Below are 216,600 nucleotides of genomic sequence, written 5' to 3'. Positions count from 1 at the left end.
TTTTGAAAACTTTATATTGTGCCCCTTGGTATAAGACACAACTGGTGAAATATGAACTTACATATTAATATATTTTTGGAGCAACCACCCGCCTTATGCACCTAAACCAAGTTAACACTTAGGGTCATTCAAAATCCATCCACTTAAATAGAATTGAAATTGGGCCCTGATTAAGAGGTTACATCGTTTTGCTATATAGCATACTTTTCATTATAGTCACATACTAATGACAACATAATGAAATAGTAAGAGTGAGGTGAATTGCAAACCTGATTTGTGCAAACGGTGCAACCTTTTTCGTAAATCAGCAGCATAACAATTTTAATTTTAGTGCCAGTTATTCTCCATAGCAATAGCCAATAGGGAGAATAAGCACTCAACATTTTGCTATACAACCCTAAATTGCTAATTGGTGTTTTATAGGGAAGTCGTTCTTATTGGGCAATCATAGTACAGCTCTTACCTCATCAACTTAGAATCGGTTTTGCATTCTATATGTGGGAGCCAACAGATCTATTTCAAAGTGGTAGCTTCACTCAGTCGGTCGTCATTTAGCCTTAAGTAACGTTGTAAAGGAAGTGACCCATTTAATGATGAAATTAAGGTGTTAGTTAAATTAATGAAGACTGAGAAAATAAAATACAAGATGCAGCATTTGAAGTAGTGCCAAGAAGCTAGTGAAAAACACTACACAGAATGCAGGGATTCGTAAGAAACTGAATGCCTTACTATTGGAAAACAGCCAAACACCTGTGACAGATACTAGATGGTGAAAACAAAATGACCCTCAAAGATTCACATAAAGACAGCCAAAAAAATTGATGGAGAAGACTTATTTAAAAAATTGTTTTTGTGGTATACAATGGACAATGCCAGCCTGTTTCAATGAGCCACAGAGACAAAGTCCAGGTCTTAAAAAAGCCAACACACAGGCACACAAAAACAGAGACATAGGTCAGCCATCTTTAGGACACGAAGGGTTGAGTTTACCATCAACGCCCCTTAACAGTTGAGACAAAAGACACCCTAAAAAAATTATTTTCGGTTGTGAATATAATCTCCAAATCTATATTTATTTGAATGTCCAATTATTAATTAAAATGGATTTAGACTGCATGTAAATTTAAAGTATAATAGTCATGTTATAATCATCTATGATTGACTGTAGCTAACACATTAAGGGAATACAGTATTGAATATTTACTTCTCTTAGAATAGTCACTTTGTATAAGTGAAGTGATTGTCTTTAAGTACCACATATTCTATGATATAGTATTCGTTACTATAACGTAATCTATAATTGGTCCTTATAATAGAGTTATAGTTTCATATACTTACAAGCCCACATATAGATAACAAAATCCTAGAATTCTTAAGTTAGGATTCTAAGTGCTGATATTGGTAAACTTAAAAAGAGTTGTTTCTGCTATAATATACCTGCAAATGTATTCTACCCTGAGGTAATTTTGCTAGTTTGGAAACTCTTAGGAGGGAGGACTTTTCATTGCAGGACCCAGGCTATAGCTGCTAAAGCTGACCAAGTATCTTTAAGATCTGAAATTTCTGTTAGTTGAGATTTTAAGCTAACAATAAGTGTGACAGGGTAGACTTATCTTGCTGGGAGCAGGGGGTGGGGATGGTAACGATAGTAGAACCATTAACAATTTGAAGTATGACATGTGGCAAGTGTAGCATGTTTCCCAAAACTCTTCCACATGGGACCCTTCCTTGTCTGTCTGGATCTGCTTTAGATTATGCGACAGAGATCGATTGACATTTCATGGTAAAAAGCAAATTTGCTCCAGTGTGGTCTTTATGGCCCAGCAATTCCTATATTACTTTGTCAGAATGTTGTGTGTTCAGGCACCATTTTAGAGATGAACACATAATTCAAGATCCAATACTTCTGTGCGCTAGTGACTGAGCACCTAGTATAGGCCTATGAAAAGAAACAGACCCACCGTTTGCCCCTAAAGACCTTTACGGAGGAGCACAATTTCAATTTAATTTCAAATCCCTTTTACAACCTTTGTGCCAAGGTCTGATCTTGTCCTACATGTATCCAGGAATCCGAGGGTTAAATCCCGAGGAAAGGTGTCATAAACCAAGCTTGTATTCCCTAGAATGAAGAATGTTAAAGGGTGATTTTTTTGTGGAGGTTTTTTTTAGGATTGTGAAAGGAGTTGTTGGTGACGATTTTCCCTTCTGGTGGGGGAGTCCAGGGCATGTGAACGTAACTTTAAAATCAGAGCCAGGCCAGTCAAAGAGAAGAAAGGAAATGTTTCTTCAGACAAAGGGTGATAGGAGTGTGGAACTCTCTCCCGCAAAAAGCAGTAGATGCTAATTCAATAAATAATTTTAAATCTAAGGTGGGTAAGAGTTTTCCTCGCAAAGGGAATGAGGGGATTATGGAGCCAAAACTGGTAAGTGGCGTTAGGATAAAGGCTATCCTGATCACATTGAATGTTGTATACAGTCAAAAGATTGAATGGCCTCCTCCTGTTCTTATATTCTGAAACTTTCTTCTTATAAGCCCTCAACTTCAAAACTTTTCTTTGAACTTTAATCCTGCCTTTGGTCAGCTCTCCCTCATTCATTCCTCCTCATGGTGAACTTGCAATTATTTGCTTTGCTAAGGTACTATATTAATAAAAGTTACAATCTAAGAAGATAGCAGAAAAAGCTAGCAGAAAAAGCAAGTGTTGTGGAGGGAAAATAGTCACAAGTATTGGTAATATTAATAATTTGCAGGATTTCAATTTAAAAAATCTATGACTTATAGGAATAAACACAAGTTTAGATCATGAGCACAATAAAACTTCAAAATCTCAAATGTGTTAGGCACAAGGATTTAAAATGCAGTCTAATCTTGTGTTTATAGTGCCACCTGCTGCCCTTTCACTATTACTGCAGTGATGTTTATTCTGTGAAAATGCTAATATTATCGTTGATGAAGTGAAAAGAAAATGGATATCCAAGGACAACAGGGGCTTACTGTACTATTTTTGTACTGACTAGTGGTGGAGAGGGAGGGGGCAGGAGAACAAAGGTGATACTGTAGAAAATGTGCTTTAGTACGCTTGGGTTTAAATATGATATTGGGCATGTTATCACAGAACTATGGAATGATACTGTACAGGAGACCATTTGATCCATTGTGCCTCTGGTAGAGCTACCTTGTTAGTCCCACTCCACTGCTCATTCCCCTTAACCTTGAAAAGTTTCAATTCTCCTTTGAATGTAACTATTGAATCTGCTTCAACCACTCTTTCAGGCAATGCATTCCAGATACCAACAACTTGGGTGTAAAAAATAAAATGTTTCCTCATGTTACCCGTGCATCCTTTGGTTACTGACCCTTCTCCCACTAGAAATAGTTTATTTACTCTTATCAAATCTGTTCATGATTTTTGAACATTGTTATCAAATTACTCGCTCTGAAGAAATCATATGGACTCGAAACATTAACACTGTTTCGCTCTCCGCAGATAATGTCAGACTTGCTGACTTCTTACAGCATTTTCAGCTGTTATCAAATCACTACTTTAAGCACTGCTCCAAGGAAAACAACACCAGCTTTTCCAATCCTTCCACATAACTGAAGCCCCTCGTCTTCGGTAAAATTCTAATAAATTTCTTCTGTACCCTCTCCAAGGATTTAACGTTCTTCCTGAAGTAATTGACCGGAATTGACCACTATACTCCAACTAAGACCTAACTGGTTTCATAGTGGTTTAGCATAACTTGTCTGTTTTGCATTGTAGTCATAAAGCCAATGATCCCATATGCTTTTTTAAAAGCAGCCTTCTCGAATAGTCCTGTCACCTTTAATTTTTTATGCGCACACATCCCCAATCTCTACTTCTCCTTTAAAATTCTACAATTTAGTTTGTCATGTCTACCTGCATTTTCCCTGTTAAAGTGAATCACTTTACACTGCTCTACATTAAATTGCATGTGCCATGTTGACTACCCATTTCACCAGTCTACGTCCTCCTGAAGTCCATTGCTATCCTTCCCATTGTTTACACGTTTCTGAGATTTATGACATCCGCAAACCTTGAAGTTATGCTTTGTATACCCAAGTCCAGGTCTTTTACATCAAAAATTGTAGTAGCCCTAACACTATCCCCAAGGGAACATCACTGTGTGCCTCATTCAAGTTTGAAACACAATCATTAATCAATAACCCCGACTTTTTATCCCTTATCGATTTTGCATTCATGCTGTCATTCTCCCTTTATTCCCAAGGTCTTCAATTTTGGTAACAATTCCACTTTTTGGTACTTTATCAAACACGTTTATTACTCATCTGCCAATTAATTTTGTCCCAGATTATTCTCTCAAAGTTGCTTGACATTAGGCAGACCAGCCTCATTTGTCAGTTTATTCCTCTTCCTGTTTTTAAACAAAGACTGGCTGTAACATTTGCAATCCTCCAGTGCTCTCCAAGGATTAAAAGATCATGATTCCCGCTCAAGCTGAGGTAGACTTAGGACCTTCCCCCTCGCCCTGCTCCTGAGTGTAGAAGGCATGGCAAACTGCTCCTGACAAAAACTGTTAAGAAAAACAGCTCAGCATAAAGCATCAACAGACAATCAGCTGGGGAACCCCCCCCCCCTCTGGGAAGTGCACACATGAATAGAAAAAGGAATCTGTCCTAAAAACCTTGTAATGAAGAAGAGTAAGTTCTCAATCCTTCCCCTTCTTTCAACCTGGTCTGTTATTGCCACTGCATCAAGGCCTCATGTAGTGACTTATGCATGCAGCTCACCACTCTATGTGCATTTTACACACATGTGCTCCAAATCAATCTTAGACTGCCTCACATGTGCCCATCTGATCCCTCTTATTTCTGAACTATTCTTTACTCTACGGCTATTTGTCTCTCCCAGTCATCTGCATTCTTCATTTCTCCTCTCTTAGGTGTTTCATCCGGTCACCCAACCCAATGCCAAATTAGCTTAAGCCCTCCATCACATATGGCTAATTTATGGTCATTTAGGGTTGAAGTTAACCACAGTAATATATAACACCTACGCCATTTAAGTTGCCATCAAACCTTGTGTCTTTTCTCAGCAACATTGCTTTAAGTTAGAGGGCGAAAATAGACGGAACAATTTTTGTCCTGGTGTCACATACGGATCATGTTAACATGTTTCCAACATGATTTGCTGTTGCATTGTTTTTAAATAATAAAGGTTTGCAGCTTTGTTGAAAATAATGGTTTTTTTTTAATTAACACGCTTTATTTAATTTTAGTAAAAACTTACAGCAAGACCTAAAATTAAAAGCAAACATTATGTTTTCAAAATTTACTGAACAGCTTTTAAAAAAACTTGTAAATCTTTATTCAAATATGGCTTCATTACAGAAACCCAACATTCACATTTTTAAGCAGCTTTTTAGCATAAAGGCACCTCAATGAATAGAGAAGGTTGGGTACATTTTTTGTTATAGCAGACAGAATATATTCTAACACCCGTACTTGGATAAATGTATATGCAGAGGAAAACTGTAATTTCATGATGCGTTACAATGCTTAATTGACCTTAGACTAAGACACCAAGATAAGCAATGACTGACTGAAGTTTTAATAATGTAATCTGTATTTTGTAAACTTCAAACATCTCTTCAAAGTAAGTTCAGGTGCTAAACAAAGGCAGTTATATCTGACAGTCTTTCATAAATCATTGCTTCAGTGATAAGTAGAAACATAGTTTCTAATTTCTTTTTTAAAAAAATCCCTAATTTTTATACAATCTCTATTTTGTGATCCACGGCGCAAGGGTATCGTTACTTTTAGGCGGGACTCTGACTTGGAGGCGTTCAGTCATAATCCCACGGATGGTAGCTTCGCACCATTGGCTCCTCAGCCAAGCACATACACCAAATATTATATATTTATCGCTGTGAAACAAAGATTTTGTCTAAATGGCTCTTCAAAATTATCTTGAAACTTGTAATCGTTCCCGTTTGAAAGTCACAGCTGCTTTCCAGGTTGCCACACTCTTTGACAATAAAATTTCGGCTGGGAAAAGATCATCAAGTTCTGGCAAAATATCCACCTCCTTCATATCCATAATAATTCTCAGTGAATCTTTCAAACTGAAAAACAAACAAAAATGAGCTTTAGATATTGGAAAACAAATGAGGTTTTTCAACTTTTTAAAAAAAGAGTTCAAGTTGCTTTGAATTAAGAAATATGAAGAGAACCTCTTCTCTCTCCCTTCCTCACCAATCTGACTTCAAAGCCTTCACTATCCCACTCATTCACTACCAGTCCATCCTTTTAATATCTGAATGGTGTAGATCATGACTTTTCTATGCCCATATTGACTGACACTATTGACAGACTACTTATAAAAGAGAGCAACTTGACTTGCTCTAATACCCTTGTCTGCAGAACAATACTTATGTAAACATTACACAATAAACAACATAAATTGACGCTAGAAGTTCTATAGCTGCTGTTTCGAAAATTTGATTTAAGAGACATTGGTTTTGCTGGTAAAGTAGTTCCTAGGTGTCATGGTCAGAAGGTAGATTTTGGTAAACCCTGACACATGACCAAATTACCACCACCTTGTCAAAATGTGATTAACAGAATTTTGCATCATCAAGATTAGGCAAATCCAGAATTTGCTTCATGAGACATCCTGTGTACATGAATAAATGACAAACTGCATGGCTTGTAGCTATCAATATTATATTCTACTACTTTAGACTGTATTTTACTACAGTTCAATGGTCCACTGAAAAACTGACAAAGAAGTTTTGGCATGATGAGGCGATTTATAGGTACAATACCTCCACAATGAGTTTAAAGATTCCGATGGTTGAACAATTTTGCATTTCAGTGTCAACATTTCATGCAGTTCCAGTATAAATGCATCTACACTTGCTTGTATGAAGAAGGTACGCAACTGTTTCTTTTCCTCCGTACTGAGGTCCTTTTTATATTCATCTCGAATTCCTGAGAAAGGATCCTGAAAATACACACAGAAATAATGAAGAATTGGCCCTTTGGTACATTTCTGTCCCTCTGATCTTATGAAAGGTTTCCCCATTGGGAATTAATCAAGTTAAACAGCTGTAACTGTGCGGTATGAGTAAGTATGGACTTTACAGAGCTATCATTCATTTTTTAATCTGTACTGCAGCATTATCTAATTACTCAACATTTTATGGTGCACACTGGCCCTTGATGTTTCTAATACTTAAATGCCAAATAATTTCTTGATAAATTTACAGTAACTTATCTTGACTGTAACCCTGTAGTATCTACTTTATTTAAATAATATTCCTCTTCATCCCATTGTTCTTCACAACATATGGTGCTTAGAGGTTAGTTGGCTCACCCTACTCCCAGATGTCAGTCAATGCCAATCGAATAATACTGCTAGAAGACATGTAACAATGGCCTGGGGTTAAACACTCCCTTTGCAGGGAAATACCTTGCATCTACCCAGTTCCTCCCCACAGAGGTACAGATCAGCAACTCTACAGTGTGAAGACTGAACCCAAACTCAGTACTGTTGTGGCAAAGTATATTGGGATTTTAATGTATGCCCTGAGCATTGGCCATCATAAGCAAGTGATGTGCGGTACACAAAGCTCCCATTAGAACTGAAAAATCTCAACTAAAAGAACTATTATATAAAACACTTCTCAAAATTTCCTCTTGTAGTTTGGGATGTCTCCTGAACCTTAAAATCTTCTAATCACACCCAAGTCCCTTTGTATAAAATCATGTAAAAATCCTCTGAATATTAACATTTCTCTGTAAACTATCATGCCTTTGGTTGTTTAACAATTTAGCCATTATTTTTTTCTGGAGGACAAGCACCTCAAATATTGCTTATCATTAGATTTCCTGGTGCTGTGCACACTTAGTTTTCCAAGAAGATACCAGGAAGTCCATCTCCAGGCACTACCAAATACTGCTCTGAACCTAACCATGCAGTAGCAAGCGGGACAGAAGAGTGACTACTCCCAAGATTATGCTGGTCTTCTTGTGGGGAGGTTTATAGCCTTAACCCTACCCCTCCACAATGCGGCCTGGCTGAATCCATGAGTCAAGCAGATGAGGGGAAATCACCAAAGTTAACCAGCTGCTGTGTAGCTATTATAGTCAATCGTTCATTAACCCACATTTAATTTCAATGCTTTCTTTTTGATAACACAGTTGAATATTATATTTTAACTGAAAACAGACCATAAAACACATACAATGTTATTACAGAATAATAAAATATCCACAGTCATACACAATTATGTACATTTATTAGTGCATGTAATGGTGCGTGCAGGTGTAAAAATACTCAAGAAGGCCAGCAATGTCCAGCATCAACAGTTCTCAAATCAGTATCACTGAACTCAATATTGATTTCTTCCATCACACACTCACTATGACTGCTATATGTACTATCTACTTGAGTGCACAGCAGGAACTCATCAAGGTTACTTCTGCAGCCAGCACTTCTCAATGCCCACCATCTCTACCAATAAGAACAGAGGAACACCATCATCTTCAAAATGCCCTTCAAGTCACACATCATCCTACTTGGACATACACCACCATTCTTTTGTTGTCACTGGGTCAAAATGTTGGAACACCCTACCAAAAACCTTGATAGGAACTCCAGAACAAGAAATGCAGTATTTCAAGAAGGCTAGTCACCACCTTTTCTGGGGAACTAGGGATTGGACAATAAATATAACCTGGTCTGCAGCACCCACACCCCGAGAAAAATAAAAAGATTCTTGTTGGTAACATTTCTAATTCATACCCTCTTCAGACGTAGGGAGAATTCTGATTTTCTTGCAGAAAGGAGTTGCCAAAGTGCTTGGATGTGTTTTAAGCTGCACCTCTTTAATACCTAGAGTAAAAAAAAAGTAGTTAACATGTATTAACAACACTTGTACTTACTGTTCTCATAGAACCAAACACTTCATGTGAACAGCTTTAAACAACAAATATAAAAGTTGAACAAGCCTGCTAACAATACATTTCTATAGTAGTACAATGCATGATGTTCCAATGATGATGTGTGAGCATACTGTGTCCCAATGATAGAAGATGGATTCTCCCCTGGATTTCCTACATTGTGAGGTATCATTCTCAATTCAGTTATTAAAAAGAGGGTACAAAAGAGGGGCATTTTGTTGCATGAAGGGCAAAATTGATAGCAGAATCTATCCTGTTGCTCTTGTTGATCTATTTGTGTCCAAATACAAGGTACCATTAGGAAGGAGTCAGCTGATGATCTTTAGTGTGAATGGGAAGACAAAGCAAATACTGGAAAAGTTTTTTTCAAAAAATAAAATCATCCCTTGTTACTGAAATCTTACATAATCAAAATAGCTCCCTTAGCACAGACACCATCATTCAAAATCTGATTTTCAATAGCAAATCTGGATAAAATTTACAGTGGACACTATCACTGTTAACTCTAAATAAAGATAGGTTTTAACAACTTGAATTTAGATAGTACCTTCGCACTTATCTCAAAGATGGTTAACCACTTAACACACAATGAATGAATTTGAAGTGGAGCCACCATTGTTATATAGGTAATGGCAGTAGGCAATTTCTTTGCAGCCAGGTCACATGATAGAAATTTGATGAATGACCAGTTAATTTGTTTTTTGTGGTGCTGACTGAGCGGTATGAATCTTAACCAGGATACCTGGCAAATTCTCTGCTTTCTTCAATTAATGCCATGGGATCTTGATATTCATTCAAATCATCTGAACAGGCAGGAGATGTCTTGTTTCCAACATCTGCAGTACTTTATCTTTGTAAGGTGGTGTCTGGCTTAGTATGGAACAAACTACTTTTGTCCCGAGTACCACAATTCTCCCTCAAAGTTGTGTTGAATTATTTGCCTAAATGACAAAGTGGGTCTTGAACCCACTACCTCTGACTCAAAAGATGAAAGTGCTATCAACTGAGTCAAGCTGACACCTCACCCAAGAAATGCTGATCATCAGCAAGAATGGGCTTGAATATTACTGACGTGCATTATACACATCATTGCCAATTACGGATAAGAAGAAAGTGGAAACCAATTTATGGTGTAGATTTAGTAGTAATAGGGATAATTCTTAAAGGGATCAAGGGGAGAAAAAACACAGTCTGTGTTAAATTAACAGAAGAAATCCAGAGCAACCTATTGATTAACATGAGATCCAGAGCAACCTATTATGCAGTCAGGATAAACATGTACTTACTTCCATTACATGAGGTGCCATTTGATCTTCCATTTGCAAAACCTCCTTCAAGTAGACCACCAGCTGTAGATTAGGGTCCCCGCCTGACATGGCTAAAAATCCTAAAGTAATTTCCACAGCAGTGAACGCTTCACATATGTCACTGTACGACTGCAGTTCACCACTTATGGCATTAATAATTGAGTTTGGCAGTAATTCCTAAAAGGGAAAACATTGGGTGATATGAAGATGGGCTGACAGGAAACTGGATGAAGGATATACTATAAATTGGACAACATTAGAGCACCTTTTATTTGGGAGGGAAAGAATGGGATTGAAGTCTATTGGTATTCCATTTTCCTCATTCTCACCAATATACTATTTTGTTACATCAGTGAAGCCTCTTAAGCAGGAAATAGAATTTTGAAAACGTCATATCCAACTGCTGTGATTGTAGAATTTGTTCAGGTAAACTATTTTCAACATAATTCTAAATTGAGAGCATTTCATTGCCTTTCCTCATCTTCTGTGCCTTACTAAATAATGTCTTTTGGCATAGTCTTCCATAGTCTACTCAATAAATGGTGCTTGAGTGCAAAATAAGAAAAAAATTTAAAAAATCACACCTAGAGCACTGACACAATATGAACGCATAGCAATTAAAAACAATACTTGAAAACCATTCCTAAATGGTTCAGAGACTTATTTTAGGTAGCTATTCTATTCAGGGTTAGATTCAAACTTTGGTACAAAGAGAAAGACAACAATGTGCAAGGCTTACGCCTCCCATGGAACCATCTTTTGTTTCTTTATCTGTTCCATTACCACCCACTTTTACAATGCACCATCATCCCCTTTGTCATTTAATCCCTTCTGCCTTCCACTGTACCTTCCCTTTTATGCCTTCTTCCTTCCCAGCTCCTTTCTTGCTCAGAAAGTGTTAAATCCCTAACTAATTTGAGTTCGAATGCAAGGTCGTTGGCTTAACATATCAACTCTGCTTCTCGCTCTACAGATGCTGCCTCACCTGAGTATTTCCAGCATTTTCTGTGCAAGACTATCCTTCTAGCCCACCTGAAACATAAAAGTAATGAGTACCTGAGGGAGCTTGTTCTTCACATCTTTGAATATGTTTTCATAATTTCTGTCTTGTCTGTAAATCAGAGTTGGTATTCCCTGAAAAATTGAAGAAAAAGGGTTTCTATGTAGAACATCATACTAATATAATTCACAAGGTCTATTACCATGAGTATGGTCCTCACAGTTGATGAGTGACTTAGTCTATGTAGATATATTTACAAAACTGTAGTTTTAAGAACCAGTCTCATTTATAGTCCCTATTTTGACTTACTGTTAAGCTTATAAGTGGCTTTCCTTTCAAGAATCTGTTGGTAAGTTGCTGTTCAATTCTCCTCAAGTCATACTCAAACACTGTTTCCCCTCCTTTTTCCATAGTGTATTGGCAGTTAGATGAAATGAGGGGAATCAGGTCTCTCCCGACCTCGTACTTGATTACGTGCAAGTCAGCTACATCCGGTGGACTGATTGAGTATCTATAAAGTTCAAGAATTATGTAGTTTGTAAGATGTACACAAGACTGAAAACGTTAATTTATATGTTTGAATGATTGATGGGGACACAGTGATGGAAGGAAACCCTTATGGCTAAGAGTTTTTAATTGTGCTACATATTCGCGTACACAAAGGGTACAACTGACTTTTGATACGCAGATTTGAGTTTTTAATCTTTACTCCATGAAACACAGACATTGACATTCTGGGCACCTTTTTCACTGTGACCTCCCAATGCTATTATCAAATTTTCACAAATTAGTTCCAAATTGGAGGGTCCTTTTTCTTTTCTATATTTCTGAGATCATACTGATTGGGAAATGGCCAGACTTATGCTAAATGTTCATGATTTGCAAATTTTAGGCACAGGAAGGCCCTTGTGTTTTACACTACAGTTCCTATACAAGCATAAATTGCCCCCAGTAATTCACTCCAACTCGCAAATCCATATAAATTTAAAAAAAAATTCTTCCTGGGGCTTGGGGTTTCTGATATTCAGTTTCTATTTTCAAGCAAGGAAAATGAAAATTTGAAACACAAGGTAAGAAAAAGCTGGAAGGAAACACAACCATTTACTTTAGTAGGCAGCTCCTGTTATTAGATCATTAATATAAATACCATGAGAATTAGGAAGCACCAAGAAATAAACTCACGGTGTAGATTTGCTGGTGTACTTCTCCACTGTATAAACAGAGTCATTCTGAAGAGCGATAAGGTAGCTAACTAATGCGGTCGAGCATAAGCCAAGATTCTGTCGACGGGGAAGCAGAACTTCAAGCCTGCAGTTCTGCATGTCCAAATCCAAAGCACAGTATTCCTCAGGAATCTTAATTGCACCTGTAAAATAGTGACTGGTCAAACAAATTCTTCAGAATTAAAAATGTTGAAATAATAATGATACTTTATTCAAGAAGCACGTATGCAGCCTGAAGACTGAAATCCTGGTACATGGCTTTTTAGCATCTTTTGAATGCCTTCAGTATTTTCATTGAGGTCATTCACCTCAGGAATACCCAAACTGTTGTGTTCCTGCAGGCCACTTAGACATATGCTATGGTGTCTTAGAAGCCATATAAAGAATAAATCAATGCTCCCATTGGTTTGCATCGATTACAAGTCATGGATAAAACATATAAAATTGTAACAGATTAGTGTCAGCTGTGGCTCAGTTTGATAGCACTCCCACCTCCTAGTCAGAAGGTTACAAACTCAAATCCAGCCTGACCCTCCAGTGTCATTGAAGGAGTACTGCACAATCAGAGGTGTCATCTTTCACCCCTCTCAAGTGGATGTAAAAGATCCCATGGCACTATTCCGAAAAAGAGCAGGTCACCAAGGTGACTGGGTATTCTGGCCAATATTCTTCCCTCAACCAGCATCACCAAAAAAAGTTATCTGGTCATTATCACATTGGTGCTGATGGGACCTTGCTGTGCTCAAATAGGTAACAATGCTTTTTGCTTCAGCCACTGACCACACAAGTGAATTCTACAATTTCAAATCGACTACATTACAGCAATGACTACACAAAAATATTGCACTGGCTGTAAAGCACTTTGTGATGCTCTGGTCATGATAGGACTTGCATTTATTTATAAAGTGTCTTAAATTCTGATTTAGGCATTTTGCACCACACCTGTAGTATCTGAAACTTCAAAGAGAACAAACCAACAAGAAAGAAATGCAAACAGGACCGAATGGACTAGGTGGGCCAGATGGCAGGGGCTCAGGGGCAAGAAATGGTCCATGAGCCATTGTTTGGGTGCCCTGCTCTACCTGGAATATTTAATTGACTGATATCCTAAACTTTGATCAGAAATGTATCCTGCCCATATTATTACAATACAAAAGTGATAAAAGTACAATATTCTGTTTTTTATACTTACCTTGTATCAAAAAACTTTTTGGATTAATTTTATTTATTTTGAGGAGGCAATTAGCTAAAAATTCATTTTGTAGTTAATGTAGATGTTATAAATACAGGTAACACTCACCATTAGTTAGAAGGAATGTTCGAAGTTGATTCCACACATATAGGAAACATGATATTCGGGATGCAAATGTACGCTTTACAGGCTCTGGAAAAAAACCAAACCATGTGTTGGAATAAGGACGGATACTTTATTCAGGAAGGACTTAAGTCTGAGCTGCTTTGTAAAAGATAATTCATTACCTGGGCTAAAGTTCTGAAGAAACTCATGAACAGATTGCGCAGGTACGTCAGTTGCATTCTGAAATCGTTTCACCAAGTCATACTGGAGTGCCAATATTTCTGGCAGGAACTTCACCAACCTTAACTGAGCTTCCTGCATATTATGAGATTGTTAACAGGTTACAGAAATGCTATGGATTTTACCTACAATACAACTTGCATTTGCAAATTACAGTTCACTACTTCACACTTGAGGAAGATTTGTGCTGTTAATACCAACATGAACAGAGAAAACATCATGAAATTTGATCTTGGAATATCCCAATTAATATGTACTATACTATAATGTTACAAATAATTAAACATTTGTACTCAAATCCTTGCTTTGTTACTTTCAGGTGATTATTCCAACGTTCTCCTTCTCAGCATCTCTAACTCATCCCTCCATAAACTCTAACACATCTAAAACACTGTCACTTGTACCCAGCTAAACACCAACTCCCATTCATACATTCCTTCAGTCTTCACTTCACTGGTTTAAATCAGTATGGCCATTTATAAATCCCTCCACACCTTACTCCAATCCTCTAATCCCTCCTTTCTGCTTTTCTCACTTCAATCTTAGCCATGTCATCGCTACCTCATCACTGATAATACAGCTTTTAGCAGCCTCAGTCCTGTTCTCTCTCCACATCTTTCTCAATCCACAAAAACCTTCTCAAAATGCATCCTAACAACAAATATTTCCATTTTCTCAATAACACTATTCAGGTTTGGTATCCATTTCCATTTGTGAAGCAGCCTGGGACTTGGCTAAAAGTTCTATGGTCTCCTCCTCAATTTTTTGGGCAAAGCAAATGTTGAAAATACTTGCCACACTTTTTATTCATTCATGAGGCTCAAGCATCGCTGGCTAGGCCAGCATTTATTGCCCATCCTTAATTGCCCTTGAGAAGGTACACCCACAGGTGTTAGGGAGGGATTTTGGCCCAGGACTTTGATAATTAAATGCACAATTTTACAAAAAAAAAGAGGAAAGTATTAGTCTCCAAGAAGTCACAGATTTTTAGAATTATCCTTGAAAGGAGTAAGGGAATTTCATGCTAGTTAGCATTCATCTTTTGTTCTATGCAAACAGTTTTATAAATGAAGTGAAAGTCACCGTAGTCCCAGAGGATCATGGGCTGCTCTCTCATTAGAGAGACACGACCGGCGGTGAGTTTAACCTGAGGGTCACCACATCTCAGGTGAGGGGCCTTCATGGATGACCTCAGCCGGTATGGGAATTGAATCCACGCTGTTGGCGTCGCTCTGCATCACAAACCAGCCATCCAGCCAACTGAGCTAACCTATTTACTGAAGAAGTGTGTTCACTTAGCAATTAGATTCTTTCAGCTTACACCAAGCTTTTCTCTCATCCTTGTAAGATTTTTATGTTCTTGATGGTGGGGGACGTCATTACTGTGGAACTAGTCCATCTTTCAATTGATAAAAGAAACAAAACTTTACCAGAATATATATACAGGACCATTAAACAAGCTGCACCAAATACCTTTTGTAGAAACTGCCACAGGATGGGGACAGCATCTTTTCCATCCTTATGTTCCACTATGTGTCGCAAATGTTCAATGGAAATTCTTTTCCGGCAGCTCCATATGGTAGAACAGTACAGCGCATTTGCTTGGGGTAGTTTAAGGAATGTTTGGGGGTCTCCATACACAATTTTGACAATAGGATTTGAACATATTCTCTGATCCTGACTTATTTGGCTGTTAATATCCACAAGCTTTCTATCCATGTTCTGTTAAAATAAAGTTGCAGAAGTGAAATGATGACAAGTTTCAATTGGCTTCCCACATATCTACATGCAAATTTCTTGGTGAAACTTTTAGTAATTTTAATTTTTTTTAAAAAGAAAAGCATGCAGAAAAGTCAAAACAGAACAATGTACATTTACAAAGTGTCTTTTTCTCCTCAGGGCTTTTCAGTCAATGAATTACTTCAGAATAGTGGCAGCCTTCCATCTCATAAAATGATAGCTTGTACAATGGTTGTCCACTCTGTGTTAAGTATCACTTGGTGTGGCTCAGGAGCCCCATTCTGAGATGGCAGTCTCTGCTGCATTTGCTGCAGAGGAAGACAGTGGGCAGAGAAGGTGCGTGGTTTGCTCATCTGTTTTCTCTGGGCCCTCTTCTCAGCCAGCTGAACTTTTCATTTCTGCTCACCTCTTCCAACGCCCTTCCAAACAATCAGCTCCCAGAGGTCACAGCCATCAGTGACTGTCTCCGAGTTGCCACTGTCAATATCTGCCATCTTCATATCTTGCCTGTAGGTGTCCTTGTGGCGGAGGTATGGACGCCCAGGCAATCATGACCCAGTGGCGAATTCACCGTATAGATGGACTTTGGGTATACAGCTGTCACCTGTCTGGTGAACATGGTCAAGCCAGAGCAGACGTTGTTGGCTTGGGTTGATGGAATTGGGATGTTCTGGGACCTTTGAATTACTGACCTTGTCCTGTTAAGAGATGCTGAGGATATGTCTGAGACAGCAAAGATGGAAACTATGCAGCCTTTTCCCTTGCTTAGCATATGTTGTACAGGTCTCACCCATGTACAGGAGTGCACGGAGGACAGAGTTTTGATAGACTAACAGTTTGGTGTTCTCAGTCAGGTTGCTGTTGTTCCACACTCTCTTACTCAGCTTGAACATAACAGCTGCAGCTTCTGTGATGTGTGCGTGGATTTTAGCACCAAATGACAAATTGCTCTGATTGTGGAGCCTGGATATATGAAGCTATCAACAACCTCCAGTGTCACATTGTCAATGCTGATAGATGGCAGTATGGCAATATCCTAAACCATGATGTTTGTCTTTCTAATACTGATGGTCAAACCAAGCTCTTTACAAGCATGATATGTCCATTTGCCACTGAGGGTTTTCTTCAGTATGGAAAGTTAGTGCAGCATCATCAACTTGGAATAAATCACTGATGAGGACATGGTGCACCTTTGTTTTAGATCTCAGGTGAGCAAGGCTGAACAGCTTTCCATCAGTTCTGGTGTGTAAGTAGACATTGTTGGTAGATGACCTGAAGGTATATGACAGCAGCTAAGAGTTATGCCAAAGAGTGTCAGTGCCAGAACACAACCCCGTTTGACCACACTGCGGATCTCAAATGGTTCCCATATCGCCTTGTCATAGCTGACCTTGCCCATCATGTTGTCATGGAAAGAGGAGATCACGCCATGGTGGGTAGCCAATTTTCTCCGGCAGCTTAAATAGATATCTTCTCACATAGTTGAATGTCTTCGTAAGATTGGTGAAGGCAATATACATAGGGGTCTTCTTTGTTCATGGCATTTATCTTGCAGCTGCCAGACTGAGAAGATTATGTCAATTGTAGATCTTCTAGTTTTGAAGCCACACTGGGACTTGGGATAGATGCATTCAGCCAAGATCTGTAGTCTGACAAGGGCAACATGGGCAAATGCTTCTCTCAAAATGCTCAGCAGGGAGATGCCTCAATAGCTGTTGCAATCGCTGCAGTTGCTCCTCTTCTTGTACAGATGCCGCAGGAGTGCCGGTTTCTGGAGTAGTTTCCCGTGAATAGTAGTAAATTTATACACAAGCAAACATTTTCATCATTCCTTAATGTAAATTCTTCTCCTGACAGAATTCTCATTGACCCAAACTACAAGGTGTAGAAAATCTACCAATGTCAAAGCAGAAACTTAACCTATTAAATCACTTACAACCATGTGTCGTGTTTCTTCTCTTTGAATGCAAATATTCATGGCTTAAACAATGTTCCAAATTTAATAGAAACAAACATAAAAAGAATGCATATTTCATAAAATGATTAAACCATCTACAAAAGTCCCTTTTCTGTCTTTGTTCCACTTAATTAACATTTGAACTCAAAGGTTTCGACCTCTCCCAAAAGTTTGTGCTTTGGGTTCATATTCTTCCCAAACTATTAATTTGTCAACCAGACTGCCACCAACAATACTTATACCTTTATTTCCAAGGAAGCCACAATCTAATCATATCTTGTGAGCAGGATTGACCTGCATTGCAGCATTCTCAGTGCAAACAGAGGCACATCTTTTCTCAGTCTACAGTACTATCATGTTACAAATGCGAGGTTTTATAAGATTGTTATGTCTTAGTACTGTCTGTTTAATTTAGGGAAAGATGCTGACAACTCTGCTGACAAGAAGCCTGGGTCATTTGGTTGTCAAAGGGATGCCCAGGTAAATGAGCTCAGGGAATGCCTATTCACAGATATTAAGACTTTCTGGGTTTAAGTAGATGCACCTTATGAACACAGCTACATAATAGCTGTAGAATACAACATTTGTCATACATGGTATACAACTTCTGAAGCTAGAGAAAAAAAAAACATCCATATCCAATAGACTGCTGCCAAATCTGCCCCTGTTCCTAATCGTTTGCGATTTCAAAGGGTGTATTGGATCAGTCATATTAAGGTGTACCACCCTAAAAACAGTTTTGCATCTGACACATGTCCACTACATTCCTGATGACACTTTAAGGTAACAGCTTGTAATATTGTGTTAAATCTTTAGAGGAAAAAAGGTGATTATATGCTGTGGTCTTCTCAATTGAAACCCACAAGTTTAAAAGATGCAGGAGTCTACACAAAGGAACAATTACTTGGATTTGCCTTTTTAGATCTAGCACGAATACTTGAACGTTGGCTTTAAATGGCCAGTTAAACATAGATTTTTAATATATTTGTGATACTATGTTTAAAAAAATATATCATCAATTCCTCCAAAGCGGCATATCCACCTTTTAAGTTATTTAAATGTTACTTTAATACACAGAAGCACAAAGATAAATACCTCACCTCCATTGTAGGAGTTATCACATTTTGCAAAATCATTTTCTCCCAAACATTTCTTTGCTGTTTACTGGAGAGTCTTTCACTTCCTGACTGAGGCACTAGAACATGGATATTTAAGAAAAAGATATAGTATTTCAGTGACATGCACAAAAATGGTTGAGTCACGAAACTAATTTTGCTACTATTTAAAAAAAAGTTAGTACTTACACTGCTTTTGCCAAATGAGATGGCTGAGAGCGAGATGGATAACTATGGCGGTTTCATCAGCACTCTTTCCCAGTGACCCCATGAGTTGTTCCATGTCTTTTTCAATATGGCACAAGAGAAAAGCCGTTGGATTTGAAACTTGTGGTTTTATAATTTGTGCTACTGACTACGGAGAAGGAAGTAACACGTAAAAAATTATCCATACTCTTAAATTTATTAAACATTAATTTTCTTTTAGCAGCTAATCTTTTAATTGAATTCATTTGACGGATGTGCATGCTTCTCTAACATTGTAACTAGCAGGTTCATCTGTGCATGAGTTGATAATATGCCAGATTGCAGAGAAATCACAGAAAAACTGTACAACATGATTGCGCTTTCAGAGATGTCAAAAGAGGACTTTCACCTCAAAACCAATCCTGAACACTATGCTCAGAGAGGAACTGCCCACTGAGTTACCAGGCACAGGCTCCAGAATCAGTCGTGAATTCAGGGACATTAAACTCGCTCTATCTAGTCTTTTACTTGTTTATTTACTTTCTATTTTCCTCTATTTCCAGATTTGCCTCTACTTAATTTTTGAGCCTATGTTCATTTTTTTTTGAAGTATGGCTCCGCTGCCTGTTCTCACTGCATCACTGCCAGTTTTCACAGCTTAAGCATTTTATATAATTACATATAAACTGGCATGCCCCGTTACATTGCTTTTATTTGTAAAGCTGAAACACTCAAGTTCCATTTTATCTTGTGGCAGCCTTGTTTTGGATCTAAGCAGGAATTTGAAGGGACTACAAATACAATTCAATTTCTCTACTGGTCACCACCGATGTATTTAGGCCTAGAAGAAGGATCTGTAGAATGCATATTCTGATGCCAAATATGGAGCTCTTGCAACTATTGAATACATATGAAACTTTGGCTCTGTGTAAAATCTGAGTAAGGCCATAAGAAAAGGCTCAAGATCCCCAAATAGAAGACAAATGTGCAAATATTTGAATAACAAGTAGAAAAAAAACATGAATCATGTCTTTTTCTTAGTTCATCCATTCCCAGGATTGAAAACCACAGACCTCCTTAGTTGCCTCAGATTTTCCTTCCTAATGGAAGATTCTGGGAAGAAACTTGTTGGCAGTGTTGATATAACTGATCAGCATAATTATATTAGACACTACTAAACTAAAACAAAAATACTATTAAACGAATACCTGCAGATCTTGCATTGTTCCTAGAAACATAGCTGTGTGCGTCATTAGACGAATAAGTAGAAAGGAAACCGAGGACATTTGTCTATCAGGAGCAACAACTGTTTCTCTTTTGCTTGCATCTCCGAGAACATGTCCCGTTTGTGTTCTGTCTGTCCTATAAACCAAACAAATTGACTAGAATACATTCCTCATAAAGAGAGGCACAGTTTAGGTCTAAGGAAAAGTTCCTTCAGGTGGGATAAGCTGTAGTCATCTTTTTTAACAAAGTTAACAAATCTCATAGTTGACAGAACAAATGGAATTTAAATACAAGACGCAATTAAATAACACAATGGGTGGTGTTATTTTACAAACCCTATGGTCATCCCTTCAAACTATGAGACTGTCTAATTCAAATCTGACAGCTATACTTAAGATGATTGCTTCAATGATCATCAAGGCAGCTGAGTGGACTGTCTTGCAGGAGCAGAATACCTAATGTCCAGCGACACCCATATCCCATGAATGAAAATAAATGCATGAGCCAGTCTTTGTTGCACACTTACCACAGGAATACACTTTCTACAACTGAAAAAAAATTGAAGACACCAAACGAATATTACTGATGTCAAAAAATCTCAATGTTCAGAAGACTAAAGCGTTGCTTATCTGTCATGGCTTTCTTAGTTTTAGACAAGGCTATTCTTTATTTGACTTGCATGGAAATGTTCTTACCTAATAGCATTGCTGAATCCATGAACTGCCATGTGGCCATGTCCTCCAATTTCAACATTACATTCAATACAGCGAGATGTTTCCATCGGCAGTCCACACTACAATTAGAAAACAGTATTGCATGTAGTTCAAACTCATGTTTCCTATATATGGCAATTAAAATATGTGAATTTAAAAGAAAATTAAAATATCACTTCTAACCTCTCCTACAACACATGGATGTCCATTGGGGCACTCTGAAAAGTAAAGGGATTTGTCAATGATTATTTAATAGTTAAACATTTTTCAAACTAGTGAATAAGTTCAAAAAGAGATTTTGTCACTTACGATACCACTTTAGATTCTCAAAATCAGTCCAGCCCATAGCTTCTATAGTCATATCCTCAGGCATGGTGGGCAAGAACGCATTCTAAAATGTACAAAAAAGTGATAAAAAAAACCCCCCAGCAAACTTTATATTCAATACGGTTAAACACCTAATTTTTACCTCTCTAGGTTGTGAATTCTTATATTCATCACTAACAATCTGTCCTTTGTGCCTGCAAACCTGATCAAAATTAACACGACCTGCACATGCTGATTCTAATATTACTTGCAGAAATAGGGAAAACTATTGAACAGATGCCAGGTACTTTCCAACAGGGCTGGAAATGAGTTAAAGTCAAATTGGACTCCTCTCGTGAGCGTACAACTCAAGAGTGCTGGCCAAAGCGGAAAGTCAGTCCCATGCCCAGCTGCTCGATGGGGGAAATAATATAAAGAATGGGAGACTTAAATATTAGAAGTTGCAAGAAGGAAGGGAAGGAGAATCAAAGCAATACTCAAACTTGATTGCAAAACAAAAGCATAGGTTGAAATACATTGAAATTGAGAGTCAGTAAAAAATGCTAATAATTGCACTTGCTTTTGAACTCTTGGCTACAGGCTGCCAACAGATGTTTTGTACAGTTCCTAGTTCAACAAAATCCAGCTGAGAATGAGTATTCATGCCTGGATCCATTTTCCACATGACTGCAGCAGTGGGTGCTCTACAGAATATGTTGTCATTGGCTTTCCCCTGGCAGCAGTCCTACAGTCCCAGTAAGTTTACAGATAAAATTCATTCTTCAATTTGTAGAGGCTTTTTTTATTTTTTCACTTTCACTCAGTTTTACAAAACTTGGTTATACGAGTTGGGAAAAAATCAAAATCTGATCTAAGCGAAGAATGATTGTCAACATTTATACCAATAATCAGGATCATATCACAGTCCTTCCAGAATTTTTTCTAATAATTCACAGAGAATACCAACTGCTACCTAGCGCAGATTTGATTGGAAGACTGCTAATCACCATATGATTCAAGACCACTTTTTGGCTTTCAAAAAGTGAACAGGTTTTTTAGACAATGGAGTAGAAGATATAAGCATAAAAATTACTGTTGGAAAAGTTGGCAGAGAATTTGTAGGCTTTTGATGGCAAACAATCAGCATTCTCCACCATTAACACTGAATTTGATTGCAACTTCAGGATTTTGCACTAATGAACGCAGTAATCCTGAAGTTGCAGTCTATCATTCACTGCTCCACCACAAGCTGCACTGTGGACCAACCCAGCCCAAAAGGTGAATATCAATTAAAATTCTGGCGAGAACTTCCCCTTTTCCACTCTCATATCACTGTTCAAATTACTACAAAAAGTTAAGCTTTGTTTAATGAGGTCTAACTAGGTTTTTAAACAGCAATGAGTAATAGCTACTGTTAAATAACTGATTTGCCCTGAAAATATAATTCTATATTAGTGAAATGTCTCCTTTATGATTAATTATTACATTCCTTGAATTATATTTTAATTATTTTTTTTTTAAATTAAGCCTTTTCATGGTATTTTCGCTTCTACCTTCACCCCAAGTCTCAAATGTCCCAACATTTTTTTGCACTGTAAAATTCACCAGAACTGAAGAGTCATATGGACTCGAAACATTAACTGTGTTCCTTTCCACAGATGCTGTCAGACCTGCTGAGTTTTTCCAGCAATTTTTGTTTTTGTTCCTTTACACAGCTTATCTGCTGAAGAAGAAAACTTGGAGTAAGAGGAAATTGGACAAAAACAAATATTAATGAAGTGAAGAACATGAAAAGATGAAGGATGAGGAAATATAGACTGGGTTAAGCTCAATTTGCTGCATGGTGCTTCTGATTATAGCTAACTGTTTCTAGTTACATACTTGATATTCAGAGTTCTCAGCTTCAAAAATATGAGCTGCAACATCCACAGCTGAGAAAGCAATTTGCTTTCTTCTTCTTTTGAAGAACATAAACGTCAAAAGTCCAGAAAGAGAAAACCTACAATTATTCTCACTTTTAACCTGCTAAGTGGGTGATTTACATAGTTAAGCAACACAAAAATGCATTAACGATTAAGTTTCGTCTGGACAGACTTATGACAACATTTACTTCTGGAAACATTAAAACAAATGTAAAGAGAAACCATACCACCATATCAGCAGGTTGGAGTGCAAGGTTTTTCAGTGGTGTCAGGATGCTATTGTCCCCACAGAATAAGACAGCTGCAGCATGAATGATTATTTCGATGATTGTCCGCTGCAGGCTACTTTGCTTAGGATTAATCTGAAGTCCAGGAATGCCATTGTTGACTAACGTAATGGCAAATTTCTTAAATCTGCCAGAATCAAATAGCGTTTCGCTCTGTATGTACTTTTCAATCGTATCACATTGCTGAAAAATATAAACAATGAAATTCACTCAGGAAACTGGAAAATGGAATGTGATAAAATGTTAGTGAAAAAAACAAAGTCTAAAGTCCTAAAGAATAAGGACTACAGTGACATTTCTCCATTTCAAGGAAACATGAATTGGTTATCAAAAAACAAAAGTACGCTAGCATATTCCACTTCTGGAGCTTTGTTAAATTCAATGTTAATAAACTTAAAATCACTTAGTTAAGCAGCTGAAGTCCGTCCTTCCACTCCAAAAGTGGGTGTTGTATCACTGAATGTGACAGGATAGAATGTTTAAAGAAGTGTTTAAACTTCCATCTTTATTATTGTCCATTATTATTATTGTAGGTATAATACTTGTCTGGTGGATGCTTCTGTGCGAAATGATTTCAACTCCTACCTCAGGAAGAATTTCTCCTTTATCCCGAATGAGGTCAAGGACATTGAATCCGAATGGGCCATGTTCACGACTGCAATCGTTGAGGCAGCCACCAAAAGCTGTGGCTTGAAGGTGGTCGGTGCCTGTCATGGAGGCAACCCCAGGACCCGTTGGTGGACACCAGTGTTGAGGGAGGCTGTCAAATCGAAGGAGGCATCCTTCCAGGCAATGCTCGCAGATAGGTCTCCTGATTCTGTTGAGAGGTAGTGGCTGACCAGGAGGGCTACAGCAGCAGCAGTCACTGAAGCGAAAGCTGGGGCTTGGGAGGAGTTTGGAGAGGTCATGGAGACCTATTATTGGACAACATTAAAGTTGTTCTGGAAAGCCATTTGGCGCCTTAGGAGGGGTCGGCAGGATGTCGTCCAAGCTGTTCTCAGAAAGGGTGGGAAAACGCTGACCACAGCTGGGGAGATCACCAAGAGGCGGAAGAAGCACTTTGAGGAACTCTTCAACCTGATGCACACACCCTCCTTACAGGAGGCAGCACCAGAACCCTCTGGTAAGATGGGATCTTATCGCTGTTGCTGATGTTGCTGTGGTGGTCAAGGGCCTCCGTAGTGGTAAGACAGCAGACGTAGATGAGATTTGTCTGCAGATGCTAAAGATGCTGGACGATGTTGGGATGCCTTGGTTAACGTGCCTCTTCAATGTTGCGTGGAAGGCAGGGACAATACCATTATATTGGCAAACTGGGGTGGTGGTCCCCATTTTTAAGAAAGGGGACCAGAGGGTGTATTCCAATTATTGAGGGATCACATTCCTCAGCCTCCCCAGGAAAGCCTATGCCAGAATGCTGGAGATGAGACTTCATCCTTTAGCCAAGCCTCAGAATCAGGAGGAACAATGCGGGTTCCGCCCTGGCCATGGAACAGTGGACTAGCTCTGTGTCCTCTCACGGATATTTGAGGGATCGTGGGAGTTTGCTAATCCGGTCTACCTCTGGTTTTTACACCTGGAGAAGGCATGTGACTGCATTCTTCAGCATATTTTTGTGGGAGGTTCTGTGGGAATATGAGGTGCCGGAGCCGCTTCTGCATGCTGTCAGGTCCCTCTACTCGCAGAGTGAGAGTTGTGTCTGCATTCTCCGCATTAAGCTGAATTCATTCAAGGTGGGCATTGGACTCTGCCAAGAGTGGATCTTGTTGCCACTCCTGTTTGTGATCTTCATGGACAGGATATCAAGGCGCAGCCGAGGAATGGAGGGTATCCAGTTTGGGGCTTGAGGGTGGCATCTCTGCTGTTTGCAGATGATGTTGTGCTTCTTGCCTCATCTGACTGTGATCTCCAGCGCGCACTCAAACGTTTCGCCACTGAGTGTGACACGGCTGGGATGTGGATCAGCACCTCCAAATCTGAGGTCATGGTTTTCTCCTGGAAAAGAGTGGGTTGCTCTCTCCAGGTGAGGGGGTAAAAGCTTCCCTTAGTGGAGGAATTCACGTATCTCGGGATCTTGTTCACGAGTGATGACAGGGAGGAGCATGAGATTGACCAGTGGATCTGCTGCAGTTCTGCAGGCACTTTACCGTTCCGTGGTGGTGAAATGGGAGCTGAGTTTTAGGCTAAAGCTCTTGATTTACCAGTCAATCTATGTCCCCAACCTCACCTATGGTCATGAACTCTGGGTAATGACTGAGAGGATAAGGTTGTGGGTACAAGCGGTGGAAATGAGGTTTCTCCGCAGGGTTGCTGGGCGTACTCTCTGGGATAGGGTGAGGAGTTTGACAATTCAGTAGAGCCTCGGAGTGGAGTCGCTGCTCCTTCAGATCAAGTGGGGCCAGTTGAGGTGTTTCTGGCATCTGATAAGGAAGCCCCCTGGTAGGCTCCCATTGGAGCTGTACCGGGCATGGCCCACCGGGTGGAGACCTCAAGGCTGACCCAGGACATGCTGGAGGGATTACATCTCTCGAACTGGCCTCGGAATGCCTGAGAATCCCCCAGGAGGAGCTGGAATCTGTGGCTGATGAAAGGGGAGTCCGGTTGTTGTTGCTCAGCTTACTGCCACCATGACCTTCACCATGAGAAGCGGTGTGAAAATGGACAGATGGGTAGATATAATACCTATCCCTAAATCTATATTTTTTCTCCTTTGTTATTGTTGGTGGTAGATGTCAGTGGTAGCGTCCGTGGTGGATGTTAGGCGCACTTGAACACTATAGGAACGCCATTCCCTCACACATAAAAGATTGTGCCAAGAAATGGCAAATTTATTGCATAGGTGGAAGCGAAGTACAAAGGTCGGTCAGCATTAGAATTTGAAGTTAGCTTATCTAGATAAAGAATGTATCACTCTAGAATCAGAGCTACCATTTTAATAATGGATTGTGATTGATTTTAAAAAATGTTAACATTCCTTCTGTTCTCTCCACATAATTTCAAATAAATGAAATATTGCAATTTAAAAAATAACATAGCATGCACTATGTTATGTATTAGAAATCTTGTCCTTCCATCACAGGACTGGAGATTAAATCTTTCCCAATTTTCTTCTGCTTCAGTTAGCATCACAAACCAACATCTGTACACCATCAACAATGTGAATGTGGTCAACAATGTGATAACGAGCAGGTAATCCACTTTTTGTGACACTGATTGAGGGATAGATATTTGCCAGGAGGGTTTCTGAGGGTTGCAAGACTGAAATAAACTTGGACCAGGTTTTCAATCAGATTTCCATCAGGAGAAATTCTGCAGCGCCAAACAACAGATAATTCATCAGTAGTCTCAGAGAGTATAGCTGGTATGGGAAAAGTTTAGATTCATACAACAGCATGCATTAAGGTTGCTCTTTTTAGGATTAAGAGTTACTGCATATCTAGTCATACTTTACTTAACCTGGGACTGTTCGATACTGACAGAGTACAAAACATTGAGGTGCACCTTCCCTACAATTAACAGACTTTAAGCACAAATACTCACCAGAAAAATAGAAAGCAACCCATCCCAGGTGCTTTACCAGACACTAAATCATTTTAAAGAATATAATACCTTGTACTTATTACTCAGACTTACAGACTGGTTTGGTCGGTCATGTGGGTTGCTTGATGCATTCAGACTAGTGATCTCCCGGAATATTGCAAGGGTCATGAGAACATTTTGTTTATTGGAAGAGCATTTGCAATCCTAAAGAAAAATAACTCTCGTCAAGATTACCTTAAAGTAGAACTATACACAACAGCTAATAAATGTTATAGCTGGGCTGAGCCTAGCAAAAAAGATCTTTGTTCATAAATATGAAGGCTAATATTAGCAGCAGATGACAAAGTCATGGGATTTCCTGCAGTTTACTGGTGTTACTATGGGGCAAGAGCATGTTGCACCAATTCTTTTAAGGAAATCTGCAAGTAATTGATTTAAATTGTTTTTATGCTGAAAGATAAGAGGAGCAGCAGTGGCAGGAGGCTGCATGTGAATTGTCATGACAAAAGACAGCAGCCCACCTACAATTACCTGTATTTGATGGTGCTGCATTTGCATTTATTTTATGCCAGATTTTACATTCAAGTGTAGACAAATAAGCTCTGCAGAAAACTTTGGTGTAAATTTATCAGCAAGATTGGTACAGAAATTGGCATAAATTTCAGTGTCGTTTCTGCGTACGGATAATCCAGGAAATTCTGTGACAAGTCTTCAACTTCCTCCAGACAAAATTTAAAACATGTAGAACAGAGTGCATTTAATATAATCAATAATGAGATAAGTCAGCAAGTACAGCAGCAGTTTACCTTCTGCCTCTCCAAAGGATCTTCTGGAGCCTGATTTATAAACTCAATCCCTTCTTTCTCTGGGTGGGCAGAACCAAACCCAATCCCAGGGAGAGACAGGGAGTTTCAACAAACTGTAGTATGCAATGGGTTTTTGGCTAAAAGTTTCAAGGTACCTTTGCATTAACCAGCAAATTGCAGGCCAATCTTGTAAAAGCTGTCATGCATCAGTGATTCTATGCCTGTCAGATGGTTAGTTTCAGGGATTAGCAATTCCTTCATGTAAACTAACAAATAATTACAAAAGACAGCTTACCAGAGTGCTTCAATTGTTTTATAAATTGTTCTGCGATCTACATTCAGTTATTTATGTTTAAAGAAAGTGGCTTTCAAATTACATCGGGAGATGATGGACTGCATCTGAGGTGTATATCATTTTGGGATTGGACATTTTCTGTTGTGGCTATAGAGGTCAATTCGCGAATGATTTGCACAGCTGAGTGGCATTGGCCTGAGGCTGACTGATTTTTTTTTCTCCCAGCAGGCTCTCCTTTCTTCTATCTGGTCACTTTTGATCCTTTGCTTCTCCATACTGTTCCTGACTGCTCGTCTCCAGTCACTCTAGTCAGCAGCAAGGACTTTCCATGCATCAACTTTGATGCTGGGCAACTTGAGGTCTTGATTACAGATGTCCTTGTGATGCTCTTGCAGACATGGGTGACCTGTAGGTCCCATGCCGCTAGCAAGCTTGCCATAGAGCATTTCTTTGGCGATGTGGCCATTATCCATTCAGTGTGCATGATCCAGCTTTCAGAGTCTCCACTGACTCAAAGGAGCAAACACGCTAGGAATCCCTGTACACTGGTTGTAATAAACTTGGAATGCAGGGCAGGTTTCTTGTAAGAAACAGTAAACTTTATTTACAGAGCTCCTGATGAAGCTACATGCTTTTTCCAAGACCAAGGCTAGAAAACTCCGCCCCCAAAATTACCCACGCTTAGGGCTGATTCGTTTATACAGTCACATGATTCCCACAGCAGTATGAATGATCACCATAACAGTATGAAATGTTTACCTGACAATTACTACATTCCTCCTCCTTTAACTTTGTTTTACCACTCTTATTTACAAAAATATCTTATAACCTAAATCATATACAAATATATACAGTTCATGCAATTATAGATTTAGTCTTTGAGGTGGTTTTCTGATTCGGGTAGAGCAGTGCAACTCTAGGACTTGAGATGCTTCCATGGGATCGACTTGGCCAGGAACTGCAGCATCTGGGACATCTTTCGACAATGACAGTTCAGAATTATTTACTTCAATGGAGACATCAGGTATGCCTATTCTTTGTCGACGTGGCACAAAGGTTCAATTTCAATTTCAGGTGGAGTAAATGGTTGGAATGTGTCTCGACTTCTGAGGTGATCCACCTTTCTTAACAATCCTGCTTTCCACTTCCACTTGATATGATAATGGTCTTATTTCAGAGGCAATTGTACCAAGAGCTCATCTCAGTCCAGTTGCAAAATTTCGTACAAAAACTGGTTCTCCCACAGTAAATTCTCGACCTTTACTGTGAACATCATGATTTACTTTGACAATTCTGGTTTTTCTCCACCTTCCCCTCTGAATTAGGGAATACTAGACTCAATCTTATATGAAGTCAGCACTTCATCAGCAATTCAGAAGGCATCAAGCCTGTGGTTGCATGAGGGGTTGTGTGATAATTGAACAGAAATCTTGAAATTCGTGCCTCTAACATTCCCTTTCCATTCGGATAATTTCTTCATGCCTGTGTTAAAGGTTTGTACTGGTCTTTCTGCTAATCCATTGGATGAGGGATGACATGTTTAAACTCATTTAGGTTCACGAATCTTTGGAATTCATTACTAGCGAAAGCAGTACCATTACCTGATAACTTCTGTAAATCATGTAAGTAAAACATTGGCGCAGCTTTTCAATAGTTGCACACATCCATCCACTTTGAATGTGCAATGAGCACAAGAAACATGATACCTAAAAATGGACCTACATAGTCTATTTGCGTGCGAGCATCTTCATTTTTGAAATACCAGGGCATGCACTATGAAGCTCTGTCAATAGTGGTTCTCTTCCTTGCATGGTGATGATGACTCTTGCTCCCCATAACAAGATATCATCTTGACAACTCAATTCAGATCTATGAGCATAGAATGGTTTTAATTCTTCAGAGACTTGTGCATTTGACCATCCTTGCAATTCTTGTTCACGGACTGTTGATAAAATTGGGTCCCGGTTTGTCCAATTCTATACCTGTCTCGCACAGACTGGTGAGGAATCTAGGAAATTTAACACATGTACTACCTTTTGAGGTACTGGAGCATGTGTAATGCTATCTGGCAAAGGAAGACGACTGAGGGCATCTGCATTTGCTATGTGCACATCCAGACGATTCATAAAAGTGTATTCATATGCCGACAAAATTAAAGTCCATCTTTGAATTCCAGCAGAGGCTATCAGTGTGATTGCCTTATTCTCACTAAACAAACCTAACAGTGGTTTGTGATCTGACACTATGGTGAAGTGTCGACCATGCAAATATTGATGGAACTTCTTTACTCCAAATACGATTGCTAAGCCTTCTTTTTCAATTTGAGAGTAACCTTTCATGGCTGCAGAAAGGGTTCTGGATACATATCTTATTGGTCTTTCAGATCCATCCTCCATCTTATGTGACAACACTGCTCCCATTCTGTAGGGAGATGCATCGCAAGTGAGTATTAATTCCTTAGGTGGGTCATAGTGCACTAGCAGACTCGACGAGTGTAAAAGACTCTTGACTTATATGAAGGCTTCCTCTTACTGTGCCTTCTGGGGCCATCTGAGGTGCTTCTTAAATAATAAGTGTGAAAGAGCTAACACTGTAGATGGATTAGGCAAAAAGTGACTGTAATAATTTATCATGCCCAAAAAGGACTTGAGCTCCATGACTTTAGTGGGAGAGGGCACTTCCTTGATTACCCTGACCTTCTCCTCTAATGGATGCAACCCTTGGACATCCACTCAATTACCCAAATATGTGACTTCAGTTGCTTGGAGGTGCACTTCTCTTTTTTCAAACGAACGCCAGCTTCCAAAAGTCTCTTCAGAACATCTTCTAGGTTGGCCAAAAGTTCTGCTTCCGTGGATCCTGTGATCAGGCTGTCATCCAGGTACACTATAACTTGGGGAAGTCCTTGTATTAGGCTTTCTATGGTTCTTTGGAAAATCGCACAGGCAGATGATGCAAAGCGTAGGCATGTATATTGATACAGGCCCTTGTGCATGTTTATGGTGACGTAACCTCTTGATGTTCTGTTGAAGAGTCATACGGAGTTGAAACGTTAACTGTGTTCCTCTCCGCAGATGCTGTCAGACCTGCTGAGATTTTCCAGGTATTTTTGTTTTTGTTTTGGATTTCCAGCATCCACAGTTTTTTTGCTTTTAACCTCTTGATGTGTTGTCCAGCTCTAGCTGCTGGTATGCATGGCTCAAATCTAGTTTAATATAGAATCTTCCTCCTGCAAGATTAGCACACAGATCTTCAATCCTTGGGTTTGGGTATTTGTCTAATTTCGCAGCTTTGTACACAGTTAATTTATAATCTCTGCAATGCAGATGATTTGATCAGGTTTCATCACGGGGACTATGGGTGCTGCCCATTCTGAAAATTGGACTGGCTGGATTATTCCTAGCTTCTCCAAACACCACAATTCCACATCTACCTTTTCCTTTAGGGCGTAAGGCACAGGTCTTGCCTTAAAAAAACTGGGGTGTTGCTTCAGAATCCACGTATACTTTAGCTTGTCGACTTTTTATTTTCCCCAACTCATCTCTTTCCACGCCCCGTCAGTCTACTCTCAATCATCAGTAAAGTAATGGAAGGAGTCATCAACAGTGCTATCAATCTGTGCTTGCTTAACAATAACCTGCTCACGGACACCCAGTTTGGGTTTTGTCAGGGCCACTCGGCTCCTAATCTCATTGCAGCCTTGGTTCAAACGTGGACAAAAGCGCTGAACTCCTGGTGAGGCGAGTGACTGCCCTTGACATCAAGGCCGCGTTTGACTGAGTGTGGAATCAAAGAGCCCTAGCAAAGCTGGAGTCAATGGGAATCGGGGGAAAACTCTCCACTGGTTAGAGTCATACCAAGGGTTGTGGTTGTTGGAGGTCAGTCATCTCAGTTCCAGGACATCACTGCAGGACTTCCTCAGGGTGGTGTCCTGGGCCCAACCATCTTCAGCTGCTTCAACAATGACCTTCCTGCCCTCATACGGTCAGAAGTGGGGATGTTTGTTGATGATTACACAATGTTCAGCACCATTCGCGACTCATCAGACACTGAAGCAGTCCATGTCCAAATGCAGCAAGACCTGGACAATATCCAGGCTTGGGCTGACAAGTGGCAAGTAACATTCACGACACACAAGTGCCAGGCAATGACCATCTCCAAAAGACAGAGTCTAACAATTGCCTCTTGACATTCAATGGCATTATCATCAGTGAATCCCCCACTATCAACATCCTGGGGGTTATCACTGACCAGAAATTGAGCTGGACTAGTCATATAAATACTGTGGCTGCAAGAGCAGATCAAAGGCGAGGAATCTTGCGACGAGTTACTCACCCCCCCCGACTCCCCAAAACCTGTTCACCATCTATAAGGCACAAGTCAGGAGTGTGATGGAATACTCCCCACTTGCCTGGATGAGTGCAACTCCAACAACACTCAAGAAGCTTAACACCATCCAGGAAAAAGTAGCTTGCTTCATTGGCACCACATCCACATTCACTCCCTCCACACAGTAGCAGCAGTGTGTACCATCTACAAGATGCAGTGCAGGAATTCACCAAGGCTTCTTAGACAGCATCCACACTCGACCTCTCAATTTTGACATGACAGCTGTGGCTTCAGCAATCCTGGTGCTGACTGCATCATCAAGGAATAGATTACTGGTAATTGTTGATCCAAGGTTTGTGAAGCTGTCAATGATCTCTAGAGTGAGGTTGGCAGTGTTCAATCAAGGTGGAGTCTTTACGTTCTGGTCCAAAACTTTGGGTCTTCCTGACACTGATTGTCAGTCCAAATCGATCGACAAGTTGCTGTAAATGAGTTTCAGTATGGGATGTCAGCCCAGCTTCATCAGCAAACAGCAACTCATGGAGTGGGACATTATGCACTTTGTGCGCCAATATCAGTCTTGCCAATTTGAACAACTTGCTGAAAGCTCTGACATACAGGTAGACATCCTCATTTGAGTCGTCAAAAGAGGCTGATTGATGCATTTTTCTCCATTCTGCTAAGAGCTGGTGCCAGGACATTGCCCTGCTTTACCCCACTGTTGATCTTGAAAACACCTGCTTTTGCTCCATTGTAACTGATGGAACTGTTCATTGAAGGAAGAAATGATGCCCAGGAATTCAGGGGTCAACCTATTTTCCATAGCAGTTTAGAACCTGTCTCTACTGAGGAGGTCAGAGGTGTTGATGAGGTCTATAAAGGCAATGTAGAGCGGTAGGATTTGCTCGCAGCACTTCTCCTATAACTTCCGAAGTGAAAATCATGACAACTGCCGAACTGCCATCTATGAAGCTGCACTGAGACTCAGGATAGATGCGTGATGCAAGGGTCTGCAATCTGGTCAAAGCAACGCAAGGGAAGACCTTCACCATGATACTTAGCAAGGAGATGCCTCAAAATTGTTGCAGTCACTGTAATCCCCTTTGTTTTTATACAAGGTTTTCGCATCACACGTCTTTAGGCACAAATCTTTCCTTTCAGCAGAGACGCAAAAGTTCATGGAGGTGCAGTAGCAGCGCCAGTTTTCCACATGTGATGATTTTAGGTGAAATGCCATCGTTTCCCAGGCTTTACCATTGGCAAGAGGGTCAATGACCTTGTTAAGCTCTACCATCGTGGGCTTGCTGCCCAACTCCTCCATGGCAGGAGAGTCCAGAATGGCGCTGCCAGCCTCTTCAGTACACAACAGAGTTGTGTAGAGTTTGAGGAAGTGCTCCACCCACCTTTCCATCTGCGTACTAGATTCATTGATGATTATTGTCTTTTGTCTTCAGGCCGCTGATTTGGTTGCTGCTTGGCCTGTTGCTTTCTTGATCCCTTCATACATCCCTCTAGCATCCCCAGATTCAGCAACAGACTGTATACTGTTCCAGAGTTTCAAGAAGAATTGATTGGCACAGTGCCAAGTGGTCTGTTGCGATTTGATTCTGGCAGCTTAGAGCATCTAGATTTTGTTTGCTGGGAACTTGCATGTAGTTCATGAGTGTTCTCCACTTGTTGACTTGCGCTTGTTGACATGCTAAGAGTAAGAAGACTCCCACAGCCATCTGTGGGGAGGCAGGTAGGAGGAGTTCAACTACTGCAAGTAAAGTGTTTTTTTTACTGTGAAACCTACCTCATGCTTACACGTTGCCTCTTGGGTTTTCCCCTGTCAGAAGAAAGTGTTGCATTTCTCTTTAAGGGATCCACTATGAGCAAGCCTAATTTCTCGCAGCGTGACAACATCCACATTGAGTCATTGTAAGTTGTCTATCCATCACAGCTGTCTTGTGTGCACCATCAACCTGCAGGTCATCAGTAAGGCCAGTACGCATGGTCTTCACATTCCGTTGCGATGTGAAAGACTGGTGTCTTCTTTATTAGTTAGTCTTGTCTGGTGCATAGATTAGCAACCTGCCTTTCAAGAGATGGCTCTCTAAGCTCCATGTACCAATTGAAACAAGCAAGCCATGGCAGGGCAGCACCTAACTGATTGGGGCTGCCCAGCTTGAGAAGGAGGTAGCTAGCCAATGAGACGCTATGATTATTTCCCACCGTCAGAAGTGACCCCTGGCACTTGTGCTCTACTCCAATCGAGCAAGAGCTTATAACCAAAAACTTGCCTCCTTTGTTATGCCAACATAAACCACAAAGCTGGAGCATCCTCTCCAGGATGCAGGCCTAGGCAAATAGTATGGTGACCCAGAGTTGCCCAAGCATTAGGACCCCCTTTCAGTATTGTTTGGTATCAGCTCTGTTGCAGGAGTTGCTGGAAAGCTGCCCGATAGATGACAGATTACCACCTGCAGACTCCAGCCCAGATTTTCTATCAGGGTTTACTGCCCAGACAGCAACATGCAGTGCAGCTATTTACCAAAAGCTGGGGTTCTGGTGTTTTGGTTTCCTGGTGTCCACAAAATTACATTGTGGGACCAGTCTTCTCATTATTTTAGTAGAGCCAGTAACCCATTTAGTTTTTAATTGGTTAATGCTTTCACTAATATATTGGACACAGAAACTTCAGCATCCATAAATTATTAACCCACAGTATAGGTTGAACTGAATGAATAAGAAGTTAAAAACAACCAATTAAATTCCCACATTTATTAAATAACTTACTGATCAGTAGTTTTCTGTAATGTTAAACTGCTAGTGTGCTATTAGTTTGTAAGTTCAATCAAAGACAATAATTGTCCCTGGTTTCAGTATGTTATCTTGATTTCAGATGTTCCAACTCATACCTTGAGAGCTTCAGCAATACTCTTAGTCTTGCATTTAAGAATAGCCCTGCCTACTGCATCGCGAATAAGTTTATAATTTTCACCATACACAAGGTAACGATCAATTTGTCCAGGATGATCTCTCTGAAAACAAGAAAGGAGCAAGGTCATTTTTTGCCAATAATACAATATTTTTCCACATTACAATTATTACATCTAATGTTTTTGTCCAAATTAATCCCTTTCTCGCATAGGCACCGAAACTTGCTGGATATGTTTCAATGGAAATTTATAATCTTTTAGAACCTCATCCACGTGGCCATTTGCTATGTGCGAAAATTGCTGCTGGCAGCCTATTTGATTGTGAGCAACACAATAGGCAAGCCTAATTCTGTCCTTGCCTTGACAGGCACTTTCCAGTAGGAGATTTATTTCCTGGCTCTAAGTCAGCAGTGCCCATCATTTCAAATATTCCATTGTAATTTTACACTATAGAAAGGACAAATTTACGTCTGTATTGAATCTTCATACCCTCAGGGTGTCCTAAGAGTTTTGCAGCCAAAGAATGATTTTTGAAATACAGTTGTTCGGAATATGAGCAGGAAAGGTTTCGTTGAGATAGTTCAGGCCTGCATTTTATAGTTAAGAGACTTCCTTTCAGAATTTGTATAAACAGACAATATCTGGAGATTGTCCCAAGGCAGGTCAAACTACCAAGGCTAAGTCTGAAAGGATGTAACTGTTCTAATATAAAATAGCCCTGTGCAGTCCTAATGCTCTAACAGATATATTTATCCATATGTTTACTGTGTCTGTACAAGAATGAACAAGTTTTCTTATGGGACCCATCCTCTGGAACATTAAGCGGAACTGGGTTGGTTAAACCAAGAGTGAAGTTATAGAATAGATATAACTTTTCAACGGAGGTGGTCATGAGTGAGATCATTACCCAGATAGCTAACTGCACTCTGGTCAAACTCAACAACAATAACACGAGGTCTCCAGCAGCCTTTGCATCGCTGTGTGTTACCCAAGAGGATGAGCTGAATTGTCCTGGTCCATTCATGATGAGCTGGGAGGCAGGAAGGCTGGCAAAAAGGCAGGGGGGAAAACGGCAGGAAGGGTGCCCCAGGTCTTCCCATCGCCATGCCATAATGCCAGCAGTGAAAAGGTGACACCTGCCCAGTGGCTAATTGAACCACTTGAAAGTCAATTAAGGGCCACTTCCTGCCTCTGCAAGCACTTTGCCAACATCGTGAGGGCGCTCCGCTTTATGGAGAGACCACTGGGTGAAATGTTCTTGTGTTGATGGGTTTGGAGAAGAGGCAGACAGAGCACACTGTGAAATTCCTCAGCCAGGAGACTATGGGCCACTCAAATACTTGTTTTCAAACATTTGCCAGAGTGTGTGAATTTATTCAACATAATATTTTCTATGGTCTTACACTGAAAACAATTTATAATTTTGGTATTTCCTTTGGGTGTTGATGGAATATAAATCAGTGATATCTACATTTATAGTTTCAATATACAGTTTCATGGCAATATTTTGACAGATTAAGTGTTATTATTATTTGTCACTAATCTTTAAGGGCATGTACATAACTGTAGAAAAGTGTTTTTAGTTCATCATTCATAGGGAAACAAGATGAAATTTATAATTGATCTTGACAAATCCAAAAGTGACCTGAGAAATAAACAGATTACTGGTTTTGTACCTGTTGAATAATTTCCTCTGGAAACAGCCAACCAAACTGATCATCCATCAAAAGTTGCTGAACAAACTCCATTCCACCTAAACTGCATAATTTACGCACAAGGTAAACACGGAACCAATCCTTTCTGCAAGTTTGAAGAATCTGCTTTATCCACTGCAGAAAAGCTTCTTTTGCACGAACATATTCTAAACTCGTGGCTGGAATTATGAAGAAACAAACATTAATTTTCAACATGGGCCAACATAAAAAAGTATTTACGCTTGTCAATCACTTTCATTCTTATGTCAGACACTGAATAAGAAGAAACAATACAATACTCAACCAAGTCATTCTTTACTCAAGTCTAGACAGGGAGTATCAGGTTATTCACCACATAGGCAATGAGGAGTAACTATCATGACTGATATATCACTTTTCTAGCCAATGCACACTACAATCAACTATAATAAAAGTAAAACACTGTGGATGGAAATTTGAAATAAAAACAAAATGCTGGAAAAGCTCAGCAGGTCTGGCCGCATCCATGGAGAGAGAAACAGAGTTAACTTCTTTAGTCCAATGTGACATTTCTTTGGTTCCGAAGAGTCATATTAGACCTGAAACGTTAACTTTGTTTCTCTCTCCACAGGTGTTGCCAGACCTGCTGAGTTTTTCCAGCACTTTGATTTTAAAGTCAACTATAACATCTGTTTTGTCATTGTTTAGTCGGCTGATGATAGATAACCTTGCAAGAGGTGAAAACATTCCTGGTCTGTACATCACATTACCACAACGCACAGGTCTTTACTGGCTGACCGATTTGGCAAGCACAAATTAGACTCATTAGATTAATTTGCTGACTAGTCCAGTTGGATGGAGGTGGAAGGATAACAGGTAGAATACAATACAAATATTAAATCAAAAACCAGCATTACCAAATGTGTCAGGTGATTCACAGAGAAGTTGAGAAGCCATGTCAAAACAAAGTCGGATTCTAGCAATTATCTGTAAGGTTTCTATTGTAGTCTGATGACCCTTATGTTTAATAAACTTCTGAAGAAAATCTTTCTCTTGGGCCAGATAAGCAATTTTTTCCTGCACCATGCAAAACTGGGATTTTTCGTATATAGAATCCTGAAGAGGGAGGGGGAAAAAATAATTAATACTAATGTTTCGATATGCAGATTTTTTTGACTCATAATATTAGTCATGAGGGTGTAAATTGTTTTCCCTTCAAGCGAACTTATGCTGTAATTATTTTATTTTTCTGAATAAGAACTGAGGAAAGAATTAAAGAAAAGCTTATATTTATATAGCATCTTTCATGATCTCAAAACACTCCAAACTCCTTGACAGGCAAGACAGTGTAGTCACTGTTGTAATGCAGGAAACATGGCAGACAATTTGCATACAGCAAGATCCCACAAATAGCAATGTAATGACAATCAAATACTTTGCTCTATTGACATTGATCGAGAGATAAATATTGGCTGGGAACCTTCTGACTGTTCACCCAAGGGGAAAACCTGGGCCTTAGGCTCAACCGATAGATGGCACCTCCAATAGCGCAGCACCACCTCAGTACTGTACAGAAGTGTCACCCTAGATTATGAACTTAGTTGAATTATGGTTTGCACTCAGAACTTTCTGGCTCAAGGGCAATAGTTACTTCTGAGCTAATTTAACAACAAATAATCTATGCATTCCACAGAGCAACCTTAGATCACAGCAATATTGTACCAATTAAAGAACTAAGAACTCATTTTGGAAGGTGTACAGAATACTTAGACAATGAATGATCTGACTTGTGATATAAACTGCTCACAGCTTTAACTTAATACCAATAAGTTTAAACAAACATACCTCCAAACAACTCAAAAACAGTGCATAGAGTTCAGTCTGATCTTCCTGATCAAGAATGTTTGATTTCTGAACTGCAGAAAGATACTGTTGCAAATGATCCTTAACGTCATCAAAACTGGAAGGGAATCATTTATTGCTGTTAATTTAACACTAAGATAATAAAATAGAAAGCTAAAATCAGAGAAAATTTAAATCATTACCCTAGTGGCTGGAGTTGAAAATTTTAATGAAATTTGAAAATAAGATCATAAGAAACAGGAGCAGGTGTAGGTCATTGTGCTTGCTCCATCACAGAATAATATCATGGCTGATCCAATTGTGGCCCTAACTCCATTTCCCCTTAACCCTCAACTTCCCCATAGATCATGAATCTGTCTAATTCCTTGAATATCTTCAAAGACCCAGCCTCTACTGCTCTCTCTGGAAGAGAATTCTGAAGGCTAATGACCCTCCAAGAGAAGAAATTCTTCCTCATCTCAGTCTCAAATGGGAGATCCCTTATTTTTAAACTGTGCCTCCTATTTCTAGATTATTTCACGAAGGGAAACATCCTCTCAGCATCTACAATGCCAAGCTCCCTCAAAATCTTATAAGCTCACTTCTCATCTTTCTAAACTCCAAAGCATATAGGCCAAATTTGCTCAATCTTTCCTTAAGGCATCCCAGGGATCAGTCTAGTGAACCTTCTTTGAACTGCTTCCAATGCAAATAAGGAGACCAAAACTATATACAGTACTCTGGGCATAGTCTCACCAAGCCTTGTATAGTTGTAACAAGGCTTCCAACTTTTATACTCCACCCCTCTTGAAAAAAGGCCAATATTCCACTTGCCTTCCTAATTACTTATTGCACCTGCATGCTAAACTTTTTGTGATTCATTTACAAGGGCACCCAGATCCCTCTGTATCACAGCATTCTGCAGTTTTTCTCCATTTAAATATTCTGCTTTTCTATTCTTCCTGCCAAAGTGGACAACCTCACAATATACTCCATCTGCTATTTTTTTTGCCCTCGCACTTAACCAAGCTATACCCCTTTGTAGACTCTTTGTATCCTCTTCACAGCTTGTTTTCCTAGCTATCTTTGTATGGTTAGCAAATTTAGCTAGAATTAATTTGGTCCCTTCAACTAAGTCAATGATATAGACCATATAGTGGCACTCCACTGGTTATGGTTTGCCTACCTCAAAATGATCCATTTATCCCGGCTTAGTTTCCTGTTAGGTAACAAATTCTCTATTCACGTTAATATATATAACCCCAACATCATGAGGTTTTATTTTGTGTAGTAACCTTTTATGTAGCACCTCATCAAATGCCTTTTGGAAATTCAAATACATTACATCTACTGGTTCCCCTTCACCACCCTGCTTGTTACATCCTCAAAGAACTCTGATAAATTTGTTAAACATGATTTCCTTTTCTCAAAACCATTTTGACTCTGACTGATTGTATTATGATTTCCTAAATGTCCTGCTACTACCTCCTTAATAATTTTCCCAATGACAAACGTTGTGCTAACTGGCCTATAGTTTCCTGACTGCTGTCTCCCTTTTTGAACAGATGTGTTACTTATGCAGTTTTCCAAACAACTGGGATGCTTCCAGAGTCTTGGGAATTTGTAAAACTACAACTATCTCTGCAGTTACCTCTTTTAGGACTCTAGGACACAGGCCATCAGGCCCAGGGGACTTGCCAGTTTTTATGTCCATTAGTTTTCCCAATACTTTTTCTTAGTGATCGTGATTGTGATTATTTTAAGTTCCTCTCTCCCTTTTGCTTCTTGATTTTCTACTATACTGGGAATGCTTTTTGTATTGTCTACTGTGAAGACAGATACAAAATACTTGTTCAAAGTCTCTGCCGTTTCCTTGTTTATCATTATTAATTCCTCAGTCTTACCCTCCAAGGGATCAATGCTTACTTTAGCCACTTACACAGAAGTGATCACATCTTGGCAAGAAAACCAAACAATGACAAACCTACACATTAGGTCTGATGCTGCTCACATGAAAAATTCACAAAAATTGACAAAATATAAATGGCAATCAGCCATCTAGGATGCAGTGAGTGAAATAAATAAATACATTCAAGTTAAGCTGAAGATTTTACAAACAAAAAAGCAACAATCACATGAAAGTCATCTTACATATTCCCTGGATTGACAAGCTTTTAGGAAATTTGAAATCTGTTTGAAGGAGTAAGCAAACCACATGCCCATGAAACCATGACAGAAATGAAACTGCTAAAAGATAATTGGGAGATGGACAAAAACTGAAAAAACTCTCTGACCCTTCCACTCTTCTTTGATAAAGAATTAAAAGTCACGTGTAACTGTTTTCAGTGTTAAGAGGGAGATTTTACTTAAAGGAAAATACTTACCAGCTCTGCCGAAGCACTCATAGCTGAACCTCTATATTCATTAAACAGATGCTAACTACTAACAGGATTATAAGTTTGGAATTGTAGCAATCAAATCATGACATTAGAATTGTATTTTGAGATACTTAATCCATCCACTAATAAATACCATTCTCATTTAAAACTGTTCATGAAAGCATGTAGTTGCAACTAATTTCCGAAAGCTCTTATTCACTGCCCACAGTTTTCATACAAACTCCATTTGGGGTCAGGGTCTTTAGTGAGAGTAATGGCAGAGCGCTGAATTAATGTACAACGCTTCTCTTCATCCATAATTGTTTCCGGTTTTATAGCAAAGAAAACTAATGAGCAAAATGCTACAAGCTCTTTAACCTATCAATAGTTTGTACCTGTACTTTAGCAGCAGCTTGAGTACAATAGAACGGACAACAGGATTTCGATCAACAGAGTCATCAAATGGTGAAAGGGTTCTGGTATGATACTGACGGCCTAAAGAAAAACAAAAATAAATATCTGATGCAAAAAGAAAAGGAAGTTACCAGGGGAATGTTTGCGACAGATACAAAACTTACAAGCTTTACAATGCTGGTGGTAAAATGATACAAGTTGGGCTAAATGCTCTAATAGAGCATTTACTTCCCAGCAAGCTGACCTCTGGTTGGAGTTCAACATCACAGCCAATTTTATTCACTCCACTCGATATCAAGAAACGGCTAAAGGCACTGGATACTGCAAAGGCTATGGGCCCTGACAATATTCCAGCAATAACACTGCAGACTTGCGGCTCTAGAAATTGCCATGCTCCAGCCGAGCTGTTCCACTACCAGCTGCAACATTGCCATCTACCTTGCAATGTGGAAAATTGCCCAGCAATGTCCTGTATACAAAACGCAGGGCAAATTCAACTCGGCCATTTACCGCCCCATCAGTCTGCTCTCATTCATCAGTAAAGTGATGAAGAGGTCATCAACAATGCTATCAAGCGGCACTTGCTTAGCAATAACCTGTTCACTGATGCTCATTTTGAGTTCTGCCAGGGCCACTCAGCTCTAGACCTCATTACAGCCTTGATTCAAACATGGACAAAAGAGCTGAATTCCTGAGGTGAGGTGAGAGTGACTGCCCTTGACATCAAGGTAGCATTTGACCGAATGTGGCCATCAAGGAGCCCTAGCAAAACTGGAGTAAATGGGAATCAGGGGAATAACTCTCCGCTGGTTGGCGTCATTCCTAGTGCAAAGGAAGATAGTTGTATTTGTTGGAGGTCAACCATCTCACAGTATTTTTACAGTGCAGAAGGAGGCCATTCAGCCCATCGAGTCAGCACTGGCTCTCTGAAAGACCATTCCACCTAGTCCCACTCCCCTGCCTTGCACATTGGTAGCAATCCAATTCCCTTTTCAATACCTTGATCGAACCTGCCTCCACCACCCCTCACATTTACTCTTTTTGCCAATTATTTTGAATCTGTGCCCTCTAGTTCCTGATGTTCTCTTGAGTGGGAACAGTTTCTCACTGTTCATCTTGAATACCTCCATCAAGTCTCCTCTCAGCCTTCTTTTCTCCAAGGAAAAAAGACCCAACCTCTCCAATCTATTTTCATAGCTACAGTTCTTCATCCCAGGAATCATTCTTGTGAACCTCCTCTGTGCTCTCTCCAATGCCCTCACATCCTTCCTCACGTATGGCATCCAGAACTGGACGCAGTACTCCAGAGGCCTAACTAGTGTCTTATACAAGATCAACATGACCTCCTTACTCTTGTACTCAATGCCCCTGTTAATAAATCCTAAGAAACTATATGCTTTATTAACTGCTCTCTCAACATGCCCTGCCACCTTCATTGACCTATGTACTTTTACACCCTCTGCTTCTGCACCTCCTTTAGAGGCTCTACTTTTACTTCATACTGTCTCACCATATCTTTCCTGCCAAAATGATTCACCTCACACTTCTCTGTACTGAACTTCATCTGCCACTTGTCTGCACAATCCACCAACATGTCTATGTTCTTTTGAAGTTCAAGACTGTCCCATCACAGTTGACAACATTTCCAAACTTCGTATCATCTGAAAATTTTGAAATCATGCCCTGCACATCACAGTCTAAATCACTGACATATATCAGAAAGGGCAAAGGTCCCAACACTGACCCCCTGAGGAACTCCTCTACAAACCTTCCTCCAATATGAAAAACAACCATTTATTACTACTGTTTCCTGTCACTCAGCCAATTTCTTATCCAAGTGCCTACTTTCTCTTTTATTCCATAACCTAGAATTTTTCTCACAAGTTTGTTGCGTGGCACTGTATCAAATGCCTTTTGAAAATTCATATACTGCACATCAACAGCGTTTCCTTCACCAACCTTCTCTGTTACCTTCTCAAAAACTGCAGCAAGTTAGGTAAACATGATTTTCCCTTCTTGAATTAATGCTGGCTTTCCTTAATTATTCTGCACTTGTCTAAGTGATTATTGATTTTATCCCGTACTATAATTTCCAGAAATTTCCCTACCACTGAGGTCAAATTGACTGGCCTGTAGTTGCCAGCTTTATCCTTGCACCCCTTTTTGAACAAGGGTGTGACATTCACAGTTCTCCAGTCCTCTGGCATCTCCCCTGTATATAAGGAAGACAGGAAGGCTATCAATAGTGCCTCTGCAATTTCTATTCTCACTTCCCTCAGTACACTAGATGGATCTACGATCCTGGTGCCTTATCTATTTAAGTAAAGATAGCCTTCCCAACACCTCCTTCCTCTCAACTATCATCTCAGTTCCAGGACATCACTGCAGGATTTCCTCAGGGTAGTGACCTAGACCCAACCATCTTCAGCGGCTTCAATGACCTTCCTTCCATCACAAGGTCAGAAGTGGTGGATGTTCGCTGATGATTGCACAATGTTAGCACCATTCGTGATTTCTCAGATACTGCAGCAGTCCATGTCCAAATGCAGCAAAACCTGGACAATATCCAGGCTTGGACTGACAAGTGGCAAGTGTCATTCGCGCCACAGAAGTGCGAGGCAATGACCATCTCCAACAAGTGTGAGGCAATGACCATCTCCAACAAGTGTGAATCTAACCTTTGCCCTTTGATGTTCAATGGCATTACTATCACTGAATCCCATACTATCAACATCCTGGGGGTTACCATTAACCAGAAACTGTACTGGACTAGCCACATAAATACTGTGACTACAACAGCAGGTCAGAGGCTAGGAATCCTGTGGCAAGTAATTCACCTCCTGACTTCCCAAAGTCTGTCCACTATCTACAAGGCACAAGTCAGGAGCATGATGGAAAACTCTCCACTTGCCTGGATGAGTGCACTCCAACAACACTCAAGAAGCTCGACACTAACCAGGACAAAGCAGCCCATTCAATTGTCACCCCATCCACAAACATTCACTCCCTCTGCCACTGATGCACAGTAGTAGCAGTGTGTACCTTCTACAAGATGCACTGCAGGAATTCACCAAGGCTCCTTTCATAGCACCTTCCAAACCCACGACCACTACCATCTAGAAGGACAGGGGCAGTAGACACATGGGAGCACCATCATCTCCAAGCTCCCCTCCAAGCCACTCACCATCCTAATGTGGAAATATATTGCAGTTCCTTCACTGTCACTGGGTCAAAATCTCCATCCCTAACAACACTGTGGGTGTACCTAGATCACATGGACTGCAGCGGTTCAAGAACGCAGCTCAACACCATCTTCTCAAGGGCAATTAGGAATGGGCAGTAAATGCTGGCCTAGACAGAGACACGAATGAATAATAAAAAAAGTTGAAAGTTGCAGGACAGAGAAGTTTTAGTAGCTTCCACCAGACCAGGTGAAACACTTAGCCAAACTGACTGCTTTGTTGCAGCAAGAAGGAACTAAGCTACAACGAAAATAATTCTACAGCCACTATGATAGCACCTCTTAAATGTTCGACTCCAAACAGCAAGATCCCCAGACAGCACTGCCAGACTTTGACCAGCTCCATGAAAACAAGTACCCACAATATCAAATATATTACAAAATACTCATTACAAAGGAAGTAGCATTTGGAAAAAAAATTGTTTGCATTTCTCAATGCTCATTTTGTAGATATAGCACAATCATTCTTGCAACTATTTTGAAATACACCACACTTATCTATTTTTATCCAGTTGTTGCCAAGGGATTTTCCCAACTCATAACCAACTCACTCACTTTTGCCAGTTTATCCATCAGCCAACCACCTCATATTGTGAATTTTATGCTATTCAAGTTGAAGGATGCCACTGCTGGTTTACAGAATACTTTCCATTTCAGACACATGCTGTTAGTTTTGGGCATTATCAATTCAGGTAAATCGCAGATAGCAATCTTTTGGATTCTCTGACTGAGTACATATTTACTACCAAATTAAGGAAGTTTTGTACGATGTTTCCATTGAAATTCTAGACCACTAGAAATTCTACTCAAACAATGGTTATGAAACGAAAGGGATAGGACCTGACCTGATGTCTCAATAAGTATGAACCTACACAGATCCGAAAGATTTGAAATCTGGTTCAAAGTCTCAGCCAGGGTAACATTAAGGGATGGGATACAAGTGATTTCAGACTCCTTGTGCTAGAGACAAGGGCAAGAAAACTGACTTGGGCTCACATCCTGAGCACAATTCAGTGACCACTTCTGCAAGTTGTTGTGTGAATGCACAGCATGGCCAGGACCAAATCTGTCTGTGATATACTCGAGAATGAACAGTCTGCTAATACTCCTTGTTGAGATTCAGTTAGCAGTAAAACTAATAGAATCATAGAAATGTACAACATAGAAGTCCATTCAGACAATCACACCTATGCTGGTTGAAAAACAGCTATATGGCCCAAGCACACTTTCCAGCTCTTGATCGGTGGATTTGTAGGTTAAGGCACTTCAAGTGTGCAAGCTAGTACTCTTTAAATGTGTTGAGGGTTTCTGCCTCTACCATCCTTCCAGACCCCTACCCTTGCTCCAGATGAAAACATTTTGCTTCAGCTCCCTTCTAATCCTTCCAGAATTACTTTATATCTATGCCCCTGGTTATTATTCTAAGGGAACTAGGTCCTCCTTATCCATGCTGTCTAGTCCTTCATAATTTTATACATCTCAATTAAATCTCCCCTCAGGCTTCTTGGTTCTAAAGAAAACAGCACAAGCCTATCAAATTTTTCTTCATAGCTGAAATTCTCCAGCTCTTGCAACATCCTCATCAATCTCCTCTGTACCTTCTCTAGTACAGTCACATTTTTTCTCTTAAGTCTCTGGATCATTAGTCCAGGCCTCTGGATTACTAGTCAGTAACATACCATTAATGCTACCAAACAAAGAAACCAATTAGCAATAGTGGGGTTATGGGATGAGGTTAAAAAGAAAGACTTGCATTTACAAAGTGCTTCTCACGACCATCGGACATCTCAAAGCAATTTACAGCCAATGAAATATTTTTGAAGTGTAGTTGCTGTTGTAATGTAGGAAACACAGCAGCCAATTTGCACAAAAATTCCAACAGCAAAATGATAATCTGTTTTCGTGATGTTGATTGAAGAATAAATATTAGCAAGGGCAACATGAATAACTCCCCAGATTACTGTGAAATGGTGCCATGGATCTTTCAAGTCCACCTCAGAGGGCAGACAATTTAATGTTTTATCTGAAAGACAGCTCCTCCAATTGTGCAGTAATCTCTCAGTTCTGCATGAAAGTGTCAGCCTTTGTGCTTAAGTCCTGGATTGGATCTTGAATCCAGAACCTTATGACTTAGGGCAAAAGTGCTACCAACTGAACCACGGCTGAGCTGCTGAAAAGAACTTGTAGAACCCAACTCCAGAAATAAAGCAATTTCATCAGGAGAGGAGAGTGGAATGAGAGAAGGCAGTGTGGACACCAGAAACACTGTACCCCCTGCCTCATCAAAAAAAAAGTTTGGAAAATACGACTTTTCCTAAAACGTATTCTTACTTATGCCCGAGACGTTGTGACACAGGTGCTTTTCAATAACCAGTTGTGACAGAAGGTCATCAACCACTTCTTTTGTTGGTGGCGAATTATCTTTGAAGCAGACCATGGAAACCAGAGCAATGAAAAATGCGTCACACCTCTTACGAAAGATGGCATTTTTCCTAACAGCTTCTCTGTAATAGAAAGGAGCATACATTAATGAAAAGTGATGGGAACATAAACACACAGTAGAAAATGTAAGCAGCCATACTGAACGGTCTCCATTTGATCATCACCCCTGCAACCAATGCCTATTACAAGGAGCCCAAAAAATGTTTTTTTTTTCATATTGCATGAAAATATTAATATGACTTGCGAAAGTGAAAGTGCAATTGGTATATTAAGAGGGTTCTGCTTCGATATGTCTCTTATCTCAGCAATACTCAAATAAAAGAAAATGCAAGGATCTTGATGGCTGCTCTCTAATTTTTAATTGTCCCAAACAACAAAAATAATGCAATCACACTTTTGTTTCCAACCTCTTAAGCGTACCTTATTTCTTCAGATACCTTCATTGTATAATCATCATTTAGTGCAACTAAGCAGATTGGGCAATGCATCTGCCCTGGAACAAGCCACTGCTTTAAACAGTTTTGACAGTAAATGTGATCGCATGGAAGTAAAACAGGACTGTTGAGTTCTCCTAAGCAAATTGGGCACGGCCTCAGACCATATCTGTAATAAAACAAAGATATTAAAATAAAATTAACACTGCAGGTCTGCATTTAAGAGAATAACGGAGGAAAGTCCACATTAACACCTGGGTTGGTTACTATTTTAAGATAAATGCAGACATTTTGGCTTCTGACATTACTTCAGGCAGCTTCCAGACCAAAGAAGCTAGTAAAAGGTTAGCAGAAGCACAACTCAGGTCAGATTGGGAATGCTGCACTAGTAAGGAAAGCTCAAAAGAATGTTTTAAAATGGATGCACAAATGTCATATTTCTATCTAATTTTGGTTTAATCAGTTCTAGATCAAATAAAACTAATTTGCTAACCAAACCGCCTGAGATTACTGCTAGGAGACCACTTGGAATTTTTCTTTCTTCATTTATTTGTTTTATGCCATATTTATTTATCTAATTTGTTGGATAATAAATATATTGACTCAAAAGCTCCAAGATAATTTCTTGTTTGAAAGGGGAAATCTAGTGTCATAAACAATTAATAAGTTTTCTACTTGATTTAATGTGGGAAATATCTGACTGAAATCAACTTGTATAGACTTGGGAATCTACCCAATTTAAAGTGAGAAATACTTGACTATACAATGGAAGGAATCTTCTAAATTTGTAAGAAAACTTTAAGATGGAAATATGGATCACCTCACTGATTCACGACCAAGAGCAGATGCAGAAAAGATACCAATCTATAGCCACTTGCAGCTCTGAGGTACATGCCTCATTATTATGGTACAAAATCTCTTACCTAGAGAACACCTGTCCTGCATTCTCTTTACAATCTCTTAGAACCTTAATCACAGCCTGAAAGGCACCTCGAGTTCTGACATCTGAGTTGCTGTGCAGACACTGTAAAAGAGAAAAAGAGGTTTCAAGTACAGGTTATATATAAAAGGTGAGCTATTTCTACTGACTTAAGTAAATGGGATTTTTTAATTAACCAATCAACCGGTGTGTACTTCACTATCAACAGACAAACTATTTATTGTAAAATCTTACCCAAAGATTTGACATTCACACATTTAATGCAAGAACAGCTTCAGGTTAACATTCAGACTGCATGAAGATTGTGCTCATCAATGGGCTTATCCTTTACTGTGATGAATTAATGTAATAAACATTTCTTTTAGGTCACTAGCTTCTCAATATAAAGGATGCTGTATAGCTTTAAATTAACCGTGCGAGAAAGTATAGATGCATAAACTTCCATGAACACAAGAAATTATTCCTGTGATCATAGGTACATTAAACACAATGGGATACCTTGCCAAGGAAACCAGCATATGTTATAACCAAGTCCTGCAGCCTCTTGTCAATTTCTTCAACTCCCAGCATCACATGCTCTACAAAAAGTGACAATGAGAATATTCGACTCCAGCCCGCTCTGAAATACAAGTGCAAGCGCTTGAATAGGTAAAGGCAAAAGATCTTCCTTCTAAATGCAGTCAATACCTATTAAGTTTACAGTGAAGAGATTAATAGCTTGATTTGTTTGAGGGAATGCTAATCATATGAAAGTATTATCTTCCCTTCCCTAAATCAATGAACCTCAAAATGGCTTTTTACAGGAATTTTGTACTTTGCAGATACCTCAAACCAAAAGAATAGTTCTTCAACAGTTAGAGAACATAATCAAATACCTTGATGGCAGATTGGATAAAGAACTTTTAATAAAATACTAGCATTGATAGTCAGTATTCTCATTCAACAGACAAAAAAACAATTTGCTACTGAAATGATCGATTTCGCAGGGCTGTCCTACATTTAACTTACAGATGGTATGAGGCAATTGAAAGTGCCTGTTGAATATAAAACTGTTTAAACAGGCATTGTTTGCTGCTAGTACTACAAAGCTCTTTGGAATTTCAATTTGCAAATTTACCCTTTTGAGAATGTAATGCAGATTTGTTATATTTAGGGATAATTATAATTCATTGCTCTGGGTGACTACGTCTTGCCATGGAACTGAAATAGGAATTTGTCTTACGAAAGGTGAAAGCAAAATGATCTTGTTACACTATTGAAATTATTCGGTGCACTCTCTTATAAAGCTTTGCCATTTAACTGAATTTACTCTCATTCAAGGAGTCTCATGTCTTGGCAGCTTCATAATGGAGCTCTGTTCTTCTGCAACTATTCTTGACCATCATTTACTTCTTTGTCCCCAAGTTCCTCCGTTTCACTGCTTGAGATCCTTAGGCACTAATAGTGGCTACAACTTAACCAAAACAACAAGTTCAAGTTAAAAACTTAAAGCCACCTCTATACAGTCCTTTGTTCATCTCCTGGCCTTGTTTGTTTTTGTTTTCACTGTGCTCTCGTCAACAGCTAGAACTTTGCTCAAATTTAATTTTAAAATTCCTCCACCATCAGAATAGGCTGCTCTAATAGATTGTACTGTAAGACAAGCTGCTATGACTATGCACTGGTATGCAATTGTTTCAACAATTTAGTCATTAACACCAGAGGAGGCCATTCGACCCATCAAGTCTATGCCAGCCCTCTGTGGAGCAATCCAGTCAGTCTCATTCCCTCGTTCCATCCCCGATATAGATTTATATTTGTATATTTCAAGTTTTAAGTTAACTTCTTCCATTTGACAGTCCATCCTCCACTTGCTACAATTCCTGCTGTACAACTGACATTTGCTGTTTTTTCAGTTTTATTCCGTTTATTTACTGTGATTGTATTCTCTGATGGGCCATCCAAATCCTAGTATGTGGCCTGCAGCTGTCTCCTCAATTCTCTGCTCCTCTTTTGAGAAATTTCTACTTTATGCTGACCTAGGTCTGATTTTTTTCTGTTGGTTCCAGCTCTGCATTCTGCTAAAGTGCTGCCAAATGACTTTTGCTGTCACGTACTGCCTGATTACCACTGTGGCTAATATACCACTGCCACTACACTAAACAGCACCAAAGCCACTCTTGCCTTTGCTGGATCAGCTTATGTTGGTTCATTGTCGATTTTCAACACCTCCTTGATTCTCCATTTTCCATGGGAAAACATTTAGCATTGCATCCACTGATATTCCGTAGTGCGAGCAGTTGCTGGACTTGCTTGCACACCATATCCATCTCTAAATTCCATAACATCCAAAACTCTGCTGCTCATATTCTAACCCCTACACCCAATTTCCCTCATCCATTATTTGTGTTCGCTGACCTGCATTGGCTCCTGCACTCTGAACGCCTCAAATTAAAAATTCTCATCCCCATGTTCAAAATCTCTTCATGGCTTCACAGCTCTAAACTCCTGGCTTACAACTCTTCAAGAACTCTGTTTCCCAAACTTTGACTCCTAATGCAGTCCTTATCCTCTTCCACCCCACTGTCAGTGGTTGTGCTTTCAGGAACTTTGGTGCTAAGCTCAGAAATTCTCAGCCTAAATCACTCTGTCTCTTGCCTTCCTTAAAACGCATCTTTTTGATCAAGCTTTTAGTCACCCTTACAAATATCCCCTCCTTTGACTCAACCTCAATATTTGTTCTATTATGTTTCTGTGAAGTGCCTTGAGATGTTTATCTACATTAAAAGCGCTATACAAATGTTGTGGTAATTGTTGTAACCATTCAGCGAGCAGTATCACTAAACTGAGATGTTTCATTTATCGATGCAGGTGGTTGCTTTAGGTACACTAATATGGGATAAAGCTGGCAACAGTTTTAGTATTGAAAGATTGGAAAAGCACAAGCCAAATAGTCTCAGTTTCATTCATTTAGAAGAAACTGAACAAGATGGTTCTATAAAAATATCCTTCTGTGCTTCGCACTATTTTGGGGACTGTCACAAGAGTCAATTCATTTAATAACAGTTTCTAAATTAACATTAAATTTAGCATCACCATAAACACAATTGTGGGAGAATGCCTCTTTAAATACAGCGCTGTAAACCCAATTTATTGGGTCACTGATTTAAAATACAATGTTTGCATATATTTCTTTGTGAAGTGATACAACCAAGTGTGTTTCAGGGAAAATGTTTCATAGCGCTTTACGAGAGATCGCTGAGCAGGGAACGGGAAAGATTAAGGAGAGAAGAGATGAACGCACAGTTGGGGATATGAACTTTTAAAGAGGCATGCTAAGAAAGTGAGAGTGGTGAAGTAGAGTAGTTCTGAAAGAGAATTCTTAAAAAAAGGTGCAGTGATTTAAGGATCAGCTACCTAGTGAAATGAAAGAGCAACAATCTGGTGTCATAGGATTATAGGATGTGAGTTGCTATACACAGCTGGTGGAAAATGCTCAGCATTACATGAGAATAAATTTCACTGCTGATAGATACAATAGCCATTTTATAATGCCTTATCACATCAAAGCATAACCTTGTTTTGTGGCAATCACAAATCTTAAAATTACTGTGCAATATTTCCTACTTGTGCTTAATATCTATGCCTCTTTCCCTAAAAGTCTTCAAGTAGTATTTTAATAAAAAATTCTTACTGGACAAAATGTACAATAGGCGATTTGATTCCTTGGCATTGCAGGAATTCTTCGGTGCAGATTAAATCAATGGGCATTTGCAGACTGTTCACTTTCTGCAGCCAGATCTCGCATGATGTTTCAGTGCGTTCAGATTCCAGCATTTCAACACAGGCAGCCGCTGCATAAACATCTACGACCTACATTACAATAACAAAAATTAATTGACTGCAACTTTGTAAATGGGTGGAAAAGTTCCATGGGAGCAGTTCTGCCCAAATGTAGGGGAACCTATTAAGCATAACACTCAAAAGGTTGAGAGAGGCAGGAGATTACATAAGAATTCTCATCAGAAAAACATGCTTAGGGTAGATAAATCACTGGACCTGGATGGTTTGCATCCCAGGTTGTTAAAGGAAGTGGGGGTGGAGATAGTGGAAGGGCTTGCCTTAATTTTTCCAACTTCCCTAGATTTAAGGGAGGTGCCAGAGGATTGGAGAGTGGCAAATATGACAACCTTATTCAAGAAAGGGTGCAAAGACAGTCCTAGCAACTACAGGTCAGTTAGTCTAATGTCCTTAATCGGGGGAAAAAAAACAAAAGGCACTTGGAGAGGTTTGAGTTAATTAAGGAGAGCCAGCATGGATTTGTAAAAGGCAGATCGTGCTTGACTAATTTAATCAAATTTTTCTTGAAGCAGCAGCAAAGAAGGTGAATGATGGGAATATGGTGGATGTTGTCTATATGGATTTAAGAAAATGTTTGACAAAGTATCAAATAAAATTGAGGCTTACAGAATAGGATGGACAATGTCCAATTGGATAAAATATTGGCTTAAGGACAGAAAGCAGTGAGTTGTAGTAGATGGTTGTTTTAGGGACCGGAGGGTGGTAGACACTGGTGCTCACCAAGGGTAAGTGCTAGGAGCACTGTTTTTTTTTGCAATATATCAAATCAATGATTTGGATCTTTGAAAATTTTCAAGTTTGTTGATGGTATCAAACTTGGGGAAGTGGCAAATAGTGAGGATGATACATTTTGCCTGCACCAGAAAATAAATAGGCAGCAGAATGGGCAGACAGGTAACAGCTGGGATTTAATACAGGGAAGTTTGAGGTGATGCATTTTGGCTGAAGGGATGAGGATCAGCAATACAGATTTAATGGCACAATTCGAAAGGGTGTGCAGAAACAGAGAGACGTGGGGGTGCATGTGCATTGACCTTTGCAGGAGCAGGCCATATTGAGAGAGTGGTTAGCAAAGCATATGGGATCTTGGGCTTCATAAATAGAGGCATTGAGTACAAAAGCAGAGAAGTTATGGTGAACCTATATAAAGCTCTGATTAGGCCCTAAATGGAGTATTGTGTCCAATTCCAGTCATCACAATTTAGGAAAGATTTGAAGGTCCTTGACAGGGTGTAGAGGAGATTTTGCAGAATGGTTCCAGGGATGGGGGAGGTTAGTTACAAGTTGAGATTGGAAAGGTTGGGGTCATTGTCCTTGAAGCAAACGCAACTGAGGGGAAATTTGATAGAAGTGTACAAGATTATGACAGACATTGTTGAGGTGGGCAAGGAAAAGCTCTTCCCATTAGCTGATGGCACAAAGACAGGGGGACACATTAAAAATTTTGGACAAGAGATGCAGGGGGAATGACAGGAGAAGCTTTTTTATGCAGCGAATGGTAATGTCCTGAAACTTGCTGCCCAAGGTGGTGGTGAAAACGGAAACAATAATTTCAAAAATAACTGCAATGGGCACTTGAAGGAAATAAACTTGAAGGGCTACGGGCACTGAGCAGGGAAATGGGACCGACTGGACTGGTCTGCAGGGAGCCGGCATGGGCTTGATGGACCGAATAGCATCCTTCGGTGCCATAAATGATTCCATAACATCAGATAAAAAACATTTTTTTTTACATTCTGATGTCCTTAACGTTACTAATTACACTACAGATACTACACGAGAAACCAATTGTTTTTACACTGAAATTGCTGAAATACATTTAGTTAACATGGAAATTTTTTAAAACGAACTCATACACCCCTTGAAGTGTGGATGTAACATTTGGGAGGATTGCAACTTATGTTGTTTCAGATTTGGTATCTAATAGATGATCCAAAGTATTTGTGGCATTTACATGGGGCAGAATCTTCTGGCTGGCATGCGGGTGATGGAGCCCACACGCCGGCGCTTAAAATGTCGCGTCCTGATGTCGTGGGAGATTCCCGACATCAGCGCGCGGCATCGCGACATTTCGGTCGGTGAGCGCGCTGGGCAGCGGGACGCGCGCCCGCCATTAATTAAAGGCCTTGTTAAGGCCATTAACTCTTCAACGGACCAGGATTTTGAGGGGGCCCCGTGCGAACTTCAGCTCAGCGCACGGGCCCAACGGGCAGGCGGGTAGGTGATTTTTGTTTTACAAACTTGATCCAGTGGCGGGATGAGGTTTGATAGTGGTTATAAAAACGTTTAATAAAGTTTTTGTTTATCTCATTGACATGTTCCATCTCGTGTGATATTGAGGGGGACATGTTAATGAATTTTTTATTGTTCTATTTTTTATATTTGCCAGCCTTTCAGCGATCTCCCTGAGGCAGCACTTTGCCTCAAGGAGATGTGTGCTGTTTCACACGCATGCGCGCACCCTGACAGTTGGGGAATCCCCCACCCGCACAGGAAGCACATAGCACTTCCTGCCGGGCAGGTCTTAATTGGCCTGCCCACTTAAAACGGTAGTGGGGCCTGTTTCGGCGACGGCAATCGGCTGCTCGCCCGCCCATCAAGGGCAAAATTCTGCCCATGGTCCATGGCAATAGCACTCACTAGAATGGTATTCAATAAAGAATGCTATTTCTTCAGGCTATGATAAAATTAATGGTTAGTGACTATTGGACTTTGGCAGTAATCTGGGTTGGGATGTATCAAATAAACGTAATTTTTTTCTTCCCTCTAGTTATCAAAAATCAAATTATGCAGTAACATTGATAAGCGCACTCACCATCTCTCTGTTTTCTGCTTTCAGAATTTCATCTTTCACCCTCTGTAGAAGTTGCAGGACCAAAGGATGCATGGCAACAATTCGTGAAAAATTTTGCAGACGATGTTTGAAGTGTTGAAATGCAAAGTGCACCCAAAGCAAAGAGACATCGTCTCCAATGCTATATTTTATTTTCAGCTCATTTACACAGGACATCAGTGCTCCTCGAAGGAACTAAATTAAACATGTAAGACAAAGTTCAACAAGTTGACAACGTATTTAATAAAGGTTTCTTCAAAAATCTCTCTGGCTGAACTGTACAGTATTTTATACAACATGAATTACCATATATACTTGTGTAAAAGTTGAATTTTTCTGAGACTTTTTATGGCATACAAGTTAGGGGGTTGACTTTTACATGGGTAATGTTTTACTTTCAGCTAAAAGTTAATGGGGGAAGCCATTGCTGAGATGTACAGAAACACTTGACCAGCACTCTCATCATTTGCGTAAAGTGTCTTCGAACAGTTCTAAAACATGGAACTTATCTTTGCTTCCAAACATGGTGCCAGGGTTTAATCAATGCGTGAAAAATCATTTTTCTAGTCCCATGAATTTTGAGCTGGACATGGAACTCCCAGACTTTCAGGTAGCATGGCGCTCTCTTCCAGATTGAACCACTTTAACTGCGCTCATCAGGTGTTAGGTGATCATAATGATCAGTCAACATGATGCTGCCACCAAAATTCATTGAACTCAAGCTGTGGTTTCATCAGACTGTGCTTCCACTTCAGGAAGCTTCCCCAACCCCCCACAGCCTGGGAGAGGGAGCCACGTCATCGGTTAGGCCTGCAGTTTTAGTGCTGCTCAAGGTTGGTCAGGGGAAAGAGGGCAAAGGGAAGGGCCACACCATTGGAAAATGTAACACAAGTATTATTTTAATGAATAATTCGCAAGTAATGTCTTAATGAATAATTCGCAAGTAATGTTTTAATGAATTGAGGTTTATGAAAAATTAAGGACTTCTTGGCCAAAAGTCGGGGGTCAACTCGAATATATATGGTAGTTCACTGCCAAACCGGTGGCCTCTCTCAGCTAGAAGGACAAGGGCAGCAGGCACAAAGGAACCTCACTACCATGTTACACACCATCCTGGCTTGGAAATATATCACCGTTCCCTCATTGTCAATGGGTCAAAAATCTTGGAACTTCCTACCTAACAGCGTTGTGGGTGCACTTTCACCACAGGCTGCAGGGGTTCAAGAAGACAACTCACCACCATCTTCTCAAGTGCAATTAGGGATGGGCAGTAAGTACTGAACTTGTCAGCAACATGCATGTCTTGCAAATGAATTTTACAAAATATATACTGGAATGAAATTAAACCTTGTTGCCCAAGTTTTATGAGGGCCAATTTTGGACATCAAGTTCATGACCAAATTGCACCTTTAAGATGTTTGGCTTGATATTGGAATCTGGCTATTTTTCAGACATCATGATGGTCACCTGAAAACAGGAGTTTTAATTCTTGTGTAAAGAGGGCCCCAAACACTAGTTTTAAGGGCCACACTGAAATTAAATAATGATGACCATAACAAGAGTGAGGGCTCTTCATGAGCCACTGTGGCCCAAGTAGCAAACACCAATAAAAGGTGAGGCAAGCAGCCAGATGTTTGTTGACATAAACTGAACACGATGCCTGTGGAGCTGAAATAAATACCCAGAACTTGTTTGAATAATATTAATGAGGCCCAAGACCCAGTTTTGGGTTGACTATGGACCTCCTGGTTGGTTTTGGGAGGGGGAGGGGGGTCTGCTCTGTGCACGGTGCCCATTTCAGGATGAAAATCAACGTAAAGATATTGTACTCAGTGTTCTAATTTTAATTATGAAGTCCTGCATTTTACTACTAAATATACTATTTAAATAATGGGGGTATATTTTTAGTTTATTGCCTCTGCAGAGTACACAAAATAAATACGGTTGACCTCCTGCTTGATTTTCTTCTCTGGTCTGTCCAAATGGTAAAGATCTACCTCATTATGAATGGATTTGTGAAAGCATTTGAGGTAATCACCTGGACTAGAATACTTTACCTGAAATTCAGCTTCGCATGAAATGCTCATGGTCATCAGTAGGAAATCATCCAAATACCTCAAGAAAAAATCCTGTCTCCCTTCTTCACTCACATTTGAAAGGTACTTTGCAAATCCAGTTTTATTAAATATTTCATTCACCTTTTGCTCAGTTTGTCCTGTTTATGAGTTTGGGAAATAGAACAAATAACAATTAATACCGTGGGATAATCTCAAGGTTCCCAGCTATTTAGTTTTGCTGTCTGATAAAATTTATTTCACAGAAACTGCACTGTATTGGGGCCAGAAATTATAGTAACAAACAGAAAGAACAGGTGACTGACGTGTAGTATCATGGTATCCATAGGCCTACTCCATTAGTTCAATCCAGGTATTTTCATTCGAGTTGAAATGGAGAATTGATGTTCATGTGGTACCTTAGCTATCTGCAATGCAACACAGTACCACTGCATAATACAAGTATTCATGAACAGTGCAATACCACGAGTACAAAGTAGAATGTTAGAGGATTGCAAACTTCTGCTTTTTGGATGCATTTCTGTCAATGGCCACCAGGCTGAGCAGCAGTTTGCTCGAGTGCCATTCCCACAAACCTACTGTAAAGTATTAGCAGCAGCTTTTTAAAAACAAGCATTTTTATGGGCTCTTGCAATGGCTCAAAGAATTTAATTCAGCAAGTAGTTGTGTGTTAGAACATGTGAGATGAACAAGTTAGGCTTCTGAGGTAATTATGTAGTTTTAGATATTTAGGCTAGTAAAGGGTTAATAGAATTCTGAAAGCAAGCTGAAGATTAATACCAGACACAGACGGGAAGAGCAGAGATGTACTAGCTGTACTGGGTACTAAGGTTGGGCCTACTTGACTGGACTGCAGTAAACAGTACTGGGAGGCAGGATAGTGGACATCTCTCAGGGGTTAAAAATGCAATGTCTCCTTGGTATGGAAATATATTTCCTGGTGTAGGAACAAAATAAACTGACAAGGGGCCATCGGTTAAAATAATAAATGATCTAAGGGTCATGGGACTGGAACCCAAGCAAGCAAACATTATGTGCATGGCACTTTTATAATTGGATAATGGGGTTTTGGTTGCAAGCCAGTGATTGGTTTAAAGGGTTTGATCGCTTTCGATTCACAACAAGTGTTTCCAAAGAGGATGCCTGAGTGAATGTGTTATGTGATTCTGCAGTCATTCAGCCTATGCCAAGGCTTGATTCAAGATATAAACAGGGCTAAAGATCGATGTTGTTTGGTTGCTATTTACCACCACAGTTCCAAAGCAAGGCTCACTGAAGTAGTAGGAGGATGTGTTTCAATACCTGGCTTCTATGCTGCCTGTTCGATTCTCAATGGTGTTACTTTGGGGAAAATGGAACAGGGCACAGAGGGCAGATGTAAAAATCAGTGTCAATAAACACAGGCTAACTTCTTGCTCTGCCTGCACCTTGATTATACAGTGCCATACTGCATGACTGGGTTTGAGTCTGCTCTTTTCTGACAGCTGAAGGAAGAGGTATATAGCAAGGGTAGATTTAAATAATAATGGTTTCACATAAAACTTATAGATCCTCTCACTATCGTATGATACTTAATTTCTATTTCCAATCACAAGATCTGCAGTACTTTGTTGGAGTCCCCCTGCCAATTGTCTTTATTCAATCATATCACAGCAATGGCATTAATATTTAACTTCAGTTAGTTCTCCATGTGAACAGAGTTATCAAATACCTTCCATGTACTGGGTTTGAATCCACAATTCATCCAGAAAGTCTTTTATTCTCCAACTGAAAGGCAGCATATTGCTAATTTCCAGTATGTCCATCTTCATGTAGTTGTGGACAACAATTTCAGATTGTAAACTGTCAAAGCAAAGATAAACATTTTCCGCAAAGATTATACAGAAAGTGCAGACAATTTTAATGCACGATTTAACTTTTCCCCTGGCAGGTACAAGGTAAATCAGAGAAGTGTGGGGATGGGGGAAAAACAAAACTGCTACTCGCAAGCCTGTGGTGATGGTGTGAACAACAGAACTGAACCCTACTTCATATTAAGTCTTATACCTGCACATGTATAGTAGATACAGTCCTCATTAGGTAAGCCAAAAAATGCAGTTTTCTTCAAAACATACTAAGGGGTAAAATCCTATCTGTTTATCATTCACCATCTCTGGCACAGGCTCAGGAACAGGTCAACACCTGCGGCCAATAAGGAAGAAGCTTACAACTTGTTTCCGAGTCTCTGCCAAATCCAATGTGTGCTGGGCACCAGACGGCATGCAAGGTGCTAGCATTAACTCCACAGCTTTCTCTCTCAACAGCAGGTGCCTGATTTTTGCCCAGTGTCTTCCACAGCAATATAGATCAGTAAAGGAATTGAGCCTACATCTCACTACTCCAAAGAACCAGAAACTAATGCTCCAGAATGCAATGCATTTGCCCATTTTTGGAACTGAGCCACGAAATGCAATTCACAAGCTGGAGACACAAATTCCCCAGAGTAATACACAACGTCATTTTTGTAACAGTTTTTTATTTGCAAGTTTTCTCTTGGGCCTCCACCAGTGCAGCTTTGTAACTTTTTGGTAGAAGATGCTGTAACATTGCTAGACTCCTCCTTCCCATATAAAGAACCTAGGCTCTGCTCAGCATTCATTGTGTGAAGAAGTGCAGTGGCAAACGCATGCCATCCAGCTGTTCTGATAGTCAACACCAGCAATTAAACACTGGGAACCATTCTGGTATTATTCAGCAGTGGGAAATCCAGTACCCTGTGTGATACATGAATGCATTATAGATAAAAGATTCTGTACTTACGCAATATGAAGGAGGGAGGCATCTATAATTAGTAAGCATAGACAATGGTCAATGAGGAGCCTTTATTAAAGAAGACCACTGTACTTCATAAAAATACCTACCTGAAGGTACTTCTGTCGTAAGGAAATTCCAGCAGATTTGGGTCACTAAAAATGTCCATCCAAAGTTGTCGTACGAATATAGGAGAATCACCAATTAATAAGTTTAGGTTACAGTCCCGGTCTATAATAGAGATAATCTGTGCTAGGAAAGGCGTCACTACTTTTTGAACTCGTTTCCAAAGCGTGTGTCTGTAAAACAAAGTTTTTTTTAAACTTGAGATGAAAAACCAAGGCCCATAGTGCAAGGCAGCACAAAGATTGTGAAGCATAGAAAAGACAAGTCAAGAAGCAGTTGATAAGTGAAGCCAATGTTGTGTTTTAAAAGTCTATAGATTATTGGGTGGAGGGAAGGTGGACATCACATAAGTCAATGCCAATGTAAAGTGGCACACTGACTCAAAAACATTTGTGCAATGGGGCAGTTAAAGTCTTATTAAACTCCCAAGCCAGAAAGCAAGAGGCTGCTCGTCATGGATTGTTTCACATTGTTTGGACTTTGCAGCAGTTGTAGTATAAATCCCCCCAAGTATAAGGCCATGTTGAACCTCCTGGTACCTTTCTTATCAGAGTATTTTAATCTTAGGAATGTTCTGAGAGAAACATAGCTTCTACCCATTCTCCCAACATTGAAAATTAGCAACCTATCACATGTTCTCAGAGCTCTTTCTTGTTAATCTGAAGGTGAAGCCCAGCGAGGTGGATGCTGTTAAGGAAAAGTGAAGAGGAATGAAACTGATGGAAAATGGGCAAAAATGAGAGACAGTCTGATGCAAGAAAGACCAAGTGGAATTACAAAAAGTTAAAAAATAGCAAAGCTTCTGAAAATTACATGTGATGCAAAACTAAATTCACTCATCCTATGCTCTGAGGAAAGTCATCCTCGAAGGGAGATGCAACAATGCTTGTTAAAGAATTGGCATTAACAATACAGTGGCGTTGTTTTACTAACCTATGTCCTCTCAGTGCAGTCCGACACTGGGAGAACAGGATTGATGAATTTATTTTGTATAACAGATTAATTTATTAATACGGACCTCCATTCCATAGTGTCCTCTAGTATGAACTCAGCTAGGTGTCCTGTAATTAAGGTTAACACCTGTGTACTTTACGTTTATACGTGAAATAAACAAAATTTTGTTTCAATCAAGTATTTTTTGTAGGCAAACCACAGTGCATCATTTAGTTATTCTGGTATGTGCCTGCTGAGACCACAAATATAAATTGTTCATAATTTATTAAAATGCAATACCTGACCACCTCTAAATTTTCAATTTCTTTGATAAAATATTTTACGAAGTGAATCTCGACTATTTATTTATTTTGTATTAAAAAATGATTTTTTTTAAAGACCTTCTTAGAAGGAGGAATAGATTTGGATGTACCTGAAGGTACCACCTTCCTGAAGTGCTTCAAGGTTTGAGGCTTCCCGGACCATCCACTCAGTTGCACTGAGAGACTCCTCATCTCGTTTCAGCAGAAGAGAATGTAGTTTTTGTTTCATCATTGCCAGAAATGGAGCTAAATGAGGAAACCATATGAAAATGGATAGTTTGGTAAATCCACTGAGAAGTAATTCTCCTGTACAGCCCAAATGTCTTCCAATCATTAACATGTTCATATTGTCTATTAATGCAATAAAGGCACAGTAAATAATGTGTATGAGATAATTATTTTAGAATCAGTTTGAGGGGTTATTAAAAACCATCCAAAATATTGAAATGAGGACGTGTATGACCAGTTAACTGAAATGCTTTAAGCTGTGTGTTCTATATTTAAACAGGTTAAGCAATGCTAGTTATTGAAAAAGTCTAAAACCCAATTGCTGTTGAGCTTACCACTTTGCGTGATATTTCATGATCAACATCGATCTGTGCATGACAATCTCAGTCAATGGGTGGACAGAAACCTGACATGACGGTGGTAATTTGTAAATTGCTACTTTTAAACATAATACCTTGATCGACGTAAAGTAGTTCACAAACCTTTGAACTCAATATCTTCGGTTAACAGTGAAAGCAGGATCTCTACTCGTGTGGTGCTGCGACTAGAACTTTGGTGCAGGTCCCTCAACATGCCAACAGCAGACTGCACACAGCTCCTTATGAGGGAGGTTGTATCCAGCACCTTTCCATTTTCCTTTTAAAGAAACAAGTTATATTTGTAACCAGAGTGTAAATGATCAAGTTATATATCTAGCTATAAAATACATGCAGTGTCGCAACAATGAAGCATAATTATAAACTGTTAATCACCATCAATATTAATGTAGGACAACTACACTTCCATTCACTAGCACAACAAAAGTACAATTATCCCAAGATAGTTAAGCTAATTTTACTGCTTTCTTTATTTTTCTTTGGCATTTTGAAATGTCAACTCAAATCTACCAAAACTTGTTTTTAAAAGGGAAAAATGCTTAATTTCAACATTTTTAGACACTGCACACATATGGTACTGCAGGTACTGTCAGTAGCAGATTCAGTGAGGCAAAGGATTTGAATTGAATTAGAAACACTTACAAAAGGTGATTCAGCTATAGGCTCTTCAATCATTTCCTCCTGGTCTACAATCATGGCTAGGATACAAACAGATAGCTGTTAAGTGCATTAATTTTATTTCCAAAAAGCCATTATTAGTGAACGATTACCAATTCATCAATCAATTGAACTCTAAGTAAGTAATTTATTTGGCTTTATTGTACTAGTTCAGGACTAATAATATTATTTTAAAAATTCTAATTATTGAACCAGACACATAGCACACATACCAAACAAACCCTTTTATTCAGAGTATTGGAAACAGGAAATCTAATTCATTAATTCAATTAAGATTTGACCATCAAAATCACCAAACATTGCATAAGTACTTTGAGATCAATTTTTTTGAAAATTTTAACTTTTATATTCGGTCACAATGTTGATGCAATTATTTCAGGTTACTGATTGATACATCATTGAAACCATCAGCACAACTGTGCATAAGCAGTAAAGTTCACAAATACGATCTTGGATGATATAGCCAGGTAGAAGAGCACAAATCACAGGGAAGCGATCGAGTTTGTAGATGGCACTGGTCCAGCCTCAACTGTAGCACAATGTACAATTCCGGTCAGCTATTACAATAAAGATGTATTTATGTTGGAGGGTATGCTGCAAAGGGTGACTATATCCACAGCTGGGAGTAGGCATTTGAGTTATGAAAAAAACACTGCAGAAACTGGGAATGATTATACTGGATAAGCACAGTCTCAGACAATGTTATAGGGTATAGACATCATTAACAGACCAGGATTTGTAGCACTTAGACAGACCAGATGGATGCCAGTTTGTTTATTTTCTGTTTCTCTATATTCCTGTGTTCTTTTGTGAGACAATGGGGCAGAAGCCATCGCTCACATCTGTGATCCCCTTTAAAATAAGATGGAATGAAGACCAGAAAAGGTAGAAAAGAGAGATTAGGAGGTAGGAACATCACAGGTAGGGGTGCAGGTCGCCTGCTCACCCTTATTGTCTAGAGACAGAACATCACACAAGTCCTAAAAGTGGAAAAAATGCACATGATCAAGAAGCAACAATATATTACTAAATGATTTCCACTTTTAGGATGCTTTTAATTTATCTGGTTACCGCTTAAGTTATTGACTGAACACTCAATTACTCAATAGTCAATTGTTTCTGAATATAATAGATGTCATTTTTATGGTATTTGCCCCAAAGATGCTCATGTCCTGAAATAAGAGTATCTTGCCTACATCCAGGATTTTTAATTTGTAAAAGTCTAATCCCTACCCTAGTAAACATTTACCACATCATGTTAAACTATTTTGCATCAGGAGGTAGGAATAGCACAAAGACATTTATAAAAAAATTGTGCCAGGTTTCTATAAAATAAAAAACCACCTGAAAGCAAATCAAACACATGGGACAGTTTTCAAACTTTTCTGCAATTGCTCAATTTCTTTTAAATTAAATATCGATTAATTGCTCATTAAGGTCAGGTTGCAGGTATCTAAAGAGAATCCAGAAAAATATAAAATACATACCTTCAGGTTCCCCTGGCTCTTTGCCAAACAGCTGGCTAATTGTAACACCTTTGAAAGCAGTCACATTTGCAACCATGTCTTTCGACTTCCTGAGGTCATCAATATGAGCTGACTGCCATGGGTCTAACGAGAGGAATTTTAAAGACATGATTCACTGCAACTTACTTTTATACCAAATGTACTGATACATAAATTGGGTTATGTTTTGATTAAATGTTACATATGTGTAATATAGAGCACACACAAACCCTGAATAACAGATTTCATAATTTATAATTTTACCATAACCCTCTTGGATCTTGCAATACCTTACTTGGACATTAAGGTTAACTAAACCTTTTACCTTTTAAACAAACTTAAAACAACTACATAAATTTGAACGCTGCTTGTTCCAATATCAGCCCTATCTGTGTTTGTTCAACAAATCTCCTTTGCTTATACATGGGTCTATCCAGTTAATATACGCAGCAACCATTGCAACATATTTTTTTTTAAAAATGGGTTCTATAAAAAGATGGGAAGCTCTTCCTCCGCCTCCCACCTCCTGCCAAATGTCTCCTTTTTGGAAAAGCATAACAGCAGGTTTTGGTGCGGGAATAGTGGGCTCAAGGATCCATGAACATGACATTAGGTGTTGGTTGAGTGGAACAATTTTCCACTGAATACTTGAAGATCATGTCATTGTAGAGACACATCGGGAAGTTTCTTTTGAAGAAGCCAGTAAGAAACGTCCATTGGTATTTTACAGGGTGATTCACGGTAATTCAATTAAACAACCTGCTGGATTTAACAATCCAGCCAAGTCCCTATTTCAAGACTTGTTAAAATAATGTCCCAAATAAAACAAGTTCAACTGTTGGTATTAGCATAAAATATTGTAAAGAATTGGATGGCGCACCCACCAGTACACAAACTAAATACACGCTCAATCAGTAAGGATACTTTGACTGGGATTTATAAGCATCTGAAGAAAAAAAATCAAACCGTGGGAAGAGAATCCAATTTCTTTACCTCCATGAAATCCTACATATGTTGATCCACCTTCCATTCTTGGTAATTTAATGATGAAATACACATAGACCGTCCAATCATCACTTTTGCTTTTGTTGATTTCATTTATAGTCGAATACCTACCCAAAGAGCAGGGTATTGTATTATAACAGGTACAAACTTAGCTCAGTGAATAATCTTCCATTCATTAAAATTTCATGTGTGCACGCATGCAATGATTTTTACATCCTTGTGCCAACTTTCTCCTCTTCATTGGTTAAGTGATTGTTCTCACTCATCAGGTAGAGGTTTGTTCCTATCCTTTCTAATCAGCACTTTTAGTTATTTTCTATTTCCATTATTCATCTGGGCATTTGCAGGAAATCAACTTTACAAATGTTGAAGATAAAAAGCATTTATTGTGGAAGAAGCAAATAAAAATAACATGATTAGCAAAGTTTTTTTTTAATCAAACACATGGATGCAGAAAAATAATGACAGAGATAATTCCTTTTTAAGGTTTGGGATTGAAAATCTAGCTCAGCTGATTTAAATCTATTTTTTGTTAAAGAATAGCAGCATAAATGCAAGTATTGCTGGTGGAAATATTCATTACAAGTAGGAATAGCAGTAAGTTAATGAGATTGCATCTGCCCAGATATGCAGTGCGTGTATTCGCAAAATATTAACTCAATTCCCAGCAATATGTAATTCCACTATTCAGTGTCAGGACAGCACATGATTGTATTACATGATATATACTTAGGAAGAATATCCTAGTTCCCATTGCTAAATTCATTTTTATAAAGAAGATTTCTATGAATGTACCATTTTAACCAAATTTTGATGTGACTTGGACACAGAATTAAACTGTGGGCTGCATCGTGAATTGGAAGACCCAGGTTAGTACTGCTGACATCTTGGTTACTCCTCAGCAAATAAGTGGCTTGCCTTGGCCAAACTTGTACTAATGTCTCTCCAGACAAAACCAAGCAAGTTAGTACATGCTCCATCTTTTAGTCACTTGAGTCCTTTTTCTTTCTCACCACAATGATACTCATCCACAGTTGCCTCCAATTTCTCTTCTATTTTACAATGTCCGAGGAGATCTTGTCCACGAGATCCACCTCTCTGCTCCCTTCACTCCATTTCCTACTAACATGCTAACTATCAATTTCCTTTTGTGGTTCTTGTGCTAGCTGACATTGTGGTTGATTCTCTGCTCTCCCTTTCCGAACCAGCATCATCAAAATCCTATCTTCAACTATTCTGTTCTTGCAAACTACAGCTAATCTCTAAACTCACTTTTCTCTCCAAAGTTTTGAACATATTGCTGCATTCTAAACAAGTATCCATCTTTCCAAACAAACTCTATGCTTAAGTCTCTCCAGTTGTGTTTCTGTCCCCACAAATAACAACTTCAATGATTAAGCTGCACTAGCCTTTTTCACTCTCCTTGACCTCTTGACATGCTCCACTATACCAGCCTCCTCCAATGCCTTCCATTGTCTAGATCAGCAGCACTGCCTTCATTTGGATCCATTTGATCATAGTCAGAGCATCTCCATCAGTGGCATTGCTTCCTGCCCCGTTACCCACAAGAACTGTAGCCCCCTTCGCTTCCTCAATTACTAAAGGCAACATTGTCTGCAGTCATGGCTTCAGCTTTCACATATGTGCTACGAATGCCTCTCCATGCTTCAGTTTTGACCAGGGCTTCCCAAACTGTGGTTCATGACTCCCAGTGGAGTCACGAGCTCCAAGGCAGCAGTGGGTGCCATGGAACTATGACAGAGTGTTAACGGCTACGAAGCCCCTTTAAATCCTCATGTTTCTTTAATGGTGGGAATGGCCTACCTGACCGATTTTTGAGGGTTCAGCCCTGCTCCAAAAAAGCCAATGAAAACGTAGGTGCTTATTATTTTAAAAGCCCTGCACTTTAAACAGCCCCCCACTCTCACGGCTGTTCACCACACACTCCCCTCCTCGCACTCTCAGATCTCCACCTCCAGCTATGGCTTTAGCAGCTCTCAGTACCACCACCCACCTTCCGACCCCACCACCAACTTTCACAGCTCTTCAATACCCCCAGCTCTCTAGATCACCCTCACCCCCTGCCCCATCTCCGCCACCCACATCAATCTGGCTTACATTCAGGGGTCACGACAATTTTCAAGCCTCAAAATAGGGACATATTTGGGAAAGGTTTGGGAAGGATCATCAACCTAAAACATTAACTCTGTTTCTCTCTCCACAGATGCTGCCAGGCGTGCTGAGATTTTCAGCATTTTGTGTTTCTACCTCGCCACTGCCTTTACGTTGTCAGACTGCTTGTTCAACATCCAGTCTTGGATGAACCACAGTTTTCTCCATAGAGGAACAGTGAAAAGACTGAAATCATTGCCTTTGTCCTCCACTACAAATTGCGCCTTCAGTATTGTTTCCATTGTCCTCCAAAGCCAACACCTCAGACTGATTCAGAGGTTTTCAAACTCAATGTCCTATTTGAACCTGGCTTAGCTTCCAATCTCACATCCTCTCAATCAAAAAAGACTACTCTATTACCATTTCATAGCATCATCTGCCTCCATCCTCATCACAGCCCATCTACCTGCTGAAACCCTCGTTCGTGTCGAGAGAGACTACAGAATGCTCTATTACATGAATCACACAATGTTAGCATGCAGGTACAGCAAATAATTAGGAAGGCAAATGGAATGTTGGCCTTTATAGCAAGGGGAATGGAGTATAAAAATAGGAAAATAAAAGCAAAATACTACAGATGCTGGAAATCTGAAATAAAAACAGCAAGTGCTAGAAATACTTTGCAGGGCTGGCAGCATCTGTGGAGAGGGAAACAGAGCTAACAAGAGTTGAATAGGACTCTTCAGTGTTGAAGAAATATGATGGGTTTTATGCCATTAAAAAGGGGGAGGGGAGATAGAAAAAAAGGGAGGGTCCGGGATAGGGTAGAGGGTGGGAGAGAGTAATGACAAAGATGTCATGGAGCAAAAGACAAAGGGAGTGGTAACAGTTGTAGGAAAGAAACAAAGCATTTGTCCACAGTGAGCGTGAATATAAAAAATAGGAAAGTCTTGCTACAGCTATGAAGGGCATTGGTAAGACCACAACTTGAGTACAGCATGTAGTTTTGGTGTCCTTACTTAAGGAGGGATACACTTGCCTTGGAAACAGTTCAAAGAAGGTTCACTAGGTTGATTTCTGGGATGAAGTGGTTGCCTTATGAGGAAAGGTTGGACATATACTCATTGCAGTTTAGAAGAATGAAACCTACAAGATTCTGAGGAAGCCTGACACTGTACATGTTGAGAGGATGTTTTCCCTCCTCGGGAACATAGAACTTGGGGGGGTACTGTTTCAGAATAAGGGGTTTCCCTTTTAAGACAGAGCTCAGGATGACTCTCTTCTCTCAGAGTTGTTAATCTTTGGAACGCTCTTCCCAGAGAGCAGTGAAGGCTAAGTTATTGAATATATTCAAGATTTTTGATCTACAAAGGTTTTAGGGGAAGGTAGGAAAGTAAAGTTGAAGTTGATCTTATTGAATGGCAGAGCAGGCTCGAGGTGCCAAATGGTCCACATCCTGCTCCCTATTGCTTATGTTCTTATTTGGGTATTTTCACTTGACTAGTTGATTGCTCTCCTGGCTGGCCTTCCTTACTCAGCCCTCCATAAACTTCAGCTCATCCAAAACTTTGCTACCTGTATCTTATGTAGCAAAAGTTTTTCATCTATCACTCATGTCCTCCTTGACCTATATTGGTTCTTGGTCCCTCCATGCCTCCAATTTAAATTTATTATTCTTGTGTTTAATTCTCGCCACGGTCTCACCCCCCTCCCCATCTCCGTAAATTCCCCCAGCCTTAAACAGGGCCTGATTTCAACTCCTCCAACTCTCTTGTGCATTTTTTCCTCTTTATTGTACCACACTGCGTAGGCCAATGTTCTGGTCTTTAAGCCCATCTTATGCCCCGCCTTCTTCATTTAAGACACTCCTTAAAAATCCATGCAATTATCTGTCATCACTGAATGATGATTTTGGCAAATTTAAACTTAGGGACTTTTCACTTAGTGCCATTCATTCTTTAAAATATGAAAGGTATATTGTGTCTTCAAGAAAGGAAGTTGTGTTGCTTTGTAACTGTAGTAACAATGCTAAAGGACACAAGACATCATGACCAGGTTTCCTCTACACTGGAGAGACCAAACGCAGGCTGGGTGACCGCTTTGCGGAACACCTTCGGTCTATCCGCAAGTATGACCCAGACCTCCCTGTCGCTTGCCATTTTAATACTCCACCCTGTTCTCATGCCCACATGTCCATCCTTGGCCTGCTGCAATGTTCCAGTGAAGCTCAATGCAAACTGGAGGAACAGCACCTCATCTTCCGACTAGGTACTTTATAGCCTTCCGGACTGAATATTGAGTTCAACAACTTTAGATCATGAACTCACTCCTACTTCCCCACCCCCTTTCTCCAATAATTTATATATATTTTTCTTTTCCCACCTATTTCCATTATTTTTAAATGTATTTCCATCCATTGTTTTATCTCTACCTTTTAGATTCCCCCCCACTTTGCTCGTCCTGCTTTCCACCCTTAATGTCCCCATTAGCACATTTCTTAGCTAATATCACCACCGTCAACACCTCTTTGTCCTTTTGTCTATGACATCTTTTGGCTATCTCCACTAGCCCTCTATTCAGCTCTACCTGTCCCACACCCCCTTAAACCAGCTTATATTTCATCTCTTTTCTATTTTTCCTTAGTTCTGATGAAGTGTCATTCGGACTCGAAATGTTAACTGCATTCCTCTCTGCAGATGCTGTCAGACCTGCTGAGTTTTTCCATGTATTTTTGTTTTTGTTTTATGACTAGGTCTATGTTCTTTTAATTTTTACCGAAGGAAAAAAAATAAAGAAAATAACAGTGAGGGCAGAGCACAGGCATGCTACTCACTTTGCAGAAGCAATCAAATTTGCACTTTGTGAATTGTTTTCAAAGTCTGTTTGTACGAGCAAGATTTTGTTTCCTTGGCTGGAATCAACACAGTGCCTGGAGGTAAAGGAAATAATGAAGAGCATTTAACTAGGTCAACATTTTGTTTACATTTGATCAATGAGGAAGCAAAAATTAAGGAGAAAATACTAACTCATATTATTTGTGTTGTAGGATCTTTATTACCTACCAGAGAAATAAGGCAGGGAAACTTTGATCACAACTCATCCAAGTAAGAGTCCCCATAGCATGTAGTCATTATGAAGTACATTTATTTATGACCAACTGTTTTTAGGACACATTTTTATTAATTATATTGCTTGCTTATTCATTGGAAATATGAAATCTCAAGGAAACATGCTTTGCATTTTATTCTGTTCATTACACTAATTCCTCAAACATCAACATAGTTACCATTTCTTTTTTAAAAAGGGATCAATTATAGTTTTCAGACAAGTTTTGACTGTAGTAGAGGGATATAGGTGTGAATTATTGACCTGAAGGGGCATAGGTAGATGTTCCAATAACAGTGAAAGGCAATTTATTGTCATGTCTTGATCAAAAGACAGAAAACCATAACATGCATCTTAAAAATTAAACCAACCCAGTTAAAAGCAACTTCTGAAAGTATACAGTTATGAGAATGTGGAATTTATTCCATATTAAGGTATAAATACAGTACCAACTGAGGTGCTTAACATGGAAATAATTACTTAAGGGTATTAAAGGGCTTGGGGAAAAGAGGAAGGAGTTTTGATTAAAAATTAGATTTGCTATGACTAAATAATACAAGAAGTCTGATTGGACAAATGGTCTATTCCTATTTGTCTGCGGGCCATTTTTACACTCTCAAGATCATATCATAACAAGAGGGGAGCAATTTAAATTAAGCTAATTTCTAAAAAAAAATCAATACCTGAACTAAATTTAAAAACTCAAAATGCCTTCATCCACTCTGTGCAGAATACAACTTGTGCTTTATGACACCGGCAAAAAATGACCCTTTGCTGTTGTCACTCACTGAAGGTAATTGTTAATTAGCAGGTAACAGTTAAACAATTTAATGTATACCGGTTGAACAAACCTTATTTTCTTCAGAAACGAATGCTCTGTGTCAAACTGCTGCAGTGAAAAACAGAAGACAGTCTGAACACTCTCACTTACTTCCCTTTGCAAAAAATCAATGTCAGAAGCCGTTAGAAGCCGTGAATAAGTTGTAACCTGAAATAAAGAACAGCCAGTTCTTTAATTACGGATAAGAATAGAGTGAACATCACAATCCTCCTGTTGTGTTCAATAAAATCCACAATTAGGTAGAAGATTTTTCTACTTTTTACACCAACCGTGATCTTAACAAGCAAGACCAAAACTGCCATTTTGGTACCAAATTGCAAACAGGACTATGGTTAAGGATAGATAAAAGATAAAAATCTGCATGAAAACATTATATAATGAAATGCAATTAAAAGATCACGTATAGACAAGGGTCAAATTCCAATGCATTAAAAAGGTTCCAACTTTTAAACCTGCCTTACGAAGCAACCTACAGTCAATCTCAAGTGAATATAAGGGAAATTCTCTATTGAATCTGTATCATAGCTAAACTAGGAAACTGTAATCCAACATCTCACATACTTCTACCTACCGTCATTATATCAAAAACTATGTTTATCATTACAAGTCGCTTACCTCAGTGAAAATGGCCCAATGTTGAACTTTGGATTTGGTGTGAGAATGGATGAAATCTGCAAGGGAATCGTGATGCTGGTCTGCAAAGTACTTCTGCATCACCGTGTCAGCTTGATATGCAGCAAACTCAGAACTGGTTAAACGAATCACAGAATCTGGGGTGGCACAATTCAATAACACCCATTGTGCTTCTTTAAGAATTTCCTCCCAAGAACCTTCAGTGTGCTTCAACCTTTGTGTTATTTGTGAAACAACTGATGCACAGGTGTCAGAGTGATAACCAACAAACACATCAGATGGACTGTATTCCTGCTGCCTTCCATGGATTGAAGCATTTCTGGGTCTGACTGCTGTGAAAGTCTGCACCCACTGCTTCAGTGTTTTTACAATATCCCTTTGATTTCTATCAAGAACTGTGTTAATATCAAGATAATGTTTCTCAAGCCTATTGATAAGTGGAATTGGAAACTCTTTGTAGACCACCTCCTTCTCTTCTATAACTATCAGTCTAAATTCTGGATGGACTCTGCATTTGACTCTATGGGTCCCCAAACCCAAATCCACATACTTCTGTCCTCCAAGGTACACATAGTATTGATTCAAAGCATCATAAAGACTTTCGTAAAGATTCTGCAGATTTAACAGAACCACTGTTTGTCCAGTTTCCATGCAAATCTTTACACGGTTGATGTTTCTGCAAATCTGAGTATATTCTTGATCTTTGGGGAAACTGGATCCAAAGATTATCTCAGGCTGCTGTTTTCTGGAGAAAAACATCTGCTGAAGTATTTGAAGGGCTGCATAGTTTTTGGTTAGAATGAGCAAGTACCGACATTCGCTGTCATGAGAATCAGCATATATGTTGTGATTGATCAGTTCCAATGTGTCAATGCTATCATGGGAGGCATTCTTGAGCACAGACTTGAAAACGTCCATAACATTAACATCATCGCTTCCACTAAAATTACGCAGCACAACTTGCACTAACTGCTCTGGGGTTGGTTCCGATTTGGTTGTTTTTGAAAGTGAAAAGACCATTTTTATTAAACTATAATAGTCACGTAGCCCAAAAAACTCTTTATTTTGCTTTTTGCAAATAGTTAGATAAGCATCTGCAAGGCTCCCAAACAAACTAAGCACTTTTTTCTGTATCACAGGATCAGAAGAACAGATCCCTTTGGCACTTTCAAACAGTTCTTTTTTGTCTGGATCTCCTCTTGACACAAAAATTCCTCTATTCATTTTAGCAGGATCTAGAGCCCAGTTGGATATTCCAATAAAACCAACTTTCTTGTGTTTAAGGGGGTCATCATCAATGCACCCATCTTCCAGAAGTGGGTGAAGAGTTTTGAGTGGCATTTTTGGAGAATCTTCAGCGAGGCCAATTTCATCCAAGACAACGACTGAAACATACTCATCAAGGTTCTTTCCTTCTTGGAAGCGTGCACACTGCTTAAATGTATTAATGATCCCCTCAGCGGTGGAATGAGGACTGCACTGAAATGATACTAGATGGATCTGTTTTAGTTCTTTATACAGGTCAGTATGAGCTGCTTGTCCCTGCATGGCATCAGCGACAATCGTTTTTGCAAGGGACTTTGAACTGCCAGGCTTTCCAACCAAGAACAGTGGGATTTTAAGTTCAATGCAAATGACCATCATGAAAACATTTTCCTTCAATGCTGAATTTCTTGCAATCGTTTCTCGCAGTGGTACACCACTTAACAAAAAATCTTGCAGAAGCACGAGTTGCTCCAAAAATTCGGCAGGTTTGCTGTATGGTGCGGGGAGATGACGGCAGATGACTTTCCGATAAACATTCTTCTTTTCCAAACATGCATGATAACAAACTCCGAGTGCCAACACTAAGCACCAGATGACATCATTGCTCGATGCAAGGGACGCATGCCTATTGGCTTGATCTTGTACGAATTGTTTCAATTTATTCAACAGCATCTGCTGATGGTTGTAAAACCAAACAAACACTTTCATGCACCGCTCCACATCTCGAAGGCTGACAAAACTGCACTCATCTTGCTGGTGTCTCATGAAAAGTTGTGAAGCTGACAAAACATCCACTATGCATTTAATGTTAGTAGAGGGAATGGAAATGGACTGAGCCAGTCTTTGAACAATTTGCTGGATGTACATCTTCTCAGTAACATCATTAAGTTGCCCAAAATCCCACACTAATGGTATCATGCTTGGTGGCAAAGCTTGTACACGATAAACGAGCTGCCTCAAAGGAATAGATCCCAGTTTATCCTCCGTTTCATCTGCTCGAACACGGTAGCCTAGCCCAGCTGACTCTAAACGCTTTATCATTCCATCTGAATGTTTTCTGTAGGGATTGCAGGCTGCTATTATTTGCAAACCTGTACTGGGAGTTAAAGGTTCCCCTTCAATCATCTGATCACAAAGAACTTCTTTAATGCAGCTAACTGCTTCAGTTGTATTGGCTTCATCAAAAAAGAGAATAGTGTCAAAATCAAAATTTGCCTTGTTACACATAGCAAGAGCTTCTGCATCTTTAATTTTTGAATAGATCATGTCTGCAGTTGTACCACCGTGAACTTTCACTAGTTTCATGTTCTCAGTGTTAGCACCAGCTTTTCGCAACTCACTCAAAAACTTGATCAGCCTGGTCTTGCCACAACCAGTCTCCCCCATGATAATCACAGGAATGCCACATCTAAAACGCATGTGAATCGCAAGAATTTTTAAAATGTTATCCGTGGTGAGCTCATAGGTTTCATCAGGATCCATTGGCCACTGAATGCCCAATACTGTACAAAGACGCTCAATCTTGTCACTACGTGGAAGCTGGTCAAAATCTGTGTTGAATGGGACTCTTTGTAGGAGTAAACCTTGGTACAGCTCACGAGTCATTATATTTGGTTTAATAATTTTGCCATTTGATGGGTTTATAGCATCAATCCCACCATGGCCATTTTCTTGGAGGTGGAAACCAATGAAAGTCATCGATGTATGGTCATCATTAAAAAAAATGTATGGATGCGGTTCCGATTCCCACTTTTTTCTTACAAGAAATGGTGCAAGATCTTCTTCTTTAATACCTTCTAAGTTTATGGCTTCCCTTCCTGGGCTCTGGTCTGAGATACTTAGAGAAGGTGTTGCAAAATCTTTTGCCATCAAAATCATGAAATTAACAACAAAACTTTTGAATCCTTGCAGAGTATCTTTGATGAAATCAAAGTCACAAAACACAGACGTTTCACAGTCCTTCAACTGCAGATTAAGAAAACAGGCAAAATTCCGCAACTCAGACCAAGAAGGATCCATCACCCCACAATAGATCAGAAACAGCTGCAGGCACTCTACATGGCTGCCTTCAACAGATCCCTCCAGGTAACTAAAGGTATCCAGGTTTTCTTGGTTTTTGAATCTTCTGAGATACTGATATGGCCTTTGAAATGCCTCACTCTGAAATTCTTCATCATCCATAAGAGGATCAATGTCATTCCATGACAGGTTTTCAGATTTCCTTACTTCCTGTTCAAGTACTTCTTTTGGTGGTCTACAATATATGTTGGGGAAAACATCCAGAAAGCTGTGCTTTGGCACTTGGGCCCCCTGAAATTTAAAAACAGAAAGCTGAATCAGAAAGTTATTCTGAATTGTTGAGTGTAAATAGACTGTTCTTTCCGTCAGCTTCTTTAAAAAAAAAATTAACACAGATTCCCAATTTTTACACAAACACACCAAGAATTAACATATTATTATATTTACTCACTTAGTAGTACAGAACTTGAGTATTGCTGAAATATGACACATGCTATTGAAGCTTTTTATCTTGCACTCATCAGAGCAGATACAAAATTTCAAAGGGAGCAACAATTTATACTGCATGAAAAAAAGGGTGCTCATTGTTTGGCAGGTTGGCTCAGATTGGATGAGGTGCTGCCACGGAGAATGCAAGGAACTATTGTCCCTCATGTTTAATTCGAAAAAGGTGCAATGCATGGACATGTTCCTTTTGCCTGCGGAGGACAGGCCCTTGCATATGAATGTATATAGCTTTTGGCAAGGGTAAGTGAGCCACATTGCACACCCGGCAATCTTAAATAGATTGCCAGGATCATTCTTAGCACACTCAGGATTATTCAGCAAGTGCCGTCCAATCGCAGAATCACATGTAATGTTAGATATTATGTTCTGAGTTTTGGGTTGGTTGATTGTCTCAGTCTTGTGCCTATTGCAAGCAGCTGAAGGGACGTGCTGTTTGATCTGACCCGCCAGCTGTTGGGCCATATGGCATCACCCCTGCACTGAAATTCATATACAACATGACTTCTTCTGCTTTAGCTGTGTCGGCATCACAGACTAATATCCATATCATACCAAAATTTATATGGGTAGTGCTGGCTAAGCCAAGCATGACCAGCTGAAATATTAGCTCTGATAATGAAAACTTATAAATGGAAATAACCTAAGTATGAGTCTTGAAAATTTCAAGTGATGGGGTTGTGACTATTTCCTTTGGCAGCTTGTTCCATTGTGGGATTGTCCTTGGGAATAAAGTTGCTGGTACACTGTCTTGGAAACAAATAGCCTTTGTATTTTGTGTGGATGTGTACCTTGTGTTTTGCCATTGCTAGAGGGCACCCGGTACTTGCTTCTGTCGAGTCCCTCTATTCCATTCCATACTTTATAGAACATGATCACTCTAATTTTCTCCCTCCTTTGTTATAGTGATTCCCATTCCAAATCTTTGATTCAAGAATGTGATACCGGTGTATTTCCCATACTGATTCATGCAGAATTGTGCAGCATGTCTTTGGATCACTTCAATCTTACTTATATCTCTCGCCATATAAGGGATTCCACACACAACTTGCATTCTTCAGGATTGGATGAATAAATGTTTGGTAAACTATAACTCTGTTATTTTGTTGCAATACCAAAGATTCACTCATTACTTAATTGTGTGTTAGGCAGAATGTCTTCTTAGCTTCACAGCAGTATCCTATTAGTGGAAAATACCACTTATGCAGCAGCATCAAGTGGCTAGCTTCACCTGTTGCTCAAATTTTTGAGATATCCTTCCAGGATAATATGTGGCAGACTGGGCACTTCCAGGTCCAAAAATGGTGGCTTAACCCCGCACAATGCACAGCGAGCATGGTCTGATCCAGATAGCCATTATCCCACAGGATAGCTCGGATGCGTTTTACTTTGGCATCAAGTTTCCACGGTGAACAAATGACTTGGGTCCTATTTATGAGATTGCTGATAAGACCAATCTTATAGCGTGTGAAGCTGTAGGAATCCCAAAAGCGAGTGAAGGTAAGCTTGCACTGGCAGAATTAGAGAGCCCAATGATAGTATTTTCCACTAACAGGATGCTGTTGTTAAGCCAAAAAGATGTTCTGCCTAACACACAAATGAGTAGTGTGGTATATGAATTTCAATGCCGTACTTATACTGTACGTTCCAATGACTGGCAGTTCGCAAACAGCACAGCCCTTCAGCTGTTCGCAACAGGCACAGTACTGACCGTACTCAACCAGCCCATGCTTGCAAAACTCAGTACATGATGTCTAATGTGGAGGTGAAGTTGTCCAACACTACTGAGCTGGAAGTAGACAATTTTGTTGGTGGACCGGATGCGTGGTCAAAACCTCATCTTGGAGTCGAGAGCGAGACCAAAAATCCAAATTGTTTGGTTCAGCCATGGACCTTGGCCTGAGTGATGGATAAAGTCAGTGGCTAGGAACAGAGTTTGTAGCAGAGTGGCTAGGAACGGAGTTTGTAGCAAGGACCACCCAACCGGGACTCCCTAATATGTCTCCGAAGCTTACTTGTCTTGCATGTTTCCTAGAAAGGAATCCCGATCCCTCCAACATTTCTACAATGTACATATGACATGGCTTGCACTTCCACATTTTTCCATCGGTGCCCATCAAGTACCGCAAGATGAGTAGTTTGAAAAGAAACTCGCATAATCCTTTCTGTACCTGTAAGTGAAATACTTTGGTTACAAACTAAGCGTTTAGTGCAAAGCAAAGCACTAATATTTAGGATATACAAAGTGTTTTTAATGTAAAACAAGGATATTTACATAACTTTTAACTTATTAATACATTATTTACAACAAATTCAAAAACGTGGTTGACTGTGGAACAAGGATCAGCTACAAAAAACAATTAGCTCTTCAGTATTCTTAACTGATCTAACTTAATAATGTGGAATGCTAAAACTGGTAAAGCAAATTTAATATGTCCCCTATAAACAAAAAAGATTAAAAGCATACCATAAAAGCATACTATAAAACCTGTAAAGGCACCATTGAAGCTTTTCTGCAATAATTAACTTGTACAGTGGTTAATTAACAGGATATTGAACTGAGAAAATATTACATTTTTTCAATACAATAGCCCTAGTCCTGCAGCATTCATTTTCAGCTAATGGAAGTGGTCAACATAAATTATTTAAAGCAGTATGTACAGAATAATAGCGGGGACGTTACTTGAAAAAATAATTGAGGACAGCATGACACCATGAGAAATTTGGACTGATTAGAGAGCCAACACAGATTGGGAAAGGGTAGGTCATATTTAACAAACCTAACTTTAAGAAAGTGACTAAAGGAATATATTTGTGAATATTTATGGATGTAGTTTATATGGACTTCCAGAAGTCTAGAATATAGAGCAAAAGAAGTATTGCTAACTGCTGTACAGAGCCCTGGTTAGATCACATCTGGAGTACTGTGTACAATTCTGGGCACCACACCTTAGAAAGCATATATCCGCCTTGGAAGGAGTGCAGCACACATTCACCAGAAATTATGCAATCCAGGCTTGTAGTTTCTGGAATAGAGAAGGCTTTGGGATGAGTTGATTCAGGTTTTAGGATTCTGAACAGAATTGATAAAGTAGACAGAAACTATTTCTACAGGAGGGGTAGTCTAGGCCAGGGGACAAAACATTTAAATCAGATCCGGACCATTCAGGTGAGAAATTAGGAAACATTTCTTCACTAAAAGGGTGGTAGAAGTGTGGAACACTCTCCCACAAAAAGATGTAATAATTTTAATCAGACTGATATTTTTTGCTAGAAAAGATTATTAAGGGAAATGGAACTTAAGGTGAGTGGATAGAGTTAGGGTACAAATCAGTCACGATCTCCACTGAATAGTGGAACAGATTTAAGGTTCTGAATGGCCCACTCCTGTCCTAAAGTAATGAAATGGAATTGCAACATTTCCATTTATGACTGAAACATGCATCAAGTTTGTCAATTTACAGTTTATGCACTGAATGAACCTGCAACAATTGCATGATGTACATGAGATTTATGAGTATTGGTTTCAGTAAGACATGTTCTTCCAGACTCATTAATTTTAAAAAAATGCTGAGAAAATAATGCACAAGGACAGCCAGTCATCCAAGTTCATGACCTTTTGATTTATGCCAACTATTTCCCTGATCTGAAATATGACTATTGCAAGATTGCAGAAATAGTGCAATGTTCAGACAGCTTTAAGCAATGGACTGAATTTAATGCTCCCCCCAGAAGTAGGCTGGGAGGTGGGGGGTGCCTTATAATGGGGCAGGGTGGAAATCCTGTCACTTCCTGACTGGCATTGATTAAGTCCAGGATGGTTTTCCTGCCTGAAATCCAACTGAGGCCCTCAAGCAGCCACTGAATGCTAGAGAAGAAGGGACTTCTCCCACCATCTCCCCCTCCCAGAACCCAAAGGAGGCACCAGCAGGAATCCATTCCCCTGCCCTTGACAATGATCGCCCCCTGCAACATACTTGCTGGGCCACCACTCCTGGTACTGGAGAGCTGCCAGTCTTTAAATGGTCAGAAGCTTTCAGGAATGGATATTCACCCCACATCAGCAAGTCCAGCAGGAAATTGCCCTTGTTAGAGCCAGGAACCCTCAATGGCAGCCAGCAGGCTGCCTGAGTGGAACTTAATTCTCAATGGGGTTCCCAAAAATGACCATGACAGGGCTGCCATGGCTCTCAAGAGGGTGGGCAGGCTCACTGCGACCATTAAATTCCGCCCTATGGATTTATGTCTACTACCTATCCGAATTACAAAACTCAATTTACATGGGACAAGTCAAAGCTTTTTGTCAACTAAATTCAAGATCAAGAAAGAAAAATAATTCTACCTTTTTCTTAAAATGAGCACATTCACAAACCATTCAGGTATTACCAATTTTTAAAAAAGCCTTAAAAGGGAAAAAAATCTACTGTTGTAAATCTGAATTTTCCAATTAGGCGTACATCATAGGTAGAAACAAAAAGCCACACCAGGTGTGGATTGTGATCAGTTCATTCTTTGAAACCAAACTTACAGAAGAAGTAATGTCAAAGTGAAATATCATGGGCTCCTTCTCATTTGATGATTTCATAAATGACAAAACGGTTTTGAGAACTTTATTTTCATCTACCCGTGGCTCTATTAGGCGGATGGTTTTCAATACGTTAACATTCCTGGTTTGCTTCTTCAATGTTTCATGTAGTCTCTTCACGTAAAGTGATTTCCCTTTTGAAACAAAGTGTTTTTTAATAAGCCTCTATTTAAATAAACATTTATCTTTTCTTACAATCTAATCTAGAAACTATTCAGGGACAGTTCAAAATCAGGTCTTTCAGAATAGCATACCCATCTCAGTTTAGGAGTAGAGACTGCTATTTTTTTATGACTAATCCTGTGTATAAATCAATTATCCAAAAGTATTAAAACTTACATTAAAAAGTAGGCAACATACCAACTCATCTTTACTTCATATGAATTCTGCATAACTTCAAAAGAATTGTTCCTTTTATCAATTGAAAACATTCTGAGATTTGGCTCTTAATAAATCTTACTTCAGGTACTCTTGTCAGTAGTCCAAACATCACTTCCAAAATAAATCTGATTCAATGATAAGCAGGTTATAACTATAAATGCAGCAATTTAATTTATGTTTCACACATTTACGAGTTAGTGTTTGTACACACCTATACTCAAACCAATAAGCATCTCCATAAAAAATCGTTCCTTCCTTGCTCATTATTTTGCATATTTGCACAGAATTCCTTGTTTTTGTTTTTTAACGTGTGGCAGGTTATGTAACTTTAAAATGGGGTCTAAATTTCACAATCTTGCCCTGACCCAACTAGCTGCTGCCTCTAATCCCATTTCACTTCAAGACTATTTGTGCACCACATTATTTTTGGTTAATCAGCTAGACATACTTTTGTTACATACTTCAAATTGAATGAATATCGATATACAGCGACTAGGGAATGCATGAAAATAAAAGTTCGTACAGTATATAACTCCTCATATGCAAAATGAAGTATTGTAGTCTTCCAATTGAATATTTGTAATTATTTGAGGTGAGGGATATCAGTGCTCAGATCAAATATTTTTTTACATAGTATCACAGTAAAAATCCTCCCACTCTACCTTCATAACAGCCTCAGAAAGAGACCTATTCAGTTAGTATGAATTTGTCCCTTTCTCACCATTACTGCCTCTCAGTGAGAGGATCAACACAGACCTTATGGTTAAATTACAAATATTGGTGTGCAATAGACAGACACAAACCAGCAATTTATTTCATACTTCACTTAACACTTTATAGCCAGCAAAAAAAGGAAAACTTCAGCATTTTTAATCATAAATCTATGACATAGGAACTTACCAACTCCAGCTCTCTCTGAAGATATGATCCTTACAAACATCCTGTCTTCAAACACAGAAGCTGCCGATGAAATGGCTGGTGCAATTCTGTAGTGCTCCTTCAGATAACTCTGGATTTTCTCTAAAGGTTCTTGTGGAATTACATGCACCTTATATCGACTAAATGCTGATGGAATGTAGCAGTGCTCCCTCTCGCAATTGCATAATATGACCATTTTATAATCCGGTGAACTCTCCAACTCCAGACTTTTGAACAGTTCTTCGCACTTCACACTGACATCATAAGTCAGTTCATCTGCATATAGTAGCGCATATATCTTGGAACCTTCGTATCCATTCAGGCACCGGCGCAAGAACAGCTCCACCTGCTCGCATGTTGTTTCAGTTGTGCAAAGCAGTACTTCGTCATAAGCAGGCAGCGGCTGATCACTGGAGTACATATAAATGCACAAAGCAGATGTGAGCAGATCAGAGCATGGGCAAACAACAAGGTTAGGATGACCTTTCTGAAAGCCAGGTGGAAGAGCTCTTGCAACAGTTTGCTTTGCGCCAGCAACAATATCAAGAAGTTCACCAAGGGTGCTGACATCAAGACAGTTGGACAGAAAATAACTCATATTCTTCATATAGTGCTCCCACAGCAAGTCCATCTTTTTCTCTATGTCTCCTTCCTTGGCTATGTCTTGGATACCTGCTTTTGTCTTCACTGAAGTTTCACTATCATTCCTGTCACCAGCTAACGGCTGGATTCTTGTGCTTTTACTTCCTCCTAAAAGTTTCTCCAGAGCTATTCTTACATCTTTAGCAGTACAGTCAGGTTTAATGAAGGACATCATCATCAGGACATGTAGACTAGTGCAATTCTGGGCAAATATCTCGGTGCAGAGGTAAACAATCTGCTCAGCTGTGTAGAAGTTTAAATAATAATACTGAGACCTTTGTTGATCCATATATTTTTTCCACTTTTCAAGATAGATTTCCATCTTTTTACAGAGAATCGGAAGCTGTTCAGTGACATTTCCAATAGCCTTAATCTCACTGACTTCATATAAATTAAAATCAATTATCATGCAAGCCTCATTCTTAATCGAACAATATACTTCTGCCTTCCAATTTCTGAATAACATGTTGCCAGCCGAAGACAGACTGATGAAAGATGTTGCAAGCCTTTGGACATTGGCAAACACCTGCATACAAAAGAGTGTATTTATGGCCTGCAACTGAAGCAATGGTGAGAAAGATTACAGTGTATATGCAAATTAAAATAACTAATTGTATCTTTTTCTTTGTATATAATTGACAAGTTGGTGTAAATAATGCCACACATCAGCAATGATTCTCAGCTAAGACAAAAGTAACTGCATAACTTTAATAAAAACAAAAAAACTGCGGATGCTGGAAATCCAAAACAAAAACAGAATTACCTGGAAAAACTCAGCAGGTCTGGCAGCATCGGCGGAGAAGAAAAGAGTTGACGTTTCGAGTCCGCATGACCCTTCGACAGAACTTGAGTTCGAGTCCAGAACTCAAGTTCTGTCGAAGGGTCATGAGGACTCGAAACGTCAACTCTTTTCTTCTCCGCCGATGCTGCCAGACCTGCTGAGTTTTTCCAGGTAATTCTGTTTTTGTTTTGCATAACTTTAATGTTTGCTTCCACTAGCCATTGGGATATTAGTCTTATCACTCTTGGTACTTTAAATCTTATGATTTCTCTCTATCTAGTAATTGTTTAGAAAGTTATCACAATATATTTTTAAAAATTCACTAATAGAAAAAGAGGCATCGTTTATCATGAACTTCCATGATTGTCTTAAGGATAGACAAATAGCTTTATATAAATCAATATATCAATGTACTGGATGCATTGTTATAATCACCGCAGTTCCAATGAAATTAAGCTTTCCATCATAATTTAAGATGGAACCAAACCCTTGTTCAATATTTCTTACCTCTTTATATTTTTGTAGGAAATGGTACTGAAGTGTTTCCACCACTAAGATAGCAAGAATGTAGAAAGCCAACAAGGATTGGTGGATTTGACGTGGAGGTAGCTTTCTGATTAAAACGACAACCTGGCTAACACTGGCTGCTTACAAATACACTTAAGCATTCAAAAACCACTGTTTCAATCTCAAGTTTCTTATGCTTCATCAAATTAAAAGATAAATCACTGAATCACACAGACATAACAAATGGTTTGAGAGAGCTGCTTACCTCTACAAATCTTTCCACTTCTTCTCGTCCATGGTCTCCCTTGCCTGACATTAGCATGAGTTTATTCTGCAATTCTTTCAATTCCTCGAAAGTGTAACTTCGCATCTCCTCACTGTCATCGTGCACTTCTGACAGATTTAATGTGATAGCTGATCCTAATGAAAGCTGTGAAATAAAGGATTACCAACTCAAAACAGTTTTTACCTATTGCTTTAAAAATTAAAAGCAAGTTTTAATGGGTACTTTTGATTCTCCAGAATTTATGATTGCATATTGCCAGAAAGTTGAATTTAGCAGGCTCAAGATTACACGCATGTTAAAAATTTGACAGAATTTAAACGGTTGGCTACTTATCTTGCTTTTCTGATGCGTGGTACACTCCAATCTTGCGAACATAAAAAATTTGGGCGTTGGGAAGATTTAGATGCAGAAATCTCAAACATCATTAAAATCCAATTAACAAATAAGTTTTATTGTTGGTTCTAACAGCCTTCGATAGGAGATGGGATGAGCTTAAGGAAGCAAATAGTTTGAGAAACAAAAGTAACCTGGAAAAGTAAAAGCCCTGAGAGTAGTATATAGGATAGGATCAGTTGTAAACTAATGACCTAAAATTTACTACTGTTCAGTTCAATGCAAACCAGACATTTATTCGTCTCATTTTCTGTATTATACAGACTCTCTCAAGTCTATGTAGAGACAGGCATTAAAGGGATTTGTTTCCTAACTTAAGGAAATTATTATCCAAATGCTTTGGAAGAGTACTTGAGTCGACACAAGTGCCAGAGTCAACAAAATGCCTATGTATTAGCTTACTTATATGCTCCAATATCTTATGAAAGGTAACCGTTACACTGGCACGTTCTAATAGTATATGGAAATGTGGCTTACGTACTTAAGACAACAGCTCCTAAAAACAGTTTTCATGATTGTTATTATAATGTAGGTTAACATTCTGAAACAAAAACAAAATACTAGGGATTCTAGAAATCTGAAATAAAAACTAAAAATGCTGGAAATACTCAGCAGGTTAGGCAACATCTGTGCAGTGAATCAATCAATGTTTCAGGACAAGATGACCTTTAATCAGAATAGATAGAAATGTAAGAGTTCTCAAGTCAGTGAAAGTAAGGAAGGGGCAGGGAGAACAAAAGAGAAGGGCTGAGATAGGGTGGATGGTCCTAGTGGGAGTGGGATGGGGGGGAAGTGATCGAAATGGGCTAAAAGGTAGAGATTAAACAATAGATTGAAATAAATTTAAAAATAGGAGGGAAAAGAAAAAAATATAGTTGTAAAAAAATTATAAGTTATTGGAAAAAGGGGGATCAGAAAGGTGGTGGGGATGGAGGAGAGAGTTCATGATCTGAAATTGTTGAACTCAATATTAAGTCCAGAAGGCTGTAAAGTGCCTAGTTGGAAGATGAGATGCTGTTCCTCCACCTTACATTGAGCTTCACTGGAGAGAATATATAATTTGCCAGTCTCAAAAAAAGCAAGAAAAAGACCAGCAACTGACTTCAGGGGAGGTTACAAAAACTTAACAATACAATCCACTAATTTCTTCAGACTACTACAATAAGTAGATGATGTTTATTAACTGGTAGCAAAATCAAGTCAAAATCTTATATATTGCTGAGAAGCGAGACATACTGTAGAAGCTTTTCATCTTGTACTCATTGGGACCAAAGCAAGAAAGTCAAATTTCAAATGTTCACATCAATTTATAGAGGAGAAAAGGATGCAGGTTGGTTGGCAAGTAGACTCTGATTGGCCAAAGCATTGCAATGGATAACTATAGGCTCCCCAAGCTCCTAGGTAACTCAAAAAAGGCTCAAGACCTGAACATATTCCTTTTGTTTGCAGAAACTGGGTCCCTGCATATGAATGTATGTCACTAATAGCAAATGTAAATAAGCACAAATTGTGCTCAACTTAAATTGGTTGTTAGTGCAGCTATTCGCAAAATCACATCAAGCTTTAGACGTTTTGTTTTGGGTTTTGCAAGCACAGATTGGTGAGTACAGTTTGCACTAGTCCATTATGAACAACTGAAGGAACATGCTGTTTGATTCTCAGCTAACTGTTGAGATGTATGGCCTACGTACCTGGAATAGCGCTGGTACTGAAATTCATACAGGACATTGCTCAATTATGTGGCAGGCAGAACATCTTTTTGGCTGAAGGCAGCATCTTATTTCTGGAAAATATCACTCGTGTGGCCACTGCATAGTATAAGTGTGAATAGGGCCCTAGTCATTTGCTCACCTTGCACGCTTGACACAGAAATAGAGTGCATCAAATCTATCCTGCAGGACTATGGCTATCTTGGTCAGATCACTGCTCGCTGTGCAAACTTGTTAATGGGCTAATGGTTGCCAATTTCAGGCCTGAAAAGTGCCTGGTCTACCTCAAAGTATCCTGGAAAAGAAAGTATCTTCAAAAATTTGAATAGGTAGAGCGAGCCATTTGCAGTATATTGATGTTAAGATTATAAAAGAGAGAATAACTATTACCATGTTTTCGAACACTTTTGTCCTTACTGTACCTTATTTTTCCCCTGAGAACTGATGATATAGATTCCATTGTTGTTTATGGCTGAAGCCAGTGAAAGGGATGACAGTTCCACAGATCCATGGCTTTCCTTCACAGTTTTTAGCCAGTCCAAATGACGAGCTGAATCTCGCTGCAAGTGGAAGAGGGAAAAAAATAGAGGAGCTGCCTTCAAAACTTATTTGCAAACCAAGTAATACTGTGGGTAGGATACCATTGTTCCATCTCACCAACTCTTCCAGACCTCACACCAGTTTCTTCATTGTGATTCAGGAACTAATAAAGCCAGAATCCTTTTCCAAATGTAAATTCATTGAGTTTTTAAAAAAAACTATGTCATGGTTTTCTATTTCACCACCACACAAAAGCAAAATACTGCAGATGCTGGAAATGTGAAGTAAAAACTGAAAATACTGGAAATTAATTCTGTTTTTCTCCACCAATGCATGAGTATTCCAAATACTTTCTGTTTTAACCTCTGCTAAGTTGTTATCCAATTTTATCAACCTCTTAATGAAAAAAATGCCACCTAAATTTCTTAATTTTTCCTTTTAACATCCTTAATTGTCACCAAGACCTCAAATCCTGTGACAGATAGAAGAACTCATCTGGATCTAAATTCTCTTCATCAATAAAAATGTTAAAAGATCAAGCTCTACCCTTTCATCTTTCTCTTTGCCAAACAGCGAAACCGATGGCTGTACCATCTTTTCTCATAATTCAGCTCTCTTGCCAATGTTAGCTTAGTGATAGCCGAAGCCAGAAGGTTATAGGTCCAAACCCCATTCCAGAGACTTGAGAACACAAGAGGCTAACACTTCAGTGCAGTAGCTAAGGCGCTGCCGTCTTTCAGATGACATGAGGTGTTAGACTGACACACCATCTGTTTTCTCAGGTGGACATAAAAGATCCAAAGCAACTATTCAGAGGAGGAGGGCAAGTGTTCTTGGGTTTATGGCCAATACTTATCCCTCAGCTAACATCAACCACAAATATATTAACTGATCATTTTTCTCATATCAGCTTGAGAGGTCTTGCTGTGCACAAATCAGCTGCTGCACTTGTCTCCACTACAACAGTGATTACACCTTAAAAGGTATTTTAACACAAATATTTATAATTCAATATTACACATAGATTTGCATTATTAAAACTGTGGTTTACCAAAATTAATATCACTCAACAGACCATAAGAATGGGTGTGAGAAATGGAACAACTAATACTGGTGAAACAAAAGGCACATTATCAAGCTCGGGTTACACTGCATTGTTGTGGCAAGGAAAAACAGAGGTTCACTTAAAATGTGTCCTCTTTAATCTGACCTTGGAGTATTCAGAAAAGAGTTCCTATCCAAAACATAAACATCTTTCAACTTTAGCTCAAAGTATTCCCGAAACCATTTCCAAATAAGCCAATGCATAATTATTCCCAATTCAGGGATGGCTCTTAAGGTCGATAGGAAAAATACTGGTGGAATTATGTGCATCAGCAAGCAAAAGCTTGATTCAAAGAAGCTCAGGTGTCAACAGGAATTTGGTATATCTATAATTCTTAGAAAAGGAGTGTTTTTAACTACGAAGCAACATTTTTGAAATTACCCTCTTCAGGGCTTAAGGAGTGGTAGCCTTGTGGTGGACTCAGACTCACAGTGACAAACCGGAGACAAGAAGTCATACTTAAACTAAATGTCTTTTTAATTATTCACTCTTTAAAGTAGGTTTTCAATCATCTGCACAATAAATTAAAAATCAATATTGTTGAATATTAAGATTTGATTTACCAGCTTCTTAGAAAGATCAGGATCATTGTCTAAAGCATTCCACAACTTCTGCAGACAAGACATAAAGTCAGTAAACCCAGCATTTGGCTTTAGTTCAAAAAGTAATGGAGAGTAGGCTAACACAGCATCATGAAAGCAAGCCACACGATCGACATCAAGGTCATTTTCACCAGCTGAGATTGAAGCCAGGTCAACAAACACTTTCAGTTCATTTGTGTCTAGTAAAGAAATAACAATGGAGGAAAGGGCAAAATATCATTCCATGTACTTCAATAGAGAAAATTAAGCATAAAATATATAACAATTTCTCAAAAGTATTTCACAAACCAGTAGAGAAAACCCTAAAATACTAACGAAATCACAAACAGATTACGCATATTTTAAATCCACTGATTATCACATTTTCAATTTTCAACCCATGGCTTTGCGCTAGGTGCTCATTGGGTAAAGGTCTGCACTACAAACACACATTCCAAACGCCCTGCCCTTTCAAAGCAACGGCTCGTGATGTGACATCACACGCCCCATCCCTTGTCACTAGCTTCCACTGTCTGGTATGTCAAAATCCAAACGTTATGTTATGGCAAATTGAGCATGTTGATTCTCTTCTCTACGCTCTCTGGGGAGTATTTGAGGACACCTTCCCAGAACTTTACAAGCGCCTGAAGCAGCTGCTCTGTACCCGAATGTGGACCTATGTACTTGACTGTACCTCTCCTCCAATTTTGGTCTTGGAACGTGAAAAGGAGTCATGAAGTACAGCAGCAAGGGATAATCCTCATCATTGATGACACATCCTTTCACTGCCGCATGTGGACCTAGACTTTAAAATCAATCATCTCTTTTGACCTCCCTGAAGTGTCAATCAAAGCCTATGCATTCCCCTGGGGGTACATGTGTGTAGAGTTTTGCTTCCACTTGCGATGCTTCACACTCTGGGCTTCATGACTGGTTCTCTTATTGCTGTTGCTCCTCCTCCAGTATAATAGTAAATAACAGTACAGCCAGCAAAAGGGGCATTTTTATTTCCAAGATTAACTGTAAAAATGGCTGTCTGAAGTCACAGGATTAGAATGGCCTCAACGCATCCTAGAGTAATTTGCTTGGCCCTGCTGCAATATTGGGTCTTGGAGCAAGTACAATTGCAGTAAAACCATATTTTCAGGTTGGGGTATAGGGTATTATTACAGTCAGAGATTTGTACGCTATATATTTACTTTGCACCTTGATTGTGCTTCTCTGAGCATCAATGTACAGGAAAGTCCAGCAATGAAGTACAAAGATGATAGAACAATTAACTAATGTTACAGCCTCTTCACTTTGAAAGTTAGTTTGACTTTTGTCTCTTTTTATTGAGTTGGTTCAATTTTAGAAATAATGAAGAAAAAGCTTTTAACTAATGCATGATGTATAGCTTGCAAAACTTTTACTTTATTTACCTTCTAATGCTTCTTTGACCCAATGTACAAATTGCTGCCTTAGAGTAAGCTCTTCCAAACATTTTCTGCGACATTCTTTCACTTCCTTAAGACGGTTTTTGGCTTCTATAAATTTTTCATCTATGCAGTCTAGCCTTTCGTTCTTATAGGATTCATCTGTCTAAAATGAAACGTAAAATTGTGTTTCATCTGATTTGTAATCAAACTAAAACTTATTTCAAGCTTTTGTTGACAAGTGATAGCACTAATTATAGTTCAGTGTACGATTTTAGAATTGAATCTGTTTTGTTTACAAGGGTTTAAAAGGAGCAAAACAAATAATACATTAGAAAATTAAATTAATATTTTTTGAAAGTTTTAGATAAAAACATAGAGCACAACAACTTTCAGAACAAGTAAATGCCATTTATCGAGTTTCTTTTTGTTAGATATCAGGAACAGTACTAATCACCCCGTCATTTCCTCTCTCTAGCAGCACATCCAATTTCCTCAAACACATGTATGCTACCAGTTAATTTTTAAATTATTGTAAAACCGTTATCTTTTGAGTAAAGGTTTATTCTCAATTTTCTTCCGTTTTTTTAAAGAAATCTTGTTCCCTGCTATTCAAAGAGCAATTAGGAATGGGCAATAAAAATGCTGGCCTATCCAGTGACACCCACCTCCCATAAAAGAGTAAAAAAAAGACCTTCACAAGTGAACAAATTGACGGTTCAATTTTATTAACTAATTTCACAGTTAATTTGAAGCTTTTAAAGTTATCTCAAAGTGCAACTTCTTTAACTATTCCTATAACTTAAATACAATAGAAATATTCACACTGTTGTAATGATTTGCTAGGAAGCTCCAGATTTGATCACATGCAGCAGTGATATTGCTCAGCGGACTTTAGGAAAGAATGGTTCAGGCTTAGCTCTGATGCATCCACTTCCCACATTTTCCATTGTTCAGTAGTTAGGAAAGTTACTTAAGACATGCATTTATTCAACTTCTGTTTGTTTGCAGGCTTTAATCTTTTTGAGTTTAGCCGCTACTTGGTAGCATCATAGCCAAAGTACACAGCTACAATGGCCACTTAGATTAGGCACTGGAGTCTGGTTCTTTGGGACCATAATCAACTAAGGAGTCAAGATCTTTAGGAGAGGAGAAAAAAGAAAATTAACAAGGAAAGCAAAATTTAAATATTCACGCTTGGGCTGACAAATGGCAAGTAACATTCATGCCACACAAGTGCCAGGCAATGACCATCTCCAACTGGAGAGAATCCAACCATCTCTCCTTGACATTCAATGGCATTACCATTGATGAATCCCCCACGATCAACGTCCTGGGTGTTATCATTGGCCAGATACTGAACTGGACCAGCCATATAAACACTGTGGCTAAAATAGCAGGTCAGACTGGGAATTTTGTGGACAGTGACTCACCTCCTGACTCCCCGAAGCTAGTTCACCATTTACAAGACAAGTCAGGAGTGTGACAGAATACCCTTCACTTGCCTGGATGAGAGAAGCTCCAACAAACACTCGGAGCTCGACACCATCCAGAACAAAACAGCCAGCTTGATTGTCATCCCAACCAACACCTTCAACATTCACTACCTCCACCACTGACACACACACTGGCAGCATTGTGTCCCATCTACGAGATGCACTGCAGCAATTCACCACGGCTCCTTTGACAGCACCTTCCAAACCTGTGACCTCTACCACCTAGAAGGACAAGGGCAGCAGATGCATGGGAACACCACCACCTGCAAATTCCCTTCCAAGCCATGCATCATCCTGACTTGGAACTACATCGCCATTCCTTCATTATTGGTGGGTCAAAATCCTGGAACTCTTTCCTAACAGCACTGTGGGTGTACTCACAATGCATGGACCACAATGGTTCAAGGCGGCAGCTCACCACCACCTTCTCCAGGGTAATTAGGGATGGGCAATAAATGCTGGCCCAGCCAACAACACTCACATCCAGTGGAAGAATAAATAAATAACTTACCAAATTTAACAGTGTTTGCAGAACATTGAAATTTCCAGTAAGGCTCAACATATTCTGGACTTTCATGATTACTTGGGTAGATTCAACAGCCAAATGGAGCTCGTGGTATTCCTGAATTTGTTGGATCCGTTCTTCTATCCAGTTGCCTTTAGTACGCGTCTCTAATCCACACATAATTTTGAAATCACTCCTTAGATCATCATATCGATCAACATAAACTTTAAAGATGGCATCGACCTGTTTAAATGTAAGACTCCCCTCCTTTATTTCTTCAAAAATTTCCTTGTACTTCTCCAAACATGGCACCCATATCATAGCATGAACAGCTTCGAGAGATATTGACGGAGTCGACTCCAATGCTTCTTCATCATTAGTTGTATCTTCCTCGCATAATGCTTTGGCTTCCTTTTCCCAGCACATTTGTAAAACATGGCTATCTTTAAAGTTATGAATGTTTTTTGCCATTTCTTTCAGCTCCTCACTTAAAGTGAAGTAAGAAACCTGAGTGGGGAGTGACATCAAATCTTCCATTCGCTTTATGGTCACTAGTTCACTTAGCGCCTTTGATCTAACATTGGCTTCAAGCAGTTTTTCAGGTTCTTCAATTTCCACTACAAGAGAAAACTAGATTAATATTTTGCAGAAATACAACAGGGGTTCTCTTCCCACAATGAAGCTTAACCATCCTTTGCAAATTCTTTGCATATTCTGCAATGCTTTAGGCATCATTATAGAAACAAGATAGAATATTAGGCAAACGCTTGGGGTAGAATCTTTGGCTTGGCAAGAGGAGGCGGGGCCCACTCGCCAAGGTGTAAAATGACAGGCTGTGATGTCGGGTGTGCATCCCGACGTCACCGTGTGTCATTCAGGTTTTCAGTTCAGGGGCGTGCAGCCAAGTCAACTGCACACCCACCAAACTGTCAAAGGCTTATTAAGGCCATTTAACAACCAATTAAATCATTGACCTGAGCTGCCTGTCCAACCTTAAGGTTGGCGGGCAGGTGAAGAGCACAGGCGGCCTTCGCATTTTTCATGGAACCTCAGCCGGGATGAGGTTTCATGAATGGTTTTAAAGTGCTGGCAAAATTTTTATTAACATTAATGGACATGACCCAGCTCATGTGACAGTTTCCCATGAGGGAACATATCCTTAAATTTTTTTTCTCCCTTCATTCAATGTTTTATACATGAAACTAATCTCTCTGAGGCACCGCTGTGTAAAATAGCAGCGCCCAGCCGATCGGGGTGGGGGGGCACCGATCGGCTGCACGCCTGCCCCCGCACAAGCCCCTTGATGGGGAGAAAATTCTCCCCTTGGTTTACATTTTTCTCGAAGCAACAAAGACTGGAGGTAGAAGTAGCAAATTTCCAACTTCAAAAAAATGAGGGAGCAACACCATTCTATGAAAGCACAGATCTTCTAGGGAACACAGGACTTAGGAGCAGGGGTAGGCCACTCAGCCCTGCTCTGCCAGTCAATTAGATCATGGCTTATCTGGCTGTGTCTGAATTTCACTTTCCTGTCTGCCGCCCACCCCACAACCCTTGACTCCCTTATCTAGCAAAAACCTGTCTAACTCTGCCATTAATAAATTCAATGATCCAACCTCCACTGCTTTCTGGGGAAGAGAATTCCACATACTAATGACCCTCAGACAAATAAATTCTCCTCATCTGTTTTAAAAGGGAGACCTCTTATTCTTAAACTGTATCCTCTAGTTCTAGTCTTCCCCACATATTTATCTCTCTCATTTTATTTACCCTAAGCCAATTTGCGTGTGGCTCAGGTAATAATCTAGAGATTACTACCTTTGAGGTTCTGCTTTTTAATTTAGCCCCCATGCTGCTCATGATCCCCAAGCTGATCCTTTTTCCTAGTCCCATCTATGTCACTGGCACCAACGTGGACCTCAACAACTGGATTCCATTCCCCGCCCCACCACTAAGTTCCTCTCTCGCCCGAGTAGGTGTCCCAAATCCTGGCACCTGACAGGTATCACAGCCACCTAGATTCTTGCTCTTGGCTACAGATAACTGTCTATCCCCTATTACCACTACAATCCTATCTACTCCCCCATCTTGAATGGCTTCCTGTACCCCATTGCCATGGTCAATTTGCTCATCCACCTTGCAGCCCCCATTTTTGTCCATATAGGCTGCAAGAACCTCAAAGCTGTGGCTCCTCCAAGTTCTGCCCTTTCGGTCCCCTTACATTCCTCATTTGCAGTCACACCTTCCTGCCCCTGACCACTGACCAAATCAGGCAACCCTAGCCTAAGGACTGCTGGCTGGAACAAAGCGTCCAGGTAATGTTCACCCTCGCTGATGCATTGCAGTGTGTGTGTAGCTCAGCCTCTAGTTCATTGACTCTGAGCCGAAGCTCCTCGAGTCGCAGACACTGTAGACGCGTTTCCCCTGGACCCACACTGGCATCCAGGACCCCCCCAAATTCTGCAGCTGCAACACATCACCTTTCTGGCTATCTTTATGATGTGTTAATTAATCTATTTTTCTCAATTAATTTATAATTAATAAACCCTACTACAACTAATAAGCTGTACTATTAGGAAACCTTATAACTACTAATAAAATCTTACAATTACTAATAAATTACCCAAGCTTCAAAACATAAGTGAGAAAAATACTCATCAACCAATAGGCCTGTAAGTGGAAAAGAAGCAGCTTGCTCCTAATGGTCAGTCACCAGGGGCTAGTATCAGCCTAATAGACACACACATAAGATATGTCCTTTGCAACTGCCCCTCCATACAGGACAGCTGCGGCTGAAAACCCTGAAACCAGTCCTCTAACATGTTATATAATTTAAATAAAAATAACGCAAAAAAAGCAGTACCTTTCACAAACTCATTGATTTTTTTACACATTTTCAAGAGACTGTCCATCCAATTACTTTCCTCATTGAATGCAAATAGTTCCTCTTGTCGCCACATCAATAATTCTCTTAAGTTTTTTCCTCTGAAAGATTCATCATTTTCTGCAAATAAACTTGGCATTAAAAAAAACCTTCAGAAGTGCCTTTTGCATGTTTCCATATGGAAATTTTCTTTTTAAGGGAGACAATTTACCGAAAAACTTACTTGTGTTGTGCAAAGCTATAAAGCTGTTCTTCTTGTTTAAGATCCAATCCAAATGTTTTATTTGTATGGAGCCATCTAGAAGTTTGTTCATCAGATCCAAGAACACTGAATCTGCTATTGCCATCAAATTGTGAGCTTTATCTGACAGCTGATCAATAAGTTTGCTATCCGTTCCTATTCACAAAAACATAAAAAGAAATTGTACTAGATGAAGGAGGACTTGGGGACAAAAATTAAGGCAAATCTCAATCCATAAGAGTAGCGTTAAAAAGACAATCTGATACAACTGAATGTGCATGCATGTCTGGTTTTGCTCAGGAATACTGCTATTCAACTCATATCTGAAGTTTAAAATTTAACTTGTATGAAATGCACATTAAACTGTTTAGCTGGCAATGCTGCAGACATGCAAAAATTAAGACATGCACTTTGAAACTGATGTAGAGGTGCACAGGGAGCCTGGTGAGAGCCAAGATGATGAGAGTTCAGGGTTTTGAGTAAATAAGGGCATGGCACCAACACCTGATTACATTTCAATTCCTAAAGAGTGGAAGCAGAATTAAAGAACAGTAGAAGAGTTGCAATTTGCAGTGATAAGAGTGCAGATTAGAGTCTCAGTAGCAGCAAAAGATGGAAGTGAGCAATGTTTTGAAGGTGGAAGATGGTCTTGGTTACAAAATGATATGGGGAAGAAATATAAACCTCAAGCATCAGCAGGCTTAGTTTGAGTTGGCAATTAGAGCTGTTGATATAGTCAACAGAGACAAGTGAAAGAAAGCCACAAAGGATGACTTTGGTTTCGTCTGCATTAACTTGGAAGAAGTTTGGATTCACTCAAGACTTGATGCCAGATTTATTTTGAATAGTTGAGAAATTGTTTTGAAAAGGAGTGGAAAAGTTAATCTGCATTTCACCAGCACACACATGGTATCTAAGCTTGTGCTTCTGGACGTTGTCACCAAGGGGGATCATTCAACAGTGCTGAGATGAGTGACAGAGGATAGAACCCCGAACTACACCATGGTGATACGGCGGCAACAGAAGAGACTCCATTAGAAGATACATTTAGTTATCTTTGAGGTAAGTGTGAAAAAAGCAATTAAAGAGAGACTTTGTGGGAGGATGAGTGTTCAATGTCAAAGACATTAGCTACATATGTACAGCATATGTACACAGATAAAAAGGGCAGAAAAGAATTACCGCCATAGAAGACGCCATTAATCACTTTGACTGTAAGAGTCTGTGGTTTTGGCAATACAGAAACTATTTACAGGGATCAAATTGAGCAGTTGATGTAGGCACAGTACAGCAAGGCAATGTTGCCCAGAACTTGAGAAAGGCAAAATTTCAGATTGTCATTAGCTGGAAAGCGTGGGAGGCTGAAGGCGGATTTCTCAGGAGAGGTTGACAACAGCTATTTGAGAGAAGTAAGGATGATGTCACAGGGTAGAGATCGTTTGATGATTGTGGCAAGCAGAGGGCACAAATATAAGACTACGGAAGCTTAACAGGGTAGACTCCGAGATGCTGTTTTCTATCATGGGGTTTCTGGAACTAGGGATCACAATTTAAAAACAAGGGGTCTTCCATTAAGATGGAAATGAGGAGTTTCTTCTCTCAGGGGGGTCATTAGTGGTTGGAATGCTCTTCCACAGACAGCAGTGAAGACTGAGTTATTGAATTTATTCAAGGCTGATCAAGACAGGTTTTTGATCTACAGGAGAGTCAAGGGTTAAGGGGGGCAGACAGGAAAGTGGAGTTGTGGTCACAATCAAATCAGTTAGGATCTTATTGATTGGGGGAGCCAGCTCAATGGGCCAAATGGCCTACTGCTTTAGGGAAGGTGGTGGTATGGCGGTAATGTCACTGGATGACCAATCCAGAGCATTAGGCTGGGCCTCGAGTCACAGGTTCAAATCCCACCACAGCAGTTGGTGGAACTTAAGTTCAATTAATAAATCTGGAATGAAAAGATAGTCTCAGTAATAGTGACCATGAACAATTGTCAATTGTTGTAAAATCCCATCTGGCTCACAAATGTCCTTTAGGGAAGGAAATCTGCCGCCCCTACTTGGTCTGGCCTACATGTGACTCCGGACCAACAGCAATGTGCTTGACTCTTAAATGCTCTCCAAAATGACCTAGCAAGGGGGGAGAAGGGGGAAGGGGAGGAGAGATGAGGGAAGGGGGGGAGGAGAGATGGGGGGGAAAGGTGGAGGGGGAAGGAGAGATGAGGGGAGGGAGGGGGGTGGGGGGGAGGGGAGAGAGGGTGGGGGAGGGGAGGAACCCTGGGAGTCCTCTATATTGACTCTGGGCCCCATGAGGTCTCATGGTGTCAGGTTAAACATGGGCAAGGAAGCCGCCTGCTGGTTACCACCTACCCATCCCACCCCGGCAGCTGATGAATCGGTACTCGTCCATGTTGAGCACCACTTGGAAGAAGCACTGATGGTGGCAAGGGCAAAGAACTTACTCTGGGTGTGAAGTCCATCATCAAAGGTGGCTCAGTAGTACCACTACTCACCGAGCCAGTCAAGTCCTAAAAGACATAGCTGCTAGGCTGGGTGTGCGGCAGGTGGCGAGGGAACCAACAAGAGGGAAAAACCTCCTTGACTCATCCTCACCAATCTCTGTGACAGATGCATCTGTCCATGACAGTATTGGTAGGAGTGTCAACCGCACTGGCCTATTGGAGACGAAGTCCTGTCTTCACATTGAGGATACCCTAAATTGTGTTGTGTGACACTATCACTGTGCTAAATGATAAGATTTTGAACAGATCCAGTAAGTCAAAACTGGGCATCCATGACGTGCTGTGGACTATCAGCAGCTGAATTGCATACAACCACAATCCGTAACCTCATAGCCCGGCCGTTCATCCACTCTACCATCACCATCGAGCTGGGGATCAAAAGCAAAATACTACGGGTGCTGGAAATCTGGGGTTCAAATAAGAATGCAGGAGGGAATGCCAGGAGTGGCACCAGGCATACCTAAAAATGAGGAGTCAACCCGGTGAAGCTACAGAACAGGGTTACTTACATACCAAACAGAAAAAGCAGCATGCAATAGACAAAGCTAAGCAATCCCATACCAAATGACTAGGTCTAAGCTCTGCAGTCATGAACAGTGGTGGTCAATTAAACAACTAATGGGAGGAGGAGGTTCCACAAATATCCCCATCCTCAATGATGGGGGAGCCCAGCACATCAGTGCAAAAAAATATTTTGCAAATATCTTCAGCCAGAAGTGCCGAATGGATGATCCATCTCGGCCTCCTCCTGAGGTTCTTAGCATCACAGATGCCAGTCTTCAGCCAATTTGATTCACTCCACCTGCTGTCAAGAAACAGCTGAAGACACTGGATACTGCAAAGGCTATAGGTCTCGAACATCCCAGCAATAGTACTGAAGTCTTGTGCTCCAGAACTAGCCGCGCCCCTAGCTTGAGCTGTTCTGGTACAGCTACAACACTGGCATCTACCTGGCTATGTGGACAATTGCCCAGTTATGCCCTGTACATAAAAAGTAGAGCAAATCCAACCTGACCAATTGCCACCCCATCAGCCTACTCTCCTTTATCAGCAAAGTGATGGAAGGTGTCATCAACAGTGCTATCAAGGTTTAGCAATAACCTGCTCACTGATACTCATTTTGGGTTCTGCCAGGGCCACTCAACACCTGACCTCATTACAGCCTTGGTCCAAACATGGACAGAAAAGCTGAACTCCCGAGGTGAGGTGAGAGTGACTGCCTTTGATATCTAGGCAGCATTTGACTGAGTGTGACATAAAGAAGCCCCAGCAAAACTGGAGTCAGTGGGAATCGGGGACAAACTCTCCATTAGTTGGAGTCATACTTAGCATAAAGGAAAATGGCTGTGGTTGTTGGAGGTGAATTATCTCAGTCCCAGGATATCGCTGCAGTAGTTCCTCAGGGTAGTGTCCAAACCTCTTCAGCTGCTTCAACAATGACCTTCCCTCCATCATAAAGCCATAAGTAGGGATATTCGCTGATGATTGCATAATGTTCAGCATCATTTGTGACCATCAGATACAGGAGCAGCACAAACCCAGAAACAGCAAAACCTGGACAACATTTAGGCTTGGGCTGATAAGCAGCAAGTTACATGCATGGCACACAAAGGCCAAGGAATGACCATCTCCAACAAGAGAGAATCCAACCGCCTCCCCATGACATTCAATGGCATTACCATTGCTGAATCCCCCAATATCAACATTTTGGGGATTACCATTGACAAGAAACTGAATTGGACCAGCCATATAAATACGGTGGCTACAAGAGCAGATCAGAAACTAGGAATCCTGCAGCAAGTAACTCACTGCCTGACTTCCCACAGCAACTCACCAAGGCTCCTTCGACAGCACCTCACAAACCCTCGACCTCTAGAAGGACAAGGGCAGCAGATGCATGGGAGCACCTTCATTTGCAAGTTCCCCTCCAAGTCACACACCATCCTGACTTAGAAATATATCACCATTCCTTCACTGTTGCTGGATCAAAATCCTGGAACTCCTTTCCTAACAGCACTGTGGCTGTACCTACACCACATGAACTGCAGCGGTTCAAGAAGGTAGCTCACCACTACCTTCTCAAGGGCAATTAGGGATGGGCAATAAATGGCCAGCAACATCCACATCTATAAAAAGAATAAAAAACTCCTGCTCCTGTTTCTTATGATCAGATGGGAATGTTGGATGAAAAGAAATTGGAGCAAACAAGTTGGGTCAAAGAAGCAGACAGTTGTCTTCAAGAACAAGATGGTGAGAAAAAGGGGCATATGGGAGGAAATTTTGGAGTAAGGTTGGAGTACAGGATGGTTTAGAAGAGGGCAGGTGCATGGAAACAGAGTTAAGAGACAGGAGGATGGTTTCAAATTTGAATACAAGAAGTCTGTACGTAATTGCGACTTATCGGGTATTATTTCAACTTTGTGCTCCCAGCATGCAAGGCTGTCCATTAGAAGCACAAAGTCACAAAATGTTTCCTTTGGAATATAAAAGGAGAATACAATAAAGGAAAAAGTTGACAGTGGAGAAAAATAAAAGGAACCAGCATCCAGGAGAGGAATCAGCATAACTACGAGCAGCTGAAGTAAGGAACAATGGCAAAACAAGGTGGTAGTCTGAGCTGGAGGTGGGTCATTAAAAGAACCAGAGTAATGGCCATCCACAATTACTGTTCTGAAGTAAATTAAACATACTAAAATTGTTACCATACCTTGCAATTTAAAGATGGTTCTTACAGCTGACCAATTAAGTAAATGCTGGACAACTGAATCAGGATCTTCCATAAAGCTTTTATCCAAGTTTTTAGGCCAGGAATTTTCAATTATTGTTGACAACAACTTTCCAAACTTGCTCAAATTGTAATGAAACAATTGATCTAAAAGCTTGGCTTCAGACTTGTCCTAGAAGGGGTAAAATATACATATAGCAAGCAAAATATGAACCAGTCTTTGAAAAATCCAAACATTAACCATATAGTTTTACACTGTTGATACCTGGCATATAGAGTGGACAGCATCAAGTGCACAATTCTCAAAACAGTTTGCAACCAAAGGCTGCGAGCTGCTCAACTTCTCAATCACTTGGCAATAAACTTCTATCTGATCTTGAGGACTTTCCTGATGAAAAGATAAGGTATGTTGTTATTTTAATGTCTAAAAATGTCTTGCAAAAACATAAAGATGAACAGATGGCATTTAACACTATTCAAGTCTCTATGCAACATTGGCAACATTTCAGTTTCTTTCTGAAGGAGCTGCCAAGGTGGGTGCACATTTATTTCTTTTGTAGCATGAATTAAGTTCCTACTACCATTTCAGCAGCAGTTCGTAAATTGTATTCTACCAGCCATTAAATATTACAAATTATTTCCAACAAGCACAATAACTAGTGTTCTACAAAGCTGATGTAAATGTTATTCATCAGAAATTAATACCTCACCACACAAGGGTATAAATATGGAGTGCAAGACTTCTGCAATTAAGAGTATTTTCCTTTGCAAGAATATGCTTTAAACATGCAGAGTTCTCACAAAGGCACAGCAGATGTGTGCACCCATGCAGTGTGCTACAGAGTCATCCAGGCATGCCTCAAGATCAATACTTGGTTTGCATTGAGTTTCCCAGCCTCTGTTGGTGCAACACTTCAATTGACCACAGCATTTTGATTCCAATTTCCACCTAGAGATGCTTTTGGGAAGTATGTGAGAAATATCAGATGAGAACTCCACTGTTATACTCTCTTTTTTCCCTCAATACTGTTGAATAGCCTAACAACATTCTCTATCCATGTTTGCAGCTGGACAAAATGGCAGCGGGCTGTTGACTCTGATCAAATGTTACCCCAGAATTAGTCACTGTGCTAAGGAACGGCAGATAGATAATTGAAAAACTGCAAGTTTAACACACTACCTAAACAACATTCATACATGTGACCTGCATTTGATATCTGATACACTACCTTCTTTATTCGTCCTTCCAGGTCACTCAAGAGTCCTTCGCTCCAAATGGAAGTCCATTCCTTATCTCCAAAGCATAAAGTTATAAGCGTGACCCACATCTTTATAAATGAAGAGAGAATATTTTATTCAAATACAGCTTTACCTGTATATATCCAAAATCTTGGCTAATATTTACTCTTCCAGCAACATTTCTAAAAGAGATCACCTCTTGCCTCATTGCTGTTTGTGAGATCTTGCTTTGTGGATACCATGTTTGCCTATATTTTAACAGTGATGGTATTTCAAAAGTGACAAGCCTCAAAGTAGCAGGTCCCTTCTTTTTTTTATTCTAAACCAAATAAATTCATGTTCTTGCATCATCCCATATCTTCCTTATGTTAATAAAAGCAAAATACAGTGGATGCTGGAGGTCTGGAGTAAAAACAAAGTGCAGGAAAACCTCAACAGGTCTGGCAGCATCTGTGGCGAGAGAAACGGTTAACATTTCAACTCCAATATGACTTTTCTTCAGAATATTGGGCTCCAAATGTTAATTCTGTTTCTCTCTCCACAGGTGCTGCCAGACCTGCCGAAGTTTTATAGCACTTCCTGTTTTTATTCCAGATCTCCTGCATCTGCAGTATTTTGCTTCTTTTACATAGGGAAGCAATGGGATAATGGAAAAACTAAATTTGTTTGGTTTAGAATAAAAAAAAGGAAGGGACCTGCTCAAGAAAGAAGTCAGAAGATACATATCGATGGGAAGAGTCCCAGTGAACCTAGCAGGAAGAACTCAAAGATCACTGTTAAGCAACCTACAATCACCTCAGATGGATCACCTGAAGATAACTATTATTTGATTGAAACTCATGGAGAAGATACGTTACCAACAGGAACAGTCCTGATGAACCCAGCAGCAAGATCTTGGTCAAAGATCATTCCTAAGCGACCTAAAGTCATCTCCCTAAGCGACCTACAATCATCTCAGCTGCCCCTCAGGTGGTCAATCTATGATTCAATTGAAATTGTTTTGTCCAAAATTCTCAATAAAGGTATTATATTTAGTGAGAGATTGTGTCAATCATAATTCTGGGTCTCCGAATTCAAGAAAGATAAAATCACCCACGTTTGAACCCTCAACATTACTATTCTCCTAACTTGGACATTGATCTCGGCCTTCTTTAGCTGCAGCTTCTCCAACAGGTAGATGTTACTCCAACCCTAGAACGTGTCTCAATGTCCCAGGAATCTGAACATCTTCCTTGCATCTGAATTCTTTAGCTCTGTATTTAATTCCTTTATTATATTATTCCTATGCTGATTGGCAGTTGGCACCATGATGAATAAAAATTACTACTCTGAAGATGCTGTTTGTTAACGTAACTCCTAATTTCACTAACTCCCTTCACAGGACACTAATTCTGTCCCTTCCTGTGACATTACTTCTACTACGTAATCATTAATTAACTGTGAATGGTTTTGAACCAGTAATAGTTTAAGATATCAAATAAATAACCTTAAGCAGTTCCTATTACTGAGCAGTTAAAATGATGCAAATTAAACTCAAAGCACAAAAAAAATTTAAAAATTATAGTTTTAGCAATTATGCCCCAAATATTGCCATTAGGCTAAACCCCACATTCCATGACCACTCACATTTCCAAGAGAGAAGTTAATTTACGTACTATCACAAAACTGCCTTACCTGGAGTTCAGACTGATTGATCAAAATACCATATCTATATAGTGATTCTGTGTTAAGGACATCTTTCAGCCAACTTCTTGTAATTGACAAAGTTTTTTTTACGAATACTTCAGTGCTTCGCCTTGTCGAGGCTTCCTCATTTTGAGAATTCTCACCTGCAATCTAGGTTTTAAAAAAAAATGTTCACTGATATTTCCCCTTAAAGGTTGAGTTAAAGTACTATTGTAATAAGTACATGAAGCTAAGGCAGCCGCTCAAAATCTAATTGTCTTGTTTTGCTTTATTAAACTATTTATGTCAATTGTATTATTTACAGTACATGCATGTTAACACGCAGTGTGGGGGAAAATAAGATTGGTGAGCTGCAGGTGCAGATGGTCATGTGGCAATACGGTGTCATGGCGATAACAGAAAGCTGGCTCAGAAGGGCAGAGCTGGGTACTAAATATCCCTGGACACAAGAAAGGAATTAGGTAGCAGTATTGATTAAGGGTACAATTCTGTAGGGGGTGTAGGGGCAGAGGGATTTGGCAATATGTGTACAAATCATTGAAGGTGGCAAGTTAGGTTGAGAAAGCAGCTAGTAAACCATTTGGGATAGTGGGCTTTATAAACAGTGGCACAAAGTACAAAAGCAAGGGAGTTATGATAAACTTGTATAAAACACTGCTTCAGCCTCATCTGGAATACTGTGCCCAGTTCAGGAAAGATGTGAAGACGCTAGACAGGATGCAGATAAGATTAGAGAGGGTGCAGGCAAACAAGTGCAGTTTGGAACTGAGTGCATAACTGGGAGCTTGGTGAATGGGGGTGTTCAAAGAGTTCATCTTGTTCTTGAAAAATCTAGTCTAGTCTGTAATTAGCAATATTTGGATAGTACTGTATAAATAGGCTAAGTTTCGTTCTTCCAGCCTTAGGCAGAGTAAACACACACACTGCTGGGAGAGCAGAGTAGTTAGTGAACTAACTGGTTGAATCTGGTTTCTCTAGTTCCAGTTCAGTTTCCTATAAATTCAGGATTCTTTAGTGCAGCTAAGACAAACGAGTGCATCTTTGGAACCAAGTGCATACCTGGGAGTTTAGAAAGTGGGGACGTTTGGTGAGGAGGGAAAGGTGGTGTTGCTTCCCTTTTGCTATTTCTATCTTTTTCACCCTGTAGGAATCAGTTCTTACTCTACTACAGGGAAAGGAGCTAGCTGTTTGGTGAGTATCTGCTAAGTGGTTAAGGTGTATTCCAGTTCTAAGGTTTAAAATAGTATACAAATTGGTAGTAAATAGTATACTATTTACCACCAGTTTGTCTACTATTTACCACCAGTTTGTCTACTATTTACCACCAGTTTGTCTACTATTTACCACCAGTTAGTATACAAACTGATGGTAAACAGTAGACAAACTGGTGGTAAATAGTAGACAAACTGGTGGTAAATAGTAGACAAACTGGTGGTAAATAGTAGACAAACTGGTGGTAAATAGTATACTATTTACTACCAATTTGTATACTATTTTAAACCTTAGAACTGGAATACACCTTAACCACTTAGCAGATACTCATCAAACAGCTAGCTCCTTTCCCTGTAGTAGAGTAAGAACTGATTCCTACAGGGTGAAAAAGATAGAAATAGCAAAAGGAAAGCAACACCACCTTTCCATCCTCACCAAACGAGAAAAGAAAATAAATAAGTGAATAATGTAATCTATTAAAATACATTAAAGATGGCAGAAGAGGTGATGTGTCAAGGCTGCAGCACGTGGGAGCTCCTGGAAGCCAGTGTGATCCAGGGCAAACAGATCTGCAATAAGTGTTTGCATCTCGAGGAACTTCGACTCAAAGTCATTGAGCTGGAGGCTGAGGTGCAGACACTAAAACATCAGCTGGTGGGAGGAGGATCAGTTTGGGGAGCAAAAAGTGGTATGGGGGACAGTACAGTGAGAGGGAATTGACATTGTTCTCTGCAGCAAACAGTGAAGAGTCCTGGTGGCAGTGTTGTCTACCTGGTGCCAGAGCTCAGCACATGTGCTGAGGGCTGAAGAGGAATTTGCAGTGGGAGAGGGAGGATCCAGTTGTCATGGTCCATGTAGGTACCAACAACATAAGCAGAACTAGGAAACCCCCTTTCCTAGTTCTGCTTATGTTGTTGGTACCTACATGGACCATGACAATTGGTTCTGCATAGAGATTTTGAGAAGCTAGGCAATAAACTATAAAGCAGGACCACAAGGTTAATAATCGAGCATAGTAGAGGAATTCATAGAATGTTTTTGGGATAGTTTCTTAGAACAGCATGTTCTGGCACCAGACAGCAGTCTATACTAGACCTGTACAAAAACAGAATTACCTGGAAAAACTCAGCAGGTCTGGCAGCATCGGCGGAGAAGAAAAGAGTTGACGTTTCGAGTCCTCATGACCCTTCTGTCGAAGGGTCATGAGGACTCGAAACGTCAACTCTTTTCTTCTCCGCCGATGCTGCCAGACCTGCTGAGTTTTTCCAGGTAATTCTGTTTTTGTTTTGGATTTCCAGCATCCGCAGTTTTTTTGTTTTTTTATACTAGACCTGTATTGCGCAATGAGATAGGATTAATTAATAATCTCATTGTAAAGGCGCCCTTAGGTAGGAGTGATCATAATATGATTGAATTTTACATTCAATTTGAGGGAGAGAACAGTGGGTCTAAGACTAGCATTTTAAACTTAAGTAAGGGCAATTATGAGGGCATGAAAGCACAGCTAGCTAAAGTGAATTGGCAAATTAGATTAAGGGGTAGGTTAAGGGATAGGTCAATAGAGATGTAGTGGTAGACATTTAAAGGGATATTTCAGAATACACAGGATACATTCCAAGGAGAAAGAAAAATTCCAAGAGGAGGACCAACTATCCATGGTTTGCTAAAAAAATTAAAGATAGTATCAAACTTAAAGAAAAAGCATATCATTGCACAAAGATGGGTGGCTGGTCAAAAGATTGGACAGAATACAAAGAACAGCAAAGAATGACCACAAGATTGATAAGAAAGGAAAAATTAGAACATGAGCAAAAGCTAGCTAGAAATAAAAAGACAGATAGAGTTTCAATCGACATTGAAAAAAGGAAAGGCTTAAAGTGAGCATTGGTCCTATAGAAAGTGAGTCTGGGGCATTAATAATAAAAAATGAGATGGCAGTTGAATTGAACCAGTATTTTGCATTGGGCTTCACTATAGACGATACAAGTAACATCCCAGAAATAGCTGTAAATCAGGAAACGGAAGGGAGGGCAGAACTCAAGAAAAATTTAATTGCTGGGGAAATGGTGCTGAGAAAATTGTTGGAGCTGTGGGTTGGCAAGTCCCTGGCTCCTGGCGGATCTCATCCTACAGTCTTAAAAAAGTGGCCAGTGAGATAGTTGATGCTTTGGTTTTAATTTTCCAAAATTCCCTCGAATCAGGCAAGGTTGCATTAGATTATAAAATAGCGAATGTAACTCCTTCATTCAAAAAGGGAGGGAGACAGAAAGCAGATAACTACAGGCCAGTTAGCTTAACATCAATCATAGGGAAAATGTTAGAAGCTATTATTAAAAACATTATAACAGGACACTTGGAAAAATTTGGGGTAATCAGGCAGAGTCAACACAGTTTTGTGAAAGAGAAATCATGTTTAACCAATTTATTGGAGTTCTTTGAAGAAGTAACATATATTGTGGATAAGAGAACAGGTGGATGTACTTAATTGGATTTCCAGAAGGCATTTGATAACGTGCCTCATCAAAGGAAATTGCAGAAAATAAATGCTCATGGTGTAGGGGGATAACATATTGATATGGATAGATGATTGGCCAGCTAACAGGAAACAGAGTAAGCATAAAAATGTATTTTTCAGGTTGGCAAGGTGTAACGAGTGGTGTGCCACAGGGATCATTGCTGGGGCCTCAACTTTTTCACAATTTATATAAATGCCTTGGATGAAGGGACGGAAGGTATGGTTGCTAAATTTACTAATGACATGAGGGTAGTAAGATATAAAGAGGACTCAAGGAGGCTACAAAGGGATATGGATAGGTTAAGTGATGGGCAAAGACCTGGCAGATGAAGTATAATGTGGGAAAGTATGAAATAGCCCATTTTGGCAGCAAGAATAAAAAAAGCATATTATCTAAATGGTGAGGAATAGCCGAGCTCTGCAATGCAGAGGAATCTAGGGGTCCGAGCGCATGAATCGCAAAAGGCTAATATACAGGTACAGCAAGTAAAGCTAATAGAATGTTATCATTTATTGCAAGGGGAATTGAATATAAAAGTAGGGAGGTTATGCTTCAGTTGTACAAGACTGGTGAGACCACATGTGAAGTACTTTGTTCAGTATTGGTCTCATTAATTAAGGAAGAATGTAAATGTATTGAAAGCAATTCAGAGAAGGTTTACTAAAGTAATACCTGGATTGGGCGGGTTGTCTTATGAGAAAAAGTTAGACAGGCTAGGCTTGTATCAACTGGAGTTTAGAAGAGTAAGAGATGGCTTAACTGAAACATGCAGGATCCTGAGGGGGTTGACAGGGTTGATGTGGAGAGGATGTTTTCTCTTGTGGGAGAATATAGAACTAGGGGGGTCACTGCTTAAAACTAAGGGGTTGCCCATTTAGGACACAGATGAGGAATTTTTTTTCTCTCAGAGGGTTAGTATCTTTAGAACTCTCTTCCTCAAAAGGCGATGGAAGCAGAGTCTTTTTTAAGGTGGGGTAGATAGATTCTCGATAAGCAAGAGGGTGAAAGGTTCTTGGAGCGGGGGGGTGTAGGCGGGAATGTGGAGTTGAGGTTACAATCAGATCAACCATGATCTCATTGAATGGCAGAGCAGGCTCAAAGGGCTGAGGGGCTTACTCCTGCTCCTAATTCGTACACAAGGTTCGTGAGAATGGTTTCAGAGACAAGGAACTTCAGTTATGTGCATAGATTGGAGAAGCTGGGGTTGTTCTCCTTAGAGACGAGAAGATCAGGAGATTTGATAGAGGTGTTCAAAATTATGGGAGATCTGGGCGGAGCAGATGGGGATAAACTGTCTCTGTTGGCAGTAGGATCAAGAACCAAAGGAATAGTAAAAGAAGCAAGTGACAGCAGGAAAAACCTTTTTACGCAGCAAATGGTTAAAATCCAGAAAGCACAGCCTGAGTGTTTGATTCAATCAAAGCCTTCAAAAGAGAATGGAGAAACAAAATTTGCAGGATTATGGGGAAAAGGCAGGAAAGTGAGACTAGCTCAATTGCTCTTAGAGAGCCAGTACAGGTGGCCTCCTTCTGTGCTGTAGCTGTTCCACGGTATACTTATAAAAAATCAGTTTTAGTTTTCCTCATCATCCAATTTTACATAGAATACCCAACATTGCAAACAAAACAATTTTCTTAAAATTATGAAATACAAATCTACCATTATTAAATTTCAATGATTTGAACCAGAAGTTATTATAATTGGCCTGCTTCAAATGTATATTTGTTTGTACTGATACCTTTAGAGAGGATTTTTTTAATTCAGCAAGATGGCTGATTAACCCAACAGAAATGGCGATGATATCTACACAATCCATTGCTTTCAGAGATTTACATATCCTTTCATGGATTTTCACACTGGTCTTCATGCACGCTTCAATATATTCACCGCCAAGATCACTAAAAGTGGAAACAAATTTATTTCTCAAAACAAAACGTTCACATTTATCTTTATAAAGGAAAACTCATTAGAAAGACCAATTGATTCAAGACTTGCTATACTGTTTGTCAATGATCAGATATATATTTTTAAATTCAAATAGTGATAGAAAACTTTCGATTCAGTAATAGACTGCAATGTATGAAAGAATATTAAACTGCAGACTTTTAGATATGCACAATCAATTGACACCCAACATTACCACACTTGAAGTTAAATGGGCAGAATCAAAAACAGAACATGAGCGAACTTTGTGGGATGGGACATCTAACCTTTTATGTTCGTGCTTTTGCTCACATTATACTTTATCCCACATCCGCTAAAGAAATGCAATACATACATACACCTGCATTCCCAAATACAGATTTATACACACACAGATTATATAGAAATTATATATATGATACACATAAAATTACACAGACATAGATAATCTCCCCCTCAAAAGATTAAATCATCCCTTTCTGATTCTTTCATCAATTTTCTGACTTCAATTCTATCAACACTTTCCTCCATGCTGATTTCCTGCAAGTTGAGCAGATTTAGAGCAGTGAACATTCTTCAAAAGTTGTAACACTTAATGCTGTATTTGAAAATAAATCAAAATTCAGTTTTCTATAGTTATAAATTATTTTCACATGCATAGAAGACATAATGCAAATATTACAACTAGTTTTGATACATCCTGAATTCCTTTAATTACTGTCTTCATGGGAAGCAGTAGAGTTATTTACGGCACAGGAGGAGGCCATTCTGTTCATCAAGTCAATGCCTGCTCCCCGTGGAGTAATCTAGAGCCAAAAACCAAAGCCTTTCCAACCTAACATTGTAACTAAAATCCCCATGCCTGGAACTGTTCTGGTAAATTTCCTCTGCACCTACTCAGGGATCTTTCCTAAAATATGGTGACCAGAAGTGGAACCAGAACTTTATATAGGTTCAGTATAACTGCTTTTGAACTCAATGTCCCTATTTATGAAGCCCCAAGATCCCATGTGATTTGCTAACCAACAGATGTCCGTCATTGTACAATGGCTTGCTCTCCACATGTGTTGTTTCTCCCATTCTGCTAGGCTTTCAGTTCCAAGTACACTAAAACCATTATTATAGCGCAAGGCTTGCATGTCAAGTAACATTAGGATTGACAAGGGAGCTGAAATTTGAGAAAGATTTTAAAAATAAATTGCTGAAAGATGTTGGCTTATAACTTTAAAAAATCGTATGTGTATCAATTTCAGCAATCATTTTATATAACCACCTGGTTTTTATTTCCTTAGTGAAGCTGGCTGCAGACACAACCTTGTCGTAATTGCTGGGCATCAAAATATATACAAGTTCAATTAGCCACATGAAGCCAGTGGCTAATATATTGGCTAATACAGATTTAAACCAAACTGTGATAGATTTATGATGCTAAAGACAGATAATATAGGAATAGGAGGAGTAAGCCATGTGGCCCTTCAAATCTCCTCAGTTATTCAATACATTGGCTAATCTTTTGCCTCAACTCCATCTTTCCCACAATATCCGTATGTCCCTTAATTCCCCCAGTATCCAAAAATCTATTGATCCCTGTACTGAATTGTGCTCAATGACTGAGCATCCACAGCCCTCCAGGTTAGAGAATTCCATCGATCCATTCTTTGAGTGAAGAGATTTCTCATCTCAGTCCTAAAATGCTTGACTCTTCATTATGAAACTGTGACCCTTACTTCAAACTCCCCAGTTGAGGGAAACTTCCTTCCAGTATCTATCCTATCAAGCCCCTTAAGAGTTCTATATGTTTCAATGGGATCACCCTTCATTCCTCTAAACTCTAAGGAAAATAGGCATAGTATATTCAATCTCCCCTTATAGGATGATTCTCACATCCCAGTAATTCACCTGCATGTACAATAACAGATACTCTAGATAGAAGGCAGATTAGAAGGACATACTTGGTGTTAGAAACTGATGTACCTGTTTTGATGACTCTCCACACTTTCTTTTACATGCTTCAACAGATTTTCCAAACACTATAAGCATAATATGGGGGTAAAATCAAACATAATAGAATTAATATCAAGCTTACCAATACAGTGTCTAAAAATGTTGTAATGATGTCCAGCTAAAATCTCCAAGCCAATAAATATGATATTTTGTAAAATCTACAATACACAATAATGCAACATTTAGATGAACATACGCTGTGTAAATTAATAAAATGCATTAAAGCCACAAAAGTTGGAGTAAAACATTGTAAGAGGATTACTAGAAGCACTATATGGTTATTTTAGAAGCATTAGCGCAATATAAGTGATAATGCTTCCAGTGAAGAATACAAAGCATTAAAAATGACTTAAATTATTTGACCAACTGAGTTACTCATTTCAGGCAATATACACATTGTGACATATAGAAGAACTTTAAAAGCCAATTTTGTTCCACTACATAAAGAAAAATCCAAGGTACATGAGAAGTCAAGTGACCAGCCAAACTGGCAAAGTACCTACATCATTCAATGCATTAAAAAAAATCAAGTTTGGGGTTAAGTTGTTTCACCCTGAAAACGGGCATAGGGATTAGGATTAATACACACCCAGTTAACTGCACTACAGATGGGACACCAACTTCTTTGAAAAGTTACAATTTGTTTCTGGGTACTTGTTGTGGGAGAAGAAAGAATTACATTTGGACAGAGTCTTATATTAAGTAGACATGCCAAACAATTTTAAAGAAAAATAATCCATTGGTTGTTAAACGCAATCTCAGTTGGTTGTGGGCAAACAATCAAGGCCAATATGCTGCCATTTAAAGAATTAGGATGTAATGACCAGAGCATTTTTTTTTTTACAAACAAAACTAGATATGGGAAGGAATCCGTAACTTCTATAACCTTTAACCATCTTGCCCTGAACAAGCATTAAGCATACCACTTTTCTCAAACACAAACCTCATTTCTGTTTGAAATGTGACCACTCTTCACTCTCTGAAAGATTCCTTGGAGAATATCGAGCAGATCAGGAGTCATCATTTTTAAGTAATCCGGCAAAGCTTTGAATGGCAATAAGCTGAACCAAGATCGGATTAACAGTCCATCGACTGCCAACAAATGTTTATTTTTGGACATCAGATCAAGCAGCTCCCTTCGTAAAATAATTCACAAAAAGTTAAATATATCACATGTAGTGGTGTACACTTAAATACACTGTGAATCACAAAGCATTTTCAAAGGAGCCTATTTTAACTTCTGCCACAAACATGAAAATGTTATTAAAATTACACAGTTTAACAATGTAGGTCAAGCATTTAGAAGGTGCATTGATTTGTGTTCCAAGAGTTTCAAACACTTCTTCAACATATGAATCAGAATTCAGACAATGATTAAACAAATAGCAATTTTATTGCCTCTGGGAATCAAAATGCTCTCCTCCCCCAATCGGTTTTCTGAACTTCTACTGCCAATATTACAGTTACTGAGGCATAAGCATCATCTGATGCATTGCCTAGAGGCCATTCATCCCATGAACCTTGACAGTAAATGACATCAAGCTATTCAACTACGTACGTCATCATATCATACTCAAGGGCATGTACTTTCCAGCAGCAGTCATTGAATAGAGACAAATAGCAGAAACCTTAACTTATTCTAAATGGCCTGGTGATATTTAGGCCAGCTGCTGTGCCTACTATTGTTGAGATCAACATAAATCAGGGATCAAAACCTGGGATTTAAAAAAAATTCTTTCATAGGATGTGAGCATTGCTGACTTGGCCTGCATATGCTGTTCATCCATAACAGCCCTTAAGATGGTGGTGAGCCTCCATCTAGAAGCATTGCAGTCCTTTTGGTGTAGGTACACTCACAGCTATTAGGAGTTATGACCCAAAGATAGCGAAGGAACAGTGATATAGTTCCAAGTCAGGATGGTGTACAATTTGGAGTGGAATGTGCAGGTGGTGCTATTCCCATGTGTCTGTTGCCCTTGTCTTTCCAGATGGTAAAGGTCACAGGATTGGAAGGTGTTGTCAAAGGGGTCTTGGGAGTTGCTGCAATGCATCTTATATACAGTACACACTGCTGCTACTGTACATCAGTAGTGAAGGAATGAGAATTTAAAATGGTGAATGGGATGTTGATCAAGTGGGCTGCTTTGTCCCAAATTATGTTGAGGTTCTGAGCGTTGTTGGAGCTGCACTCATCCAGACAAATTACAATATTCGATCACACTTGTGCCTTCTAGATGGTAGACAGGCTCTGGGGAGTCAGAACATGAGTTACACAGCGTAGAGTTCCCGCTTTAATCTGCTCTTGCAGTGACAGTATTTGTATGGCTAGTACAGTGCTCTTCACTGCAAAGCCCGAGAGCCAGTGGCACCTCCCAACGATGCTAGGTGCAGCTCCCCAGCCAGTGGTGTTGGAACTCACCTGCAACCATGGCCCGGACAGCAGAGTGAAGAGGAGCGGAATGCCAGGGAAGAGAGACTGGCTGAGACGTCCGGAAGTCAGCCGCTGCGGAACAGAGCCTGGGGCCCGAGTGGGGGGGGGGGGGGGGGGTGCGCACAGGGGTGAGAGAGGGGGCGCACGCGGGGGCGAGAGGGGGCGCGCACAGGGGCGAGAGAGGGGGCGTGCGCACAGGCGAGCGAGAGAGGGGGCGCGCACGGGGGCGAGAGAGAGGGCGTGCACGGGGGCGAGAGAGAGGGCGCGCGCGGGTCAAAAGAGGGGGCGCGCGCGGGTCAAAAGAGGGGGCGCGCGCGGGTCAAAAGAGGGGGCGCGCGCGGGTCAAAAGAGGGGGCGCGCGCGGGTCAAAAGAGGGGGCGCGCGCGGGTCAAAAGAGGGGGCGCGCGCGGGTCAAAAGAGGGGGCGCGCGCGGGTCAAAAGAGGGGGCGCGCGCGGGTCAAAAGAGGGGGCGCGCGCGGGTCAAAAGAGGGGGCGCGCGCGGGTCAAAAGAGGGGGCGCGCGCGGGTCAAAAGAGGGGGCGCGCGCGGGTCAAAAGAGGGGGCGCGCGCGGGTCAAAAGAGGGGGCGCGCGCGGGTCAAAAGAGGGGGCGCGCGCGGGTCAAAAGAGGGGGCGCGCGCGGGTCAAAAGAGGGGGCGCGCGCGGGTCAAAAGAGGGGGCGCGCGCGGGTCAAAAGAGGGGGCGCGCGCGGGTCAAAAGAGGGGGCGCGCGCGGGTCAAGAGAGGGGGCGCGCGCGGGTCAAGAGAGGGGGCGCGCGCGGGTCAAGAGAGGGGGCGCGCGCGGGTCAAGAGAGGGGGCGCGCGCGGGTCAAGAGAGGGGGCGCGCGCGGGTCAAGAGAGGGGGCGCGCGCGGGTCAAGAGAGGGGGCGCGCGCGGGTCAAGAGAGGGGGCGCGCGCGGGTCAAGAGAGGGGGCGCGCGCGGGTCAAGAGAGGGGGCGCGCGCGGGTCAAGAGAGGGGGGGCGCGCGGGTCAAGAGAGGGGGGGCGCGCGGGTCAAGAGAGGGGGGGGCGCGCGGGTCAAGAGAGGGGGCGCGCGCGGGTCAAGAGAGGGGGCGCGCGCGGGTCAAGAGAGGGGGCGCGCGCGGGTCAAGAGAGGGGGCGCGCGCGGGTCAAGAGAGGGGGCGCGCGCGGGTCAAGAGAGGGGGCGCGCGCGGGTCAAGAGAGGGGGCGCGCGCGAGTCAAGAGAGGGGGCGCGCGCGGGTCAAGAGAGGGGGCGCGCGCGGGTCAAGAGAGGGGGCGCGCGCGGGTCAAGAGAGGGGGCGCGCGCGGGTCAAGAGAGGGGGCGCGCGCGGGTCAAGAGAGGGGGCGCGCGCGGGTCAAAAGAGGGGGTGCGCGCGGGTCAAGAGAGGGGGCGCGCGCAGGGGCGAGAGAGGGGCGCACGCGGGTCGAGAGAGGGGGCGCGCGCACAGGTGAGCAAGAGAGGGCGCGTGCGAGCGAGCGTGTAATCCATTTGCACCCAAGAAACAGGCCTGCTCCTTCAGGAGTGAGCCAACCCTGACATGGCCTCCACCTGGGGAGGTGCCACCTGGTATTTGAATGCAGTTGGCTACTGGAAATGTTCAAGGGGCAGCCGCCATCGCAATAGGATATGATGTACATGAGTGCACCACTGCTCAGCGGGAAAGAGAAGGACATTCTTCAGATAAATCCCTCATCCCAGCACTGAGGCAAGGCCAAGTCAGTCCACTTCAAGCCTGCATTCTCCCAAAAAGAAAAATGGTTTCTGCTTTTCAATTAATGTCCTTTCTTCCTTTGCGTTATCGCAAGCAGGAGCGAATCATGCAGTAGCCTCTATTATAGTAGTCGATGTGGCTCTCACTGCAGGTTTCTTGCCAAGTGGCCCTTACTTGAAAAAGAGTGAAGATCAGTGGCTAGTCCATGTTCAGCTTCTGGTCAATGGTAACCCCAGGAGGCGGATGGTGGGGTATTTACTGATCGTAATGCCACAATGTCAAAGGGAGATGGTTAGATTCTCTCTTGTTGGAGATGGTCATTGCATGACACTGGTGTGGCACAAAGGTTACTTGCGTGGCACAGATGTTACTTGCCACTTACCAGGCCAGGCCTGAATGTTGTCCAGATTTGCTACATGTGGACACTGACAGATTGAGTACCTAAGGAGTTTGCAAACGGGACTGAACACTGTGCAATCATCTGCAAACATTCCCATTCTGACCTTATGCTAGAGGAAGGTCAGCTGGAGTTGGTTGGGTCTAGGACACTGAGGAGTTCCTGCACTGATATCTTGGGGCTGAGATGATTGACCTCCAACACCCACAACCATCTTCCTTTGTGCCAAGTATGACTCCAACCAATGGATAGTTTTTGTCCCTGATTCCCATTGACTTCAATCTTGCTTTGATGTTAAGGGCAGACAATCTCACCTAACCTCTCGAGTTCAGCTCTTTTGTCCATTTTTGGGCATAGGCTGAAATGAGGTCTGGAGCCAAGTGGCCCTGGCTGCAGTCAAGCTAAACATCTGTGAACACATTATTGCCATTTAAGTGTCATTTGATAGCACTGTTGACCACATCTTCTATCACTTTGTTGATAATCAAAAATAGACTAACAGGCGGTAATTGAATTTGTCCTGCTTTTTGTGGACAGGACACACTTGGGCAATTTTCCACATTACCAGATTGATGCCACTGTTGCAGTTATACTGGAACAGCTTAGCTATGGGTCCAGCTAGATCCAGAAGTCTTCAGCATTTAACTGCTGGGATGTTGTCAGGGCCCAGACTTTGCCTTCAGCCATTTCTTGATATCTCATGGAGTGAATTAAATTGCTTAAAAACTGGCATCTGTGATTCTAGGCGTCTCAGGAGGAGGCCAAGGTGGATCACCCATTCAGCACTTCTGGCTGAAGATAATTGCTTCAGCCTCGTCTTTTGCACTGATGTAGTGACCTCTCCCATCATTGAGGATTAGGATATTTGTGGAGCTTTCTCTTCCAGTTGGTTGTTTAATTGTCCACCACCATCATAACTGGACGTGGCAGGACTGCAGAGCTTTGATCTGATCTGTGAGATTGCTTAGTTCTCTCTATTGCGTGCTGCTTCTGCTGTTTGGCACGCATGTAGTCCTGTGTTGTAGCTTCACCAGTTCAGCACCAGGCATACCCAACAATGAGGTGCTATTCCTGGCATACTCTCATGCATTGAACCAGGAGATTGGTATTGGGAGAGCGAGGGATATGCCAGGGCATGAGGTTATAGATTGTGGTTGAATACAATTCTGCAGCGGCAGATGGCCCACAGCATCATACCTGTATGGCTCAGTCCCATGCTAAGTGGTACCACATCTGGGTCACCTGGTCATTTTCTTTTTAAGTACCATTCAACCTGCGAAAAAAACCATGCATTTTCTGCTAAAAGCCATGCATTTATTCTCCTATTTCTCTAAGCTGCAGCTGTATATCTTGGAAAGCCAACACATCCATGAGGTTAAACTTCACAGAAAAGGACTGCCAAAGTGTTAACAAAGATGGATAAATGAAAATAAGGTACAGATTTGCAAGGAATTAACTGAAAGGAGAACAGGCTCTGGGAACTAAATGCCCTATGCCGATGTTCCTATTTCCTATTTAACATTTCAGGTTAATGGCCTTTTATTAAGGGACATCAACCTCAAACGTGAGCTCTTTCGCTCTCCACAGATGCAGTCTGACCTGATGGTATTTCTAGTATCATCTATTTTTATTTCAGATTTCCAGCATCCGCAGTATTTTGCTTTTCTATTTCCTACTTTTACTCTATACATACTTGCATGCATATGTACACATAAAAATTAACATGTATACAACTTCACACCCTAGGGGTGCACACAGACTGGCAAAGGCATATATGCACAAACATATACACATGTACACTATGTAGATGGGCACGCATACACACCCACACACACTCATACTACTCCAAACAAATTTATGCAAACCTCTGCTATGATGGACAGAATGACAGGTAACAAGGGAAGAGTTTGTCAGTCTTTTGCTTATATCCCAGATCCTTAGTTGTGGATCTGGCTGTCAATTAACTTAAATAAGTCAATTTAACATCAGAGAAAATGCAGCAATCTTGCCACAAGGCCATAGGGATACTTTGTACTAATTGACCTCGTGGATTCAAAAAAAAAGGCCTACCATGAGTTTCTGAATTGAAGTTTTTCTCTGAAATTAACAATTGGAAGTCCATCAAGTCCAGCCCAGCTGTCTTCAGATTTAAAACTTGTGTCTAGAAGATCTGGAATCGCTGGGTTGGGTGAAACACCAAATAAATGGAAAACAGGAATCACCTGCACCCATTTTATTATTTTCTCATCAATGCATCTGATCATCATCTGCAGCAGTAATGTTTTAATGCTGTAAAAGAATAAATTTCAGATGTATTAAAGTTTGGAAAAACACATATCCTTATAAGTAGCACTGTGATAAATACAATTTTGATGTATGACACTGTAGAAGACACCTGTAACTTATTGGCCACAGTGCGTAATCCACTACTGCTAACTTCAGAGGTTTGGAATACATTACATTTCACAATTGGCTTATACAGTAAAAAAAAGTCTTATATAAAGGCTAAAACTGGGACCAGGTGGCCTAAAGCAAACAAGGCTGCTGAGTAACATCTCATGACTGATCTAGAGGAAGGGATCACCATATGAACTTGCTTAGCAAGCTCCAGGCTAAACCAGGGCCTGTATAACTTGGCTACATTAAGGACACACATTAAGGAAAAAGAATGTCAATCAATTCTGGAGCTGTATTTAAAGAACTCTATAGTTGGCAAGCAGCCACTCCGGAAGTATTCCATAAAAGAGAACCATAAAGATGACCACTGCTTTGTTGGTTCTTCCAAATTACTTTGTGCACAGGTGTCCTAATCTCAAGAGACCATACATTACATAACTACACAAAAGCATCACCATATGTAGCGCACCTTGGCAAGTCTCAAAGTCTGAGCCAACCACACATGTACATGACACTTTTATTTCAAGAACAGGCTTTTGCTTTTCAATGTGAGCATGTATTTTTGACCAAGGTTTTTTTATAACTGTTTGTAAAGATATTCTAAATCACATAGAAACTAAACATATTGTTTAATTCTAATGCCACACTTTTCCAGTATATAAAAATGATGCTGTTATTTCTAAAGAACTCACCAAGTTAAAGAGAATTGACTTAAGATATAGAGTGGTCCCAACTGCACAGGATGTGGAAATTTACACTGCTCTATTCTGGTAAACAGTACGGTTTTGCTTGGTTTAATTTCAGAAAAACCTCTATGGAAAACTGCTCTTCCAAAACTGCAAATGTTCAATGTGCTTAAATGGGTGTACTCTACGAGGGGAACAAAAACTCCAAAAATGTGAATGTTCACTAATTTGGTTGGAGACTTGAGAAAGACAGGGGATTTGCATCAATATTAAGGTATTCACCTGGCCAAATAAAAACAATCCTCTATCAAATTCTGATGCCAGGACATCAGCATATACATCTTGGTTGACACTGAAGTGCTAAGGGAATGCTACATTGTCAGAAATGCTGTCCTTCAGGTCTGCCTGTTCATATTAATGCAAGAGATCCCATGGTGCTATTTGAACAGGAGCAGGGATTCCCTTCTGGTGAACTACTTACAGCACATGAACTTTAAACATAAAAAACTAAACATTCATGAAAAGTTCTTTTCAATTTGAGATATGCAAAAATATTACAGCTTTCCTACAGAAACTGAAGACTGCACAACTTCAATAATTTTAATGGACCAAACTGAATCAAATTTTAAAGTTCAACCAAGACATAGGCAACATATGTTTTAAACCACTGAATACTTTTATTCCATTTACACATTTCTTACTTTTCACCAAAATGGAAGCTTTCTTTAAGTGCCTCAAATTCCTCAGTAAGGGTATTCGCCGCTTTTTGTTGTAAGCAGAGCAGATCACAAACTATGTTTAGATCGGATTCTTGTGTTTTAAGACCATAGGTATCAGCCAGGTACAAGAACAGCACGCCTGTTTGCAGACGATTTTTCACAGAGATTGTCTTGACTTCTGAAGCTTCATTATCAGGACACTTAGCCCTTTCTTTCAAAACTTTGTACAGGAGATCCTTAACCTAAAAACAAACATAATATTATCTGGACCCATATTCAACATTAGCTCTAGTCAATTTGGAGCGAAAGCATTAAACATGGCATTGGAATCCTTGTTAGAGTCTTAATAGAAAAGCAATTCTACTTGAAATAGTGCTGGTAAAAGTATCTAATGCACTTCCTAAAGATCCTCTTATCTGCCTTCTTTCAATGATTGCCTGATTTTTTTTCTGACATGGAGATGTTTCTCCCAAACAAAGATACAAGAAAAGGAAATGTTTATCTGATATAAATGAAGTTCATTGATTTAGAGTGACAATGAATCCAGTTGCATTTTTATTAAAATGATTCTTCAATTTTTGCTGAGGCTTTGGAGATTGAATTTCATAAATGAGTAATCGCACAAATTTAGTTTTGCTCCATTTCCAATCTTAAAGCTGTGAAGACGGTATGCATGATGAATCAACTGGAGATAAATACAGTGTTTAAGTTAATGAGCTTGACGTGTATTTGGGGATAGTCCTCCAATTTGATACCACAGGAGAACTGTCCTGGTTTTGGTAACAATGGGGAATTGTCTTGGGTATTGGCAATGGAGATTGGGAGCTCTTTGATCTGGCACTGTAGAGAGGGAACCTGGGTATTGGCAGAGTGGAAGGTGGAATTGAGATTTTCACAACTGGCGGTTGAATGCGAGGTTTGGCCCATTGGTGAATTCCTACGGTCAGCAATGCGGGAACATCATAGGAACACAGGATATAGGAGCAGGTGGCCATTTGGCCCCTCAAGCCTGCTCCAACATTCACCTAAATCTTGGCTGATCTTCTACCTCAAAGCCATTTTCCCACACTATCCCCATGTCCCATGATATCTTTTCTAGGAATCTCTGAGAGAGAATAAGACGAAGGAATTCAGGTTTGTCACAGCACTGGTTTGAGATTAAGAAATTTCTGCGAACACTGGCTTTGAGTTCCATTCTAATTATCAACACAACAGTTGGTAATTAAAGCTTCAAAATCCAAATCAGTTTTTTTATCTGAAAAAGAAATGAAGGTCATCTTTTACACTTTGTTTAAAAGATAATGAAACTTGATATTCTGTTATCATTTTAAAATCTCCTAGCGTTTAAGAATTGTTAAGTTGTTCCTACTTAGTCATTTTATTTAGCATTCTATAAAATATATAAAGAGCAATGTTGAGCAATAAAATGATTTTCCAAATGGCACCAGTGCCAGGAGATGGTGGCATCTAGAGGACAGCTTTGTATGCAATGGTAAGCAATATCATGTGACTCATGCAGCTATCTTCAGGAGGAAGTACTAGAAAAAGAGGTGAGTGTCCTGTGATTTAATCAACAATCTTTGAGTGAAGAATAAAGAATGGGGGAACCTTATAACAAAATGTTTCCATGCAAAGATTTGCATGTTCAAATTAAATTAACATTAGTTATTAACTTTTATATTCTCAGAATAAACATTGTTCAAACACAGACTAACTTCTGTATATTGCTCCTGAATTACATTGCATTAGTTAATAATCCTACTCACTTCTTTCTCCCCAATCGAAAGAGCAAACCAATGAACTGGACGTCCTTCAAAAACCATAGGACGTTTATAAACGTCAAAGAATTGCTGCAGTTGACTCAGGAAACTCTTCAAATTTCTTTCATTCCATGTTGAAAGGATGCTAAACATCGACTCCATCAAGATTTCTCCAGCTATTAGTTTTCCTTTTGTTACATCATTTTTTTTACTAATTCTGAAGAACTGCTTAACTTGGGCTTTCCAACCTTCTTCGGGTGCCGCACAGATAATATCGTCATACTGATGCCATTCTGATTAAATATAAGAAGCTTTTAGAAGTGAAAGAATATGTAAAAGTACCAAAAATGCATGAGTTTTCTCTGGCCCAAGCTTCAACTGGTTATCTACTCTTCCCTTAAATGATGCAGTGGGCTTGCCTTAAACATTCCATCTGACAAGGCATTCCATACTCGTCTGTGTATAGAAATGCTTCCTAATTTTTCCTTACCCTCCCAAAATTAGATGACCAATGGTAATGAATGTGCAAAAATGTAAAATAGAAGAATATAGGAGCAAAAGAGGGGTGTATACTTTTAATAGAATGTTTACATTGCATGCTGATCAGGAAATAGGTTTATTTTCAATGAGCCAGATCTAATAAATTAGTAAAACAAAAACAAAAACAGAATTACCTGGAAAAACTCAGCAGGTCTGGCAGCATCGGCAGAGAAGAAAAGAGTTAACGTTTCGGGTCCTCATGACCCTTCGACAGAACTTGAGTTCGAGTCCAAGAAAGAGTTGAAATATAAGCTGGTTTAAGGTGTGTGTGTGGGGGGCAGAGAGAGAGAGAGAGAGAGAGAGAAGTGGAGTGGGGGTGTGGTTGTAGGGACAAACAAGCAGTGATAGAAGCAGATCATCAAAAGATGTCAACAACAATAGTACAAAAGAACACATAGGTGTTAAAGTTAAAGTTGGTGATATTATCCAAACGAATGTGCTAATTAAGAATGGATGGTAGGGCACTCAAGGTATAGCTCTAGCGGGGGTGTTTTTTTTAAAATTTTTTTTTAAAAAAATAATGGAAATAGGTGGGAAAAGGAAAATCTTTATAATTTATTGGAAAAAAAAAAGGAAGGGGGAAACAGAAAGGGGGTGGGGATGGGGGAGGGAGCTCACGACCTAAAGTCGTTGAATTCAATATTCAGTCCAGAAGGCTGTAAAGTGCCTAGTCGGAAGATGAGGTGTTGTTCCTCCAGTTTGCGTTGGGCTTCACTGGAATAAATTAGTAGATACCAGTTTAATGAAGTATAATAGCTTGAAAAGAGAGAGAAAACAGGGACATGCAAATGACATCAGTGGCTGCAAAAATGCAAGAATCCATTAGCAATGTATGCAAAAGTACCCCAAAAGTCATAACATGATAAGGCAGGGTCAATATGGCTTTATGAAAGGGAAATCATGTTTGACAAATCTATTCAATTTTTTTTAAGGCTGTAACTAGCAGTGTAGTTAAGGAAGAAACCAGTGGCTGAGATATGTTTGGTTTTGTAAAAAGCATTTGATAAGGTATCACACAAGACATTTTTACAAAAAAAAAATCAGAGCTCATGAGATTGGCTTGGATTGAGGATTGAAGAAAGAAAACAGTAGGTGTAAATGGATAACTATCGGGTTGACAGGATGCAGGTGGGTGCTAGGACCTCAGCTAGCTACAATCTATATTAAATGACTTAAGATGAAGGAACAGAGTACAACATATCCACGTTTGGTGACAATACAAAGCTAGATGGGAAAGTGATCTATCAGGGTGACACAAAGGGACTGTGAAGGGCTATGGACAGATTGAGTGGGCAAGGTGGTGGCAAACGGAACACCATGTGAGCAAATATGGAATTATCCACTTTGACAGAATTTTTTTTTAAAAAAGGAAAGATTTAATAAATGTTGGTACACTGAGGGTTTTGGGTGTGCTTGTAAACAAATCATAAAGTTAGTTTGCAGGCAGAAGTAGCAGAAGAATAGAATACAGAATAATAGGTTATGTTGTTGTAATGTAAAATACTGTTCTGTCCCCATCAGGACTACCATGCTCTATTATGGACACCTAATTATAGGAAATGCATTCCTGTACTTGACAGGGCAGAGAGTTGAGAGCTGAGCAATGAAACTCAATTCTTTCAGACAATGCATTTCAGATAATCACAACCTGCTGCATAAAAAAGCAATATCTGCCCGTCACCAATGGTGCTTTTGACAATTACCTTAAATTTGTGTGCTCTGTGACTGACCCTTTGCCACTAGAAACGGTTTATCTTTACTCTACCAAAACCGTTCATGATTTCAGCACGCCTATCAAACCTTCCCTTAATCTCACTAGACCCTGCAAAGTAACTAAAATCTTTTATCCCGTTACAATTCCAGTAAATAGGTTAATAGCCCTTTCCTATAGTTATATGGATTAAAAACGGAGTAGGTTTCCATCCTCATAAGATTCTTCTATCACTGATCATTACTGTTAAGAGTTTTAAAATATAATTTTCAAGTGACACGATGACAGCTGCATCACATAGAAATGTTTTTATCTTGTGTTCTGCCCTTGCAAAGACAACACACTCTAGAAATAACACATTCAGGTGAATATTAAAAATTGGAATAGTTGAACACTATAGAAAGGATCTTACAATCTGTCTAATGTCAAAACATATCTCACACTAAACAAAGTGTGTACTGAAAAACAATTCATTTATTCCTTAACACAGAAAATCTATCTATTCCATAGGAAAATACAGATGACACACACTTTTGACTATAAACATTATTTCCAAAACAATTTTCATTTCAATACTGTATTCATAGCAGATAAATTATGTATCGTCTCCAAAATCATTCAAAGCATTATCAAAAAAAAATCCTGTCCAAATTAAGGTTTTAATATTTAAATTTCATTTCATAATGCTTGAATTTATCCACTAAATCATCTTTTATTGTCTTTTAATGTCTTTCTGTAGGGGAGTGGGTCTAGGTAAAATGTTCTTTCAGAGAGCCAGTGCGGACTCGATGGGTCGAATGACCTCCTTTTGCACTGTAAATATTTTGCAATAATACTTTCACTAAAGTTATTACTTATCGCAAAACCCTGAACTTTGACTAGATAATATTACCTCAACAGTTTGAGGGTGTTCAGACATTCAAACACATGTAATGTATAGTTTGCATAATTTCCCTAACGCAACAGAATATAATCACCTGAAGTTAAAGAGGATGTCCCCTCATCCTGTGAGAACTTGGGAGTGTTCTTTATTTCCATTAAAAGTCTTTTGGAAAACACAAGACTGAATTCTCAAGCTTTATTTCCAGAAAATCTAGCATAATTAGCAAATACTGCATTTAACAACTACTTTAGACTGACAATACCTGCGACCGACACCATCAGACACAAGTTTTTTGGTTTTCCTTCAAAGGTAATTTGTTTCAAGAACATTTTTTTGGGTCACTTGTCTGTTAATTACTGTGAAATTTAAAGTCTCTAATTTTGAACTATATTTGAAGCTTAGAAGAACTTTCAAACTTTTAACTTGGAAACTGCATAATGACCTTTTCAATATTTTAGGAATTAATTAATCACTTACAGAAATTTGTGTTACCAAAGGCTTTCAGCACAAGTTTACTAAAAATGCTTTGAAAGCAAAATTTCTCTTCAGTACTTCTGGCATATGCTGGAAGTACATATTGTCAATCCTTTTATCCATAATCTTTGGCACATTACAAGTTTCTGCTTATTAAATTAAAGACTTTTCAGACAGGAATATTAAAATAGCAACTGACTAACAATGTAAAGCAGCAGTGCAAAAGAGGTGTAGGAGGAGGCTATTAGACATGAACACAATGGAGAACTGTGGCTTGACAGTTAAGTGATCAAGGACAGTTCAAGCACCATTCTTCTGTGCTCCTCCTCTTCTGCAATGGTACCAAATTCCAACACAAATTCTGCTCTGCTCCAATGTTTCAAAATCTCTCCAGAGCCCTGATGAGCCCTGCAGGGCCCACTCCACAGACAGCCTCTTTCCCTACCTCACTGCTACCTGATCCATCCCAATGCTCTCAATCCCAGAATCTGCCCCAGTGTTCCCAGACCTTTTTCAGGTAAGGCTAACGATATCAGTGAAGAGGTAGCAGGAAAGCAAGGAGATAAGGGATGGAATGGGAGAAAGTGGGTCAGATTGAGGAGGGTACGAGAAGGGAACCACGGGGGACAAGATTTATTCAACAGCCAGGATCTCAAATGCAGTCTTAAGCCATTAGGTGCCCATTTTCCTTGTCCATTGCACCACAGAATCCACTTGACGGGGAGCAAGACTTTGCCTTCTGAGTTGCAAGGTGCAGGATTCAGAGCCTGGTTCAGGCAGTCCCAGTAGGTGGACACCAGAGCTCCAGCTCCAAATTTAGGGTTGACATCCAGTAGGATGGTCCCATCCAATAGGTGTGGGTAGTTCTCTCATCGCTGTATAGATTGAGAACGCCAAAAGAAATCCTTCCAACTGTTTAGCACTAATCACTATACAAGTCTAGTCTAACAATTATGATGTCCACAGGAGTGCTTACGTCATAGCTGGTTTGGCTGTTAATCCGTCTGCAAGTCCCATTCTCTTGAAATTACATTTTTATATAAAATGACATGGTCCTGTTACAACATTTTTGCTGGGAAATAACAATCCTATTCCCCCGCTATTGGAATTGTTGGCACATGAGCTGATCAATTAGACTGTATGTATATCCTGGTTTCGTTTCATGTCTCATTACAAATCAGCATTTGAGCATTCACTAACTTACTATGGCTTATGACTGCTGCATACTATGTAGCTTGTGAATAAACCTGACTCTTTGTTTTACTCCTAAGTCTGGTTTTGAATATGATCTATGTAATCTCCAGTATTTTGTTCCATAATTTGGGAGTGATTTTCAGACTTCTTTAAATGTTACCCCACTCATGGCACGTATAAACGTGCAGGTTTTGGTTACTGGAAACCTTGGTCTGCTTATGGGGATGAGGGCAAAGATATGGAAACAACCACCTGAAAAGGATGAAAATGACAGGGAAGCAAATAAAGGGAAAGAGGAGCAGAAGAGGAGAGACAGGGAGAGAAACAGCATCACAAAGACCACAGACAGCAGGTAGAAACTACATTGTCTGACTTAAATGTACAATACTGCAGGAATTTGAAAGGTACATTTATTTCACAATCTGTGCAGGTTTTGAGGGGCTGTGGCTCAGGGTCTCAGGCTTCTCCTAACTCTTCTGTCCATATTCAAGATGGAGACGCCACTTCCATAAACAGACCAAGGTTTCCAGTAACCAAAACCTGCACGTTTATACGTGCCATGAGTGGGGTAACATTTAAAGAGGTCTGAAAATCACTCCCAAATTATGGAACAAAATACTGGAGATTACGTAGATCATATTCAAAACCAGACTTAGGAGTAAAACAAAGAGTCAGGTTTATTCACAAGCTACATAGTATGCAGCAGTCTTAAGCCACAGTAAGTTAGTGAATGCTCAAATGCTGATTCGTAATGAGACATGAAACAAGACCAGGATATACATACAGTCTAATTGATCAGCTCATGTGCCAACAATTGCAATAGAGGGGGAATAGGATTGTTATTTCCCAGCAAAAATGTTGTAACAGGACCATGTCATTTTTATATAAAAACGTAATGTCAAAACTGGTTATGGAACCAGCAATTAAAATAGGCTAATAGTGCACAACTACTTACCTCCTTCACTAACCAAGTTTGATTTAATGTGTAAACAGCGGTTAGTAGTACATTCATCAGGTGTATCCCACTTATAAATCATTTCATATTCCAATTTATCAGCTTGTGTTTTACGGATTGCATATTTATAAGCAAGTGTTTTTCCAACTATTCTTTTGTGGGCAAATAGCTGCCCTTCAATTAAGTATCCATGTTCTTTCAAATTCCTGTTAAGAAGAAATAAATAAACTGATTAATTGATTTTATATGAACAAATATTAGAGACATAAATGATTTAGATCTGAATTGATCACTGAGTGAAATACAATTGTTCTAGGTTAGGGAGTGTAATAGAATCTTATCCTGGACAGGGGAGGAGGTTCCTGTATTACATAAGAAGTTACACAAAATTAATACAATATGCGACAGGAATTTGGCCCTTTCAGCCACTTACTGAGATCTGTGACCTAAATCCATGTATTTGTCTTTGTCTCATATCCTTAACACCTTCAGATAACAAAAATCTGTCAACCACTATTTTAAAATTAACAACTGGTCTAGCATCAAAGGGAGTTCTAAAAATGCTACCATCCTTTGTGTGTATAAGTGTTTCCCAGGCCTGAATTTTCCTGTTGGCGATTTGGGGGTGGGGCCCGCTCACCAACGGGAAAACGACGCGGAACGACTTCAGGAAGAACCCCCAACATCATCCTGGTCCCTTTAAATTTTTAGGAAGGCGGGTGGACAGCGAAGTCAATTGAGGCCATTGACAGGCTAATTAAGATAATCAAAGACCTGCCCGTCCAACCTTAAGGCTGGCGGACTGGCTAGGAGCCCCAGCGGGCTCCTGCTAATGCATGAAACCTCATCCACTGGCAGGATGAGGCTTCATGTCCATTTTTAAAAAGAGTAATAAAGTTTATGTCCTTTTTATTAACCTGTACCATCTCGTGTGCCATTGTCACATGAGGGGGACATGTTAATAATTTTTAAATTTTTCTATTTTTAAAGTTTTTTGCACTGTCAGTAATCTCCCTGCAACAGTACTTTGTCTCAGAGATGTGCGCTCTTTCATACGGATGCGTGAAAGAGCGCACTTTGACAGCTGGGGATTCCCTCCCCCCACCCCCGCACAGGAAGCGCATAGCACTTCCTGTTGGGCAGGCCGCTGAGCGGGCCTTAATTGACCCGCCCACTCAAAATGGCAGCGGGCCCTGTTTCGGTGGCGGGGGTCAGCTGTCTGCCCGCCCGCCGAGCCAGTGGGCCTGCACGCCCATTAAGGGCAAAATTCTGCCCCTAATTTCAACACCAGTCCCCCATCAAAGAAAATAGAAAAAAATCTATCTACGCTACATGTTCCCTTCAGTGATCTATTGAAGAGGGAGGTGTTAACAATCCTACAGACTTGATATTTGTATGTTTTGGGACTGTGTCAATGGAGTTTAGAAGAATGAGAGGCGACCTTATTGAAACATATAAGATTCTTAGGGGGCTTGACAGGTAGATGCTGAGGGGCTGTTTCCCCTTGTGGTAGAGTCAAGCCCTGAGGGCAGAATCTCAGAGTGAGGGGTCACTCATTTAAGACAGTGGTGAGAAGGAATTTCTTTTCTCAGAGGGTGCTTAATCTGTGGAATTCTTTACCACAGGGGGCTGTGGAGGCTGGGTCATTAAGCATATACAAGGCTTAGATACAGATTTTTAATCAGTAAGGGAATCAAGGGTTACAGGGGAAAGGCAGAAAAGTGGAAGATTAGCAGATCAGCCATGATCTTATTGAATGGCAGACTCAATGGGCTGAATGACCTGCTTCTGCTCCTACGTCTTATGGTCTTTAATTTAAGGTAAAATGGAGACGTAAAGGGTCATGTGACTTGACAACAAGACTGACTTGGTTGCTACAGGAACAAGGAAGCCCAGTCAAGAGACTTGTTCTGCAAAGAGTGGAGTTCTCACACCTGGGAACTAAGGCAAGGGCAGCTGTGCTGACAGTGAATAGATTTTCCATATCCTGGCTTTTGAGCAGAAGTGGAAAAGGATGGCAGTGGGTGTGGTTAGCAGACAGAAGCTGATGCAAGTTCTCTGCGAGCTACCAAAGCTGGATATATGAAGCAAATGTTCTCTTGTCAAATTGATGCATCTACAGCCATCCAAAGAATGGACGTCCAATCACTCTACGCCTCCATCCCCCACCGTGATGGTCTGAGGGCTCTCCGCTTCTTGCTCGAACAGAGGCCCGAACAATCCCCATCCACTACTACTCTCCTCCATTTGGATGAACTTGTTCTCTCATTGAACAATTTCTCCTTAAACTCATCTCACTTCCTTCAAATAAAAGGCATGGCTATGGATACGCACATGGGCCCCAGTTATGCCTGTCTCTTTATGGAGTATGTGGGACATTCTTTGTTCCAGTCCTACTCAGGCCCCCTCACACAACTCTTTCTCCGGTACATCGACGACTGCTTCAGTGCCGCTTCATGGTCTCATCTGGATCTGGAAAAATGTATTAATTTTGCTTCCAATTTCCACCCCTCCATCATTTTCACATGGTCCATCACTGACACTTCCCTTCCCTTCCTTGACCTCTCCATCTCAATTTCTGGTGATAAGCTATTCGCAATACTCATTACAAACCTACCGACTCCCACAGCTACCTCGACTACAGCTCCTCACACCCCGCTTCCTGTAAGAACTCCATCCCATTCTCTCAGTTCCTTCGCCTCCGTTGCATCTGTTCTGATGATGCCACTTTCAAAAACAGTTCCTTTGACATGTCTTCCTTCTTCTTTAACCGAGGTTTCCCACCCATGCTGGTTGACAAGGCCCTCAACCATGTCCGGCCCATCTCCCGCGCATCCGCCCTCACTCCTTCCTCTCCCTCTCAGAACCATGATAGGGTCCCCCTTGTCCTCACTTATCACCCCACCAGCCTCCGCGTTCAAAGGATCATCCTCCACCATTTCCGCCAACTCCAGCATGATGCCACCACCAACACATCTTCCCTTCACCCCACCAGCAGCTTTCCACAGGAATCGTTCCCTCCGGGACACCCTGGTCCACTCCTCCATTACCCCGTACACCTCAACCCCCTCCCACGGCACCTTCCCATGCAACCGCAGAAGGTGCAACACCTGCCCCTTTACTTCCCCTCTCCTCACCATCCAAGGGCCCAAACACTCCTTTCAAGTGAAGCAGCATTTCACTTGCACTTCCCTCAATTTAATCTACTGCATTCACTGCTCCCAACGCGGTCTCCTCTACACTAGAGAGACCAGACGCAGACTGGGTGACCGCTTTGCGGAACACCTTCGGTCTGTCCGCAAGCATGACCCAGACCTCCCTGTCGCTTGTCATTTCAACACTCCACCCTGCTCTCATGCCCACATGTCTGTCCTCAGCCTGCTGCAATGTTCCAGTGAAGCTCAACGCAAACTGGATGAACAGCACCTCATCTTACGACTAGGCACTTTACAGCCTTCTGGACTTAATATTGAGTTCAACAACTTCAAATCATGAACTCTCTCCTCCATCCCCACACCCTTTCCGATCCCCCTTTTTCCAATAATTTATAATTTACAAAAAAATACATTGTTCTTTTCCCACCTATTTTTAAATTTATTTCGATCTATTGTTTTATTTCCACCTTTTAGCCCAATTCAATCCTCCCTCCCACCGCGCCCCCCCCCCCCCCCCCCCCACCCCCCCCCCCCCCCCGCCCCCCCCCCACCGCGCGCGCCCCCCCCCCCCCCCCACTAGGGCCATCTGCCGCTTGCTTGTCCTGCTTGCTACCCTTAATGTCACCATTAGCACATTCCTTAGATAATATCACCACCGTCAACACCCCTTTGTTCTTTTGTCTATGACATCTTTGGCAATCTCTTCTTTGCCTCCACCTATCACTGGCCCTCTATCCAGCTCTCCCTGTCCCAGCCCCTCTACCAGTTTATATTTCACCTCATTTCTCTATTTCCTTAGTTCTGATGAAGAGTCATATGGATTTGAAACTTCAACCGTCGTCCTCTCCGCAGATGCTGTCAGAACTGCTGAGGTTTTACAGCTATTTTTATTTTTGTTTTTGAATCCGTAAGATTCATCCTGTTGTGGCCAGGGATGGGGTGGGAAGAAGAATAGCCAGTACAGGCTTTACTGCTGGTATTGGATTTGGAAACTTTACAAAAACTGAGGGATGCGCCTTGAGACAGTCACTTGAAGTTACTACTCAGCAAAACAGGGAAATATGAACCCATTGTAAACTGGGAGCAACTGCGAATTGTTTGCTATTTGTGGAGAGTGCGGCGTAAAGTATAGTGATATTGTAGGATTTTCAATTCGCCTACTGAAAGTGTTTAGTCAATGTTGTTTTTAAGTAATGTGTTACAATAAAAGTCTTAAAACTTGGTGATTCTTGGGGAAATTGGTGATTCTTTCAGCCCACTTAAAAGTTATCAATCTCAATGGAGATTGTAACAAATATCTTGAAAATTTTGATCAAATCATCCCTTGACTTCTAAAGTCTAGAGGATACAACCTTAATTTGTGTAATTTTCACTCAGTTTAACCCTTGGAGTCCAGGTATCATTCTAGTGAATCTACGCTGCACTCCCTCCAAGGTCAATACCAAGGCAGCACTTCAAATCCAGCAACCTCAGGACCGATGCCATGCCATATATCAGATTTTCTTGGACTTTGGATTATTTGTCTATATCATGCATTTTCATCATGGTGAAGCTACAAGAAACTTAAGTGTCCGAAGACACAACCATTTTGATCCCAATACCTCTACGCTCATCCATAAACAAGTATTCCTATCTTTGATCTTAATCCTGATAAAAGATTGACAAGAAAGGATCAGGTCTCTGATACTGGTGCTTTGGAATGACATCAGTGATTGCACTGCACACGCGCAGAGTAATCTTGGTGGTTATCTTTAATGTTGGTGGCTATATGTGCAGCAGTGAGACACAAGTAATAAAAGAGACCAAACAGTATTCTTATAATGTTAGCCCACATCAATTCCCCCATACAGGACAGCTGCTGAATGCTGGCACCTGAGGCGGATGTTATTTGATGTGATAACATACAAAAGACAGGGTAAATTATATAAACATTGTAAATGTTGAGTGGTGCCCAAAAGAGAGAGAAATGTCTGGCTTTTGAACAATTCTGGTTTTCAGACAGCTGGATTTGGTACCTGTATATTCTTCTTTAGATAAGGTGCCCAGAACTGTTCCCAGGACTCCACGTGTACTCTAACCAGAGTTTTATAGATCCAACACTTCTACCTCCTTGTATTCTAGTACTTTAGATGTAAAGGCCAGCATTCCATTAATGTTTTTAATTATTTTCTGTACCTGTTCATGGCATTTCAATATCTGGACCTCAAGTTTCTTTGGACGTTCCATGGTTTCTAGTTTTTCACCATTTAGAAAATATGCTGTTCTGTCCTTTTGAGGTCCAAAGTAGATGACCTCACCTTTGCCTATGGTCTTGCCCATTCACAATCTATCTCTGCACTTTAACACCTCCAACTCAACTGCTTACAATGTTGCCTATATTCCATGTCATCAGCAACTTTGGATACGAGGCTTTCTATCCCGTCATGTAAGTCATTAATAAGTAGTGAATAGATGAGGCCTCAAAACTGATTCTCATGGGACTAGTCACATTCGGCCAATTAGAATACCTACTCATTAGCCCTACTCTCTACGTCCTGCCCCTCAGCCTATATTCTAACCAAGCTAATAACTTTCCTTCAATTCCACAAGCTTCAACATTGGCTAAAAGACTCTCGAGGGACTTCATCAAATACCTTTCTGAATTTCATATAAATCAAATCCACAGGCAATCCTCTCCATTACTTTAGTATACAGAAGTCAGAAAGCCACAAGACAGTCATCTATCCACCTCTTTTAAAATGGAAAGAATCAAATTTGTAACAATTCACTATTGTAAATGGATGTCATTTTATACCTTGTTTTATCTTTAATGTAAAAGTTCATTTTCAAAATACATGAATAATACAAGCTAATTTTTCAAAATTACAATATCTGAAGAGAAATGACTTACAAGTTTGGCGAAAACAGAATTAGATTTTATATGTCAGATCTTAGCTAAGGGGTCCTTCTTATAAAAAGGACTTAATTTCTAATTCAAATATGAAAAAGGCATCAACATTTTAGTGGTGGAAAATACTGTATTGAAAGTCATTACATTAACTTGACACCTTACGTTGTAGAGTCCGGCACACAGCTCCCCGTTATGCATCAATTCTAAAGGAATTATAGGCTAGGATGAAAGCCTTTCTGTAATTTCAAGTCCAAGGCAAATGTTAAGCTTTTGAACTGACACAGAACGTACTGTAGAATCCAAGTTTACCAATTTTCAAAAGACACTGGCTTCTAAATGGAAGATAACTTTAAGTCCAGTAGAATTGACCAGTCATACAGATGGACCATGACACAAGTCATTCCATCCAGTGGTTTGGACTAGACCATCTATTTTCATTTATGCAACACCTCCTGAATCCACCCCTGCCTAAGATCATCAGTTGCTGAAATCCTGATCTCTTTTTTACCTCTGGACTTGTCTATTCTAACACACTCCTGGCCAGTCTCCCATCTTCCACCCACTATAAGCTTGAGTTTTGGCTCAGCTCATGTCCTAACTTACATCAGATCTCATTCACCCATTATCCCTGTGCTCACTGACGTACATTGAGGGTTGCTTAACCAGGAGCCAATGCAAAATTCTCAATGGTGTCTTCAGATGTCTCCATGTCTCTAACCTCCTCCAGCCCTTTGAAAAATCTGTGCTCCTCCAATTCTGGTATCTTCCGTATCCACACTTAATCACGCTGCCATAAGTTCTGGAATTTCTTTCTTAAACCTCTCTGCCTTTGTCTCCTCCTTAAAACCTACCTCTGACCAAACATTCAGTCATCTGCCCCAATATTTCCTCATGTGATAATGCTCCTGTTTTAGGACATTTTATGTTGTTAAAGTCTTTATATAAATACAAGTTGTCATTGTAAGCATTTTCATTTTTCGCAAATTCATAATAAATTAAAACAAAAAAACTGCCTTGAAAGAACTCAAGCAGTAACTTGGAAACCTACTTGGTTACACGCATCTCCAACATATCCGTGCTCCAGTCCCCGCCGAGACCTCTCACAACTACCACATCTGATTCCGGACTGAATTTAAAATCCTTCGATAATAATGCATGGAAATAAATGACAACAGTTTCTGCCTGCGTTAAAACGTTGTACCTGTTGATTAAAAAATATTTTTAAAGAAAATAAAAATATTTTACTCCTTGAAAGACAAAATATTTAGGTATTTCACTTTAATAAACTTTCAGTTTTACACTATTTTATTACATTCAACTTTAAAATGCAGGAAGTATAAATGGTGTTCTGCAAGGCTTTGGCCCAGATTTTGCGCTGGTAATGACTGCAAAACTGCCATTACTCCTCCGTAACTGGCAGCAACTTCTGGAGTCCATATATGCATGCACTGTTCAACACAGAAATCCAGAAGTTACTGCCAGTGATTCTCAATAGGCTGTTTTGCTGAGGTCCCTGCAGACTGCAACCAAACAGAAATCACTGAGCTGAGAAAAATATATCCCATTACATTATTAGTCTTGTTGTAAAAACCCTTGAAAAAAAGTTGCACCTGGTTGAATGAGATGTATTTGGGTTTTTAACAGCACACTCTAACCTCATAATTATGGCTGAAAATCCTCCATGGACCTGAAAAATGAATTCTTATTTGGTGAAATGTCGAATTTCTTTATTATAATTGCATTAACTCAACATGTTTTCATTTTTTTTAAAAGCATTTGCTTATGATATTTCAGCCTCTATCCTAATCCTATTTGAATATTCCAATCACTTATTTCGCTCTGTAAAATTTCTTCGAAAGCAAAGGATAATCAGTGGATCTTACTTCCTAGCTTCTTGTCTGTGAGGAGTTTACTCTGTTAAACGACACCACTGTTGCTGGATGCCTGGAGATCTCCTCGACTTTGTGCCAGTTTCAAACTATGGTTGGGAAAGGGGAAATCCACAGCACAGAGGTCACTAGATCTTTGCAGGCAGCTTTCTTTGATGTCAGTGGCAAGCATCATCACTTTACCTCTGACCTTGAAATTCGGGATGTAATTTTATAATTGTAATAAACTCAACAACCTCAACTTTACTGGTCACAGCTGTGAAAGGCCTTTGTCAGTGGGTGGACTGCAAGCAGAGATATCTTTGGAACACAGGAAGACATGAGAGGTGATTTTTTTTTAAATGAGCTGAGTGGGTAAAAACTAGCAGCATGACATGATATAGGTAGCTGTAATGGGCATCAAAGTGAAAATGGAGGGTCTTGAAACATGAGGGGCTCCAGAGAAAAGGAGTTTAAAGGGTTGGAGAGTAAAATGCTGTTTGATGGCTGCTGGTAGCAGGGAACAGAAACTGAGATAGTCAAGCATGGAGTGGGTGAGTGGGGAAGCAAGTAAGAAAGTGGGAGACTGATTTTTTTTTTTAAATTGCAGGGGCCATAAAGATGACCAGAAAGCATGAGTAAGATAGCCTAGTAAAAAGAAAATTGAAAGTTTAAAAACAAAAATGAAGCAATTGCATTTTCATAAGCAGAATTCAAGATGGTAACAGGGCTGGGAAAGAAAGGAATTTGTTCCATTTGCCACCTACTAATCAAAGCATGTAATCGTGGCAACTCGACACAGGGAATGTCAAAGCAAAATGTAATAGTAACCTGACACAAAAGTGTGACCAAGATTCAGGACAACAAGATGCAGGATTAATATTTTTAATTTACTGCAAGTCAATCTTCTGTCAAGTCAAGATTAAGTGTAGCCTTCAGGTTAAGAGGTTGATAGCGAGTAATAACTTGATCTGAGCACACTGATTAAGGACATAAAGTATATAATTTTAGGTAGTACATTTTTTTTGTTATTTATATGGCGAAATAAAAAGAATATGCATTTATGCGGTTGCAGTCACTGTTGGAGTATAGGTAAACATTGGCACAGGAAGATTCTCAAAACAGAAGTGAGATGAATAACTAGGTAATCTATTTTAGGGATGTTGATTGAGGGATAAATCAGGACACCAAAAAGCTCTCCTCCTTTTCTTCAAACAAAGGCACACAGACTCTGTTTTCAATGTTTCATCTGAGGGACAGCACCTCTAAAAGTGCAGCACTCCCTTAAGATAACTGATGTATGACTAGAATTTGTGTGCAAAGCTCCATAGTAGGGCTTTAACACCTTCCATTTCAGAGGCTAGGTTGCTATGAATGACTCAAAGCTAACCATAATCTTGGAAAACAAGGTCGCTGAATGGGAGTTCGTCTGCCAAACAAACTGATGAGCTCAGAAATGCAAAATTGAGGGAAATAAATGCCATCAGCTATGGGAGGGTCATCAGAAATTTACATGGGTGATTTCAATTGCAATTGTGAATGTACAAATTTTAAATGGAAAAGCAGACACCAAAGTGTAACAAATTCTGTTTTGAGCATACAAGTAAATATGCATGTTGCAAAACAATTTAAAATAGCAGATATTTGGGAAGTAAAAAATTAACAAGCTTTCCATTCAAATGGCTCCAAGATATATGGCAATTATTGTTACTGTTTAATTGTATTAATTGCAATTTTGATGAACTTTAAGTGCCAAAATAGATATTTTGAGAGAAAATTCTCCTTCAAGTAATAAAAATGTCAAGATCGTGTTCAATGCAAATTTTAAATTTGGCACATCGCGAAGATGTATAACAAGATACTGCAACAAAATGCAATGCCAAGATATTGTAGAAATTAAATAGTCTGAAGTGAGCAAATACTTGGTATTTGTTTAATAAACAAATTGACTTTCTACTTAGCACATTTCCCACCTTTGGATAGAAGACTTGTTACTTGAATCTTTTTTCTTTTTCTTTTTGTCTTTTCTGTTTAGACTCTCAGATTCAGTGCCATGCTCATTGCTTTTGTTGTCCATTGTTGTAGTAGACAATTCTGTACTGTTTTTCCGCTTCATCGGCACCAATGAACTATCAAGCCATTTTTCTTGCCCAACTTCGGAGTCATGCTCAAGTCCTTTCTTTTTGTTCTGTTGAATTTGATTCTCTATATTAGAAGTTCCTGGATATTCACCCTGGAGGCCACCAAAAAGAAAAACAAAATTTGAATGCACCTGCTATCTGATGTCTTTTTGCTATATTTTTTTCCTTTGGGATTAGCGTCAGTAGCCACGACCGTAAGGGGACCTCGTGTTCTCTAATGTTTTTTGTTTTTTTCACACCTGGTGTCAGTCACCACTCGGTACAGGTTATGGGTCATCATCAAATCAAAAAAGATCAAACTCTGCCTTATGTGAGCCACCAGGAATTCTTTTACTAACATCCTTATTATCACAAGAGTCATTGTTTTCCTCACGAGGAACCAAACTGCAGTTTCTAAAGCAGTTATTAATGTAGCAGTTAGTCACTGGATAAGTGTATGACATCCATCACACTATAATCTTACATATCTTTAAAATACCAAATTCCTCAGAGAAATCTGAAACAGAAACCACTGTGTGCAGGAATCATTATCTTTCTGTCAAGCTCCTGTTTACTATCGTGTTTTCCCTTTTCCTCCCCAGCCCTTCAGGATATTTGATTTTCTTTTCGGAATTTTGTAAACTGGAGAATCGGAAATGCCTTGCATTTGTGCTAGCTTTCCAATCCTGTATTCAAATTTTTAAGATAACCACTTGTTCACACACTGACATGACGTTAATAAACAGGTTCTTAGGCAATTTCACCAATGAATGCAAATTGGATTGGGAGGTGGAAGTCTCAGGTTCAAAGGTGACAAATCTCATTAAAGTGAGATTTCTGAGCGCCCCAACTGCAAATAAGTGGAAATTGCAATGAATTAATTTGATCTGCGATAAAACAAACTTTTCACAATTGGAAGTATAAGGGAAAAATGGGACTTCAGAAATGCTTGTGGTAAAATAGCAAATGCAATGAAGCAAGCTGATAATAAAAAGGTAGAAGCAAAAAACTGCGGATGCTGGAAATCCAAAACAAAAATAAAAATACCTGGAAAAACTCAGCAGATCAGGTCTGACAGCATCTGCGGAGAGGAACACAGTTAACGTTTGGGGGGGCGGGGGGGGACAGGTAGAGCTGGATAGAGGGCCAGTGATAGGTAGAGATAACCAAAAGATGTCATAGATAAAAAGGACAAGGAGGTGTTGAAGGTGGTGATATTATCTAAGGAATGTGATAATAAAGGTGCAGATAGCCCAAGTGGGGGTGGGGTGGGGGGAAGGGATCGAAATAGGCTAAAAGGCAGAGACAAAACAATGGATGGAAATACATTTAAAAATAATGGAAATAGGTGGGAAAAGAAATATCTATATAAATTATTGGAAAAAAGGGGGATCGTAAAGGGGGTGGGGATGGAGGAGAGAGTTCATGATCTAAAATTGTTGAATTCAATATTCAGTCTGGAAGGCTGTGGAATGCCTAGTTGGAAGATGAGGTGCTGTTCCTCCAGTTTGCGTTGAGCTTCATTGCAACAATGCAGCAGGCCAAGGATGGACATGTGGGCATGAGAGCAGGGTGGAGTGTTGAAATGGCAAGCGACAGGGAGGTCTGGGTCATGCTTGCAGACAGGCTGAAGATGTTCTGCAAAGCGGTCAACCAGTCTGCGTTTGGTCTCTCCAATGTAGAGGAAACCGCATTGGGAGCAGCAAATGCAGTAGACTAAATTGAGGGAAGTGCAAATGAAATGCTGCTTCACTTGAAAGGAGTGATTGGGTCCTTGGACAGTGAGGAGAGGGGAAGTAAAGGGGTAGGGGTGTTGCACCTTCTGTGGTTGCATGGGAAGGTGCCTTGGGAGGGGGTTGAGGTGGAGAGGGGGATGGAGGAGTGGACCAGGGTGTTCTGGAGGGAACGATACCTGCGGAATGCTGCCAGGGGGATGAAGGGAAGATGTATTTGGTGGTGGTGTCATGCTGGAGTTGGCAGAAATGGCGGAGGATGATCCTTTGAATGCAGAGGCTGGTGGGGTGATAAGTGAGGACAAGGCTGTTATGGTTCTGGGAGGGAGAGGAAGGTGTGAGGGCGGATGAGTGGGAGATGGGCCGGACACGGTTGTGGGCCCTGTCAACCACCGTGGGTGGAAAACCTCAGTCAAGGAAGAAGGAAGACATGTCAGAGGAATTGTTTTTGAAAATGGCATCAGAACAGATGCAACGGAGGCAAAGAAACTGAGAGAATGGGATGGAGTCCTTACAGGAAGCGGGGTGTGAGGGGCTGTAGTCAAGGTAGCTGTGGGAGTCGGTAGGCTTGCAATGAATATTGGTGGACAGTCTATCACCAGAAATTGAGACAGAGAGGTCAAGGAAGGGAAGTGTCAGAGATGGACCATGTGAAAATGATGGCGGGGTGGAAATTGGAAGCAAAATTAATAAATTTTTCCAGGCCCAGACGAGAGCATGAAGCAGCACTGAAGCAATCATTGACCTACCGGAGAAAGAGTTGTGTGAGGGGGCCGGAGTAGGACTGGAACAAGGAATGTTCCACACACCCCATAAAGAGACAGGCATAACTAGGCCCATGCGGGTACCCATAGCCACACCTTTTATTTGGAGGACTGTATATAGAAATGGGACTACTGTTAAGTATCTTTTCAAAGCGAAAAAGGTGAAAGGTCACAATCTGCTGTTCCTTTTTAGAAGGCTTTTTACATTGGCAGTCATTGAGTTTTTATTAAATTATAGGAGCTGGTTAGTCTACCTAATCTTTCTGTGGAATCTTCAATGTGCCCAACTGAGTGTTGCTGGGTCAAAATCTTGGAATTCCCTATCCAACGACATTGTGGAGGGTATTTTTGGCACATGGGCTGCAGCAAGTTAAGGTGGTGGCTAATCAGCACCTTCGAGGGTAACTATGGATGGGCAATAAATGCCAGTCTTGCCAGCAACACCCACATCCCAAAAGTTTCTTTAAAACTATTCCATATTGTTATCAAGAAATCCTGGAACAAAGGACATTAGAAGAATGACACATGATCCATACCTGAAATATTAAACATGTCTGTTCTCTCTACAAATGCTATTGATTGTTTTGAGCACCCTGCGTTGCTTTAAAATCATGTGACTTTCCAAAGCAGCTGTCAAACATCACAGGATACTAATGTTTAAATTGAATAACTTCACCTTCCACCTGTGAACAATTAACCTATTCTTTCTGAATGAAGTCTGAAGAAGTCAGTAAAACCTTTTAATAACTGCATTCAATATAATGCACAAGGCCATTACTGAATTCCAATTCACATGTACGCGCCCCATATAAATGGCAGGAGGCCATCTGAGTCTACAAAGTTCTTTAAGCGAACAGAAACAAAAATAGAAAAAGCAGGTCAATCAGCATCTGTGAAAAGGAAATATAGGTGATGGTTTGAGAGATTTTGTCTTCAAGTTGTTCTAATTGTTCTAATTCTATTTAAATGCTTACTCATATTTCCTTTTTTCCATTCTGCTGAAGAGTTACACGTGAAACATTAACTTATTCTGCAGTTGGTTGATCCTGGCTGGCAATAACAGCTCAGCTGGCCCCTCAGCTCACTTAGTCTAGAGGAACAATTGATTGCTATCCATTGGTACAGGATGAAAAGCCTGCAGGCTATCAGCTGATGACAGGACTGGATTTTGCTGCACAGCCTCACTCATCGACCCATGCCAACAATCATTATCCAGTGTTTTTCTCTCTGCTTATAATGTCTTTACAAATTAGTTGAAACTAACATACAGGACAAAACAATTAGGGCTGTTCAAGGTTCATGCATGAAAAATAGCACATTAGGTGAGGCGCCAGAGGCATCCAAAGATCATGCCCATCAGCAGTCAAGGAGAGAAAGGCTGAAAAAAAAAATCTGGATTTTTAGAATTTCCTTGCTCTACTGAGTATCTATCCATCAAAAAAAATTGTAACATATCATGCAGAATTATCTTCCTTTACAACATTTGTTCCGGTATGCCAAGTTACATTTGATAGTTTCAAGCTATTGCTATTGATAGGAAACATCATTTTTTTAAAAATCTAAAACAGTCAGAAAAAGTTTATTTCTATAAATATATAGTAAAATTGTAACCTTGGTGCACAGAATGTCCTTTTCTTTCTTTGAATCATATTGCTTATTATTTTTTTCTTCAATCGAACTACTCAAGTCGCTATCAGCTGTATAAAGTTGTTCACTGTCAGTATTAGTGGCTGCTGATCCAGATTCACCTGAACCATCTTCTCTTTCAAGTTCAGTGTCATCTTTTCCGCTACTCCGTTTCTCAGTGGTTAAAATTCCATCACCCATTACATAGGCTGACTGGTTGTTCTCATTTGAGTGAAGCAGGCCACTTTCAGAGGCAGATTGGACTGCACCAGCTTTGTTCTTAGCAGTTATAATGCTGTCTTTGGATAATGTGAAGGCTTTGATTGGACTGCAACTACCTGGAGTTTCCTCCATTTCTGTAGAGTTGGGAGTATGTCCATCATTTACACCAGCCTGCATATCAGCAATATCACTAGCAGAGTTTAGGTCACTAGTCAAATCACTGCTGACAGAGTAACCACTAGTTTCATCATCAACTTTGCTTTCTTCTATTTCAATATCCCTGTGTTCACTGTCTGAATGCAAGTGTTTGAGTTGAGAAGCAGAGGAAATGCCTTTACATTTATCAGCTGCATTCAATTTCTTTGATCTCTTCTTTCTCTTTTTCTGTTTAAAAATGGAAGATATTCGAATCAGATCATGTGAACGAAAGCAATGAACACCAATATCAAACTACTCAACTACAGATCCTTTACACATTTTAAATTTCCATCTCTTTTGTCACACAGCTGTAAAACCTAAACTTTCCCTAAGCTAAATATTGTTAGATTAGAAAATTTCATAGAAGTAAAATATTTCTAAACTATACTCCTAAAAAGTGAGCAACTCATGTTCAGTGCAGAAATGTTACCAACATAAAAGCTGCATTTTAAATCTGAAGATATTCAATTCACTTTGGTTCAACACTTCACTACATCTTTAATAACTTCAGTAAGAAACAGCATGAACTGAATTAGTTATTTACTTTTCTACTATGGATAAGAACTATTTTAAATTTGATTGTAATCATTTTGCCCATCTGTTTCCATTTTATTTCAAAGTAAAACTGAATGTTCCAGCACATCACCTGTTAATCACTAAGGCATGAACTTTCCTGATGCCACTGAAAGACAGAAGAGTTAGTTATTGCATTCTAAATGTCAAAGCCCAGTCTTTTCTGCTTTGCTTCAATATACATATATTACTGAAATCTATTTATTTAATACGTATTTTTAAAATTTCAGTTTTCCAGATGAAAGATGCTACTGGGATTTTAAAAAGGGAATCTCAATCAGCACCTAAACAAAAAAGCCATTTTTTTTAAAAAAGGAGTTGCTGTTAGGCCAGCATTTGATGTCAACCCTAATTGCCCTTGAGGAGGTGGTAGTGAGCTGCCTCCTTGAGCCACTGCACTCCATCTGGTATAGGTACACTCACAATGCGGTCACATGATAGGACAGGGTATCAAAGAAGAAATAGTGGGAGCTTGTCAGAAAGGTATGGCAACTATCATGGGGGATCTTAACAGAGGCAGGAACTCAAGAAAATTACAATCACCAGGGAAGTTACTGAGCAAAAAGTTGAAACTGGGGGTTGACAAGTCCCCAGGTCCTGACGGATTTCATCCTAGGATCTTAAAAGTGGCTAGTAAGATAATTGATACATTGGTTTTAATTGTCTAAAATTCACTAGATTCAGGGAAGGTTCCATATAGACTGGAATAATCAGATGGGCAAAAGTAGCACATTTTAAATTTTCTGGGTAATTTCTTAAATCAGCACGTTCTGCAGCCAACCAAGGAGCAGGTTATACTAGACCTAGGGTTGAGCAATGAGATAGGATTAATTAATGACCTTATAGTGAAGGCAACCCCAGGTAGTAGTGATCGTAATATGATTTGATTTTACATTCAGGTTGAGGGAGAGAGAGTGAATCTAAGACAATATTTTAACTTAAATAAAGGCAATTATGAGGGCATGAATGCAGAGCTAGTGAAAGTGAACCAGCAATTTAGGTTAAGGGATAGGTCAATAGAGATGCAGTGGCAGACATTTGAGGGGATATTTCAAAATATACAAAATAGATAAATTCCAACAAAAATTCCAAAGGGAGGACCCACCATCCGTGGTTAACTAAAAAAAAAGTTAAAGATAGTATCGAACTTAAAGAAAAAGCATTTAATTGTACAAAGATGGGTGGCAGGTCAGAAGACTGGACAGAATATTAAAAAAAAGCAAAGAATAACTAAAAGATTAATAAGGAGGGAAAAATTAAGAGCACCCGAGAAAGCTAGCTAGAAATATAAAGACAGATAGTAAGAGCTTCTATAGATATTTTAAAAAACAGTTAACAAAGTGAGTCTGGGAAGTTAATAATGGAAAATAAGGAGATGGCAGATAAATTGAACAGATATTTTGTATCTGTCTTCATTACAGAGGATATAGGTAACATCCCAGAAATGGTTCTAGGACAAGAATTGGAACAGAGGCAGGAACTCAAGAAAATTACAATCACCAGGGAAGTTACTGAGCAAAAAGTTGAAACTGGGGGTTGACAAGTCCCCAGGTCCTGACGGATTTCATCCTAGGATCTTAAAAGTGGCTAGTAAGATAATTGATACATTGGTTTTAATTGTCTAAAATTCACTAGATTCAGGGAAGGTTCCATTAGATTGGAAAATAGATAATTCAAAAAGAGGAGACAGAAAAACTATAGGCCAGTTAGCTTAACATCTGTCATAGGGAAAATGTTACTAGCTATTAAAGACATCATAACAGGGCATTTAGATAAATTCAAGGTAATCAGGCAGAGCCAACATGGTTTTGTGAAAGGAAATCATGTTTAACCAATTTATTGGAGCTCTTTGAAGAACTGTGGAAAAGGGGATCCGGTGGATATACTATATTTAGATTTTCAGAAGGCATTTGATAAGGTGCTTCATCAAAGGTTATTGCAAAAAATAAAAGCTCATGCCGTATGGGGTAAAATATTGGCATGGATAGAAGATTGGCTAGCTAACAGGAAACAGAATAGGTATAAATGAGTCATTTTCTGGTTGGCAGGATATGACAAGTAGTGTGGCACAAGGATCGGTGATGGGGCCTCAACTCTTTACAATTTATATAAATGATTTGGATGAACTGACTGATGGTATACTTGCTAAATTTGCTGGTGACAAAGATAGGAAGGAAAGTAAGTTGTGAAGAGGGCATAAGTGGACTACAAAAGGATATAGATAGGTTGGGTGAGTGGGCAAAGAGCAGGCAATATGATGTGGGAAAATGTGAGGTTGTCCATTTTGGCAGGACGAATAAAAAAGCATATTATCTAAATGGTGAGAGATTGCAGAGCTCTGAGATGCAGAGAGAGCTGGGCATCCTAGTGCATGAATTGCAAAAGTTAATATGCAGGTGTGGCAAATAATAAGCAAGGCTAATAGAATGTTATCATTTATTGGAAGAGGAATTGAATACAAGAATAGGGAGGATATGCTTCAGTTATACAGGGCATCGATGAGACCACATCTGGAGTACTGTGTACAGTATTGGTAGCCTTAAAGAAACATGTAAATGCATTGGAAGCAATTCAGAAGAGGTTTACTAGATTAATCACTGAATGTGCAGGTTGTCTTATGAGGAACGGCTGGCGGGCTAGGCTTGTATCCGCTGAAGTTTGGAAGAGTACTCATATAACATATAAACATATAAAATCCTGAGGTGACTTGACAGATAGCTGTAGAAAGGATGTTTTCTCTTATGGGAGAATCTAGAACTAGGGACCGCTGTTTAAAAATAAGGGGTCGCCCAATTAAGACAGAGATGAGAAAAAGCTTTTTCTCTCATGTCGTGAAACTACTGTATTTTTCATATTATTGTGGAGTATTGTAAAGTAGGCTTATGTTTGTGTGTATGGATGGTTGTGTGGGGCTGATTTAATTGAATTAGAGTCAGATGGACTGCAACGTTGAAATTATCAAAAGAGTTAGGTGTAAAAAGGGTATTTGAAATGCTAATGCATGAGCTGGGGTAAAGTCAGTAGATAGGGTGTGAATGAAAGTTGCATTTTAAGATAAGTGGAGAGGTGGTTGGTTTTCAAAGAAACACGATAAAGTTTTACAACTAACAGGATAAATAGGGCAACGTTATCACTTTTAATTTTCCCCAAACGGAAAAGGCCATATCGACAATATGAAAGATTTTTATAGTATGAGAAAAGTAAATTCCAAAGACATATGGAAACAATGGGGTTTATAGATTAAAGAGGACAGAATATATTTAAAGGGGGGAAGGTTGTATCGGGGTGACCACGTAAGATCTAAAAGATACACCATGTGAAGCAGACTTGGAGAAATAGCCTATGGCCACTTTGCAAAAGTCCGATGTTCTAGTAACCAAAGTTGTGTTAAAAAGCCTTTGGAATTCCACTGTTGAGTGGGTGGTATGGTAACCTTGCTGATTGCCTCTCTACATTTAAAATCTATTTTTGGACTGTTGCCTTAAAGTGGGTGTGTAGTTGAGAGTCAGGTTAATTAGCAATTTTGGGATTTATTAAAATATTAAGTAATGGTATGACTGTAATCTTGTGCGTGTGTTTTAATTTTTTTTGTTGATTAATGTTTTAATTTAACACTTAAAATCTGCAAAGATGTTAGTGGACTCATTGCACAAACCCTCTCAAAATAAATACAAATTGCAAAACCATTGTGATAGCGTGGCCAAGTTTCCCTTGTGGATTTGGTCAGCCTGACAAATACCACCTGCCGTACCATAACAGTTGAGACTTTGGAATTCTCTTCCTCAAAAGGTGGTTGAGGCAGAGTCTTTGAATATCTTTAAGGCAGAAGTAGATAGATTCTTGATAAGCAAGAGGGTGAAAGGTTATCAGAGGTAGGCAGGAATGTGAAGTTGAGGTTAAAATTAGATCAGCCATGATCTTATTGAATGGCAGAGCAGGCTTGCGGGCCAAGTGGCCTATTCCTGCTCTTAATTTGTATGTTTGTATGCTTTTCAAAAGGGAGTTCCAGGATTTTGATCCAGCTACAATGAAGGAATGGTGATACAGTTCCAGGTCAGATGGTATGTGGCTTGGAGGAGAACTTGTAGGTTATGGTGTTCCCATGCAACTACTGCCCTTGTCCTTCTAGGTGGTAGGGTTTGTGTTGGAAGGTGCTAGAGTAGACTGATGGGGTGGTAATTGGCCACGTTGGATTTGTCAGCTTTCTGTGGACAGGACATAATTGGGCAATCCCCACATTCCCAGGTAGATGAAAGTGTTGCAGCTGTACTCAAAGCAGCTTGGTTAGAGACATAGCTAGTTCTGGAGCATAGGTTTTCAGTACTGCTGTTGGAATGTTGTCAGGGCCCATAGTTCTTGCAGTATTCGGTGCCATATAGATGTCAGGAGACCATTTTGTGACTCCACTAAAATTCTGGTGCTATCATCTTTAAATTAACTTCAATTTAACCGAGAGACAAAAAAAATGCAAGTCAATTCACATTTGTTGAAAGAACATAAATGGTGATGGTTTGGGAGATTTTTTTTTCTATTCACACACTGTTCTAATTCCATTTAAATGATTGCTCAATTTTCAGTTCTGTTGAGAAGTTGCACCTGAAATATGAACTTATTCTGTACTTTCCACTGCATATTTCAAGAATTTTCTACCTTTGTTTCAGATTTCTAACATTTGCTTCTTAATTTTGAACGTAGAGACAAACAAGGACAATTTCAACAAATAATCCATTACAGACAAAAATGCTCCATTTTTGCCACAGTTCAAGACTAAAGTAGGTCAAGTGAACTGGTTAGCTTCAGTTTTTCTATAGTCAAGTTCCTCAGTCACACCAAATAGATAGGTAGGTCCACTAGCCAAATATTTACCAGTAACAAGAAATCAGCATTATATCCAATTCATTTTGCATTCAGTAAGTACCTCAAAATACTATGGGATATAGAAAGTGTTCCAGTCAATGTTAATAAACAACAGTGTGACCTGTGAGTTAAATGAAAGCACTAATTATCATTAGAATATTTAAGATGACGAGTGTCATGGTAATGAAAGAAAATACACCAAATTGCACCTGGAAATATTGGGCTTTAAAAATAAGACCTGAGTTTTTTAAAAAAACGCACACAAGCCAATGCCTGGAATGCTGCAGGGTGACTCCCTAAGAGGTAATAGAACACCACCCTGTTGCCAGACAAGGTACTTCTAAAGATATCCAGAAACTAATTGTTCCCTCTGGTAAAGGCAATAGGACATACTGGGAGATAATGGGAGGCGAGTATCATCTCATCAAGAAATCCTGTGAACGATGCAGACAGATTTGTAAATTCACTTCCCACTTGGATAATACAAAAGAGGGGTTAAAAGTGAGTTGTAAAGCTGTTTCAGTGTCTGCTGGTGGGTGTTCTGAGAGAGCAAGTACTAGAAGTTTGACTCAGAAGTAACAGCCATACACACTACCCCTGTAAATCGCCATTATGCAGGTATCCCGATCTCTCTCTCTCTCTCTACCGGTGTCAACACTACTGGAACCTCGAATATATACATATCCACTTACTTCAAGATAAATTCTTACTTTTAACCTGTATGACTGTATATGCATGTGTTTTACCCTTTCTTGCCTTCAGTAGTTAATAAACTTACTCTTACCTTTAACTCATGAAAGTCTGATTAAATTGGCTCTTTCAAAACCAGAACGATTGGGTGTGCGAAAAATGTATCCGTGAAAGGGATCCTTTTTAGAATAAATCTTGTTGCAACCAACTTGGGGATGGGGACTGAATAAAGACAGGGAGCCAGTTCGTCCCTCCTCATCCACGGCATAACAGTTTGGGAGTGTCCCAGCCAGATGGTGACAAATTGAGGGGTCTCACCTGGACCAACTACTTTAGGGAACCTCACCTGGGGGTGGGTCATCACAAATGTCATGGAGTCATTTGCGGCACAGAAGGAGACGAGTAAGCCCACGGTCCATGACAGCTGTCAGGAGAATTGCCCTTGACCTGAAGTGTTAACTTTGTTTCTCTCTCCACAGATGTTGCCAGGCCTGATTATTTCCAGCATCTTCTGTTTTTATTTATTATAGCTAATTTCAGTGATTTAAAAAGGGACCTCAGCTCAAATAGGCTTAGAGAGGCAATTGAGTGCTTTTCCATTGGTCCATACAGGGAAGTGTGTGGCTATAAGCTGATGAAAGGGTTGAATTTATCAGTGATGCCTCACCGATTAAATTACACAACCTGCTCTATGTTTACAAAGGTGTTTAGGAGATTAGCTGAGATGTCAGTGGCTAACCAGCAACCGTGGAAGTTGAGGAGGGGGAGAGAGGATAAAAAAAGTTTGAAAAATCATTTGGATATTTAGAATTTCCTTACTCCACTAACCATCTAACCAACAGCCAATGAAACACATCAAGCAAATTTCTCCCTTTTCAACATTTGTTCTGATATGCCAAGTTCAATTTCACATTTTCAGGTTATTGCTACGGATTTGAAACAGCATTTAAAAAAAAATCTTGAATAGAATTAAAAACAGTTTGTTTCATAAATAAAAGTTATAATGTAGTTGTAACCTTAGTGAGTGGAATGTCCTTTTCCTTCATGTCATATTGCTCGTCATTTTTTTCTTCAACAGAACTACTTAAGTCGCTGTCTGCTGAATGGAGTTGCTTACTGTCAGCGTTAATGGCTGCTGATCCAGATTCACCTGAACCATCTTCTCTTCCAAGTTCAATGTCATCTTTCCCGCTGCTCAGTTTCTCAGTGGTTAAAATTCCATCACCCATTACATGGGCTGACTGGTTGTTCTTGATTGGGTGAAGCAGGCTACTCTCAGTAGCAGATTGGACTGCACCATCCTTGTTCTCAGCAGTTACAATACTGTCTTTGGACTCTGCGGAGCCTGGATTTACCTGATCTTTGATTGGACTGCAACTATCTGGAGTTCTCTCCATATCTGTTGAGTTGGGAGAATGCTTATCATCTACAGCACCCTGCAGATCAGCAATATCGCTAGCAGAGTGTAGGTCACTGGTCAAATCATTGCTGGCAGAGTAACCACTAGTTCCATTACCAACTTTGTTGTGTTGATCAGTTGCATTATCAACTTTAATGTGTTGTTCAGTTTTAATGTCCTTATGTTCACTTTCACTCAAGTGTTTGAGTTGAAGAGCAGGGATCTCTTTATCAGCTGCATTCAATTTCTTCAATCCCTTTTTTCTTTTTTTCTGTATAAAAAATAGAAGATATCAGAGTCAGATCATGTGAATGATGGCAATGAACACCAACATCAATCTACTCAACTATAGGTCCTTCACACATTTTAAAACTCCAGCTCTCTTATCACACAGCTGCAAAATTCAATTTTTCCCAAGCTAAATATTGTTATATTAGAATATTTAATAGTAAGAAAACATTTCTAAACTTTCAGTTTTAGAAAATTAATAACTCACGTTCAGTGCAGAAATGTTACCAATATAAAAGGGGCATTTAAAAAACTGAAGATATTGTAAACATTCTGTTTCAATTCACTTTGACTCAACAATTTACATTTTTGATAACTTCAATAAGAAACAGCATGAATTAAATTAGTTATTTACCTCTTCAAATTTGAGTTTTTTTTCAATTTGCTGCACTTAAACTAACCGTCCACTCCTATTTTCTTTGAAAGTAACAAGCTGAAGGTTGTAAAACATTTTAAACATTGGGTCGCCTGTCAATCACAATCATGAGCTTTCCTGATGCCAATGAACATTAGATGAGTTAGTTATTACATTCTAAATGTCAAAACCCACCACCTGGAATGTTAACTCTGTTTCTCTCTCCACAGATGCTTTCTGTCCTGCTGAATATTCCCAACATTTTGTTTTTATTCCAATATTTCCTGCTTTGCTTCAAGATGAATATAAAACCAATGAATTTAGTCATGTAAATATTTTGACACAAGTATGTTTAAAATAATCAATTTTCCATGTGAATGATATTGCTGACTTTTCAAGAGAAATTTTAAATGATGCCCCAGTCAATATTGCTCTTTTTTTTCTTTAAACATATCTTTTTATTTTAAAATATTAAATGTCACAAATATCGTTGCAAAAACTCAGCTGGAGTAGACACCAAAGTCAAAAGCATGATGAAAGCAAATGATCAGTCTTTTCCATTAAATAACTTGGTCTTTCTTACTCCTGAGACATGGGCTGGCTGAATTGGGTGCAGGAAGAATGGGATCAAGAGCAAATGAGAAGGCTGCACAGGCAGATTAGGCTGGAGTGGGCACTCCACAGAGAAGATGCAAGGTGGGGTCACAAGTTGGGGTCCAAAAGCAAGTCCACAATCTCACATCAAAAACATGGCAGAAGCAGAAAGCAAAGAAATCAGAATCCTTCCTGAGCGCAGTTTTTTTTATATCTGACTGACACAAAAGTAAGCTGATCCCTTCTAATTACATCATGGATAACACCATGTGGTTATCACAGACCAATCCAAAAGTCAGGATGAACAATACATTCAATCATGGTGCGAAACATATTGGCTTGGATTTGCTACAATTAGAGTGGTGAGGCAAACAGTGCTCATTGTTATTATGGGGAAATTGAACAGCAATTTCCAACATCTGCACATGTGCAGCTAGATGTGGAAATCCAAAAGTTGCCATCAGAAATGCCCTGTTTCTCCACAGGGTGCACTGTTACCATCCTCACCACCACACTTAGCATTGTAATCACCAAAACTGTGAACTTGCTGTACTTGCCCACTAGTTGCCATGACAAAAGTCTCCACTTGAAAGCCCCTAAAACGTTTGTGGCGAGCTGAACAGCAAGGCCTGTTCCTTAGCTGCTGACTGCAAAACCTGGGATCAGAAGATGATCTGGATTAGAACACTAGCCACTCCTGCATAATAGTTGTTTTCTTGCTAATTCTCAACTCTTTCAAGATGTTGATTCCTGATAGAAGTATATTTCCACAGGTGCTAGTTATCTTACTCAAGTGGTTATTAGTTATGTGTGAGCCTGAACAAACGTAAAGGGAATATCCTATTCAACATGGGAGCATTACAGCCTAAACGGATTCTGTCTTCACTCACAAACATGTTCCTGACATGCCTTGGTGATTTCTCCCTCCCTTAACTTCAACAGGAAAACAAATTCTAGAGCCCTCAATACTTTCCCAGCTCAGATCAGCTAATTCAGCACAGACTGCACAACAAACAGATAAACCTATTGAACCAAAACCATTTTTGGTAAGACATTGGGAAAATCATTTTAATTCCTCAACAACATAACAATGCATAACCACAGAAATCATCTTGAACTTGGGAAAACCATGTACAAACACAGGACACTTAATTCCTGGAAATGCTCATAGACCAAGGTAACAGGCTACCAATCTCCCCTTTAGAAAATAGCTACCCTCACCAGGAGAGTAATGTGAAAGAACTTTCAGTAACAAGATCAAAAATATTAGTTTGCATTGAACTCTATTTTACAGAATGAAGCAATGCACCTTGATCCTCAACATGACTGGGATCTTTAACTTATTCACCAAGATTACCATTTTACATCATTATCTAAACATGTTGAGACATTGCAACACAGCCATGAAATTTCTCAGTCTGACTTGAACTAGAGCTCTTCAAGAATGGCTAATCATTATTTCTATTTTCAAAATGTTTTCCACTGCAGAATCATAAAGGTCCGAATCTTCCAAGGAGTGGCAATCCTTGTTGGATTGCTGCCCCTCTCGAAAATTCACTCCCCACCACCACCCCCAACTCGACACGGTTCTACATTTCTTCTAGGACCTGCTGAGCCTGGCTTTTCCAGAAATGCAGAGCACAGTAACCATCAGAAAACTCTATCGAAGTAGAGTAGAGTCAAGGGAAGGCAGGGCACGTCCCCGTTTTTACGCCATGTGTTAAGTTTAAACGTCCAGTCAAGGGGTGAGGTGGGTTTGTCAAGTCTGGTCAGGTGTGACCGGGCCAGGTGGGAATGGTCTGTTCTGGAGTTAGATTAGGCTCTAAACATTTTCTGGGCAATTATCCGGGTAAGCACATTGGAACTATCCCGAGTCTGACTCCAACTCGGAGTCAGAGACATTCGCAGAAGGTCCTGGTGAGCAGGGGCACTGCCTATCAGAACCTCAACTTCCTGGGCAATTCCCACATAGGTCCACGTAATTCCACAGGGTCCCAACGTGAATCTTCAGTCAACGATCCAGAGACTGGAAGGTTTGTCCCAATATCTTAGAGTATGGAAAGGGATCATTCAATCCACCATATCTCTTCTTTGAAGAGCTACTCCAGTTCAACCCACTCCCCCTTTCTTACTTCATAAGCCTGTAATTCTTTCTTTTTTCCCAATTATTTATCCAAAGCTACAACTGAATTTGCTTGCAACAACAATGTTGCACCTTTAATGCAACAACATGTCCCAGGCACCTCACAAGAGCGTTAACAGGCAAACTTTGACACCAAGCCACATAAGGTGATATCAGGATAGATGATTAAAAGCTTGATCATAAACATAGGTTTTAAGGAGCATCTTAAAGGCAAGACAAGAAGAGAGGTCGAGAGATTAAGGGAGGGAACTGCAGAGCTTAGAGCCTAGGCAGCTGAAGACACAGCCACTAACGGTAGAGAGATTAAAACTGTGGATATGAAAGAAGCCAGAAGTGGAAGAGCGTAGATACCTCAGGCAATTATAGGGCTAGAAGAGGTTACTGAGATAGGGAGGGGTGAGACCATGATGATATTTGAATTTAATGTTCTCATCCTTGATTGAGGCATTGGTCAACCAGGAGCCAATTTAGGTCAGAAAGCACAGGGGTGATAGGTTAAGACAGTTAAAATAGAGGCAGCAGAGCTTTAGATAAGCTCAAGTTTCAGTAGAAGTCAGACACCTAGCCAGGAGCGTATTAGAACAGTCAAGTCTAAGGGTAACAAAGGCATGGATGAGGGTTTCAACAGATGAGTCAAGGCATAAGTAGCAGTACACTCTAGATCATAACTCGCTGCGTAAAAAAAATTTCATCTCCCCTTTGGTCTTTTGCCAATTACCTTAGAATACTTTAAACGTTTCCTCTGGTTACTGACTCACATTGACAATAGAAAAAAATTCTCTTTATCTAAACTATCAGATGCCCTCAGAATTGATATTAATTACAGAGGCATGATATTACAGAGGTATGAATAAAGAGAGTGTCTAAAGCAGGCTGGGAAAATAGACTGAGGGGAAGGTTAGCGGGTGAGCAGTGGCAGACATTCAAGCAGATATGTCATAATGCTCAGCATAAATTTATCCTGGTCAAAAAGAAGGACTCAATGAGAAGGATGAACCACCCATGGTTAACAAAGGTGGTCAAGGAGATTATCCAATCAAAAACTAAGGCATGCAAAGTGGCGAAAACCAGTGGTAGGCCAGAAGATTGGGAAGTTTTTAGGAACCAGCAGCAGATGACTAAAAAGCTAATAAAGAGGGAGAAAATTTTGATTATGGAAATAAATTGGCAAGAAATATAAAAACAAACAGCAAAAGCTTCTATGGGTAAATGAAAAGAGTGGCTAAATTCAACATGGGGCCCTTGGAGGGTGTGACTGGAGAATTAACAATGGGGAACAGGGAAATGGTGGATAATTTACACCAATATTTTGCATCAGTCTTCATGGTGGTGGACACTATAAACATCCCAAAGATATCAGATAAGCAAGGAGCTAATGGGAGGAAAGATCTTGTAACTGTCTCTATCACGAGGGGTAAAGTATTTGACAAACTAATAGAACTAAAGGCAGACAAGTCGCCAAGACCTGATGGCCTGCATCCAGAGTTTTAAAGGAAGTGGCTGCAGAGATAGTGGAGGCATTGATCGAAATATTCCAGAACTCACTGGATTCCGGGAGGGTCCCAGTGGATTGGCGAACCGCTAATGTGTCGCCCCTGTTCAAGAAGGGAGGGAGACAAAATGCAGGAAACTATAGGCCAGTCAGCCTAATACCTGTCATTGGGAAAATGCTAGAGTCCATTATTAAGGAAGAAATAGGACATTTAGAAAAGCTTAACAGAATCAAACAGAGTCAACATGGTTTTGTGAAAGGGAAATCATGTTTGACAAATTTGCTACAGTTCTTTGAGGATATAACAAACAGAGTTGATAAAGGGGAGCCGGTAGATGTAGTGTATTTGGATTTCCAGAAGGCATTCGATAAGGTGCCACATAAAAGCTTATTGCACAAGATAGGAGCTCACGGTATTGGGGATAGTGTATTGGCAACGATTGAGGATTGGTTAACACAAGAAGACAGAGTAGGGATTAATGGGTCTTTTTCAGGTTGGAAAGACATAACGAGTGGAGTGCCACAAGGATCAGTCCTAGGGCATGAATTATTTACTATCTATATTAATGACTTGGAGGAGGGGGGCAGAGTGTAATGTATCCAAATTTGCTGATGATACAAAAATAGGTGGGAGGGCATGTTGCAAAAAGAACATAAGGAATCTGCAAGGGCAATAGGTTGAGTGAGTGGGCAAAAACTTGGCAGATGGAGTTTAATGTAGGGAAGTGTGAGGTAATGCACTTTGTGGGAAGAATCAAAAGGCAGACTATTATTTAAATAGGGAGAGATTCCAAAAAAGTGCAGCACAGAGGGAGCTGGATGTTCTTGTGCATGAAACACAAAAAGTTAACATGCAGGTGCAACAAGTAATTAAGAAGGCAAATGGAATTTTGGCCTGAATTGCTAGGGGGTTGGAGTTACAACTGTACAGGGTGATAGTGAGGCCGCACCTGGAGTACTGTGTACAGTTTTGGTCCCCTTATTTAAAAAAGGGTATACTGGTATTGGAGGCAGTTCAAAAGAGATTCACTAGGCTGATTCCTGGGGTGAAGGAGTTGATTTATCAAGCACGGCTAAACAGGTTAGGCCTTTATTCATTGGCGTTTAGAAGAATGACAGCTAATCTTACTGAAACGTACAAGATTCTGAGGGGGTTGACAGGGTAGATGTTGAGAAGATGTTTCCACTAATGGGGGAATCTCAAACTAGGGCACATAGTTACAAAATAAGCAGACACATTTAAAACTGAGGTGTGAAGGAATTTCTTCTCTCACAGGGTAGTGAATGTTTGGAATTCTCTACCCCAGAGAATTGTGGAGGCTAGATCACAAAGTATTTAAAGAGGTAGATAGATTTTTGAAATATTGGGCAGTTGAGAGCTATGAGGAGCTGGCACAAAAGGGGTGTTGAGGCCTGGGGAAAGATCAGTCATAATCTTATTGAATAGCATGGAAGGCTTCAGGGGCCGAATGGCCTACTCCTATTTCTTATGTTCTAGTTTTCCTTCGCAGCTCTAAGGAGAACAATCTCAACTGTTCTAGTCTCTTCATATAGCTGGCACAGATACAATGGGCTGAATGGCCTCCTTCTGTGCAGTAACCATTCTATGATTTAAAGTCCTTCATGCCTGAGTCATACCAGGCGTACCTGGCATCTGTAGAAGGGCAACACCTCTTAAAAGCTTTTGGATTAGGAGAAATTATTTAGTACATTATCATAGAAAACTAATCCAGAAATTGTGAATGTAGTTACGTGCTTAAACAACTTACCTTTTTAGAGTTTTTCTTTCGTGGGTGCTCAGATGTTTTGTTTTCCTTTTCTAAAATGGCTGAGTTTTGACCACACTGCATCTTACAAGGAGGAGCCTCTGGTTCCAGGGAAGACACTTCACTTTCAGTACTTGTCTGGGTGGTGGAAGACACTTCCAGGCCTACATCCGAGTGCATTAATAAATTTGGAGCTTCTGTTTCTCTCTTCCCACTAATCAGGGCCATTGCTTTAAGTGAATAATGAGAAACAATTACCCAAGTGAACCCAGGCCACAAAGAAAACAAGAACTTACACACACCGTTAACAATTTGTTAAACATTTCAAGAAATTTTCCCAATAAGGAATTTTATTACAAGGTAAGTTCCTAGATCAGAATTTGCTTCCACTTACACAAGACATTTAAACAATCTCTTAGAAACACAGTATTGTAGTACCCTGCTTGTCAGCAAGCCTTGAATCACAACTGACTGTGTCCAACAAGAGATTCCCAGGAGCCGTAAATTCATCAAATACAGTGTCAAACCAGACAAACAGTGAATGTCAGTATTCCAGACAGGGAATAAACATGATGTTTTAAATACACAGTGAAAAAAGATTAACTTTAATTACATTAGGCTTGAAAACTATATACATAACCCAAAAAAAATGTTACAACTACAGCAGGATAACTCCGGCATTAGATGGAATTAAAATTGAAAAGGTGGTGGTATTGGATAAGTTTTCAGTACTCTTGATAAGGCACCGAGACTGGATGAGATGCATCCAAGGATACTGAGGGTAGGGAGAGTGGAAACTGCAGATGCACTGGCCATAGTTTTTCAGTCTTTCTTAAACTCAGGGGTGGTCCTGGAGAATTGCAAACATTACGCACTTGCTCAAAAATGGGTGTAAAGATAAACCCAGCAACTACAGGTCAGTCAGTTTAACTTTGGTGATGGGGAAACTCCTAGAAACAATAATTGGGGGAAAATGAATAGACACATGGCCAAATGTGGTTAATTAAGGAAAGCCAGCATGGATTTCTTAAAGGAAAAATCGTGTTTAACTAATTTGCAGGAGTTTTTTTATGGAGGTAACAGACAGGGTTGATGAGGGCAATGTTGTTGATGAGGATAATGTTGTTGATGTGAACATGGACTTCCAAAAGGCATTTGATACAGTGCTCACAAATCCATTGTGCAGCAAAGTCATAGCTCATGGAATAAAAGGGACATTAGCAACATACACATGGAATTGGCTGAGTGAGAAGAAACGAAGAATAATGGTTAAAGGATGTTTTTCGTGCTAGAGGAAGGTTTGTAGTGGGGTTTACCAGGGGTCAGTGTTGGGACATTTGTTTTGCCTGATATATAATAATGACCTACACTTTGGTGTACAGGGCACAATTTCAAAGTTTGCAGATGATACAAAACTTGGAAGCGTTATGAACTGTGAAGAGGACAATGTAGAACTTCAAAAGGACATCAATAAGTTGGTGGAATGGATGGCAGGTGGCAAATGAAGCTCAAGACAGAGAAATGTGAAGCGATTAATTTCAGTAGGAACACAATATGAAATAAAGGGTACAATCCTAAAGAGGGTGCATGAGCAGAAGGACCTCATTGTATATGTGCATAAATCACCGAAGGTGGCAGGACAGGTTGAGAGAGCGATTAATAATGCTGACTGTATCTTGGGCTTTATTAATAGAGGCATAGAGTACAAGAGCAAGGAGGTTATGTTGAACTTGTTTACGTTACTAGTTCAGCCTCAGCTAAATTATTTCATCCAGTTTTGGGCGCTGCACTTTAGGAAGGACGTGAAGGCATTACAGAGGGTGCAGAAAAGATTCACGAGAATGTTTCCATGGATGAGGAACTTCAGTTATGAAGATAAATTGTAGAAGTTAGGACTGTTTTCCTTAGTGAAAAGAAGGCAGAGAGGAGATTCCAGGGAGGTATTCAACAAGTTAAGGGGTCTGGACAGACCAGATAGGGAGAAACTGTTCCCACATGTGAAAGGATTGAAAACAAGAGAACACAGATTTAAAGTAATTAGTGAAAGAAGCAAAAACGATACGAGGAAAACTTTTTCATGCAACGAGTGGTTAAGGTCTGAGAATGTGGTGGAAGTTCAATTGAAGCATTTAAAAAGGGAATTAGACTGTTATCTGAAAAGGAAGATTGTGCAGGGTTATGGGGAGAAGACAGGTGAATGGCACTAGGTGAGTTGCTCATTCGGAGAGCTGGCACAGACACAATGAGCCAAATGGCCTCATCTGCCCCATGACAATTTTGAGATTCTGTTTACCCTCCACTGTTCCCTCATCCCTTCACTCACCTATCCAATGTAATTGTGACTGTTTACACAGTTTTATCCTCAACCACTAATAAGATAATGAAAAAGCAAAAAAGCACTGGGCTTCATTTCTAGATGGACAGAATTCAAAAGCAGTCAAGTTATATTAAACGTGTATAGAACCTTGGTTAGACCACACTGACCAAGTCTGGTCCTATTATTAAAAAGATATAGAGCCACCAGATAAGGTGCAAATAAAGTTTACTAGTAAGATATAAGAACTGAGATGTTATACCTATCAGGCAAGACTACATAGATTGGTGCTCTTTTCTCTGGAAAAGAAAAGCCTGAGGGATGTCCTGATACAGGTCTTATTATGAAACAGTTTGATAAGGTAGGCATAGAGATGTCCCCTCTTGCGGGGAACACTAGACCAGGAGCTATAAATAAGATAGTCACTAATAAATCCAATAGCATGTGCAGGGGTATTTTCTTTACCTAGACAGTGGTTACATACAGAAATTACTACCACAGGAAGTAGAGACAACTAACATAGATGCATTTAAGGGGAAGATAGATAAACACATCAGAGAGAAACAAATAAAAGGATATGTTAATGGGTTAGCTTGAGAGCATGAGAGAAGGCTTGAGAGGCATACACATCAGAATAAATCTGCCAGGCATACTGGCCAGTTTCTGTGCTGTAAATACTGTATAACTATGTTAAAAATGTGATAGAATAAAGTGTTGCAGAAAGGGTTAGAGAGGAAATGAGCAAATTCACAAGACTACAAAAAATTGTATTCATCTAATGCCTTTAACAATGGAACGTTCCATATGAGTTTATAAAACAAAGTACACGGAGACTTCAGGTCAGACAAGACTTTTAATATGTACTAGCAAACTGTTCATGGCATTGTCCCAGTGAATCAATGACTTGGAAGATTTTTGCAGATCTAATATGCCAAAAATTGTGACAAATATGTCAGTAACTTGTTGCATAAAGCCACCTATCTAGCAGCAAGCTTGCAACTGCAGTGTGACAGATGACAGTAACATTGAATGGGAAATGCTGACATTACAACTTACAATGGTAAATGTCAATCTAAGTTTGACAAAGAGGGTTTAAATGACCAAGCCCTGTTCCTATCATGACCACAATAAAAATAAAATTTGTGCGTGCTATGACATTTTAACTTTAAGATGGCTGGTTAATACCAGAGAAAGACAACTTTCTGGCTTCCAGAGATTTCCTTGTCCTTGACATTTACAATGGTCTGATGTGGCAAATTGAGTTTGAAAGATTTTATTTTATTCATTTTATTAGAATTAAGACTGTCAAAGAGAAATTTAAGCAAAGATAGTGTGGTACAAATCTGCATTTTCTGGCTGCACTGAATTTGTTGTGAATTTAAAGCATATCATGGACAAAATTGGTCATTTTGTTTCTAATCTCTGCTTATTTGCACATTTTTGCTTTTTGTTTACTAAACAGGACATCATAGTTTCTCAGAGTGAGACTAGAAAAAAGACCAAAGGCAAAGGGAGAAAGGGGGACTTAATTTTGAGGATCCCTATCAAATATGTTTTTTTATTCATTTAAGGGATGTGGGTTTCGCTGGCTAGGCTAGCTTTTATGGCCTATCCCTGGTTGCCTTTGAGCAGGTGATGGTGAGCTGCCTTCTTGAACCACTACAGTCCAGGTGCACCCACAGTGCTGTTAGGGAGGGAGTTCCAGGATTTTGACACAGCAACAGTGAAGGAACAGCGATATATTTCCAAGTCAGGATGGTGAGTGGCTTGGAGGGGAACTTCCAGGTAGTGGTGTTCCCATGTATCTGCTGCCCTTATCCTTCTAGGTGGTAGTGGTCATGTGTTTGGAAGGTGTTGTCAAAGGTACCTTTGTGCGTTTCTACAGTGCACATTGCTGCCACTGTGCATCAGTGGTGGAGGGAGTGAATGTTTGTTGACGGGGTGCCAGTCAAGTGGATTGCTTTGTCCTGGATGGTGTCAAGCTTCTTGAGTGTTGTTGGAGCTGCACTCATACAGGCAAGGAGAGAATATCCCATCACACTCCTGACTCCTTGTAGATTATGGACAGGTTTTGGGGAGTCAGGAGTGAGTTACTCGCTGCAGGATCCCTAGAAAGATTCTATAGATTTTAATATCTATAAGGATAGTTGCTGAACAGAAAAGGGGAAGGTTAGCTGAGGGCAGTTAAGTTAAGATTTGTGGAACTGTTTTAAAGTACTGTTTACTGTGAGAAGCAATATTGCATTTAAGTGTAATTGTTTTTTTGTCATTATTCTTTTAATAAACATTTACTTTACTATAAAATCATCACAAGTAGTCGGAGACGTCATTTCCTGATTTCAGAACCTCTCCTCATACTATACAAATTGCAAGAATCATTTTGGCAGCTGTTTCAAGTTTTCTTCTGGAATTTGGGGTGATTGAGCGTTGCAATTCGAGGTTCCAGTAGAGGTGACTCTGGTAGGCAAATAGTCAGTTTCGAAGTTCCAGTAGTGTTGACGTCAAGAGCGAGCGGGCGAGAGATCAGGATACCTGCAAAATGACTATTTGCAGGGGTAGTGTGTGTGGCTGTTACTTCTGAGTCAAACTTCCAGCACTTGCTCTCTCAGGACTTCCACCAACAGACACCAGGGCAGCTTTTCAGCTCACTTTTAACACTACCTTTGTACATTCCAAGTGGGAAGCAAATTCACAAAAATGTCGGCATTGCTCACAGGATTTCTTGATGAGATGATACTTATCTCCCATTATGCCCCATTGTCTCTACCTGTGGGGGCAATTACTTTCTGAATTTCTTTAGAAGCACCTTTTCTGGCAACAGGTTAGGGTTCTATTATCTCTTAGAGAGTCATCCTGCAGCATTCCAGCCAGTGGCTGGTACGCATTTTTAAAAAACTCAGGTCTTATTTGTAAAGTCCAATATTTTTGGACACAATTTGGTGTATATTTCCTTTATTATCATGACACTAAATCTTTCATGGGATGAGAGCATTGCTGGCAAGGCCAGCACTTGTTGCTCAGCTCTAACTGTCCTATTACATTTCTAACTTTTCCAAATTATGATGAAAGGTCACAGACCTGAAGCATTAACTGTTTCTCTCACCACAGAGAGTGCCAGCATTTTGGGCTTTTTTTTCTCCAGATTTCCAGCATCCGCAGTATTTTGATTTTGTTCCAAATGAATGGACTAATGGTGGCAGAAGACAGTTACTCAGAACTATAATCTCAAATTAAACCAGGGCAGTTCTGTTAGTAAAGTTTTTTTAACCATTCCTCACCATAACAAAATTAAAAATGTGTTAAGACCCAGTTAGGGACCAGCAACTGTTTAAAGTAGATGAAGATTGAAATCCCAGGTACCCACTAAGAGAATAAAGCCACAAGATTCCATGGTTTAAAAAAAACAAACTTTACTAAATAATGTCAGAAAAATGAAACGATCTACAGTATCTATCCTATACCCTAAAATTCAGAATTAACATGAGATAAATACAAATTGACAGGCAAACACACTACATGCACATTAAACAGCAGTTGCATCCAAGATATTTCCCAGGAATTTCTCAGCAGATGTCAGTGACCACCGTAAGTCACAATCTCTTGTTAAAACTCTGTCTCCCTCTTAAGGGATTCCAACTCTTCACTTTTGAAGATCAAGCCTCTGAATTCCCTCAAAAGCCACAATGACTCAGGCTGAGTGCTTACCTCGCAGTGGTGCAATCTCTTCTCCTGAGACTGTTCTATGGGATTCTCATAGCTGTACACCCACCTCTAATTACCAACACACTTCCAACTCCTTTGCAGTGCTAGCTTCACTAAGGTGACACTGCACCTGGATTTCGCCAAACTCCAGTCTCCCAGCTGCACTGAGGTATAAATGGTACCCAGGGCTTTTCTGAGCCTTGTCTCCAGCATGGAACCAGCGACCTTGCACCGCCACCACCTCCTCACCTCCCCAGGACCTCTCCTGAGCCCTAAGTGCACCAAACAGCTCCCAGGGCTTCCCTGTGAACTGCAAGCCACACGAGGTCCAAATTACAACTAACCCTCTCTCCCAGCAAACACACAGATAAATTGCAACCAGAGAACCTTAAGCTCCACCCATCTCCATGATGATGTGGCCTTTCAGAGTTCACAATGCTTTTAAACTAATTTAGCTCTAACTCCCAAAACAAAACATTGTCTCTGGACTGCACTTCTTTGCAAGCAGTATAGACATCACATCTCCAGTTCTCCAGCTAAGCCCACCTGCTGTTTTATGGCTCCACCTCTTCTGACTCTATTAAGTGGACATGGATAACCTTCTGAACTACTTTTTAAAGTGTTCTGGCAGTCTCTAAAGCCCAACATTTTAATTACCTTCATAACAACAATCTTCCCAGAACTAAACATTACCTCTAAAATATTAATATGAACCATGAACTAGATATTCGTCAATAACATGTATTTATATAGCACCTTTAAGATAAGAAATATCCCAAATCACTTCACAGAAGCATTATAAAACAAAATTTAACAGAGCCACACAAGGAGGTATTATGGCATATGACCAACAGCTTGGTCAAAGGTAGGTTTTAAAAAGAGTCTCAAAAGGGGAAAAAGAGGTAGAGGGGTGGAAAGGTTCAGGGAGGGAATTCCAGAGGTTAGGGCCTTGGCAGCTAAAAGCATGGCCACAATGGTGCAGTGATTAAAATCAAGAATGTGCAAGAGATCAGAATTAGAGGAGCAGAGATATCTTGGAGGGTTGTGGCACTGAAGAGATTTTTAAAAAACAATAACTTACATTTATATAGCAACTTTAATGTAACAGAAGTTCCCAATAACACCTCATATAAAGCAAAATTTGACACCAAGCCATGTAAGACAATATTAAGGCAAACAGCCAAAGGTATGTTTTAAGGAGCGTATTAATGGAGGAGATAGAGGTGGAATGGAGAGGTCTAGGGAGAATATAGAGATAGGAAGGGTAAGACCACGAAGGAATTTGAAAACAAACTGCAATTAAGCAAAAATAACGCTTTTAATTCTTTCTCAACAGCAATCAATTAATTGCTCTCTTTCCCAATCCTTACCATTCTTCACAATGCTTTCTACCAGTTTGGTCCCACATTCGCTGCAGAATTTGGGAGCTTTTTCTTTAGTAACGTGGCCACAAATGTGGCACTTCATCTTCAGCCGCTCGGTGTCCATCTCCGTCTCCTCACCTGTCAGGGGCAAGAGCGAAAGGTGAAAGTCAGCAACATCTCCAGCAGCAGCAGCAGCATCCCGAACAACACCGGCCTTCACCAGGCGAACTTTTGACAAAATTATACTACTTTCCGAGTAAAAGTTTCAAAAGGTTACCTGAATTGATGGGCTATTTATTTACTCGGCGTGAGAGACATGCAATGTGTGTGTGTGTTTATTATTGAGGGGTTGGCCTTGCTCCTATAGCAGTCAGGAACCGCTCACTAACCAACCAACCAACCCACTCAGCTCACGGCTGCCGACCATTCACCACCGAGTGGGACATCAGACAGGAGACCTTGACTTGAAAACCCACATCCAAAACACACCAATGACACAACAAATTACAAGGCGATAAAAAGATACGCGCGCGCGCCATGACGCGCAGGCGCGGAACCTGGTCTGTGCACACCTGTGCAATTCACTCCGGGGAAAGAGGGGGGGCGCCGTGACACGCAGGCGCGGAAAGGCCTGATGTACCCACTTACGCAATCCACTCCGGGGGGGGGGAGAAAAGAGAGGACGCCATGAGGCGCAGGCGCAGAGGGAACAGCCGCACACCCATCCACCGGGGGGGCGCAATAGGCCGCCGTCACGCGCAGGCGCAGGGAAGACCAGCACACACCAATCCACCGGGGGAAAACAGGCCGCCGTCACGCGCAAGCGCAGGGAAGACCAGCACACCAATCCCCACAACAAAAACAGAATTACCTGGAAAAACTCAGCAGGTCTGGCAGCATCGGCGGAGAAGAAAAGAGTTGAACTTGAGTTCTGTCGAAGGGTCATGAGGACTCGAAACGTCAACTCTTTTCTTCTCCGCCGATGCTGCCAGACCTGCTGAGTTTTTCCAGGTAATTCTGTTTTTGTTTTGGATTTCCAGCATCCGCAGTTTTTTTGTTTTTACACCAATCCCCACTGGGGGGGGGGGGAAGAGAACAGGCCGCCGTAACGCGCAGGCGCGGAGAGGCCCAGCACACCCGCACCTGGGCAATTCACTCCGGGAGAGGGCGCCGTGATGCGCAGGCGCAAATGGGCCGCGATCCAGGTGTGTTCGCACACGCGGGTCCCGAATTCAGGCTGAAATTTTGTGAATGAAACTCCGTCGGCCCCCTCCCCAGCCCAAACCCCCTCTCTCAGCAACAACCCCCCCCCCCCCCCAACCCACCCATCGTCACTTAGTTAAGGCAGGTGCCCCACTAAATTTAACCCCAAGCCCAGGGAATATGTTATTTATGCCAAACATAAAAACCCACCCGGTTGAGCAGCCTACCGGCTGCCGCCAGTCCAGTCCCGGGGTTACAAACTACTTAAGAAAGTTGCAACTCTCAGCCCCGCACCGGCTCCCGCCGCACCTCCGACTGTCTGGAAGTCTGGCCGCTCGCTGACTGCGGGAGACACCGTGGGTTTCGTTTCATCGGAAAATGCTAAAACTTACTTTCACTTCACACTTTCGGAACGTCAGCTCCGACTAACCAATTGTAGGCAGCAGTTATCTGCATCCCTATCCATCTAAGGTAAAAAGCAAAAAAAAAAACTGCGGATGCTGGAAATCCAAAATAAAAAGAGCTGGAAAAACTCAGCAGGTCTGGTAGCCTCTGCGGAGAGGGGCGCGGTTAACGTTTCGAGTCACTGTGACTCTTCTACAGAACTAAGGAAGATTTTTTTTACATTAACTGTGTCCATCTCCGCAGAGGCTGTCAGACCTGCTGGGTTTTTCCAGCTCTTTTTGTTTTTTTTTTATCTATCCATCCATCTGTCTGTCTTCAACTAAAATCACAGTCTGCCCAGCAGTTTGGAAAAAAAAAGGGGGGGAGGGGTGGAATTCCAATCTCGTATCTGCCTGGGCTCTAGATATACACAGTGTGAGGCCGGGACCTGGGTTGGAGGGTGTTGCATGCAGCAGTCCCTTATAATCGGAGAATGTGTAGGTTCACGGACTTCCGGGATACCTGGCCTTTTTGTGGTCTTGTGGAGTCCGTGGACCATGCTTACATAGAGTGTGGTAGGTTGCACTCCCTTTTTAGTTATTTAACGAACCTCTTATTAATGTTTTGTTTGCACTTCAGCCCCATGCTCCTGATCTATGGACACCCAGTGCGGAAGGAGGACGACCTCCTCGTGAACCTGCTCCTGGGCCTGGCCAAGTTGGCCATTAACAGGTCCTGGCAGCGGGCGATCGACGGGGGAGTTCCGCCCGATTTTTTGTCCCTCTTCCGCGGCTGGGTGTCCTTGGAGAGGGAGCACGCGGTGTCTGCCGGCACTCTCGAGGCCTTCCGTGCTCGGTGGGCACCGCGGGGACTGGGGTGTTTTATTGATCCCCTTAATCACATTTGGTTTAAAGTTTGTAAGTTTCCTTTAAACCTTGTCCTTGGTTTTACAGCTGACCTGAATTAGTGGCTGTGCTTAATTTGTCCTTCATTTTGTTAATTTAGTTTAATTGTTTGAACTCAAAAGAGTTACACAGTGTGAGGCAAGGGCTGCACTGCACCGATTCGTGGAGGTCTCTCACCGAATTACCCCCATTGCGCCAGGAAATTCTACCTAACATAAATGAGGGTCTGAACTTTTTTTTGAAAAATATACTTTATTCATAAAATATCTGGAAGAACATCCCAAAACATTTCAAAATCACAATCACAAAAGTACAATCAGATTCAACTTTCACACATGGATCACAAGATGCATCCATACAATCAATAAATATTAAAATCATTTCAATATGGTCAATGCAGACAATCAGACAATGATATTCGAGTTATCAACATACATCATGTTACACTCTTAGGTGCTTCAATACATTTATAATACAATTAGCATTCACTGCATACGTTCATGTTGAGCTGTACAGCCCGAGGGCTCTCAACAGTTCCCAGCCCCTCGGTGCACTGTGGCACAAAGGTCTTAGACAGCGACCTTTCCCCATTGTGCCTTTGCGGCGGCTGCCCCAAGCTTTAGTGCGTCCCTCAGCACATAGCCCTGGACTTTGGAATGTGCCAGTCTGCAACACTCGGTCGGGGACAACTCTTTGCACTGGAAGACCAACAAGTTTCGGGCAGACCAAAGAGCGTCTTTCACCAAGCTGATGATCCTCCAGCAGCAGTTGATGTTTGTCTCTGTGTGTGTCCCTGGGAACAGCCAGTAGAGCACAGAGTCCTGTGTCACAGAACTGCTCGCGATGAACCTCGACAGAAACCACTGCATCTCTATCCAGACCTTCTTTGCAAAGGCACAATCCATAAGGAGGTGAACAACAGTCTCTTCCCCACCACAGCCACCTTGAGGGCAGCGTTCAGAGGGGGTGAGACTCCTGGCGTGTAGGAAGGATCTGACGGGGAGGACCTTTCTCACCACCAGCCAAGCTACATCTTGGTGCTTGTTGGAAAGTTCTGGCAATGAGGCATTCGGCCAAATGACTTTGACAGTCTGCTCAGGGAACCATCCCACAGGATCCACCCTCTCCTTTTCCCTCAGGGCCTCTAAGACGTTACGTGCCGACCACTGCCTGATGGACTTGTGGTCAAAGGTGTTTCTCTGCATAAATTTTTCCACCAGGGACAGGTGATAAGGCACGGTCCAGCTACTTGGAGCGTTCTGTGGCAGCGTGGCCAGACCCATCCTTCGCAACACCGGGGACAGGTAGAACCTCAGCACGTAGTGACACTTGGTGTTTGTGTACCAAGGGTCTACGCACAGCTTGATGCAGCCACACACAAAGGTAGCCATCAGTATGAGGGCGATGTTGGGCACATTTTTTCCCCCTTTATCTAGAGGCTTGTACATCGCATCCCTGTGGACACGATCCATTTTCGACCTCCAGGTAAAGCGAAAGATGGCTCGGGTGATCGCCATCGCGCAGGAGTCTGGAATGGGCCAGACCTGCGCCACGTACAGCAACAGCGAGAATGCCTCACACCTGATGACCAGGTTCTTACCCGCAATAGAGAGGGAGCGTCACTCCCACATGCCCAGTTTTCTTTGCACCATAGACACTCACTCCTTCCAGTCTCTAACACATGTCCCGGTCCCTCCGAACCATATCCCCAGCACCTTCAGGCTGTCAGCCTTGACAGTGAAGGGGACAAAGGATCAGTCAGCCCAGTTCCCAAAAAACATGGTCGCACTCTTCCCACGATTTACCTTGGCCCTTGAGGCCAGTTCGAACTGGTCGCAGATGTGGATCAGTCTGCGCACCGACAGCGGATCCGAGCAGAAGACGGCGACATCGTCCATGTATAGGGAGACTTTGACCTGAGTGCTTCCACTGCCTGGGATCGTCACTCTTCTTATGCCCGGATCCTTCCTGATGGACTCAGCAGTGGGTTCTATGCAACACACAAAGAGGACAGAGGAGAGAGGGCAGCCCTGCCTGACCTCAGATTTAATAGGAAAGCTATCTGCTTCCCACCCATTGATTGAGACTGATGTTAGTGTAGAGCAGTTGGATCCAATTGCGAATTCCATCCCCAAACCCCATTTTGGAGAGCATATCCACCATGTAGGTATGCGATATTCTGTCAAAGGCCTTCTCCTGATCCAGGCTGATGAGGCAGGTGTCCACACCCCTGTCCTGCACATAGGCAATCGTATCCCTGAGCAGCGCGAGGCTGTCAGATCTTCCTACCCAGCACAGTGCAGGTCTGGTCAGGGTGGATCACCAATTCCAGAGCAGACTTGACCCAATTGGCGATGACCTTGGACAGAATCTTATAGTCCACATTCAAAAGTGATATGGGTCGCCAATTTCTAATTTCCTCCCTTTCCCCCTTGTGTTTGTAGATGAGGATGATGATGCCTTTCCTCATGGATTCTGACATGCTGCCTGCCAGGAGCATACTCTCATACATTTCTAACAGGTCTGGGCTCATCTAGTCCCACAGAGCCGAATACAACTCCGCCGGCAAGCCGTCGCTTCCGGGAGTTTTACTCTTCTCGAAGGACTCAAGGGCCTTAGTCAGTTCGTCAAGAGTTAGCAGTTTGTCCAGGCTCTCCCGTGTACTGTCGCCCAAGACCTCTAAATTTGCTCAGAGCTAGTCTAGTATTTTTCAGTCTCTCAGTGGGATGCCTGATGTAACACTTCTTTTAAGTTGGTGAAATAAGAGATGTTTTACCCTGGGGCAGGGTTTGGGGGGGAGGGGGAGAAAGACAAGGGAGGGCTTGATAATCATTCAGTCAATAAAAGAGTTAAGTTCCTGACTCAGAAAATTGGAAATCGCCCGGCCACAAAACTACGCCCCTCACAACATTTCACACATATGTTTTACTTACAGTCTGGCTGCTCCAGACTGCTCCTGGACCCTTGACCCTCCCCACCACACACACACCTCTTCCCAACTCCCCTTCCCCCACAGACTCACGCAGCAGCAGTCATTGGAGTCTTAGTACTCATTATAATAAGTGTACTGACGTAGTTTGATTTTCCCCTAATATTATTCTTCTATTATGATTTATTGAGCTCATTTGTTAACCATGAGTGCAACCAGTAATGAAATATGAGGCAACCCTATGTCCTTTCCTATCACCAATTTACATACCTATAAATCAAACTAAGCACACGCCTGGACATACTGTCACCCCATCCCCATGTTATCAGATAGAAAGCAATTGCTCTTAAACATTTCTGTTAAAAGAAAGAGCTTGCATTTATATAGCATCTTTCATAATCTTAGGGCACCCTGATGCATTTTACAGTTAATGAGGTATTTTTGTAATGCAGGAAACACAGCAGTAAATCAACCGCAGTAAGGTACTAGAAATAGAATTGTGGTAAGGACCTAATGATATTGGCTGAGAGATAAATATTGGCAAATGTTTTCAGAATAGTGTCATGGGATCTTTTACGTCTGCCTGAAAGAGTTTTAATTTAGCATCTCATCTGAAAGCTGAAAGGGAACGTCAGTCAGTCTAGATTTTAGGCTTAAATTCCTGGAGTCAGGCTTGAACTCAACAACCTGCTGATGAAGAAGTGAAAGTTCTGCCACTGAGCTACAGCTGACACTAGCCAGTAGGGACAAGTGAATTGAACATTTAATTGAACACACAAAAGTGGAGTCTGCAATCTTGAGTTTTGTTTGTTGGAAATGCTTGGAGAATGTGAATCCTGTAGAAATTATTGCAATCAAACTGGAAATTCCTGTTGAAGAGTCATACGGACTCGAAGTGTTGACTGTGTTCCTCTCCGCAGATGCTGTCAGACCTGCTGAGTTTTTCCAGGCATTTTTGTTTTTATTTTGGATTTCCAGCATCTGCAGTTTTTTGCTTTTATCTTAGTGGAAATTCCTCACGTTTCCCTTCTCCATGGCTGTCAATTTCCTAAACCTGTTTTCAAAACATCGAAGACTAGAGAGCAAAAGCGAGAAATGATTTGGGAAATTGAAACTCTTGATTTACTGTAAATGAGTTTGAGTCATTACCCCATGTTGTAATGATGAGTAGAGATGACTCATCGTTCATTGTAAGAAACAAGATGTTGTGATTTCCTCAGATTCATGCCTCAAATCACACCTTTTATGACAACCAGACGTCTCAAAGTGCTTTACAGCCAATGAAGTGCAAAATATGTCTCACAGAAGCAGTTGAAGCTGTGGATTCATGCTCAGATTGCATTACCATGGACCTGAACTGTCCCAATACTGAGTACAAATCCAGCACTTTAGAACTTAATCTGAAGCAATCAGAGACTTGAACACAAAATCGATACTGACAGCAGCTGTACTGTTGGGTGATGCAGTCTTTCAGATGAGAGGCTAAGCTGAGGCCCCAACTGCCTGCTCAGGTGGATGTAAAAGATCTCATGGCACTATTTTGAAGAAGAGCAGGGGAGTTATCCTCAGTGTCCTGGCCAATTTTTATCCCTCAGTCAAAATCTTTGCTATTTGTGGGAGCTTGCTGAAGGCAAATTGGCTGCCAAGTTTCTGACATTACAACAGCGTCTGCACTTCATTGGCTGTAAAGCACTTTGAGACATCTGGTTGTCATGAAAGGTGTGATTTAAATGCAAAAGTCTTACTTTCTATGTTAAATCAATGCCTTGTATGTTTCTCAGTCGGACATAAACAATCCCGTGAGCAATATTCGAAGAAGTACATACAAGTTTTCCCCAGTATCCTGGCTGAAATTTATTCCTCAGTCAACATTACAGATTGCCTGGTCATTGTCTCATTGCTGTGTGTGGGCACTTGCTGTGTGCAAGTTAACTGCCACACCTCTTATGTTACAACAGTGACTACACTTGGCTCCATGGGCCCCATAACCTAGAAATGAATAGCCACAAGGGTTGGGAAGGGGCAATATGTGATAGGGTGGAGAAAGCGGGAAGCTTTTGAGAGACCAGTAAAGGGCAGCAGTTTTTATGGGGATTGGATTAGCATTCCACACACTGCTGCTATTGGTCACTTGGGTGGGTGGGTGAGTGAGGGGGTGAATGTGGGTGTGTGCGCACACGTGGTGGAGAGACAGTGAGTGCACATGTGTGACTGTGCTTACGTGTGTGTGTGTGAGAGAGAGGTGATAGAGAGGGGAGAGTGTGTGTCTGGCTCACTCCCAGTTGCAGTGTTCTCATTCACCCTCATGCACCATTAGATACTCTCACAGTGGCTGAGGGTGAGTGAGTGAGCACCCTGAGACTTGGAGTTAACTGGACACACACACTCTCACCCATTCACACTTGATTGGTCCGATTTATTTATTACTCATTTTTAATTATCCATTTATTGTTGTGATTTTATTTTTCACTCAGCAAGCTGTTCCTAATCATATGTCAGTTTTTTTTAATGAAATTGGTGTTTAACGTTGTGCCAAACCTTATCTTTCTGAAATGTGCTCATCGGGACTCCCCACTCTCACACCTGAGTGTGAGAAAAATTTAAATGTGGCCCCCTGATGAGAAAAGGTTGGACAAGCCTGTTCTAGACCATTAGTCAAGCAGCCCTTTTTCCCCATATCCGATATTTTATAACTAATAATGACAACCACAACTTATATTTATATAGCACCTTGAATATAAGGAAGCAAATCAAGGTGCTTCACAGCAGCATTATAAAACAAAAAAAATTACACCAATCCTCCTACGGAGATACTAGGACAGAGGACCAAAAGCATGGTCAAAGAGGCAGGTTTTAATGAGTGTCTTAAAGAAGGAAAGTGAGGTGTAGAGAGGGTATTTCAGATTTGGAGCCAAGACAGCTGAAGGCACGGTCACCAATGGTGGTATGGGAAAGCACAAGAGTCTAGAATTACAGGAGTACAGATATCTGAAAGAAAAAAAAGTGTTAAAAGAAAATAAAATAACACAATTTTTTAAAAGTCCTCATGAATTTTCTCCAGAGTTGCTTACAACAGGTTCCCTGGAGATTAATGTGTTATAGACAAAATTTATGTGTTCCTATTTACTACCTGTGATCAATATGTTTATGTGTAAGAGGTGTATTTTCTTACCCTCAGAGTGATTGTCTCAATTAAATAATTCCCAGCAGCAAACTGTTTTGTGAGTTTTAAAAATAAAGAAAGTAATTTGCCCTGGGTGTTTGAAACACTATGTCTCACCCATTCAACTCACACACACTATCACACACAGAAAGATTGGATACAGGTGAAAGTAAAACAATACAATTATAACTTATGGTTGTCTCAGTCTCTTTAGTGGTAGGTCTGTAGTTTCTTAGGTGAGTTGATTCTTTGGTTGAAGTGAAGGTCTTATACAGCAGAGGATTCCCAGTAAGCTGTGGGCTTCTTTCATCTGAATTTCAAGGAGGTTGCTTCTCAGGTGAACTTGCAGTTGGAACTGGTTAGGGGTATTCCTTCTTCCAATTTCAAAGTATTACGTTTATTACCTTGACTGCTCTGTTCTTTTTTTGTAAAAATATACTTTATTCATAAAATCTCTGAAAGAACATTACAAAATATTTCAAAATGGCCATCACAGAAAGTGCAATAATATTCAAGTTTTCCACATAAATCATTTTGCACCCAGAGGTGCCACAATACAATCAAAGAAACACTAGACATTTCAAAGTGGTTATAACAGACAGTCAGACAGTGCAATGATATTTAATTATCTACATAGATCATGTTGCACTCTGAGGTGCCTCAATACAATTGTGATACATGTAATATTCACTGCATAGATTCAATGTGAGTCATACAGCCCGAGGGGTCTATACAATTCCCAGCCCCTCAGTGCACTGTGGCACAAAGGTCTTAGACAGTGACCTTTCCCCAATGTGCCTTTGCAGCGGCTGCCCTAAGCTTTAGTGTGTCCCTCAGCACATAGTCCTGGACTTTGGAATGTGCCAGTCTGCAACACTCGGTGGGGGACAACTCTTTGCACTGGAAGATCAACAAGTTTCGGGCAGACCAAAGAGCATCTTACACCGAGTTGATGATCCTCCAGCTGCAGTTGATGTTTTCTTGGTGTGTGTCCCTGGGAACAGCCTGGAGAGCACAGAGTTCTGTGTTACAGCACTGCTCGGGATGAACCTCGACAAAAAACACTGCATCTCTTTCCAGACCTTTGCAAAGACACATTGCACAAGGAGATGGACAAAGATCTCTTCCCCAGCACAGCCTACTTGAGGGCAACGTGCAGAGGGGGTGAGACTCCTGGCGCGTAGGAAGGATCTGACAGGGCCGGTCTTTCTCACCACCAGCCAAGCTACGTCTCGATGCTTGTTGGAAAGTTCTGGCGATGAGGCATTCTGCCAAATGATTTTGACAGTCTGCTCAGGGAGCCAACCCACAGGATCCACCCTCTCCTTTTCCCACAGGGCTTCCAGGACATTACGTGCCAACTACTGCCTGATGGATTTGTGATCAAAGGTGTTTCTCCTCATAAATTTTTCCATGAGTGACAGGTGGTATGGCACGGTCCAACTACTTGGAGCGTTCTTGGTAGCGTGACCAGACCCATCCTTCGCAACACCAGGGACAGTTAGAACCGCAGCACGTAGTGGTACTTGGTGTTTGCGTACCGAGGGTCTACGCACAGCTTGATGCAGCCGCACACAGACTACTCAGATGACTTGCAGCTGGTTCGATGGTATTCTGATTAAACTCTGCAGAACAGTTTCTTTCTGTTATTTTTAAAGCACATGGAAAGCATGGCTGTCTCGTCACGTGACCTTTTACATGTCCAAAGTCCTTTTCCAAATAAGCTGAGTGGTTAGTTCAATTATACCTCCTGGGCGGCATTTTACTTACCCTGCCAGGGGTGTTTCCAGCAAAGCGGTACATAAAATAGAGTGGGTGCCCAACCCACCACCTCCATACCCACTCTCAAGCTCATCCCCGGAAGGTGGGACAGGATAAGCAGATTCCGGAAGTAGCAGCCCACATGCCATATTTAAATAAGTAATCAAGGATCAATGGCACTTGTTACTAAGCCAACTGACCCTGATAATACATGCCATAAAATGCTTGGTGTGGGCAGTCGGACAAGAGCAGGTAGCCCAATTTTTAAAATACATTCATCAAAGGGCGGGAAGCAAGGGGGAGTTCAATCTTCGGCGCTACCCCCCTAAGATGGAACCTCCCCCTTTCTTCCTAGCTTCCCTGCGTCCTTAAAACCTACCCCATCCCGCCCCCTTCACTGACCTACTGAAACCCTCCCTACCCAAGACCCTGGGCTTACCTGTCTTCAGGATCCATGCCCTTCTTCCTCCACCTCTTGCATTCCCAGCAGCGGCCACTAATGCGCTGTTGGCGCTGCCAGCCCATCCAATTGAGGTGGAAGTCCCACACTGGCCCTATTAAGCTCAGCCTCAGCACTTTATGGTTATGGGGTGGGCCAGCGTGGAGTGGTTCAGCTCCATGCCAACTTTGCACCTGGTGGGGATGAGCCATAAAACACCCCCTCCCCCAGTATTATTCATCCCCCTGTGTTGTGGATTTCACACCTTGAGAGTTTGATTCAGCCAATGTCTTTGTATTTGAACGACCCATTCGATTTGAAATTGATAAAAGCAAAAAACTGCGGATGCTGGAAATCCAAAACAAAAACAGAAGTACCTGGAAAAACTCAGCAGGTCTGGCAGCATCTGCGGAGAGGAGCACAGTTAACACTTCGAGGTCCGAATGACCCTTCAACAGGACTGAACAACACAACACAACAGTTCTGTTGAAGGGTCATTCGGACTCAAAACGTTAACTGTGCTTCTCTGCGTAGATGCAGCCAGACAATTTGAAATTGAATTAGTTTCAGAAAAAGGCATTGAGTCAACATCACTCTAGAAGGTTCCTTTTGATCACTCTTGAGACGGGAGAGTCTTTCAATCCCCATAAGAAGTCAAGAGAATCGGCAGGCAGCCATCTTTCTGTAGACTTTTGTGGTCAGTTTTTAAATTATAAAAATTAGACTGAAGTTCAGAACATACTTGAACATGACAAATTTCTAATTTCTGAAATCTCCAGGGCAAGCCTGCAGGGTTGGCAACCCTCATGCCTTTGGTATCCAATGGGGCAGGTAAGGTGTCCCTTTAATTTGTCATTGCCAGATACCCATTCTCCAGCAAGAATCGCTAGGCTGTCAGCTGAAAATCATCTTCAGCAGATAGGAAAAGGATATGCTCACTTTTCTCTCTGATTGTGCTTATGTTTCTTAAAGTGTTCAGTTTTAATACTTGCTTACATAGAATATACAGCATGGTAAAAGTCCAAAACAAAAACAGAAAATGCTGGAAAAACTCAGCAGGTCTGGCAGCATCTGTGGAGAGAGAAATAGGATTGACGTTTCGAGTCCGTATGACCCTTGTTTTTGTTTCAGATTTCCAGCATCTGCAGTATTTTGTTTTTATGCTAAAAGTCCATTTGGCTCACTGAACCGTTCAGGTGTTCAAGCTCCTCATGAGGCTCTTCTCACCCTTCTCATTAAACTCTTATTAGCATAACCAACAATTCGTTTCTCCCTTGTGTTTATCTAGCTTCCCCATAAATGCATCTCTACTATTCACCTCAGCTGCCCTTTGTGATAGTGGGTTGCACATTCCAACCACTCCTTGGGTAAAGTTCCTCCTGAATTCCCTATTGGTTTAATTAGCAACTCTTAATGTTTATGGCCCTTTGAGTCTGAAAAGGAATGAAGTGACAGATTACTAAAAGTACACAAGCAGGGGAAGAAAAATGTTGGACATAATTTAGTTGTTATTGGCAACAAAAGTAGCAATTTTCTGACTGGAAGCCATCATTGCTGGTGACTCAGTCACATCATGTGGGCAGGCTAGCTAGGTGTTTCTTGTTGCATTCTATTTACCAGGACTGCAGTATCCATCACTGTCATATTATCAACTGCTCGATGCTGTTGAAGCTCAGAGGTTGTGTGGTCACGTGCTAATTCATGTTTTCATGTATTTTGTATTTGCATTGGCTGCTAGCATATTTATCTAAGCTGAATTTAGCTTCTAGCTGTCTGACGTTTAGAGTACAAAACAACACAGCTTTTGCATCAGCATTTGTAGTACAAATACCAGAAGCCAAATGAAATGGATGGCAGTCTCCCAAAATCATACCTCAGCAAATACCGCCATTAAAACTGATCAATGAGTGACCTCAGCTTCCTCTGGTCTCTTCCTCCCACAACAATAACATCACCTAGCTGCTGTCTGAACGTCCTCGGGAAATCCAATGAAAGTTAACAGTTCTCGAGCTCTCAGGGTGGAAATTCTGACTTTCAGACATGCAAAGGTGGGGAGCTCAGACAAATAATGTTATGGATATTTGAAGCCACTTTGCAAACCCCAATCACCTCCACTGCTGTATTTAGCATGTCATGTATTACACTAAAACTTGCTTCATTCTCTCAGGCTTTCTCCTGACAACATCATTTTAATCCTTCAGTAATTAGACGTGCCAGAAACTTTGTCCAAATTACCACTGGTCCATTTATTATAAAGTGAAATTCTTTGAATGCTGCGCCTCCCCCCCCCCCTCACCCCTTCAAGGTAAACAAAGCAGCGTATGTGACATTTTCTCTGTTCTACACCAAAAATAAAGAATTCAGAATTAATATATTTATCCAGAGAGTGGTTAGAACTTGAAACTTGCTACTACAGGGAGTAGTTATGGGAAATAACATGGATCCATTTAAGGGGAAGCTAGATAGGTGCATGAGGGAGAAAGGAATAGAAGGTTATGCTAATAGGATTAAATGAAGAGACATGGGAGGAGCATAAACACTGGCATGGACCATTTAGGCAGAGTGATCTGTTTCTGTGCTGCATGTTTCATGAATAAAAGGAATTTCTACTCTTTTGCACACTAATTGAGTTACTTCTGTTCATAAAACAGGACAATAAAAAGCTCCTGATGCTTGTTTAGGTTTCATCAGTTCTGACTGTGGCCTTGGTTTCACACAATGCAGTATAGCTGTTTCTGTATAAATATTATCAAATCACAGCAACTAGGCCAGTCCTTGACATCTCCACAGCATTTGACTCACAGCCACCAGATTAAAAGAAAGCTCTTATAGTTTGACTGAATTCAACCGATTAAATGGGAGGAAAACATCACTTAATTCCAATATTTTATCACCAGAAAGCTTAGCTCCCACGATGGTGGCAAGTCACCACAACTCAGGAAATATTGGTAAATATTTAGGTCTGGGATAATTATAATTAGAATCTTTATATTATAAACTCTCTCAGATTGAACGGCACCAAATGTTATGGGCAGGAACGTGTATTCTGACAAAGACCCACTCATAGTGTCAATGGCATTCAACACAATGAAGCATCTACAGCAGGTAGGAACTAGAGGCAGTGCTGAACAGATGAAGAGAGGTACTGGTTCTCATTCATGGATAAGTAGACACCGCTCTGGAAATGCTGAATGTTCACAGCCCATCCTCTTCCAGTTCTTAGGTTCTTTTGCAACAATGAAAGAACATTGGCGCAAAGTGACAACAATCCCAACCAGATCCCATGGAGTGATAGACAATGACTGATTTTTCACCCAAGGAAATAACAAATGTACCTATGACTGATACAACATCCACTGATAAATTGCCAGCAAGTAAAAGGCTTATGGAGTAGTTTAAGATACAGTTTGGCCATTTTCCAACATCTTCTTCTCATTTAAAAGGCACAGTGGTCATTTCCATTAACCAAATGAATCTCTTACAAATTGATTCCTGTGTTTTATGTTCTCTGCTGTACTGTTAGCAAAGCCCGCCAACAAACTTAATTTTATCGAGCGTAATCTATCTTTGTGTAAGCCGTCCCAGGAACATTATTAAACAAAATTTGACACCAAGCCAAGTAAAGTGGTGGCAACCTTCCGTCTCATAAGGTGATGGTTTGCGCCATGGTGGTCAGCTCAGCATTAAGCATCCCCTGGTGTGTCTCAGGAAACCCACTCCTGCATGGTGGTCTCTGCTGCATTTGCTGCAGAGGAAGAGAGTGAGCTGAGGAGATGCACATTTCGCTGGCCTCTGATTTCTCTGGGCTCTCTTCTCGGCCACCTGAGCTTCTTGTTTCTTCTTGCCTCTTCCAACGCCCTTCCAAAACGTCAGTTTCCAGAGGCCGTCAGTGACTGTCTCCCCACTGTCAGTGTCAATGTCTGCCATCTTCATGTCTCACTTACAGGTGAAACTGGTCAAAAGTTAGGTTTTAAGCAGCATCATAACAGAGGAGAGAAAGGATTAGGGAGTGAATTTCTGAACTTTGGGCCTAGACAGCTGGAGGTCATTGGTGGGGCGATAAAAACTGGGATGCTCAAAAAGTCAGAAGTGACCACACATCATTTCTATGCTGTTCTTGTAAATCTTACACCAAGGTTATAGTGGCAAAGCAGGAATAACGCAATGAAAAATACTGGTGTACATCTACTTATCTTAACAAGCTGGAAGAGGTTGCCAAACCACTTCTGAACATGTGAGAATAACAAGACTCCTTGTTATACTGCTATTAGAGGTGACAATAATATTTTGTGAAGAATTAATAAGAACATGTACCTTTGTGGGAGCCTACTGTAAGAATTTGGACTGGATTAGATTTGGAATTGTTATTATCTGTAGTCACTTTAACTTATATATTTATAATATATAATTTATATCATTAGGGGACACACTGAGTCCTGATCTATAAGATACAATCAAGAGAGAGAGATACAGAGTAAACTTTATTAGATAAAGATGTTAAATATACTTTTAAAAAGCCAATGAAGACAGCAAGGATATTCCTAAACAAAAATAAAAATAGCTGGAAAAACTCAGCAGGTCTGACAGCATCTGCGGAGAGAGATACAGTCAATGTTTTGAGTCCGTATGACTCTTCATCGGAACTGAGGGAATATAGAAATGAGGTGAAATATAAACTGGTTGAGGGGGGGTGGGGTGGGACAGGTAGAGCTAGGTAGAGGGCCAGTGATAGGTGGAGGCAAAGGAGAGATTGCCAAAGATGTCATAGACAAAAGGACAAAGGGGTGTTGACGGTGGTGATATTATCTAAGAACTGTGCTAATGGTGACAATAAGGGTAGAAAGCAGGACGAGCAAGTAACAGATAGCCCTAGTGGGGGTGGGATGGGGGGAAGGGATCGAAATAGGCTAAAAGGTGGAGATGAAACTATGGATGGGGGAAATACATTTAAAAATAATGGAAATGGTTGGGAAAAGAAAAATATATTTAAAAAATATAAATGATTGGAAAAAGGGGGATCGGAAAGGGGGTGGGGACGGAGGGGAGAGTTCATGATCTGACGTTGTTGAACCCAATGTTAAGTCTGGCAGGCTGTATAGTGCCTAGTCGGAAGATGAGGTGCTGTTCCTTCAGTCGAGCTTCACTGGAACAGTGTAGCAGGCCAAGGATGGACATGTGGGCATGAGAGCAGGCTGATGTGTTGAAATGGCAAGCGACAGGGAGGTCTGGGTCATGCTTGCGGATAGACCGAAGGTGTTCCGCAAAGCGGTCACCCAGTCTGCGTTTGGTCTCTCCAATGTAGAGGAGACCGCATTGGGAGCAGCGAATGCAGTAGACTAAATTGAGGGGAGTGCAAGTGAAGCACTGCTTCACTTGAAATGTGTGTTTGGGCCCTTGAACAGTGAGGAGGGGGGAAGTAAAGGGGCAGGTGTTGCACCTTCTGTGGTTGCATGGGAAGGTGCCATGGGAGGGGGTTGAGGTGTAGGGGGTGATGGAGGAGTGGATCGGGTGTCCTGGAGGGAATGATCCCTGTGGAATTCCGCCAGAGGGGGTGAAGGGAAGATGTGTTTGGTGGTGGCATCATGCTGGAGTTGGCAGAAACGGCGGAGGATGATCCTTTGAATGTGGAGGCTGGCGGGGTGAAAAGTGAGGACAAGGGGGACCCTATCATGGTTCTGGGAGGGAGAGGAAGGTGTGAGGGCGGATGCGCGGGAGATGGGTCGGACACGGTTGAGGGCAGTGTCAACCACAATGGGTGGAAAACCTCTGTTAAGGAAGAAGGAAGACATGTCAGAGGAACTGTTTTGGAAAGTGGCATCATCAGAACAGATGCGACAGAGGCGAAGGAACTGAAAGAATGGGATGGAGTCCTTACAGGAAGCGGGGTGTGAGGAGCTGTAGTTGAGGTAGCTGTGGGAGTTGATAAGCTTGTAATGAATATTGGTGGACAGTCTATCTCCCTTCTCCGCTGATGCTGCCAAACCTGCTGAGTTTTTCCAGGTAATTCTGTTTTTGTTTTGTTGTCTATCTCCTATCCCTGCTGAGATAGTGCTGACAGCACAGCCAAAGTCTTTGTCTTTCTTCTGATTTGATATTAAACTGTGTCTCAGAAGAGTTGTCACCAAAGGTGCAATTGTGAAGCATGTGTCAACGATGTCTCAGATCCTTCAATATTTATCCATAATTCTAAGGGTCTCTGTGCCATATTAGGACATAGTCCAATTTAACTCTTTCTATTCGCTAAAGGTGAGGTTGCTTAGTATTTCCCCAACTTCATAGCTGAAGTCAGATAAACCACTGAAGACAAATGTTCATCTTTTTCATCTCTCTAGCCCAGAGATTTATGCTTAGCCATTCACAAGTATTACATGAATGAAGATACAAATGACAGTTCCCATAAACACCTTTAATCAATACTGAGGCATCTCAAGTTGGTTTCCCATGAACATGGGAACTATTCATTCACATCCTGAAGCACATTAGTGCCTGGTGTTAGCGGGTGTCTCCCATGATGTAACAGGAAAGATAGGTAAGGAAGATGTCTTTCTGATTTATAGATGCCTTACTCTGTGGATCTGGTTAACAGATCAAGATATTCAAAGGCTACCCCTAATTCAAACATACAAAAATGTTGCATCAGCTGTTATCAATATACGGAGGGATTCATGCTGTGGGTAATCTCTTTTAATCAGGTCCATTATTAAGACTGTGCAGACCTTGACTAGTTCTCAATGTGCCTTTAGGACAAAAGGAATGCTATAATGTCGCAGTCACCCTGGCACCAGAACTAGTAGCTTGAGCTGTTTTGCAGCTGCTGTCTCGCTTTTTAACTGTTTAATTGGCTCCTTGCAGCAGGCAGGAATTTAAGCTAATCTATTTAAAATGTGTTCAATATAAAATCTCAAAATGCTCATTTAAATAATATAAAACCCCAAAATTAGTATATTATCGAAACTTTACACCACCCACCGAATTCAATGGACTGGGGCACTACATTGTTACCAACTCAATGATTTTTAAAATATTCTGAATAAGATGAAGAAATATCCTACAGTTCTATAAATATTTCCAGCTCTACTTTCATTTTAATAGAGAATGGACTGTTGTGATACATAGCCATATTTTATACCATTTCTTGCGCCACTGAAAGTAAACTTTTATATTTACTTAATTGTATTACTTGAGGCTGGCTTCAAACTGTGAGAACCAAATAGTTGTGCTCCGTGTTCAATGAGTCAATGAAATGACTTCCTCTTATGTTGTAAACTATCTGAGAAATACTTGTGAATTGTCAAACAAGAATCCATGAAATTGTTAACTCTAATGAGATAGAAAGCTCTTTAGAATCAACCTTAGGGGAAATAAAACAATTATCACTGACAAACCACAAAAGCAACCTGAGAAAATTGACAAGAAATGAAGATATTTCACTCCCAGTTGTTAAATTGAATCCCCGTTGTAAAAAGTGTGGCTATGGGTACCCGCATGGGCCCCAGCTATGCCTTTCTCTTTATGGGGTATGGGGAACATTCCTTGTTCTAGTCCTACTCCGGCCCCCTCCCACAACTCTTTCTCCGGTACATCGATGATTACTTTGTTGCTGCTTCATGCTCTCATCGAGACCTGGAAAAATTTATTAATTTTGCTTCCAATCTCCACCCCTCCATCATTTTCACATGGTCCATCTCTGACACTTCCCTTCCCTTCCTTGACCTCTCTGTCTCAATCTCTGGTGATAGACTGTCCACCAATATCCATTACAAGCCTACCGACTCCCACAGCTACCTCAACTACAGCTCCTCACACCCCACTTCCTGTAAGGACTCCATCCCATTCTCTCAGTTCCTTTGCCTCCGTCGCATCTGTTCTGATGATGCTACCTTCAAAAGTTCCTCTAACATGTCCTCCTCCCTTAACTGAGGTTTTCCACCCACGGTATTTGACAGGGTCTCAACTGTGTCCGGCTCATCTCCCGCGCATCCGCCCTCACGCCTTCTCCTCCCTCCCAGAAACATGATAGGGTCTCCCTTGTCCTCACTTATTACCCCACCAGCCTCCGCATTCAAAGGATCATCCTCCGCCATTTCCACCAACTCCAGCATGATGCCACCACCAAACACATCTTCCCTTCACCCCCCAGCAGCATTCCGTAGGGATCGTTCCCTCCGTGACACCCTGGTCCACTCCTCCATCACCCCCTACTCCTCCTCCCATGGCACTTCCCCATGCAAACGCAGAAGATGCAACACCTGCCCCTTCACTTCCTCTCTCCTCACTGTCCAAGGGCCCAAACACTCCTTTCAAGTGAAGCAGCCTTTCACTTGCATTTCCTTCAACTTAGTCTACTGCATTCGTTGCTCCCAATGCGGTTTCCTCTACATTGGAGAGACCAAACGCAGACTGGGTGACTGCTTTGCAGAACACCTTCGGTCTGTCTGCAGGAATGACCCAGACCTCCCTGTCGCTTGCCATTTCAACACACCATCCTGCTCTCATGCCCACATGTCTGTCCTTGGCTTGCTGCATTGTTCCAGTGAAGCTCAATGCAAACTGGAGGAACAGCACCTCATCTTCCGACTAGGCACTTTACAGCCTTCCGGACTGAATACTGAATTCAACAATTTTAGATCTTGAACTCTCTCTTCCATCCCCACTTCCTTCCCGTTTCTTCCCCCTCCTTTTTGTTTTTTCTAATAACTTACATAGATTTTTCTTTTCCCACCTATTTCCACTAATTTTAAATGTATTTCCACCATTGTTTATTTCTACCTTTTAGTATTCCCCCAGCCCCACAAGAGCTATCTGTACCTTATCTGTCCTGTCTTATACTCTTAATTAGCACATTCCTTTAGATAATATCACTACATTCAACACCTCTTTGTTCTTTTGTCTGTGACAGCTTTTGGTTATCTCCTCCTATCACTGTCTGCTTGTCCCAACAAACCCCTCCCCCCATTAAACCAGCTTATATTTCACCCCTTTCCTAATTTTACTTAGTTCTGTTGAAGGGTCATGAGGACTAGAAACGTCAACTGTGCTCTTCTCCGCCGATGCTGCCAGACCTCCTGAGTTTTTCCAGGTATTTCTGTTTCTGTTTTTGTTTTGGATTTCCAGCATCTGCAGTTTTTTGTTTTTATCCCCATTGTTCATGACTGTGATAAGATAAATACCTGATCTAAAGAGGAAAAGATAAAATAAAAGCAAAATACTGCAGATGCTGGAAATCTGAAACAAAGACAGAAAATGCTGGCAAACTCAACAGGTCTAGCAGCATCTGTGGAAAGAAAGACAAGAGTTAATGTTTCGAGTCCGTATGACTCAACACCTCCTTTAGCCAGTACCACCACCATTAACACCCCTTTGTCCTTTTGTTCATGACATCTTGCCTTTCCCTCCACCTATTGCTGGCTTTCTATCCAGCTTCACCTGCTCCACCCCCCTTAAACAGTATAAATTTCATCACATTTTTGCTCCACTTTAGCTCTGAAGAAGAGTCACACGGACTCGAAATGTTAACTGTCTTTCCCTCCACAGATGCTGTTAGACCTGCTGAGTTTTTCCAGCATTTTCTGTTTATGTTTAAGAAAAGATAACAACTGTCTTCAAACAAATAGGACATAATGTCAATGACATAAAATCTGCCCGGTCTGTAGATTTGTTTGTTTCAGCTTGTTGCAATAAGGAGACAATTTACTTTCAAAAAGGATGACTTTTTAAGACTGTAGGAGTGTGCATTCTGCCCTGACAATGAATAGATTCATAGACGTCTACAGCATAGAAAGAGGCCATTCGGCCCATCATGTCCACTCCGGCCAACAAAGATCTGACTACACTAATCTCATTTTCTAGCGCTTGGCCCATTGTCCTGGAGGCTATGGCAACACAAGTGAATATCTAAATTTTTCTTAAATATTATGAGAGTTTCTGACTCATCCACCCTTTCAGGCAGTGAGTTCCAGACTCCCACCACCCTCTGGGTGAAAAAATTTCTCCTCAACTCCCCTCTTAGCCTTCTACCTCTTATCTTAAATCAATGTCCCCTGATTATTGACTCCTCTACTAATGGAAAAAGTGGCTTCCTACCCACCCTATCTATGCCCTTCACAATCTTATACACCTCTATCAGGTCCCCTCTCAACCTTCGCTGCTCAAAGGAAAACAACCCCAGCCTATCCAATCTTTCCTCATAGCTCAGACCCTCCAGCCCAGGCAGCATCCTGGTAAATCTCCCCTGCACTCTCTCCAGTGCAATCACACCCTCCCTATAATGTGGTGACCAGAACTGCACGCAGTACTCCAGTTATGGCCTAACCAGTGTATTTAACCAGCTGCTAGCAGTGTCAAAGATGAATTATCTCCTTATCAGCCAAGGAGTCCTTCTACATTATTAGCAGAATGGTAAAATATAGGGATAGCGTTCCCTTAAAATAGGCGACTGTGAGCGGTGATTGAATAAAATTATGATGTTCATATGAAGCAAGCAAGTGAACTTGGACTAAAAAAATCTGTTGAGACTAAATACATTTCTTAAGATAAAAACAAAATACTGCGGATGCTGGAAATCCAAAACAAAAACAGAATTACCTGGAAGAACTCAGCAGGTCTGGCAGCATTGGCAGAGAAGAAAAGAGTTGATGTTTCAAGTCCTCATGACCCTTCAACAGAACTGAGTAATATTAGGAAAGGGGTGAAACATAAGCTGGATTAAGGTGGGGGGTGGGGGTGTGGTGGGGGGGAGAGAAGTGGGGGGCGGAGGGTGTGTGGTTGTAGGGACAAGCAAGCAGAGATAGGAGCAGATAATCAAAAGATGTCACAGACAAAAGAACAAAGAGGTGTTGAAGGTGGTGATATTATCTAAACAAATGTGCTAATTAAGAGTGGATGGCAGGACACACAAGGTACAGTTCTAGTGGGGTGGGGTGGAAAGACTAACAGGGCAAAAAAGGTATAGATTTAAAAATAATGGAAATAGGTGGGAAAAGAAAAATCTATATAAATTATTGGAAAAAACAAAAGGAAGGGGGAAGAAATGGAAAGGGGGTGGGGATGGAGGAGGGAGTTCAAGATCTAAAGTTGTTGAATTCAATATTCAGTCCAGAAGGCTGTAAAGTGCCTAGTCGGAAGGTGAGGTGCTGTTCCTCCAGTTTGCGTTGGGATTCACTGGAACAATGCAGCAAACCAAGGACAGACATTTGGGCAAGAGAGCAGGGTGGAGTGTTAAAATGGCAAGAAAGACCCAAACCTCCCTGTCGCTTGCCATTTTAACACTCCACCCTGCTCTCTTGCCCACATATCTGTCCTTGGCTTGCTGCATTGTTCCAGTGAATCCCAACGCAAACTGGAGGAACAGCACCTCACCTTCCGACTAGGCACTTTACAGCCTTCTGGACTGAATATTGAATTCAACAATTTTAGATCTTAAACTCCCTCCTCCATCCCCACACCCTTTCCGTTTCTTCCCCCTCCCTTTTGTTTTTTCCAATAATTTATATAGATTTTTCTTTTCCCACCTACTTCCATTATTTTTAAATCTATACCTTTTTTGCCCTGTTAATCTTTCCACCCCACCCCCACTAGAGCTGTACCTTGTATGTCCTGCCATCCACTCTTAATTAGCACATTCGTTTAGATAATATCACCAACTTCAACACCTCTTTGTTCTTTTGTCTGTGACATCTTTTGATTATCTGCTCCTATCACTGCTTGCTTGTCCCTACAAACCCCCCCCCCCCAATTCTCTCCCCCCACACCCCTCCCCCCACCTTAAACCAGCTTATATTTCACCCCTCTCCTAATATTACTCAGTTCTGTTGAAGGGTTATGAGGACTCGAAATGTCAACTCTTTTCTTCTCCGCCGATGCTGCCAGACCTGCTGAGTTTTTCCAGGTAAATACATTTCTTGTTTTGTGAGATAATGTGATCTGATGTTTTGAATTTGGACTCTAACTGGACTTAACTGAGAGCTATATTCCCAGGATGTAGGATACTTTGGAAGTTGGGGTCAAGGGGTTGGATTTTATGCAGCCCGTTGCCACAGGAAACATGGTGGCTGGGCCCACTTAATTGTGGGGGAGTGCCCCCATCCGTCTCCTGGCAGCAGGAAAACCTAACCCCGATTGAGTCGGAGGGTGGAAGGGATATCAATTAGACTCATTAATGAGTCACTTGACACTCAATATTCCTGATGCCACCACAATTTAGTGGTGGCTCAGGAATTAAATGGGGGCCGCATTGGTCTCTTGTGACCTCAGACGGCTGCCCAGCAAATCCTTTTGAGTTTGCTAGTGGCCTCCTGGAGGGAGTTCCTCACTATCAGGCATCAAGGACACAGCATTGGACAGGGAAGTGGCCCTTGCACTTGCCTATGCCCTCCCTGCTCCTTTCACAACCCCCACTCTGCGACCCCCAACCACCTTGAACTGGGGTCCATTTGCGATCCCGGGAGTTGGGTGGGTGCAGTGCCACGGCCAGCACTCCCACTGGTGGTGGTGGCAATGACGAGCTGCCAGCCTTTGATTGGGACTTCTGCCATCGGACACCTCAATCGCAAGTGAGGCCAAAAGTTGGTCAATTTAGTGCCTGGCAGGCACTGAGTCTGTTGGGCCACCCCCACAGAACTGACAGGGGATTCCTGCCGCTTCTCCAACCAGTGGGCAAAATCCCTGCCGGCCTGACCAAATCGTGCCCGTAGTCTCACGAGAAGGGGTAAGCCATTTGGGACTGATATGAGGGGAAACGTATTCACTCAGGGTGCTGTGAATCTCGGAATTCTCCACTCCAGAGGGATAGGAATGCCCTGTCATTGAGTGTTTTCGATACTGAGATTTATAGGTTTTTGGATGCTAAAGAAAACCCAGGAATATGCTGTTAGGATGGGAAAGGGGACTGGATGTACAAGATGTATAGAATGGCAGAACAGGTTCGCGAGACTGTATTCCTTATTTCTTACATTTTTATAATTGTATATTATAAATTAACATTTCATACCCATAATACTTTAATATCACTCATTAGTCATATTAAGAACATGATTTATTTCAAGATTGCATTATATTATTATATAGAATTCTAAGGAACAAACATGACCACCGGCCAGGATTGCTGCAGTTCTCCTGTAGTTCTCTTATAACATGGCTCATCTGTACTTTATAGTAACCACCAGATTTGGCTATTCCAAAGATCTCTTGACCAACCTCGCACCTTTGATAAATGCCATCCAAACTTTGCTCCTTGTTTCCTATTCCAATCCAAGACCCTCTCACTCATTCCTATTCTTGTTGACCTACCATGGCTCCTAATCTCCCAACACCTCTAATGTAAAATTCTCATCCTCATGTTTACTTTCTTTCATGGCTTTTCCCCTCCAAAACTCTCTAACTCTTACACCCTCCTCCTTAGAACTCACCATTCTTCCAGTTCTGGATTCTTCTGCAAACCTCCCTCCCTGCTGTTGGCGCCATATATTCTCAGCAATCTCGGTCCCGTGCTCTGGAATTCCTATCATCCACCCCTCAACTTCCTTTGACTAAAGTTTTGGTCACCCCTGTACCCACTTCTTTGGCTAAATGCCATTTTTATCAAATAATGCCTCTGTGAATTGCATTAGGATGTTTCTCCATAGTAAAACCTCAATTTGTTGTTGAGAACTGTACTGATTTCAGCACAAGTGCTAACTGGCCAATAGACATCTTATAACAATGCATATAAAGCTGCCTTTATTGTAAGTGATACTCAATTCTCTGTATCCCAATTAAAAATGGCTTCAGCCAGCTGTGACTGTGGGAGATCTATACAAAGATCACTTTGTTTTATGAAAATGTGGTTCCCATTTTCTTGGCAATCCAACTAAACCTATATCTGAAAAGTTATGTTAAATTTCAGTGACTTGAAATCTGTGAAACAATCTAACTGCAAAGTTCCTTGACAGTGTTAGAAATGTTTGAACAGACGCAGGTTAGTAAAGATGAAGGAGGCCACATTCAATATAAAAGCCACACCAAAATTTTGGATATACAAAGCACAATATTTACCTAATTTGTTGATTCGGTTGGAAAGTTTCACATTGATGCATTGTTGAGTTCATTTGGAGACGATATTTGTCCATCAGCTCCTTGTATTTTGAGCAGCAGATTTATGGACTCACAAACACTGGGGATGTTGTGATTTATATCTGTCAATCCAAATTAAGGACACTTTTCTCCTGTAACTCAAACTAAGCAAATGCAGATGTAAAAAATGCCTTCAATTTCCACAGTGACACTGGAGGTGCCATTGAGTAATGAATCCACAATAGTAAACAGAAATAACTGAATGTTAAAAAATATTGAGTAATGGTGTCAGAAATTGTGAAGTATATGCTGTTCAATTGTGGCATATGAAAAATACCACCCTGATGGCTGAATCATAGACCCACACTTCAGTGGGTACAGTGCCATTGGCATTTGGAACCTGCATTTGTTTACACTATAGTATTTAACTAATGGAAGCAACACATGCCAGCTTGCTATGTGTAAAAGCACCTTAGAAGTCCCCATTTATTATTCAATTCCTGCTAATTGCTCTTGTTGCAAAGTGCTGCAATTATTTCATTTTAAAGTGTCTCCCAAATATCGGATTTACTTAATAAGTTAGCTTCAGCTTTGATTGCTAAGATAATATAAGTTAAAGAATGTTAGGATTGGCGATCAATCATAAGAGAGCAAGCTGGGCTCTCATTCTGACAGCAAGAATTAATCCTGGTAATACAGATTCATAGCTATAATGAATCCCAGTAAAGTGAAGATTATGTACAAAAACTTACATTTTGATTGTGCCTTTAAGGTGCCTTTAAAAAAAATCCCAAGGCACTTCACAGAGGTGCAATCAGGCAAAAAATAAAACTGCACCAAAGGAGGAGATATTAGGATCAGTGTCCCAAAGTTTGGTCAAAGGGTGGGTTTTAAAGTCTTGAACGAGGAGAGGGAGGGTAAAAGGGTTCAGTGGGGCATTGTTTGCAGGGATATAAAAATTTGCAATGACATTTATTTAAAGCTAGGGACGCTGTTCCGGTTTTTCAGATGATAGAAGACAGCACGTCCATAGTAACTGTGTTGTCAAGCAAAGGATGAGGGAATTTATTTTTATTCAATTTGACAGCAGAGACTTGCTCCAAAAATGTTTTAATTTAACAAGACTTGACTTTCCATGGTAGATGAATGCATTGATCAACAGGAGATACCATAATATCCCTCACACCCATATTTTCTCAATATATTTCCAGCTGTTTCATACAGCAGCTCATTCAAGAAGAAACTGACAGGATTAATCTGGGAAGCCAAACGTTAAGGTATGAGGAGAAGTTGACTTGTTTTCACTGGAGAAAAAAATAATTGTTATTCCGGTGCAAATAATAAAAGGCACGGAAAACATGAAGTTATTTAAATTAACCTCGAATGACAGTTCAGAGCTGTTGGCAAGTTGTTCAACTGCGAGACTTGCACACCAAGGTCAAAGTGCATAATGTCCTAGCCTGTAAGTTGTTGTTTGTTGATGATGCGGTGCTAGCATCCCATACTGAGCAGCAGTTTGTCGATCAGTTCTCCTGAGCCTGCAAGAAGTTTAAACTGACAACCAGCGTCAGGAAGACCTATGGAGCACCGACGTAGAGACTCCACCTTCCATCAACATCAACAACCTCATCCTGGAGGCTGTTGACTGCTTCACATAACTTAGATCAACAAATACCAGCAACCCTGCAGCCCCTTGATGCTGAAATCAGCATCAGGATTGCCAAGGCCGCAGCTGTCAAAATTGAGCATGGACCTACAGCAAACTAACCGAAAATACAAAGCTCTGTGTGTACCAGGCTTGTGTTCTCAGCAGCTCCCTTTACAGCGGTGAGGCTAGGACAACTTAAGCAAACCAAGAAAAGAGGCTGAACAGCTTCCACCTCCGCTGCCTTGGACAAATATTGGGCATCCCCTGGCTGGACAGAGTGCTGAATATGGAAGTACACCAGCTGTGCAGGGATCCCCAGCATGTTTGCCCTCTTGAGGCAGCGGCGACTCTATTGGCTGGGTCATGCGAGCCACATGGATGACAGCTGTATCCCCAAAGACATGCTCTATAACGAGCTTGTTATCGGCACAAGACCAACATGTCGCCCATGCCTGTGATGCAAGGGTGTCTGCAAGTGAGACCTCAAGTTGACTAGGATCGGAGTTGATGCATGGAGAGACACCTCGCTGGTAACCAATGTGGCTGGAGGCAAGCAGACAGGAAGGGCGTGGAAAACAGCAGAGGCCAAAAGAAATGACCAGATGGCAGAAAAGAGAGCACTGCAGAAGGGAAGAGACATCACTCAACCTTGGGCCAATGCTACTCTTCTGTTCCAGCTGTGGAAGCGACTGCCACTCATGATTTGGCCTCCACAGCCACAACAGACGATCTTGAATCCAGAAGTGGCATTCATCCTGGACACAGTCCATCATCTCCCAGGATGGAGGGATGTCATCAACAGTGCAGTGGTAAAAAATCCAAACTGGCAAATTGGATGTGATATTAGAGATAAGAAGAAAATCTTGGATATATCCTTGATGAAATGTGAGCTGGAACAAATATAAATGGTGTATATTTCATATATTTTGGATGTTTCTCATCCCAAGTTTTGCTGCCCATATTCTAATATGCACCTAGCCTTGTTCACCCTCACCTCATGATCACTGGTCAATTTCGGCTCCCAGTCCAACAACCTCTTGATTTTAAAATTCTCAAACTCGTGTCGAATCCCTGCACGGCCTTTCCCTCTGTGACATTCTCCAGCTCTACAAACCTCCAAGATCTCTGCGTTCTTCTAGTTCTGGCATCTCGCACACCCCCATTTGCTTCACTCTGCCATTGGCGACTGTGCATTGGTGTCTGAGTCTCAAGTTCTGGATTTTCCCACCTCCCCTGAACCTCTCCACCTCTCAGTGTCTCTCTCGCCCTTACTTTAAGAAGCTCTTTAAAAGCTAATCACTTTGACCCATTACTTTTAGCACCTTCCTATGTCTTCCAAATTCTTTGGCTCGGTGTCAATCTTTGTCTGATTAACCTCCTGTGAATTGCCTTGGAACGTTATACCCAGTTAGAGGGGCTATATAAATGTGAGTTGGTGTTGTAATTACACTTACCATTTCGATGAGATTTATATTGACTGTGCAGCCTATGTACTCTTCGGAAATAAGGTGTCAATGTGGCCTTTGTATGGATTATAAAAAGCAATTAATGTTTGAGCAGCAGATCCTCCTTTCAAGACTGTATTTTCGAATGATTAGAGGAAGCTTAGATACTATTGCTTTCCTCGTTTCTTGTAAATTAGGCAGCATAACCACAAGCCTCCAGTAGAAACGAAAGTAATGGAGTGGTAACTCTTTCGAGTACAAACACGTTTCCATCTTTTTCAGATGAAGTTACATTGTTTCATAGTTTGCCATTGTGAGATTTGAAGTCTTGATCTTGGGGTTACAAGCCCAGTACCATAATCATCAGCAAACACATCACTCGGTTAAAACCCTGGAGTCCCCTCCCCAACAGCACTGTGGGTGTACCTACACCACATGGATTGCAGTGGTTCAAGAAGACAGCTCACCACCACCTTCTCAAGGGCAATTAGGGAAGGGTAATTAAATGCTGGTCTAGCCAGTGACACCCAAATCCTGTGAAAGAATAAAAAAAATTCTACTTACATTATCAATGATAATGGGAACCAAAGTGAGTCTGAATATGTTTCCCTGAGAAAATGTTGGGCTGTAATAAAATGAATGTTTGCTTATCATGGGGGGAGATGGCGATGTAGTAGTAATGTCACAGCACTAGTAATCCATAGGCCCAGCCCATTACTCAGGGAATATGGATTCAAATTCCACCAGAGCAGCCGGTGGAATTTAAATTCAATTAATAAATTGGAATATAAAGCTAGCTTCAGTAGTGGTGACCATGAAACCATTATTGATTGTCATAAACACCCATCTGGTTTACTAATGTCCTTTAGGGATCTGTCATCCTTATCCAGACCCACATCAATGTGGTGACTCTCAACTGCCCTCTGAAATGGCCTAGAAGCTACTCTGTTCAAGGGCATTTAGGGATGAGCAACAAATGCTAGCCTTGATGATGCCCACATCCCATGAAGGAATTTTAAAAATCTGATGTTTGCATCTTCTGAGAAAGTTATGTATACAGTTCAACAACTCATTGTACTTGCTACAAGAGCCCAAGTTCTTGATGTGGCTGGGACACTATGCCCCACTAAAAGCCATAGAGATCCACAGGCTGCAATTCGTGCTGGGCTTCAAGAGGATTATTTTCTTTCTAACTGGGGCTAGCACAAGTTGACTGATTTGCCAAATTTATAAATGGTTGTAGTGATGCAATGTGACAACAGATTTTCATTCAATGTGGCTTCTATGGCATTCGAGGCAGTTGGGATTTTGCCCTGTAGTTGACAGTCTGGCCCATCACGTGATGATACAATATTTATTCTTTTTCATTCAAATGTGACAACACAAGTTGACAGGAAGTATTAAAAAAGAAACGACAGCTGGTAGCTAGCTCCTCAGAGCTTTGGTGCTTATTAGGTCGGTGACCTTTTTGGAATTGGTCTTTTGAAGAACGAGATTTTTGTGCTTGACTTCAGCTGATGGGAGCTTTGGAATCCAACCTTATTTTTTACTTAACCTTTTAGCAAATATGTTCACCTTATCCCCAGACTCACTCTTTCTTCTTGTTGCCTTGGGCCTGAAATTAAACCTGCATTTTATCCTCCACCAGCAATCTTTTGACAATTGTTTGGTGTGAACCCAATTTCAGGGACTGTTAGTGGGACTAAGAATGGAGCTTGGCTTCCTTGTCCCCTTGGTTATTTGATCTTCCTGAGCTGCCAAACCAACTCTCTTTTTTTCCCTAAAGTAGCCTTTTATTTGAGTAGACTATTAACTGCAATATTTAGCCATCAGGATGGAATATGGATCTTTGCACTACTAATTCATACAAACTTAGTGAGCCCGTTTTTGCATTGGCTGCATGTGGTTAGAATGTTTTGGTTTAAATCAAGGGCTGACATACAGAACTAAGATGTAGAGCAAATTACATATTATAACATGCCTTATATTTGATGAAAGGCTGCTCGATGAAGTCCAAAATAACACAAAGCAAAAGTCCATTCTCCAGCAATATCATTTCCTACCCTGATGAGGGGAAAAGAATCCAACTCAGAACAATATTCCTTGATAAGTCCTCTCTTGCTGCATGGAATATTGTTTGCTGCCTGAGTACCATCATTCTGAGCAAAATATCTGGAGACAGTGAGAACATTTCAGGCTCTGGGTGAATCTGAGTGATCACAAGTCACTGGTTCCATTGATAAACAAAGAAAATTGCATCAGTATTCAAACATGTGAGAGTCAGGGTACTTTTACCGATATAAATTATTTATTAATCAATACAAGGTTCCTACGTACACTATACATGTACTTACACTGTACATGTACCTGCAGTGCACATATACTTAGATGTTGTAGGATTCTTGAATTCCAACTATAATATTAAAAAGTTTTTTTTTAATCTGCGCTGGTCACATTCACAACTTCATCTAAATATACGCTTATTTTGACACATCTATTTTACTTCTGCACAGTGACAATGTTTTATTTTAGCATCAGGTACTATTGAAAGAGGAAGTGTCAGAATTTAGCTAATTAAACTTTGTCAAATATTTTCTCAGGGAGGTTAACAATTATAATTGACAGTTTAATGGATGGACATTTTCTTGGAAGATAGGGCAGTCTGGGCAGTATCACATCAGCCTGTAACATGCTTCTCTGGCTATTCAATTCCACTGAAGTGAATGGGAGTGAATGTTGGGTGGGGCACATAACAAATGGGTTATGCGGTGCCACCTATTTAGTGCTATTGCCATAGATATGCTTCCATCCTTAAATATTTTGCTACTTACATACATGAAAATATCAACAGGCCATGAATTACAATTCTTTACAGAAAGTTCTCTAGTATGATTATCCAGCACCTCCTAGCCAAGCACTGGGTGTCAGCATGCACCACTATACAATATACACTAACGCTACATTCATTGCAGTTCAATACATGTTATGCAAAACTCTGAAAACATTTACATCAAGGCAACAATTAACATTCTTCATAATATTTTTTACAGGCACAAGTTCCTTTGCCTGTGAATAATACTGGTAAAGAAGTTACAAAGCATAAGACTAAAAGGAGACCAAGAGCAGAATTTTTGCCCAAGGTCTGGAAGTGGGCAGTGGGGTTTGGGCTCACTGTGTTCATTTGAGAAGGTAGGGCTCTGCTTGCTCCATTCCAATAGTCATACAAGTGGATAGTGTAACCATGGCTCCCTGTTCATGCAATGGCTGAAACTCTTAACAAGCCAAGTAACGAGGCAACTTTTGTATATCCGCTATTAGAAATGTCTTGTTAAAATTGTGTAAAAGCTCACAACAAAATACTTGGTTACATCTTCCTAGTCAGAGTTATCAGAAACTTAATCAACATATTTGATGTTTTGCAAAATGCAAAGCAAATTGAGTTTGCAAAATGTCGCCTATATGAACAATCACTGCCCTGATCACTTTCTTGCGTTTGAACTTTAAGTTCAGGGTTTGAAGAAACTGTTTTTAAAAGTGACCCTGAACGAATACAGCTACTGTACAAGGGTTTGTCCCCCATTCATTCAAACTGTTTAGGCAAAAACACACAAGGTAGTCTGTATATTGTTTAATACATAAGCAGCCCTGTTAAATTATTTGACAAGCCAGCTGCTGAAATGGACACGAGTGTAGGAACATCCTAAATAGATGCATATGTTAGAAGGTGTTTTTATTACAAATGATGTCTTGAACTGTCACTTTCTCCTGAAGATGTCATTCCCTCTAATCCTGCAACTACCACATAGGCCAGTTGAAGAGGAGAAACTACAATCCACGACCACATAGCGACCAGAGATACTCAGGCTTCCTTTATCGGTTTTATTCAAGAATATGCAAGGGAGCTGCAATCATTCCTAAGAATGAAGACCCAGCTCCCAGACTGATTACATTTCACTACTTTTGTACTTTTTCTTATCACAATACATTTGAGTACGTTCGAATATATCCAATGGGTAACCTACACATAGGTACCATTTTAAAACTATCCTATTGAGTACATAAACACGTGATTTTGCTAACCTATTATGCTAAAAGGTGTATTTATAATTATATTATCCAATAAAAATTAAAACACGCACGCAAGACCTTGGTTCTCACAACTCAAGATTGCTGTTGTTTCATCAAAGACCCCTCTTTCCATTGTATGTTTTCCCATATCTAAGCTAAAACTATCTGTCCTGTCCTTATCTGAGAGAGGAGTATACCTAAACTAACTTTATGTTATGTTTTGTCTCCAGTCCAGCTCTCAAGGCTTCACCACATCATTGCACCACTTGAAAGGTTCTGCCTGTGGCTGGACATTAGCTCATCTCTTGAAACTGTGTAAATCACACAAACTCAAAGCTCCTTTGTGTGCAATGTCCATTTACTTAGCCTCAGCTGTCATTAGGTCTAACATCCATGGCTGCTTGGAGATTTTAAGTGCTCTTCAGTAAATTCTTAGAGTGCTCTCTTTTAGCATTTTTAATTTTCCTCTAACAATCCCAATCTTATTGCCATTAAAATCAGAAAACTCTTAATAGGCTTATGTCCCTGCAACACATTTTGGTAACCTTACATCACTGTTTATTTTTTCACTTCAGGTATTGTACATCAGTTGAAGGAAGTATCTGGAGAATTATATAATCCATGAGAGCTAAGGTCATAGAAGGCCACAAATGGCCTCAAGTTTTATTTCCACCCTTCCCTGTAAGTTATACAGGTGAGAGTGGAATAGAATGTGATTTATTATTCAGATAGTAATAAATAATTACAGAATTTTTTTGTAATGACTCTCATCTATCTCTTATCTTCTATGTAATAAAATATCTCGTCCAGGTTTGATTATTGACAGAAGCTAAATTGCTGAAGACACGAGTAGGAAGGATTATATATCAAAGTTAAATATGTACAGATCAATTGAGGATTTTTGGAATGTCAGTAATGAGTGTGAGACAGCTCCTTTCACATTAAAGGGCACATATCAGGACACAAGGGATTCCCTTTTTTATAGGACAGCTTTATGCTCTGTTACATGCACTAGACATTATTTACTGAGATTGTTTAAGACACGCCTCCCCCTCCCCCAACCCCCAAGGAAGAGAATCATTTTATTGTTTTAATCAATGATTGGTAAATTGGTTTAATGATAATGTGAAGATAAAGGGAGTTATCAACCAGGTACTCTGATGAAGGTTTCTGGAGATCAGCCTGGAGGAGGAAGTCACCTGTTTCCTCAGTACTTTGATGGAAGTCATACACGTGTTTTACATATGACCTGCTGTCCTGCTTCACTCGCACTAGGATTGTTTTCTGAAAATTGACTCCTGCAAAGCTAACACTGTTTGTAGCTGGAGTGATTATTATCCTTGGCCTACTATCTTCAGGGTTGAAGGCTGCTCTGTAGCCTGAATAAGAAGAGGGCCTCATGCTAACTGGAAGCCACCTTGGCGAAAAGAGAGCATTCCAGGTCACCTTTTTGCCCACATCGTAATTACTAGGAGCGAGTTGAGTTTGGAAGCTTGTGCTGCGATCATCTCGAGCTGGGTTATTTATCACCCATTGGGAACCCCAGGAACTAGACAAATAATTTCTTGGTATAAATAGGCTGCAATTGACATCAAAATATTTGGCAAACACTGGTGGGGTAGCAGAATGAAACTGGAAAGCAAGGAAAAGCAAGTTGTGGATTGATTTGTAATGTTCGTTCATGACGGAGGATTTCTTCTGAATGTGGAACAGGTGCTGGGGGCTGATCATGGTGTAGCGAATTAACTTGAGAACGGTCTCTGCTACCATGATATCAGGCTGATTTCTCTTTATCCACTCTTCGACTCCATAGTAAATCTCCAATTCGTTTTCCACAACCAGATCAGAGCGTTGAAGCAAGGAGATCATCAAATCGTCACTAATAGTTTGCCACTCTTTGCTGTGAATGACAGTAGACATGTTCCAAGCTAGAAACTGCTTGCACCTTTCCTGCAGGTCTTCGTCTCCTATTCTGAGTGAGTAGTGGTACCAGCTGACCACGTGACCCCGGGGAGATGCACTGGCAAGTTGTTGGCTCATGTACATAATAATGCCTTGCTGTAGGGCACTAACATGGTACTTGCTGGCTAATTTATGCAGAGGAACAACTTGATTCATAAGAACGGTGATTTTGCCGCAGTACAAGTATCTGGAAAACAAAGCAAGGTTTTCCTGTTACATGTTTTGCATATCATTTATTTCCACTAAACTGTAGTGCCTCAAATAAAATTGTACTTGGAGAACAACTGTACTTTACTGCTTCTATTTGTCTTTCACACAGGGCAGGATCATTCCAGATTTGCACTAGGTGTGGTAGTGTGCCTGCTGGCCACAATGGTGGATTTTTGCGTTGTATTGTCCGCTTCCTGACGCGTCCCGCCTCATTAATTATGCATTCGCAGGAAGTGCTCTGGATCGCTGGTGGGCAGGCATGGATTTTCCTGTCACACCATGACCTCAGCACTTCCTCGCCCAGGACGCCATATTAAAGCACACCAGAGCTTCATGTCTACAGACCAGGACTGCTCCAGGTGACCCCGAAAGCAAAGGTGACCCCAAATTTAGTGATAGCTTTCTAGGATGCTTGCTGGACACAGTGGAAGGCTGCCACGATGTCCTGTACCCCAGCTCTGGCCACAGCAGGTCCACCAGAGTCACCAATCTGGCCTGGGAGTCGGTGGCAGCAGCGATCAGCACCGATGGAGCCCAGAGGAGGTCAGCCGCCCAGTACAGGGAGAGTACGAATGCTCTCATCCATTCTGCCAGAGTAAGTCACTCTTCTCATCATTCTCAACTCACACACTCACAAACCATCACACGTACACAGGGATCTCACACCTCAAGGGACAACACCACTAACTCTTACACACACCCTCACATCTCCAACAGGCTCATATCCACTCGAGCTCATGTCCTCATCCTGTCCATGGCTCCGCTCACCACACAAACTTTCCACACAGTGCCATGTGTCCTGCTCACACTCGCCATCTGTTTTCAAACAGGAGAAGCTGGCTCACAGCAGCCGGGAGAGGTCCCAGGCCTGGGGTGGATTGGCCAACATTTGGCCCTTCACTCACTTTGGGGAGCATGACATTGCGCTGACTGGTGAGGACGTGGACTGCGCCTGTGGCAACGGTGAGGTTGGCGGTGAACACCCAAGTGAGGATCCTGCACCAGAGCATCCCTCTCAATGCACCAAGAGTGCTCTCCCTCCTGCTTTTGACTCTGCTGCCATGCACAAATAATCTCTACTTTGGTTCACAGGGAGCTCTGCCAAGCGACTGACACCCTCAGCCAACCGATCCCTCAGCTCCATCCACGTCCTCCTGTCCAGTGAAGAGCTGGAAATAAGCAGCCTGGGAGACCCATCACAGCGCTTACCCACACCCTCCACCAGCACAGAGACACACACCTTCTCCTTGGAGAGAAGAAGGTTAACAGGAGATTTGACAGAGGCATTGGAATTCATGAGGGGGCTGGATAGTGTAGATAAGGAGAAACTGTTCTCACTTGTAAAAGGATCGAGAACAAGAGGGCACAGATTTAAAGTGATTTACAAAACAAGCAAATGTGCTGTGAGAAAAAGCTTTATTGCTCAGTCAATGGCTCGGGTCTGGAATGTATTGCCTGGGAGTATGATGGAGGCAGGTTCAATCGAGGCATTTGAGAGGGCATTCTATGATTATTTGGATAGAAAGAATGTGTAGGAGTACAGGGTAAAAGCAGGAAAATGGCACTAAGTCATGATGCTCATTTGGAGCACTGGTACAGACACGATGGGCCGAATGTCCTCCTTCTGTGCTGTAACAGTTCTGTGATTCTGATTTTGTGGGACCCTGACCTAGAGCAGGCTCAGGGTCACAATCTGGTGGTCACTGCACGGACACGTGTCCACAGCAGGAGGAGGCAGGTCTAGCCCAGCTCCCCGGCACTCAGAAGGCTGCTGGGTAAGAGGCATCTTTGAGGTCTGAGTCAGATGAAGAGCCTCTGGGTTTGGCCTTCCAACTCATTGTGGGGGAAAAAGGTGGGGGAATGTCACGCAGAGCTGTTGGTAGCCCTCAAAAGAGTGGCAGGCGAGTCAGAGGAGTGCGTTCACCTGCTCTCTGATGAAGTGGTGCCCACATGTGCGCAAAGAGGTCCCATGGGAAAGTTGGCGGATGCCATGGAGATCCTGGCCCAGCAGATATGTGCAGACCTGCACTCCATCGCGGTAGCCATGGGTGAGTTCCTGCAGTGGCAACGCGAGAAGGAAATGGGGCATTTTGACATCATCTTTAGCTGCTCTTTCGCCTCAAGGAACCAGGCCGGGGTCCTCAGGCACCCAAAAGGAGAAGAAGTAGCAGCTGGACATCCCTGAGTCATCCATTCAGGAATCTCAGAGGCTGTCCAGCCCATCTGAGTCCCTTTTGCCTGTGACCCCCCTCAACCTCATCCTCCGTCACCACAGAGGGAGCTGGCCCACAGCAGGACAGCCAAAGCAAGTCTGGGCCCTCACGGCCTTGGCTCTCCAGAGGACGCATACCAAAGTCATCAGAGGTAACAGGGCCAACCATTGCACAGGCTGTCTCCACCCCTGCTGTGGATGTCAGGGCAGCACCTAGAAGAACTGGTAGGTCTATAAAAGTTAAGAAATTCTGATCACAATTGGGTGCACGGGTGGACATATTTTGTCACTTCATAATCTGAAAATATATTCACTTTCACTGAGTAATGTGTAATGTGTCTTTCAGCTTCGTTTACAGGCTTTGTGAGTCCTCCCCTTGCATTCCTCCCTTCCCCCCCATCCCCCCAATTTTCAATGCTACTTGCTGGGTTTCTCTTTCACGTCTATCTGAGCAGACCTATATCTCCGCCCACCCACCGATCACACTCCCATGCTGCACCTGTCCCCGTCCATCACGAGGCTCCGCTCACTTTCGAGTTGCACAGCATAACAGTCGTTATGTCCTTTTCCTTTCCCTAGTCCCCCATGTCCTATCCCCCATCACAGTCCACCCCCCTGGCATCACCTTCCACCTCCCCACCATTCCCATACAGTCCTGGATATCCAGGTGAACATGCACGTTCCCTACTTTCCTGAAAATCCCACCCTCATCCACATTGACCTCCCCGACCTCCCTCTTCCCACCCCCAGGGTCCATGTTTGCCTCTGTGACCCTACCAACCACTCTTGCCGTTCCTTCTACTGGTATCAATGCTCCTTACTAGCTCCCGCTACCCCTACTCACACTCATCATTCCTTCTTACCATGCCCACCCCTGGTTCACTCCTCAGGAGGCAGTCATTGACTCCACAAACTCCTCCCTTGCACGGTTACCTGGACATTCCACACCCCCTTATTCCTCCCTCCATCCTTACATTCTCCTCCACCTTACTCCTTCCTCAACACTTACTCTCTCCTCCACCCTTACTTCCTCCTCCCCCAGACACCTTCCCCCCTCCGAACTCCCCCCTTACAGCACTCTCCCACGTTACACCCTCCTATCCCCCATACTTCCCCCTCCCCTCATGAAATCTCCGTCCCCTCCCTCCCAACCTCCCCCTCCCCTGACGCCTTCGTCCCCCGCCTCCGAACCTCACCTTCCCCTACCCCAGTACACGTTCCTCTCCCTCTCACACCGAGACCTTCCCCTCCCCACCCCACCACCTTCACCAACCATCTGTCCCAGCCTGTGGTGAAGGTCCGAAGCAGGCCCAAAGCATGAACGGAGACTAAGGAAGATGGTGTCAGCACATGGCCAACTCCGTGAAGGTTCGAAGTCTCAGCGAAGTCGAAGCTGATGTGTGCAGGCCTCCCACTTTCTGCGAGCTGCTTCGAGGTGGAGCCACGTGCATGAGGATCCACCCAGCTTGCGATGCGCGTGTTCCTCCAGGGTCCGGCAGCTGTAGAGTTCCAGAATCGCCTTCTCCTCGGGTGTCCGCGGTCTCAGCAAGGCCCAAAAGGTAAATCCCGACTTCTGCTCGTCATACTTGTCCAGGCGTTGTTCTGGGCCAGGTGTTTTCCCGCTGGCGTAATGGTAAATCTGGCATTGGGTGTGGGGGGGGGTGGAAACGATTCCAGCCAGGCCTTAAAAATCGAGTTCACGCCGCCCTCCGGCGGGATTGGTGGTGATCCACCATGGAGGACGCCATCAGGTGATCCCACTGCGAATTCACGCCGGTGTGAAACTCATTTTCATCCATCCCACTTAATTTTCGCCCCCCCCCACCCCTCCCCGGTCGCCATAATGCTCATCCCCAATGGGAGCGGACGGTTCTGCCCATAATTCATACCAATCCAGTTTTTGAAATAAGGAATAATCACATCCTGATGAACATTTTCAGTAGCCTGGATTCCCTTCATGACTTAAATGTTCAAAGAACACATGCCATAAAAGTTTATGGCTGCAAAGTTTGGCTCTGCAGAGCTATGGGGTCGGTGCTAAGGAAGCCTAAGTGTTGGCTGGGCTGCTTCCAGGACAACTCTCTTGGCATGTCCTACATGTCTGCACTAACCCAACTAATGATATAAATTGTAAAAGCCTTCATTTGTAGTATTTTGAGATTTGCCGTACAAGAAATAGTTCCAAATATCATTTGAGCTACATTTAGTGATACATTTGATGAAGTTTTTATATCATGAAGCTGTTAATGTTTGATTGAGGAGGTGGTTCAGATAATATGAAATAACATGGGGTTGGAGGATTAGTGGCGGGGGGCAGGGTCTATGGTGGGGTTGGCGAGGGGGTGGTCAGTGCGGGTGGCAGGGAGGAATCAGTGGTGAGGAAGGCAAAGCGGACCACAATGTGGGGTCGGGGGTGAACACTCCTGTTCCTTCAGGCTCCACATTCAGCTCAGTATGGGGGTCATCCTGTCGATGAGTATCATGTTGTGCTGTGCGCGTCCAGCACTTGGTGAGTGGAACCTGGGGTTTTGTTCAAAGGTCTACAACAAGCCCTGAAAGTACCGCAGGACCCTTAAAAACACAAATTACTCTTCACTTCCAATAATCCCGGTGTGTACACCTGACGTGGCTAGCAATGTGCTTCCAGCGAGGATATCCCTGCGAGCTTGCTACCCACCGTATTACAGCTTAGTCAGCCAGTTAGCACCCAAAATACAGGCACTGCTTTGCCACCTAACTTTTAATGGGTCATTCAATTAGTTCTGGTGAGTCTGAAATCCATCAGAAAATTCACAGTGGATAGAATATTCGTTCATTCTGGTTATATTTCAACATCACATCAGAGGGGCACCTCAGCTTCAGTTAGTTACCTGAGCAACTTATCGAAAAGGGCAGCACATTCAGCTGTCTCCCGTAAAGTGAGTGTAGTAACACTTTGATTCAGCAAGAGGTCCTCAAAGACATCGCTCTGCAGGATGAGAAGGAGATGATGAGTGTGGAAAACTTTGACTTCATCCGAGTTACCCGTGTAGACTTTCAACATGATGTCGCTCGAGTTGGAATTATGTAGCAGCTCCTGGAGGTGATCAATAAGGTTTGATGAATGATTGATTGTTGCAATGGAGTTATCATCATTTAGATACATTGTTGGAGCTATGAAGAAAAGAACAACAATGGAAAAGTAAATCTTTTTTTTAAAAGACCAACAAATTCTGCAAACTTGATTTTATCGTGATGTTATTCCATTTCATTTTTGAATTATGAGGGAACCAAATACAACCCCCGCAACACACACACACACACGATACATTTCCCATTGGAATAGTTGGTGTGTGGACAAAGTACACAATTAGTCAGGATATCCTTAGATTTCTTTAATGGTTTCTTCTATTTGCCACTGAGAGTCCCTTTGAACTATCCATCAGAAATGTAAAAAAGAATGATATTATATACATTAAAATGCATTTTACTGATTTATGAAACTTGTTTTTAGCACAAAATTCTTCAGAGTAAGACCACTGGATCTTCTTGTGTACTTTCATTCTGGCCTGACCTCAGCCACTTAATTATTTATTTTTAAGAAAATAAATCTATTTTGCAAATTATTTATAAATCAATTGTTTACTATCTTGACCAAACGATGCAGTAATGAAGTTACAATATAGACAACTTGCTTAAAGTTAAAGTAACATTTTACATAGGATCAAATGCTTGAATTTCTGGAACTTGAAGCTTGATTTAAGCAGACCTGTAAAGTTAAGACTTTGGTGTCGGTTTTTAATGCTCCCAGTGCACATTTGGACACAGAAGTCAATTGGCCCCACGGCACTTTCAGTCCATTAAACTACATCAGGAGCATAAGTCCATAAAATCCACCCTATTAACTTTTCACATGGAAATTGGTTCAAGGTCAAATCAAATAGAAAGGCATTCTCCTCATGGCTTTTACAATTCTTCAGTACAAGGTATTTGGGATTTTCAACCTATTTCCCAGCACATGCAATTTAATAGCATGAAATTGTCCATAAAAAATGTAGCAATCAGGGAATCTCATCCAAAGGCACTTAGTGGCTTGGTAAGGGAATTGGGTTTATATTTGAAGCAGCAGGGCTAGAATGGACAAATTGAATGTCTCTTTCAAAGAGCTCACAAGTGTATGGATTAACCCTCTGTGCCTCAGGATTCCATGGTTAATGTAGAAAATTGTTGGAAACATAAATAGCGATTAGTCAAAGGTGGAAGTCCAGATCAATTGCCCCATGCTCCACCTGACTTGAGGATTCTTGGTGTTCATACTGAGCAACAAAAAATACAATGTGTCCGGGAAAATAACGGCTTAATGCATGCTGGAAGCAAGTGAGTGAGGAGATACTACACTGCCATTGGTGCCAAATTTAAATCCTGTTTGGAGCTGACTATTAAATATTAATTGATTAGGAAGAATATGTTTGAAACTATGTAAATCTGAGCACCTAGGAATTTAAATACTAACTATTTAAGTTTGACTCTTCCAGTACTTTCTGGCAGCATCTTTTAGCTTTTGGACTATTTAAGAAAATCTGGCTCATTTGTACTGGTCTTGCCACATTGAGAGTTGAATCAGCAATGTTATGCTCATTTGAATACCCAAGGAAACCCTTACAGACACACACCACAGGCTTGAATAGCCTCAAGCTAATTAGTGTTGAAAACTGATTACACATCAACCCACATTTAGCTGAGAAATGCCATTTACATAAAGCAACATGACTATTGGGAATTCTATTGTGATCAGTAGCAGTGCACTTGGCAATGTACATACTTAATAAGCTGCACAAATAAAGCAACTTAAATCCATTTAACTTTTGAGATGCAAAATAGGAGGGTTTGAACTGACTTTCAAGAAATTTGGTTCTCATTACTTTGCTGCTCACACTGCAGTTTTTCAATCAGTATATCATTGCCTGGCAGTTTGAAGAAGCAACATATTATTACTTAACTGTTTCAGCAATTTCTAATTAATCCCTTTGAGCCTATTCCAACCCAGATATCGCAAATATAATCTGGCGGAAAAAGCATTGCCTAGAACTCTGAATAATTCTTGCAGATCATTTTTCTTTAAGTAGTGTGGGGACTTATTTTATGTTTCTCTAGGTCTGAGTGCAGGCGGGGTTCCCTTCCTCCCACTCTCAGCATCTCAGAGCTAGCCAAACTAAGTCATACAACTTAATAAATGCATGTTGTAGGAAGAATTTCTATATGCAAAAAAACTTGGCGATATTAAGAAAAAACACTAAAACCAGCAAAGGGTTACAATTGTTACTTTAGTCAGTAGTCATAGTGGTTAATTATAGTTTTTTTCTGATGTAAACTCACACTCATGGATTTGAGCTGGAGTCGGATACTCGGTAGTAGATATGCCTACATCCAGGATGGCCAGTGTTAATTTCAATAAGTACATATTGTCAAAGAATGAGTCCAAAACTAGACTTTTACCTCCAACAGGCTTATTCTTAAGACAGCTCAACAAATTCTGAAGTGTTACAGCTGTACCCATTTATACTCTTTTGATGGCTGCTACTGAAGTAAGTGCTGCTATTCTAAATCACCTTAACAACAGCCAATTTGGGGATTGCAAGTGACCAGAACAAGCAACAATCTAAGCCTCAGTGGCCAATATGGGGAATCGAACAGGCAACCTTTTCATTATTAGCACTCTAACCATCAGAGCTAATTGGCCATTTCTTAAAGGCCTACTGCACCTAGTATTCCCAGGCGGCCTCCCATTCAAGTATTAACCAGGCTTCAGCCTGCATAGCTTCCAAGTTCAGATAAGATCGGGCACTTCCAGACTAGTATGGCCGTAGGCTGTACACATTTGTAGGTGAGCCAATGCCCATCACCTGTTTTAACAATGCAATTGTTTTAACAATGTAATTGCCAATAAACAAGGTGATTGTTATTGGATCTTGATAATGTAATTACTGATACATTGACAGCCAGAACCTTCTAAGAAATGTTGAGACCCTTCAATTGGATCTGGAAGGGGTAAGAAGCTGGTCCAACTCCTGGAACTCTGACTACTAATATTTGGCAAGCCACAGTAACATGTACTAGAAGCTTGTGCTGAGGTACAGTATTCACCATAATGATCTATTGGTAGGTCAAGCCAGCTGCCCCTACTACACAGTGTTAAAAGTTGTTTTGCAATCTGTCAACTATCGGCTGTGTATTATAAATCAGAATTTAAAAATGCTGGAAGTATGCAGCAGGTCAGACAGCATTGATGGAGAGAGAAACAAGGTCATCAGTCTGAATCATTGACCCCAGTATTATCGGGGATGGGTTTAGTAAGTGGTGAGGGGGGTAAGGTGGAGTTTCAGAATTCCACTGTGTACAACATTCCTCTTTGACAGAATCCTGCCATGAAGCCAACCTGATTGGCAGGTTTGGCTTCCAATCAGGTTTGGGAGCACTTTGGACCAGCTGGTGGACACGTGTCCAATTCCTGACCCTGGGAAGGGTTCTGATCCCTGACCCCAGGATGGGGGATCTGAACTAGGATTGGATAAATTGATGGATGGGGGGTTCTAATTGGCAGAAGTGTCTGATTCCAGGGAAGAAGGTAAGCTTGTGGGGGAAGGGCTGGAAAACCTGGTCAAAGAGCAGTGCATTTAATTTTCCTGAAGCTGTCTTTGTTCCTCTTGAGCTATTATGTTTCTTGAGGCCTGGGAAACCCAGCTGACCAGATTTAAATCATATAAAGCGGGTTAAATGTGAGGTTCCAAGTCTTATTGTAATGCTTAAGTATCCAGCTCCATGCCTGGTAGTGGGTTGTTTGCCTTGTCCCTCTGGTCCCACCTCCAAACCTGGAGGTTGGCAAGTTGGGGTTGGTTTTGAAATTTTTTAGAATTTAAACATGTCACCTGACCCCAACCCAGTTGTTCTGGGGGTTTTACATTCTCCCCATTAACACTGTTTCTCTCTCTACACATGCTGTCTGACCTGCTGAGTATGTCCAGCATTTTCTGTTTTGTTTCAGATTTCCATCATCCACAGTATTTTGCTTTTGTTGATCAATGTTTATTCTTATCCATAAAGCTCTTTAAGTGGCACTTGCCACCATGCCCAACGGCAGTGTCCTACTTGAGAAATCACTCCAGTGTACACCACAGACTCACATCTAGCCCAGGAAGGTGATCGCCTGATTGCCATTTTACGTCTCAATGTATTCCAAGGAGTCACCTCTGGGGATGAAATACTGGAAGAACCACTCTGACTCCCATCATCATCATCATTATCGTCGTTTTTTTTGTTTGCCATCTTGATGTTCGTTTCCTCCTCAGCCAGAGGAGATGCCCATACTGTTGTATCCTCTGACATTGCTGGGAAGTTGATGTTGCCGGCCTGTGTAGGAACTGCGCTACTGGTTTCTGATTGGGAAGTGAATCTCCCTGATGGTTTGCTGGAACCTACAGAAAACATGAAGAAAAATTTGAAAAAGTGAAATCTGACATTGGGCAATTTTTTTCAAAGATTTACAAGGAACAATGATGTTGGCTCAAGTTGAAAATTTATCTTCATAGTAGCAAACTCATCTACGTTTTTTAAATTCATTCGTGGGATGTGGGTGTCGCTGGCTGGGCCAGCATTTATTGCCCATCCCTAGTTGCCCTTGAGAGGGTGGTGGTGAGCTACTACACTCAGCAGTTTGATTTCTACCATTGGCTACCTTATAATGGAACTAGGTAGGGTTCATATGTGCAGGTCAAACCAATACTTTAACATATTAGGTTAATCTATCTCATTGCATGCCATTTACATTTACAAGTCTTTAATACTAAAGGCATCAGAATTTTTAGAAGGTTCAGAACCATATTGGGCAAACAACGATCTCAACCAAAGACAACATCAGTTAATAAAGTGAAATTACCTTCAAGAGTTTCTCCACCTACTTCATCAAGTCCTAATCCAAATTTGATTTCTGCAGTGATGAATTGGGATGGGAAGCCCTTTAGTCAGTGGCAGCTGTTCATCAATGGCTTGACCACCATCAGGAGCTTCTCCTTGCTCATATCCTTACATCAATTCACAGCTGATATTTCTTCCCAGTCAAGTTCCTTCCAAAGCCTCCAGGTTGTCTAGTGTTTGAAAGGGTGCCTCTTGTCGTCAGACTTTTTCTTTATTTCTTTGTGTCTCAAGAAAAGCAAATTTCTGTATTTCCAATGAAACATTTTAGCTTCATGCTCCCTTCCTTGCCATGACACTGACCCATTTCTGACATCCAACTATCTTCTCCCTGATGGACATTTCTGGATATGGTTTGCAGTTCTTACCACAATTCGTTTTGTGAGCTAGTTTTAAAGAGTTCACCTTAAGATAACTCGAATCTGACCTTTGAAAAGTATGATAGATGGGAAAAGTGTTTGCAATATGTAATCAAAAGGAGACTAACTCTAGAGTAATCTGTGGAGTCTCAAATTTGGGGAGAAATACCCATCTTTCTTTGGGCTACATATGATCAGAAAAAGCACTTAACAGAATAATGGGACCAGAGTAGGACAATCTTATCTAAGAGCAGACTCTTCACCAGGTGTCAAAGACAGTACAAAGGTAGAATGTTTGAGGTACAACATGCATTTTTAAAATTGTGACCATTTTGTAGCCCAACACTGTTCTAAAATTCTGATGTGGCAGTGATGGTGTTGAATGTAGAATCATACAGCAGAGAAGGAGGCCGTGCACACTACTATTTGTTTCAAAACAGATTAAGGTTTACACAACACCATACTGCCAGATGAGTGGCTACTGCCATATTCCTATGAGCAGCGGCTCATGCTTCTGTTATAAACATGTTAGGAAGCTGGATACTTGAGGCTAGAGTAATGTTAAAATACAGCCATTGATTTATACTGGAATATTGTGATTAGCTCAAAGACCCTCAGGTATAGAGGTTAGGGGTCAATTCTTATTTTAACAGCAGAAAGAGATGCCTGAAAAATTGTACAAATTTTGTACATTTCTTTAAATTGTCCTTAGGCCGCAAGATATTGGTGCCTGGCTTTGAAGTTCATTGCACCCATTCTATTGGCATAAACAGGTTGAGTTTCTTTTCTTTAAAATCCTGTAATCAATATTGAACTGCGGTCATAGTTTGAATGGCTGAAAAGGACATTTAACATTGAGCTCCTCGGTTTCCACTGAAGTTTAGCTACATGGGAATATTCATGAAACAACACAATTGGAACATTTATATCTACTCCTCATTTGGCAATCTCATAATATAAGAACAGACATTTAAACACAAGGACAAATTTACCATATTAAATTGTCCAACCCAAAGATTTATTTATAATCTTTATTGGGAGTAACACAACAATGCAACCTATTCTTACCCCAATATAAATTAAATATGGGAAAGCATAAATTTTATAACTTTTTCACAACAAAGGACTCGATTATGTAGAAGGAGTTTTTAAGCTGGCAAAATTTCATGGGAGTCAAACAATATTTTGAGATGATAGTCCTGTGAAATTAAAACATTCCTGATTAATCATTCAATTGAATTGTGGGCAATCTTTTTGATCAAGGAATTATTACACATTCAAACAGCACTAATTGTCCATTGTTATGATTTTTAAATTGGAGAGAAATTGGTTTAAAAAATTTCGGACTCCCACTTCCCAGACATTCATAAAGCCTTCCAAAGTTATAACATTTTTGCACAACAAACAAATCAATAAGCTTTCCACAAAAAAGAAAATATTGGTCTAAATACCATCTTGCTGATACAACAGTGAAAACTAATGTTGAACATTCTCGCCAACAAGGCTTGATGTACAACCCTTTTCAGAGTACTCTACAAAACAGCAAAAGAATGATTTAAACTCGGGCAGAATATCGCCACAATATCACTCCTACCTCCTTCAGTGATGGCTCTCAATAAAATCAAAGTTGCAAAGGGAAGAAAACAGTTCATTTTGCTCAGACTTTTACTGTAGAACATTGTCACCGTAAGCTTTCCCCCACTCTCTGGGCAGAATAAAACCTCACGCAGAATACATATGGATCACTGGACACTTATGTAGGACACAGCGCCTTTTCAGCTGCCCCTCGCTGAAATGGCTTCCCTTATTGGTGGAATCTGGCCTTTGCTGCCATGGTAACCGGCTCGATGCTGATTTCTGTTCATCGTTCCGTTGTGTTGGATGAATCTGCACAAAGGAATGTGGAGGAGAGTTAAAAAAAATGTGAATACATTCAGAATACACAAGAGCAATCATTTTCTCTCTTTTCCAAGTTTGGTAAATGAACAGGTTAAAAAAAAGCAAAAGAATAGGGAAAAAAAACTAATGTAAATTAACACAAGTGGCAAGCGCTATGCTAATATTTAAATATTCCATTATCCAAACACAGAATATGCTCTTTCACTGGCCACTGTGGGCTGTGCATAAAAATATTAAAACTAACAATTCCTGCAAATTTTCACAAATGTTTGCACTGGTGCTACTGTTGAGAAACATTTATTTAGCAATATTTAGATTTCAGTACACCCCCTTACAGCCTAGTTAGCATTATTGTGCATAGGGAATAAATCAACTTTGTGTGTTCAATTTATTACGCAGTTTCCATATATAAAGTTTAAAAACAAAGCCTTGTAAGTTTCTAATGCCAGAATAATTTTACACGCCAATTCAAAGAGTATCTAAGTTCAAGATTTTCAGGTCCGAGCAGCAGTGGGCATTGTCGTGGGTGGGACTGGAGAATTTGGACAGAGGCCAAAAGTCAACTTACTTTTGGCCACTCTTCAAATTTTCCTGCCCTGCCCTCCCCTTGATGATGCCTGCTGATGATGGGGCTGGAAAATCCTGTCCTAAGTATACTTTAGAGCAGTGTGGGTAGAGCCCTCAACTGTGTCCGACCCATTTCCCGCACTTCTGCCCTCACCCTTTCTGCTCCCTCCCAGACCACCATAGGGCTCCTCTTGTCCTCACTTTCCTCCCCGCCAGCCTTTGTATTCAAAGGATCATCCTCCGCCATTTCCGCCAACTCCAGCATGATGCCACCACCAAACACCACCTCACCTTACCTGTCAGCATTCTGCAGGGTCCGTTTCCTCCGTGGTCCCCATTCCTCTAGCACCGCCCCCCCCTCATCCCCTTCCCACGGCATCTTCCCATGCCATCGCAGGAGGTGTAACATCAGCCCCTTTACCTCCTCCCTCCTCACCATCCAAGGCCCCAAACATTCCTTCCAGATTGATCAGTGATTCACTTGCACTTCTTTCAATTTGGTCTACTGCATTTGCTGCTCCCAATGAGATCTCCTCTACATTGGAGAGACTAAACGCAGACTGGGTGACCACTTTGTGGGATAAATTTCTCAGTCCGCAAGCATGACCCTGACCTTCCTGCCTCTTGCCATTTCACTTCACCGTCATGGTCTCTTGCTCACACTTCTATCCTCGGCTTGCTACAATGTTCCAGTGAAGCCCAATGCAAGCTGGAGGAACAGCACCTCATCTTCCGATTAGGCACTTTACAGCCTTCCGGACTTAATATTGAGTTCAACAACCTCAGACCATGAACTCTGTCCTCCATTTTGATTTTTTGTCCACTGCCACCAACTCTTCCCCTTCCACCACCGTCCCCCACCCCTCCACACGCCCCCCTTCAATCCCTGCAAGGGCCAGTCTGTACCTTGTTCTCATGTTTTGCTTCCAGAAAGCACTGACCCTTGCTCTGTGACTAGTGCTGCCTGCTTGTAATTGTACTGATATCAAACCAATACAAAGAGTAAAATCGCACCATCAAAGACAAGTCAGAGATGAGAGACACCCAGAAGCAGGGTGTCCCAGTACAACTTGCACTGGCAATTTGATGCATTGCATCACAGAGTAAACAGACACCGATCTACATATCAAAACAGTGCAGGGAAAATTGCTGCAGTAAATTTCCACTTCATGGGGCAGAATTTCTAGCTCGGTTTTCTAGCGCCTGACCCGCTCGAGTGTAAAATAACGTGAGGTGATGTCGGGCGAGCGTCCCCATGTTATCCCGCACTCGCATGATATTTTGGTCAGCAGGAAAGTTGGAAGCGCGCCCACCGACAATTAAGAGGGAAATTAAGCCCATTAAAGTTCCAATTGCCTCCGATTTGTCGTGGTCCGGCCAACCTTATGGACGGGCGAATCCACCAGGTGGACTTTACATTTTTGATGAAACCTCATCCAAGGGCAGGATGAAGTTTCTGTTATTAAATTAAAAACAAGTGTTGGCACACTTATAGTTCATCATCTATACGTCCAGGTGACTGATTCTGATGCATGGAGATATTTTTCTGGTTTTTAAATTTTTATCGATTGCTTTTAAATTCTTCAGCTCCCTGAGGCAGCTCTCGGCCTTCAGGGAGCTTTCATTCCGTGCTCCCCTGCGCCCGCACTTACATCAGTGCCCGTCCTCCCTCCCGCCCCCCACACCCCCCACCCTGGCAGGGCTGAGCAGTTCAGCGCCTGTTTCACGCTGGCTGGCCGTTAATTGTGAAATCGCGGGTGGAGACATTCGCAGTTGACAATCCGTTCCCTGGCTGCTCCTGGGCCCGCCGATTGCGTGTGCCCGCCGAACGGAAAATCCTGCCCAGGAAGTTTGGGAAGAGGGCATCAGTCTTCCTTCCCCAACTCTAAGTGATGTTGAAAGTTGATTTTTAGCAGCGAATATTTAACACTTCTAAAGCACGGAAACATAGATTTCGTTGGTTGGGGAGTGGTGTGTGGCATTTGCTTTTCTTATGTATTCATTTACCAAACTTAGAAAAGAGAGAAAACGAATGGACCAACTTCTTAAAAAAACCTGCCCCGCAGCGATAATGCACTGCCAGCGGCCTAAGCAGGCTGAGGGTTGGACTTTCACCCCTCAATGGACAGGAAGTCCCACCCTCGGAGCTGGCCAATCTGGTTGACTGGCAACTCTTGCAATCCCAACAGCGCAAGTGCTCTGTTGCTCGGGAGATCCCTCAGAAAACCCAGGGCAACAAAAAAGGACTTGGCGTTATGCTTATCTGTCCTTTTCACCCAGATTGGGATTTCAGAATTTCATGGAGGTAAGGATCAGGAAAATAGGCCACATACAATCAATGGGCGAGAAATTCTATTTAAAAAGTTTCTTTATCATTGTTGGTGTGGCCTTTTAGCAGTCTCTTTATAAGGTGCTGTTCGAAACAAGTAGACAGGGCATGTAGTCAGAGCATGCAGGCGCAAGCTCCACCTATTTGATACAAAGCTTGGGAGTGTTGTAAACTGTGAGGACAATGTAGAACTTCAAAAGGACATGGACAAGTTGGTGGAGTGGGCAGATACATGGCAGATGAAGTTCAATGCGGAGAAGTGTGAGGTGATGTGTTTTGGTGGGAAGAACAATATAAAATAAGGGGTGAAATTTTAAAGGGGGTGCAGGAGCAGAAAGACCTGGGTGTATATGTGCATAGATCATTGAAGGTGGCAGGACAGGTGGAGAGAGCAGTTAATAAAGCATATAGTATCCTGGGCTTTATTAATAGGGGCATAGAGTACAAGAGCAAGGAGGTTATACTGCATTTATATAAGGCTCTCGTTAGACCTCAGCTGGAGCATTGTGTCCAGTTTTGGGCGCCACGTTATAGGGAGGATGTGAACACATTGGAGAGAGTGCAGAAGAGGTTTGCAAGAATGGTTCCAAGGATGAGAAACTTCAGCTATGAGGATAGATTGGAAAGCTTGGGATTGTTCTCCTTGGAGAGAAGAAGGCTAAGAGGAGATTTGATAGAGATGTTCAAGATCATGAGGGGGCTGGACAGAGTAGATAGGGAGAAGCTATTCCTGCTCGTAAAAGGATTGAGAATGAGAGGGCACAGATTTAAAGTGATTTGCAAAAGAAGCAAGTGTGATGGGAGGAAAAACTTTTTCACACAGCAAGATGTTCGAGTCTGGGTCTGGAATGCACTGCCTGGAAGTGTGGTGGAGGCAGGTTCAAGCAAGGCATCGAAGAGGGCATTAAATGATTATTTGAATAGGAGCAATGTGCAGGGGTATGGGGGAAAAGGCAGGGCAATGGCACTAGATCATAATGCTCATTTGGAGAGCCAGAGCAGATACGATGGGCCGAATGGCCTCTTTTGGTGCCGATAAAATTCTGTGATCTTATTTGTTAGCAAATTTCAATTGGGTGTCCTCCAACCTGTGTTAGGACCTCAATTTGAATATGAAAGGCACATATCTCCTGTTTCAGGTGGATATACAGGACAGCTAAAAGGTCAGCCGCCATTCAATTTGGCAGCGGCACATTTCCAGGGGAGACTGGGAAGGAAGATCAGAGCCTGAAATTTATATCCTGCAAATGAGTCAGTGCCCAAAAAGCAGGTACAATGATGTTGAATTTATCCCCCATGTGGTGCATTTAAGGGAACAGCATAAATATTTTGGCATTCATGAATATCTTGTGTGATTGTAATTGCTTTAAGTGGTATTAATGGAGCTCATCCCTTTCTTGCGGTTGCTTTGAACAGCGTACCATAAAAACCCAAATTGCATTAATTAAGAACCAAGTTTCAGGAGAAGCTTGTGAAGATCAAACAAAACGTAAAACCCACTCTGCAGGAGAAAACAAAATCAACCTTTGGTCCCCAACTTCCATCATTTCTCTTATCTTGTCCATTAACAAAATATACAGGTGCAAACATTTTTCAGAACAGACATGTATGGCAGGATCTTCCGGTCCTGCCGCAATACAATGGGGTCCTGGCCGGGGCTCCATCTCGCCAGTGGTGGGTCCCACTCGTGACAGGGCCAGAAAGTCCCAGCTTGTTTTGCAATTTGTATAAATTTCAAGATAAGTGCCCTGATTTGAGCAGTAATAAGACCACCAAGCCTTATAGGTTTTTAACAAAACTAGATTAAATATTTATTAACAAGAAAATGATTTTTAAGCACTTACATAGCTCTACAAATTACTACTATGATATATTCTAAATCCCTGGCTTAATCTGACTCCCAGGTACACTTTGGTTAAGACAACAGTAAGACACAGAGGGCAGAATTTTCCGTTTGTCAGCGGGTGGGCCTGACCCAATTGTGGGCGGGTGCGGAGCCGATCGCCGCCAGTGATCGGGGCCGCGCCGCCATTTTATGTGGGTAGGCCAATTAAGGCCCACCCAGCGTGACATCCACCGGGAAGCGCTATGGGCTCCCTGTGCAGGCGGGGAGAATCCCTAAAATCGAGAGAGAATCACATGAAAGCACGCACTCATCTTCCTGAGGCTAAGTGCAGGCTCAGGGAGATCGCCTCGACTTTTAAAAATATCAAAAATAGAGAAAAGAAAAATCCCTTACACATCCCCTCAGGTGACAATGGACGAGCAGGTCTTTTAATTGTTTAATTGATCCTGTCAATGGCCTCAAGTGGCCATTGACAGGTCGGCAGGCCCGCAGCTAATTTTGCTGTGCCCTTGCCCTCCTGAAAATTAAAATGGGGCGGGATGATGTTGGGGGTTCCACCCGACACCATCCCGCATCATTTTGCATGTCAGTGAGCGGGCCCTGTTCCCCGCTTGCCGACGGTAAAATTCTGGCCAAAGATTTTAAAATACCCAGGCAAAGAAACATGATATCCTGAACCAGTCTAATTCAAAGTGAGTTTCCTTAACTTCAGTTCTTTGAAAACAGCAACTTGAGGCATAGATGCTGAAGGCTTTTCACAATTGTTAGTTCTTAAAATACCTACCCTTACACATAGCCTTCACTCCTTTATACATATTTTCCCCTTTGAATGCAAATTCCTGTTGTTTCACTATGTCTTTGGACTTTACATTCCTGATCATAAAAAATCAGCATGGTACCCATTTTGACAGTAATCTTTGGGAAAAATAAATACACTGTTCCTGAACTTCACTTGTTAGGTGATACATTTCACACCTCCTTTGAAAAAAATCTAGCTTGGTTTATTTAAAAATGTAAATGTCCTTTTACACCTTACATTCTAAACTTCCCCCATGTTTACCATGTTACATCAAAGCCTTCAGACCAGCTGCCTTTAATCCAATTAATTTCACTCAGACACATACAGACAGAGATGCCACTATTTTACAATAAATTCCGATAACATTATGAGAATTATTATATCTTGCTGACACTGAGTCTGATGGTTGTGGGTTCAATTCCCAGGTCTTCATCATAAAAATCAGAGCTGATGCTGAGGTGCTTTCTTTTGGATGAGACATTTAATTGGTGTCTCTTGTGCCCTTTCAGGTGGATGGAGAAGGCCCCATGGCATTGTTTCAAAGAAGATCTGGGGAATTGGTCCTGAAGCCCTGGCCAATATTTATCCATCAATCAACAGCACAAGAACAGATTGTCTGGTCATTATCACCTTGCTGTTTGTGGGAGCTTGCTACGCGCAAATTTACTGCTGTGTTTCCGACATTGCAACAGTGACTACACATCAAAAAATGTACTTCATTGGCTGTAAAGCATTTTGGGTCACCCTATCATCATGAAGGGCCCTATATATAAGTGCAAGTCTTCCTTTTCTCTTTACGACCACCAGTAATTTATAAATAATCTCATGAAACTATAATTGGACTAATGAGAATTCTGCTGCTTTAAATGTGTGGATAATATGTTGCATTTTTCTGTAATTTCTTTTAAGAATTATAGAATAAACCCTTCTTCTAAAAGTCATGAACTCCATGTGTATTGATCAATGTTAATCAGCTTTTTAACATATACAGTTGATTTAACACAGGATCACGTGCATTTGGTTATTGACTAACTGCCTACTTCAAAGTAATTTCTTTTGTCAGCTTTATCCCATCCTGATTGGAGATAGATAATTCTGCCATTGAGCTATGGCTGGTGTACTGAAGGCAACATCGCGCACCATAAAACAGTTTGTCTATGCAATGCTAGTTCTCATCTCATCAGAGCTTATTATTTAAACTATTTTTAGGGTAAAGCAGATAGAGAGCTGCATTAAATTGCAAAAGAAAATGTCTGGTAACTTACATTTCCATTGCAGAGCCTCCAGCATCAGCATCTTGTGAGTCAGAATTGACCAGAAGCTGAACTGGATTAATACCATGGTGGCAAGGGCAGGACAGAGGCTCCATACTCTAGGCCTCACATCCTGCCTTATTCACTATCTACAAGGCTCAAATTAGGAGTGTTTTGAAACGCTCACTGCCCACTTGAATGGGCGCAGCCACAAAAGCACGCAAAAAACTCAATACCATTTCTAGTGCTTTTGTGTTCTTGAATGGGCTTGAACGAGTGGACACTGAGAAATTGTTCCTCCTGGCTGGGGTACCTAGTACACGGGGGCACCATCACAGGATAAGATGTTGATCATTTAGGACTGACAATGAGAGGAAATTTCTTTACTCAAAGGCTTATGAATTTTTTTTGGAATTCTCTGCCCCCAGAGAGATGTAGATTTCTATTTTTAAAGCTGAGATAGACAGACTTTGGTCTCTCAGGAATCAAGGAATATGGGAAGTGGGCGGAGAGTGGAGTTGAGGCAGAAGGGCACTAGATTGAGATCCTTAATGTGCACCGCCTCCA

At 40.9% G+C, this 216,600-nt stretch overlaps 2 protein-coding genes and 1 pseudogene across 4 annotated transcripts; all 3 read right to left on the bottom strand.

The window, feature by feature from the left end:
• Positions 1-5,227: 5,227 nt before the first annotated feature.
• On the bottom strand, positions 5,228-164,215 carry LOC121293857 (E3 ubiquitin-protein ligase rnf213-alpha-like). Of its 3 annotated transcripts, none has more exons than XM_041217270.1 (68): positions 164,070-164,215; positions 162,663-162,794; positions 155,280-155,506; positions 148,256-148,909; positions 140,685-141,305; positions 136,430-136,689; positions 133,637-133,789; positions 126,544-126,749; positions 120,793-121,079; positions 119,009-119,268; positions 117,295-117,513; positions 111,651-111,843; positions 110,678-110,733; positions 108,519-108,678; positions 103,041-103,202; positions 101,357-101,455; positions 100,393-100,515; positions 100,110-100,299; positions 94,870-95,043; positions 94,626-94,766; positions 91,769-92,379; positions 89,768-89,927; positions 88,329-88,546; positions 86,543-86,680; positions 83,998-84,162; positions 81,785-82,970; positions 80,447-80,637; positions 77,934-78,089; positions 72,112-75,705; positions 71,507-71,643; positions 70,384-70,479; positions 65,427-65,545; positions 64,416-64,538; positions 62,893-62,948; positions 62,356-62,509; positions 61,756-61,891; positions 60,374-60,562; positions 59,185-59,315; positions 57,456-57,613; positions 55,381-55,593; positions 52,399-52,577; positions 49,224-49,344; positions 48,709-48,809; positions 47,772-47,954; positions 47,241-47,413; positions 41,650-41,749; positions 38,880-38,994; positions 37,952-38,150; positions 37,038-37,234; positions 35,341-35,463; positions 27,104-27,214; positions 23,411-23,653; positions 21,265-21,346; positions 21,139-21,173; positions 20,938-21,035; positions 20,224-20,377; positions 19,019-19,184; positions 18,815-18,909; positions 15,491-15,739; positions 13,960-14,092; positions 13,781-13,864; positions 12,440-12,623; positions 11,567-11,768; positions 11,314-11,391; positions 10,237-10,434; positions 8,793-8,882; positions 6,811-6,989; positions 5,228-6,108 (listed from the first exon to the last, which is right to left on the bottom strand). In XM_041217270.1, exons 2-68 carry the CDS (start codon positions 162,778-162,780, stop codon positions 5,949-5,951), a joined length of 16,266 nt encoding a protein of 5,421 aa, XP_041073204.1. In that variant the 5' UTR covers positions 162,781-162,794; positions 164,070-164,215; the 3' UTR covers positions 5,228-5,948. The 3 variants fall into 3 exon arrangements, with proteins under 3 accessions (XP_041073204.1, XP_041073207.1, XP_041073205.1); XM_041217273.1 differs by lacking the exon at positions 164,070-164,215 and adding an exon at positions 163,229-163,251; XM_041217271.1 differs by lacking the exon at positions 164,070-164,215 and adding an exon at positions 162,934-163,172.
• Positions 164,216-194,447: 30,232 nt separating this feature from the next.
• Positions 194,448-209,056, bottom strand: LOC121293836 (BTB/POZ domain-containing protein 17-like). Its single transcript, XM_041217216.1, has 4 exons — positions 208,935-209,056; positions 206,195-206,485; positions 201,905-202,187; positions 194,448-196,799 (listed from the first exon to the last, which is right to left on the bottom strand). The coding sequence occupies exons 1-4, from the start codon at positions 209,017-209,019 to the stop codon at positions 195,728-195,730; spliced, it is 1,731 nt and encodes a 576-aa protein (XP_041073150.1). The 5' UTR covers positions 209,020-209,056; the 3' UTR covers positions 194,448-195,727.
• Positions 204,764-204,882, bottom strand: LOC121293976 (annotated as a pseudogene).
• Positions 209,057-216,600: the final 7,544 nt, after the last annotated feature.

Source organism: Carcharodon carcharias, chromosome 22 (assembly GCF_017639515.1).
Source record: "Carcharodon carcharias isolate sCarCar2 chromosome 22, sCarCar2.pri, whole genome shotgun sequence".
NCBI lineage: Eukaryota > Metazoa > Chordata > Chondrichthyes > Lamniformes > Lamnidae > Carcharodon > Carcharodon carcharias.
This window is presented reverse-complemented; position numbering and strand designations above follow the sequence as displayed.

Coding starts and splice junctions, on each gene's coding strand:
- LOC121293857 (XM_041217270.1), bottom strand. CDS start 162,780: ATGGACACCGAGCGGCTGAAGATGAAGTGCCACATTTGTGGCCACGTT. Junction 65,546..70,383: donor AATTTGATTGCTTCTGCAAA/GTGAGTAGCATG, acceptor CTCTTTGGGTAG/GTATTCGACTATAAATGAAA. Junction 37,235..37,951: donor TGAATCACCTGACACATTTG/GTAATGCTGGTT, acceptor TCATAATTCCAG/CCACGAGTTTAGAATATGTT.
- LOC121293836 (XM_041217216.1), bottom strand. CDS start 209,019: ATGTTCTACAGTAAAAGTCTGAGCAAAATGAACTGTTTTCTTCCCTTT. Junction 202,188..206,194: donor ATCACCTTCCTGGGCTAGAT/GTGAGTCTGTGG, acceptor TTTTCTTCATAG/CTCCAACAATGTATCTAAAT. Junction 196,800..201,904: donor CTTTTCGATAAGTTGCTCAG/GTAACTAACTGA, acceptor TTTGTTTTCCAG/ATACTTGTACTGCGGCAAAA.